Here is a 288,358-nt window from a genome sequence, read left to right as displayed (position 1 = left end):
AATTACCTTGGCTTGCTAACCCCAACCAACATCACTCCTGTTAACTCTTAAGAACACCTGGGGCTTGAACTGAGACTCTATAAAAGTTTCAGCACTAAGTTTGCTTTCCTAGAACCTATAATTTCCAGAGGGTCCCTAGGCAAGATAAATCCTGAAACCCAGAGGGATCAGCCTCTCCAACATTATCCGACAATTATGTTCTCCTATCCTTTAGTGTCAACACCCCTTCTCAACATCACAAGTCAGAAAGGGCATTGCCTAAAGATCCCTATAGGTTGGGAGAAGGATTAAAGAAGAAGGAGTTATAATAGAGAAAACAGGATTTAACAAACAAATATGATTGTTGAATCATGATACTGATATTTCTTCTAGCCTCCAGCATTTTGGAGCAGCTGGAAGGAAAAATCTGAAATAGTGGAATGGTAACTCATAACAAACTCTGAAGTCTGTTCTGTAACTGCTTGTTGAAGTGTACTTGGAAAATTATTGCCTTTTTCTTTTCTTTGTATATGTGTTATATTTCACAATAAAAAGCTTAAAACAAACAAAAAAAAAATAATCTGACTTTACTGCTACTCTAGTTTAAAAACCTTTCAGTGTCTTCCCAAAGCCTTTAGCACGGGGCCCTCCTGTGTTCTAACCACACTGGACACTTGCAGGACGTCAGACAGACGCCCTGTGCCACCCGGCTTCTGCGTGGGCTGATCCCACAGCCTGGAGTTCGCTTCCCTTTTCTTTCCCCGTCTCTCCTGCTGCTGAACTCATCCGGAGCAGCCTAGCCTTTAGATGTAGGGAGGTGGACAAAATGGGCCAGTGGCAGGGCGTGCTCACCAGAATGTGAACGTGGAACTTGGCCCAGGATCTCAGTCCAGATAGCGCAGGTTCCGGGAAATCCTCCCGACCCTTGGCTGGTTTCTTTGCGACTGCGACCGTGCTTCCTCGAGTCCTGGGCACCTCGCTACGGGCCTCACCCCACTGTGCTGCCTCAGCCATCAACCCCGCTAGACTGCGGCTTCTGGAGGGCAACGAGGCAGATTAAATGTATCATTGTGGTGTTCTTTACGGTTGAATGCCTGGAAGGGGAGAAACTGCCTCTTGAACTGCTTCCTTCTCGGCCAGTAGCGGCTGCGGCCACCTTTCCTGGAGGAAGCAGTACTAGGGAATTGGAGGCATCTTGGACTGCAACAGAGGGAGGCTGAGTCAGGATGCTGCCCCTTCCTCAGCCGCGATCCCCGCCCCCACGCACCAGGTGCGTTCTCTGAAGCCGCAACTCTGCGGGTAGCATCCCTTAAAATCATTTTAATGCATTTTTTTCCCATTCTGGATATATTGTTTATTATAGAAAGCTAGGACAAATAGAAAAGCAGGAAATCCTATTCACACCCCAGCCACTTGTAAGTTTCTTTTTGGTGTATTTATCTCCAGATTTGAACCGGCAGTCCCATTTTTGTTTGCTTAGGTTTACTAGCTTAAAGAGGATTGCCAAAGTGAGATTTTTATGTATATATTTGGAATTTAGCATTCGGCTTTTTTGATGGGATATTTTAATATAATTTTTTCCTTGATTAATATCAACTGTTTATAAACATTGGTTGGCTATTTAACTTTTTGTATTCCAAGGCTATGCCTTCTTTTTTTTTAAACTTCCTGGTCCTGACTAAAAGGAAGAAAATTGCTGCAAATAAAAAGTTCGGAGTGATACTGATCTCTCAATATTTCCTGCTCAACCTGAAGCTCAAGAATCAGAAATTTCCTCAACTTCTCTGATCCTCTAGTTCCTCATTTTTTTAAACCTATCTCTCAAGGTGGTTCTGAGGATTAAATGAACTCATCTGTTTTAAAATTCTGACAGGTCCCTGCAGATTATCCAACATCCACACCTTGTAAATTCCCTCCCCTTCTCCAAGAGAGACACCCTGAGTGGCATATCACAGAAGCCAGGTCAGTTCCTGGGAAGGCATAGATCCAAAAATGTACAAGGGAACTTCAAGATCTCCTACACTCTCACTTGTCAGAGAAAACACCTTGCTGGAAGCTCCATGGTTTAGCAGAGCCATAGAACCAGAAGCCATTTCTCTGACTTCCAAAGTCGCTTTCTCCTCTTAACTGGTATTTAAATTTACAATAAAGCCTTTGAGTTAATCAGTCATTCTAGCATTCATAGTTGAGAGCTTTATAAGGAAGTTCTTAATAAGCTATTATGTTGTGTTATCCCGGAACAACAAAGTAATTTGTGCTTATGGAAAACTTTGTGTTGGGATTGGCAGAAAGTAGGGAACAAGTAGGGGTGGATTGTAATATAACTCCAGAATAAATCCCTTCTGCTATCTTCTCCTCTCCCCTGTCTTCCATTCAGAGATTCTGAAAGTTGAAACACTAGAGCTCGGAAATTATAGTGGTTAGTTTTGTGCCAACCAGGGGAGAGACCGGATCAGGGCAATGCCAGGTTGAAAAATACAAAGGGAAGCACTTGAAAAGTCATTCTGGCCTGTTCTAGGCCCCTGGCCAGGTATTCATGAAGTAGGCGAGGTGGATAAAGAGCAAGCAGTATACGCCAACCTATCTGCTAGGATTTGGTCTGAATCCAGGTATCAAACTAGAAAGGCAGCTATTTTTCTACCATTATACTTTTCTGGGCAGGGCTGGGCCACCTTCAAAGGCAAATGGCATGTTCCTGGTGGCCTATGGGTAATCGATACTCTTATAAGGAGCTCAAATTAGAAACCTCCCAGTTACTCGGCAGCCTAGCTCCCCAGGAGGAACTGACACTCATTGGAAGAAGGTCACCCTGGGAGCCAGAACACTTGGGCTGGAGTCCTGGCATCTCTCCAGCCTCTGTTCCCTCATCTCCAAGAAGATCCTCTTTATACTCTTGGCTTAGCTTGTGTAGCTGCAAGAAAAAAAAAATTGTGCAATTATCTTAAGAAGAGAGGGTTTAATACAATGCTACTGGCTTCCATTCTGCATTGTTTCTACTTTAAATAACTTCTGCTTGCATATGACTTTAGGCCCTGATTTCCACTCAGCACATCATTTTACTTTGACCCCCCCACTGCCTACTGGTTCATTCTGTGTGTTTCTTAGTTCACATGCCCAAAAGTAAAAGTTTGGTTGACCCAGCTTATATATTTATGCCAGGCCAGCCTGAGAATGTGATCGCCTTGAGTTCAATACTAACTCTTTGTTCAATCAGAAGTGGCTAGCCAAGAGAGTCATGGAAATGCTGTGCAAACATGGCACTAAGGCAGAGGCTGCAGAAAGAGCAATTTCCTTCAGCAGGAGGTGTGAGTGTGGGTAGGTCTTCGGCAGTAATTGTTCCATTATCAACTAGGTGGCCTCTTAAATGTCCTTTCCCTTCTGAAAATTCATGCTGTCCAGGACTGCATGACATCTGTGACTGTATTTCATGCCAAGGAATATTTTTGTCATTGTTCTCCAAAGCAATGTTTGTATTATAAATTGTCCCTCCCCCAACCTTGCAGTTCACCGGGACTGTTTCTTCAAACCAAAGGCATGTTGATCACTATTTAGATTTGCTCTTGTTCACAGGTGCACACATGCCCAGCAGCACTGAGTCAGGGTCAGACTGACCTTGACAATGTTTGCCTGGCACAGCCAGAGGCACTGCCATCTTAAGGGTTACTAATGATCTTATCCAGGAAATTGAATCGAGTCAAGATTCAAGATTCATGTCAAGTGAAGTAAAGAAAAGAAAGGGAAAAGAAAATGTCTATGGCCTAAGAGCTTGGAAGCTTGATAAACCAGCATGCCAAGAACGGGAAAGAAAGTCATTTAAAATCAAGATCATGAATGATGAGTGCATGAAGGATTTTCTATTTCTTGTTCAGTGTTTCCAGGGTGGATATGGTATCTTAGCACAGAGTAGAGAAGCCAGGAAAAGACGCTCTATCCCCAAAACTGCTTTTTGTGTGCGTGTAGAATTGATTTTTTTCTTAATGAAGAAAACATTTTGATATATTAGACTTCTCTAGATGGGGATAGCACTGAATACTTGTTCCAAAAACTAATTCTTAGTTTAGGAGCAGAATCATAGATGGTAACTTATGGACAGGGTTTGCTGGGCTTTTGCTTTCTTGTGGGTTTTAAATAACTTGCTTTCATGACTGTAAGTAATACTCATTGTAGAGAATTAGGATGGCACTTGTTTTAAGAAACATTATAAATTTATTATGCCAAGCTTATAGGGCCTGATGCCAATATTGGTTTACAATTCGTACCTTCTGTCAGCCCATGCTGAAGATCTGTCTTTTAGTATATTTCTGCTCCTGCCCCTCTACCTTTAGCTTTGCTAAAACCTTAGAATCATCACTCTTGCAGGAAAGCACTGTTTCTTCATCCTGATTACTCTGTTAAAACAACCTCCCAAAATATGGGCATACCTTGGAGACATTGTGGGTTCTAGTCCAGACCGTTACAATAAAGTGAATATAGCAATAAAACAAGTGACAAAAGTTTTTTGTTTCCCAGCGCATATAAAAGTTTTCTTTACACTATAATATAGGTTATTGAAAGCACAATAGCTTTATATCTTTAAAAAAAAAAAAAACCATGTCCATACCTTCATTAAGAAATACTTTTTTTGCTAAAAAAAATGCTAACCAGCATCTGACCCTTCAGCAAGTCTTCTCTTTGCTGGTGGAGGTTTTTGCCTCTGTGTTGTATGTGACTTCTTTTACTTAGCATAATGTTTTTGAGGTTCATCTTTGTTGCTGCAAATGTTATAGTTTGTTTCTTTTTATTGCTGTGCAGTATTCCATGCATGGATATAGTGTAGTTAGTTTAGTCATTCACCAGATGCTGGGACATGTGATTGCTTCCAGTTTTGGGCTATTATGAATAATGCTCTAATGGACACTCATGCACAAGTCTTTGCACGGGCATAAGTTTTCCTTTCCCTTGGGTGAAGAGCTAGGAATGAAATTGCAGGGTCAAATGGTAAGTCTATGTTTAACTTTTTAAGATTGCCAGATTGTTTTCCAAAGTGGATTATACCATTTTACATTCTTACCAGCAGTGAATGAAGGTTCTAATTTCTCTACATCCTCATCAACTCTTGCTATTGACTGTCTTTTTTATTATAGCAAATCTAATGGATGTATAGTGGTATCTCATCGTGATTTTAATTTGAATTCTTTAATGATTAGTAATGTTGGGCATTCTCCATGTGCTTATTATCCAGATTTACAAGGTAAGAAGTCTTTGCCTAACTCAAGGTTGCAAAGGGCTCTATTTCAATATCTTCTAAAAACTGTGTAGTTTTAGCTCTTACATTTAAGTCTATGATCCACAGTGAGTTAATTTTTGTGCATGGTGAGAGGTAAGAATCTTAACTCTGTGTGTGTGTGTAAATATCTAATTGTTCTAGCATAAAGGGTTAGAAATATTATCCTTTCAACATTGAGTTGTGTTTTATAATTCAGTTGCATTGGATTATACATTTTAGGATCAACTTATAAATTTCTGAAAAACAAGGCTGCTTGGATTTTGGTCCAGATTGCGTTCAATCTATAGATCAATTTGGTATGAATTGCCATCTTAACAATATGGGGTCTTCTATTCTGTGGACATGATATATCTTTCCATTTATATAGGTTTTATATATTTTTTCAGCAATGTGATATAGTTTTCATTGTATAGATCTTGAATTTCTTTTGTTGTATTATTCCTAGATATTTTATTTTTGATGCTGTTGTTCATCTTCTATATACTAGATTGTTTCTAGTATATACAAAGTACGACTGATTTTGTATATTCGTCTTGTATCCTATGATGTTGTTAAACTCAGTAGTCCTGTGTTAGAGTTCTCTAGAAAGACAGAACCAACAGGAGAGATCTGTAAATATGAGACTTATAAAGGTGTCTCACACACTGTGGGAATGGAAGAGTCCAAAATCCACAGGGCAGGCTGCAAAGCTGGTGACACCAATGAAGGGTCTGGATGAACTCCACAGGAGAGGCTCGCTGGCTAAAGGAGCAGTGCAAGTCTCTCTTCTTCCTTAAAAGCCTTCAACTGACTGTATTATCTTGTTGTGGGTGGTAGTACGCCTTAGTTATTCACAGATGCAATCAGCCACAGATGCAAACAACTGACTGATGATTTAATACACAAAGCCATCCGGTTTATCAACCAGCCATGAAATGTCCTTGCAGCAATGGTCAGGCCTGTGCTTGCCTGACCAGACAACTGGGCATCATCACTTGGCCAAGTTGACACCAGAACCTAACCATCACAAGTTCTAACAGTTTTTTGTAGAGTCCTTTAGATTCCTTAGGATTTTCTACATACAAGATTATGTCATTTTTAAATGCAAACAAGTTTACCTCCTTTTTTCTAATTTGTATGCCTTTACATTCCAATCTCTATGCCCTTGTAATCTTTTTCTTGCCTCAATGCTCTGGTTAGACCCTCCAGTTCAATGATGAATAGATGTGGTGAGAATGGATATCTTTACCTTGTTCCGATATTAAAGGAAAAGCATTCAATATTTTACATTAGGTATGATGGAGGTTTTTCATAGAAACCCTTTCTCAGGTTCAGAAGGCTCCCTTCTATTCCTGCATTGTTGTTTTTTCTTTATTATGAATGAGTGTTAGATTTTGTCAAATGCTTTTCTTTGTCTATTGAGAGGATCCTATTTATTTCTCCTTTATTCTACTCATATAGTGTATTACATTAATTAATTTTGGATATTAAGCCAACTTGCATTCTGGGATCGTTTTGCTAATATTTTGTTAAGGATTGTTGCATCTATGTCATGAGCCTCAGTTTTTTTCTTGTGATGTGTTTATTTGGCTTTGGCATTAGTGTACTACGTAACTCAATATGAATTGGGAAATGTTCTCTCCTTCTCTCTTTTCTAGAAGAGTCTGTATAGTATTGGTATTATTTATTCCTTAAATGTAAGTATTATTTCTTTCTTAAATTTAAATATTCGTTAAATTGAACTTACCAGTAAAGCCACTTGAGACTGGGCTTTTCTTTGTGCAAAGCTTTTTAAGTGCTAATTTTACTTTTGGGGGGGTTGAGATAGGCCTATTTAGATTTTCTGTTCCTCCTTGAATCAGACTGGGTAATTTGTGCCTTTCTAGGAATTTATCCACTTTCTCTAACAGATGAGATTCTGAACTGCTATTCATAATAATTTGGCAGATTCTGTTAAAGAAAGGTAGAGTTGAACTTCTGGAGATGATTTTGTGGTGATCATGAAGTCTGGCATAGGACAGGCATGGGAAATAGCTCTCCTATTGGTTGCTACTTCCATATTGAGAGAAGCTAAAGAGAGACACAGTTAAGAGGGGGCACTTCCTGTGGCAGAGTGGGGCAGCAATAGCCCAGGCACAGAAGTTTTATTTTTTGGCTATAATCCCTTACTGTTGTTCTTAAGTCTTCAGTAAAGTCTTTTAAACCCTCAGCCTATTTTTTGGTTTTATTCTGGGGTTCAGACATGGAGGAAAGTTGTATTAAGTGGGGAAATAAAACAGTTTACAGAAGCCAACTATAAAGATGTCAATATTTAACTCTTAAGCTCTGGTGCAGCAGCATCTCAGAGGTTAGAATGACAGAGGTGACAAGCAACTGCGAGGAAGAATCTGTCAACCAGATAAACATTCCTCAATGATTTCCAGAGGAAATTATTTTACTTTTGGGAGGTAAACCCAGTAGAAAAATGTATTTTCTGGGATCTTAGGGTTGTAGAGTCCGTGTTATTCAATTTATGGATACTTAAAAAAAAGTGCTATTCTTTGGCAGTCCCAGGCTTGTCTGGACCATTTTCCCAGTCATCACTATCTGTATTCCCTAGAGCCTTAGTGGTCTCAGAATGTTAGTTTTTCCTTTCAAATTAAAAGCAATCAGAGGAAACCATATTTAAAAGAACATTAAAGTGTTCTTTTTCCTAAGGAGAATATTTTTAAAAGATCAGGTTGCTATCCCAAAGATATTGCTAATTACAAAGAAAATAATTTCAAATAGCAATGACAGGTAGATAGAGAAGATGTTTTGTCTTTGGGGTGAAACTTTTGATCACACAGATAGAGGATGCTATGACCTGCCTATTCATCAATAAATTTCATCCTGAATCAAGAAAGACGGCTAGCCAGGCAAGCTGAAAGGAGAACGTTAAAGGAGCATTTAAATACCATTAATGCTGACAGTCTACTCCTGTCCAATTATTTTACTATTAAACGCCTTGTGTGTCCAACTGAAGAGAAAGTTGTAAAGTAGATACATTAGTAGACAAACTCACAGACCTTGAGCATAAAGAGGAATTATTTAAAGTGAGATTTCCTTACTTCTCACCTCTTTGGAAACTTATTTGTACTAAAATTGACATTTTTAAGGCAATCTTGCATGAAATCATGTTTCCTGAGAAACTTGGCTCGATGTCAAAATGTGAGAGGCACCCTACACATCAAGACGATTTAAGCACTGAGAAAATAGAGCACAGGAACAAAACTTGGTTGGGACACATTTTGATATATTAATTGTACATTTTCTATTCTCTCCATATTTTTCTGTTCTCCCTCCTCCACCCCCATCCCTGCAGATAGCAAATTCTATGTCCCATTTCTTAAGAAGAGGTATGAGGAACTTGGCAACTTAATGAATTTTGTTTTCTTAGACACTTACATCAACTGAGTAGGTTAGGACTTGAGGGAAAGTGGCATTGTCATTGTGGGGAGAATGATGGAGAAGCGATATCCTCTGGCTTGAGGTGAACGGAGGACTCTGAGTCTTGGCCTTGCTTCAGGAGGTGATGAGGCCCCAGGGAAGTGTGGCTGTGTGGCAAGACTGGGCAGAAGCAGCCATAATCCCTGGGATTCCAAGCCATACCACAAAAGAAGATTCCTGTTGCCTAAAACTAGAATGGAAGTAAAGACATGGCCTAGGCCTGAAGCAGTCACACCCACAGGGACAATGGACAGCATTTTATAATCAATGACCCTAAATTTACAAGCCCCCTCTACCCTACTACACTGGCATGGAAACTTGACATTATCTAGGTGCCCCGCTTTTTTAAAACTTTTTTATTGTATAGTACAACACATATATGAAGCAAAGAAATAAAAAAGCAATAGTTTTCAAAGCACTCTTCAACAAGTAGTTACAGGACAGATTCCAGAGTTTGTCATGGGCTACCATAGGATCCTCTCAGATTTTTCCTTCTAGCTGCTCCAGAATATAAGAGGCTAGAAGGTCTAAATTTTTTTGATCATCAAAATCAACTTTTCTTCCTTCTTTTTTTATGAAAAAATAACATATATACAAAAAACGATACATTTCAAAGCACAGCACCACAATTAGTTGTAGAACATATTTCAGACTTTGACATGGGTTACAGTTCCACAATTTTAGGTTTTTACTTCTAGCTGCACTAAGATACTGGAAACTAAAAGTAAGATATCAGTTTAATGATTCAGCATTCATATTCATTAGTTAAATTCTATCTTCACTGTATAACTCCACCATCACCTTTGATCTTTCTATCCCTCTGTTTGGGGGTGTTTGGGCTATGGCCATTCTAAACTTTTCATATTGGAAGGGTCTCTCACTAATATGAGGTAGGGAGATGGAACTAGCTGATGTTCTGGAGAGACCAGACCCCCTAGGTTTCAGGATGTATCTGGACCAGGGACCCATCTAGAGGTTGTAGATTTCTGGTAAGTTACTCTAGTGCATGGAACCCTTGTAGAATCTTATATATTGCCCTAGGTGTTCTTTAGGATTGGCTGGAATGGTCCTGGTTGGGGTTTGGCAGGTTATGATAAGCAGCAAGGTCTAACTGAAGCTTGCACATAAGAGCAACCTCCAGAGTAGCCTCTCAACTACATTTGAACTCTCTCTGTCACCGACACTTTGTTACACTTCTTTTCCCCCTTTCACTCAGGATGGAATTGTTGATCCCATGGTGCCAAGGCCAGATTCATCCCTGAGCAGGGGTGTGGGAGAGCAGACCTTGCTGGAAAGGGGAGGAGGACTGAATATGATACTGAAGTTTTATAAGTTAAGGTTTTCATTGAACGTGAGATTAAAATTTTAGAAGTAGAAATAACCTAAATATTAGAACTGGAATGAGGATTTTTTTTTTTATATGATTGAAAATTTGTGGAGTTAGATTGAAATACTGTTAGTTATCCTGATTGTTTACAGCTATGGATAGGTGATGTTGGGTCAAGAGACCACAGTTAGCAGCAGCTTTTGGAAATTAAAAATCATATTTTGTTTATATGCCAGTGAGTTGTTATTGCTTACTAACAATGATTAAATTTTTAAGTAATTTATTTTCTTTTCTGTCCTTTATTTTTCTACTGGATTGTTTTTTTTTTTTTTATTGATTAGTCAAGGGTACTTTATGTAATAAAGAAATTAGCACTTTGTCCTATGTTGGAGGATATTTTTTTCCAGTTTGTCATTTGTGCTATATATTTGTCAATGAATTTTCTTCGTATGGTATTTTTTGTGTAATTAATTTTTCATTATTTTCCTTTGTGGGTTCTGGGTTTTGTGTTTTGCTAAGAACAGCCTTTGTTACCCTAAAATAATAATTAAAAACATTATTTCATTATTTTTCTAGTACTTTCATGTTTGTAAATGCATTCTTGAGAAATCTGAAATAGCCTTTAAGAGATAACTTTAGTTATTGCTTTAACAACAATCTTTTGTAATTTTTTTAGCACTTTTATCTCTTACCTAGGTTTTTTTTTTTTCACTGTCATTGACGCCTTGACTTGTTATGGATAAGTGACATTTCTAGGCACTGCCATCTGGTTAATGGTTCTTATTTTTCAGTTTGCCACACAATTACACTGCATTTTATCTTCACTTACAATCACCCTGAACATCTATTCAAGAAATAGCTTGGTCGGAAAGTATGTGGCATCTTATTCCATCTGCTAGAGATGGGTCGATGTTAGGAATCCAGTTCCTAAACTTTGAGATCAATAACACTCTCAATAGACCAGAACATCATCTTTTCTTTTCTCATATTTCTTGGGCTTAAAGTTGGGTTCTACTTTCAATGTAGTTTTTTTTTTTTCACATGGGGAGGCACTGGGAACCAAACTGGGGTCTCCCGGTATGGTAGGCGAAAACTACCACTGAGCCACCGCTGCCTGCCCTCAATGTAGTTTTGAAGACAAAAAATATTCCTCATTCCAGAATTTCCATCACCCGCTAGATAGGGATTATACTGTTGAAAGGCAGAAGTACTTCTTCATAGTCAGGAGGAATTAGTGCTACCATAAAGCACACCTGTCTTTCATCAGAGGATTCCTATTAGGATATTGTCAGCTTGATCCTCCTGTCTCTCAGGATGCCCGTGTGGACTAAAGAGTAATGTTTCTAAATCCCCATGTGAGCCTCCCTAAGAAAGACTGAAGAGACATTTTAGGATTAATATCTCCTAAAGGGGTATATATTTTCTCTATTATGAATTCACTCCTTCATTCAACAAATATTCATTGAGCACCTACTATGGTGCCAGACACAGGCACAAAGTATTGAACAAGACTAAATCCCTGCTTTCATGGAGTATTTTTGTCATGGAGAAAACAGACCAAACAAAAAAGTAAATATACACCATAATCTCAAGGGGCGAAAGGTGCTATGAGAATAAATAAGGCTGTGTGAGAGGATGGAGAATGACAGGGGTCAGGCCTGAAGAGAAGATCCCTCTGAGGAGGTGACATTTGAGCAGAGACCTGAATCAACTGGGAAATGAGCAATGTAGAGATCTGAGGGCAAAGCATTCCTGGAAAAGGGAACAGCAAGTTCAAAGGCTTCGTGACAGGAATGTGCCAGGCGTGTTTAAGAATCGGCAAGCAGGCCAAGGTGACTTGAAAAGTATAACCAAGGGAAAGAATGGAGATGCTGTTTGTGGAGACCAGGGCCCGGGCCCCGACCCTTCCTCCATTTTGAGAGCAAGTCATGCAGCAGCCTACATGACTCCAGACAGACTACCGTGCTCGCGAGACTCTGCTAAGCCAGAATCTCATGGAACTCCTGAGCTTTTTAAGCCTTATGCCTCTTCACGTCTCTGAGTTCTCTTTCTTTTTTCACTTGTGGGGTAGATTGCTGACTCATTTCCCAGATGGCTGCCATCGGGGAAACCTTTCTTCCTGTAAGTAAGCCCCTAATTTCACTCGTGGGTAATGTCTGGCATGTTCTTTGGACTCAGGATTGTGCTGGGCTGGAACACTTAGAAAGGATAATGTAGATCCTATAAGCCATTGGCCAGTTTTGAGCAGAAGGACATAACTTGCTTTACATCTTAAAAGGTTCATTCTGTCCACAGATAACTTCATATTCTGTAGTGAAATGAATATTTCTGAATATTTTTCTGAAAGCTTTCCCTGTAAGGTCAGGTGCCCACTGTCACCAGTTATTTCAGTGTTGTATTAGAAGTTCTAGCCATAGCAATTAGGCAAGGCAAGCAAAGGAAGCATCCGAATTAGAAAGGAAGAAGTAAGATTTCCCTATCTACAGATAACATGATCCTGTCTATAGAAAATCCTGAAAAATCCACAACAAAGCTACTAGAGCTGATAAACAAATTCAGCAAAGTGGTGGGATACCAGATCAATAATCAAAAATCAATAGTGTTTCTATGCCCTAAGAATGAAAATTCTGAAGATGAACTCAAAAAAAAAAAAAATTCCATTCACAATGGCAACTAAAATAAAATATCTAGGAATAAATTTAACCAAAGATATAAAGGACTTATAAATGGAAAACTACAAAACATTGCTAAAGGAAAAGCCCCAAATAAATGTAAAGACATGCCATGTTCATGGGTTGGACGACTAAATATCATTAAGTATTCAATTCTTCCTAAAGCAATTTTTACAGATTGAATGCAATCCCAATCAAAAGTCCAAAAGCCTTCTTTGTAGAAATGAACAGGATCATGGAGGTCAAGTTCAGTGGGACCTGACTCCCTAGCTCAGGACTGATACTTTAGGTCAGTGGGATTGACTTTTGAACTCAGGCAGAGGAAATATGTGTGTATCCATGCATGTCTGTGTCTGCTGAGGGGATGGGAGCAGGGTAGACAGGAGTAATGCAATGCCCAAGAGCAGGAAGGGGGGTGGGGGGACTGTTATTCTCAAAGATAGTGACTTTCAGAATGCCATCTGAGAACAATGATAGTTACATTTAAAAAATGCCAGCATGGAATGGGCTGCCTCCAAGGGTGGTGTCCACTCAGGGTTGAGTGGTTTTCCTGTTGAAAACTCTCCAAAGCAATTTGCAAGACAGGGGAAGAGCCCTGGGCAGACCTGTTCATGTGAACGTCAGTATTTATGTTTGCGTAACCCAGGACAGATGACAGCCTTTATCTCCTTCCATCATCACAATTTCCTTGTGAGGCAGGCTGGGCAGGTACAGGACTATCATCTGGTTAAACCCTGTCATTCTTATACTTGTGAAAAAGGAAGCCTCCTAGAGAAGTTAGGTGAGATTAAATTCTTAAGGCTTGGTGACAGCTTCTGGAGAGCCACTTGTAAAGAGGTCCGGTTAAGCAGATCCGTGGTTGAGCTGGCTCTGGGCTCTGGTAGAACTCCAGCTGCATTCTGCTTACCACTTGCTTCAAATGCTTTGAAGACAGGAGCATGAATTCTCCTTCAGCCGGTCCTAAAGGAATCTGAACAAAGGCAAGACTCCAGGGATCTCTCTTTATGTTAGACAGCCTGGCCACCAGCTTTTTGGGTTGCTGGGAGTCCTTTTTGCTCTCTACCTCAGCCCTGCCTTCTTGAGCCTTGAGAGAGTCTCTCCCGCCTGCCTTTGAGGAGCTCCCGCTTTGCACTCTGGAGGCTCAGTGTGCCTGGAGGAGCTTCTCTCAGCGCCCAAGGTCCACTGCTGGGCAGATTCCTTCTCCTCAGCTGTTCTGCCAAGGGTGAAAGCAGCCATGGATTTACTCTCCTGCTTTCTGTAGTTCATGCAGATTTCTTTGCATCCTCTACTGTCTTTGTTTTTTAACGATAATTCTGTAGTATAACCACCTTCTCCTTGTTGGGAATGGATTTGGGAGTGGCGATTTCCTGGGACTTTTTACATCTGGTAAAGGGAAGCTGCCTGGTTATGCTTCAGTCTCAAGCAGGATCATGCAGTCCATGGGACAGGGTGGTTTAAGGAGTGTGTTCCTTCAGTTGGTGGCAGAGAGCTGGTGACAACCTTTCATGTTACCCTGCATGAGGCTGTTTACATATGGGAAAAGGAAGACCCAGGAGGCAAAGTATTCACTCAAAAACATGACTCTGTCATGCTAATGGAGGGATATCTGACAATGTGGTATGTAGACGGACTAGATATTTAGGGTCTGAGTTGACTTCCAACCCTTTCATATAACAGCACCTTGGGACCTGTTCTATCTATGTTTAAAACCTGCACCAGCTGCTACTGCCTCCCTTGCTACTGTCAGCTGGCTTGGAAAATAGGTAAAGGAACTAGAGCCAATGTGAGGGCAGAGAAGGATGGCTCTCCTGGGGAGGAAAGCATGGAGGTGATGGTTCAGAAATACTTCAAAAAAGTATAGACCTGCTAGTCCTACTACTTCTCCCATCCTATCCCCCACTTCCTAACTGAGAATTCCTTCTTCCATCCGTTCAACTAGTGCATATTTATTGGAGCACCTGTTTAGCACACAATACTGTGCTGGATGATGGGGTTATAGTGCGCAAGTCATGCGAGACATCCATCTAAGGAGCAAGCATAAAAAGTAAACAAATTAACATTGTGAGGAAATAAATAGTCAGGCAAATGGAATTAACAGTTACTGGGGGGAGGACAAATCTATATCAGGCAGTCTGGGAAGACCACAACACTTGAGCTCTGACCTGAGAGATGAAGATGAACCAAGAGATGGAGGGAAATACCTTCCAGGCTGAGGGAGCTGCAAGTACAAATGCTCTGAGGTGGGAAAGAGCCTGGCTTGTGGAGGAACAGAGAGTGCACCAGTGTGGCTGGAATGTATGAGAGGGATGCACGAGTTAGGTGGGCAGGCAGGAGCCAGATCATGCTGGGCCCTGTGGTGTAGGTTTAACGAGAGTCTAAGGAAGGATTCATTGCAGGAGAGTGACCCAATATGATCGACATTAACAAAGACCACAGTGGGACCATCAGAGAATGTACTGTATGTTGGGGGTGGAAGGGAGAGAGTTAGGAATTACTGCGGAAACTAAGGAATGCCCCAGGGCCATAACAGCTGAGGGGAGAACAAAGCTTGGGGAAGCATGGAGAGGTTCCACCTCAGTCCCACTCAACCTCATTTCCCAGCTCCCAAAGATCTCAGTGTTGCTTGATTTCCTTTGGTGGTCATTGTGTCTTTTCTGCTGGGGGTGTGTTGGCATGTTCTTGCCATTGTTTATGAATCACCTAGCAGTGCCTGCTAACTTCTGTACACTCACCTTTTCCCTCCTGTTGCTGCCATCTGCTGTCCAGGAATAGAGGGACAGGGAGTACTGAAGATTTCACCTCAAATTAGAGAAATTTCACTTGGAAAGAATGTCTCAGACCTTTAGGCCAGATGGCATTTGAAGGTTATCACCAGCCACCCCACGAACAGATCTTCCAGTATTCTCCCATAGGGCTATCCTGCCTCTGTTCTTTGAGTGACTCCAACCAAGCCACCTACTAGTTTCCTGCCAACAATAAACATGCTGGAATTACCTCGTCATTATCATATTCCCCTCACTTATCGCCCAACCCCACTCTCAACTGACCCAGTGTGATTGCAACCCATGACTCAGTGGCCCTGACTTTTACCTTTGGTGGGACCATTTTGCAGATGGTGTTTCTGGCATATGAAACTCAGCTTTTCCTAATGACTTCTGATTGGGTTAGTCCATCCCCCTTTTTGCCCCTGCAGAATCTGTCTCCTCCAGCCCAGTGACTTCACTGACCCCTGATTCCCCATGAAAAGGATATGGTAACTGCCTTTGATGTATACTGTACCCAGGTGAATTATACCACACCCAGGAATCTAACTTTCAGATCTGACATGGTTTTTGCATTTCTCCCAGAAACCTGAGAATGTCATTGTTCTAGTTTGCAAGCTGCTGGAATGTGATATAGCAGAAACAGAACAGCTTTTTAAAGGGAAATTTATTGAGTTGCAAGTTTACAGTTCTAAAGCCATGAAAATGTCCAAATTAAGGCACTAATAAGAGGTTACTGTCACTCAAGAAAGGCCAATGAAGTTCAGGGTTTCTCTCTCAGCTGGAAGGGCACATGGCATGAAGTCTGCTAGCTTTCTCTCCTAGCTTCTTATTTCATGAAGCAGCCCCCGGGGGCATTTTCCTTCATTCTCCAAAGGCCCCTGGCTCTAAAGCTTTTTCCAAAATGCTTCCCTCTTAAAGGGCTCCAGTAAGCAACCCCAACTTGAATGGGTAGAGATATACCTCCATGGAAGCCATCTAATCAAAACTTACCACCCACAATTGGTTGGTCACATCTTCATGAAAACAGTCATAAAACTCTCACCCAGCAATACTGAATAAGGATTAAAGAACTTGGCTTTTCTGGGGTACGCAACAGATTCAAACTGGCACAGTCATCATATAAATTAGTCTCATAGCTGGTTCCTGATATCCTAGAATTCCCAAGGCAAGCATGAACATTAGGTCTAAACTGTGACTGTCATTCCATATTATGAACAAAGAATGGGTGAGAACCATTTCTTCATAATCACTTTTCAGATGCTAACTGCTTTCGGCCTTCAACCTAAGCACAAAACATTACTTAAATGACTGTAGAAGTGAATAGGTTGATAGTATCACATCTGACCACTGGCACAGTTTTTGAATCTTGAATGACAAGGTTTCCGCTTTCTATCTCTCTGACCTACTGGATATCCCAGCCTTGGAAGTACTAAGTCTGGAGCAGACGCTGAGGCTGAGAGATGGCTTCCTCAGTATCTGCCTTCCCCATGGACACAAACGTCGGAATTACACTGGTCAGCTTCTTTATGGCTACCTGAAAGAGTTTAACTAATATTATTATTAAAAAGAACTAGATTCAGCAGAAGCATACATGACTGTCTTACTCTTTACAAGGTCAGGGAACTAAGCCACCAAATAGTCTATAGATCATTTTCCTAGATATGAGGAGGGAAGTGGCATTATGACCCAAAGACATTGGTTCTTCTCTGTAAGATAAAGGAAGAAGCAGAAATTTTGGGTTTGTAGTTTTTTGTTTGTCTGTTTTGGGTTTTTTGGTTTATTTTTCTGAGAAGGGTTGAGGAAGACAAGTTAATGACATAACTGGAAGGGACATGAGGGAACTGGGAATGAAAGGAACATGAATAAAATAAAAATAAATCCAAAATCTACCAAAGAAATGTAAGTGCTCTATTGCATAAAAAAAGGATGCAATGAGTGTTTCTTTGTCTATATATGATATAATCCTACAAATCTTTGAATGTGTTGAATCATTTTATTCTCATCTCATTTTGGGTCCCTAAAGACCGTGTAGAAAGGGCACTGGACTGAGGGCAAGGAGACCTATGTACCGTGTGGGTAGAAAAGACCTGTATAGATCTCTGTGTAGACCTCTTCCCTAGTGGAAGACAAAGAACCAGGGGCTGGGCAGTGTTCTGAGAGGTGAGTTAATCAATAGGATGAGCACTCGAACTCACTTGAAGACCAGCCTGCTCCAATCAGAGAAAACACTGGGAATGAGTGTGATATTTCAGGAGACCAAGGCTGATCTTTTTCCATGGTAACCCTTTATTTCTTGCTGTCATGCAACATTCAACCTACCCCCACACTGAGCAAACTTTTGGCCCTTCAGTCTGCAACCAGGTAGTAGGTGTGGGACACATAACACCAATTATGTTAATACTAAGGCATTCAAGTATCAGTTTCCACGCCCTAACATTGGAGTGCTTCCCTCTAACCAGATTCTTAAGGAGTCTAGAATTACTGAGTTAGGAGAACTTACACTGTAAAAAGTATAGATGAGATTCAATATTAATATAAAGAGGAATTGGTGTTTTACAAATAAAAATCAATGGTAATTGCAAAGCAATACTTCTAGTATCATGCATGGAAATGGGTATAAATCCAAATAAACTTTGTCCTGGATCCCTCTTAAACCACAGTCTGCTTCCAGAGCATGGAGGACTGGTAAGGGCCTATTTAAATCTTGGGATTATGGGGAAAGGAGCTAGGAGTTTGGTGAAGTGTAGATTAAAGTTCAGAGACACTTGGTTCTAGGTTACACTCTGAGTTACACGTGCAAGAGACTCCTTGCATCACTCTTCAATTTCAACTCAACTTTAGGAGATACTTTATTACTGGTCTACAAGCAGAGCTGTAAGCAGCCTCTGCTGGCTTTCTTTATATTTCTAATATATTTCTATATGACCTGTGCAGGAAAAAAAAAAGAGTAGGGCTTCTCTTACAGTAATTGGACTGTCCAGGGTCAACTAAATCCACAGATCTGACTCATAGCTGATCTACCATACTGGATAACCCAGAAATGATCCAAAAGCAGAAAGGCTGAAAATTCTTATTTTCTCACCGTCAATATCAAAAGCTGTAACAGACCACAGAATAGAAAGTGCCTGAGGTCAGAACAGGACAGATCAGCCTTTGGGAGAGGGCTCAGTCAGAAGGACTCCTAATAGGTCAGTTACCCCGATTCTGGACACCCAAGGAAACACAAGGAGGCACTGAAAGCTATAGCAACACATTTCTTGAGATAAGAGAATTGTTTTTGAGTAGCAGTTAGTAGTAACTAGCTGAGAGAAACTAATTAAGTGATTATGAGTAACTCATTCCACCTCCCAGGACCTGATTTTTAGGCATTTGTAAGCTGAATGCCTTAGATTCAGTATTAACTAATGAATTATAAAATTCTATTAAGATTTACAATGAGAAACAACATGAACTTTATATGATTTAGTATATAAGTATTAGAAGAAAAGTCTATTTCTGGTCCATCTAGAACTAACTAAGGTATTTCCCAAATGATTTCACTAAGTCAACCTTTGAGTCAAAAGAAAGGTGCTTGAGATCGCAGTCTTTTCCAGATGTCCTCTATCATGCATAATATACACACATTATAAAACCCCAGTATTATTTTTTAAAAGTTGGAATAAAGTGTCAGTATTGAATGGAAAAATTAATTATGAGAAAAGCTACTTTAGAGTAGCACCTGACTTTTCCTAACAGTGATGGTTATATGAACTGTGTGACAGTTGATTTGCTGCCTACATGTGGACGTAATCCTTTTTGTTTTGTTTTCTTTTTTGGATATAATCTTATACTGACTCCTTTAACATGTAGTCTCAACGGGAGTACAGCGTCTTTTACTTCTCTTCCCATCCCACCAACACCTAATGCAGTATTCCAAATAAAGCCAGCATCCAATAAAAATTTAATTATTGCCTGAATCTGGGCAGTGGGGAAAATAAAAGGGCATTGCTACTTGTTTAGACATGTTCCTCTGATTAAAAGTCACTCTTGCCTTACTAGCTAATCAGTCTGTAAACTAAGGACACAAACATCTGATTTTCCCCAAAGAAGGTCAGTGGCTAAAAATGAGATGCAGAGTCATCACGTTAATATTCTCAAGTGCACTCCCTCAGAGAGATTAAATATCCAGGCACCTCCCACATTTCCCCTTTGAGCTGGTTTTCATAGAATCAGCATTTCAAAAACAACATCAGCACATTCATTGTCAGTTCTGAAGTTCTGCAATTTCTAAATGAGTTAAAAGATTTTTTTGTTTTGTTTTTACAGTTGTGTTCTCAAAGGGTAACTTTCAAATATCATAGCAGAGAACAGAATTTGACTATTGCAGTTATCTTCTGAAATTTGTCCAGTCTCTTTCATCATTTAAAATATTCTACAAATAATAACTGGTTCTTATGTTAATGATTTTTCTAATTCTAGAAAGGAAAGTGGTTTTCCTGTCTTTCACTTCCTCCTCCCACTGAATCCTACTTCAAATGTTCTTTATTCTCTCCGTAACTATCACATATCAGTGCTCAGGATACAGAGGAAAGACGCGTGGTCTCCAACCCTCAAGGAGCCTACAGTCTGGAAGGCGAAGAACATGCCAATCATTGCAGTACCACAGGGTTACTGCTCTGAGTTGCACTAAGTGAACAGAGGAAGTAAGTTTAATAAGTTAACTGGCATAAACTAGCGCTTCTCGTTTCCTGTATGAGGTACACCTATGCTTATTGCATACCCGCTAGAAATGTTATTTCTCCTGGATTTGAGTCTGAGGGCCTGTGACCTAAAATTTATAAACTCATCATCATGTCCCTATCTCTCCAACACGTTCAATTCAAGAAATTTAGTCCCTAAATAAAACTTATTGCACAAAGAGATGAAATTACCTCAGTGGCAGTTTCTATTTGCTTCTACTTACAACTTGACATTTCTCAACCAAGTTTATGTAAATTCAGCTCCAGATTTTAAAACAGACATTCTAGCTCTTCTGTAGTGGGTGGTGTCGTGTCTGGGAATGCAGCAGACATGCAGGTCTATGGCACTGAGGCCGACAGGAAACCTGCTTTCTTACAGTGGCACCGGGATTTGATTTATGCAGCTCTGGTACTGTGTCCTCAGAGCCAGGGAGGTGTTAGACAAGCCCAGACTTTTAACTGAGCTTTTATCCTCCAGGCATCGTTGAGAAACACTGCCAAGGCGAAGTGAATTCTAGTAACCGGCATAGCAGCAACCACGCTTTCTGGAAGTGTGAGCATTTACTGTGGTTCTGGAAGGACTTCCTTCCCCTCAATGACAAAGAGGTCTGGGATGGGGGTGGAGGCTCATGCCAGAGACTGCAACTCTCAGAGTTGTCCAGCTCTAGATTACAGCAGTACCTTTTACTTTTTTCAGTTCTGTGTTCTAGACCCATAAAGCGGATAAAGAAAGTCATTGTCAGTTTCACCCCTTCTAGGCCTGAGAGTGTCCCATTCGTTCCAGCTTGAAAGCCTTCGTACAGGTTGAACTGTGTCTCCTAAAAAGCCATCTTCAATCCTATCCCTCAGTCCTGTGAATATGACCTTTAAATAAATTAAATTTTAATAAATTAAATTAAAATTTTTTTATTAAAGAAATTTTTCTTATCTGTGAAATAGGGTTGTTACAGATGGAATTAGGCAATGTATAAGATGAGGTTGTTACTAGGGTAAGGTGGACCCTTAATCCAGTATAACCAGTGACGTTATAAGGGGGAAGGAGTCAAGAACAGAAACGTGGTTGAGAATGCCAGGTGATGACTGAAACAGAGAATGCCCGGGGTTGAGAATGCCCATCAGAAGGCAGGAGAGAGGCATAGAACCGATTTTTCCCTACACACTTCAGAGGAGGCATGGCCCTGCCAACACCCACCATGCCTCTTTCCATATTTTTCTTTGCTCACAGGCATGAGCCCCATTTATTGTTTCTGGCCAGGACACACAAGCTGAGAAATTCTGCATTCTGCCCAAAGTGGATAAGTCTCTGGGTTTTAGATGGTGTCAGACATGTCTATTTAATAGCTTTCTTAAATATTGGGGGAAGTAAACAGAACCTAAGTTTCTCAAATATCCTCCTCACCTGCTTAAAATTCCAGTGTGCCATTAGATCTCCTGATGGTTCAGAGTGAGAGTTCCAGAGAAAATGGAATTATTAAGAAGCAAAGCCTGAGGCATATACCATTTAATAAAGTTGTAAAACAGCCCCAGATTCTACAAATAAAAGAAAACTGGTGAACATAAAACTTGTTTTCCTGCTTTTTAAAAAGGGTTTTCCTGGATACTTTATATATTCTGAAATTAAAGGTTTGTTCCATTTAGATGACTTCTGAATATTATTCATCAGTTTGGAATATGACTCCATATAAATCCTTTGTACTTCTTTTCCTGTGTTTTGTTCTCTTGGCTCCTCAGGGGAATTGCATTAGCTCAAGTCTTTAAGAAATTACTGAAATTAAGCAATCCTTTACTAGGCAAATAGTGGGAAATGTATGATAAATTCCATCCCTCCCATGAGCACATCTCATGAGAATGACAGTCAGGAAGCAGCTGCAAGAGCCTTGAATCAGAGCAAGGAGACTTGTTGGGATGATGTAAACATCTGTCACTTTCAGTCTATGACAGTCTGATGCATCTGTCCACCACAGGGGTGAGTCTGGGCACTAGATGGGTCAATGAACTGGTCTGCTCAGGACAAGGATGGGTGACACCATATGCAATTTTAGGGTAAATCTGAAACCATTTTGTTTTGCAAATATGTTGAGAATTGTGAGCTGGCTCTCGAATGGAAATGGTTTTGCAAAGCCACTGTGAACAGGACAGAGTTGCTGTACAAGTGCTTACTGGTCCAGGATCAGTTGATTTCCTAAATGCTGCTTGAAGCTGATGCAGGTGGTAGCCGTGCCTTGGACTGGAAGGAGATGCAGCTATAATACACTGGGATTAGAAGGAATGTCTGAGGCCTTCAGAAGTATCACGTGCAGGTCTAAAAAGAAAAAGATGAAGTGAGAAAACTGGAAATGAGGAAAAATAGAATTAGAAGGGGGAAGAAAGTGAGAGGCAAGAAAAAAGAAGAAATTGTTTTTCAAAAGGACCTGTTTTCATTGGAGGTAAAAATTGCCTCCAAAAACTGCCTTCATGGTCATAACTTTCCAATACAAGTTAGGCTACAAAAATGCCTGAGCTGAGGAACAAGCCATGGTTCCTATACTTTGATTAATTTGACAGTATTGCTTTAGATATGTAGCTCTCTTTCTGTATATTTTTCATACATAGTCCCAAGATAACTGATATTTGCATAGTAGAATGAAAATACATGACCAGCCAGGATGGTATCCAGCCAAAACTACCAGTTGTTTTGTTCTCAGCTCTACCCCTCCTTTGCATTTTTGTCTTTGCCATTATGTATGAACAGCAGTCCATTTACTTTTCTTAGTAAGACCCAAAACTTGATTTCCACTTAGAAACCACCTCCAAATCAAACCAAACAATAGTTAACCAAACACTCCAAGATTGCTCAGAATATATTATGCTAGTAAAATCCATCTTTAAATTTCCTCAGTTTTAAGCATTTTTTGTCAAAGGATTAGGAGACAATGAACATTATTAAGTGCTATGTCCTGGGATATTTATATGTGGCCTGATTTGATTTTTGTATCAACCATGCTAGATGGGCATTTCTTTTCTCATTTTACAGATAAGGAAATATTTCAGAAAGTTTAATTGCTGTATTCTTAATGCTAATGAATGTTAGAATGATGATTAAAACCAACATCTGTTGGTCTTGAACCTCCTTCCACTAATTCCTATACCATTCCCCCAGGTGGAGGAATATTCTTCCGAAGAAGCAATTCAAGGACCTCCCTAGAAAGATGTAATAATTTATGTAAATTTGTCTTAAGACACAATGTATCATATGATTAACAGAGTACATTTACTAGTTATGTGATTTAGGAAAATTTACTTAATCTCCCAGAGCCTAAATTTTCCTTATCTGTGATGTAATGCCTGGCCCGGTAGCCTCTGGCTGGAAGGCCCCCACCCGAACTAAACCCGTGAACATCTGGGCCTACAGCTGTTCAAACTCAGCCAATCAGGACCTGCCCTGACAAACAAAGGACCCCACTGCACACAGCCTGTAGCTATGCCCACTGCACACGGCCCATAGCTATGCCCACTGTACACGGCCCGTAGCTATGCCCACTGCACACGGCCCGTAGCTATGCCCACTGCACACGGCCCGTAGCTATGCCCACTGCACACGGCCCGTAGCTATGCCCACTGCACACAGCCCGTAGCTATGCCCACTGCACACGGCCCGTAGCTATGCCCCCGGCCCCTAAAGTGCGCGAAACTCCTAGCCTACCACAGGAGGCCCCTGTGGCATTGTCAGCACCCCCACTAGCTAGCCTATATCTAACCCCGCCCCTCCTAGGGGGGCGCGACTTCCCCGGCCCACATCTGAGCACCTGGACCCGGGAACCTCGCCCCTGGACAATAAAATTTTAAACTCGGACTCAGTTTCTCTAATTTCTCGGTTGGCTACCATCTAAAACCTGACATTTTGGTGCTGGAAACCTGGGAGGAGTTTCATGACCCCTCCCAGGGGAACTGACTCCTCCTTGCTGGACGGACCTGGGACCCCTCCGCCGCCCATCGGCTGGCCTGTTCTCCGAGTGGACTTTTACTGACCTGTGCGTTCTGAGTTGGTGAGTCATCCCTTGTCCATACCTCGGTCTTGTCCCTGCCGTCTGGCGGGACCTGTCCATAATTGTCCTATTGAGTCGTCCTCTGGGGACGCCTGGAGGGCCTCTCGGTTTCCTGCCGTTTCCAGGGACACGGGGTGTGGAGATGTCCTCACTCTCACTCCTCCCTGCCAGTCCCCCAGGGAGACCCCTTTCCAATAGTCTAGCCACGCCTCGGGACGCCACGACTTGGTCTGACTATTTCCGGACTTGACTTAAATTATGGGCAACCAGGAGTCTCGCATGGACCCAAAAACCCCGCTCAGATGTTTAGTCCGCAGTCTGGCTAAATTGGACATATCCATAAAAACGAAACAGCTTATCTTCCAGTCTACTATAGTCTGGCCCCAATACCCTCTCCCAAATGGGTCAGCCTGGCCACCTGAAGGCACCTTAGATTTCAAGGTCCTCTCTGATCTGGACACTTTCTGCCAACAGACCAGCAAATGGTCGGAAGTCCTATATGTCCAGGCTTTCTGGCATCTAAGATCCTGGCCTGATTTATGCGCTACTTGCAATACTGCTCAAGTCCTCCTTGTAGCAAAGAAACCCTCACCTTCTCTTTCCCTTACTCCTCCCTGGTTTTCAGCTTCTGCTTTCTCCGATGAGCCAGAAGAGCTTGCCTCTCCGCCAGTGCCTCCTACTAACCCCCTCCCCCTCCCTATGCCCCGGAACCTCTCGCTTCCCCAGTCAGCTCACACACCTGATCACATGACCCTCCAGCGCCATCTTCTGCTCTGGCGCCAACCTCCGCGCTCCTTAGTTCCTCACGTAAAGTCGCAGAAGCCAAAAGCATGGTCCAAGCGCCCCCCCAATCACGCGACCTTCTGGCGCCATCTTCTATACTCCATCGTCCTCTATGACATGACCCTCTGGCACCATCTTCCACACCCCTTTGTCCTCTATCACATGACCCTCCAGTGCCATCTTCTGCCCTGGCGTCATCTTCTGCACTTCTCTGTCCCCTTCATGAAGTTGCGGGAACCGAGGGCATGGTCCGCGTTCACGTTCCCTTCTCTCTCTGATCTGGCTGCTATCAAGAAAGCCTGGGGTCCTACTCTGCAAATCCTATGGCGTATATTAAAGAGGTCCGTCATTTAACCCAGGCTTACGACCTTACCTGGCATGCTGTTTAAGTAATTCTGTCATCTACTCTCACCCCTGATGAGCGCAGTCATATCATAGCTGCCTCCCATGCGCATGCGGATCAATTGTACCTGTCCAGTCCTAACATGCCAGTTGGTGAGACCACAGTTCCCATGGAAGAGCCTAACTGGAATTATCAGGTGGGACGAGCCGGCCGCAAATGCCGGGACCAAATGGTGGAATGTATATTGGCAGGATTAGAAAAGGAAGCCCAAAAAGTTGTTAATTATGATAAACTCCAGGAGGTTACCCAAGAAGCTTCAGAAGACCCCACAGTTTTTCTAAATCATCTTACTGAAGCTCTGATTCAGCACACTAGGCTAGACCCCAAATCTCGAGCTGGAGCCACAGTCCTAGCCCCCCGCTTTATAACTCAGTCTGCCCCTGACATTAAAAAGAAATTTAAAAAGCCAAGGATGGCCCTCAAACTCCCATCCGTGACCTGGTGACCATGGCCTTTAAAGTCTTTAATAGCCAGGAGGACATGGCCGAAGCCACCCGGCAGGCCCATCTCCACCAAAAAGTAAATTTACAAGTCCAGGCCCTAGTAGCAGCCCTAAGGCCGGCAAAGCTTCAGCAACTGGGAAAAAGGGGTTCGCTGAAAGCTGCTAGAAACACTCTGCCAGGAGCATGCTTCAAGTGTGGCCAGGAGGGACACTGAACCTGCTAGTGTCCCCACCCCAGGCCACCCACCAAGCTGTGTCCAGAATGCAAGCGGCATGGGCACTGGTGCAGCAACTGCCCAAACCAGCAAACTGGCTTGCCCTTGGCACCTCAATGCGGTGCACCAGCTGGCCAACCAGACGAGGCACCAGCGCTGGAACTCCTCGGCCTGATGGATGACTGATGCAGCCCAGACTCAGTGACCCCTATCACCCTCGCCGAGCCCAGGGCAACGCTGCGGGTGGTGGGTAAGTCCATTTCCTTTTTGGTGAATATGGGGGCTACCTATTCAGTTTTGCCTTTTCATTCCAGTTTTAGCAATCCCTTCCAGGTCTCAGTGGTTGGTATTGATGGCAAACCCTGCCAACCGTGGTGAATGCCGCCACTGTCGTGTAGCCTTGACCAGACCCCCTTCTCTCACTCCTTCCTCATTTTTCCCTCATGCCCAACTCCGTTACTAGGGTGAGACATTCTCCAAAAATTGGGAGCCTCAGTCCAATTTGGCTCCCTTCCCCCTTCCTCGAGGGTGGGACTCTTCTTAGCAGCCTTCATTCCAGAGAAGACGGGCCTATCTCTGCTGCTCCCACCAGACATAGTTGACCCTGAAATCTGGGTCACATCGAAACCCATAGTGGCCACACATAATGCTCCAGTTATCATTAAACTCAAGCAGTCTTCCTGTTTTCTGTCACAGCCCCAGTTCCCAATCTCTAAAGCTCACTGATTAGGAGTAAAACCTATCATTGACCGCCTATTAGAGCGTAAACTTCTTATCCCATTCAGCTCTCCATATAACACCCCCATTTTGCTGGTAAAAAAACCTAATGGGGATTACCATCTAGTCCAGGACCTCCGCCTCATTAATGAAGCTATGGTCCCACTTCACCCCATCGTTCCTAATCCCTACACTCTACTATCACAAATCCCTCTCCAAACTACTCACTTTACGGTCTTAGACCTCAAGGATGACTTCTTCACCATTCTGTTACACCCGGACTCATTTTTCCTATTTGCATTTACCTGGACAGATCTCCACACCAACCTGTCCCAGCAACTCACTTGGACAGTTCTCCCCCAGGGATTCTGAGACAGCCCCCATATTTTTGGGCAGGCTCTTGCATCTGATTTACTCGACTGCCATCTTCAACCAAGCACTCTCTTGCAGTATGTAGATGACCTCCTCCTTTGTAGCTCCTCCCTGTCCCACTCTCAGCAACAAACGGCTACCCTCCTAAACTTTTTGGGCAAAAAAGGATATTGGGTCTCTCCTACCAAAGCCCAAATAAGCCAGGCCTCAGTCTCCTACTTACAGCTGATAATAACTCCTACCACCAAGCAAATCAGTGTCAACCACCGTGAAGCCATTATGGCTTTGCAACCACCCACCATGGCTAATGAACTCCTTTCCTTCCTCGGATTTGTAGGATTCTTTCATCAATGGATCCCCAAACTTTGCACTCCTGGTCAAGCCCCTCTACACCGCAGCAAAGGAGACCCCAACCAGGCCACTCTCTCACCCAACAATTGTCCGGAAAGCATTTAGCTCCCTGGTTACGGCATTAACAGCAGCTCCACCGCTATCTCTACGAAATCCTCAGCACCCCTTTCACCTCTTTACTACCGAAAGACAGGGTATAGCTATTGGGGTCTTAGCACAGCCTCTAGGACCAAAACACCAACCTGTAGCTTACTTGTCCAAATAGCTAGACACCACAGTTAGAGGATGGCAACCATGTCTGTGCACACTTGCAGCGGCCACAGACCTAACCAAAGAGGCACTTAAACTCACCCTTGGCCAACCCATCTCTGTTTTCTTGCCCCACTGGTTAGCCGATCTACTTACACATAAGTCTCTAGAACATCTGGGGCCTTGACACATCCAAACATTCCATCTCCTCTTTATAGAACACCCTGCCATCAGCCTTTTAACCTCACCATGACTTAACCCAGCTACCCTCTTCCCAGACCTGCCTATGGCATCCTCTCCTATTCACTCCTGCTTAGAGGTATTAGACAGCTTAGCCAAACAGCACACACATATTTTGGACCAGCCTCTGTGTAGAAGCCAAGAGTTTAAAGCAAGACCTACAGAATTTGTTGCAAGCTGCTGGCCTTGGGATGGCAACGGTAAACTGTGGAGATTGTTATGTAGAGCAGTCTGGGAGGAAGAGAATGTTTACCCCAAACAGTTATGTTAAGTATGAAGAACACTGTGAGATAAGAATCTTGCTCCTTCAGGAAATGCCTGCATATCTATTGACATCCTGTGGTATATAACTAGGATCTGGTTGAGAATAAAATTGTCTGAAGTCTGTCTGAAGTAAACTCAAGCTTCAGACCCCCTCAGCCCGTCTGTGTCTTTCTTTCTTTCTTCCTTTCTTTTTTTCTCATCATTCCTTAATATCCTTCGAGCTCCGTTTCAATAGGAAGCAACACCTCTGCCCCACCCAGACCTTACCTTGTATATAGATGGCAGTGCCTACATCACAGCCAAGGGACAGTGGATAGCTGCCTATGCTATTGTTTCGGACTCCACAATAATAGAAGCCAAAAGACTCCCCACAGGATATACCTCACAAAAAGCAGAATTCATCACACTCAACTGTGCCCTTACCCTCTCAGAAGGGAAGAAGGTAAACATTTACACAGATTCTAAATATGCTTTCCTCATTGCACACTGTCATTCAGCTATCTGGAAAGAACGAGGCTTTCTCACCACCAAAGGGTGTCCCATAATAAATGCTAGCCAAATCTCAGACTTGCTCAAGGTGCTGCAATTCCCAGCAGCAGCGGCAATGATTCACTGCTGAGGACATCAGGTACAAACCTCCCCAATATCAAGGGGCAATGCTAAAGCTGATGTGATAGCCAAATCTCTTACTACCTCACCCTGACAACCCCAAACCATATTTTTTCTATGGACAAAAACACAACCACACTACACTAAATCTGAAAAAGAAAACCTATTAAAAAATGGAGGTACTATATCATAGGAAGGATGGATCCCTCTCCAGGGAAAGATTGCTATCCCTCAGCTCCAACTACTACCTCTCATTACTGAAATCCATCAGTCCCTGCACATTGGGCCAAAGGCACTTCACCGCTTTCTCTATCCACTCTTTTCCTCCCCCCTTTTGCTACAGGCTATTAGAAGGGCACACAAGACCTGTCTTACCTGCTCTAAGACTACATCCCAAGGTGCCCTCCGACCAGGGCTACCCACTCACCAGTTACGGGGCCACCTCCCTGGACAGGACTGGCAACTAGACATCACCCACATGCCCACTCACAAAAAATTCCACTACCTCTTAACTTTTGTGGATACCTTCTCGGGTTGGATTGAAGCCTTCCCCACCACCAAGGAAACTGCGGAAACAGCCGCTTCTCTTTTACTCCAAGAAATTATCCCGCGGTTCAGCCTACCCAACACTATCCAATCCAACAACGGACCAGCCTTTGTCTCTTGCATTGTTCAGCACGTAACTCAGTCGCTGGGAGTCGTGTAGAAGCTCCACATCCCCTACCACCCACAGTCATCAGGAAAGGTAGAATGGGCACACAGGATCATCAAAACCCACCTAACCAAGCTAGCAGTTGAGGTAAAATTCTCCTGGCCTGAACTTCTTCCCTTGGCGCTAACTCACATTTGTGCTGCCCCACGAGAGCCCACAGTCCTCAGCCAATTTGAACTCCTGTATGGTTGGCCATTTCTTCTCCCCAACCTTCCTACCCACCCACCTCCCCTAGCAACATACCTGCCCTACCTCTTCCTACTAAGGGAATTGCTCCGGGAACATGCGGACCAGGCCTTACCAGTCACAACAGGTAATTCTACATGCCTGCCCAGAAAAACTCTACAGCCAGGTGACAGTGTCCTACTCCATGAATTAAAACCACAATCTTTACAACCTAGGTGGTCAGGCCCATATACAGTCCTACTCACTTCCCCTACAGCAGCAAAACTCTTGGGACATAGCGCGTGAATCCACTTGTCTCATCTTAAACTTTGCCCATCAAACCAGTGGAAAGCTACAGCACTATCCCCCACCTGAATTTGCCTTTCACGCCATCATGGGCCCCCACACGGTCCTTCTCCTCACCTTTTTCCTATTCACCAACCCTAAGCCTCACCAACCCAAGACGCAGGTATATGTCTGGAAATTCACCATAAAAGAAATTTGAGTCGCAGGATCTGCAGAACACTCCCAAATTATTGCCCAAGCTACTTGCCCAGTAGAGGCATGTCAAAAGCCTATTTCCATTATCCTTAATCAGGATAAAAGCCGCCTCAGTCTGGGAATGGGATCAGGCCTGGCGCTATGTTTCCAACACAAGCAAAAATTTCACTGCTGTCACTGGTGGCCTGAAACATATGGAGGGAGTCCTTATTATTCCTGCAAAATAACCATACCCAAAAGGGCAGGTGACGAGTGCTACCAGGGTGGCCAGTACGGGGGCCTGTTTTGCTAATGAACCCAGATTGCTCACTAACTCGCCACTCGAACCTATCCCTGGAATTAAAAATAGCAGACCCATGGGATGCCAGATGGAAAAAAGGCGAAGCAGCAGCAGTTTATAAAGATTACAGGTGGTCCCACCTGCAGGGGAAATGGCTTATAGCCCAAAGTTATTGCCCTATAACCGCTGAGCCGGTTGACACTCTGCTGGAAATCAAGGATATAATCCAGCAAGGTGAAACCCAAGTCCAACAGATTTTGCAATCCACAAAACCCTGAAACCCCTTCACCTGGAAAAATTTTTTTTGTGCTTAATTACAAGCACGCTCAACACCACTCACATTTTTAATGCCTCCACTTGCTTCATTTGTGCCTCCCTTGATAAGCCTCTCTGGGCAGCTGCCCCATTACCAGAAGCCCTCAATACCAGCACACAAAATGGGCACAACCAGCAGTTTCACTCCTTTCAAGTCCCTCTATTCAAAAGCCACTTTTCTAGCCTCGACACTTGTTACGTCGCAGCACAATCAAACTTCACATGTAACACAACCATCATAGTAAGAGGCACACTCCATGTGGAAGCACACTTCTTCTGGTGCAATGGTTCCCTTATGAAAACCACAAACTCCTCCTCTCCTCTACCCTGCATCCCAGCAACTCTAGTCCCTCAGCTAAACCTCTATGGGGAAGCTGAGTTACTGTCTCTACTCCCTGATCCTCGTAGCAGATGAGCAGTTTTTCTGCCTGTACTGGTAGGACTGTCTCTTGCTTCTGCAGCCACTGCCACAGGCACAGGAGGGGGCGCATTAGGCCACAGCTTCACGGCCATGGCAGACCTTGAATACAAACTAAATGCAGCCATTGGTGCTTTGAAAGCATCCCTTGTCTCCCTTCAAAGGCAAATCACCTCCTTGGTGCAGGTAACCCTACAAAACTGAAGAGCACTTGACCTTTTAACAGCTGTAAAGGGCGGCACTTGTTTATTTCTACAGGAACGATGCTGTTACCATATCAACAAAAGTGGCTTAGCAGAGGAGAACCTCAACGTCCTGATGAAATTGCAAAAAGACCTTAAAGAAAAACAGGCTGTTTTCCAATCATCTTCCTGGTGGGACTCCCCAGTCCTGATGTGGCTAACCCCAATACTCACCCCATTCTTAGTTATTTGCCTACTGTTAATGATCACTCACTTTGTTTTAAGTTTCCTACAAGAGCGTCTCAAGGAACTCTCTCGGGTGATAGTCAATCAAATGCTGCTACACCCCTATATGCCCCCCTTCCAGTTGAAGCACTGGCCAGCTAAAACCCCCTACCCAATGACACCCCTGCTCAGCAGGAAGTAGCCAGAAAGACTATGATGCCCTATTATATCAAAAAGGCTGGAATGTAAGGCCTGGCCCATAGCCTCTGGCTGGAAGGCCCCCACCCAAACTAAAACCATGAACATCCAGGCATACAGTTGTTCAAACTCAGCCAATCAGGACCTGCCCTGACAAACGAAGGACCCCCACTGCACATGGCCTGTAGTTATGCCCCCGGCCATGGCCTGTAGCTATGATCCTGGCCCTAAAGCATGTGAAACTCCTAACCTACTGTAGGAGGCCCCGTAAGCATCATCAGCACCCCCCACTAGCTAGCCTATATCTAACCCTGCCACTCCTAGGAGAGCATGACTTCCCTGGCCCGCATCCTGAACACCCGGACCTGGGAACCTCACCCTGGGACAATAAAATTTTAAACTCGGACTCAGTTTCTCTAATTTCTCAGTTGGCTACCATCTAAAACCAGACATATGAAATTGGGTTGATAATAGTGACCTCACAACAACAAATAAACCAGTGAAACAAAGCAGAGGCTCCAGAAACATATCATCCATGTTTACTTACCTGATTTATGATAAGGGTGACACTGCAGTGCAGTAGGGAAAGGATAGTCCCTTCAATAAATGGGGCTGGGTTAACTGAATTCCATATGGAAAAAAAAAAATGACTCGATCCCTATTTGCATCATACCTAAAGGTCAATTCCAGGTGGATTGCAGATCTAAATGTGAAATGTAGAGCAATGAAACATTTTAGAATAAAAGATAGGAGAACGTCTTCATTACTTTAGAATAAGCAAAAATTTCTAATACACACAAAAATTTCTAATACACACCCAATATTAATATATAATATTAATAATACAAGATTAAGAACATGAAAAACACTGTTAAGAGAGTGAACAATTTACAGAATGGAAGAGGATTTTTGCAATACATATAACTGACTCAAATTAAAAATATAGAACACTTAAAAATCAATAAAAAGGTAGATTGTTATGCAAATTAAATAAATTATACAGGTCTAGAATAGGATTTGATACATAATATACTCTCGTTTAATATATGCTTTTATTATCATTTATTAACTAGACCAAAGATCCAGGATTTGTGATTTTGAATTTCTGTCCTATCACCAACCTATGTGTGTCAGGGATTTGGTTTGGAAAATATAGTAACCATAGTAACAAGGCATCAGAAAGGTAAATCTGTAAAACAGGATTCTAAATATGGGATATAACAACACGGAGGGTAACATTCATTTTCCCATTTTTTCAGTGTTTATTGCTTTCTATGGCTGTGTACTGCTAAGATGTAAAGTAGAGCAATATGTTACAATCTGAATTCAGTTCAAAGAGCAAAGCATGAAGACTTTACACCTATTCCCCCATTCACTCCACTGGCATCACTACCATCTCACAGACTTCTTGGCCCTGGAGGACCTCCGAGACCACACAGCCTGCCCCCCAGGAGAGGGCCACTCCCTTGCATTCCCACATTCAAGCCATTCTGAGGCTCACTCTTTCCAGAGGGGTGAGAATTTCCACATCTACTTTATTTTTCCTTCCCATCTACTTTATATATGACCTCTCCAAAGTCCCACTGGAAAGAGGAACCGTGTGTCCCCACATCCACTAAAGTAATTTGAGGACTAATTCTCTTATGGTCTTACAGCCCTCAAACCTTCTGCCTCTATTACCAGTACCTCCCACCCCAAGACCTGCCTTAACCTGAGTGACTTTCATTTCCCTTTGGAAAACTCCTCCAGAATCCTGGCTTCTTGAGTCCATGACCACACTCTTCTCTACCTATCCACTCTCATAACCTTATCTTAAACTTTGTCATAACCTGAAAAGCAATTGCTCTTCTGAGGTAATAAACTCAGTTATCCCACTCTATAATCACAAACTTGTGTTCTTCTAATTCTCTCTTATCCACTCTATTACAGTGATTTTTTTGCTTCACCAAAACCACTAATCAGAGTATCCATTCACTACCCAATGACCATCCCCTTCCATGTTTTCTTCTTTTTCAATCTGAATTGGATTTAATAAGCCATTCGCTGCCTTCTTTTCCATTTCCTTGTTCCATTGACTTTCCAGCTTACTGCCTTAGCAAAATCCCAGCCCTGGATGACTATAACAAGTCTATCTTATCCATGCCTGCAAGTAGGCTGGATGTGGTTAACAAAGCCATGTTAACTCATGAAACTTTAAAGTCAAAGTCTCAAATCTCAACCAGCACTACTATTTCCCTACATGGATCTCTTTCTCCTTATTTATAGTAGCTCTTTGAAGATTTCTCCACTGAATGCAAACTTTCCCTTCCACTCTTATCAAATTATTTTACCTCCTTAATGAAAAGGAGCCATCAGACAATGATTCATTGAACTTCTGTGGTAGTAGGGCTCAGGTGTCAACTTGGCTGGGTGACGGTTCTGTTGCTGTGGACTTGAATCATTAGCATGTGAAATTCATCTATGGCTGATTACAACTGAGGTTGGCTAATGGGAGAGGCTTCTGAAATGAGTGATGTTTCATTAAATTAGTCGGAGGCTTAAAAGAGGGGTCAGAAGAGCGCTCAACGCAGTACAGTCCAAGCAGCTCAGCATACATCATCTCAGCACTTGCAGCTCAACCCAGATAATTGGAGACATGGAAAGAAATCATCCCAGGGAAAGCCATTTGTGTTAGTTAGGTTCAGTTGTCAACTTGGCCAGGTGAGCATGCCTAGTCTTGTTGCTGTGGACATAAGCCAATGGTACATGAACCTCATCTGTTGCTAATTACATGTGCTGTCGGCTAGGAGGTGTGTCTGCTGCAATGAGTGATGTTTGACTTAATTGGCTGGTGCTTAAATGAGAGATCGCAAGGTAGCACAGCTGAGCAGCTCAGCATTCCTCATCTCAGCACTAGCAGCTCAGCCCAGGCCTTTGGAGATGCAGAAAGAAGTCACCCCGGGGAAAGTTGTTGGAACCTAGGGGCCTGGAGAGAAGACCAGCAGAGACCATCTTGTGCCTTCCACGTAAGAAAGAATCTCAGTGGAAAGTTAGCTGCCTTTCCTCTGAAGAACCAACAAAATAAATCCCCTTTTATTAAAAGCCAATCCATCTCTGGTGTGTTGCATTCCGGCAGCTAGCAAACTAGAACACCATTGGAACTCACCAGCCAGGAGAAAAGGCCATCAGACATTGCCCTGTGCTTTCCCAGATAACAGAGAGCCTGAGACAAAAGTTAGCTGACTTTCCTCTGAAGAACTAAAAGTTTTTAACTAAATAACTCCCCTATTAAAAGAGATCCATCTGTGTGTGTGCATTCTGGCAGCTTTAGCAAACTAAAACAACTTCCTGCCACCAAATCAATGCAGTGCCCTGATCCTGCCTCTAACTTCTTCTTCCCGTGAGTTACTGTGAATTTGGTGTCTCTGACTAACCCTTTCACTTGTGCAATAGATCATATGCTATTCATCTCAGAAACTTACTTCTTTCAGTGACCTCTTCTCTCTCATATCTTTAACCCCCTTCCTCCTTTCTACTGACTCCTTTTCAATGCCATTTAATTATAACCAAGAATAGTTCATTAAAAACAAGAACAAAATAAAAATGAGCCTTCATCTCATTTTATGATATGTGGTAAATTGATTGCAAAAATGGCCCTAATTTTCATCTCTTCTTGTATGCATTGCTGTGAGACTTCATAGCCCCTCCTATCAAGTCAACTTTTTCCTTATACCTTTCCCTAATTTTCTTTCATAAAGCTGATGTTTATTTTACAATTTTTTTTTGTATTTAAAAAAGGGAAAGCATATTACTTAATGACCACATAAAAATTACCATGCTATTTTGTCAATCAAATTTAACTACTTTAGGCATGGGTAAGAAGTAACACATATTAAATAGGAAAATAAGCAAATTAAATTAATTTTTCTTGGTTTGTTGAAATTAGATACCTTTTTAAATCTTGCAGAAGATTTTTTGGCAATGATTATCATGACTGGGAACAGCATTACTTCATTTCAGGAATGTCTGAAAGGAGACATTCCAGTGATGAGAAATAATTTGGAAATCCTGCATAAATGTTGATTTGTAGAATATTTGATGATCATTCCATAATTGCTTTTTGTAATACATTAAAAAATTTTAAATTATCATCCCAATATTTGTGAAAGCCATATCAAGCATGCTCCTGCTTGAACTTTCCAAAGCTCTTGGTAAATTAAGTGATGCTGACATACATTGGAAACTGTTTAATTGACCCAGTTCAGGAGTGCACTTCAAACTAAATGGAATTATTGAGACTACCTGATACTCCTATCTTTAATTTCTTGATTCTCCAGCTCACTGTGGCAATGATTGTCTTGACCCCTTTCCCATACATAGCAGCCTCCCCAGTTTCAGCCACCTGGCTCACCTGAAGACACAGCCTGCTGGGAAGGGAATGATGGAGGCTTAGGCAGGTAGTTCAAGGGCTGTTCATTGATTGTCTAGCTGCTGGTTTTCACTTATACCTTATACTGATAATTGCCCCTCATCTTGTTCTTCTCTAGTTAAGATCCTGCTTGATCTCTAGTCTCTGTCTTTTACCTTCATACCTGAATTTCTGCCTGGGCCCTTTAAGGCTCACCCTGACATCTAAACTGTAGGTTCTTTCTCTAGGCCCACTATTAATCATTTAGGAGTCTAGGGGGAAAAGTAAAAATGCTGATTTTTTCACTACACGGGCCTAACTCCTACACTGATAAATATGCTTTTATAATGACCTGGGAGGCCAGGTCTGAATTTAGAAATCTTGGACTCCTTGGAGTTCCCCAGCAGAATGCAGCCACAAGGGGAGAACAGATCCAGCTGCAGCCCAAGGCCCAACCCCTTCTTTTTCTGATCAACTCTGGACTGCACCATAAAGGGCCTGCATAAGTGGATAGCCATTATGTCTATGCTCTGTCCATAGCTCTTGTAACAGTGCCAGTTGACTACCCAAAGGAGGGTGGATCCAGGAAAGAGGCTCTGGAAACAGGCTTTGGTCCATGTGGACAGGGACTCCCAAGGTCCAGAGTACCCAAAGCATGATGTAGAAGGGCTCCATGGGTGCTAAATGGGTCCATTTCCTTGGCTTCTGGACTCAGGATCCCATGGGGAGAGGCATGACTGGAGAAAGACCAGAGTGGGGTCCTCTAAAATGTGGGACCCAGGACAGGGGCCCCTCTAGTCTGAGGGTAAGGGGGTGCTTCCTTTATTCCTTTATCAGGGGCCTTTGAACTTGCCCTTCTAGTCTTCATTCATTCTCCCTTTCCCCAGTCCTCAAAACTAATCCTGAATATTATATGATCTCACTGATGTGAGATAATTAGAATAAGCAAACTGTTAAAGTGAGAATCTAGAATATAGGTTACCAGATGAGGGTGGAGACAGTTAATGGAAAGTTAAGGCTGAAAATGTAGAGTTCCTATTTGGAATGATGCAAATGTTTTGGTATTGTGTTGTGGTTTATGGTAGCACCATTGTATGTTCATAGCAATGTGAACAAAATTATCAGCACTGAAATATATACCTGAATGTGATTAAAAGGGAAAATGTTAGATGGTATATATGGTAACATAAAATTTTTTTAAAAATCCATGGAACTGCACACAAAAAACAGTGAACTCTAAGTTATATAGTACTTATAACTATAGGACTATAGTTAATAGTACAATTATAAAAATTGTACTATTGTGCTTTCATCAATTATAAACACGCCACACCAATGCAAGGTGTTGTTAACAAGGACGTATATGAGAATGCTGTATTTTATGCATGATTGCTCTGTAAACCCACACCTTTTCTAATAAAGAAAAGTTTATTATCTTCATGCCTAATCCTGAAACATGAAGGCATTTTTAATCCAACATTCTGTAGCCTTAAATTTGTTTTTGGAATGAGATAGGGATATAAATCCATATTTTAACATTTGTCAGTTACCATATTGGGTAAAAGAGACTGAACCAAAATTGAAGGGTATATTTAGGATGATTTGACTTAAAAATGCGGATCTCTTGGATAATTCCATACTCAAAGATTGTGAATGTCAGAAATCTTGAAGAAGGTGGTGTCAGCCGGCGGACTGAGGATCCGAGGGATCTGAATGTTCTCAAGGGCATCAATCCGTCTGAAGAGGCCCATCGCATGGATGGACTAATACCTGTGAAGTGCTCCACTACTGTTTCCAACTTTTCCCGGCCACACACGCCCAGGTGAACGTTCTTGTACATAAGTATTTGACTATATATAATTTCATTATATACATAGGCCAGCTTTTAGATGCAAAGCCTAAGAATATTATTTAGATGTTTTCCAAATTGCTTTCCTGAAGAGTTGAATGAAATTAAATTTCCATTAGAGTGCCTATCTCACCCCTTCTTTTTTGGTTGTTTAAATTACTTTGTGTTTTATCAACACAACAGTTTCTACAAATATTTGAAAGATATTAATACATATATGTAATAAGCATTATGTGATCAGTCTGCAACTGATACTTGCTTTATGCATATGGAACTGTGGGACTTCAAAAATATTTTTTCTTTTTTTTTTTTCATTTTTATAAGTGTGTGTTAAATCATACTTGACAGATGGTACATGTAATACATAAGAAATTTTTTAAATTATAAAATAAAACACTTATGTGTCTACTGTATAAATCAAGAAAGAACACTGCCAGTACCCAAGACACTCTCCTGGGATAACCACTTTGTTGGTTATTGTTATAATGATTTTCTTTTTAGCATTACCACCTCTGTATGTATCCTTAGATAATGTACATTAGTTTTGCCTGTTCGGAATTTTTTTCTTTCAATTTGCTAAATTCATTATATTCCCCTTACTATTTATTTATTTTTAATCCATATGTTTTACTCATCTCTCCATACCATAGATAAAAGGAGCATCAGACACAAGGTTTTCACAATCACAGTCACATTGTGAAAGCTATATCATTATACAATCATCTTCAAGAAACATAGCTACTGGAATACAGCTCTACATTTTCAGGCAGTTCCCTCCAGCCTCTCCATTACACCTTAACTAAAAAGATGATATCTGTACAATGCATACGAATAACCTCCAGGATAACCTCTCAACTCTGTGTGGACTCTCTCAGCCATTGACACTTTGTCTCATTTTGTTCTTCCCTCTTTTGGTCAAGAAGGTTTTCTCAATCCCTTGATGATGAGTGCTAGCTCATTCTAGGATTTCTGTCCTACGTTGCCAGGAAGGTCCACACTCCTGGGAGTCATGTCCCATGTAGAGAGGGGAAGGGCAGTGAGTTTTCTTGTCGTTTTTTGGCTAAAAGAGAGAGGCCATATCTGAGGAACAAAAGAGGTTCTCTTGGGGGTGACTCTTAGGCCTAATTTTAAGTAGGCTTGACCTATCCTTTGTGGGGTTAAGTTTCATATGAACAAATCCAAAGATTGGGGGGGGTGCTCAGCCTATTGCTTTGGTTGTCCCCATTGCCCGTGAGAATATCAAGAATTCTCCACTTGGGGAAGGTGAATTTTGCCCCCTTCTCACCATTCCAGTACAGGGACTTTGTAAATACTTTTTTATTCACTGTTCAAATAACTCGGGGGTTTATTGGGGCATTGCTCTGGACAAACCTACAAAATATCATGCCCTACTCAAGGTTCCATATACCATGGTGTTCAATTAAGCTGTTCACATAACTTATATTAGGAAATGCACTAGTCAAAATACAAATTTTGTACCAAATAAACATTTTTTGCTCATCTCGCACATAAGTTAAAGTTTTAAAATATTAATTATCACCTATTTTCAACACCCTGCAGTATTGACATTCCTTTGTTCTTTCTCATGCAAAAACTTTTTAAAATTTGTACATTTAGTTACTATCATTATACACTCTAGGCATTCCTAGCTTATACCATCTCAGTCTTTATCATCTATCTTTCCTTCTGATTTCATTTGTGGCCCCAGGCCTCCTCCCTCTATCATTCTCACATTCAGCTTCATTCAGTGTTCTAATATTATTGTATTACAGTTAGGTAGTATTGTGCTATCAATTTCTGAATTTTTGCAATCAGTCCTGTTGCACAGTCTATATCCCTTCAGCTCCAATTTCTCCACAACTACCCTATTTCTATCTCCTGATGGTCTCTGTTACCAACTGAAATTCTCCAAGTTCATTCACTAATGCCAGTTCATATCAGTGAGACCATACAGTAAATTGAATAAATTTAATAAGTTGACTCGTTCTATGTTATACTGCTTTTTATTTCAAAAACATTATGTTTTTGAGATTTATTCAAATTGTTGTGTGTAGCTGTAATCTATTCGATTTTACTGCAGAATAGTGTTGCACTGTATTAAAAAACACAATTATGGATTCAAGTTTCTAAAATATTTTTGCACCTGTGTTCATGAGGAATATTGCTCTGTAATTTCTGTTCTTTTATGTGTTACTGGAATCAGTTTGCTAACATTTAGTTTAGGATTTTTATATCTCTGTATGGACTCTATTATTTTTTCTTGTACTGTACTTCTCTAGCTTTGGAATTAAGGCTTTGCTACCCTCAAAAAAGACTTGGGGACAAACAATTTGTTCTTTTGTCTGAAAGAATTTGTGTAAGATTGGAAATATTTATTCCTTGAAGGTGTAGGAATTTTCAAGTGAAGCCATCCTGACTTAAAATTTTCTTTGCAGGAAGATTTTCGAATATTAGCTCATTTTCTTTCATTATTATGGGTATTTTCAGTTTTTTTTTCCTTCTCAAATCAGTTTTTGGTGCTATATTTTTCTAGTAATTTGTTCATTTTTGTTTTTATTGCCATAAAATTGTTTATATAGTATCTCCTGTTAGCTTTTTAATGTCTGTAGGATTTGTTGTGATAGCATCTGTTTTATTCCTGATGCTAATTTTATATACCTTCTCTCCTTTTTTCCCTGATTAACATTACCAGGGATATGCCAGTTTTGTTAGTCTTTTCAAAGAAACAATTTGATCATACCCTATTATATCTTTGTTTCCTATTTCATTAAATTCTGTTTTTATTTTCTTTCTTTAAATTTTGGAGATATTTTTGCTGATATTTTCCTAATGTCATTAATTTTCATCCTTTCTTCTTTTCTAATTAACATATTTATGACTAAAAATGTCCTCTTAAGCACTGCTTTGCCTGCCTCTGTCTAGTATAGCATTTTTTGTATCTTTCAGTTTGAAATATTTACTGATTTCTATTTGATTTTTCAATGACTCATGCAGTGTTTAGAAGTCTGTTTCTTCATTTATATATGGGGCTGTTTTAGTGAAAATTTCTGTTAATGATTTCTGATTTTATCACGTTGTTTTCAGAGAACATACTTTGCATTTGAAATTTGTTGAATCTTGCTTTATGGCCCAGTTTATGATCAGATTTTGTAATTTTCCATTTATATCTGAAAAGAATCTATATTCTGAAGTTGTTAGGTACAAGTGCTCTATAAACATCCATTTTGTCAAATTGCTTTAGTCATATTATCCAAATCTTCAATTGCCTTACTGCGTGTTTCTTTTCTTTTTGGTACAATTATTCTATCAGTCACACAGAGACATCTTCTACTGTGACTTTGGATTGTTTTGTTCCCCCTTATAATCTGGTGGATTTTTCTTTATATTTTTTTAAGTTATATTATTAAGTATGTACCAATTAAAATTGTTATATCTTCTTGTTGAATGAATTTTTATCATTATCCTGTGAAATCTTTATCTTCAGTAATGCTCTTTTGCCTTTACATCTATTTTATCTTACATAGATAGAACTTTACCAACATTTATTTGGTCAGAATTTGCATGGTTTCTCTCTGCCCATAATTTTATTTTTACTTTTCCTGTTTGCTTATGTTTTAGATATGTCTCTGGTAGATGGAAAATAGTTGGGTATTTTTATCCAGTCTGCTATTCTTTGCCTCTTAATTGCAGTACTTGGTCTGGCTATATTTGATGTAATTATAGACATATTTAGTTTTAAATTTACCATCTTGTATTGGGCTTTCTATTGATCTGATCTGACCAAAGTTTCCTTTTACTTTGTTCCTTTTCTCTCTTTTTTTGAACTGATTAAATACTTCTTTTCTCTTTCCTCCCTCCTTCTACCTCCATCAGTTTGGAAATATTGGAATATATTACAATCAGTTCCTGTTCTTATATTGGTTTTCAACATGCATGCTTAACACATCAAAGTCTAAAGTCAACCAATATCTTTATTCTCTGGCCAGAGAATAGAAGAATCTTAGAACATTTTAACTCCTCATTCTCTTCTGATTTACACATTACCATTGGTTTACATTTTAATTCTATCGGTTTAAAATATTAGAAGATATTATTTTTAACAACATATTTACTGGCAATGTTCATGTAGAGTAGCTACATATTTGACACTTTCTTTGTTCTTAATTCCTTATTGTAACTCAGATTTTCTCCTGGAGATCATTTTCTTTCTCCCTGAAGTATACTTTTTATAATTTATTTAGGGTCTGCTAGAAGAGAATTCATTTTGTCTTATTAGTAAATGTCTATTTCATCTCATACAGGGAAATATAACTCTAGCTTGACAATTACTTTCTTCCAGAACATGAAAGATATTACTTCACTGTCCTCTGGTTTCCATTAATTCTGTTGAGAAGTGGGTTGTCTTTGTAAATGCTGCAGCCTTGAGTTAATCTCTGCCTGAAATTAAAATGTTGTCTTATTTTTGGTTCTCTGCACCTTGTAGAATATACCTAAGCATAGATTTCATTTTATTTATCCTATCTGATAGTCGCTGGGATTCCTGAACTTTTAAATTACTATCTCATCCGTTCTGGAAAATTCTCAGCTGTTACCATTTAAGACATTGTCTCTGCCTCATACCCTGTTTTCTTCTCCATCTGAAACCTTATGTTAGACTTTCTCACTTTATCTTCCATGTCTCTTAACCCTTCCTTCATATTTGTCTTTCTTCTTGCTGCATGCTAGAGAATGTATTCTGAATTATCCTCCACTTTTCTCTCTTTAGCTGCATATAATCTGTTAATCTATGTATTATATATTTTAAAATCAAATTCATTAAGGCATCATTTATATACAATAAATGTACCTATTCAAGTGTAAAGTTATATGTTTGATTTATCTTTGGCAAATCAAGATATAGAATATAGTATATATTAATATAGCCATTCCAGCTTTCTTATACTTATTTTTGCATTGTATACCTTTATATGCATCTCATATATACAGCATATAATTGAGTATTGCTTTTTTTAATCCAATTTAACATTCTTTGCCTTTTAGTTGGAATATTTAGTATAGTTACATTTAATCTAATTGTTCATATGTTTGGATGTATGACTGATATTTTGAGATTTATTTTCTACTTGTTTCATCTGATTTTTGTAATTTTTTTCTCCTTTACCTGACTTCTCTTGTGTTAATCTTTTTTTTTTTTTTTTTTTTTTTTAGTATTCCACGGTAATTTCATTATTGGCTTTTTAATTACATTCCTCTGCATTACTTTTGGGGACTTAGTCTAACATGCATCTTTAACTTAATCAATCTACTTATAGTTAATACTGAATTAACTCAGATGAAACACAGAAACTTTGATCAATATAATTTCATTTACCTCTCCACAATTTTTGTGCTATATTTGCTACAAATATTACATCTTTATAGGTTTTAATCCAAACTTTTCCTTTAATCCATTGTATGTCTTTTGAATGCATTAAGAAAATCATACACACACACACAAACACTCATTCTTTCCAAAATGATGAAAATCTAGAGAATAAAAAAATTCTCTAGAGCTTTTGAAGGCCACACAGTGTTATTTGCATTGGAAGGAAAACAGTGTTAAAGGTCACACAGTGTTATTTGAATTGGAAGGAAAAAGTGATTTCTCGTTGTGAAAGTGGAAACTAAAGAAGGCATACAGAAAGTACTGGAAACCGATTCAAGGCTTTTAATATATTCATTACTTTTTGAGGTAGAATATTGAGGTAATCAAACAATAACATCCAATATCCTGTACTAGTTAGTATGAGAAACTTCTCTCAAACTAAAAGAATGAAAAATCATTTTTGCAAGTTCATTTAAGCTTACATACATAAAGGAGGGGCAGGATTTGTACTGGGAAAAGAGGTTTGACAGAGATTAATTTGTAACCAAAAGTTCTGGGGAAAAAGCAGATAACATATATATCATGGGAAAAAGTTTCCACCTCCTTGTGCCAAAACTCCACTTAAAATTATTTGCCAGAACTTTTTTGATACTGGAAATATAACTATCTTTAAACTTATTTTTAAAAGCTTCATTGTCTTTAACTACTTAAAACTGTTTTTCTTTATTAAACAAGTAAGATAAATCGATTGCAAATAGTTTTCAGCAGAGCTAAGATTAGAACCCTGTCTCTTAACTCAAACGTCTTTATACCAGGTTGTTTTTCTCACACCAGTGATGGGATACTCATTAAGATGGACTGAAATGTCCCCACTAAACAAATGAACTTACATGGGCTTTCCGTTAGCCTCTGGTCATACTGGCTGGTATAGGGGAATGACTGGTTTCCTTTTTGTCCCTGGCTGTATTAGTTAGGGTTCCGTAGAGAAACAGAATTAACAGGGAACACTCGCAAGTATAAAATTTGTAAAAGTGTCTCACGTGATCGCGGGAACACAGTATCCAAAATCTGCAGGGCAGATTCATTCTTAAACTTGATATCTTGCAAGTTAAATAGTATAACATGAACAAAACAGCATTACAGTCCTCGTTTCTGTAACTGATCACGTGGTTGAAGTTCATATTTAGCACTACCTTCTTCTACTACCCATTCCATGTTCCCTTTACCCTCAACAAGCACTTCAGCTGGCCGTGGTTCTTTACCTGGTGGGGTGACCCAAACATTCATTCCTGAAGTTTCAGAGCCATTGGTAGTCCTGCCTAGATCGGGTTGTTGCAGGTTTCCATTGATTTTAATCACAGGGCATGGTGGTACTAAAAGATGCCCTAGGAGATCTCCTATATTCCAAGGAAACTCTTCTTTACCCCCATTATGTAGTTGCAGTCCTACTTCCCCCGATAGTCAGGGTCAATCACCCCAGACAATAATGTAATTCCCTTCTTGGCTTGTTGATCCAGTGGAATAAGTACCCCAAAGTGACCAGGTGGCAGTCTTAGATTCTAGTTCAATGGAATCATTGTTGTTTCTCCTGGTGGAAGCACTGCCTGTTTTGGAACTAAAGCCTGCAGACCAGCAGAGCTCAGGGTGGCAGGGACAGGAAGCAAAAATTTTCCTAGTGGATCACTAGGGGTAACAGTGAGTGGTACTACTCCCATTTCCATCCCTTGGTTCCTGGACCCATGGATCCTGGCTATGGGAGAAACAGCATCATACAGCAGATGCTGATTCAGAGCATATACAGCTTCCTGGAGAACATTACCCCAGCCATTCAAGGTATTGCCACCTAGTTGGCACCATAATTGAGTTTTCAAGAGGCCATTCCACCATTCTATCAACCCAGCTGCTTCTGGATGATGGGGAACATGGTAAGACCAGAGAATTCCATGAGCATGTGCCCATTCCCGCACTTCATTTGCTATGAAGTGTGTTCCTTGATCTGAAGCAATACTATGTGGAATACCATAATGATGGATAAGGTATTCTATAAGCCCACAGATGGTAGATTTGGCAGAACCATTGCGTGCAGGGAAAACAAACTCATATCCAGAGGATGTGTCTATTCCAGTTAAAACAAATAGCTGCCCCTTCCATGAAGGGAGTGGTCCAATGTAATCAACCTGCTACCATGTAGATGGCTGGTCACCTCGGGGAATGGTGCCATATTGGGGGCTGAGTGTGGGTCTCTGCTGCTGGCAGATTGAACACTCAGCAATGGCTGTAGCCAAGTCAGCCTTGGTGAGTGGAAGTCCATGTTCTTGAGTCCATGCATAACCTCCATCCCTACCACCATGACCACTTTGTTCATGAGCCCATTGGGCAGTGACAGGAGTTGCTGGGGAAAGAGGCTGACTGGTGTCCGCAGAATGGATCATCTTATCCACTTGATTATTAAAACCTTCCTCTGCTGAAGTCACCCTCTGGTGTGCATTCACATGGGACACAAATATGTTCATGTTTTTAGCTCACTCAGAAAAGTTTATCCACATACTTCTTCCCCAGACCTCTTTGTCACCAATCTTTCAATCATGTTTTTTCCAGTCCCTGGCCATCCAGCCAAACCATTAGCAACAGCCAATGAGTCAGTATACAGATGCACCTCTGGCCAGTTCTCCTTCCAAACAAAATGAACAACCAGGTGCAGTACTTGAAGTTCCACCCACTGGGAGGATTTCCCCTCATCACTGTCCTTTAGGGACATCCCAGAAAGGGGCTGCAGTGTGGCAGCTGTCCACTTTTGGGTTGTATTTGCATATCATGCTGAGCCATCTGCAAACCAGGCCTGAGTCCATAGCTCTGGACTGGGAAAGAGAAGGTAGTGTGGCAGGAGTGCAGACCATGGCATTTGGGCCACTTTCTCAGGTAATTAACTAGTGCCTTTAGGACCTGCTCGGGCCCTATCTCATATATACCATTTCTATTTTGTGATGGAGTGCTGCTGTGTACACCCATATGGCTTTGTGGGTCAAACAACACCCAGCTCATGCTAGGCAACTCAAGTCTCATGGTAACTTGGTGGCCCATTGTTAAGTCTCTACTAAGGCCCAGCAGCAGGCCAAAAGTTGTTTCTCAAAAGGATAGTAGTTATCTGAAGCAGATGGTAAGACTTTGCTTCAAAATCCTAAGGGTCCGCATCATGATTGTCCTATAGGGGCCTGCCAAAGGCTCCGGACAGCATCCCTATTTGCCACTGAAACTTCTAGCACCAATGGATCTTCTGGATCATATGGGCCAAGTGACAGAGCAACTTGTACAGCAGCCTAGAACTGTCACAGAACTTCCTTCTGCTCAAATTAGCTGCTCACTCAATCAGAGCCCACTCAAAATTAGTTGCTTTTCTGGTCACTCAATAAATGGGCTGGCGTAGCACACCAAATGAATTATATGTTGTCACCAAAATCTAAAGAGACCAATTAGGCATTGTACCTCTTTTTTGGTTATAGGAGGGACCAGATGCAGCAATTTGTCCTGCACCTTAGAAGGGATATCTCAATATTCTCCATACCACTGGACACCTAGAAATTTCACTGAGGTGGAAGGCCCCTGTATTTTTGTTGGATTTATCTCCCATCTTCTGACACACAAATGCCTTACCAGTAAGTTTAGAGTACTTGCTACTTCTTGCTTACTAGGTCCAATCAGTATGATATCATCAATATAATGAATCAGTGTGATGTCTTGTCAGAGAGAGAAGCAATCAAATTCTCTGTGGACAAGATTATAACATAGGGCTGGAGAGTTGGTATACACCTGAGGTAGGACAGTAAAAGTATATTGTTGACCTTGCCAGCTGAAAGCAAACTGTTTCTCATGGTCCTTACTAATAGTTATTGAGGAAAAAACATTTGCAAGATCAATAGCTGCATACTAGGTACTAGGGGATGTGTTGTTTTGCTCAAGCAATGATACCATATCTGGAACAGCAGCTGCAATTGGAGTCATCATGTGGTTGAGTTTACAATAATCTGCTGTCATCCTCCAAGACCCATCTATTTTCTGCACAGGCCAAACAGGAGAGTTGGATGGGGATGTGGTGGGAATCACCACCCTTGTGTCCTCCAGGAATCTGGTATTGCTTTGATTTACTATTTTGCTCAGTAGGGGCAGTTCTAGTGACTTCCACTTGGCCTTTCCCACCATAATAGCCCCCACTGCATGAGTTAGAGAGCAAATGTGGGGATTCTGCCAGTTGCTCAGTATGTCTATAGCAATTATACATTCTGGAACTGGGGAAATAACTATAGAATGGGTCCGGGGGCCCTCTGGACCCACTGTGAGATGGACTGAGTTAAAACTACATTGATCACTTGGCCTTCATAAGCGCCCACTCTGACTGGTGGGCCAGAGTGATGTTCTGGGTCCCCTGGAATTAATGTCACTTCTGAACCAATGTCTAATAATCCCTGAAATATCTGATCACTTCCTTTTCCCCAATGCACAGTTACCCTGGTAAAAGGCCATCAGTCTCCTTGGGGAAGGCTTGGTGGAAGATTAACGTATAAATTTGTGGCAGTATAACAGGGTTCTCCCCCAAAGGGACTTGGCCTTCCCTTCATTCAAGGGACTCTGGGTCTGTAAACTGTCTCAAGTCTGGAAATTGATTAAGGGGCCATGACTCTGTCTTTTTGTAATTCAGGTTAGACTTCTGTTCACTTGACCTAGAATGCTTTTGTTTATGCAGCTCAAAGAAGAATTTAGTAGACTGCCCTTCTATTGTATTTCTAGGTACCCCATGATTTACTAGCCAATGCCACAAATCTCTGCGAGTCATATAATTTTGATTCCTGCTTTGAGTTTGCTGTCTATTATAATAGCCACGTCTACCCTGTCTTTGGCGAGTAAGTGCTGCCGCCGGGCTTCTACCTACTCGGGATCCCATCATCCCCATTGCATTTAAGGATTCTAGTTCAGTGACAGCAGTTCCTACAGTAATATCTGACCTATGGAGAAGTGCAACCACAGAGCTCTTCAGGGATGATGGTGCTAGTCTCACAAATTTATTTCTTACTGTTCTGGTAAAAGGTGCATCCTCTGGACATTCCTGGGGTATAAGAGCAGGCTTTGCATGATAAATCTCCTCTAACATTCCAATCTCTCTAAGCCTCTGGATCCCCTCATCTACATTATACTAGGGCAGTTCTGGCATTTAAACCTCAGGTAATGTTGGCCCACCTTTTGATTCATGTTTCAACCAATCATCCAAACAAACTGTTAATACCTTTTCTAACCCCTCAAGCTATAACATTGAATGCAGAATCTCTGCTTAGTGGGCCCATATCAATAAACCCAGCCTGGTCCAGCCTTATATTCCTCCCACCATTATCCCACACCCTTAAAATCCATTTCCACACAGATTCCCCTAATTTCTGTCTATATAAATTGGAAAACTCATACAGTTCTTTTGGCGTATAATGTACCTCTTCAAGTGTGATACTTTGTACCTCATCTTTAGGGGCCTATTGGGACTTTAGTCTAGTTATAGGTCTGGAAGAAATGAGGGTGGTGGGGGTGGGTCATGAAAAGAATTAGAAACATCTTCCAAGCCATTTGGTTCAGGGCCTTCATTTGCAGTTTCATCTGGTGAAACAGGATTAATCACTCTAGGGCTAATCCCTTCAGGAGGAGGTTGGGTGGCCAACTCCTCAAGGCAGGCAGGACATGGGGCAGCTATGTCCTCAGGACAAACTATTACAGGGTTATCTAGAGAAGACTCAGCATGGCCTAGGGTTTCAACCTTACCCCCAACATCATTATCAATCCATATGTCACCATCCCATTTTTCAGGGTCCCACTCCTTTCCAATCAATGCCTTCACTTTAACGGCAGACACCATGCAAGACTGAGATTTCAGTTTATGTTGTAAAGTTACTACTCTAACAATAAGATTCTGAGTCTGATTTTCAGAGATCTCAAGTCTATGGCTAAAAGAAATAAGATTTTCCTTCAGGATACTCATAGAAACTTCTACATCTGTCAGACAGCACTTAAGCTTCTCGTTTGAAGCCTTAAGCCCATCGCTTTCACTCCTTAATGCAGCCAGTGTATCTAACAACAACCAACCAATATCTCTATACCTATTATTTCCACAAAACTCTGTAAAGGTGTCAAAAACATTATCCCCCAGAGCCTGGCTTCGTACAAGCGAAGCATTAGGAGAATTGAATGGTGATATTTTGATGATCTCTTTTGCCAACTCACTCCATGGATTGGGAGTGTCATTCTGATTATGGGAATCAAAGTCCTTAGTGTCTTTAAGTCTAGTCAGAGTAGAGAACCATTCATAAAACCCCATTTTTAAGATTCTATTTCTTAAGAATCACTCCTGGTACCAAGACATATTAGCTAGGGTTCTCTAGAGAAACAGAATCAACAGGGAACACTCGTAAATATAAAATTTATGTAAGTGTCTCATGTGACTGTGGGAACACAGAATCCAAAATCTGCAGGGCAGGCTGTGAAGCTGATGATTCTGATGGAGGGTCTGGATGAACTCCACAGGAGAGGATCACCAGCTGAGACAGGAAGAGCCTGTCTCTTCTGAATTCTCCTTAAAAGGCTTCCAGTGATCAGATTAAGCATTACTCATTGCAGAAGGCACTCCCCTTTGGCTGATTACAAATGGAATCAGCAGTGGATGTAGCTGACATGATCATGATTTAATTCTATGAAACGTCCTCATCGCAACAGACAGGCCAGCACTTGCCCAACCAGACAAGCAGGTACCACCACTTGGCCAAGTTGACACATGAACTTAACCATGGCACTGGCTTATGGGACCCCATTTCAAATACTTTATTATAGTCTCCATTGGGACAACACAGCTAGCTCTGCGAGTGAGCAATTTCTTTCTTTCCTGGGTGGGTAGGGTTAATAACTGCAGGCTCTTAAATGCCGAGTACACAGCTCTTTCTTCTGTCTAGTCTAAGAATGATTATTCTTCATATTTCAGTGCTATATTTCTAAAAATGTTCTCAGTCACTAAGTGACCCCAAGAAGGGGTTACTGCAACCTTAGGCCTAAGGAATTTTCTCACTCTTCCTACTACTTTCTTTTCACAATAGCATTTTAGTGATTCGTTCTAGCCCAAACTACTATAGGATCTCAAGTTCACTGCTTCAGGTTGCAGTTAGCATCTTACTTGTGACTTTAATAGATGCCTCCAGAGCAACACAATTTTTTTTTCTTTTTTTTTTTATTAATTAAAAAAGAATTAACAAAACAATTAGAAATCATTCCAATCTACATGTACAATCAGTAATTCTTAATAACATCACATAGTTGCATATTCATCATTTCTTAGTACATTTGCATCGATTTAGAAAAAGAAATAAAAAGACAACAGAATAAGAATTAAAACAATAATAGAAAGGAAAAAAAAAACAAAACAAAAAACAAAAAACCTATACCTCACATGCAGCTTCATTCAGTGTTTTAACATAATTGCATTACAATTGGGTAGTATTGTTCTGTCCATTTCTGAGTTTTTATATCCAGTCCCGTTGTACAGTCTGTATCCCTTCAGCTCCAATTATCCCTTCTCTTTTTTTTTTTAATAAACGGAAAAAAGGAAATTGACCCAACATTTAGAGATCATACCATTCTACATATGCAATCATTAATTCTTAACATCATCACATAGATGCATGATCATCATTTCTTAGTACATTTGCATTGGTTTAGAAGAACTAGCAACATAACCGAAAAAGATATAGAATGTTAATATAGAGAAAAAAATAAAAGTAATAATAGTAAAATCAAAACAAAACAAAACAAAAACCTATAGCTCAGATGCAGCTTCATTCAGTGTTTTAACATGCTTACTTTACAATTAGGTATTATTGTGCTGTCCATTTTTGAGTTTTTGTATCTAGTCCTGTTACACCGTCTGTATCCCTTCAACTCCAATTGGCCATTATCTTACCCTGTTTCTACCTCCTGCTGGACTCTGTTATCAAGGACATATTCCAAATTTATTCTCGAATGTCTGTTCACATCAGTGGGACCATACAGTATTTGTCCTTTAGTTTTTGGCTAGACTCACTCAGCATAATGTTCTCTAGGTCCATCCATGTTATTACATGCTTCATAAGTTTATCCTGTCTTAAAGCTGCATAGTATTCCATCGTATGTATATACCACAGTTTGTTTAGCCACTCTTCTGTTGATGGGGATTTCGGCTGTTTCCATCTCTTTGCAATTGTAAATAACGCTGCTATAAACATTGGTGTGCAAATGTCCGTTTGTGTCTTTGCCCTTAAGTCCTTTGAGTATATTCCCAGCAATGGTATTGCTGGGTCGTATGGCAATTCTATATTCAGCTTTTTGAGGAACCGCCAAACTGCCTTCCACAGTGGTTGCACCATTTGACATTCCCACCAACAGTGGATAAGTGTGCCTCTTTCTCCGCATCCTCTCCAGCACTTGCCATTTTCTGTTTTGTTGATAATGGCCATTCTGGTGGGTGTGAGATGATATCTCATTGTGGTTTTGATTTGCATTTCTCTAATGTCCAGGGACATTGAGCATCTCTTCATGTGCCTCTTGGCCATCCGTATTTCCTCTTCTGAGAGGTGTCTGTTCAAGTCTTTTTCCCATTTTGTAATTGGGTTGACTGTCTTTTTGTTGTTGAGATGAACAATCTCTTTATAAATTCTGGATACTAGACCTTTATCTGATATATCATTTCCAAATATTGTCTCCCATTGTGAAGGCTGTCTTTCTACTTTCTTGATGAAGTTCTTTGATGCACAAAAGTGTTTAATTTTGAGGAGTTCCCATTTATTTATTTCCTTCTTCAGTGCTCTTGCTTTAGGTTTAAGGTCCATAAAACCGCCTCCAGTTGTAAGATCCATAAGATATCTCCCAACATTTTCCTCTAACTGTTTTATGGTCTTAGACCTAATGTTTAGATCTGTGATCCATTTTGAGTTAACTTTTGTATAGGGTGTGAGAGATGGGTCTTCTTTCATTCTTTTGCATATGGATATCCAGTTCTCTAGGCACCATTTATTGAAGAGACTGCTCTGTCCCAGGTGAGTTGGCTTGACTGCCTTATCAAAGATCAAATGTCCATAGATGAGAGGGTCTATATCTGAGCACTCTATTCGATTCCATTGGTCGATATATCTATCTTTATGCCAATACCATGCTGTTTTGACCACTGTGGCTTCATAATATGCCTTAAAGTCAGGCAGCGCGAGACCTCCAGCTTCGTTTTTTTTCCTCAAGATGTTTTTAGCAATTCGGGGCACCCTGCCCTTCCAGATAAATTTGCTTATTGGTTTTTCTATTTCTGAAAAATAAGTTGTTGGGATTTTGATTGGTATTGCATTGAATCTGTAAATCAATTTAGGTAGGATTGACATCTTAACTATATTTAGTCTTCCAATCCATGAACACGGTATGCCCTTCCATCTATTTAGGTCTTCTGTGATTTCTTTTAGCAGTTTTTTGTAGTTTTCTTTATATAGGTTTTTTGTCTCTTTAGTTAAATTTATTCCTAGGTATTTTATTCTTTTAGTTGCAATTGTAAATGGGATTCGTTTCTTGATTTCCCCCTCCGCTTGTTCATTACTAGTGTATAGAAATGCTACAGATTTTTGAATGTTGATCTTGTAACCTGCTACTTTGCTGTACTCATTTATTAGCTCTAGTAGTTTTGTTGTGGATTTTTCCGGGTTTTCGACGTATAGTATCATATCGTCTGCAAACAGTGATAGTTTTACTTCTTCCTTTCCAATTTTGATGCCTTGTATTTCTTTTTCTTGTCTAATTGCTCTGGCTAGAACCTCCAACACAATGTTGAATAATAGTGGTGATAGTGGACATCCTTGTCTTGTTCCTGATCTTAGGGGGAAAGTTTTCAATTTTTCCCCATTGAGGATGATATTAGCTGTGGGTTTTTCATATATTCCCTCTATCATTTTAAGGAAGTTCCCTTGTATTCCTATCTTTTGAAGTGTTTTCAACAGGAAAGGATGTTGAATCTTGTCGAATGCCTTCTCTGCATCAATTGAGATGATCATGTGATTTTTCTGCTTTGATTTGTTGATATGGTGTATTACATTAATTGATTTTCTTATGTTGAACCATCCTTGCATACCTGGGATGAATCCTACTTGGTCATGATGTATAATTCTTTTAATGTGTCAGAGCAACACAATTTTAGGGTAAAAAATAAGGGGACCATTTTTTTTTTTTCTGGAGAATTAGGAAAGGCTTCATCAAGGTATAATATTTTGTTTAAGCCATAGAATATATAGAGAAGAGCTACAGGAAACAGCAGCTTTCTAGACACAAAGGCAAAAAATACCCCAAATCAACCCAATCTAGTGTATTTGGGATAGTGAAGCAGAATGACTGGTGCATCAAGTAGGGAGGGAGTTTTGAAAGCAAATGAAAGCTGGATTGTGAAGGAAATTATATGCCCTGTTTAGAAGGTTGGAATTTATATGCAGGTAATGAGAGGGTAATGCTTTTAAAATAATCTGATTTGTATTTTAGGAAAAATATTTCTGATGCTATGAAGCATTAATTGACATGGTAATTAGTAAAAGTAAGGAGAACATTTAAAGATAATGGTAGTTTGCATGTGGAGCAGGGGATAGATCTGACAGAAATTTCTGAGGTCTAATTGAAAGGACTCAGTGATTTATGGAATGTGATGACAGGAAGGTGAGAATTGAGGGTCAGCTTAGGAGACTGGTCACACAGCGATGCCATTAGCTGAGATGGGGAAATCAGGAGTAAAGCTGGGTTAGGAGGAATTTGGTAATTATCATTGGAACTATTAGAGCTGTTTTATGCATTAGTGTAAAGGGGAGGTTAATGTTTCCACTCCTCTCTCAAATCTCCAGCTCCTCCCACTAAGAATGAGGAATTGCTCAGATTCAGGTTGATTGTGCAAGTGCAGCTCTTTCCAATAGAAGGACCCACCTGACCCAGCGCCACAAAGGAGAAACATGCCTTTCAACGTGAAGATGATTTATTGCAAGTGCACTTTCCAAGGAGCTGGAGGAATCTTCCCCAAACCAGTTCAAAGTGGGAATGTGAGCTAGGGTTTTTATAAATAAAGGAAAGAGGGTAGTTGTTAAAAACTAAGTAATATCACATCATTCTTGTTAGGTCAGCAATGATGTTGGAAATTGCAAGGAGGGCACAATTTTTAATCCCGTCTTGTCTCAAGCATGTCTTGTTGTTCCAGCTTCAGTGATTAGATTTAGATATTCAGGTGTAAGCTCCTGCACACAGGGTCTTCATGACTTTTTTCTTAACTGATCTTTAGGAATGTCAAACTTTTGTCTTTTGCAGAGGAGATCATTGATTCACTGGGCTGCAGGGTGTTTTTTTTATTATTAATTTAAAAAATTAACAACAAACCAACAAAACATTAAGATATCATTCCATTCTACATATATAATCAGTAATTCTTAATATCATCACATAGTTGCATATTCATCATTTCTTAGAACATTTGCATCGATTTAGAAAAAGAAATAAAAAGACAACAGAAAATGAAATAAAAGGATAACAGAGAAAAAAAAAGATTATACATACCATATCCCTTACCCCTCACTTTGATTTATCACTAGCATTTCAAACTAAATTTATTTTAACATTTGTTCCCCATTATTTATTTTTATTCCATATGTTCTACTCTTCTGTTGATATGGTAGATAAAAGGAACATCAGACACAAGGTTTTCACAATCACAGAGTCACATATCAATGTTCAATCATCATCAAGAAACATGGCTACTGGAACACAGCTCTACATTTTCAGGCAGTTCCCTCCAGCCTCTCCACTACATCTTGAACAACAAGGTGATATCTACTTAATGCATAAGAATAACCTCCAAGATAACCTCTCGACTCTGTTTGGAATACCTCAGCCATTGACACTTAGTCTCATTTCACTCTTCCCCCTTTTGGTCGAGAAGGTTTTCTCAATCCCTTGATGTTAATTCTCAGCTCATTCTAGGGTTTTTCTCAATCCCTTGATGCTGACGCTCAGCTCATTCCAGAATCTCTGTCCCATATTGCCAGGAAGGTCCACACCCCTGGGAGTCATGTCCCACGCAGAGACGGGGAGGGTGGTGAGACTGTTCGTCGTGTTGGCTGGAGAGAGGGGCCACATTTGAGCAACAAAAGAGAGTTGGGGGTGACTCTTAGGCCTAAATTTTAAGTAGACTTGACCTATCCTTTGTGGGGTTAAGTTTCATATGAACAAACCCCAAGACTTGGGGCTCAGCCTATAGCTTTGGTTGTCCACACTGCTTGTGAGAATATCAAGAATTCAATTTGGGGAAGTTGAATTTCTCCCCATTCTCACCATTCCCCGAAGGGGGCTTTGCAAATACTCTTCCACTGACTGATCGAATCACTCTGGGATTCATCGGGGCATCACTCTCTTATTCCTGTAAACAGAGCTGAGAAGATCTGGTTAATTTCCTTTTGGAACTAAGTAAAGGGGCAGAGCCTGAGCTCAGCTAGGGTAAGCATATTTTCTAGCTATAGAGGTCACCAATAGAGCTTCATTTGCTACTAGGCAGAGTGTCTGGTTTTTGGAGAGTTCTAGCTCTCTCACTCAAGCTGCAGAAGGGCAATCTCTCTCTCCCTTTCTCTTTCTCTCTCTCCTACAAGGTTCTTAAAAACATTAAGAGCTTTTTAAAGGTCTACATGACATGCAATAAACTACATACATTTAACGTATTCAATTTGGTGAATTTTGACATACATATACACTCATTTATTTCCTGCTTTCTATTTCATTAGTTTCCACTCTGATTTTTATTATTTCCTGTCTTCTAATTATTTTACATTTAATTTGTTCTTCTTTTCTAGTTTCTTAAGGTTGATGCTGAGGAAATTGATTTGAGAGCTTTCTTCTTTTCTAATAACAGCTATTGTATTAGTTTCTCTTAAGTACTGCTTTAGCAGAATTCCATGAATTTTGATATGTTGTGTTTTTATTTTAATTCAGTCCAAATTACCTTCTAATTTTTCTTTAACCTATGGATGTAGAAATTGTTTATGTAGCTTTGAACTGTTTGAGAAATTTCCAAATATATATTTGTTATTGATGTCTAATTTAATGCCATGGTGATAAGAGAACAAACTTTGCATCATTTGAATTCTTTCAAACTTGTGGAGACTTATTTTATGGCCCAGAATACATACTCTACCAATGCTCCATTAATCTTGAGGTTTTCCAGCATGTCTGGTATCAACATGCAGTATTCCTAGCCCTGTGTTAGCAGCTGGTACTCTTCCCTCTAATCCTTTCAGCTGGTTCCATTCCCAGTCTTGGAGAGATTCCTCACATGCATTCACTTATCAAGTCTCTGCTGAATAATCAAGGGGTATCTTCTACAAATCTCCCTAGATCTCTTTGCATGAACTTCTCTGCTTTCTAGTACTCTGTCCTCAGAATTCTCACTGCTCTGTTCTTTCTGGATTCTGAGTTCCTTAACCAAGGAAGCTCTGCTGGGCTCTGTCTTGCCTCCCCCTTTCTTCACTGTAGCCTGGAAACTCTCAAGTCAGTTGGGTTCATCTCATTTTTCTTTCATGTTTCTCAGGGAATCATTCTTTGTCTTTAAACAATTTACAGTGTCTTGCAAACCACTGTTTCATCTATTTAGTCTATTATTTGGTTGTTTCAGCTATGAGGGTAAATCCGGTCTTTGTTGCTTCATCTTGGCTGAAGCAAAAATGCCTAGCTCTCTCTTTTTTACTCTTCATACAAGAAGCTAGAAGTAGCTTTCCCCACATGCTTTCAGCCACAGCCTAAGCAAGGGAATAGGCATTTATATTTATCAACATTTACTGTGGTAACATACAATCCCAAAGTCTAAGTGGCTTATAGCAAACATTTATTTCTTACTCACATGACATGGAGGCTTTACTTGGCTAAAGTTCTTTTGGGCTCTGATAAGTTGGCTTGGTTCAACTGGATTTTCCCAGGCTCAGTTCAGCTCTATGCCTCTTCCCATTCTAGAACTAGTGTACATTTAAAGTATACAATTTTCTTGTTGGAGGGCCAGAGCTAGGGGTATGGGCTAAATTATGCAAACACGTTTAAAGCTTCTGCTCAGTCATGGCATGTATCACATCTGCACACATTCCATTGTCCAAGATGAGTCACTAGCCAAGCCCAAAGTCAAATGTGTGGGAAAGTACACTCTAACTACATGGAGCAAGACAAGGATGGAGAAGGAAAGAAAAACTTTGAACCAATGATAGGATCTCTCATAGCATTGAAAACTTGCTTTCTCCTATTGTATTTTCTCTACTTTTATCAATACCATGGACCTTTCTTTATAATAGTGAACACATTATAGTATTTCACAGATTAGTTTTAATTTAGCATTTATTTATGTAATTATCTGTCTTTCCTCCACTAGAAAATAAGATTCATAGGTACAGGGTGGTTGCCTGCACAGAGTAAGCAGTAAATAACCATTGAATGAATGAATGAAGTCTTTGCCTACTTTCACAAGGCATTAAGGAATGTGCTAGATTATATTTGGTTAGAAACTGCTTAGGCAATCTTGGATCAAAAGATGCTTCATATGGTTCATCATGCTTATCAGAGAGTTCAACCATGGCACTAGACTCAAGTGAAAAAAGCAAAATGGGACTTTGCTTTCCTTTGCTGTTTTTCCCTGTACATATATGTTTCTTAATTTGTGGAATAGGGAACTGGCTTGAAGCAGGACTCAGTTTGAGGCACAATACCATATGAATACCTTCCATAAACTCAATACAGTTTAAGCCCCTAGCATAGTCTAGGCATACTGAGTGAAAGGAAAAGAAGCAGAGTGCCAGATAAGAAAATGAGGGTATCTGGTGGTGTTTGAAACTTAATATGGCATCCCTGTAAGCCCAGGATTGGAGCCCAGTATTGTGAGCTTCATCGGGGCTCTATATGAACCTCTTGGACTTTGGTTTCTTAGTTTCAGGTGTCTGAAGGTAGTATTAGATTGGCTACCCCAGATTGTCTAGTTTTGAACTGGATCCAAGAGCAAGGGATCTATGTAGCTTATCGTTAGGCACAGTAACCTCTGAGGATCCTCATAGGTTTCCTTGGGCATAGAAACCTCTGGGGATTCATGCAGCATATCTTTGGGCACCCCAAGTCATCATGATCACTTGTTTTCAAAATGGCTTTGTCCATTTGGGGGTAAAGTTAGAGGGGGCTTCAATGGTATTGGTAATGTTCTATTTCTTCAGCTGGGTGGTAGGTATACAGGTTTTTGTACAATTATTTTACTTATACGTTACGCATTCTTTTGTATATATCAAATATTTCACAATATAAATAAGTGAAAAATAAGAGAAATACAGATTAAAATAAAAATGGCATAGTGTTTTCACCCATTATCAGATAACTTGGTAACACGCATTGATGAGGAGGATGTGGAAAAGCAGGCAAGCTCATAAGCTGAAGGGGATGTAAATTGGCACAATCTTTAAGGAAGATGATTTGACATAACTATCAAAAGTATATTGTCTCTGTCCTTGCAATTTCCCCTTATGAATATATTCTGTAGATACACCTACACAAAGATTAATGTGGGCAATGATATTCACTAAAGTTTAGCTTATAATAACAAAAGATGGAAGGTATTTAAATGTCCACCGAAGATGAAGCTCTTAAAAAGTCTAAGATAGCTCTTTAAGTATGATAGGGAATGAATTCCTTAATGTTAAGCAAAAAAAGTGAAAAGTAAAGACAGACCAATGTGCAAAATATGCTAGTATTTGTTATATATATTCCCACAAGAATACCTAAGAAATTAGAAACAATCTATTAAAGACAGGTTAAAAGGTATATGGTAGGCATATATTTTAAAGTAAATATATAACTTGAAATAATTGCAGGAAAGAAGAAGGAAAAAAATAAAGGTAGGGAAGGAGGCAGCAAAGTAGGGAAGGAGAAATGGTGGAAGGAAGGGAAAATTCCAAAGAGAAGTGGATGGCGCTAGCAAGAAATAATTAGTATAGCTGAATTAAAGAACTTGTATAAGGACCTGGAGGGAGATAAACTAGAAATGAAATTAGGAAAGAGGATAAACTAGAAATGAAATTAGGAAAGAGGTCCTGAAGAGCCTTGAATACTCTTCTAGAAGGTTTGTCTTTTTTTCTTTTTTTTTTTAAATATAAAAGAGAGTCCCTGAAGCATTTTAAGGAGAATGATTAGATCAGATTTACTGTAACTCCACAGCACTGGGAGGATGGAGATTGGAGGTGAGGGATAAGACTGGAAGAGGCCAATTTAGAAGTCAGGAACAATGACAGCCTCAGAGTGGAGAGGAACAGGAAGAAATAAGATGGACCTGATCTGTGAGCCATTGAATATAAGGAGTTAGAGGGAGGGAAAAGTCTAGGATGCTTCCCAGGTGCTTATGGGGTCACTGGCTAGGTGATGGGACCATTCACAGAGAAGTAGAGTATAGAGAGAAAGCTGGTTTGTTGTGAGAGCGGAGGAAGTTGGGAAGCAAATGTAACAGACGTGATCTCTAACTTTTAGAATCAGTAAAGCTTAGATTTTTTAGTTTCTCAGCTGCTAAAACAAATGACAAACAGTAGGATGACTATGAAATTGATTAGCTCACCATTTCAGAGGGTAGAAGGCTTATTTCCTCCCAGGGTGCACACCTTCTGGCTGCAAGTAATCTTTGGGATTCCTTGAAATTTCCATCATATGGCAATGCACATGTGTTCTAGTTTGCTAGCTACCAGCATGCAATATACCAAGAATGGAATGGCTTTTTAAAAGAGGAATTTAATATGTTTAATAGTTTACAGTTCTAAAGCTGGAAAACATGTCCCAATTAAAACAAGTCTATAGAAATGTCCAATCAAAGACATCCAGAGAAAGATACCTTGGTTCAAGAAGGATGAAGAAGTTCAGGCTCTCTCTCTCTCAAGTGAGAAGGCACATGGTGAATACAGTCAGGGTTTCTCTCTCAGTTGGAAGAGCACATGGCGAACACGGCATCATCTGCTAGCTTTCTCGCCTGGCTTCCTGTTTCATGAAGGTCCCCAGGAGGCATTTTCCTTCTTCATCTTCAAAGGTCACTGGCTGGTAAACTTTGCTTCGTGGTGCTACAGCATTCTCTGCTCTCTCTGAATCTCTCGCTTTCTCCAAAATGTTTCCTCTTCTATAGGATTCCCATAAACTAATCAAGACCCACCCACATGGGTGGAGACACACCTCCACCTAATCCAGTTTAACAACCACTCCTGATTAAATCACATCCCCAGGGGGATGATCTAATTACAGTTTCAAGCATACAATGCTGAATAGGGATTAGAAGAAGTGGCTGCCTTTACAAAATGGGATTAGGATTAAAACATGGCTTTTCTAGGGTACATACATCATTTCAAATCAGCACAACATGGCATCTCCTTTCACTTCTGGGATCTGTTAACTTCCAGCTTCTGACTGCACACCATGGCTTCTCCTGAACCAGTTTCCTTTGGTTATATGGACTCCAGCCATATTGTATCAAAGCCCACCTTCATTCAATTGGGGCACACTTTAACTAATAGCATCTCAAACACTCTATTTACAAATGGTTCATATCCATAAGACTAGACTGAGGAACCCGGACATGCCTTTTGTGGAACTATGATTTAATCCCTAACATCAGGTAATGCTCCAAAATTTGAAGAGGTACAACTTTAGTCAATTGTAATGTATTTGCCATTATTTTTCTAATAACAATATATGTAATACATCACAGGGTAAAAATCTAAACAAATTCTAGGAGGGCAAGGGTAGTTCAGTGGTAGAATTCTCACCTACCATGTGGGAGACCCAGGTTCAACTCCCAGCCCATGCACTTCCCAAACAAACAAGCAAGCAAACAAATGAAAACCAAACCAAAACATACAAAAAAAAAAAACTACACAAATTCCAAAATTTATTTCTCAGAAGATTAGAGATAAGATGATTACAAAAAGTTGAGGGTTTTCCCCAGCAGGGACGTTTTTGGTGTGTGTGAACAGTTGGAGGCAAATGATTTATTCATAAATAGTAGAATCTTTGAGAAAAACTCAAGTCATAGATACTGACAAAATTATAAAACCTTTCATTAAAATGTGAGAGAAGGAAAATGGCCAGATGAAAATTTAATGTAACACAGACCACAATGCCAGGGAAGAAATTACTGGAGAATTTCATTAGTATTTAAAAATAATATCAAGAGACTGTGAGTGCAGAGTGTAAGGGAAAATTTGAAGGATAACAAAAATAAAATCAGTCTCCAGTCAATTTCAGAGAGAAATAAGGAGGTAAATCTTTGCAATCTGCAAGTCCTAATTTACTATTTAGAATTTCTACCATGTAATTACTCTTTTCTCTTTGTTTCTAAGATAAAGGGAAATTCCCCTGTGTCTTCTATCGATGTGCCTGCCATCCGAGGTAGAGTCCTTAGAGACATAATATTTAGAACCAAGAACTTGCTGGTTTGCTCCTTTACTCTAGTTACCGAGAGCATTCCACAGCTGGAGAGCATGTTCAGAAGTGGAGGAGAGGATGGCAAAAGGCTTACAGGAATTGAGAAACTGCTGATGCAGCCTAAATGTTAGGGAATATATTGGCTATCCTAAAGTGATAGAATAATCACTCTGAATGGCTCTACAAGGTCAGAGTAGGAGTTCATAAGGGGTCAAAGCCATGGAAATCATTGCAGCTCAAGTTAAAGTAGTGGGAGTTGGTATTATCTAAGGAATGGGCTGCCTCAGGTGCAAGTAATTATCCTACTGGAAATGTTGGCCTCAAGAATACAAGTGAATTAAAGTCTTTGTCAAAAGGATATAAGCATCAAAGGAGACACCCACTCAGAAGATTCTTATGATACTTTATGATTCTAAGAGCCCCTATGTTCATAAACTGATTAAACCAGGGTTTAAATATTATTCAGTTTTAGAGTCTGATGTGGCTTTAAATAAATTAGTTAGTTTAAATGAAGGATTCAAAGATTATTAGTCATGTAAAAAAATGAAGAGATAATGCGTGTGTTTTAGTCTGCTAAAGCTGACAAAATGTAATATACTGGAAATGGGAATTTATTAGCTTATAAGCTTACAGTTTCTGAGGCTGTAAAAATTTCAAATCAAGGCATCATCAAGACAATACATTCTCCCCGAAGACAGGATGCTGGCCATGTGGAATTCCTCTGTCACTTGGCAACACACATTGCTGGCTTCTCCTATCTCTTACAGGTTTTGTTGCTTCACCTTCTGGCTTCAGTGACTTCCTCTCTGTTTCTGTGTTCTTGCTCAGCTTGTGTATGTGCCCTTCTCTCTCAGCTCCTGTGTCTTTCTCCTTATTTCTCATCCTCTTATAAAGGACTCCAGTAAGGGGATTAAGACCGACCTGGGGCATGTCTCAACCGAAATAACCTAATCAAAAGGTCCTATGCACAATGGGTCGATACCCACAGGAATAGATTAACATTAAGAATATCATTTTCTGGGGTACAAACCATCAAAAAGTATTTTTAGAAATGGAATCAATTCAATATTTTATAAAAGACATATTCATAAATATTTGTATAGAGTATGGCTTTGGGCTATTCTTTGACAACCACACATTTCCATGGCATTCTAAAATGTCTTCTTTTAGTGACATTTCACATAAAGATATTATGAGGGAAAAATCTTGGATCCCTCACTGCCGCAACATTAATCTATCCTTGCAGTGCTATTTATTAAGGTCATTGAATTATAGATTTGTAGATAAAAAGTGCGTAAATAAACACCTAAATTCCAACTCAAAAATTAGACTCTCTCTTAAGGTTAGCATAATTCAGACATCATCTTGGTGGTTCTCAGCAAGGATTGCTCAGCAGAATCAACTGTGGTTCTTTATAAACATGCACATACCTGAGCTCTACTCCAGACCCGCTGAATAAATCTCTGTAGATGGAAGCCAGGCACTTATAGTTAAAAAAAGAAAAAAAAAAAAAAGGTCCACATGTGATTTTGATAAACATATCTGGGCAAGAAATTGCACTTCAAGTCTTTCAAGGTTTTCCATTTTTTGTTTTGTTGTTTTTATATTTATACATTGTTTGATGCTTATAGTATCAATATAAACATCCTAAGATGTCACTTTTGATGAATACATTTGAACAGGTATACTGATCTTTCTCACATTTTGGTATGCTTGCTAAGACCCTTGATCAAAGGGTTAATAGGTTTTTTGTTTCTCCCTAATTATAGTATTGTCAATCTATTAGTATCATCTGCCTATATTTCAAAATCCTACTCTAGTAGTAATTTTTGGGAAAGCATTTTATAATATTATTCTATTTTTCTAGTATCTCCTAGATGTTTGAGTCATTCTCATTCAGCATTCATTTATAATATGACAGTACAATATGCATAGGTTATAATATGTATATATTTAATATTTAGATATACAATGTTTTTTCATTACAGAAACTGTAAATGTATGCTTTGGTTTCCTAGACCGTTCAAGTAAACACCATGAAATGATTCAACTTAAGCAATGGAAATTTATTAACTTATGTTTCCAAGGCTGGGAAAATGTCAAAATCAAGACATCATTACAGGATTAAGAACTATCCTGATTGAGGTGGGACACACTTTAACTAAGGTACTCTCATCAAAAGGACCTACTTACAATGGATTCACACCCATAGGAATGAATTAAATGTAAGAATGTATTTCTGGGTTACATATGACTTCAAACTACCACAAGGCAGTAACCATTAAATATGCAGAAATAAAATTATGGTCATAGAATTAGAAACCCAGTTGATAACTTATTTCAAATGAGTGAAACAACAATGGTTTTCATCAAATTAGACAAAACCTAATTTTTCTTTGAGCTATTCGTTAGTGTGATATTGTGATTTCTTTTTAATCAACCCCTCCTTAGGTAAGTAATGTTATCAATTTTGCCTATATCGTTTCATAATTTTTCCAATGCTCATATACAAATGTTACATATTTTTGGTTTTGTTTGTCTTATATAGATACGATCATTTGCACATTATTATTCATAATTTATTTTTTCTCACTAAACAATATGTTGTATATATAGCTTGCCAAGTCACATTTATTTAGCCTTCATTCTGTGTAATAGCTACTTAATATTTGATGATCTAAACGTACAACATTTACTGAATCATCTCCCGTGGATGGGCAATAAGGTTGTTTTTTCCATTTTTTTGCTACTGCAAAGCTATATTTTAGGTGTCCAGAAGGGGGGACATTGGTTCGAAAGCATGTATATTTTTAATTTAAATTTGTTGGATAATTTTCCCAAAAGGTTTAGCAATTTATACTCCCACCAATAATGTCTGAATGCCTTTTCCCTTACACTTTAGCCAATGTTGGCCAATATTAGTCTTTAAGATTTGCCAAAATGATGGGCAAACTTGCTATCTCATTTCTCTGACATGCACTTTTCTGACAATCAATTAGGTTGAGCATCTCATCATATGTTTATGGGCCACTTGCTATTCATTTTCTCTGAATTACCTATCTCTATCCTTTCCCTATTTTCCATCTTTTTTCCTTTGATTTATAAGATCTCTTGGTTTATTAGAGGTACTAAACAATTCTGTTACATTTATTGCAAATATTTTTCTCTCATTCTCTTATTTTTTACTGTATTTATGTAAAACTTTAAGACTAAAATTACCATGCCTAATTTTCATTTTCTAAATTTAGCATGCTTTTCAAACTCCTGATTAGTGTATTTCTTGCAGTCAGAAAAGCTGTGGTTGCACCTAAATGAAAATGATAGAAATGACCATCTAAGATATTTTAACATACCAATTGGTTTTTTCATTGTTAAAATTTCTTTTTTCTTTTTTTAATTTTTTATTAATTAAAAAAAATTACAAGAAGCACAAACATTCCCAACACATACACTCAGCAGTTCACAATATCATCACATAGTTGCATATTCATCATCATGATCATTTACCACACATTTGCATCAATTCAGAAAAAGACATAAAAGGACAACAGAAAAATAAAACTAAAACAGAAAAAAAATTTTTTTTACATACCATACCCCTTACCCCTCGCTTTCATTGATCGCTAGCATTTCAAACTAAATTTATTTTAACATTTGTTCCCCCTATTATTTATTTTTATTCCATATGTTCTACTCATCTGTTGATAAGGTAGATAAAAGGAGCATCAGACACAAGGTTTTCACAATCACACAGTCACATCGTGGAAGCTGTATCATTATACAATCATCATCAAGAGACATGGCTACTGGAACACAGCTCTACATTTTCAGGCAGTTCCCTCCAGCCTCTCCATTACACCTTGAATAAGAAGATGATATCTACTTGATGCATAAGAATAACCTCCAGGATAACCTCTCGACTCTGTTTGGAATCTCTCAGCCATTGACACTTTGTCTTATTTCCCTCTTCCCCATTTTGGTCGAGAAGGTTTTCTCAATCCCTTGATGCTAAGCCTCAGCTCATTCTAGGGTTTTTCTTAGTCCCTTGATGCTGAGTCTCTGCTCATTGCAAGATCTCTGTCCCACGTTGCCAGGAAGGTCCACACCCCTGGGAATCATGTCCCACACAGAGAGGGGGAGGATGGTGAGACTGCTCGTTGTGTTGGCTGAGAGAGGGGCCACATCTGGGCAACAAAAGAGGCTCTCTTGGGGGTGACTCTTAGGCCTAAATTTCAAGTAGACTTGACCTATCCTTTTGGGGTTAAGTTTCGTATGAACAAACCCCAAGACTTGGGGCTCAGCCTATAGCTTTGGTTGTCCACACTGCTTGTGAGAATATCAAGAATTCAACTTGGGGAAGTTGAATTTCTCCCCATTCTCACCACTCCCAGAAGGGGGCTTTGCAGATACTTTTCCACTCACTGACTGAATCACCCTGGGATTCATCAGGGCATCACTCTGGACAAACCAACAAAATCTCATGTCCTACCTGAGATTCCAAGTACTTATGGCATTCAATCAAACTATCTACATAAGTTATATTAGGAAATGCACTAATCAAAATATTAATTTTGTAACAAATAAACATTTTTTGCTTTAGTCTCACACAGAAGATGACATTTTAAAATATTAATTACCATATATTTTCAGCACCCTGCAATAATGACATTCTTTTGTTCTTCCTCATGCAAAAGCATTTTTAAAATTGTACCTTGTACATTTCACTGTTATTATTCACTCTAGGCATTCCTAGATTATACCATCTCAATCTTTAACATCTATCTTTCTGATTTCAATATGTCTCCAGCCCTCCTCCCTCTATCATTCTCACATGCAGCTTCATTCAGTGTTTTAGCATAATTATATTACAGTTAGGTAGTATTGTGCTGTCTATTTCTGAGTTTTTGTATCCAGTCCTGTTGCACAGTCTGTATCCTTCAACTCCAATTACCCAATATCTTACCCTATTTCTATCTCCTGATGGTCTCTGTTATGAACAAAATATTCCAAGTTTATTCAATAATGTCAGTTCATATCAATGAGACCATACAGTATTTGTCCTTTAGTTTTTGGCTAGTCTCACTCAGCATAATGTTCTCAAGGTCCATCCATGTTGTTACATACTTCATAAGTTTATTCTGTCTTAAAGCTGCATAATATTTCATCATATGTATATACCACAGTTTGTTTAGCCACTCATCTCTTGATGGACATTTTGGCTGTTTCCATCTCCTTGCAATTGTAAATAATGCTGCTATAAACACTGGTGTGCAAATGTCCATTTGTGTCTTTGCCCTTATGTCTTCATAGTAGATATCTAGCAGTGGTATTGCTGGGTCATATGGCAATTCTATATTCAGCTTTTTGAGGAACCGCCAAACTGCCTTCCACAGTGGTTGCACCATTTGACATTCCCACCAACAGTGTATAAGTGTGCCTCTTTCTCCACATCCTCTCCGGCACTTGTCATTTTCTGTTTTGTTGATAATGGCCATTCTGGTGGGTGTGAGATGATATCTCATTGTGGTTTTGATTTGCATTTCCCTAATGGCCAGGGACTTTGAGCATCTCTTCATGTGCCTTTTGGCCATTTGTATTTCCTCTTCTGAGAAGTGTCTGTTCAAGTCTTTTTCCCATTTTGCAATTGGATTGGCTGTCTTTTTGTTGCTGAGTTGAACAATCTCTTTATAAATTCCGGATACTAGACCTTTATCTGATATGTCGTTTCCAAATATTGTGTAGTCGTTTCCAAATATTGTGTAGGCTGTCTTTTTACTTTCTTGATGAAGTTCTTTGATGCACAAAAGTGTTTAATTTTGAGGAGTTCCCATTTATTTATTTCTTTCTTCAGTTCTCTTGCTTTAGGTGTAAGGTCTATAAAACTGCCTCCAATTATAAGATTTATAAGATATTTCCCTAAATTTTCCTCTAACTGTTTTATGGTCTTAGACCTGATGTTTAGATCTTTGATCCATTTTGAGTTAACTTTTTATAGGGTGTGAGATACGGGTCCTCGTTCATTCTTTTGTATATGGATATCCAGTTCTCTAGGCACCACTTATTGAAGAGATTGTTCTGTCCCAGGTGAGTTGGCTTAACTGCCTTATCAAAGATCAAATGTCCATAGATGAGAGGGTCTATATCTGAACACTCTATTCGATTCCACTAGTCAACACATCTATCTTTATGCCAGTACCATGCTGTTTTGACCACTGTGGCTTCATAATATGCCTTACAGTCCGGCAGCGTGAGACCTCCAGCTTCGGTTTTTTTCCTCAAGATACTTTTAGCAATTCGGGGCACCCTGCCCTTCCAGATAAATTTGCTTATTGGTTTTTCTATTTCTGAAAAGTAAGTTGTTGGGATTTTGATTGGTATTGCGTTGAATCTGTAAATCAATTTAGGTAGAAATGACATCTTAACTATATTTAGTCTTACAATTCATGAACACGGTATGCCCTTCCATCTGTTTAGGACTTCTGTGATTTCTTTTAACAGTTTCTTATAGTTTTCTTTGTATAGGTCTTTTGTCTCTTTAGTGAAATTTATTCCTAAGTATTTATTCTTTTAGTTGCAATTGTAAATGGAATTTGTTTCTTGATTTCCCCCTCAGATTGTTCATTACTAGTGTATAGAAACACTACAGATTTTTGAATGTTGATCTGGTACCCTGCCACTTTGCTGTACTCGTTTATTAGCTCTAGTAGTTTTGCTGTGGATTTTTCAGGGTTTTTGACACATAGTATCATATCATCTGCAAACAGTGATAGTTTTACTTCTTCCTTTCCAATTTTGATGCCTTGTATTTCTTTTTCATGTCTAATTGCTCTGGCTAGAACTTCCAACACAATGTTGAATAACAGTGGTGATAGTGGACATCCTTGTTTTGTTCCTGATCTTAGGGGGAAAGTTTTCAGTTTTTCCCCATTGAGGACGATATTAGCTGTGGGTTTTTCATATATTCCCTTTATCATTTTAAGGAAATTCCCTTGTATTACTATTCTTTGAAGTGTTTCAACAGGAAAGGATGTTGAATTTTGTCAAATGTCTACTCTGCATCAATTGAGATGATCATGTGATTTTTCTGCTTTGATTTGTTGATATGGTGTATTACATTAATTGATTTTCTTATGTTGAACCATCATTGCATACTGGGATGAATCCTACTTGGTCATGATGTATAATTCTTTTAATGTATGGCTGGATTCGATTTGCTAGAATTTTGTTGAGGATCTTTGCATCTATATTCATTAGAGAGATTGGTCTGTAGTTTTCTCTTTTTTTGTACTATCTTTGCCTGGTTTTGGTATGAGGGTGATGTTGGCTTCATAGAATGAATTAGGTAGCTTTCCCTCCACTTCAATTTTTTTGAAGAGTTTGAGCAGGATTGGTACTAATTCTTTCTGGAATGTTTGGTAGAATTCACATGTGAGCCATCTGGTCCTGGACTTTTCTTTTTGGGAAGCTTTTTAATGACTGATTCAATTTCTTTACTTGTGATTGTTTTGTTGAGGTCATCTATTTCTTCTTGAGTCAAAGTTGGTTGTTCATGTCTTTCTAGGAAGTTGTCCATTTCATCTACATTGTTGTATGTATTTGCATAAAGTTATTCATAGTATCCTGTTATTAACTCCTTTATTTCTGTGGGGTCAGTGGTTATGTCTCCTCTTCCATTTCTGATCTTATTTATTTGCATCCTCTCTCTTATTCTTTTTGTCAATATTGCTAAAAGCCCATCAATCTTATTGATTTTCTCATAGAACCAACTTCTGGTTTTATTGATTTTCTCAATTGCTTTCATGTTCTCAATTTCATTTATTTCTACTCTAATCTTTGTTATTTCTTTCCTTTTGCTTGCTTTGGGGTTAGTTTGCTGTTCTTTCTCCAGTTCTTCCAAGTGGACAGTTGATTCCTGTATTTTTGCCCTTTCTTCTTTTTTGATATAGGCATTTAGGACAATAAATTTCCCTCTTAGCACTGCCTTTGCTGCATCCCATAAGTTTTGATATGTTGTGTTTTCATTTTCATTTGCCTATAGATATTTACTAATTTCTCTTGTAATTTCTTCCTTGACCCACTAGTTGTTTAAGAGTGTGTTGTTGAGCCTCCACGTATTTGTGAATTTTCTGGCACTCCGCCTATTATTGATTTCCAACTTCATTCCTTTATGATCTGAGAAAGTGTTTTGTATGATTTCAATCTTTTTAAATTTGTTGAGACTTGCTTTGTGACCCAGCATGTGGTCTATCTTTGAGAATGATCCATGAGCACTTGAGAAAAAGGTGTATCCTGCTGTTGTGGGGTGTGATGTCCTATAAATGTCTGTTAAGTCTAGCTCATTTATTATAATATTCAAATTTTCTGTTTCTTTATTGATCCTCTGTCTAGATGTTCTGTCCATTGATGAGAGTGGGGAATTGAAGTCTCCAACTATTATGGTAGATGTGTCTATTTCCCTTTTCAGTGTTTGCAGTGTTTGCCTCATGTATTTTGGGGCATTCTGGTTCGGTGCGTAAATATTTATGATTGTTATGTCTTCATGTTGAATTGTTCCTTTTATTAGTAGGTAGTATCCTTCTTTGTCTCTTTTAACTGTTTTACATTTGAAGTCTAATTTGTTGGATATTAGTATAGCTACTCCTGCTCTTTTCTGGTTGTTATTTGCATGAAATATCTTTTCCCAACCTTTCACTTTCAACCTATGTTTATCTTTGGGTCTAAGATGTGTTTCCTGTAGACAACATATAGAAGGATCCTGTTTTTTAATCCATTCTGCCAGTCTATGTCTTTTGATTGGGGAGTTCAATCCATTAACATTTAGTGTTATTACTGTTTGGGTAGTACTTTCCTCTACCATTTTGCCTTTTGTATTTTGTATGTCATATCTAATTTTCCTTCTTTCTACACTCTTCTCCACACCTCTCTCTTCTGTCTTTTCGTATCTGTCTCTAGTGCTCCCTTTAGTATTTCTTGCAGAGCTGGTCTCTCGGTCACAAATTCTCTCAGTGATTTTTTGTCTGAAAATGTTTTACTTTCTCCCTCATTTTTGAAGGACAATTTTGCTGGGTATAGGATTCTTGGTTGGCAGTTTTTCTCTTTTAAAAATTTAAATATATCATCCCACTGTCTTCTCACCTCCATTGTTTCTGCTGAGAAACCTACACATAATCTTATTGGGTTTCCCTTGTATGTGATGGATTGCTTTTCTCTTGCTGCTTTCAAGATCCTCTCTTTCTCTTTGACCTCTGACATTCTGACTAGTAAGTGTCTTAGAGAACGTGTATTTGGATCTATTCTCTTTGGGGTATGGTGCACTTCTTGGATCTGTAATTTTAGGTCTTTCATAAGAGTTGGGAAATTTTCAGAGATAATTTCTTCCATTAGTTTTTCTCCTCCTTTTCCCTTCTCTTCTCCTTCCGGGACCCCCACAACACGTATATTTGTGCACTTCGTATTATCATTCAGTTCCCTGAGTCCCTGCTCATATTTTTCCATTTTTTTCCCTATAGTTTCTTTATCTTGTCGGATTTCAGAATTTCCATCCTCCAGTTCACTAATCCTAACCTCTGTCTCTTGAAATCTACCATTGTAGGTTTCCATTGTTTTTTTCATCTCTTCTACTGTATCTTTCATCCCCATAAGTTCCATGATTTGTTTTTTCAGACTTTCCCTTTCTTCTTTTTGCTCATTCCTTGCCTTCTTCATATCCTCCCTCAATTCATTGATTTGGTTTTTGATGAGGTTTTCCATGTCTGTTCATGTATTCTGAATTAGTTGTTTCAGCTCTTCTGTCTCATTTGAACTATTGGTTTGTTCCTTTGACTGGGCCATATCTTCAATTTTCCTGGTGTGATTTGTTATTTTTTGCTGTCATCTAGACATTTAATTACCTTAATTAGTTTATTCTGCTGGTTGCTTTCACTTTTCTTACCTAGGGTTTTCTTGCTAGATGAATTTGTTGTCTATCTGTTCTTTGACCTTCAGCTTTTTTCTGGACCTCTAGCTTAGGTTTTGTTTAACAGAGGATAATTTTTCAGTTCTTGTTTTCTTGTTTCTTGCCCTGCTTGTATGGTGCCTTTTCCCTCCCCACCCTTAGGAGGGTCTACGTAGGTATTATAGACTCCAGCCAGGTTTTCCCAGACTAAACTGGCCTCCTATCAGGGGCAAGGAGTCACCTGCATCAGTTTTCCCTGAGGGTGAGACCCAGCAGGTTAAAAGACTTTCCTGTGAAGTCTCTGGGCTCTGTTTTTCTTATCCTGCCCAGTATGTGGTGCGTCTGCCTGCGGGTTGCACCAGCAAAAGATGTTGTGGCACTTTTAACTTTGGAAGACTCTCCCTGCTGGGGGTGTGGTGGAGATGGAGAGGTTGTAGGCTGGTTTTAATGGCTTCAAATTGCCAAGCCCTGGGGTCTGAATTCCTTGAGGCAGGGATTCCACCTGAGTTGGGCTTCACCCCTCTCCTGGGGAAGGCACAGGTGGGAGACAGCCCTGAAAGCAGCCCATTTTTGTCTATGCCTGGGGCAGTTGCAGCCCGAGAAGTCCCACCACTGAATCCAGAGGCTGCCAAGTCTCTGTAGAGACACAGCCACTAAAGCCTCCATTTCCTCCCCTTTCCTCTTTTTCTGTGAGCTCATGAGCGATCTCTGCCTTGACTAGGTTTAGAGTCTCTTTCCTTTCCCTCTGGGAAGCTGCCTGTGGGGGAGGGGCACCAGGTGCCGGCTGCTGTGGCTTGGGGAACTCACGGTTTTGGGGAGGCTTGCAGCTGGTCCCGACTGGGGTACGCTGTGTGTCCAGTCACTGACGTGGCTCCGAGAGCTGTTTGTTACTGTTTCTGGTTATTTAGTAGTTGTTCTGGAGGACGAACTAAAATGCTTATGTGTTTTAGCAATGTGCTAAGCCGCCATCTTGGCCTTCATTCCATTGTTAAAATTCTTGAACATAATTAATACTTGGTAAGATATTAAAAACTTCCCAATGGCTTAATTAAAATTGGTGACTTTTTCTACCAGTCTTTTTTTTTTTTTAACATTTTTATTGTGAAATATAACATTTATACAAGGAAGTGATAAATTTCAAAGTACATATTAGCAGGTAGTTATAGAACAAATTTCAAAGCATGGTATGGGTTACAGTTTCACAATTTCGGGTATTTCCTCCTAGCTGCTCTAAGACACTGAAAACTAAAAAGAAATATCAGTATAATGATTCAGTCATCCTACTTATTTGTTCAATCCTATCTTCTATATTACAACTCCTCCTTCTCCTTTGAGCCTGTCTCAGTCTTTAGGGATATTTGGACAATGACCATTCTAACTACTTCAAGTTGAAAAGGGATGTCGACATTATGGGATGGGGTAGGAGAATGCAACTTGTTGATGATCTTTCAGGGCTTATCTCTCCTAGGCACCATCAGGAGGTTTTAGGCTTCTGAAAAATAAACTTAGTCAGTGTGCTGGTTTGAAAGGATACATGCCCCCTAAGAAAAGCCATGTTTTAATATAAATCCCATTTCTTAAAGGCAGAATAATCCCTATTCAATACTGTATATATGAAACTGTAATGAGATCATCTCCCTGGTTGATGTAATTTAGTCAAGAATGGTTGTTAAATTGGATTAGGGGATGACATGTCTCCACCCATTTGAGTGGGTCTTGATTAGTTTCTGAAGTCCTATAAAAGAGGAAACATTTTGGAGAGAGAGATTCAGAGAGAGCAGAGAATGCTGCAGCACCATGAAGCAGCGAGTCCACCAGCCAGCGACCTTTGGAGATGAAGAAGGAAAACGCTTCCTGGGGAGCTTCATGAAACAGGAAGCCAGGGGAGAAAGCTAGTAGATAATGCCATGTTCTCCATGTGCCCTTCCAGCTGAGAGAGAAGCCCTGACTGTGTTCACCACATGCTTTCTCACTTGAGAGAGAAACCCTGAGCTTCATTGGCCTTCTTGAACCAAGGTATCTTTCCCTAGATGCCTTTGATTGGACATTTCTTTAGACTTGTTTTAATTGGGACATTTTCTCAGCCTTAGAACTGTAAACTAGCAACTCATTAAATTCCCCTTTTTAAAAGCCATTCCGTTTCTGGTATATTGCATTCCAGCAGCTAGCAAACTAGAACAGTCAGTGAAACTTTTATAGAGTCTCAGATAGAGCCCTGGATGTTCTTTAGGCTTAACAGGAATTCTGTTGTTCGGGGCTTGGTATACCATGGCAAGTAGCAAGATCTAGCTGAAACTTGCATAAAAGGAACCTCCAGATAGCCTCTAGTTGAAATTTCTTAGCCACTGATACCTTATTTTGTGACATTTCTTTTCTCCATTTTGGTCAGGTAGATTGTCAGTCCCACATGCCAGGAGGCTTATCTCTGGGACTCACGTCCCATGTTGCCAGGCGTTTATCCCTTGACGTCACATCCCACTAGAGGGGAAGGTAATAATTTTACTTGCAGAGTTGGGTATTACCAGTTCTTTCTTTCTTGTTTCACATGGGCAGGCACTGGGAATTAAACCCAGGTCTCTGGCATGGCAGGCAAGAGCTCTGTCACTGAGCCATGCCAGTCCTTTTAATATTAGCCTTTCTGGTAGGTGTGTACTGGCATCTCATTGTGGTTTGTTTTCATTTCCTGGATGAGTAAGGCTGTTGGGCATCTTTTCATATCTTTACTGGTCATTTTTAAAATTTTATTTTGTAAAGTATCTATTCAAGTCTTTGGCCCATTTTAATTGGGTTTTGTTTTTTCTTATCAATTAAGAAGAGCTCTTCACAACCTCTGAATACAAGTCCTTTGTGAGATATGTTGCAATGATGTATTTTAATAAGTTTCAAATTTTGATAAAGCCCATTTATCATTTTTTTTTCTTTTATGGTTAAAGCTTTCTTTACACATAAGAAATCTTTGCCTACTCCAAATTCATTTTTCTACATTCTCTTCTAAATGTTTTATAGTTTTAGCTTTTACATTTAGGTCTAAGATCCATCACCACTTATTTGTGTATGGCCTGTGGTAGGACTCAAGGCTATTTTTCCCATATGGATATCCATCCAAAATTTACTTTCCAACAAAATAGAATTTACAATTCTCTTATGTTTCTGTTCCTGAGAATACTTTAAAATATACCTTTAAACCATAATCTAAGTGACACTCAACGGCTAGTTTTCACAATATAAAACAATTTTGCCAAAAGACCAATATTTAAAAAAAAATTATCAAGCAACAGATAATTAAATAGTAAAAATAACCTCCCCCCAAAAATGAATTTTATTTCAAATTTCATCAAAATGTAGTTCACGTGTAAAACCAGTCTCTTTACAAAAGTAATGCATATTCATTGCTGAAAATTTCTAAATTAAACATTATGTTTGACTATATTTTGAAGAGTTTTTCTTTCTTGCAATTGTTATAATTTCATAACTATGAAATTGCACCTTTTGCCATTGGCAAACAACAGTAGAAAGTGAAGTTTCAAGTGTTATTTGACAAACAGCACTGCATTAAGTTGGAGGTAAACTTTAAAGTGGTTATATTCTAATTGTCTTTGTGTGTACAATATGTCATGTCTTAGTGCCATCTCTCTGCCATCCTTCCACTACATGGACATGATCACATAAGTCTAAAAAAGGGGAACTAACTTTATCTGTTAAACACTTAAGCTTATAACTGATGGGCACATGAGCCTCTATCACATCAATCTTACTTAATCCTCACAACAGTGCTACAAGGAAATCCTCATTTTTCCAGTTCTCCAGATGAGGAAACCAAGGCTCAATGAGGTTAAATATCTCCCAAAATCTACAACTAGTAGGAATAGAAGTGAAGCTAGAAGGGAATTCTGACTTGTATAAGAGTAACTTCCAGAATGGTCTCTCAACTCTGTTTGAAATCTCTTTTCTCTACATAGAGCTACTTTATATTCTGGGAGAAAATAGTTGAGTACAATACAAATTACATGTCAGAACATTTAATGGTAAATTTCTTTTTCAATAAATCAAAGAAGAAACATGTTTTTCTGAAGGCCTTGTTTAGGACCATACCAGGGACTGTGAAGGATATTTATGAAGTATGGCCCATTTTCATGAAGGAGTTTATAATCTAGCTGAGGAGACATAACATGCTTGACACAATTAGTAAGAAATATTCAGTAGTTAAAGTTGATGGTTAAGTAAGATCTATAGTCCATTGAGTTGACTTTTAGGGTAGAACTACATTATAAAGAGTCCTGAGGGAGGAAAAATCGATAAAATTGAACTCAAGACATCCATGGAGGTTTTGATTTGCCATAAAGAATAAGGTGTTTAAGAAGTTTTCTTTAGCAGAAATACTCAGAGTATCTCTGGTAGGGTGTGAGGAATGAAATCATGAAGTCATAAAATTCTAGCATAAGAACAAGGGCCTGGACTAAGAAACTTGTTAAACAAATAATGTATTATAAAGTCTGCTCTTAGATAGTATTTTGTTCACTACAGATAAGATACTATGATAGAAACAAAGAATACCAAAAATAAATAAATAAATATATAGTTTCCAGTATGCTTCCCCCAAATATGGAAATTCTAGATCCATCTAATTTAACCTATACTGTTTTCAGTAAAATGATTTGATCTTGGTATGTGAAAACTTCTCATTCCAGCGAAAGTTAAAAATATTTTTAAGCCCTCTTACTCTTATCTCTAACATTTCCAGGAGAAAGGGAAGAGGGTGCCCTATTTTTATGAAACCTGTCACACAAGTCCCAACAAAATGTGGCGTATACTTGTGTTATGACCGAAGTGGATTCTTTGAGTCATTTTCAGTATATCAAAATTAGTTTTATAAAGGGTTTCAGAGCATCATTTTCCTTTCCAAATCTTTTAGGCAAGTGCAGTAGTCTAAGAACAAATGCCTATTGAGTGTTTTAGACTAAACACTCAATAATTGTTTTTGATTGGATGAACGGGACCTAAATCAGTAATCATAATTTATATGACATTTGATTCAGAACAAGGCAAAGAAGGCTTATGAAACCAAAATGTATGAAATAATTTAGAAGAATTTTCTTCTTAGAATTTAATTTTAATTCCAGTGGCTTGTGTAAATTCATGGTTTTGTGGTTCCATGATGTCATAGAAAACTTTTTTTGTCAAAATGGTCTCTCATGCAAAGTCAATCTTCAATGGAACAGTTATCATTTTTTTCCAGTCTAAATAGTCAGGCTGCACCTGTTTGATTTCTTTAACAGCCAAAGTAACTGCAAACAAGACTGCCTGAACAATGCTGCTCTGACAGGAAATGTTACAGGCTGATTTAGTTCACTGCATAAATATTAGATCTTTCACCATTGTCCAACTGTAATCTTCATTGACTTTCTGATGATGCCAACCTGTTGTCGATCCCAGGGAAAACATCACATCTGGAAAGAAGGATGTCACAGTGTCTACAAATGGTTTTGCTTCCACTACTCTGTTCTTTCCATTTGGATTAGGAAGAATATCAGCATTAATCCTTACTGGGCACTGCAGATGCCTCTTCACATTTTCTAAGAGCACCATGGATGGTTCTACAGCTGCCAGACTCTTGAAATCTAGCTTGATGCCTTTACTGCTTTTCATAACTTCAGCCAGCCACTCCTGCAGAGTATTATCACTGTCGGCTTCGGGAGTCTGGGCCATGATTGGTTCGCGATGTTCTGATCCATTACTGGGAAGAAGGACATTGGCCTCTATCATGTGAGCAGCACTTTTCAGTGCTTCATTCATTTGTGTCTTGTGGTTAGCTGCATGATACCAGATGATTCCAGCCCAATCTTCTGTTATAATCTGGTTATTTCTCAGAAAATATTCCAGTGTATTTTCAGTCCAAGACCCGGGGAGCTCAGCAGTCGCTGTCATGGTGACAGATGTACCCAGTTCATGCAGGCACAGAGCTAAAATGGAGACTTCTTTAGATACATATTCTTGTTTCAGCACATTGTGTGCATATTCTGGTTTTTCCCCCTCATTCTAAGAATGGAGAAACAAAATGTCATACCCCTCTCCCATTTCTATCAGTTTCTTAACTAGCTTAAAATAAAAATATAAATTATCATTCGCTCTTCCAGAATTAACTGTTCAATTGTTCAGTTCAGTATTTTTGACCCCTTAGCTACCTACACACCATGGCTAACCATAGGGTGGGGAAGGGGGTCCTGAATCTCTAAGTGTTTGGGAGGATAATAATTTTTCATTCATTGATATACTATTCTCCCCTACTCTTATTCTTCTCCAAACTGGTAGAATTTTTTTCTAATTTTTTTTTCTATTTTTCTCTTGCCAATAATTATTTCTTCAATGACTTCTATAAAATGGGTGAAATTTATTTTTTTTTAATTTATTGAGTTCTTTATAAGTGCAAGGAACTAGGGAGACAGAGATAAAGAAGGCATGAATACAGATGCTGTGGAGACAGAATAATGGCTCCCCAAAGACGTCCCCCTCCTAATTCCTAGAACCTGGATATACATTACCTGCTGTGGAGACTTGGCAGGTGCTATTAAGGTTAAGGACCTTGAAATGAGAGGGAGTAACCCAGGTGGGCCCAATCTAATCACATGCATCCTTAAAAGCTGAGACTCTTTCTGGTTTGTAGTCCGAGAATCAGGGATGGCAGCATGAGAAGGACTCAACCTGCCATGGCTATCTTTGAAGACAGAGGAAAGGGGCCATCTGCAGAGGAATGAGGGCAGCCTTTAGAAGCTGGAAAGGCAAGACAACAGAGTCTCCTCTAGAGCCTCCAGAAGGAAACACAGCCCTGGAATACCTTGATCTTAGCCCAGTGAGACCCAACTGGACTTCTGGCTACAGAACCGTATGGTAATACATTTGTATTGTTTAAGCCACCAAATTTGTAGTAATTTATTATCACAACAGTATGAAACTAATTTAGATACCCTCCATTAAGTGCAAATTTGCTCAGAGGTGGTCAGTGTAGAATGGAGGCATAAACCAAGCATTTGGGGCAGCCATAGGGCATAGCCCAATTATTGAGACTTTGAGGGCGGCACAGAGGAAGAAGCCTGAAAGCTGTTCTTAGAGTGTTAGGAATTGGTGAGTCAGAGAAGAAAAATAATGATGTTCCAGACAAAGTGACAGATCTCCAAGTCCACATTACAATATTATTGCATATCGATTTTCTGTGGGGGCAAAGTTGTGAATAGCCTGAAAAAGGGATGTACTTCTGCTTCTGGCAAAATAGCAGGCTGGATATTCTGAAGGGTCTTTCTAATTCCCAACCACCATGTGCTGACTAATAAATATTTTTTAATACCTCATGGGTTTCCAGGAAATAAGAAAATACCCAAAGCCCTCCATCCCACAACAATAATAACAAAAATTTGGTAATGGCCAAATTAAGAAACTAAGGCCATTTTTCTGCTGATCACAACTAAAGAAGATGGCACAATATAAGCATCACCTAGAAATCACCAGAGAGCTAAAAGAAATTTATGGAATTACCATCTGTGTGAAGATGAAAATCTAGAGAGGTAAGGCCAGCACCAGAACAGTTTTTGTCTTTAGTTTCTCACACCAGAAAAAATGGTTTGAGAGACTGAGCAGCGTAAACAAGGACTGAAAAATCTTAGACGCGCATACACAAAGATGGGTAAATTTGCATTAGGTTGAGAACCTCTATTCATTAAAAGGAAAAAAAAATGAGAAAAATAAAAGACAAGCCATAAAAGAAATTAGCAACACATATGACAGGCAAGAAGCAGATTCAAGAATATACAAGGAACTCTGAATATGCAGAATATAATAAAAAGACAAACAATCCAATAGAAAAATCTTCCTCAATTATGAATAGCATTTCACAGAGGAAGGACAAATGAATAAATATGAAAAGATGTCACAGAGAAAAGCAAATAAAAACAAAAAGAGCATCTTAGACCCACTATATTAGCAAAATTAAGAAGTCTGACAAAACTAAATGTTAGCCAGAATATCAAGTAATAGGAACTCATAACACAACTGGTGGGAGTACGTAATAAATTCACTCAAACACTTTGCAAAAAAAAATTGGCATTATAGAGTCTTATTGAATGTTCATATGCCTTGCAACCCAGCAATTCCACTTTTAGGTATAAACCCTAGAAAAACGCTGACATATACTCACAGACATGCACAAAAGCATTCATAGCAACATTGATAGGATAGCAAAAGAATTAATTATAACCATTTCAAATGATTGCAGACAAGGCAATGGTTAAATATTTTATGGTATATTCACACAAATATTATACAACAGTGAAAATAAATGAACGTGCATGAATTACAATGTATTTATATAGCAAGTTGCAGATAATTACATATTATGACACAAATTTTCTAAAGCTCCAAACAACCCTAAATAACAATTATTTAGGAATATATTTATAAGTGGTGAAACATGTGGATGAATTATAATGTTGAATGAAAATAGAAAACTGGAGAAGGCTAGAGCAGGAAACCATTTTTATGAAGTTCTAAAATAAGCAAGACTATAAATATATTATTTCATATAGATATAGGAAGTTTTGCATGGAAAATCACATATAAAAATAATAGCCAACTGAAATGGTAAACACAAACTTCAAGATGGGATACTCCAGGCACAGAGCAGGGGGCTGGGAAGGTGGAGGGGCATGCAGGATCAACAGAATTAGTGTTTGGTTCATACGTCATGTGATATGTTCACTGGTGTTCATTTTATTATGATGTTTCTTTAACTTACAAGTATGTTGAATAGATTCTTTTGTTGTATCAAATATTAAATAATAAAATTTTAATTCCACCACATAAAATTGTGATATTATTGCTAATTTGGTTGCTTTCTCATATTCTTCTTCCTTGGGGGCTCTTATGCATTGCTGAACCTGAAGAGAGCCACGGGCCTGGAAGAAGGAGAAAGAAGGAGATGTATACAGATGCTCTCTGAGCACAGCTCAGAACTAATGGCCCTCCCAGGTTGGATGTTGTAACATTATTATAAAATGACAAAACCAATTGTCAATTATGCTACTGGGTCATATTTCTGTTTGGTAGCTCATTTTTCAGTATGAGCTCTATCTCTAGAATAACCTGTTCAAAAGTGGATGCAGCTTCAGTGGTTCTTCAAGCCGGTGCCTTCTTATTCCACCCACATAAGATTGAAAATTCCACTTAATATTTTAAAGGAAAGGTGTAAAAACTGTTAAAATTATAATTTTTATTCTAAAATATATATATATAGTTTATTTGATTTCTAGTGCCTGACCATGCAATAAATAAAGTAAATAAATATATATATGTGTGTGTGTGTATGTATGTATATATATACATGGTTTAAACATATAATAAAGGCTTTTTTACTAAACATATTGGAGGAGAGGGGAGTGCCAGTTGGTAATAACTTTGAGTCAACTAAGTCTAATTCACATTGGTTTCTATTCTTACTTTCAGGGCAATTGAGGCAAAAATTTAGTGGCCTCTATCACATCCAACCCCTTCCCAGCACCACTCATCTCTCAGAACCTTACTGCCTCTTGCTGGGGTTCCCTAAGCACAATATCTCTCTTATCCCTTCACCTCCCTTGTATAAACATTTTACTATCACATTTAATTTCCAAACCAAACTCCTTCCTGCCACCTACCTTATTCCCTAGGTGATGGGGGAGGAGTTAATGCTACATAATATGTGGAATAGGAATTAGCACAAATCAGAACCACATCGCAAGTAGTAATGTAGATTGAAATTACACAGCCTTGAGTCCAAATCCTCAACTTATTAGTTGGGTGATAAGTTACCCAACTAAGGGATAAATTACTAAATTTCCCAGAGCCTCCTCTTCTGGAAAAAACGCTAATAATACCTTCATCCTGGGGTTAATGTATGGATGTATTTGTTTATAAACTGTATACTTTGTATTGGGTAAATGTGTTGAAATTACAGAGATTCTTTCTAGGCTTGTTGATAGAGACCAAGGTATATAAAGGTTCAAGTACTTACTCATTCTTGAACACAGGCTTCTTGACACTCCTTCTCACTATAGAATCTATTGCCTGAGCCATTACAGCCACTGAACCAAAATCGGGCGCAAGAGTTGACCTGTTGGTCATAATACCATCGAACCACATATTTGCTACAGTTTCCAGGCTTTAGGACATCTATGCATCTAGGATCTAGGGGAAGAAAAGGATCATGTGTTATAGATTTTTCTTTTACTGAAGAAATTAAGAGTAAAAGCTTCATGAAGATTCTTACATAAATCAACTCTTCTCCATGCACAATAACAGACCAACTAACAAAATATGGTACTAAGTTAATGAAAGAAAGTTTCCGAATACCCAAAATATTTCCCCTACCATCTGAAATTCCACCATTAGATATTAATTCCTTTAAAAATATTAAGGTTTTTTTTATCTTAATGAAACCCCATTTAAAATGCAGTTTCCCCTGAAAATATAACACTGTGAGCATCCACTGACTAATTTTTATGTAGAGATGAGTTGAGAAGGGAAAGAAAGATATGACTTCTCTCTACTTTGGATTTGATTTAAAAATCAAACTAATTGCAGTGAAAATGATTTTACCTTCTGTACACATTTCTTCCAAGTTTGTTCATAGAAAGTGCCACTACCATCATATGTACTCAGTGATGTGATGTACTCAGCTTCATTTTTCAATAGCAGAGAGGGAGAGAGAGAAAGAACAGCCTTCTCTCTTTCTCCTATAATCATTTCCCCAGATTTGAAGTATGTTCAATTCATTTACTTTCTCTCTCCTATGAAGACTCCTTAGACAAAATGGAAAGGAGTCACCTCCTCCACGCTTAAAAGCAAAAAATAATGCACATTGCTTAACTTGTTTTCAACTTAATCTAAGCTTCTTTAGGCAAGGCCATGGTCTCTTTTGCATAGAAGGAAAAAAATGCAAATAATGATTAATTCTCTACAGATATTAAATCCATAGAAAATATGTTGCTGAATCAGAATCTAGCTCTTTAATTTCTTTCTCTTTCTTCTGCAATCCAGGGATCAAAAACTCAAATATCCAAATGTGTGACAAAGGCCATCCAAAAAATGACAGGGACTATGGAAAAACAGGAGAGCACAATCCTTTCCAAAGGAATTCAGATGAAAATAATAATAGTATTGATATAATAGCCTAAAAATTTTTATACACCAAATTTGTTCCATAAGCAGCCAGTTTTCAAACTTTCTATTTAATCCAGTGAAAAACATGTTTGGTCCTCCCTGTTTAGACTGGTAACACTGTCTTTCTAGGTGAAATTATAGAGACCATCTCATCTGCCTTCCTCATACTGTAGATGCAGCGGCTGAATGGCAGATATCTCTTACCTTTATGCACCAGCTTTTCTGGCTGTAAAATCAAACCGGGACTTGGAGTTCTGGTTTCCAGACGCTCTGCGCCCCGTTCAGCAGGGCTGAACAATGGCCTTGGGGTGGTGGCAGCATCAGGCAAGTGAGGGGTGGCCAAGCCGCCAGCCCAGGTAGGTTCTGGAGGCTCATTCTTTTCAACCTGAACTCTGGAGACAGTGAACTGCACACAAAAAAAATTCACATTTTTGTTTCTGATGAAGTCAAGTCAAAAAAGCTGGTTTGCTTTTGGGAACATTTAAAGGAAAATTCAGAAAATCTGCTTCTACCCAACCCTCAAATATTAGTTATTTAAAATCAAAGTTTCCCTTTTATAAATGGACTCCCCACATTACAGGAAATGAGGTCCATCCTCTGTGTCATGCACTGCTTAACACCTAGTCTGTGGATTTTCCCACAGCTTCATGTGGATGTAGGCATATATACATACATCTACACACAGTCCCACTTTCAGGAATGGCTATTTCCAGGCTGGGCCTTCCAGAGAGATACACAAGCAGGTGGGAAAGATGTGAAGTTGGGAGGATTTTATCTTCATTCTTTTTGTAATCACAGGTTTAAGGAGGGAAAGCAACCACAAATTTCATTAATCTTTTTTTTTCCTAGAAAAGTTGTGAATTTACAAAACCATCATGCATAACATGCATAAATTATAGGATTCCTGTATACCAGCCCACCACCAACACCTTGTATGGGTGTGGAACATTTGTTACATTTGATGATAGCACTTTTTAAATAATTGTACTATTTTTTTAACAGTGGTTACCTTTGTTATAATCGATAAAAGTTTTTTTTTTTAATTTTGTTATTTTTATTATTTTACATAGGCAGGCACCAGGAACCGAACCCGGGTCTCTGGCATGGCAGGCAAGAACTCTACCACTGAGCCACCACCGTTGCCTCGATGAAAGATTTTTAATATAGTTCTATCTGTCATCCATTATTTACATTAGGTAAATTTTTGCCCATATTATTATCACGATGTATTGTACATTTGTTATAATTCACGGAAGATCTTCTCATACTTGTACTATTAAATATAGTTCATTGTCTACAATAGGGTTCGCTGTGCTTTACAGTCCTATGTTTTATCTTTTAATTTTTATTCTATAATACATTCAATCTAAAGTTTCTCCCTTTAGCCACATGTAATTTATTACCCAGAATTGTGTACCTATTGCAGGCAAGCTCTTCAAATCTGAGCCCATCTTTGCTCAGATGAATGCTAATGAGCATCAGCATTAGCCCATGTGTTAAGAGTAAGGATTTTTCCAGTAGCGCTGGCAAAAATTTCTCTCAGGTGGCTATAGGCATTCTGCTATTGCCAGCTGGCTCCACAGCCAGTGCTTTTCAGGTGTCTGGCTGCTCAGGAGCCTTCCCTGACTGGCTCTTTTCAGTGATAACACCTGTATGACACCCATAGCGCTCAGCTCTCAGGCACTTAAAGCCAATGCTTGATTGAACTACCTAGAAACTTTTATTTATATAAGACCTTGAAGAAAATATGGCTGCATTGAAATATTTGTTATTTTTTCCACTCTACTGCCATGGAGGCTTAGCACCAAATAAAAATATGTGCTATAATATTATAGACCGATTTTTAAGAAAATTCTGCCAAAATGAAATTTTGTTTAAAGGAAAAAAATCCAATGATGTTATTTCTAAAAGATTAACAAAAATTAAAATGACACTATCAGCAGAAAACAAAGTGAAGAGGATGTGGAAAGAAGAGAGGGGATATGAGTTTTTAGATAATATTATTAATATAAATAGGAAATCATGAGACCCTGATCTAAGACAACAGAGGTATGGATGAGGAGAAAGGAGTTGATGGGCTAGTAAAGGGATGTTAAGAACAGACCAATGAAGACAGTCCCCAGTGAGTGTGGATGGAAGGTAAGGTAAAAGCGGTGTCAGAGGCATCCTGAGGTCCTGCTCAGGCTAGTTGGTAGGGCTATACCCCTAGTCAGGAAATCTAGAGGAACAGGTTTGTCAACATATTCTATGTTTAGCACCTGTGGGCCATTCAGAATAAGATGTGCATAGGCAATCACAATTGTAAATATGGGCCTCAAGAGAAAAGTTGAGTCTGGGGAGTCAGCTTTGAGAACTACGGCATATGTGGCATTGGAACTCAGAAACAGAATGTAGAAACAAGAAGAGAAGCACAGACTGAAGGTTCTTGGAAAAATCATGGTTTAAAATGTAAGGGGTAGGCAGAGAATGAAATACTATGAAAGTGACTGAAAAAGAATGTTCAAAGGGTGAGAAGAGAACAAGAAGAAGGCAGACTCTTAAAATCAAGGAAAGCGTTTTATAATAGGACTGGCCCTGATGTTATTTGCGAAAGAGAAATCAAGTGAAAATTTGCCTATTAAGGGTTTGGCAATTAGGAGGACGCTGTTGAACTTCCCAGCAGTGTCTCTGGTATGTTGGAGGCATTCGCCTAACTTCAAGAGATTTCTCAAATGAAAGTAAGGAAGCAGAGAGAGAAAGAGACAGAGAAAGAGGAATGAAGGAGGGAGCAGAAACTGGTCTTATGAATTAATTAGTTAAAAAAGAAAGAGACAGGATAGTGGCAAGAGGGAATGTGAATCAGGAGAGGTTAGGAGGATTTTTTAAATGTGAGAGTCTGAAGCATATTTACTGACCACAGAGAAGAAGTCTGAAGAATTGGAAGGAAAAGGAATATCACTGGAGTAAAGTGCTGATTTTGGAGGAGGCAGAAGAGAACAGATCCAAGAGTATAGGAGGAGGACTAGAAAACTCACATCAGAGTTGAGGGTGGAGCCCAGGGCCATATGTTTGGATGAAGGGACACACTCATTACTGGTATCAAGTCTGAACTTGAATTATGTACCCTAGAAAAACACGTTCTTAATCCATTTCTGTGGGAATGAACCCACTGCAAATAGTATTTCTTAAAGATGTTAAAGTGTGGCCTAACTGAATGAGGGTGGATTTTAATCAGGATTACTGGAGTCCTTTATAAGCAGAAGAAATTCAGTAATAGTGAGAGAAAGCTAGCAGAAGATGCTGGAAGTTAAAAGAACCTGGAAGAAAAAGGAGGAAACATCCATGTGATAGAAAAGCCAAGGACCCCAAGGGTTGCTACCAACCCAGGGAAGAAGGAAATCTTTTAGCCTGAAATCTTGGGCCTAGTCAACAAATTCCTGTTGTTAAGCTAACACATTGTATATTTGTTTTAGCATCTAGGAAACTAAGTCATCTGCCTAGGGGTCCAATTCTTGAAAAGAAAAAAGTTGCTAGTGGAGTCCTAGTTCCCAAGGGGGCTTTAGATGTTTCTGGAGATGGGGTATGTGCTGGTTTGAAAAGAAGTATGCCCCCTACAAAATCCATGTTTTAATCAAAATCCCATTTCATAAAGGTAGAATAATCCCTATTCAATACTGTATGTTTGAAACTGTAATTAGATCATCTTCCTAGATGATGTGATTTAGTCAAGAGTGGTTGTTAAACTGGATTAGGTGATGACATGTCTCCACCCATTTGGGTGGGTCTTGATTGGTTTATTGGAGCCCTGTAAAAGAGGAAACATTTTGGAGAATGGAGATTTGGAGAGAGCAGAGAATGCTGCAGCACCACGAAGCAGAGAGTCCACGAGCCAGTGACCTTTGGAGATGAAGAAGGAAAACGTCTCCCAGGGAGCCCCATGAAACCAGAAGCCAGAAGAGAAAGCTAGCAGATGACGCCATGTGTCCTGCCAGCTGAGAGAGAAGCCCTGACTGTGTTCGCCATGTGCCTTCTCACTTGAGAGAGAAACTCTGAACTTCATCAGCCTTCTTGAACCGAGGTATCTTTCCCTGGATGCCTTAGATTGGACATTTCTATAGACTTGTTTTAATTGGGACATTTTCTCAGCCGTAGAACTGTAAACTAGCAACATATTAAATTCCCCCTTTGAAAAGCCATTCCATTTCTGGTATATTGCATTCTGGCAGCTAGCAAACTAGAACTGGGTAACAGTGAGTAAGGATTACAGGGAAAGGAGAGTAAGGGATGGGAGAGATGTTAAGAGTGAAAATGTAGATGGAGATGTTTGAGCAGCTGTGTGACAATGATGGGAATAGAAAAATATGGCAAACGGGATGGGGACCTTGGGTATGTTCTCACCAAAAGAAAGAAGAGACAAAGAGAGGTTAGGGAAACCAGCAAATTCAGTCTACTGTGTTAATTTCTTGTAATTTACATTGGAACAGAATATACATTTCCTTTAGGGAAACAAGGAGCCTGTGTCCTAGATTTAAGGGTAATTGGACTATACCCTGATGACATCAGGTGAAAGGAGGAGACTCGTACCTCTCACTTTTCCCTCTGCTATGTCTCCTCCCCTTATGTACACCCTCTGATTGCAAGAATTTCACAAAGGGGCTCATCCCACACTACCTGAACTATCTCAGTCACTAGATTGCTGTGGAATCACTCTGCACAGAAATTCCACAGCCTCCTTTCTACAGAGAGGAAGATATTTCCTCCACTGCTGCTTTTCTAAGTTACTTCCAGTTAGGAAATTATTTTTCACAGTACAAAAAAAAAAGCTCTTTTAAATATAGATAGCTCTTCTTTCCTTTAAACTCTAGAAAGGAAAAGAAATTTAGACTATTGTTATAAGAAACCAGCTCCAGTGAGAAAATACCTTATGCATTGACATTACTTTATTAATCTATTTAGAATGACAAATTTACTTCATGCAGGAAATTAATATGTTTATTTGCTTAATGGACCATTATTGCTTATAACCAGCTGGTCTGTTTAAATGATGCTTAATTGATTTCATTGCCTTGCTCCCACTTACATCCTGGAAATCTTAACTCATCTGGCCAAATCCAGAAAGAATAAAGGAACGTGAAGTATCAACATTATTAGTCCCATAAAAGATAAGAATCTTTTTACACACGCATTTTTATAACAGTATAATTAATGCATTTCATTGAAGAAAATCTTCATATTTCTTATTTAGCCCAAAAGTCGATATATCATTCATTCTATCAATAAGTATTTATTAAGCTTCAACTGTGTACAAGACAAAGCACTATTTTAGGTCATCAGTGGATCACAAAATTTAATTAAACATAGATTATGTCCTCATTTCCTCAAGAAATCTAAATCCGTAGGTGATTTAAGGCACATATATAAATAATTATTAGCAAGGTAAAACACAATAAACTCCAGAAGAAAGTATAAATTATCATAGATTTCAGCAGAACAGCATAAAATGGTTGTATATTTTTAGCATCCCTAGAATGGCTTGTAAAAGCAACAGAGAAAGGGGGATGACTAAATGTTATGAATTTAGTAGAACCTAGGAGATACACTTGCTGTTTAAATGTCCAACTAACTAGGAACTTCTGTTCTGAGGTGTTTTGAGTACGTTTGAATCAGGATCAAGTTTCATTACAAAATTAGATGTCATTCTTAAAACACACATCCTCTGTGGAGATGGAAACCTACTGACTTAGATTTCACAACATAGCCAATATCAGGTTTTTCTCTGACAAAGATCTTTCTAGAAAGAACAGAAGGAGAAAGAGCAGAACTAGGTATCTTCAGGGGGTGATAGAACGGACAACAGAGAAAGGAAACAGAGACACAAAAAGGGAAAATTGAACCTCTGAGACTATTGCTTACTTTTTTCACAGTATTGTCTAGAGTATGATTGGAAACTGTTCTAGTTAGCAAGCTGCTGAGAATGAGATATACCAGAAACAGAACGGCTTTTAAAAAGGGGAATGTATTAAGTGCCAGTTTACAGTTATAAGGCTGTGAAAATGTCCAAATTAAGGCACCAACAAGAGGTTACCTTCACTCAAGAAAGGCCGATGAAGTTCAAGGTTTCTCTTTCAGCTGAAAAGGCATATGGCGAACATGGTGACATCCACTGGCTTTCTATATAGGCTTCTGGTTTCATGAAGCTCCCCTATGGGCATTTTTCTTTTTCATCACCAAAGGTCCCTGGCTGTGTGGGTTCTCATGGCTCTGAAGCTTTTTCCAAAATCTTTACTCTTTTAAAGGATTCCAGCAAACTAATCAAGACTTACTTGGAATGGGTGGAGTCACATCACCCTCTAATCAAAGGTTAATACCCACAGTTGGGCGGTCACATCTCTGTGGAGATAATCCAATCAAGTTTCCAACTGACGGTGCTGAATAGGGATTAAAAGGAACTGCTGCCTCCACAAGATGGATTAGGATTAAAATATGGCTTTTCTAGGGTACACACTCCTTTCAAACCAGCACAGGAACCATCTGAGAATCTGAAGGATTTCATGGACTTACTTTATTTCAGATGTTTGGATACTGTATTAGATAAAGGTGGATGTGCATACATAGATTCTCAAATTTTTTAATGTTTATATAGTGTATATATATACATATTATATATACATATGACAGATATAAATGTGAATATAAATGCTTACATGATTTTTTTTCAGTCTAAAAATCTACTAGACACAAACCTTGTTTAAAATTTCAGTCTTGTTTTAGTGATTTTGCAATGAAAGCCAAGGTGAGAAGATCTACACACAAGAAGGGCTATTCAACAGTTTATCGTAAGCTACCACTATCTCTTTCAGAGGTTCCCCAGAAAGGACTAGCTGAAGTTCAACTTTCCTACATGGTTCCTGGTGTTCCAAATCCAAACTATTTTGGACACACTCTTTTTGCACCCTCCCCTCCTTAGCTACTAGAGTGTCATCTGTCATAACCTATTAATAACTCTTGTGTCTCAGGGCCATCAAACCTCCTGGGTGATGGTTACTGGTACCCAAGGCATATGGTCTTGCTGTTCTTTTTCTGTTACATTAGCCACATCAGTAAGGGTTCTCCAGAGCATTAGAACTAACAGGATATATATATGCATATGTATGTATGTGTGTGTGTGTGTGTGTGTGTGTGTGTGTAGAGAGAGAGAGAAAGAGAAAGAGAGAGAAATCTGAGATCTGTACAACAGAGCAGGACAGTAGGCTGGAAGTTCTGGTAAGAGTGATACTGAAGTCTTCAGACAGAATTTCTTCTCTCTGGAACTCTCAGTTCTTTGATCCAATTGATTGGATGAGCCCACCCACATTACCAGTGGTAATCTCCTTTATTTAAAGTTGACTGATTAGATAGTAATCCCATCTACAAAATACCTCTACAGCAATATCCAGGCCAGTTTTGTCCAAACAACTGGACACCATAACCTGGAAAAAGTTGACACATGAAATTAATCATCACATTTATCTTGGATATCCTTCAGATGCCTCTACCACTTTACATGGTATGAACTAAACTCATTATTATCCTTCCAATAAAATCTGACCTGCTGCCTATCTTCTTGATCTCAATATATGCTGTTTCAATCCACCCACCTAGACAATAGAAATTCAGTAGTCATCCCAAGACCTCTTTCTCTAACTTACAACCCATTCAACCACTAAATCCTATTAATTCTACCCTACAAATGGTTTTCCAATATGTGCGTCTGCCTTAGGACCTCATTAGCTCTCCCCTGATGATATTTCCCAACTTCCAATATCCCTTCTTCCTCCTACTAAATCTTTCATACTGCAGACAGAGTTATTCTTAACCATGGACCAAATGGCCACGAGCCAAATGTAACCCATGAACCAAATATGGCCCCGGCTTTAAAAAACCCTCTGCTATTTCCTGGCTGCCTGCCTATGGATGAAGTTCAAGCTCCTTAGCTTGACACATGAAGTTATTTATCATTGGTCATTAAATTACCTGTCCAGCTTTAATTCTCACCATTCTGCCACACACACCCTAGGCTATACAGTTAGACTGAACCTGCCCTAGTTACTTGAAATACCATGCTGCTTTGGAATTCCTCTTTATGCACATGTTCTATCTGCTGGAAATATCCTTCCCTGTACTGTTCCCTTAAAAAAAATCTTCCTTATTCTTAAAACTCAGCTCAGTGCACCTCCTTGTGAAGTACTCTATTACTCTGGCTTGTAATCAATTGTATCATCTTTTGGTTTACATGTCCACAGCTCTGCTAGAGTTCCTAAAACATCCTGTATTTATCCATCTCTCTGAAGACTGTGGGCTTTCCTAGGGTAGGAACTGTGTCTTAAGAGCCTCCACTTAGCCCAGCAGTAAATGATCAACAAATATTGTTGGAATTCATTGGTATTAACACAGATAAAATGTGATTCAATGATTATGAGAAGAGTTTAAGCACTACTTGCTTTTTAGGAAGGTTTTAGAAAGGGCAGGGATTGACTAGGGAAGGGCCAGAATGATAAGTCATACAAGCAAGGCAAGGTCCCAGTAGCATTCCATGCTCAGGAAGAAACAAAAGGTATACATTTGCTATAGGATCAGCAAACCCCTGCAGGCTAAATCTGAGGCTCCACCTGTTTCTGTAAAGACAGTTTTATCAACTGCAGTCACACTCATTCAAGTACAGTTTATGGCTGCTTTTGTGTTTCAAAGACAATGGTGGTAGTTGCAACTGAGATTTAATGGCCCCCAAGGCAGAAAATATTTACTACATGGCCCCTCACAGAAAGAGTTTGCTGACCTTGACATAGAGCATGTGGTATAAATGAGTGTGTTAATTTCAATCTACAACAAAGGCAGTCCGTTACCCTAATAGGAAGTACCAATTTCAGAGCTGGTCAGAACTTAATAAGATAGAAATATCATAGACTTTCTGCCCATTTTAGAATAGGGTAAAAAATGTAGTGAGTCCTGTAATCTGTGCCCTTAGGAATGACATCTTGAGCTTGATTCCACAATGGTTCTGAGTCCAATTGCTGATCTGGAAGTTTCTCAAGGCCTGAGTCCATTGAGACAGCTAAATCTGCATGCTAGAGTATTGTTGCACTTGCTCATAGTGAATCTTTCATGTCCATGATGATTTCATAAAAGGATAAGGCAGGAACTTTGCTAAGCTTACAGAATAGATGTATGTCTGCTGTGTACCTCTTTGCTAGAGGATGTCAAAATATGTATTACAGATTGATTTAGATTTGCTTTAGTTGTAATTTGGTGGTGTCGAGACCATAGCACTCACTTACCAGTAATTAGGGGAGGCTCCCCATTTTTACCTAAAAGAACCTAATATTTGTTCATGACCTGATTGACCTAGGTCATTTTGCCGAAGCTTGCTATGAGGAGAGTCACATTTGTCTCGATACATTCAGGAGGTAGTTCTTCTCATGTACAATGGGTTGGAGAGCTCTGCATCCACCCTCACACCATGTGTGTACTGCCTGTGTATGCGTGTATTGCCTGCTTCCCAGCCCTACTCCAAGCACTGGAGGTGGAAGATAAATGAACAAGAGTGTAGTGTGGGAGAGAGTCAAGTTGGGGTGTGCATACTTGGAAGAATCTTGAGAGGGTACAAAGTGGGGAGTGAACACACAGATGGTTGTGACCTGGTATGAAAGGATCTGCATTAAGTGGGTGGAATCAAATAGTATAGCATTCATCTGTTTCAATGTATATGATTACTTTGGTAGTGGCAGAGATATAATATAAAATATTATTTGCATAATTTAATGAATAATTACTTATAAAATCTAGAAATTAAAAAATACCATATTTATGCTAATAGGCCCCACAGCCACTTCAGAATTGGAAATCTAAAGATTTCATTTAGCTCCAAGGACCTAGAAAATAGTCACATCTTAGTTGATTCTTCACAGTGCAGAGCAAGATGGCCTTTGATGTAAAAGAGACAGAACATGCAATTTTAAGCTTTCAAATTAAGCAAGACAGTTACTTACTGACTCAGAAATTTGTTTCTCAGGCTCTGAAGTGGATTTATTGAGTTCTTCTCCTGACATCCCAAGTCCAGATGGAGGCAAAGATGAGCCAAAAACGTGAAGGAAATAGGAATCAAAATCCTCCTCACAAATTTCTTTAAACAATTTATCCTTTAGGGTTTCTTTTTAAAGAGAAGTAGAAAAGAGACAATAGAAGCAATAAGCATTATTGCAAACCATTTAAAGAGATTTTCTGCATTCTCCTAAAATGAGCAGACAATTCCTATCACTTGAAATCAACTGCAAGGTGAACTAAGTTACAAAGCATTTTTATCTTTTCTAAGAGGTCAATTAAAATGATTGTATTTAACTCAATAATATATGATGATCCAAATAGGCAAAGAATGACACTAAGTGCTTGTTTAACTGTGCCAAACTGTAAATTATATACAAGGGGTTCCTAACCCATAGCAAGTTGAATAGGCTTGAACTCTGGTTTTTATGGATGGCAAAAGGCCCATCAATCCAAAAATATATCCCTCACTGGCTGTAACCAAGAACCGACTTCTCTGAACAACATAACAAAGATTATCATTTATTAGAATGTTACTGGTCTCAGAATAGTACAATATTTTCAGCCATTCTAACACATTAACAGCCAATGAGGTTGAATATCTCAGACAAGCCCACCAGTTACCTAGCAGGGTGCTATGGAAATGGGACTCCAGGCTAGAAAGCTCTAGAGAAAGAGGGAAATAGAACATGGAAAGGTTCTGAGCTTGGAATGCTATCGTTATGGCTGGCTGGAGGGGTACCCAGAAAGGCAGGAAGTAGCATGAGGCATCAAGGGCCCATGGAAACCATATCAGGTACCATTCCCAGGTGGGTGAAGGGGGAAGCATAGAGACAAACTGAAGGCTGGACCTACATTAAGCACAAATTTCACCTGCTTACCAAGCATGCCCAGCATGGGTCCTGTCTGAAAGAGTTATCAATTTTTAAAGAATAGTAACATGATTCACCATAAAGTGATACTGACCAGAATTCACTCATAGATGCACCTCATTAGTAAATAATAGCTCATGTAAAAGGGGAAATGCAGCATAGGGAAGCCCATCAGATTAGCATAGCACTGTATGATGAATATCCAAAAGTTTGTTCTTTAAGATAAATTCCTGATATCAACTGGTACTCATTATCTGTTTTCATAAAAGCAGAGAATAGAATGTGTCCTCTAAATAATTCCAGTTACTAGGTATTTTTCATTTCTTTAGAGTACCATCTTATTTTTTTTCATTCAAAATGTTCTTAATTTATATTGATTCTATGATTATTTTTTCCCTGCAGCTGGCTTGTTCCCTCCCTTATTCTACCTTTCTGAACATTACCCAATCTTAGCTTTATCCCTAAATCCTATTCTTTCCCTTCATCCACATCCTTGACCACAGACACTGCAGTGGAACAAATCCAAAGCCAATTTAACACTTGTCAACGAATGAACAGAGACAAGAGATGACAAACTAGATTAATTCTAAACTGGATGAAATAGAATTTTTTGAGCCTTCTGGAGTTTATGTGCTACAATTTGATGTGAATTTGGGCACAGGCCACATGAGCCTTTGATTTCTATTTTTAGCCAGGATAATCCAGTGCTGTGGGCCTTGGAAGGACAATGTAAATTCCTACCCCTGAGGCAGAAAGCCTTACCTTGCAGTGCAAAGAAGTTATCAAATTCATAGACGTGCTCGCTATCTGGGTCAGTAGCAATTAGATTTATTTCTTTGCGGAAAACATCAATTTGGGGGTCATTTTTCTTTACCACCCCAATCACAAATGTTTCTACACTGATGTCACTGGATTTCTTCACCTCCTCTTCCAGGAAACGTTTATCTTGGTCATTTGTCTGCCCATCAGTGATGACCAAGGCCACCTTCTTTACGCCTGGCCTTGCATCCTGGAACATGAGGTTGGCTTTTTGAAGAGCCAGGCCTGTGTAGGTGCCTTCCCCAAGATACTGCATGTCATCCACAGCCAGCTTCAAGTTGTCCTTGCCAGAGAACAGCTTCAAGTCAGATACCACCTCTGCCTTATGGCTGTAGTTGATTATACCTATGCGGGCTGTGGATAGATCCCCAGCAATCCGATCAGTGAGAGCTTTCACAAAATCTTTGATGATCTGGAAGTTCTCTAGCCCCACACTTTCTGAGCTATCAATCACGAACACAAGCTCCACTGGAATCTCTTTGCATTTGCGCCCGCAACCTGTAAGGTGAATGTTGAAATAGAAACATTGCAGGTATGAAATTCAAAGTATAAGTGATTGGTGTCATATTGATGACAGAAGGGGAAAGAGGGACAAGGATGAACCTGAGACCTGGATTATTATCTCCCTCTATGAAAAGAACTAACAACTATTTCCCTTCTGGTTTCTACATTTGAATCATTTTCATATTTAGTACAGAAATATAAAAAACATTCTAGTAGATAAAAGAAATACCCACATGTCCATTTCTCAGATTAAAAATAAAATACATTTTTTTAATTTGGGGTACCTGGAGCATGCCCTCCCAATTACATTCCCCTATCTTTCCTCAAAAGGTAGCCACCATCCTGTGTTTGCTTTTCATCATTCCACCATTTGTTTTAACTCTAACTCTGAAAGCTGATGTTTCTGTCTTCACCATATCCTCATATGAAAATGGAGATTTGCTCATTGCTTGGCTAATGGGGGGAGTAGAGGGATGGACATTTTTGAATGTGGAGAAGGATTAGAACTCTTAACTATTCACAAAAATAGCTTTCCCTAGCTGCTCTAGTTGACGTCCCATTCATCCGCAATGACGAGTATGGTGGTTCCCTTATTGTCAAGGAGGCCAGGGTCCACACAAACTAGAACACCTTTGGAGGGTGCAGTTTTGGAGAATTCTGATCAATGAACAACTTCTGTTTAGAGTTTACCATTCAAAGAAGTTGCTGGCAATAATAAGTCAGAGTTCCATTTGTTTATTCATATCCTCACGTTGCTTAATAACCCTTCACAGAAATCATTGGGAAGCTAGGTGTTCTTATCACAGGGCTTCTAGAACTCAGAAGCTTGTCTAAACCAGTCTGTTATCACAGAAAGTGGGTCCTACACTGACTCCTAAAGCCCAGAAGTCTTTGGGGAGACAGCCTTTTCTGGTATTCTCTGCTTGGAAGGAAATGATATTCCTGGTGCTGCCCACTTTAGAGAGTGAAGTTTCTCTTCTCTTCATTATTCCACTAATCTTTTGCGTTTTGCCTAACCTTCTTTCTTTCATCCCTCTCTCTGGGAACTCTATTTTTAGCTATGGAAGCATTTAGATAAAGCTGTAAATCACAAGGATCACAAGGCCACATCCTCCTGCCCTTGGGGTAGAGTACAGCTCAAGGAAAAGTGCTCAAAATTCAATTCTGAAAGATTTTAGGAAAAAACTGGGATACAATTGCTAGCTAGTTAGCCTCAAATACCAGTTGGGTCCTTTTAATCATATTTCCTTTGCTGTGTTTTTCTTCCCAATCACAGAACTCAGGTAAATATCACTGAATACAAATGAGCAGTGTGCTAACAAAAGGCCCAGATGTTCACAGACTGGAGGCCAGTACCCTCACCCTCCTTAATCAGCAGGGGAAGAGGATTTTCTTTTCTTAAATCAGTATTCCCATAGTCCTTTCTTTCAGTCTCCCATTAACTTTTCAAATGAACGTCCAACATTCTCACTGGCTATAAAATATACACATATCTTGACAAACCCAGTTTTAGCACAGTGGGTTCAGTACTTTTAAGTAATGGTTTTTCCTTGAAAGTCAAATCTTACCACAGATTTCAATAATAATTTTAATAATGTCTTCTCTCTAGGGGGAGAAAAGGAAATGTATTAATATTTACTGTATGATGATGATAATTTTTATTAAAGTCATAAAAAATATATCTTATTGCAATCAGCATTGGGTAATTTGATTCAATCCTCCTACTGCAAAAAATAAAATAGTCCAGAAGTTAAAAGTTGGATATAATATATCATATCTGAAATGCTTTTCAGTTATGAAACTTAATAGCTTAGACTTCTGTAGTTCCAGGATTTACCAGCTGTGTGGCTTGGGCATTAGGCAACCTACAGTATTTATATCTTAGGGCTGTGGTGTGAATCAAATGAATAACATACAGAGCTCTCAGCATAGAGTCCAAGCATTACCTACATTGGTGTGGTGCAATGCATGCTGTCAGATATATTTAAATCACACCTGCTGAGCAATCAAGACAAGAACCACAGCAAGAATTCATCCTTTCTTTCTCTTTCTGTACTAATTCCCAATTTCGTGACTCTCCTCCCCAGTTTTCTAATACCCTCACTTTGGCTCATCCACAAAATGTCCTCATGTTCCTGAACAATTCCTTCCCTGTTCTGCTAACCATCACCTTCATCATAAGGGCCTGTATTAACTGAGTTTTAGAAATAAATCTATTGATGCCCTGCCTGGTGTAGCATATTTAGAAGTGGTCTGCACGTTTGTCCACAAGGTTGGAGATGGTGCAGAGTTGGGGGAAGCATCCCAAGTAGAAGACAAACATTCATGTAAAGCACATTGCAATGCAGCAGTTAAGTGGAATTATGACTCAGAGAACCTAGCGAAAAGAGCAACATAGCAGGAAACGTGGAAGACAGATGGACTATAGAAGGTCTTTGTGTCATGTTGAAGAGTATGTACTTTATCCAAGGAAGTGGGAAGACAAATAATTCCCAACCAGAGAAGAGATCTAATTATATTTGCATTTAAGAAAGATGATGATCATAGCAGCAAGTGAGGGGCTTGATGCTCCTAAATAGCTCAGTGATGTATATTGAGGCCAGAAGGCAGTAGTGGTAGTGATGGATGAGAAGGACTAATTAGGAGGGACATTACAGAGGGAGAATGAATGACATTGGTGAGTAATAGGAAGAAAACGTGAGGGAAAGAAGTAGCCTAGGATGTGGCAATTGATGGTGGCGCCACACTGAGAAAGGGAGATAGGAGCAGGCTGGGAGCCAATGAAGATAATGAACTCAGCTGAGCCTTGCTGAGTTTGAGGCATCTTTGGAGCACACAATTGGAGATGTTCTATAGGCAGTTGGATGTAATAAGGTCTGGTGCTCAGGAGAGCAGTCCAAGCTGGAGGCAGGTTTAAGAAATGCTAGCATACAGCTTTCTATTACTACAGGGACTGCAAATGAGATTGCTTGGAGCAAACTTCTCAATCTTTTTAAAACCGTCCCCACCCACACACCCACCCAGTGTGATAAACAAATTCCTTTCTATGTTTATAATATAAAAACAAGAAATTTTCATTCTCCATGCAATTTTATTGTGATATGAAATTAGCCTTTTCAAATTACCATTAATGGTTGTCCTTCCTTGAGAGATGAAGGCAGGAAAGAGAAGATAGTGAACAGAGAATGGGAAATGCCAACATTTAAGGGTCAGGTGGAAAAAGAAGGGCTTATTGAAATAATTGGTGTTGATCATTAAAACATTTAACTCTGTCAATGGTATTTGCCTCATAAAAGAGAAGTTTGTCAGTCTGTAAAGAATCTACAATTGAAAGATGTTTGGAACATAACACCTTTCACATAGGAGGAACCAAGGATTGGCATCAGAAACGTCAACTTTGAGGACTCTACTACTTGGTAGCTAGGTAAATTTGGAAATACTGCTCAACCCTTCTTTCTGACTTAACATGTTCTCATTTGAAGTGGAAATAAAACTACCTGCCTCATAGAGCTGTCATGAGGATTAAATGTGAGATTTAGGAAAGAGACGGCCATGGCCTGCAGCTTCTCCCTTCTTTTTGCATCTCATCCCAACCTGTCCTACACTAAATGGGGCCTGGGCAAGCATGCCAGCTGAAAACCCAGTCCTCACTTCCAAGCTCTGTCCAAATGCTCTGAAAACAGCTGCTCCTTGGCCATTACTTGGGTGGGCCCATGTTTATAAGCCAGTGCTGACAGCTCTCCAAACTTAGGGCTATTTGGGCAGGGAATTCTGGAGACTTAGGTATTTGAATATGGTGGAGAAGAGGGGCATTATGCTCAGGTTGGGCACTCCCCATGGTCCCAAAGGGATTCTTTGTCCGAAGGAAGGGGTACAGCTGAAGAAGGACTGAAAGTCCAGAGTGGGACCCTCTAAATCATGGGCCCCTAGGAACCCTGCAGTACTATGTAAAGAAGGTACTGATATGGAAGAGCCTAACACAGTGCCTGTCACATACTAGATTCTCATTTTTCTTTATTCTTCCTTTCCTGTTAGTCTCTTTTATAATAAAGTATAGAAAGCCAAGGATAGTGGAATGATGTCCCCATTTCCAAGGATCTCTGCCTCCTGGATATAAAAGTCTGCCTTGCCTCCAAAGACTTACCCTACCACAGTTCTCTTATCCACTTCTTTAGTACACATACGTGAGCATTCTTTACTTGTATTTCTTCACACTAGACTGTGAGCCACTTGAGGGTAGGGACCTATTCTCTTATTCATTACTCTGTGCCCAGTGCCCATCTTGGAGCCTACTCCAGGCTACATGCTCAATAAGTGGTGAAATGAATGAATACATGAACAAATGAATGAATGATGGAAACCAGGCCTGCTCCCCAGGTTGGGAGTTGAGGGCTAGAATAACCTATAGGAAACTTGCCTCTGGTCATTTTACATATACTCTTCCCTACTTTTGGGGAGCAATTGCTGCATATGTAGCTGTTTTATCCACTTTAGGCCTCTGTGAGGGTCTGACATGTTGGGGGACAACAAAAAGAAAGAAGGAAGATGAGCCATAAAAAACATGTGCAGTTCTGTTTGTCACATGCCCAGTTCCCAGCTCCTGCCCTTACCACCTGAACTCCTACATCCCTCACGCCTGGATGTGCCGGGCACAGTACATAGGACCAGTGTCTCTAGACCATAACACTCTAAAATATCAAAAGGGGAAAAAAGAGAAGGTCTCCTTTTTCTCCCCACCTCCAGGGGATGAATCAAAAGGGAAGAATTAGGCCTCATTATAGAAACTGAAAATTTTTCTACCCTATAGGAATTGAAAGAATATGCTTTTTTCCCCCAAAGATGTGGGGAGAAGAATAGGAAAAAGTTTATAGAAGCATAACAATATTTGTTGAAAGAGTGAACAAATACATAATACAAATATTATTTGTGTGACTGTTCTTCTCCTCAAAGCACTTTCTAAAGGAACTAGTTCAGGAAAAAAGAGCTCCCATTCTGAAATGTAAAGTATCATGTAAAATCAAAAACCATTTGGTCATTTGGCTTATAAACAGCTCACCTCTTTGTTACCAATAATAATCAATTTTACCAGTGGTCAGAGGGGAATAGTCACACACACCTCTATCTCCAGGCTAAATACAGGCTGCCAGGTTTTATTTCTCCCGGAACATTTATATTCAATTATAACTCATATTTTATTTCTCCCCTAACTTTTATATTCAGTTAACTCATGTATCTAACTCAACACTGGGCTTGTGAGTTGCTACCATTTAAACAGCAACTGTAATTATGCATCAAAAGAATTCATAAATCTAAAGCAATAATTTTGGCAAACAAAAAACCCTCAATTGCCTTCTAGGACTGATACTCACTGTGAGTCCTTGGTCTCCTTTTGGTCCTTGTAGCCCCTATTTAGTGGAAGAAGAGTAACAGTCAAATACCCTTTGGAATCCATAATATATAAAATTAGAGCAAGACTTTAAAAATCACCTCTCACCTGTTTTCCTGGCAATCCAGGGTCTCCAATTTCCCCTTTATCACCTTTCTTTCCCACATCACCCCGTTCTCCATGCTCTCCCTTTATAATGTAGCAAAAAGGTAAGTTCAGCTTGAGAATATTATAGGCAAATAATGTTTGGTACATTCACAACTGGTATCTCTTAAAGACCTATGGTTCTCATTGCTAATACATTCTTGCAAACATATTATATGAGAAAAAAAAGTTGGGGGCAGTTTATTTATGTTGCCCCACCTATCATTATCTAATTTATGATGAACCAGAGATCTCAAGGCTGAAGAGACCTCAGGACACCATCTAATCCCAGTTCATCACCTTTAGGAAATTCAATCGTTATATAATTTTCCCCTGAGTTATCAGAGGTATCATCATCTCCTTTATTCGCTGACTTTTGAGAGGGAAAAAAAAATGAGATTTTACAAAGTTAAGCATGTTTGTAGGTAGAAAAAGCAATGAACTCATTTTCAAATGTATTTTTGCCTCTTGAAAATTTTAAAACAAATGACACATATATGGGAACACTTCCACTAGTTAAAGATATTGAGATCCGAAGCCTAAGCATCTAAGGCCCTTAAATACTTACCTTCTGGCCTGGGAGACCACGGCCCATTGTGCCCTTTGTACCTGGAATGCCTTGAGGTCCTTGCTCCCCCTATACAGGATAAGAGACAGGGATGCACTCTTTAATTTCTCAAGATAATGCAGAATATGCTTTGGGTCATGTGCCAGTTTGAAAAGGTTTATGTACCCTAGAAAAGCCATGTTTAATCCTAATCTCATTTTGTAAAGGCAGCCATTTCTTCTAATCCCTGTTCAGTACTGTATGTTGGAAACTTTAATTAAATTATCTCCATGGAGGGCGGGCCATGGTGGCTCAGCAGGCAGAGTTTTCACCTGCCATGCCGGAGACCCGGGTTCAATTCCCAGTGCCTGCCCATGTGAAAGAAAAAAAAATTATCTCCATGGAGATGTGACTCACTCAAAAGTGGGTATTAAACTGCACAAGGTGAAGATGTGTCTCCACCCATTCCAGGTGGGCCTTAATTACTTTACTGGAATCCTATAAAAGAGAAAACATTTTGGAGAAAGCTGTAGATTCAGAGAGAGCAGAGAACAACAACAGAGCCACGAAAAAGCCACAACAGAGAATGCTGCAGAACCATGAAGCAGAGAGTCTACCAGCCAGCGACTTCTGGAAATGAAGAAAGAAAATGCCTCCCGGGGAGCTAGAGAGGAAGCTAGCAGATGATGTCATGTTTGCCATGTGCCCTTCCAGCAGAGAGAGAAACCCTGACCATGTTCGCCATATGCCTTTTCACTTGAGAGAGAAACCCTAAATGTAATTGGCTTTCTTGAACCAAGGTTTATTTCCCTGGATGCCTTAGATTGGACATCTCTATAGATTAGTTTTAACTGAGACATTTTCTCAGCCTTAGAACTATAAACTAGCAACTTATTAAATTCCCCTTTTAAAAAGCCATTCTGTTTCTGGTATATTGCATTCCAGCAGCTAGCAAACTAGAACAGGTCAGAAACATATTTACAGCTTGAAACTGCATTATTCATGGGAGAAAGAATATGGCACTATTAAATCTTACCATCAAGGGAATCCCCTCATACTGTGTCAAACTTTAGGGATACCCAAATCAATAGGCCATGCCTTCGATCATGAGGTTTACTCTTATGAAGCTTATGAAGGAAGCGGAGAAGCTTAGGCTACCTATAGGTATGCCTAAGACTTACTTCAGGAGGACCTCTTTTGTTGCTCAGATGTGGCCTCAGTCTCCCTAAACCCAACTTTGCAAGTGAAATCATTGCCCTCCCCCCAACATGGGAGATGACTTCCAGGGGTGAAAGACTCTCCCTGGCAATGTGGGAAATGACTCCCAGGGATGAATCCAGACCTGGCACCATGGGATCAACAATTCCATCTTGACCAAAAGGGGGCAAAGAAGTGTAATTAATAAAGAATCAGTGGCAGAGAGAGTTCAAATAGAGTTGAGAGGCTACTCTGGAAGTTGCTCTTATGCAAGCTTCAGTTAGACCTTACTACCTATCATAACCTGCCAACCCCCAAGCAGGACCATTCCAGCCAATCCCAAAGAGCACCTAGGGCAATATATAAGATTCCACAAGGGTTCCAGGCACTAGAGTAACTTTCCAGAAACCTACAACCTCCAGATTGGTCCCTGGTCCCAGAAATTCTGAAACCTAGCCCAGTCTCTCCAGAACATCAGAGAGTTCCATCTCCCTATCCCATATTAGTGACAGACCCTTCCAATATGAAAAATGTAGAAATCCATAGCCCAAACACCCCTAAAGAGATGGATGGAAATATCAAAGGTGATGGTGGAGTTATACAGAGAAGATAGGATTTAACAAATGAATATGAATGCTGAATCATTAAATTGATATCTCTTTTAGTCTCCAGTATTTTAGAGCAGGTAGAAGTAAAAACCTAAAATTGTGAAATTGTAACCCATGTCAAACTCTGAAATCTGTTTTACAACTAATTGTAGTGCTGTGCTTTGAAATTTATGGGTTTTTGTATATATGTTTTCAAAAAAAAAAGAAGGAAAAAAAGTTGATTGTGATGATAAAAACAATAAGTAAGCCTTCTAGCCTCAGAAGGAAAAATATGAGAGAATTGTATGGTGGCCCATGACAAACTCTGAAATCTGTCCTGTAACTACTTGTTGAAGAGTGCTTTGAAAACTATTGCTTTTTCATTGCTTTGCTTTGTATATACATTATACTATACAATAAAAAAAGTTTTAAAAAACCTGCATTATTATATTAACTAAATTTGGAGGGAAATATATAAGTCAGATAGGCGCAATGGTTTGCTAGTAAATGACTGAATCTGAGGTAGGAGTAAAGACCCTGATTTGTAGTGTTTGCCTATTTCTGAGGTATAAATATTCCCACTTTGGCCAATTTCAAGCTAACATGATCTCAACCATTTCACAAATAACAACTTCTATTTCAGTTGTGGTGTTAATAGTTATTTATTATATTTTTCTATATTTTCTAATATACTAAAAGCATGTATTCTCTTAATAATGGGAAAAGGGTCTATAATAGTATCTACCCCCAATTAATGCCAAGAAGTCAGAAAAGGAGATGTTTATGTTATTCACCATACACTCTTAGTTCCATCCCTGATAATTCATAGAAATATGAATCTTTTATCAAAATTTAACACCTCCTTAATTCAGAAGGTTTAAATATTTTCATTTCACTACTTGTTTTCAACCTCCTCCACCATTATTTAACATTATCTCTTGCCCACCCCCAACAAACATGTTTTAAAGGTTTTTGTTAACTATGAAATAGGAATTATCATTAACAAGAGTACAAAGTCATGGTGCTGATGCTACCTGGATCCAACACTCAATGTCTACTTAACTCTGGATCATTAGAAACAACCAGTCTTGGCAAAGGTTTGAAGGACCATGAGCTCCTAGGGTTTGATCTGTTTATCTTCAAAAAGTATTTCTCAAAGTTTTCCTTATCACCCCCACCACAGTTGCTGTTATGCTTGATAAATTTCCAAATCCTAGGCCCAACTTCAGACCAATGAAATGAGAAACGAGGTGCTGGTAGGAGGAAACTATGCATTTACTACAGGGATGCTAAAGCTTGAGAGCCTATCACACCAGTAGATATGAAAGGCTGTACGAGATAACTGCTGGAAGGGGCCACAGAAGAGTGCTTGGGGGGTAACTGTAATTTTGAATATCCTAGCTCATTGGTTTTCAAGCTTTATAAATGTTTCTGCTTCCTAGTCATTGGTTTTCAAGATTTTCTAAAACCAACAGAGTCCTATATTTTAAAAATGGTTATAATGAAGTATTTCAGACATACAAAATTTATATGGAATAAGATAAATATCAGTTGAATGAGCCCTAAGTGGTAAACCAACACTCAGGTCCAAGCGAAATATTCGGGTAGGAGGAAGAAAAAGAAAAATCTATTCTGTTTCCAAAGATGCCTTTGGTGTGTATGAAAAGGAATAGGTGGGAGTGTGTGGATAACAAAGACCAGCTTTAACACACTTAGTGAAAATACATTCTATAAAGAACGAGTCCACAGCTTCAACTCTGGATATGAAAGATAGAAGCTCTACCTGCATACAGAATAGCTAGCCAAACTACAGAATAATGTGAAGGGCCCTGGGAGTTCAATGTCTAAGGTTCTACCATTCTCTCCTCTAATTAAAAAGAAACAAAAAAACAAATATGACAACAAAGGTATTGTCTTAAGAAGGGTGTCTTAGTAAAGGACACTTTGGTGTAAATTAGTTTTCTCAGATTTCTTGGTAGAGGTGAATGAGGATATTTTCATTCAATCAAGCATGGTTGAAAGGTATCTTTGGGTAATCAGGGAGATGGTTAAGACCACGGGTACCCACGCTGGGGAGTCAAGAGAGTTCATGGCTAGGCGTAGGTGAAATTGAAGGTTCATGGAATAACATTAACAGTGCTTTGTCCCCAAAACAAAGGACCTGGGACTGTAAAGTAATAGTGAATTGTTGTTGGGAAATATGTATTTAGATAGAGTAGGTCTGGAAAGAAAGAAATACCTTTCTGACAATTTCTCAGAATAATAATTATTTTTCAACTTTTTAGGTTCCTACCACAGCTGATACAGAAGATGCCCAATAAATGTTTATGACTAACTAGCTGCCTTCAAGAAATGACAAAATTTCCTAAGAAAGTTACAAGCTTTTGTGGCTTTATTGCCATGCACCAAGGGGAAAACTGCAGGGTAGCCAAGTATGTTAGAATCAGCTCCATGTTCAGGAATTTATTTCACATTACTTCACCATATAGACATTTGTATGTAAATTATTAATATCATAGACACTACAGACAACTGAATTTCCTTATAATAAAGGCAATTTTTTTTCTTAATTTTTAAAAATCACCTGTTTCCCTTCAAAATACTTGAAGATTTTTCATAACTGTCAGGGCAGGCTATCTGTCTAAAAGCCTTTAGTTAGTCTATGTTAAAGTTGGCAGAGGTGAATATTATTCAATCAGATTTTTTTCTTTACAAGTCTCAGGAAATGATACACAATGATTTCAGCACTCATCAGAAGCAATGGCAAGAAAAAACCTGCCTATCGGAAGGTATAATTAAATCCAAATTTTAAACGCAGCTTCTAAACCACCATACCCCACACTTAGATCTGTCCTGTTAACAATGTGATAATTTTAATTTTTTTCAGATGATTGCTTGAAGGATAATGCACTACCCGAGTATTTTAATAGGTGTTCTGCATTGCTGCTATATCAGAAAACAAGATTTTCTTTATGAATATTTTTCAGTAAAAAGTAAGAAAAAAGTCAAATTCATAGATGATCAAAAATTTAAAATGGATGACTTGCTTTTGCTTACAAAGTAGAAATCTAGGGGGAAAAAGAGAAACCTTGCTCTCTTTCTTAACCACAGAAATGCTGACTAATCTATAAAATCACTTTTCCTTAAATCCATCTTAGAGACATAGTTGCAGGGTATGATGGTTTGGAATATACATGTATACACCCCAGAAAAACATGTTTCTAAAGTTAACCCATTCCTGTTTGTGTGAGCCCATTTTAAGTAGGACCTTATGATGAGGTTTTAAAGTATGACCCATCTCAGTCAGTGGGTCTTAATGCTATTACCAGAGACCTTTATAAATGGAATGAATTCAGACATGAGTGAGAAAGCCGCAGGAAGCAGGAAGCTGAAACGGAACCCAGTAGAGAAGGAAGAGACAAGGAGACACCGCCTTGTGCCTTGCCATGTGATAAGCTAAGGACAAAGGGTCACCAGCAGACAGCCACAGAATACCACAGTCACTGAAAGAAAGCATCCTCTTGATGATGCCTTGATTTGGACATTTCTCTGGCCTCAAAACTGTGAGTGAATAAATTCCCATTATTTAACCTAACCCATTTCATGATAGTTGCTTAAGCAGCTTAGAAAACTAGAAGACAGGGCAATCAACTAGTTTGAAATTTAAGGCAACAAAGCTTCCTCCAAGGAGACATAGGATATGAAATTTAATTGGAGTAGACCCAAAATGCCATACAAGCTGGTAAGAATTCAGCTAAATATTTTAACAAATTGCCTGAATGAAAACAAAAATAATAGAGAAAATCAATGAAACCAAAATTTTGTTTTTTGAAAAGAGCATTAAAATGGATAAATATCTAGCCAGACTGATTAAGAAAAAAAGAAATGATACATCAGATTGTTGAACATTTGAAAATTAGTCAACAGAATTCACCAAATCAACAGTTGAAAAAGAAAACCATATGACCCTCTCAGTAGATGCAGAAAAAGTCTGACAACATTCAATACCCATTCATGAGAACATTTCTCAGCAAACTTGGAATAGAAGGGAACTTCTCCAACCTGATAAAAGGCATCTACAGAAAAAACTACAGCTAACATCATACTTAATGTTAAAAGATTGAATGCTTCTCCTGTAAGATTGTGAAGGAGACAAGGATGTCAGCTTTCTCCACTTACACTCAACAATGTTCTGGACGTCTGAGCAAGAATAGGCAAGAAAAAGAAATCAAAGGCATCCAAGTTGGAAAGGAATAAATAAAACTTTTTATTCACAGATTACATGATTTGCTCTGCAGAAAATCCAAAGTAATCTGCAAAATAGCTATTGGAACTAAAAAGTAAGTTTAACAAAAGTTTTCAGGATAAAAAGTCTGCAGAAAAATTAATTATATTTCTATATGCTATCAATGAACAATTGCAAACTGATTCTACAGTACCATTTATGATATAACTAAGTCATTAAATACGTAAGTATAAAGCTTATAACATATGTGTAAGACCTATCAGATGAAAAAAAATCAAAGAAGGCCTAGAAAAAAAAAAAAGATACATCATAATAATGGATTTGAAGTCTTGAGATTTTTATGATGCTAATTCTCCCCTAACTGATCCATAAAAGTAATACAAATTTAGTCAAAATCATGGTAGGATTTTTTGTTGTTGTTGGTAGAAATCAACAAGCTGATTCTAAAATTTATAAGGAAAGTTACATCTGCTGGAGGCTCAGAGGGGAGGATCCATTTCCTTACTTTTTCAGTTCCTAGGGGCCATCTGTATTTCTCGGCCTGTGATCCTTCCTCCTTAAAAGCGCACCACTACAATCTGCTTCCATCATCACATTGCCTTTTCCTCTTCTGTAACCTAATCTCCTTCTGTCTCTCTCTCTCTTCTTTTTTTTTTTTTTGTATGCTATATGGTGGGGTCACATTTCATTACTTTTCCATGTGAGTATCCCATTGCAGCATCATTTGGTGAATCCGTTTGTTTGTTTGTTTGTTCGTTTGTTTGTTTTTGGAAGTGCATGGGCTGGGAATCAAACCCAGGTCTCCTGCATGGCAGGCGAGAATTCTACCACTGAACTATCCTTTCACCCCCTGTCTCTCTTTTCTAGGAATACTTGTGATTTTATTTAGAGTACAACCAGATAGTCCAGGCTAATCTTCTCAGCTCAAAATCCTTAACTTAATTACACCTGCAGATTCTCTTTTGCCATATAAAGTAATATTCACATGTTCCAGGCATTAGGACTCAGATATCTTTGCAGGCCATTATTCAGCCTGCCACAGTAACCTTAGCCTTTCTCATTTATAAAGGTAGTTGTAACATTGTCTGTAATTTGCCTTAATATACTTCAGTTTAGACAGTATCATGAATATGTGTATGTGCAAGTCAACTTAATTTAAACTTTAGGGGTGCTTGGTTACCACTTGAAGTACCATATCCAGTAGTTCACACTTTAAAGGCATATGGTTCAACTACTGCTATCTGAATTCACTCCCAAGGGATGATATAAACAATTAATCATTGTTGAAATAAGGGAAATTTTAGCTTTATGTTAGTTTAGTATTAGACAAATTTCAAGATAAACTTTTGGGGATCAAATGGAAAAGGGATAATAAATAGGAAAGTGTAGAAAAGTGCCCAGCAGAGAATTCATTATGTAGGTCAACTGGAGAAATAAAAGCAGGTTCTCTGCACCTGGAGTCTAGAGTTGAGTCCAGGACTAATTTATTAATAGCTCCAGAGGCACTAGCCTCCAAGACATTTAAGGTATGGGGTTTACCACAAGCCAGAAAACCGCTGTGAGCATTTAAGAACCATTCTGCTGACTGCACAGGCCACATCAGAAGTGCTCCCAGGGCACAAGAGCAGCGGGGTTACCAGCCATGCCATGTTTAGGAAATGGAGCCGTCTACTCAGGAGACTCCTCACACATATTGGTCAATTCCTGTGTAGAAGACTGTCGGATGAAAGAATTCCATGAAATGTTTTACGTTTTTCAAATTAATCTCCTCTATTCCATTATATCAGATCACTAACAACCAAGAACAGACACAGAAGCAGTGAAAAGGACAACCTACTTCCTGCTTCTTTGATACTGTGGTAGCCTGAATAGCGGCCCCCAAAGATATCCATGTTCTAATCCCTGGAATCTGTGAGTGTGACCTTATATGGAAAAAGGGTCTTTGCAAATGTAATTTTTAAGTATTTTGAGGCAAACAGATTATCCTGGATTAACTGGGTAAGACAAATATAACCACAAAGGTCCTCAGAAAAGGTGAAGGGAGATGTGACGGAAGAAGAAAGCAAAGGGAAGTAGAGTCAGAGAGAAAATGTTATACCACTAGCTTTGTAGATGGAGGAAGGGACCATGAGCCAAGAAATGCAAATAATAGAGCTCTAGCCACTGGAAAAGGCAAGGAAACATATTTTCTCCTAAAGCCTCTAGAGGAAATGTGACCCTGTCAACACCTTGATGTCAGCCTCGCGAGACTCATTTCAGACTTCTGGCCCCAGAACCGGAAGAGAATACATTTCTGTAGTTTTAAACCAGGCAGATTGTGGAAATTTGTTACAGCAACCCTAGGAAACTAATTCAGATGCTTTATTATCCTTCCTCCAGCTTTTAGCAGATCAGACCACAACACAGCATTTTGCACTGAATTATCAAAGAATAATTTTGCTCAGAAATCATTTCTATTTCAAGTGTCATGAAGTGAAAATTTTTACATTAAAATGAGAAGACCATGAGTGGTGCCAGGGGACTTTGGGTTTGCAGACCAGCTGCTCCAGGCAAAGGCAGTCCTTTAGGAAGTGCTGTTCTTCCGTGGCTGTTTCTCCCTTCAGAAGAGAAGGTAATGCTAAAAAAGACACGGTGCACCAAAGGGCAAGTTATTCAGTGCATTGATGGCCTTTGCAGCTTTAGTGGATATTGTTGGGATAAATCCACAAGTCACTAATGAGAGGGGTTCAGACTGGCATCGTATCTAGCCTAAATTGTTGCGCTAGCTTCTTAATCCATGTCTTTTTCTTTCTTTTTTAAATGTAATTTTACTGAGATATATTCACATACCATATAATTATCCAAAGTATACAATCAATGGTTCAGAGTGGCATCATATAGTTGTGGATTCATCACCACAATCAATTTTTGAATATTTTCATTATGCCAAAAAAATAAGAATAAAAATAAAAAATAACACCCAGAACATTCCATACCCCTTGATCCCTCCTATTATTAATTTATTTTTTGTCTTTATTTTTTTACTCATCTGTCCATACACTGGATAAAGGGAGTGCCAGTCACAAGGTTTTCACCATCACATGGTCACATCATAAAATCAATCCATGTCGTTGACCTTTAGCTTATGTTCACCTATACCAGAGATCCTCAAATGGGGTAAGAGATAAGATGCTATAGGGGACCCTCAGAATCTGAGAGGAGGAGGATATTCCCAACTACACATCCCACCTCTTACACCCATTCTACTACCTAAAAAAAGAATGGTTGCTGAAGGAGTACACTGGACATGTGAATGGTGTTGAGGCAGAAGAATGTAGAAAGGTACTGCCCCAAGCTCTTATATACAAAAACACTCAGATGGCCATGGCATTCTTGTCCTTAAAATCCTTCTGGGGTCAGTGGGTTGAGTTGTGTCCTCCAAAAGATATGTGGAAGTCCTAGCCTCTGGTACCGGTGAATGTGATCTTATTTGGAAATAAGATCTTTGCAGGTGTAATGGAATTAAAATGATGCCATAGTGGACTAGGGTGGCCCTCAATCCAATGACTGATGTTCTTATAAGAAAAGAAAGATTTGGAGACACAGGCACACACACAAGGAAGAAGGTCACATGGTGATGGAGGCAGAAATTGGAGTGATGAAAACCAAGCATTGCCTGCAATGACCAATAACCCGGAAGAGACAAAGAAGAATTTTTTCCTACAGCCTTCAGAGGGAGGCTCTGTCCTCACCTTGATTTTGGTCTTCTGGCCTCATGAACTTGGAGAGAATAAATTATTGTTGCTTTAAACCAGCCAGTTTTTGGTAATTTGTTATGGCAGCCCTAAGAACTGTGTACAGTAAGAGAAATGAAACATATGCCCATGCAAAAACATGTACATGATTGCTCATAGCAGCATCATTTATAATACTCAAAAGTAGAAATAGTCTAACTTCCCATCAGCTGATGGATGTATAAGTAAGTAGCATATTCATACAATATTATATTATTTGACCATTAAAGGAATGAAGTACTGATACATGCTACAGCATGGATGAACCCTGAAAACATTAAGCTAAGTGAAAGAAGACAGTCACAAAGGACCACATATTGTATAATTCCCTTTATGTGAAATGTCCAGAATAGGCAAATATATAGAGAAAGAAAGATTAGTGGTTGCCAGGGGCTAGAGGTAGGCGGGGGTGGGGGGGATGCACTAGGGAGGGAATGGGAATCACTGCTAACAGATATGGCATCTTTTTGAGGTGATGAAACTGTCCTAAAATTATATTGTGAAAATGGTTGCACAACTCTGTGAACATGCTAACAATCAGAATTGTATATTGTAAGTAAGCAAATTATAACGTATATGAATTATATCCAAACAAAACTGTTTTTTTTTTAAATGAACAAACCCTCCTGGGGCAACGGCTCACACGTAAGTGCACATCAGAAAGACCTGTAGGGCATGTTACAGCAAGGGTTACTGGGCTCCACCGTCAGAGTTACTGATTCATTACGTCTAGGATGGGCCCAGAAACTGGTATTTTGGACAGATTCCCAGGTGATACTGATAGAACTAGTCAGTGGACCACACTCGGAGAACCCAGATGAACAGGATCAAGCTGAAGCTCCACAGTTTGGACATAAAGACCCGTCACAATTTGGCTCTCCCCATTTCCACAGCCTGCTTCTCTGCTTCATCTCCCTCTTCACCCTCATTCATATAGATATATTTCTAGTTTCCCCATAAATTTCAGGCCATGTATTGGACATCTGCTTATCTCCAGTGTTTAGCCTAGCGGCTGACGCAGCAGATGTTCAATTAATGTTTTTGAACCAGGGAATAGGTATAGGCGCCCTAGCATCCTATCATCTCACACGAAGAAGTAGCTGCTTCTTGCCAAAACTAGTGGCAGTCACATCTATTGTCAAAATCCCCCGGGATATGGACCATGAAGAAAATGTAATGGAAAAGGCAAACAATATTCATGAAGTGTAAACCTAGAAATTCTAAATTCACCAAAATATATAAGCCATAGGACCTTGGGAATGTGGCCAAAAGGAAAAGTCTAATACTAGCTAACTAGCCTCAGTGTTCACAGACCTCAGAAAAAGCAGGGTCCCCTTGTATGATGAGGGCCTGGTGCATACTAAGATGAACAGAAAAGTATAACATTGAAGCTTTGTATAGGGGAAGCAGCTCTAGGTATCAGGATGAATGCATCTGTCATGCTTTTAGGTATGAAGGCTGGTACAAATAGCGTTTACTTTATAGCATCACCACGTGATTCTGGGGAAAAGGAAACTTGCTTTGACTGTATGTTACATGTCGTAATGATATCGAAAAGAATATTCCAATGTGATACTCAGTCAGATCTATCCTGGGGTCTATGTTATTCCCTGTCAGTAGGTTTGGTGAGGCCTGTTAACTTGTGTTTAGTGGTGCACTAAACAGCAGACTAAGGTGGATTACTCTCATACTTTAATTCATCTCAAATCACAACTGACACTGATATCAAAAAGCCAAAATGGAAACACATTGCTTTTAACTGCTGTATTTGAGATGTGAAGTACAGGAAACAGTGGCTCCATATTGTTTTCTTAGTTTTATCATCTGTCGAAAAAGGATTTTTACTATGGAAGGATAACAGTGTTCCATAAATTGGTTAGTCTCTACAAGGAATTAATAGCATAAAAAGGACTTGCAGGGCGGGCCGTGGTGGCTCAGCAGGCAGAGTTCTCGCCTGCCATGCTGGCGACCCGGGTCCATTTCCTGGTGCCTGCCCATGCCAAAAAATCATAAAATAAGGACTTGCAATGAATTGTCCCTCAGAGAATGTCTTTCAGCAAAGGAGTCACAATATCAGCTCTTTTATATGCCACGTTCATATGCTAGAGGGATTAAAGGAGTTATATTTATAAAGTCCTGTGGATTCTCTATAAATAGAAGTACAGCAAAGCCTTTTCTGGTTAATGCTTCTCCATTTATGCATATGTCCAGTTTTTCTTTCTCAAATGATTCCAACTTAACAGTATAAGAACTACTCATATGACAGGTTCAGAGGAGTAGACCTTACTTACATACGGAAACTTTTTATTTTCCCAGCGAAACTCTTCTAGCTATTTGATCCAACCTGAGTTGGTCATGGTATAGGAGGCACATACTGGGTAGCACATCTGATGCCAAGTAATGATGAAATGTTACTTGATGAAAAGCCCCACAGAGTCAGTCTCCTATAAATTCAGCTATTAAAATTAACTCAGATTTTAACTGTGTCATGTCATCGTCAATGCCAATGATCATGCAAGAAAACACACAAGTGCAAAGTTTAACAGTTAAAAAAATATGCCTAATGAAATTGTGTTCACAGATTTTTATAAGCCTAGACTCATGCTCAATGCTCAGAGTGAAGTAGAAAACCACATCAAAGGATTAGCAGCAACAAAAAAGCCACAGGTAAGTGGATTTCAGTTCAATATAGGAAAGGAAGTTCTACCAATTTTGGCTATAAAATAAGCCTTTTCAAAATGCAGTGAAATAAAAATGTCGGTATAAGAATGGGAAAATACTAGAATGTTCTATGTAGTATAATTTAAGGTAGGGGAATATATAAATAAATTATTTTACATCCATGTAGTGGACGACTATGTAACTGTTTAAAATAATGCAATAACTATGTATTTACTTGGATGGCATTCATATTATATATTAATTGGAGGATGTAGAGAGCCGCTTTCCGGGTTTGGCCTAGTGGACACGCTGCAGCCTGCTTTAGAGTTCCCCCCGCCCATCGAGTGAGCCAAGATGGCGCTCACATCCTGCTTCCGCAAATGACGCACACGCCCACCAACCCTATCTTCCAATCACCTCTGTATACGTGGCACTAACCTATTGGGTTTGGGCACAGTATATAAGAAGTTACCCGGACGGGGTGGGTGGAGACGACCCACAGGGAGCCGTGCCTGACGGCCGCATAGAGGTCGCTCCCCCGCGGGGTATTCAGTCCCGCGCGGAACCTGTAACAGAGAATGCAAGCTTAACTCCAGTAAAGGTCTGTGCTCACAACCGTTGCGTGCCTCGAACCCGTGTTTATCACTCGAGTTGGTTTGCCTGCGTCTGTCTCTCTCTCCCCTCCTGTTCCCTTCGCCGGCCGGGGATCAGAAGCCGAACGAGACGGCTGCGGACAAGTGGTGGCCCGTACGGGGAACCTTCTTCTGCTGCCTTTCCCTGAGCTGGTGAGGACGTGCTTCTTGAGTTCGCAGCGGACTTCCCGCGCTTGATCACCGCGAGAAGGTGAGTGCTTCTTATTACGTGAGAGTTAAGGGCTGTGGGCGTTCAGGTAGCCCCAGTGAATCGGAAGAGCTCTCCGAGTGATTAAAGTACAGTGCCGACTGCAAGCATGGGGCAGTCAGGAAGTTCACCTTTATTACCCCCTTTAAAGACCCTTTTGAAGCAGCGGGGCATCTCAGTTAAGAAGAGTTCCCTCCTGCGGTTCCTTGACGATGTTGTTACCTTTGCCCTTTGGTTCGCCCATTCCGGTAGCCTCAGTCTGCCTTCTTGGTTAAAACTTGGTAATAATATAGAACGGGCGCGCCGGACGGGCCTTTGTATGGACCCGATCCTGGTCCCTATCTGGGAAACCGTCCGTGCTTGCCCTGAGGCGGAGAATGCTGCAGGCCTAAGTCCGTCTTCCGCCCTGCTGCAGGCACGGCACGCGCTCCAAGAAACTCAGTCAGTTTCGTCTGCGGACGGCTCCCGTAAAGGCAAGCCGCCAGAGTCTGGCGCTAGTTCAGACATCTCTGACTCAGAGTCAGATGGTGACGAGACCGAGGGTGCAGACGCGCCTCCGCTGATCGATTGGGGGAGGCCCCCTGTCTCACCCACGCAGCCTTCCGCCCCGCCAGCGCCTGCTGCAGGGGCGCGGCGGCTTCCGGTGAATGGTTTTGGTGATCTCGCCAAAAACCCTCACCACGGGCTCCCTCTGGTGGCCGAATCAGGTAATTACAGTGGCTGCTCTCCAACTTCTAAGCGCTTGTTAAAAAGAATAGGATATGTCCCCGGCAAAGGCTTAGGAGCCTCATTGCACGGGCGCGCAAGGCCTATACAAGCTGTCTCCAATTCTGACAGACGAGGCCTGGGTTTTTCCTAGGGGCCACTGAGGGGAGATTCCCACCCACACCTATAAAACTAAAATGGAAGACCAGTACCCCGGTGTGGGTGCCTCAGTGGCCATTATCACAGGAAAAACTCTCAGCATTGCATACTCTAGTGTCTATACAGCTAAAAGAGAGCCATATCATTCCCTCCACATCGCCTTGGAACACACCCGTATTTGTCATAAAGAAAAAATCAGGCAGATGGAGATTGTTACATGATTTAAGAGCCGTTAATAATTGCATGGAGTCCTTAGGACCTGTTCAGATGGGGTTGCCCCTTCTCTCAGCTCTGCCAGAGCATTGGTCTATTTTCATCTTAGACATCAAAGACTTACTAAAGAAACAGAAAGGGAGAATAGGCCACGGCCTGTCCCCAAAGGCTCAACTGTCTATAGCCTTGTTTACGTACAATTTTTTAAATGAAAATTCACTAGAAATGACACCTGCTCTTCAGCACACCACTCCAAGTCCTCCACATAGAGGTCTAGTCCGTTAGAAGGATGTCCTGTCAGGACAATGGCAAGGCCCTGACCCAGTGCTCAGCTGGGCCAGAGGCTCTGTTTGTGTTTTTCCCTAGGAACCAGGACGTCAACCAGTGTGGGTTCCGGAAAGACTGGTGAGAACCGTGACATCGCCCGAGGAGGCCACGGAGCTGTTGCCTAAAAAACCAACAAACCTTCAACCTGAACCATCAGATCAGGCCTCCAACTCTGCTGATGACGGCGGCGACTGACGAGATGGCAACGAAAACGCCGGTCACCCTTCGATTGTTTAGAAGGGGGACCAGTTTTAATAACCCCCGTTGCCTTCGACCTTTCCAAACTGGGCGAAACTGTACAAAGTCTGTGGAACCGAGTCACCTCATGGTTCTCTTGGCCCAATTTGACTACTTGGATTCTCGTAGCAGTGGGACTCTTAGTAACTCTGTTCATTGTTAAATGTTTGTTAGAACACTTGTTCCAGACACAGCAGCAACTACGTGTTTCTACCATGTTAGCTATGTCTTCCCAGTCAAATGTGGGTGTGCGTCCCTCCTCGATAGATAGCCCGTCTGAATCACCTGGGGCAAAGCTCTTGTCAGCAAGGTTTGTTGCAGGCTCCCTGGCCACTACCCGTGTTTAGCTAGACACCAGAGGCTGTTAATTTTGCGCGCCTAGCCGCCTCGACGGTGGAGCTGCGGCCGCAGTCCTGGCCAGACTGGGCTTAGCTCTAACCATTGCACCGAGGCCTCCGCAGCGTTTCCTATGCCCTGGCTGTCGCTCTCATAATCCCCGCTTGACCCAGTTGCGAGGCGAAGCACTGCAGGGAGGAGTCACGTGGTATCCAGTTCACGGACTCTCCGGTCTCTATATGAGGTGAGCATTCTGGTCGGTGCCAGAGGCTCCGTCGTGTGATGACGCGAGCCTAGTCCAGACTCCCCAAAGCACCAAACTATGTTGTGAGCCACTCAGGCCCACGGGAGCACCATCATCAATAGAGACACTGGGTACAAAAATACGGTCTACGGACCATGCCTCTTATAAAAACAAAAAGGGGGAGATGTAGAGAGCCGCTTTCCGGGTTTGGCCTAGTGGACACGCTGCAGCCTGCTCTAGAGTTCCCCCCGCCCATCGAGTGAGCCAAGATGGCGCTCACATCCTGCTTCCGCAAATGACGCACACGCCCACCAACCCTATCTTCCAATCACCTCTGTATACGTGGCACTAACCTATTGGGTTTGGGCACAGTATATAAGAAGTTACCCGGACGGGGTGGGTGGAGACGACCCACAGGGAGCCGTGCCTGACGGCCGCATAGAGGTCGCTCCCCCGCGGGGTATTCAGTCCCGCGCGGAACCTGTAACAGAGAATGCAAGCTTAACTCCAGTAAAGGTCTGTGCTCACAACCGTTGCGTGCCTCGAACCCGTGTTTATCACTCGAGTTGGTTTGCCTGCGTCTGTCTCTTTCTCCCCTCCTGTTCCCTTCGCTGGCCGGGGATCAGAAGCCGAACGAGACGGCTGCGGACAGGAGGAAAAGGCAAATTGGAGAAATTACGTATAGAATGATTTTAAAGGGTGGTATATACATGTGCACATGTGCATCTATCTAGTCAAAAGTGCAGAAACTACACACTAAATGAGCAGTGGTGACCTCTACAGGGTAGGATGGAAGGAGAGAGGAAAACTTGACAACTTTTCATAGTTTTGAGGGATCTGAATTTGATTACAAGTATGCATTATTTCATTTAAAAAGTAATCTCCTGGAATGTGTTACAAAGTTATTGGAAAACATACAAAATAGGAAGAAAACTTTCATTTGTTAGAGTGTCCATGCAGAATCTGAATGGTCAGATGCTCTTTAGAATGTTGTAGAATTGATTCTTACATTGGGTGGGAGGTAAATGAGAAGAAGCCCCCTCTAATCCTGAAGATCAAGAACATCCTTTTAACGACTGTTTCCTTTCTCTTTGGTTTCATGAATGTTCCCTTACTAGATCATTCCCATCAGCGTAAAAATGCTCTAATCTTGCCCATCTTAAAGGAAACCTCCATAATCACACATATATCTCCCTCTACTGCTCTATTTCTAGTCGCCCTTTTTCAAAAGTGCTGCCACTTACCTTCCCTTTTCCCCATTCCCTTTTTTTTAAACTTTTTATTTTAAAATAATTTTTAAAATTGCAAGAATAATACAAATATTTCTCATAATCCCCTCACCTGGATTCAACAATTGTTGAGTTTTCCATATTTTTCCTATCTCTTGGTGTCTGTCTTTCTGTGTGTGTGTGTCAGTGTGTGCAGCTCCTGTCAAGATTACCAAAAACTTCCCTGTTGTTAAATTTAATAATCATTTATTAGTTCTCATCCATTAGCAGCATTTAAATAGATGATCATGCCCTCCTTTATAATACACTTCTACTGGCTTCCAGGACATCACACTTTCTGGGTTCTCTTTCTATCCCACTGACCAGGCATTCTCTGACACTCTGCTAGGTTCTCCTCCTCATACCAACCTCCAAAATGCTGGAGTGCCAGGGCTCAGCCTTCAGACCTCTTCTCTTCTCTAGCTACACTCATTCCCCAGGTGTTCTCAACCAGTTCTCAGACTCTAAATACCACTTAAATATTGTTAATTTATACCTCTTGTCTTAACCTCTCCCCTGCACTCCAGATTTCCATCCCCCAAATGCTTATCTCATATTCCATCAGAAGATTTAGCTCAACATGACCAAATCAAAACTTCTGATTTCTTCCACACTAAACCATTTGTTCTTTCTATAGCTTCTCCCATCTCAGAAAATGGCAACTCCATAGGTCCAGTGTTTGGGCCCAAAACCTTAGTCATTCTTGATTCTTCTATTTATCTTACACTCCACATTCAATTATCATGTCTGCTGTACATGCAAAACAGCCCCAGAATCCAAACATCCCTTCCACCATTATCACCCTGGGCTAACCACCATTTCTCACCTGTACTTTGAAATAGCTCCTTATCATCTCTTTACATATCTTTGCCCCCAGCCCCCCACAGTCTATTTGCCACCTGCTACCAGAATCATCTTTTAAAACATAATTTATATCAGGTAACTGCTCTGCATGAAGCCCTTCAGTGGCTTCTCATCTCACATCCTAACTCACTGCGTTCCAGTCATTCTGTTATGCTGTTTCTCGGGTATGCCAGGCCTGGGTTCTCATTTCAGATTGAATATCTGCCCCCTACCTCCAAATTTCTCCTCCCCTCTGCCTGAGTTTCTATCCCACTTTTTAACATGCAGTATGAAATGATAAGGGCCAGGAACGCAGAGTGAAGGACAAAAGATGTTGCTAATAAGGGACTGCATTTGACAAAACAAGTGAAATCATTTAGTAAGGGGTTCTTCCCAGTAGGAGAGGTGGTGCTGAATCTTTTGTTCCTTTAATTCATACTTAAAAATCTACCATCAATACAACTGATGAGAAAGTTTGTTTTTCATATAGGTTGACCATTATTAGGGTTGACATTAGTTCCAATTCATGCTTTAATCAGCAAAGTGCTAAAGTTAACTTCAGGACATTTTGCTGCTTCTTGTCAAGGTTATTTGCAATCCTGCTATGTCATGCAATGACAAGTGATAAGTTATAAACACACATATTCTACAGCTCAAAGGAACGGACTCATTTTGGTATGTGTAATATGAATTCAGTCTTCCTAGTTCCCACTCCTACTTCATATACCAATACTTTTATCAAAGACAAGCTTATTACTCAGGTAGCATATAAGAGAATGTGTGTAGTAGTTGTCTTGGATTTAAAGAAAATTGTTTTGTATAGATGTCTAAGGAATCAAACTATGCAGACTTGCAGTTTATACTGTGGTTTGAAAAATGTCAAAACCAACTCTATCAGGAGCTAAAAAAAATATATCCCATCAGACAATAAACAAGATCATCTTATAATTTATTAGATAAAGGGCTATAGACCCAATGCACATGTGCCTATTTTCTTCTCCTCTACTGGATGCTTTGATTTTTTTTTTTTAACTAAACAGATATAAGGGAGAGCAGATGGCCACTCGGTGGAATCTAATCTTCATGGGCAAGGGTTAGCTATCAGAGTCATTTCTATCCCCAGCACGCTGCACAATGCTCAGTACATAGCAGATACTCATTAACATTTGTTAAGTGAATATTCTGACTGATAGCCAAGTTAATAAATATTAAAGAAGACTATAACAGGACTCCATTTTTTATTGGATACCTACTATGTGAAAAGAATGTATGAAATATTTAGGATATAACAGTAAAAAAAAGACATCTGCTAACTTGCAGTCTAGTGACTAAATAAAAAGATGAGCACTAACAGTTGGAGAAGGGCTATGATTGGTGTGGTTATCTAGTGTGCCATGGAAACATGAAGGCACAGAGGCTTAAGGAGACAGGCAAAGCCTTGGAATAGGTGCTATCTAATATGAGCCATGGTATATGCACAAAAGGGAATCTATGGAAGTAGGGTGGGGAGACTTTCCAACGGAGGTACCAGTATATCAAAAATATGTATCCCTGGGGCCAGGAAACAACGTTTTCACAGGGAACTCAAGACGTTTAGGGAGAGCTGAGGAAGAGGGGAGGGGAGAAGTTGAGAAGACTTTGGGGATGGGGTGCCCAGATAATACAAAGCCTTGTTAATTTTTAAAGTTGATTTCCTTAAGTACATATTAAAACATTTTTTAGATTTATTTCTTTGAGAAATTATTAAGATTTTTAAATTATAAAGTGGGTTTTGGATAAGTTAATATTCACACCCAGGTTTTATTATGATTAGGGTTTAGTTTATTAAGAAGTACATTTCAGAATGTTTTTAATGGCCAGGAGAAGACAAGCACCTCTTTTGTTGGACTGTGGTGGGGCTGTCACGTGAGGATGACTGGTACTTCTGTGATGTGTTTGTACTCAGCCCTGTAATTTCACCTTTATCTTAACAAGCAATAATCCTAGATGGAAGAGAGAGGAAAGGGGATGGATTCCACCATTGTTCTTTCCAGATGCATAATGAAAATATGCATCCGGGATTAGGATACTTTTGTTCTTGTGCCATAGTCCAGATATAAAATACAGTCCAGTTTGGCTCAATAGCCTAAAATTCAGTCAGTAGATTCGGAATCCAATTTACATGTCTGGCTTCAATTTTATCATCACAGAATGTTTTCTATTACAAGTTTCTGCTTTCCGACACAGGCCACTATATATAAATTCTTTCCTAGGGAGTTAAATTTATTGGACTAGATTATAAAGCTTAGATTTTAAAATGCTATTTGCAGTTCTCTGGATTCCTGCAGTAGCCTCCCTGAATCAATCCTGGCCCAACTACAGTGTATTCCCAACTAAGAGTAATGCAATTCTTTTAAAAAGTAAGTCAGACCTAAAGTAATTCAGAACACAGGGGTAAGGAAGACATTGTTTATATTTTAGAAACACACATACTCTTTGAGAACAAAGTAAGAATGTTTTATTTTGTCTGGAATCTAAATTTTTTGTAGCACATAATCCAACTCAACCTATCTGTATAGCTCATTTGAACAACTGAAACACAGGGAGCCCAGAATAAGAAAGGGGGCCTTTAATCCTGTATAGCTTAAGACAGTTCCTGGATATATCCTAGAATATATTAAGCAGATAATCAAAAAGTATTGGCAAAGTCCCTTGAGGGATAGGAGAAAAAATCTTTATTAAGATTTAAACTTTACCGTCAGGGAATCTCCTGATACTGTGTCAAACTTTAGGAACACCCGAATCAATTGGCCAAGCCCTTGTTCTTGAGGCTTACTCTTTTGAAGCTTATGTAGGTAACTGAGAAACCTAGCCTACCTATACATATGGCTAAGAGTTACCTCTGGAGGACCTCTTTTGTTGCTCAGATGTGGCCTTACTGTCTCTAAACCCAAATCTGCAAGTGAAATCATTGCCCTCCCCCCTACATGGGACATGACATCGAGGGGTGAAAGTCTCCCTGGTGATGTGGGAGAGGACTCCCAGGGATGAGTCTGGCCCTGGCAGTGTGGGATCAATAATTCCATCCTGACCAAAAGAGGGAAAAGAAGTCTACCTAATAGAGTATCAGTGGCAGAGAGAGTTCAAATAGAGTCGAGAGGCTACTCTGGAGGTCACTCTTCTGCAAGCTTCACTTAGACATTGCTACCTATCATAACTTGCCAACCCCCAACCAAAACCATTCCAGCCAATCCTAAAGAATACCTAGGACAATATATAAGATTCTACAAAGGTTCCGTGCACTAGAGTAACTTTCCAGAAACCTACAACCTCCAGATGGGTCCCTGGACCAGATAAGTCTTGAAACCTAAAGGGCCCAGCCTCTCCAGAACATCAGATAGTTCTATCTTCCTACCTCATATTAATGACAGCCCCCTCCAACATGAAAAAGTTAGAATGGCCATAGCCCACATACCCCTAAGAGTGGGACAGAAAGATCAAAGGTGATGGTGGAGTTGTAAAGAGAAGATAGAATTTAACAAATGAATATGATTGCTGAATCATTAAATTGATATCTCTTTTAGTCTCCAGTATCTTAGAGAAGCTACAAGTAAAAACCTAAAATTGTGGAATTGTAACCCATGCCAAACTCTGAAATCTGTTCTACTAATTGTGCTGCTGTGCTTTGAAATTTATTGCTTTTTTGTATATTGTTATTTTTCACAAAAAAAGAAAAAAAGTCGATTGTGATGATAAAATATATATATATATTTATTCCTTCTAACCTCCTATACTCTGGAGCAGCTAGAAGGAAAAATCTGAGATGATGGTATGGTAGCCCATGACAAACTCTGGGATCTGTCCTATAACTACTTGTTGAAGAGTGCTTTGAAAACTATTGCTTTTTTCTTTCTTTGTTTTGTATATATGTTATATTATACAATTTAAAAAGTTAAAAAAAAAAAAAGTCAGACCACATCATCCCTTTGGTCAAAACCCTGCCTCTCACTTCACTTTCAGTAAAACCCAAAGTTCTTGTGAAGGCCTTCAGCATATCTGTGATCTGGCCCTTCCCTAATCTTTCTGCTATTATCTCTTTGAGTTCATCTCCACCCACACTGGTCTCTTTGCTTTTTTTTTTTTTTTTAACATGTCAGGCACTCTCCTGCTGCCACATGGCCCTTGCATGAGCTTTTTTAAAAAAATATTTTTATTGACAACTCGCACATATACAGTCCAAAAATGGTGTACAATCAATGGCTCATAATATCATCACATTGTTGTATATTCATCACCATGATCATTTATTAGAACATTTGCATCACTCTGAAAAAGAAATAAAAAGAAAAACTCATACATTCCATGCCCCTTACCCCTCCCTCTCATTGACTACTAGTATTTCAATATACACAATTTATTTTACCCCTTATCCCCCTATTATTTATTTATTTTTATTCACATTTTTTTACTCATCTGTCCATACCCTGGATAAAAGGAGCATCAGACACAAGGTTTCCACAATCACACAGTCACACTGTAAAAGCTATATCCTTATACAATCATCTTCAAGAGTCGAGGCTACTGGAACACAGTTCAACAGTTTCAGGTACTTCCCTCCAGCCACTCCAATACACCATAAACTAAAAACGGATATCTATATAATGCATAAAAATAACCTCCAGGATAACCTCTCAACTCTGTCTGATATCTCTTAGGCACTGAAACTCGATTTTGTCTCATTTCTCTCTTCTTTTGGTCAGGAAGGTTTTCAATCCTATGATTTGTATGAGCTCTTCTCTGTGCCTGGGATACTCTTCTTCCAGGGGTCCACATGGGTCCCTCCCGCACCTGCCTCAGTTTCCCCATAATGATGCCTTCTCATGAGGTCTTCCATAGCCATCCCACTTAAACATGCATCACATCCCTTCAACTCCACTGCCCTGCTCTCTCTTTATTTGCCGTGGTAATTTCCATATTTAAGCACACTATATAACTTATTTATTTATTATGATTATTGCCAATTGAATGTAGTATCCATAAAGGTAGAGATTTTTGTCTATTGTGCTCATGATATATCCTAAGCACCTAGAAAGGGGCCTGGCATGTTTATATATGCTCAATAAATTTTTGAATGAATTGCTGAAATAGAATTGTGTACAACTAGCCAAGAATGAATATTGCAGTTGGTACCCTTCACTTTGAGTACTAAGATCAGATTTAAAGATTTGTAAATAAGTTTATTTTTCATATATACAAACAAAAGCAGATTCTATTTTGAAATGCATACAATGTCTTACAATCCCAGCAAAGGTTGTGTGTGCATTATTACATAAGCATATATTTTGCATGAAAACAGCAAATATGATGGTTTACTTTGCAAAATCACCACAATAAGGTAATTTAAGAAGGAAGGACAGATTGAGGTCTGTGAAAAATTTATTTCTTTCTAAACCTGGCATAATAATCACAATGGAAACAATTGATTCAGCAAATTTCATTTTTCAGAACCCACAAAAGCCAATTAAGGAACTTTCAGAAGACTAATACTCTAATGAATTAAAAATCTATTTTCTACTTTAAATTTAAGACCGACTATTTAAAGTCATAATTGTATATGCCAAAAAGTCTCATAAAATTTCACTATCTTAATGCCAATGAATAAGAATTTGCAATGAATGTGTTGGTAATACTCTTTAAATGTCTTTCATACAAATATGAATGCCCAGGAAAATCTATCACATTCCAGGGAAGAACTGTCTGGTAAACAAAACAAAGCAAAACACAAAGCTCTGAAAATCTAGATAGTACTGGGTCTCTTTCTGTTATATTTCTAATTGAATTATTAACCTAAGAGAACCATGAAAGTGTAACAGCACTGTATGATGATTAGCTGATCTAGTGAAAGGCAATTATAGGTTAAGTTTCCTCCCCCTGAGTTTTTTCACTCATTAATATGAGTTTTTTAAATTAGGAACTCAAGCAGATCAATCTAGAATTTATTGAACATACCCTGACTATCACTGGGCATAACCCAGTAAGCACAGGAAAGAACCACCAGACACAATCCTGTTAGGTTTATTCATGTCAAAAATATATATTCATTAAAATATATATACATATATATTCATTTTTTTGATTTCCATAATTATCCTGTGGTGATGTGATAACAGCTAATTTGATTACAGATCTATAGTTAAGAAAGCCAAAATCTAGGTTTCCCAAGTAAACTTCTACTTCTTAGGCCAACTAAGTATATCAACACATAAGAATGAAGTGCTTCCACTATAAAACATAATAATTTGAAAATAATCATTTCAGAAGTTTAAGATTCTCTTTAATGATGAAATTCAAAAATTGTTTGTTGAATTGTTTGTTGAAAGTAAATATGAATGAATTCTTTTTTTTTTGGTTGAGCAGTCAGGTTCCAAGTAATGCTTCATCATCAACTTCCAGGAAACCTCAGTATTCACCAAATTATTCATTAATTTGTTTATTCATTCGACAGAGATTTATTAAGTACCTACTACATGCCAGACACACTGCTAGGTGCTAGGGAATTAGAAATGGATAAAGGAAAAAAAGTCCGTATTCTAACAGAGCTGTTTTTTATAGGGGGAGATAATAAACAAATAAACAAAGAAATATTTTCGGATGGTGGGGGTGCTATGAAAACAATACAATAAGATTATATGATAGACTGTTATGGGTAGGGGTGGGATAGTGTGGTCAGGGATGGCCTTTCTAAGGAGATAACATCTGAGCTAAGACTTAAATGATGAGATGATACCAGCCATGTCAAATGTCAAGTAGAAGAAACAAGTGCAAAGGTCTACAGAAGGAATGATCTTTGTTTTTGAGCAAAAGGGAGAAACCCTGTGTGCCTAAATTATATTGAGTGAAGTAAAGAGAAATGCAAGATAAAGTCAGAGATGTGGGCAGCATCCAGATCATAAACAATCTTGTAGCAGTTTTTATTATTTATTTTTTCATTTGGCCTGGGCAGGCTCCAGGAATTGAACCTGGGCCTCTGGCTTGGCAGGTGCACCCAAAAAAATAAAAAAATAAATTTTTAATTAAAAATTAATCAAAATGTTTGGAGCTATTTGAGTATAACCTGGTTCCTCCCTGAAACTTCAGGTATGTATGTGACACCGGAGACTCTGAGTTAGAGCACTGAAGATAGAGCTGACTTTCAAGTCAGCATTACCCCATACAGGAACTATTAAGAAAGTTGAAAAAGTGATCAGACTTCAAGTAGAGTTATGAGTGAAGTTGATCTGGATAGGACTAAGGTAACTCAGAATACAGGGTAAAGGCTGTATAGTCTGTATTTTAAAATTTCAACCTCTTGTGTGAGATCAAAGGAAGGGATGCTTATATGGTGCAAAATTTTTATTTTGGATACTGTATTATCTAATTTAACTTGTCTAATTAGTTTATTTCAACACCATAATTACATGGAATCTTGAATAGGGCATGAGATCTTGTTGGTTATTGTGATGTCATGATATATCCAGAGTAATTTGGGCAGAGAATAAAATAGTATTTGCAAAGCCCCCTTAGGGGACTGGGGAGAAAGAAGAAAATATTCAATGTCTCCATCTGGGGAATTCCTGATATTCTTGCAAGCAGTGGAACAACAAATTCAATAGGCTGAGACCTTGATCTGGGACTCGATCCTTTGAAACTTTTTCCTGCAAAGGAGAAGCTAAGCCTACTTATAATTATGCCTAAGAGTCACCTCCAGAGAACCTCTTTTGTTGCTCAGATGTGCCTCTTTCACTATGCCAACTTGGCAGGTGAATTCACTGCCCTCCCTGCTACATAGTACCTGATCCCCAGGGGTGTAAATCTCCCCGGCAACATGGAACCGGACTCTGGGATGAGTTGGGACCTGGCATCATGGGATTGAGAAGAGAGAAATGAGACAAAGTTTCAGTGCCTGAGAGATTTCAAACAGTCAAGAGGTTAACCTGGAGGTTATTCTTATGAATTATATAAATATCCCTTTTTAGTTTATGGTGTATTAGAATGGCTGGAGGGAAGTACCTGAAACTGTTAGCTGGGTTCCAGTAGCTTTGATTCTTAAAGATGATTGTATAACGATATAGCTTTTTTTTTTTGGCATGGGCAGGCACCAAGAATTGAAGCCAGGTCTCCAGCATGGCAGGCAAGAATTATGCCACTGAGTCACCGTTGCATTGCCCATTGATACAGCTTTTACAATGTGACAGTGTGATTGTGAAAACCTTGTGTCTGATGCTCCTTTTATCCAGGATATGGACAGATGAGTAAAAAAAAATGGATAAAAATAAATCAATAATAGGGGGGATAGGGAGTAAAATAAATTGGGTAATAGAACTACTAGTGGTCAATGAGAGGGAGGGGAAAGGGGCATGGGGTATATAAGTTTTTTCTTTTTTCTTTTTATTTCTTTTCCTGGAGTGATACAAATGTTCGAAAAATGATCATGGCACTGAATGTGCAACTATGTGATGATATCATGAGCCATTGATTGTATACCATGTATGGGCTGTATGTGTGTGAAGATTTCGCAACAAATATTTTTAAAAAATTAATCAAAATGTTTTCAACAATATGATACCACTGTGGAATTAGGGGTGGGGATGATGGAGAAGATAAAAGAATAAAGGAAAAAAAATGTACCTAAACTAACCACCAACTAAATTGTATCACAGCTTTTGTTTTTGGAAAGTTCTTATTTTGGATGTCAGAGGGCAGCTGCAATCTGAAAAATAGTCCAATTAATGTATTTTGTTTAATAGTTTGTAGTAGATAATTATATACCACTAAATAAGTCTCCCACCTTGTTGCAGTGGAAGAGTCGTGCAGCCTCAGGCCTTGGAGAAGGTACAGCACGCTTCTTGGGAACTGGGGAAAGCCTGGCTGCCACCACATGGAGGGGTTGAGCGTGTGCCCCAAATATGGCAGAGAGCCCAGGTGTGGCCCCGATGCCTGGAGAGAGTGGAGCCAAAAAAAAAAAGGTGGTCTCCTCAATGTTCCCCGAGGTTGATTTGGAAAGAGGCAGGCCACTGCATAGGCCCTTGGAAAGGGTGGGACTGCCACTTTCTAAAGCCGAAGGATGAATGACTTTCAGACTTTGAAATCCAATGGTGTTTGCCCTGCAGGTTTTACATCTGTGTTCCTTACATTTTCTCCCTATGGAAATGAAAATTTGTATCCTGTGACTGTCCTCCTTTGCATGTTGGCATCAGAAAATTTGTTTTGAGATTCACAGTCCACAGCCAGAAGAAAATTTTTTGCACCTGTTTAAGGTGATGCGTGTAGTTGCCAAGTGGACAAGGGGTGGACATGTGGTAGTTAGATTCACTTGTCAACTTGGCTAGGTAAATGTGCCTAGTTATATTGCAGTGGACATGAGCTGATGGCATCTGTTGCTGATTACATCTGCAGTCGGCTAGGAGGCGTGCCTACTGCAATGAATGATGTTTGACTTAATTGGCTGGTGCTTAAATGAGAGACTCCACATAGCACAGCCCAAGCAGCTCATCATACCTCATCTCAGCACTCACAGCTCAGCCCTGGCCTTTGGAGGTACAGAAAGAAATCACCCCAGGGAATATTGTTGGAACCCAAAGGCCTGGAGAGAAGATCAGCAGAGATCACCCTGTGCCTTTCCACATAAGAAAGAACCTCGGTTGAAAGTTAGCTGCCTTCCTCTGAAGAACTTACAAAATAAATCCCCTTTTATTAAAAGCCAATCCATCTCTAGTGTGTTGCATTCCGGTAGCTAGCAAACTAGAACACTCTGTTTCTCTCCATTTTGGTATTCTTTGCTCTCCTCCTTTGGTTTGCTTTCTTAGGGCAAGCTGAATGCCAGTTCCCACATTGCAGTTGAGCCCATGAGTATAGCCCCAGTAATGTGAGAAGCCAATCTGAAGAATTGCTAACTGAAGAATTTTTCACAGGATGAAAAAAAAGACTATTCTGAAGCAATCTTAAGGGTCTGTCAGTCTGAGCCACAAATACTCATAAAACATAATCTTGGCTCTCTTAGGAGTTCTCTGAGTGATGGGGTAATTTTACCCCATTCCCCCTCACTTCTTATATTTAAGGTGAAGAAGACATAATTATAACTAGATAAGAAAATGTTCAGAGGATAAAGAGCCAATAATTGTACAGTTCCTAAAATGTTTGTAAGAACAATAACAACTGGTGTAGATAAATTGGCTACTTACTGACTTTCCACAGAGGGCTGCAGTACAAGAAGGAATGCCCTGCACCCAACCAACCCAGAAAGGACTTGATAACTCTGTGAAGGTATGACAAATGTAGTTATTGCCCATGCAAGTCCAGATCCTACCATAATTCCTAGACATAAGCCTGGCTTTGCTTTCAAAAGGTCACTGAGACCAACCTCTGTCTCTGACAGAACTGAACTTGAGGAAACAATAATTGTTTTTAATACTTCTTCCTTTTAAAAATATTAGAATATTGGGAGAAAAGACCTCACTGCATATATCTCACATCTGGAAATGCTGACTTTTAAGATGCATATAAAATTTTTGCGTGACATTTACTTTGTAAAACCTAAAAATGAACAGTTTCCTCTTTCTGACATCTACCCTGACTTGCAATCCCAACATATGATTAGCTCAGGAAGGCTGTGTGGAAGAGGTTGACTGTGAGCCTGGGCTCTGGTATCAGAATAGTCAGGTTAAAATCCTGCCTCAACTACTTCCTAGTTGAGTGGCATTGGGCACGAAACTTAGTATCTCTGTGCCTTGGTTTCCCTGAGCCTACCAAACAGGATAGTGAAGCTTAAGACAATACATGTAATTTACTTTAAAGTTTTATTTAAGATTACTTTTCTTTTTTCATTTAAGAATTTTTTATGAAAAAGATTTTATAAGAAAATTTTATTTAAGAATGTAATATGACTCTAGCTCTCTTCAGGAGCTCAAGGCTTTGAGTTGTAAAGGTACCTCTTACTTTACTAAAAAGAGAAGAGAGAAAATAAATACTAGTAACTTACTTCTGACCAAGCATTGATAGGTGGGAGAAAGACAAAAAGACTTTTACAAATTCTCAACACTGAAATTCCTGGGCTATAAAGATGTTAGCAGGAGCAAAGTGCAATTCATCAATGTCCTTGACTCAACTTTGTTTTATCTGGAAAATATGTTATGAGAATCAAGGGTGGAGAGGTGGGGAAAGATGGTAGTATACGGGGCTGTGAAATGTACTTAATCCTCAAAGGAAGCTAGTAAAGAGTCAGAAACTGTCTGGAATAACCGTTTGGAGACATCCTTGACTGGACACACATCATACACCAGTTAAGAATGGGTGGAAAGTTTGAGATCACAGTACTGAGCTGTGTAAGTCAAGTCACCCAAACTGTGGAGACTGGCACCCCTCCCCCACTCTCAGCAGTCTGTTTTGGAGACGCTTCCCCATGGGAAAAAGAAGCTGTCTCTACTGGGAACAAGGAAAGAGGGCTCAAGCAAGCTCCAACTGTGGATCTAATTAACAAATTTGGACTGCTGAATATAAGATTGAGCACAGATGAAAACAGAGCAAGCATTAAAAAAACCCTGAATTATCTCAAGGCAGAGAGGTGGAGGGGTTGACAGGATAGAAAAAAAAAGGAAGAAGAAGAAAAACAGAGGCATTTGGGGTCTGCTGAGCTCAGAATACTGGAAAAGGGCTGTGCCCCAAGGAAAAGGACACATAGAGCTGAGTACCCACTCTGGCTCTTAATTTTTTTTTTATTGAGAAATATCCACACACATACAGTCTAAGCACATTATACAATCAATGGCTCACAATATCATCACATAATTGTGTGTTTTTCATCATGATCATCTTTAGAACATTTGCATCACTTCAGAAAAAGAAAGAAAAAGGAAAAAAAGAACTCATACATTCCATACCCTTTGCCCCTCCTCTCCTTGACCCACAGTATTTCAATCTATCCAATTTTTACCCTTTATCTACCCCTATTATTTTTTTTTTTTTTTTACCATTTTTTGCTTTACACTTATCTGTCCATACCCTGGATAAAAGGAGCATCAGACACAAGTTTTCACAATCACACAGTCACATTGAAAAAGCTACATAGTTATACAGTCTTCTTCAAGAATCAAGGCTACTGAAACACAGTTCAATAGTTTCAGGTACTTCCCTCTAGCCACTCCAGTACACCATAAAGTAAAAAGGGGTATCTATATAATGCATAAGAATAACCTCTAGGATAATCTCCTGATTCTGTTTGAAATCTCTCACCCACTGAGACTTATTTTGCCTCATTTCTCTCTTCCTCCTTTTGGTGAAGAAGGCTTTCTCATTCCAATGATGTCAGGTACCAGCTCATTCCCAGGAGTCAGATCCCATGTTGCCAAGGAGATTTACACCCCTGGGCCAACGCTGGCTCTTGATTGGCAAAACTTGGAGGCTGGGAACTGGCTTTGAAAAGGATTTTTAAAAAACTTTTTTAGCAGCCCAATAAAAAAAAAAGCCACAGGCATTTTCAATTGTCAGCACTGACCCAGGCAAAGGCAGAGTTAAAGTACTTTGAGACCCAAAGTAACTAGCCAAGTGAAGAAGATAATTCCCTAAAGGGCATATCTTCCCCAAGAACAGGGGGGAGTGGGGAGCAGGGCCAACAAAAGTGATGGCACTCATTCAGGAAATTCAGACCCTAGGGGCTGGAGAACAAAAATTGCTTAAGCCCACCTTCTATCCCAACCAACAACATGTTGGGTCACAAAGCAGGTCTCAATAAATTTTAAAAGACTGAAATTCTACAAAACACTTTCTTGGACCATAATGGAATGAAGTAGGAAACCAATAACAGGCAGAAGGCTGGAAAATTCTCAAATAAACAGAGGTTAAACAACAGACTGTTAAACAACCAGTGGGGCAAGGAAGAGAAATCAATAAATATCTCAAGGGAAATTAAAATGAGAACACAACATATCAAAACTTATGGGAAGCAGCATAGGCAGTGCTGAGAGGGAATGTATTGTCCTAAACAGCTATATTAAAAAAAGAAGAGGATGGTGCAATGGTGGCTCAATGGCAGAATTCTTGCCTGTCATGCCAGAGACCTGGGTTCGATTCCTGGAGCCTGCTCATACCAAAAAAAGAAGAAGAAGAAGAGATAGCAAAAATTGAGGAATTAACTGCTCACCTGGAGGAACTATAGAAAGAACCACAAACTCCAAAGCAAACAAAAGGAAAGAAATAACAAGGATTACAGCAGAAATAAATGAAATTGAGAACATTAAAACAATAGAGAAAATCAACAAAACCAGAAGTTGGTTCTCTGAGAATATCAGTAAAATTGATGGACCCTTATCTAGGCTGACAAAAAAAAAAAATGAGAGAGTATGCAAATAAATAAAATCAGAAATCAGAGGGGGACAAAACTACTGACCCTGAAGAAAGAATAGAGATGAGATGATAGTATGAGCAATTATAAGCAAACAAACTAGACAATATAGACTAAATGAACAGCTTCCTAGAAAGAATGAGCAACCAGTGCTGACTTGAGAACAGAAAACCTCAATAAACCAGTCACATGTAAAGAGACTGAATCGGTCATCAAAAACTCCCAATAAAGAAAAGTCCAAGGCCGGATACTTTGACATGTGAATTCTAGCAAGCACTCAAGAAAGAACTAGTACCTATCCTGCTCAAACTGTTCAAAACAATTGAAGAGGAGGGAAAGCTACATAACTCATTCTATGACACCAACATCACTCTAATACCGAAGCCAGACAAAGAACTACAAGAAAATTACAGACCAATCTTTTTAATGAATATAGATGCAAAAATCCTTAACAAAATACTTGCAAATCAAATACAGCAGAACATTTAAAGAATTATATACCATGACCAAGTGGGTTTATTCCAGGTATGCAAGGCTTATTGAACACAAGAAAATCAATTAATGTTATATCAATAAATCAAAGGGGAAAACCACATGATCATCTCGATTGATACTGAAAAAGAATTTTACAACATTCTGTATCCTTTCTTGAGGAAAATACTTCAAAGGAGAGGAATAGAAGGAAACTTCTTCAAGATGATAAAGGGAATATTTGAAAAACCCACAATTAACATCATCCTTAAATGGGAAAGACTGAAAGCTTTGCCCTTAAAATCAGGAAAAAGAAAAGGATGTCTCTTTCACCGCTGTTATTCAACATTGTGCTGGAAGTTCTAGCCAGAGCAATTAGGGAAGAAAAAGAAATAAAAGGCATCCAAATTGGAAGGGAAGAAGTAAATCTCTCACTTTTTGCAGATTGTTAGGCAGAGTCATTAAGGAATCCACATGGGACAGTAAGTCAAAGCTTAACAGATTTATTGAAGAGAGAAAGCAGGAAGGCAGGAGCCAGCCAAAGGAAAGAAAAATGGCTCCTCCTTTTGTTCTGGGAATTGTATTTTAAAGGGAGAGTGATGCCAGGAGGGGAGGGTGCCCACTAGGTGGTGCATTTATCCTTGATCGGATGGGAGCTGTTGCTTAGGGTATGATAGATTGTTGAGGTACTGATGTACTATTCTCCTCTGATGTGCAGCTGCATGTATCGGGCAGGGTGAGATACTGGTAGGGAATGGTGTTATCAGCAGAGACAGCAAATGACTGTATTTCTAGCTATCTGGGATGTTTTCATTCATCTGGAGGATACAATACCAGCCAGTATAGTGATTGGTTTATATTTGGATCCTTAGACCTGCCAAGGACACTGAGAAGGGGGGCTGAGGGAGCTCTGTGTCAAGGGTTCCTTTTGCTCTTAAAATTCTTTTTCTGAGACCTAACACAGATGGTATGATCTTATATGTAGAAAATCCAAAAAAACAAAAACAAAAAACAAAGCTACTAGAGCTAATAAATGAGTAGAGCAAAGTAGTAAGATGAAAATCAAAATGCAAGAATGACTAGTGTTTGTATACAACAGTAATGAGTATTCTGAGGAGAAAATCAAGAAAAAATATTCTATTTACAAATAGCAAACAAAAGAATCAAATACTTAGGAATGAATTTAACCTAGGATAAAAGACCTATACACTAAAACTACAAAAATCTCTAAAGGAAATCAAGGACAACCAAAATAAATGGAAGGACATACCATATTCAAGATTGGAATACTAAATATAGTCAAGATGTCAACTCTACACAAATTGGTGTATAGATACAATGCAATACCAATTAAAATCCCAAGAACTTACTTTGCAGAAATAGAAAAAAAATTCAAATTTATTTGGAAGGGCTTGAGAAAGAAAGATGTAGTGGGAGGTGTAACACCACCTGACTTCAAAACATACTACAAAGCTACAGTGGTCAAAAGAGCATAGTATGTCATAAAAATAGGTATACTGAACAATGGAATTGAACTTAGTGTTTTTCATTCTTTATTTTTTCTTTTTTGCTATTTTTTTTAATTTTTAATTTTTAATTTTTTCCTATTTCTTTGTAGAAGAAATGGAAATGTTCTCATATAGATTGTGGTGGTGAATACATAACTATGTAGCTATACCAGGAGCCATTGATTATTCTGTTAGGATGGATTGCATGGTGTGTGGATAAAACTTTTAAAAATAAGCAGAAAGATACAAGTGGTGGAGAAGGTATGAGAAAGAGTTGTAGCTATTCATTGTTGATAGGGAAGTGCAGCCCCTCTGGAGGGCAGTGTGACAGCTTCACAGGAGGATAAGTATAGCATTGCCATACGATCCTACAACCCCATTATTTGGTATATACATGAATGAACTGAAAGTAGGGACACAAACAGACATTTGCACTATGTTATTTATGAATGCATTATTCACAATTTTGTAATGGATGGAGGCTGCCTAAAAGTACATTGACAGATGAAAGGAAAGATAAACTGTGGAGTACACATACTATGGAATATTGAGTGGCTACAAGGAATGAAGTTGTGAGGCATGCAACTAAGTGAATGAATCTTAAGGAACAAAAGGGCAAATATTGTAAGGCCTCACTAACATAATCTAACTACGAGTAAAGGCTGAGAATGGAATTCGAGGGAATATGATAGAACATGGACAGAAATTGGGCAATCAATGATTAAGTAGTATAGAATGTTCAATAAGGCTTATTGTAAAGGTTCCTAGACGGTAAGCCCTTACAGCAGTCACATCTATTCCTGAGTTCTAACTGTTATTTCTAAATTCGGAGATACTGAGCTCTTTGTATATAGTCTGAGAGTTCCTTGGCACTTTGGATATCTGTGAGACACCTGAGACTCCGAGTTAGAGTTCTGCAGCTCTGAAAGTCAGTACTACTCCAAACAGCAACTGTTAAAGAAGCTGAAAAAGTAATCAGACTTCCATTAGAGATATGAATGAAATGGACTTGGTTAGGATTAACGTAAATCAGAATACAAGGTGATAGATGATATTGACTGTGGTTTAAAACTTCTGTGTCAGACCAAAGGAACAGATGTTTATTTGCTACAAAATTTATATTTTCTGTAGCACACTATTTAATTTAAACTGCATGTACTTTATTTAAAAAACATAATTACACAAAACCAGAATAGTGAATGCGATCTTGTTATTCTGTACAGGTGAATGCAATATCCCAAAACATACCAGAGGACTTGGGGCAGAAAATAAAAAGGATTTGTAAAGGCCCCTTGAGAGACTGGGGGAAGATGTGGAAAAATTAAACTTCCCCACTGGGGTTATTCCCAATATTCTCATAGGCATTAGGGACTCCCAATTTAATAAGTCAAGTCCTTGATATTGGGGCCTGTCTTATGAAACTTATTCCTGCAAAGGAGGAGCTAAGCCTACTTATAATTATGCCTAAGAGTCAACCCCAGAGAACCTCTTTTGTTTCTCAGATGTGGCCTCTCTCCTTCAGTCAACTCTACAAATAAACTCACTCCCTTCCCCCCAACGTGGGACAAGACTCCCAGGGCTGTAAGTCTCCCTGGCAATGTGGTACCTGAGTTCCAGGGATGAGCCTGGCTGTCATCATGTGATTGAGAATGATTCTTAACCAAAAGGGGGGAAAGAAGTGAAACAAAACAAGTTTCAGTGGCTGAGAGATTTCAAGCAGAGTTGAGAGGTCTTTTGGGAGGTTTTTCTTAAGCATATACAGATATTTCTTTTTAGTTTCTAGTGTTTTACAGAATTATATACTAGAAGGAATTATAGTTAGAAGGAAATACCTGAAATTATTGAACTGTAATCTAGTAGACTGGATTCTGGATATAAATAGTAGACTGGATATAAATATGATTTATAAGTATATAGCTTTTATCATGTGACTATGTAATTATGAAAATCTTGTGACTGACACTCCATTTTCCAGTGTACGGGCAGATGAAAAATAAAATAAAGACAATAAATAAATAAATAAACAATACTAGGGGATAAAGGGTATGGGGTGTTTTGAATATTCTTTTTTATTTTATTTTTTCTTGGAGTAATGAAAATGTCCTAAAATTGATTGTGGTGATGAATGCACAACAATATGATGATAGTGTGAGCCACTGATTGTACACCTTGGATGGATTATTTGGTGTATGACTATATCTCAATAAAATTGCATTAAAAAATGAAGCGTAAGAAAAAAAGAAAAATTTAAAAAATGAAGAGGAATCATATAGTATTTGTATCTTTATATATTAGACATAAACAGGAGTGGGTAGGTAGGTGGGAGGAAGGAAGGTAGGAGGAAGGAATGAAGTTGGGACAAAAGGGAAAGAAAGAGTTAGACCAATTTAAACTGAAAGCAGGCTTACCATAGTTATAAATTATGTCCTATTATAACATGGGGTGAATAGTTTTAGTATGTAACTGCTCAAATGAAACCTTTCATTAATTTTTCCAACTTATGGAAAGATTTTAAATTCTTTAAAAAAAACAGCATATAGCATTGAACATTGTCTTTGAATTTTTCTCTGGAATTGGTGAAACCATAGTAAACCTTGGAGTAGGATACAATATTTACTTTGGAGAACATTATTTAGAATTCTATTTTTCTTTTATGTTACTGGCAGCAGAAGGAATGCAGTAAGAATTAAGCAAATTTCCATGATGGTCATTGGCCATTACACACAGGTCTTTTTCATGATAATTAGAAAAATAAATATAAACTGGTGATAACTAATGATGGATCCAAGCTTCATAAATTTGAGAGCCTGAAGTTTCATTGCAATTCTGATTTGGGTAATTTTAGAGGGGAAATTTAATAATGAAAGATTGAAAGAGGAAAATCTCTTGCCATATCTTCAGTTTCAAATAGAGGAAGAAAAAAAAAATTATCCTTTTCCCCGCCTGGCTAGAAGGAATGGCAGTCACTTGACCCAGGATGTAAATGATAGTGTGAGCCAGTAAGTGAGAATAGCAAGTCTCAGAGTCAGTGCCGGTTAATAAATGCTAGCTGTTCCTGACCTGTACAACACGCACAGAGAATACTGTGGGCTCAACACATTTGGTTTTGGTTTCTAACCCATACAATTGTTTTTAATTCGGATTAAAAATATAAAAGGGCAGAAAGTATGGGGGTGCATAAAATGTCTGAAACTGTGGCTTTGTTGGCCAGGACCCACTTTCAGTCCCAGCTTTCCCCTGCCACAGACATTTGGCAGCTGTAGTTCCAAAATACCTATCTATTTAAACATTTAAACCTCTCATGTGTTTTCAATTCTTCCTTTTCATTGGGAGGAATTATTATGCTGTTTGAAAAATGAAGAAAAGTTAATTAAAAGATGGTTTTTGGTGTGAGTGCACACAAAATCTATGCCACGCTACTAACCCCGTTGTTCCAATTTAGTGTTGCAGGCATGTGCAAGCTCAAGTCAGTACTCTTATCAAGATTCATTTAGCTTTCTATTTTTGTGCTGTTGTTTGTTTGTGGTCAAGAGGGGAAGAAAAAAAAATTTTTGCCTTAGACTTTTAATTTTGAAATAATTTCAAACTTACAGGACAGTTGCAAAAATAATACAAAATCCATACTGAGAATGTCAATATACTCCCCAATACCCAGATCCACTAATTTTACCATTTGCTGTGTCATTCTATCTGTATGACTGTCTGTCCATTTACCTTTTTCTAAACATTTTGGCACAGGTTGTATATATTATGCTCCTTGAACACAAAATATTTCCATGTACATAGGAAAAAACTTAAAAATTCAAACACCAGAAAGTTAACATATATTAAAAATGTATGATATATATTGCTATCTTGTAATACTACCCCATTATATGCATGATTATGAGTTTATAAAGTTAAATCCTATCAGTTTTCTCTTTAAATTGAGCATAAGCAATATAGGTACATAAAACTTTCTAAATTTACTCTTTATCCCTATCCAGGTACAGACAAGTTAGCATATTTCAAACTGACCCCTGACTTTTTATAATGGGACTCTTTTTGCTCCTTAAAGTCAATTACATTTCAATGAATAAATCATTTCTTTAAGGATGGCAATTTTCCATGCTGTAATAGGCATACTGTAACCACAAATCTAGTCAAAAAGATTCTGGAAACATTTTCAAAACCATCAGGTCACAGGCAGGAAGCAAACGTAAGACTGGCAGACTCCATGTGAGATTTCTACTACAGAATTCTGACATTCTTTAATTCTTTAGCTTTTCTATTGAAGTGGCACCAAAAGGTGCCAAAATACCTGATATTTTAAAAGCATATTTGGAGTTTATGGAAGCAGTGATTTTGACACAATTTAAACAAAAATAAATAAATTGATCTAATGAATGACATTAACATTAAACACAGATGAGAATCTGTAAAGCTCTGAGTTCTACCTGGATTCTCAAATCAGAGAAACCATTTTCCAGCAGCCCCCACGCCAGAACCTATCAATTGGACTGACCTACCCACCATCACTCCTTGCAGGTATCATTTGCTACCGGGACCCCAAGTAACTCCCATGACATTAACCCTCCCTTTATTCCCTCCCTAGGACTAATTGCTGGCTCTCCTTTTACTTCTGAAATTGGGCTCTTCATGCCAGTTTTGTCCCCCTGTGCCCCTGCTCTGGTGCTCTATCTCTCCCCAGCTTGAATGACAGCTATCTACAAGGTTTCAAGTACCTCTCACCCTCTGGCTCTGGCTTTGTTATAGATTTGAGTGTGCATTCCTTGTTCCTTTCCTGGCCCCACAGAGCCCTAAGCCTCCTCCAGTTATTTGGCTGGTACCCAACCTGACTATTTCTAAGTCTACTGGTACTCTTAATGCTGCTCAAACAAAGTAAGAACATATTAAGGCTCTAAGGTTTTCTTTTTACGATGGGATAAAATAAATGATGGGGCCGAACCCAGTCCTTGTAAACTTAGGAGAGAGAGACTATGCTTCAGATATCAGGTCAGCAACAGGCAATCTAGAAGTTGCCATGGAGACCATGCTTGTTTATGCTATCTCTTCAGTTGCGACACAATGAAGGCTAAAGTGCTCACATATTATATAGAGAGTTTTGATTTTGAGAATCAAATTAAGTCAAAAATGGCAAAGATCCAGTCTAGCAACATTAATTATGGAAGCACCAACACACTTCAGAATAATAATAAAAAATTTTCCATCTTTCCTAGAAACAGATTAAATTATCTGTGGCAGTAATTTCCAGCTGTTCACCAATCCCCTGGCTCCTCTTCTTCCTGGGCATGCAGCCAGGTGATCTTTCCCAGCCTCTTTTGCAATTAAGTATAACCATGTGACCAGTTTTTGCCAATATGATGTGGGCAGAAGCAGTATGTGTCATCTCCTGGCCAACACTTTTAAGAAGCAGATATGCCTCTTCCACAGTCTCCTTTTCTGCCTACTGATAAAGAGGCCCAGGAGATAGAGGAGCCATAAATGAAAGGATAGGTTCTCTGAAAATTGCTTACCAACCAGGAACACCCACATTGAATTGTTACGTGAGCAAAAACCTCTATAGCGTTTGAGCCGTTATGCATTTTGGAGTCTATTTAGAACTGTAGCCAGGCCTATACTAACTACTGCAACTAATATATTATGTCTTAAAACATTAAATCACTTGAATGTCAGAATTCTGGCATTCCAGAACGTTCCTGGAAAATGAAAAAGGAATTTGCAGAGGGGAAGGGAAATAAGAAGGCATAATAATGTAAATAACTACAAACATTTTGAATGCATTGCACACACTATCTCATTTAATTGCACTTATTTCTCACAACAATTTTAGGAAATAATATCGTTATCACCACTACTCAAGTATGGAAACTGGCACAGAGATACAATACTAGGAAGTGGAGAAGCCATGATTCAAACCTGTTGATTCCATAGCCAAAGCTCTGGTTGAGTACCCATTACTAAGTACTGGGCGTTTTATATTATATTATCGTCATCACATCTTAAAAAATTAGCATTATTATCCCCATTTTAAAGATGAGTAAGTTGAGGTTCAACAAAGATAAATGATTTATCCAAGGTTTCACACTAAAAAGAATCAGAGTGAGGATTCAGCATAAGGTCTAAGTGGCATCAAAGACCATTCTCTTCCCATTACACCACTAAGGTCACAGTGCAAATAGAGGAGAGGGGCACCCAGACTGAGTTTTCCTTCCTTTCCAGGCCCCTGATGGTCTTGCTGGTTGATCTATTAACTCTGTCACCATGGGGCCACTGTAATCTTTACTATTTTACAGCTTTAAAGCCATTAGAAATTTTGTTGGATAGTGTTTTCCAGGTTCCCTCCAGCACGTCACTGTGGCCATTTTTTTAAAAAACACTAATAAACTGGCTAGGCCTGAAATCTTGGCCCAACCTTGACTATAGTCTAACTACATGGAAGGTAGCCTCAGCCAGGGTTGGATCAGGCATGTTCAGTCCTAAAGGAAGAACTGTAGCCAGTGGCATGGAAGTTGACTCTCATTGAATAAAGGTTTCATGTGTAGCAAGAATTACAGTAGGTGGTCTGCAAATCTACCTCAGAAACTCTTGAAAATCAAAGAGGACTACCAGGAATCTTATTTATATAAGGACCTATGAGAGAGAGAGAGTGACACTGGAATTGTCTTGAACAAAGATGGAAACAGAGAGAGACTAGCCAGGATCCTGAGTAGGTCTGATGACTGAGGGAAGAAGCCGTTTCTATCTGTCCTCATACTTGGCTCTTTAACTGCACTGGATGGCCCACTTATTATGGCCCAACTGGCAAGGAGGGCTAGCTGGCCTATCATGGAATTCCTCAGTACCAAGCCTGTACCATCTCCCTCCTGACTTAACTTGGGAGATTTCTGGAATTTGTTTCTAGGAGATGGTCAATGCTGGAGTCTCACAATGAGACAAGATAGTGACATACAACCCCCTGACCTATACTTATCCAGGAGCCAGGACCTTGGAAGATGAAGGATACTTTGGGACCATGGAGCCTCAGTCCCATTTTCATCCATCCAACCAGAGACATCTATGATTGGGAAAAAGTACTGAGGTCTCTATAGGAGCTGGAGTTCCTCTTTAGTGCAGAGCCAGCTGGGCCACAGGGGGCCAAGAATAAATGCAAGGGGCTGACATAATGCCATGGAGGGCAAGCCTGTCATATTCTCAGGGTAGTCAAGGACCAGGGCTGTCACGGCAGTGACAGGTGACCTTTCCTAGGGTTCTAGGGAAGGCAGAAGGAGGGGTTTCCCTATAGTCTACACTCTCTCACATAGAGAATCAGAATACACTGGAGCATGGGAAGGGGATCTCCCCACTTTCCTTATAGGCATCCCATTCCAACTACAGCTGGCAGTCAGGGTGAGTCTTTTCTAAATAACTCCCTGATTATTTCATACTTCTCTGACTTCTAACTGTTCTTAGGATTATGGACCAAACTCAAGTGGCCTATGGGATCCTGCAAGACCCCTGCCTATCTCTGTAGCTCTGCTTTATTCTATTTTTTTTTTTTTTTTTAAAGGAAAGACAGAGAGAAGGAAGGAAGGATAGAAGGAAGGAAGGAAGGAAGAAAGGGAAACATCTTTAAACATTTTCTTGTTTTATTGTATTTTGTTTTTCCGTTTTTTGTTACATGGGCTGGGGCCGGGAATCGAACCGAGGTCCTCCGGCATAGCAGGCAAGCACTTTGCCCGCTGAGCCACCGCGGCCCGCCTATTCTATTTTGTCCCCTTCAATCTCTGGAGCTCATAATGGAATTGTCTTACAGCCTATAAACTCCATAAGGACTAACTTCATATCTCTCTTAATTATCATTTTATCCTAGCACCTAACTTATGTGATGAGCACATAAATGGTACTCAATCAGTATTGGTTGGTTAATTGAATGAATGAATGAATGAATGACTAACTGAAGAGCCAGTATTCCAGTAACAAAGCTAGGTGGATGCTGGAGCAAATCTGCAATTACAGCACAAGCCTTTATTTCCCTCATGGTTGGGATGGCATAGGGAGACATGACCCCAGTGTTAAAGGTTGACAGCAAGAAGGGCTTCTCTCAAAACCTACTAAGCAGACAGACCAACAGAGGCAAGTTTAACTGATTTAAATGACTTAAAAAAGGAATGGGTAATAAGTCAACAAATGAATGTAAAAAATGAAATTTCACTGATCAACTCAAGAAGAAAATGGTCAACTCAACATTTCAGTTCCCTTCCTTTTGCAGTAAAACAAAAGGACATTCATGGAACATGAAAATGAGCAATGAGTCCTTAAAGGAAGATTTCTGCCATGCTATATACTAGATTGATTTTATGAGTCAGCTTTGGTCAAGGCTTACTGCCAAGCTGTATCAGTCCACAACCCTAAGTGGAGGAAGAGTTTATCGCATATCTGGATAGGATTAGCAGTTTTCATCTTGGTTCTTTCCCTATGATGGGAGACTTCACAACATAGTTTCACTCAGGATGGAGTTTGAATATGGAGAGCATGTGAAAGGGTGGGAAACCTGGTAAGTCACAGCTGGTGAGGACTAATTAAAAGCAATGCAAGGTGTTTCTGCCTGAATAAGAAAGTATTTCCCAGACAACTTAGGGCAGAAAACTGGTACCAGATTAAAGAAGTTAAGGGACCAAACTAATACTACATGTGAATTGAGCTCACACTGGTGACAAGATTGGTGATCCTGCTAAAGCAAACTCATGCAAAACTATGTACATCCCTCCTTTAACTGGAGAATTTAATGAGTGATGTTATTTATAAGGAAAAAGGTTTTTGCTGTATTTTCCAGTGCCTGTACACTATCAGCAACATGTTAACTATCTGGTCTTTGCTTGAATACCCAACCAGAAAAAAGAATGACTGTAATTTAAAAGACCTGGCATGGAAGCCCTAGACTTGGTGTGTCAGACTGGATGCCTTAATAGACATTCTAGGAGTTTTGCTCTTGACTAAGTGCACTTTTTCTCCACAGGAGAAAGCAATTCAATTTCAACATGGGATTTCACAGTTACTATCTTATCCTGCTACAGTCTCCTCATGAAGAAATTCTGCTGTTTGGAAAGGAGTTTATTCTGAATGTTTCCAGTTTTTTTAGAGTTAATCTTAATTACCCAGGGTTGAATTACTCCTTTCCTAAGCATAAATATGGTAAAAACAGTAAAAGTTTATTTGAGAACAAAAAAATAGAGAGAATGAGAGTCAGTAAAAAAAAAAAAATTACCCTATTGAAAGTAGAAAAGAGAACTGCTTGAAATTGCATGGGCTTCTGATGCCAAATGTTTTCTACTAAGACACAGGAGACCTTGTGAGTTCCATCTTGCTAGGTAGCCTTGCTGCTGCTGAGCAAAAAATAAAGCCAAATGCAGATGGTTGTGAATTCCAGTCCACTGACTTCTGGGCTCTGGAGGGCAGTGGGTCTCACCCAGGCTGTTCATGAGAATCACCTGGGCAGCCTTTAAAACTATAGTACCCAAGTTTTACCCCTAGAGATTCAGATTTCACTCCTCTGGGGTAGGGCCTAGGCATCAGTATTACTTAAAAGCTCCCCAGATGACTTCATTGTGAACTAGGATTGAGAAGCCCTGGACTAAGGAAAAAGATGTCGATGAGGAGGGTAAGATGGAGAGAACATTCAGCTTGGCATAAATTCTCCAATCAGCTCAGAAACCAGCAAGAATAATTGTTACAGCTAAATTTTTCATCAAGCAATTTAAGTAATGTCTAGTGTCAGTGAAACTATTGTATTTACATCATTTGTACAATTCTAGATGATGTTTCTAAATACTGGATGCACTTTTAACTGCTAAACTTACATTAAATCCAGTTCACAATAGTATTATTCATAATCTCTTCTCATAATCACCCAAGTGAATTGAGAGATGACTCTAGCATGTTCATGTCACTTACTTTAATTCCTTGAGAGCCATGGCCAGGGGGTCCAGGAGGGCCAGGCAAACCTTTCTGCCCAATGTTACCCTGTTGGAAAATGGGGAGAAATTGAAAAGAATGCATAAGAGGATTTAGGAAGAAATAACCTAAATATTACTACTCTCAGCTTTGTTTCTACTTCAGTCTGATAGGACCTTCACCCACATTCCCTATGTGCTAATCATGTTTTAAATGAAGCAGTGTTTTCCAAACATTTTAAAGCCAAGAACAAACCTCTGCAGACAAAACCATAAATATATTCCAAATGTAAATAAAGAGGTAAAACAGAGCTGCTTGATGTAAGCAGAACTGGAGGCCTAGGAACCTTGTCAGCTTTGGATACCCTATCACCAACCGTGAGGGAAGAACAGGGCTGCATAGCATCAAATAGCAAATTGTATGCATTCACTGGAGTTGCATTTAAAGATTTAGTAGATATCGATGTAGATCTGTTCTGGTTAGAATTTGTCAGAAAATCTGTAGATGAAGCAATAGGCTAATGTAGTATTTCCTAGTATGTGTTCTTTACTATATAACAACCTTTGACTTCTGTGGTCAAATAAGATTGGAAAATGTTTATTTTCCAGTCTGCCTCCCCTTGGAAATCCTAATGCACATTAATAGATTAAAAGCTCTAAGAAGTCCCACAATAAAGAAATTAACTTTAACCAAAAAGCTTCCAAATTAAAAACTTTTTTATTTTAAATATTATGCTTTTAATTACAGAATATTGTTAGAATAATACAGATTGTAGATGAATACTAGATAGCTGTGTTTCATAAGGAAAACTGTTCTACATATTCACTTGTTCACCCACTCTCTACAACCATAGAAAACAGGCTCAGAGTATTCAGGGTATGTGCAGAAGCAGACAGAGATTTGGGAGCAGGAGGCATGCAGACAGCATCAGCAGAGAGCCTGATGTAAAACTTCTACACAAAGTTCAACACAGCAAAGGAAGGGCAGTGATTGGCACAAAGAGAAAAGACAGAAGTGGTCTGGCTCTTGCCCTTTTAACTTTCCAGTTGGAGCATAAATGTGTGGACAGATGGCTGAACACTCAAAAGCCTTTTCCAGAGCCTCTCACCTGTAAGGAGCCAAAAGCAGCAGCAGGAACAAGATAGGGGTGGGGAAAAGAACCAGGGAAGGAAAAGGGGGTGAAATACGGTTAGGTCATGGAGAATCTGTCTTCTGTGACCACTCCCAAGCTGATACCTGTAGCAGCTCATGGAAGCAACAAGAAAACTCTGATATTCATTAAAAATCATTAGCAACACCGATACAGGAAAAGACATATTTGAGTTTAGTCACCAAGAGCATAAAAGTCACTAAACAATTAAAACATGAGTATTCACAGTCCGTCAGATTTTGTATAGAACAAAACCATGACCCCTGCCCAAGCCTATATTCACACAGGAGTGGCAACAGGAAAGCCCCTTGGAGGGGAGGGTTTTCACCTTCATTAACCAAATTAAAATTCGATGGAACAAGCTTTGAACAATGCTGGGTTAACATAAGTTACTGTATGTCAGTGTTTTTCTTTCCAGTATGGAAAAAAACTTTATCTTTTCTGACTATAAGTAGAACACCTGCTCACTAGAAAAAAAAATAGAAATGAAGGTGTCAGTAAATATACCCATCTTCCCATCATCCAGTGATAACTACTACTATCATTTTGGGGGATATCCATTCATATAAAGTGATCTATAAGGTTAAAAATAGCCTACTGCCAAAATGGAGTTGATAGACCAAAAAACAAAAACAAAAAGGATAAACTGCAAATACTGGTAATTGTAAAGTCTTCAGTAAAATCTTTAAGCCTTTTTCCCTTTCCTCTCTGAAATGTGATACTAATTCATTTCTATACCTTTGTGTGCAAATAAACCGACATGGGTTTGGAACTTGTGATGGCTGAGTCAATGACACCTGCTTTTCCTTTGGACATGTCTGATACTTCCTTACCTTACTTTTCAAAGAAACCAAAGAAACACTTGTCAAACAAGTGAACTAACAGTAAAAACAGGGTTTCTCTATCTCAGCACTATTGACATTGTGAGTTGTATAATTCTTTGTTATCAGAGGCTGTCCTGTAGGTCATGCCATGTTTAGCAGCATCCCTGTCCCCTACCTCACTTTCCCAATAGTGATACCCAAAAATGTCTCCAGAGAGGGGAGGGCAAAATTGCCCTTAATGAGAAACACTGGATTAAAAAATAAAAGGATAAATAATCATCAAATTGAACACAGTAAAAGGAGAGGAAATAGAAATGAGAGCAGTGGGGGACAAAGGAAATTCCTCCTACCTTCTATGGGAACAATAAAACTAGACCCTTCACTGAGGCCCTCACAGAGTAGATAAGAAATATTATATGGGGCTCTGGCTAAAGTGAAGATGTGCTTCTTAATGATGGCAGTCTCTGAGAAACCTGGTAATATTTTGGGCACTTTGCAACTACTTTTAAAACAGGCAACAATTTTCTAATTTATTTTAGAGAAATTGATGGCTTCACAAACTTCATAAATTTTCTATTTTATTAAAGGTTCACATGATATGACAAAATTGGGCTTTTTACCACAATCAAGGAAAAATAAGTCAACATCAAAATTAACACTAATTGTGATGCTCATGTTGACTTTCTGTCACTTAATGGGATCTGACCCTTCCACAGAGCACAGACCTGAAGACTCACCTTTGGCCCTTGGGTTCCTATTCCTCGAGGCCCAGAGGGGCCTGGAGGGCCTCTGACACCAGGCTCTCCCTAAAAAGACACAGCGAATGACAATTTACTTATTTTTTTAATATATCATTGATTTTATTTATTTTTAAATATTTTTATTTAAGAAAACATATAATACACTTAGAACCGCCAAAAAATATATACCTTAGTTAGCTTAACCATAGGCATATTTAAATAAAGTGTCTATATAATCTTGTAACACCTATGTTTGCACGGTAGGTTTCATAAGCCAGTTTAAGATTAAGGCAATAAGGAAAAAAATCTGCAAATTCAGATAGCAAAGTTCTTAAATTCTAAATATCGGACACTAACTTAAATACCGTTCGATCAGGTGTCAAAACTGTGAATTTTCTCAAAGTATCAAGTAGAAAGTTATTACAAGTATCTACATTGCTATAGTAATAAAGTAACTACGTTACTAAAACAAGTTCCTTATTTTTCAAACTTTATGTTGTATAATATTTCATCTAAAAACCCTTGAATTTGACTAAATATTCATTGAGCCTTTTTCTCCCATACTTATTTTCCTATCTTTGGCGCTGTTATCTCTTTGTTTTTTTTGGGGTTTTTTTTTGCCACTTATGTACTCTTCAAACCACTTGATATAGGTCCATTTCAAATCAATCCAAATCAACTCACTTCTTGGCAACTGTGATGGTTAATTTCTTGTGTCAACTTGGCTAGGTTTTGGTGTTCAGTTGTTTGATCAGGCAAGCACTGGACTGATACCATGAGGGTACTCTGGATTTAAATCATTAGTCAGTTAACTGCATCTGTAGTGATTACATCTACAATCAACAGAGGAGACTGCCTCCAGCAATGAGAGATTTCCTTATCCAATCAGTTGGAAGTCCTTGAAGGGAGAACTGAAGATGTTAGCCATCAGAAAGAATTTCTATCTCTACTTCAGCCAGCCAGCTTCTCATGAAGAATTCATAGAAACATTCATCAGAATTCTCAACATGTAGTTTCAACTGGGAAATTCAATGCCACCGTCAAGTTCCCATCTTGTGGCCTGCCCTCAGGAATTCATACTTGCTAATCCCCATGGCCATGCAAGCCAATTCCTATAATAAATATCCTGTCAGTTCTGTTCTTTTCTGGAGTACCCTGACAAGTACAGTAATCTAAATTTTTTTCATAACTCCCCCCTCTTGAATCTGTAGTGGTAATTACCATCCTTGAGAATTTTATTCCCAGAGAACAGCTAGAAAACCAAAAAAGAGACAAGAATAAAAAGTAACCCTTAACAGAGAGAACCACATCCTGAACTAGATTGTTTTTGTTAATCTATGCAACAAAGAATATGCTACTTGTGTTAGGAATTGGCTCCATATTTCTGCCACTACAGAAGGGGAAGGGTAAGTTCTGTTATCCTTTTTAGTTTCTCCAAGGCTTGGCAATCTCATAGTAGGGAAATCACCAAAAAAAGTGATAGGATTGATCAGGGTAGGTCAGGCCTTGTTGTTAGGACTCTGAGATGTGGGTGATGGGAAGAAGGGAAATAATGTTTTCATTCACCAACTTCCATGTGTTCAGCCCCGTGCTAGGCATGTTCATATATGTTATTTAATACAATTCAGTATTCACAACAATCCTGCATTACAATGATGAGTGATTTACTTAATTTCTCTAAACCTCAGTCAATTAATCAGATATGTAGAAAACTACAGCTACATTTCAAGGGATAAGAATGAAGTGAGACATCCAATGCAATGTGTTGGTGGTGGTGTGGTAAATGGGATTCCTGTATTTTATGCATGATTGTTCAATAAACTCACAACTTCTCTAATAAAGAAAGAACTTTTTCATTGGTTAATATTAGCCTACATCTTTTTTAAAGTTGCCCATTCCAATTTTTTCATATTGAGGAGGGGTGTCAACAATAAAGGATAGGGATATATAATTAGTTGATAGTCTTGGAGAGGCCGGCCCCTCTGGGTTTCAGGGTTTACCTGGCCTAGGAACCCTCTGGAGGTTTTATGTTTCAAGAAAGTAAACTTAGTGCACAAAACTTTTATAGAGTCTCAATCAGAGCCCTAGATGTTCTTAAGAGTTAACAGGAATGATGTTAGTTGGGGTTTGGCAGACCAAGGCAATTAGCAATATTTAGATGAAGTTTGTATAAGAGTAGCCTCCAGAATAACCTCTCAAGTCTATCTGAACTCTCTTAGCTACTGATGCCTTACTTTGTTACACTTCTTTTTCCTCTTTTGGTCAAGTAGGCATTGTCGATCCCTCAGTACCAGGGTCAGACTCATCCCTGGGAGTCATGTCCATGTTGTCAGGGAGATTTTCACCCCTGAATGTCATGTCCCACGTGGCTAGGAGGGTACTGATTTTCCTCACAGAGTTTAGCCTACACATTTTTAAATTCCCTGTACATTTAAAATTCAGATTGATGAATTTTATGCATACCGTGAATTTTTATTGAGATTGTCTTCAATCTGTAGACATTTTAGAGAAACTGACATTACTAAAATATTACATTTCTAATTAGTGAAAAAAAAGAGAATGAAATGAGACAAGGCAGGTGCCCCTATCACAATGTAAGCATGGAGTGGCACCTGGTAAATGTTAGCTCCCCATCCCACCTGTTTCCTTAAAGAGGAAACTGAAGTTTGCCCAAGGTTGCACAGTCATTAGGAGGTAGGGCCAGGAGGATGTGGAGATAACCTTACACATTCTGGTGCAGCCATTTTGGAAAACAGCCATTTCTTAAAGCATTTAACAAAATTTACCATATAATTCAACAATTCCACTCCTAGTAGTCTACCCAAGATAAATGAAAAGACTTGCACACAAAAGATTTTAGCAGCATTATTCACAATAATCCAAAACTGGAGCTAACCTAAATGTCTATCTACTGATGAGTGGACAAACAAATGTGGAATATCCACAAAACAGAATACTATTTACCAATAAAAAGGAATGAAGTATTGTACATACTAACACATGGATGAACTTGTAAAATATTATGCTAAATGAAAGAAGATAGACAAGAGACTATATATTTAGGATTCCATTTCTAAGAAATGTCTATAAAGTGAAAATTTATTGAGACAGAAAGTAGACTATGGGTTGCCTGGGATCAAGGGTAGGAATGGGGACTAACTGTAAATAGGCATGAGGGCTTTTATTATGGTGATAAAAATATTCTAAAACTGATTTATGGTGATGATTTCAAAACTTAGTAAATTTACTTTAAAATAATCATTGAATTACATATTTGAAACGGGTAAATTATATGATATGCAAAATATACCTCATTAGAGTAATAAAGAAAAAACAGAGGATAGGGAGATCTTCCTTTTACCCAGAACTTCTTGCTCTTTGCCCTAGGTCCAGTTTTGTCCATGTCCTTTTTTTTAAAACTTTTTTTTTCTTGTTTTTTCTTTTTGTTTAGCTGTTTGTTTATTTATTTATTTATCTTGCCCATGTCCTATTATGTACAAAATAGTTTGTAACATCCAAAGGTACAAAAATCATGGATTATAAGAAATGGCAAAATTTTTTATATAGATAAACAGTCCATCTTTTAATTAATTTGTTTTTCTTCTTACAAATGCTAAAATATCCCTAGATTTAAAAAAAAAAAAAACCTGAAAAGAATGGAGAGAATTCTTAAGAGCTATGCTTTAATACTGACTTAACACTCTTAATCTCTACTTTCATAATTATGTATTGCTAACAGACCACTTTTGTGATTCTAGTGTCATGTCTCCAATTTTTCCATTTAGTTCTTAGCTGCTTTTGAGAATCCAGGTACGAATTACATCTTTAACATCTCTTCCTGCTGACTCTCAACTCTCTGAGCGACCCAAGCTTTTTCCCAGCTTAAATAATCACTCCTACCAGTAAGAGCTCCAAATATAGAATAGAATTATACACATTTCTATTACCTCTGAAATACCTTTAAAGGGAGTGCTCATAAGTTCACCATGTGAGGGCTTCCAACTGTACTTGACAAATTTGATAATTCTTCAAAACTACGTCTTTTCCTTACCATTTTGACACCCTCCAACAAAACAGGAGACCAGTAAAAAAGTTAATAGATTTGACCCAGAATCATTAAATGTTTTGCCAAAAATGTTTTCTTTGCCCAACTTCCCCAATCTGACCCAGGGTATGATGGCTTCCACGCTCCTGTTTCTGCTCACTTCTGCCCTTCCATGATGAGGGGAAGAGGTTGGAAAGGAAATAGCCAGATACCATGTGCCACCAGATGTGATGTGGTAGGAAATACCCAACCCTACTTATCAAGTATTTGCCAAAAAAACTAAACTTGAATCGGAATAAGTCTCTAGATTTTTCTACCAGTTTACATATAATACAGAGGATGAAGGAACAGCTTAAACAACATGATGCAGATGTATTCAGAAAAATTCAAATTTTTCTGAACAAATAACCCAACCACAAATAATAAAGTACAAGATAAAATTAAGGGAGGAATCTTTTGGTTAAAAGAGATTTAGGAAACATCTTAAGCAAATGCAATGTGTGCATAGTATTGGGAAACAGATTCAAACAAACCAACTGTGGCAAATTTAGGAGACAATCTAGAGAATTTGAATACCAGATATTTGATATTAAGAACCTGATGTTAATATTTTTTATGATATGGTAGTGATAACTGTACTGCATTTGTGTTTTTAAAAAGGGAGTGGGGAGTATATAGAGAGGGACAGGCCAAGATATTGACTTCATAGCTTTTCCTCCTCTTCAGTTTTTTTGAAGAGTTTCAGCAGGATTGGAACTAATTCTTTCTTGAATTCTTGGAGGAATTCACATGTGAAGCCATCTGGTTCTGGAGTTTTCATTTTTGGGAGCTTCTTGATGATGACTGATTCAATCTCTTTACTTTTGTTTGCTTTGTGAAAATCATCTATTTCTTCTTGAGTCAACGTTTGATGTTCATGCCTTTCTTGGAAGTTGTCTATTTCATCTACGTTGTCTAGTTTATTAGCATATGTTGCTCATAGTATCCTCTCATTACCTCCTTTATTTCTGCAGGGTCAGTAGTTATGTTCCCTCTTCCATTTCTGATTTTATTTATTTGAATCCTCTCTTTATTTATTTATTTGTTATTTTTGTCAGCCTAGCTAAGGATATATCAATTTTATTGATTTTCTCAAAGAACCACCTCTGGTTTTGTTGGTTTTTCTCTATTGTTTTCATATTCTCAGTTCCATTTATTTCTGCTCTAATCTTCATTATTTCTTTCCTTTTGTTTTCTTTAGGGAAGACAGCAGTACAGGGGGGTGTGGAATTTAGTTTGTTCTCCATGGCAGCTAGTAAACAACCAGGAACTGTCTGGAACAACTGTTTGTGGGATTTCTGTGACCAGACACACATTGTAAACCAGCTTGTACTGGGTGGAAGAGTCAAGATCACAGAACAGAACTGTATGTAAAGTCCCCCATACTCTAAAGGCTGGCACCTCTCCCCCACTGGCACAGCAGGCTGTTTTGGAGTCTCTCATCGTGGAAAAAGAAGTACTCTCTACTAGAAGCATGGGACAGAGAGCTCACCCAAGCTTCAACTGCAGATTTGATTAACAAATTCAGACTGCTGAATATAAGCTCTTAGCAAAGATAAATATACAAAAGAAACATGGAGTTTTCTCTCAGGCAGAGGAGAGGCAGGGCTGACCAAAACAAAACAAAAAAACAGAGTCTTTTGGAGTTGACTGAGCTCAGAATACCGGAAAAGGGCTGTGCCCCAAGAAAAGGAGCACGCAGAGCTGGGTAACAACTCCAGCTCTTGATTGGCAAATCCAGGGGTAAGGGACAAGCTCTGAAAAGGATTTTTTTTTCCTTCCAGCAGCCTATTAAAGAAAGCCCAGGCATTTTCAACTTTCAGCAATGCCCCAAGCAAGGGCAGAATTAAGGTATGTCTGACAGACAAGGTAACTATTTTGAAGGAGGTAATTCACTAAAAGGCATGTGTTTCCCAAGAGAATGAAGGAGCAGGGCCAGAACAAGTGGCAGCTCTCTTTCACAGAATGCAGACCCCAGGGACTGGGATAGAAGTTTTAAACCTACAAAAAGGAGGCAGCAACCCAGTCTGTCTCAAACACGTCCCAGTATGGGTAGGGGTGAAGAAAAGGAGGCTGTTTGAGAAACTGTCAATTTTCTACCCTGCAGAGAAGGGACCGAAGAACAACTCCTACCTCCCCAAACAAGAGTGGGGGTGAGGTGGGTCTGGCAAGGCTCAGCATAGGCAGTATCTATTATTTAAAGAATTCAGACCCCAGGAGCTGTCAAATAGAAACAGTTTAAGCCCACTTTCTGCCTCAGCCTGTGTCTCAACCACATCCCTGGCAGGGATGTGGTCTTCTGAGAATTAAATACCACTTTATGCCAGAGGAAAGCAGTGGGCTGACAATCACCATTTGCTGGGCAGGATAGGAAAAGCAAAGAATCAACAACACCAGTGTAGTGCAGGGTCTCACCCCAAGGGAAACTTGATGCTAATTAGCCTCTTCATGAGTATGGAGCCTCCCGTGTCTGAGAAAACATGATTGGAGTTGATCCTATCTAGGGGGACATTCCTCAAAAAGCCTTCCATATAGGCAGGGAAAGAACCAAAAAAACAAGAGCTGAAAAAGTCTGATCATTTTAACAGAAGTTATCCCAGAGGCCTAGAATAACTTGAACTGAAAGTCAAGGAGCAGAAAGAGAACAAAGCCAACCAAGAAGAAAATTCTAAAATAGAGAAAATGACCTCCGTAATAAACTAATCAGATGTGTAGACACCAGCAAAAAATACTAGAATTCACAAAGATATGGCCCAGTCAAATGAACAAACACTTCAAATGAGACACAGGAGGAGAAACAAGTCTCTAACAGTGTTCAAACAAATCTTCTAAATCAATGTAACAAGTTGAAGGAAAATGTGGCAGAGATGAAGGATATAAAGAAGACACTGGGTAACCACACAGAAGAACTTAAAAGCTTGAAAAAACAAATGGCAGAACTAATGGGAATGAAAGGCACAATAGAAGATATGGAAAACACAATGGAGACATACAACAGCATATCTGAAGAAGCAGAAGAAATGATGAGTGGACTAGAGGAAAGACTATCTGAAATCCTACACACAAAAGAACAGATAGGGAAAAGAATGGAAAAATACGAGCAGGGTCTTAGGGAAATTGAATGACAACATGAAATACATGAATGCATATATTATGGGTCCCCCAGAAAGAGAAGAGAAGGGAAAAGGGGCAGAAAGAATAATGGAGGAAATAATCACTGAAAATTTCCCAACTCTTATGAAAGACACAAAATTACAGACCCAAGAACCACAGCACACCCCAAACAGAATAGATCCAAATAGAACCACTCTCAATACTTACAAATCAAACTGTCAAATATCAAAGACAAAGAGAGAATTCTGGAAGCAGCAAGAGAAAAGAGATCCATCACATACCAGGGAAACTCGCTAAGACTATCTCTGATTTCACTGAGTGAAATCTCTCAACAGAAACCATGGAGGTGAGAAGGTAGTGGTATGATATATTTAATACAATGAAAGAGAAAAACTGCCAACCAAAAATTCAATATCCAGCAAAACTGTCCTTCAAAAATGAGGGAGCTTTTAAAATATTTACACACAAGCAGACATAGAGACAGTTTGTGAGCAAGATACTTGCTCTAAGGGGAGCACTACACCCAAACAGGAAAATACAGGAGAGAGGTTTGGAGACGAGTGTAGAAATGAAGATTATCAGTAAGGGTAAAAAGAGAGAAAAAAAATAAGATATGACATATAAAATCCAAAGGACAAAATGGTAGCAGAAAGTAATGCTTTTACAGTAATGACATTAAATGTTAATGGATTAAAATCCCCAGTCAAAAGACACAGACTGGAAGAATGGATTACAAAACAGAACCCATGATCAGACTTCAACTAGAGATTGAATGAAGCTGATTTGGACTAAGGTAAATCAGCATACAGGGTAAAGGATGATGTGGTCCATATTTTAAAACTTAAACTTCTGTGTGAGACCAAAGGGAGAGAAGTTCATTTGCTGCAAAATTTATATTTTGGGTAGTGCATTACATAATTTAACTTGTATGATCAGTTTAGTTCAATACCATAAGTACATGGACTCTTGAATAGGGCATGAGATCTTACAGGTTTGTACAGGTTATTGTGCTGCTGTGATATATCCCAGAGTAATCTGGTCAGAGAATAAAAAATTATTTGCTAAGTCCCCTTACACAACTGGAGAGAAAAGAGGAAACAATCCACTTTCTCATCTGAGGAATTTAAGATATTCTCACAAGCAGTGGGACAACAAACTGAAAAGGTTGAGCCCTTGGTCTTGGGGTTCACCCCTATGAAACTTATTCCTGCCAAGGAGAAACTAAGCCTACTTAGAATTATGCCTAAGAGTCACCCACAGAGAACCTCTTTTGTTGCTCAGAGGTGGTCTCTTTCTCTCTAAGCCAACTTGGCAGGTGAACTCACTGCCCTCCCTCCTACATGGGATATGACTCCTAGGGGTATAAATCTCCCTAGCAATGTGGACAGGACTCCTGGGATGAGCTGGGATCTGGCATCATGGAATTGAGAAAACCTTCTTGACCAAAAGTGGGGAGAGAGAAATGAGACAAAATAAAGTTTCAGTGGCTGAGAGATTTCTGAGTCAAGAGCTTATTCTGGAGGTTATTATCATGCATTATATAGATATCCCTATTTAGCTTATGGAATATCAGAGTTGCTGTAGGGAAGTATGTGAAACTGTTGAGCTGCATTTCAGTAGCCTTGATTTTTGAAGATGATTGTATAACAATATAGCTTTTACAACGTTACCATGTGATTGTGAAAACCTTGTGTCTGATGCTCCTTTTATTTAGGGTATGGACAGGTGAGTAAAAATAAAGATAAAAATAAATAAATAGTAAGCTGGATAAAGGGTAAAAAAATTGGGTGGATTGAAATATTTGTGGTAAGGGAGGGAGGGGTAAGGGATGTATGAGTTTATCTTTTTTCTTTTTATTTCTTTTTCTGGAGTGATGCAAATGTTATAAAAATGAACATGGTGATGAATACACCACTAAATGATGATACTGTGAGCCACTGATTGTATACTGTGTATGGACTGTGTGTGAAGATTTCTCAATAAAAATATTTTAAAAACAGCATGGTACTGACATAAAAATAGATATACCAAACAATGGAATTAAATTCAGAGTTCAGAAATTGTCTCTCTCATCTACAGGCAACTGTTCTTTGATAAGGCAGTCAAGTAGACTTAACTGGGAGAGAACAGCCTCTTCAACAAATGGTGCTTGGAAAACTAGATATCCATATCCAAAAGAATGAAAGAGAATCCATATCTCACATCTTATACAAAAATGAACTCAAAATGGATCAGAGATCTAAACATTAGAGCTAAGACCATAAAATTTAAGAAGAAAATGAAGGGAAACAACCTAAGTATCTTCTGGCAGGCAGCGGCTTCCTAGACATTGTACCCAAAGTGTGAGCATTGAAAGAAGAAATAGATAAATGGGATCTCCTCAAAATTGAACATTTTGTGCATTGAAGGACTTTGTCAGAAAAGTAAAAAGGCAGCCTATACAATGGAAGACAATATTTGAAAACCAAATATTCAGATAAGGGTTTAATATCCAGAATCTGTAAAGCAATCCTACACAACAACATATAGACAATCCAATTGAAAACTTGGCAAAAGACATGGATAGATACTTTCCCAAAAAGGAAATACAAATGGCTCAAAAATATATGAAAAGATACTCAACTTCATTAGCTATTAGGGAAATGCAAATCAAAACCACAATGAGATAATATCTCACACCTACCAGAATGGTCATTATTAAAAAAAAAAAAAAAAAAGCCAGAAAGCTACAAGTGCTGGAGAGGATGTGGAGAAAGAGGTCCACTTATTCTATGTGGGTGGGGATGTAGAATGGTGCAACTGCTCTAGAAGGGAGTTTGGTGGTTCCTCAGGAAGTTAAGTATAGAATTACTGTATGATCCAGAAAGGAGAGTAGAATGGTACAGCCCCTTTGGAGAGTAGTGTGGTGGTTCCACAGGAGGCTAAGTACAGGGCTGCCTTTTGATACCGCAACCTCGTTATTAGGTAGATACTCAGAAGAACTGAAAGCAGGAATATGAATAGATATTTGCACTGTGGTATTTATGGCAGCATTATTCATGATTTGCAATGGATAGAGGTGGCCTAAGGTACATCAACTGATGAACAGAAGGGCAAACTGTGGAATATACATATGATGGAACACTGAGTGACTGCAGGAAGGAATGAAGATGTAAGACATGCAACGAAGTGAATGAACCGTGAGGATATTATGTTGAATGAATCAAACCAGAAACAAAGGGACTAATATTGTAAGGTGTCACTAATGTCATTACCTAGTAATGTCATTACGAGGTATATATTTAGAGGAACAGAAAGTTGGGACATGAATGGCCATTTGCACACAGATGTTGATAGCAGCTTTATTCATGATAGCCAAGGGGTGGAAACAGCCCAAATATCCCTCAAGAGACAAGTGGCTAAACAAACTATGGTATATACATAATGATGGAATATTGTAATATAAGACAGAATAGGCCATGACACATGCAACAAGATGGATGAAACTTGAGGGCACTATGTTGAGCAAAATTAGCTAGAAACAAAGAAAAAAAAATACTGTATGGTTTCAGTAATATGAAATAACTACAATGATCAAACACTGAGAGTTAAGAGCACAGGTTATCAGGAGATAGAAATAGGGTAGAGTTTGGGCATTTGATGCTGAAAAAGTTCAGGATGTTCAACAGGATTGATTGTAAAGATCAAGAATGGATAGCACAATACTGTGTGATGATAGCACAATATTCTACATGATGAACAAAACTGAGTGTGACTATGCTTTTAAAAGGAAGGCTAGGCGCATGTATGACATCATAAAGAAAGACAGATGATAAAAACTGAGACTGTATAACTAAGCAAAACTCAGAGTGGCAATGTAGTGATTAAATGTACAAATATAAAAAGGTTTCTACCTGAGGGAGAATGAATGAATGTCACCATTGCAAGGTGTTGAAATGAGATGGCATATGGAAAAAACACTATCAATGCAAACTAAGGGCTATAGTTAAGAGTAACATTGTAATTTGCTTTCATTAATTGTAACAAAGGCAATATACCAAGGCTAAATTTCACTAACAGGGGGATATAAGGGAGGGGTATGCAATTTTTCTTGTTGTTATTTTTCCTTTTTATTTTTAAATTTTGCGCCGCTTATTCTTTGCAGAAGATAGGGAAATGTTCTCATTAGATTGTGGTAGTGAATGCATAACCATGTGATTATACCAGGAGCCATTGAATGTACAATTAGGAAGGAGTGTATGGTGTGTGAATAAAAATGGTATATAAAAAATCAAAGATACAACTGCTGGAGAAGATGTGGAGATAAAGACATACCTATTCACTGTTGGTAGGGAAGTAGAATGGTACAGTCCCTTTGGAGAGCAGTGTGGTGGTTCCACAGGAGGCTAAGTGGTTGCCATTTGATACCGCAACCTCATTATTAGGTAGATACTCAGAAGAACTGAAAGCAGAAATATGAATAGATATTTGCACTGTGGTATTTATGGCAGCATTATTCATGATTTGCAATGGATAGAGGTGGCCTAAGGTACATCAACTGATGAACAGAAGGGCAAACTGTGGAATATACATATGATGGAACACTGAGTGACTGCAGGAAGGAATGAAGATGTAAGACATGCAACGAAGTGAATGAACCGTGAGGATATTATGTTGAATGAATCAAACCAGAAACAAAGGGACTAATATTGTAAGGTCTCACTAATGTCAACTAACTATAATGAGCAAACTCTGAGTACTGAATCAGAAAGCATGGTTACCAGGGGATGAAAAGTGGGCAGAGTTTGGGCAATCAATGATTAAGGAGTACAAAATGTTCAAAGGCTTACTGTAAAGGTCATAGATTGTAAGCCCTTATAGCAATCACATCTATTCCTGAGTTTTAACTGTTATTTCTAAACTCTGAGATGATGAGCTCTTTGTGTATAACATGGTCATTCCCTGGAACTTTGGGTATTTGTGTGATACCTGAGCTAGAGTTCTGCAGCTCTGAAAGTCAGCCTTCATACAGCAACTGTTAAGCTGAAAAAGCGATCAGACTTCAATCAGAGATATGCATGGAATGGGCCTGTTTAGGACGAAGGAAATCAGAATACAAGGTAAAGGATGATATTGTCTCTATTTTAAAACTTCACTTTCTGTGTGAGACAAAAGGAAGAGATATCTGTTACAAAATTTATATTTTCTGTAGCATACTATCTAATTACTCTGTACGGCCAGTTTATTTAAACAACATAATTACATGGAACCTAGAACAGGGAATAAGATCTCATTATTCTGTACAGGTTAATGTAATACCCCAATATATTCCAGAGAATGTGGGGCAGAAAATTTAAAAGATATTTTCAAAGACCCCTTGAAGGACTGGGAAAAATTGTGGAAATATTGAACTTCCTCACCTGAGGAATTCCTGATATTCCCACAAGTATAAGGAACTCCCAATTTAATAAGCTAAGACATTAGTCTTGAGGCTTGCCCTTATGACACTTATTTCCACAAAGGAGAAGTTAAGCCTAGTTATAATTATGCTTAAGAGTCATCCTTAGAAAATCTCTTTTGTTGCTCAGATGTGGTCTTGCTCTCTCTAAACCCAACTGTGCAAATAAACTCACTACACTTCCACCTAAGTGGGGCATAAATCCTAGGGATGTATATCTCCCTGGCAATGCATGACATGACTTTCAGGGATGAGTCTATCCCTGGCATTGGGTGACTGAGAATGCCTTCTTGATCAAAGGGGGAAAAGAAATGAAACAAAAAGTTTCAGTGGCTAAGGAATTTCAAATAGAGTTGACAGGTCATTCTGTAGGTTACTCTTTTGCAAGCTTCAGCCAAACATTGCAAATTGCCACAGTATACCATGCCCCCACCAACAGCATACCTGAAAACTCTGGAGAGTACCTTGGGCTCTGTCTAAGACTCCATGAAAGTTTTTCTTAGCAATATATTTTTACAGAAACTTAAAGCCTCCAGATTTATCCTATGCAAGATAAGCCCTGAAACCCAGAGGTACCAGTCTATCTAAGAAAATCAACCAGCTTCATTCATCTACCCCAAAAGGTCAGTACCCCTTTCCAGCATGAATAAGTTACAATGGTCATTGCCCAGATATCCCTGAAGATCGAGAGAATGATCACATAAGAGGGAGCAGATGTAACCGAGAAATTAGGTTCTAACAAAGGATTGTGACTAGTGTCTCATTATACAGATATTTCTTTTTATAATAGCTAGAAGGAAATCCCTGAAATTGTTAAACTGTAATCCAGTAGCCTTGATCTTTGATAATGTTTGTATAACTAAATAGCTTTTATCGTGAGTGTGTGATTATAAAAACCTTCTGATTGATACTTCCTTTATCCATTGCATGGGTAAATGAGTAATAAAATGAAGACAAAAAAGCAATAAAAAATCATAGAACTGTGTAACACAGTGAACCCTATGTAAATTATGTACTACAGTTAAAGAATATAACAACACCACTTCAGTAATTAAAAATACCACATTAATGTAAAGAGTTAATACTAGGGAAAATTGTGTGAGAGAGTATATGGAATGCTGTAGTTTATACATGATTTTTCTATAAACCTACAACTTCTCTAGTAATAAAAATTTTTAAAGGTAAAGTCTATCAAAAAAGCAAAAAAAAAAAAAAAAAACCAGGGGGGATTATATTTGAGAGACAAATATTAAAGCTTTATAGGGATGAGGTCTGGGATTTGCTTCAGAATAATCCAGTTGCAGGAGGGGAGGCAAGTCATGAGGAATACAAATAAAACAAGATTGACCACTGATAATTGTTGAAGAAGTGTGATGGATAAATGGGAGTCCATTATACTGTTATTTCTGCTTTTACACATGCTCAAAAATTTCCATAATAAAATGTTTTTTATAACATAAGAGAAAATGAAAATCTCATAAAAATCTCAACAATGAGGGTGAGGAAATGATGCTATGAGGTTTACTCTAAATAAGGAGAAGAATGCAAGATTTAAAAGATGGAAAGGTAGACAAAGTGGAGGAACACACAGATTCAACATTGTTAATAAAATTTACATGTGTTTCATATCTTCTCAGTATGTTCTAAATCACATAAAATTTTTTAAAATTATGTATTTATAGAGAAGGTGGAAGATTTTTTTATAAAGTAGTATTTCTATTAAAATGAGAATTTGACGTGATACTATTTTGATCCTGATTTTTTCTAGTGATGATTTTAGTTGCTATCTCCTTTCCCCTTAGTATTAATCACACTAACACACACATGCATGCCCATACATATACCACATGGGAAAGCAAGTGGGCACAACCGTTGAAATAGGTGTGACTTTACTTTAGGCCAACCTTGTCAAGGTTATACATTTTCTCTTTCATATTTTCTTTTACTCAGTTCCCCCTAATCTTCACCATTTAAGGGTGTCTGAAAACTGAATGCAATAGAAGAGCTGACCCTGTGGACATCTTATTGTTCCCTCCATTTTTAAGCCTTGGCCAATAAGCATTAAGGGTGTAATCCCATGTCAGCAGTGGTATTGCTGTATTGAACCTGAACAAGTCATTTATCATTCTCTATATAGTTGTTGACATATGACTATATGTCTGTGAAAATAATCTTTGAATCTTAAGATCTATGCGAATGCAATCTAATATTTACATATGCTTTTAGTAATCAGATAGACTTTAAATTAAATCTTAACATATTGTGCAGATACACCACATTGTTAGGATTATTCCTCAGTGTATATGTACAATAGATGGGAATATCAGGTGCCACGTGAGCTGAGTGAATCCACAGAGATGTGAATCCACAGGTCACAGAAGATGCATCACGACTTTTGTTGTCCCATGGGCCACGTGTCTATGCCAGGCCACCATACCTGCTGAATGTGAGCAAGAGGACTGTGGTCAGGACTCCCTTCACCACCTCGTAACACCAGTTTTGCCATAATGCAGCACCATGAAGAAGTGCATTTACTCGTGATAGCAGTTTTATCGGCAGTGGCTAGAGTAACATCCACAAATAAAGGATTCACTATAGATACTTGCACAGCTGGACCTCACTTCCCACACAGGAGCTGAGGCTTGTTGAAGCCTGCAGGGGGAGCTCTTGCATTAGGAGACAGTGTATAGACCTGAAAGCAAATTCTACAGCTGCCATTTGTAACTACATCCATCTATTTCTTAAACCTGCAGGCTCCTCCAAGACAGAACAATTATTTAAATTGCCTAACTGTTTCCTCTTGGGCCTTAATAGGGAATTTAGGCAGGAAATGCTCCCTTCATTTTCATGGGAAATGCCAAGTTTAGGTCTCTGCAGTGTACATATGAACTTAAATGATTCAGTGAAAGTTTTACCTAAACTATAACCTTGCAGCATAGTTCATTTTAACTCCTTTAGAAACATACGTAATCTTATAATGGACCTAGTAATCATTCACTGAACAATTCCTACTTTTTTAAAAAAGAAGAAAGAAAAAGAAAAATGAGAAGGCAATTGTACTATCACATGAATTTATTTTCTCATTAGGCGAATTGTAAAACCATTAGATTAACAATACAATAAATAATAATTAACATTTGTTAGGTTTATTATGGTAAATATTTTTCATTCATTATCTTATTTGATCCTATCAACATCTATTTACTCCAGTTTACAGATAAGGAAACTGAGGCAAGGGAGGTTACTTGACTTGCCAAAGACCACCTACCTTGGAGCAATTCAAATCCAGGTCTGATCCACAGCCCCTAACACCTCCATGCTGGACAAGTCTACCTGTAAGATGTTAACTTCTCCATAGATTTTCACCCAGTTGCCATTTAATACAAAGATAATATCTGTGTGGCTATGAAATACACTTACCTATATTGAATCAAAGAAAACATACTGGGTTATAAGAGTCCTAAGATTCCCCACAGGACGTGAGCAAATACTCAACTGTCTGAAAGCTTCCCTTTCCACTTTTTCCCTCCATTGCCATTTCTTAGTTTTGTGGTTTATCCCAGTATTTCAATTGGTTTCATTCCAGAGCTCCTACCTACACAAACTCTTAAACTCTCTTTTCATCCATCCTAAAATGTATTTGATTTGGCAGAGTGATGCATAGCATAACTATTGCTACTACTAATAATGCTTTAGTAGGTTGGAATTCATAAAAATGTTTTGTAAACATTATTTTACTTATTCCTCAGAATAATTCTGTGAAATATGTATTATTATCCCAAATCATAGAAAAAGACATTAAGACTCAGGGAGATGAAATGACTAGCTGAGGTCACACAGATAGTAAGTAGCAGAGGTTTCAAGATGGAACAATGACAATGAAGCAAACTTTTAGGCTTTATACATTTATAAAATGTAAATACAATATTTGAGCAAATAGTCCTTTTAAAGGAAACACAATTGCATTAGTCTATCTCCCTCCCCCGATCACACACACACATATTAATAAGGCTTTAATTACAATCTCTCTCTTTGTGTCAATTAAGTCCCTACTATTCTTTGAGAGGACTGGGGAAGTATGTTACAATTGTTCTAGAAGGATTTCATGCTTTTCTACTTTGGGGACAATAAAAAAAAATGAATTCACTGTGGAAAGACTCAGCCTTTTATGAATTTTTCAAGGAATGCTACTCTGAAGATTCTACCAAACGATGATACCAAGGAATAAATGAGTTTTAAAATATGGTAGAAGTCAAGATAATGATCAGCAGCTGCTTAATGTTTCTTTCTTTCTGGCTTTTAAATTAAATTAAGATATAACTACTAAGGCTCCTACTACCACAGACATGTACTTATTCATGGTTGCTGGAATGTCAATGGAAATATTAGAATCCTTACTCTAAGCTTATGGACTGACAACCCTCCCAGACATTGACAATGTGCATTGATCATTGCTTGGTCATTGTCAAATCACTCAGTTACTCCTCACTGACACCTTTTAATACAAAAAGGGACATGGTAATTATTAGCAGAATGATTATCCTGGGGATGAGGAAATAATCAAGAAGATGCTAGATGCTAGAAAATAAATTACTCAAATTATTATAACATTTCTTTTCACGTACCTTTCCAGTGTCAAATTTCAAAATAATTTAAATTCTTTGAATCAATTATCTCCTAGAATTTTAACACTGATCTGTCAATATAGCTGTTTATCAAAGTCCATGATAATTTTTAAACCTGCTTTACCACTTAGGAGTATTTGTTGTTGAGCATTTCTTCCTTTTCTCAAAATCAACTCATCAAAGATGAACAACGATTTCCCTGTACCAAAATATCTCATTGGAGAGGGATAGTTTTTCTTTGCTTGAAAACAAAAACATTGAAAGTGCCCCTAAAGACTGGGAGAAGAGCAGGCTCTCTTGTACTGATATTCTATATAATTATCCACTGGGGGAAATTTCCTCCCATCTGCATGATTAGAAATAAAAATGTTTTGATGGTGATGTGGGAGGTGAAAGTGAAGGGGATTTGTGTGTATTCAAAGCTGAAGGGAAGGTATGTATGCACTCCTGGGGAGAGAAATGCAGAGCTTGGAAAATAGCAAGGAGAGAAGAGAGAAAAGCAACATTGAAAGGATAGGCTAGACCTGGGCCCTCCTCTGATTTTAGAGAACATGCATAGAACTGAGTTGGGAAGTAACCTTAAAAGCCACCTAGTCAAATTTTCCTGGTCCTCAATGTGATTTTTTCTGAAACTCGAGCGCTTCAACCTTTATATGGCCCAGGTTTTAATTTGCCCTGTTTGGTCTAATTGTCCTGCCCGAAGCAATTTTGCAGTCGCATTATGGGGTGGTGGATTTCTTCAAAACCATTTTGAAATTGCCCAACCTGAACTTCATTATCATTAAGTTCTGGGTCCTAGGCCCACCCTCCTTGTCGGGCACTATTTAAAAATGGAGTTCTTGTTCAGCCCATGTCCGCCAATGAAATCCACAAATTCCTAATGCATCTCTATGTGAATTGGGCCTCTGTTCCACTATTGCCTATTGATGGTGTGCACATATGTGAGCCATCGCAGAGAACAGAGAGGTGATTCAGATGCTGGGAACATTTCTAGAATAATGATACTCAGTGGAATTTCATGCAGACTTGCATTTTAATTTATTACTATGGGTCATTTTTGTCAAATAGAGCATGTATTTACAATATTGAAACATTTAAAGCTTTTGAGAAATGTTTAACTCTTTTGGGTTTGGGGTTCATGCTTCATTTTAATGTTTACATAAAAATTTAAGTTTTTACAAGGGAAAAACTAGGATGGAAAAAGAAATAATCCTACTACACGCTATACCATGCTGACAGCATTGAAGATTGAGCATCTGTGAATCAAGGCAAGTCACTCATTCTGTTCTGATTTATTCATCCATTTAGTAATCCATTCATTCATTCATCCATATTCATAGTCTCCTCATATACAATAAAAATATCATCTCAAAGATGTTTATATTGCAGAGAAGCAAATTGTTCAATATTTTTGGTCCTTGATTTCTTTATCTGTAAAATAAGGGAGTTGTTTAAGATTCGATGATATTCTGGAAATATTTAGGTAGTACATAATTACAGTAATATCAATAACAACAAGCCAACAAGTCATTTTTGCCCTGAACTTTATTACAACCACCTAGAGGTTAAGAGTCCCTTGAGGGTCCCAAAAGTCAGGTCTGATTTCCTCTGTGCAAGAATTACTTGTGCCCAATTGTCCTGAAGCTTACAAAAAGCCTGTATGATTTCTTCTGCAATGAGCCAGCACACTGAAGGGGGCTGAGAGAGCTAATGAGATGAACAGCAGGAATGTACCTATATTTGGAGCCCAGTTGAGCCCCTGTGTATCTTCAGAGACCAGGAAAGAACTCTCACCTTTAGGGACATCAAGGAAACCATTTCCGGAGTTATATGGCCTTATATTCCTTGGACAATGAAAATGCAGGAGCAAAGAGTTATCTGCAGCTTCTCAAAGAATAGTGAGATTTACATAAGGTTGCCCTCAAATCTCCAGAGAACTTCAGTGAAGAAATGTAGGCGGTGTTAGGCAGGGTCTTTGAGCTTGCCTTCCTTATCACCAAGCCAAGAATATGGATATAGAAGCCAGGGTACTGACTGAGCACTTCCCATTTAACAAGAGTCTAAATTATCAATTCTATTTCCCAACATGTCTGAAAAGTGGTTTTTAAAACTGTGCCTGCTACCTCCTTGGAAGTTGTAGTTTTTACTAGAATTTTAGAAATCTCTCAGAAGTCCTTGTTGAAACTAGAATTAAATTCAAGGTAATTATATATAGAAGAACTATAAACACTAATGTCATATGGAATTTTTCCACTTGGAAAAAAGCTACTGAGCACCACAAGGGTGCTAGATGTCAGGAACTGCTTTTTATATATTTCGAAACATAGGAGCTTTGATTTTCATGTCTTTGTCATATGCTAAACACATGTGACCTTAACTAAATGTCACAAAAACTCACCATAAATTAATAGCCAACCTTAATGGTTTCCTCATTTCAAAACACATTTGTTTTTCAAGCTAATGCCCTAAGGCCAAGGTTTGAAGTGACTACACTAAGTTTAAATGAAAAACATATCAGTATATATAGGTTTACACAAACACACATTCACACACATCCCCACATACTTAGAATTTCTCTGTTCTTTAAATACACAATGGGAGGAGAGGAATTTTACATAGATTTGGGTCCTATGTTTTTGCTACCATTGACAACTTTCAGTACTTTGAGAATTTTACCTCTTCTTTACCAAATCAGAGGTATGAAGTTAACCGGCACTAGACTTTACAAAATATCTCCCTTTCTTTACCAGTTTTGTCCATGTGTGTGTGTTTGTGTGTATTTCTAAAAGTATTCCTAAGAAGAGTTCACATAGAGACTTAAAGCACTCTACAAAGAAGAGGATTTTGAAAGCTATTTAAAAGTTGGTATTTGTTTTTAGAATTTCATTTATTTTCAAGTTTATAAATTTGAAAGTCCCTTTGGTTCCAAGAAGACCAGCTTACACTCCTGCCATCTCCTTCAGGGGCAGGAGATAATCTAGGTAACATGCCTTCACAGCATTCACACAAAGAGGCAAGAGACTAATGGAGAGAGAAGTGGATAAACCTGTATGCAGCTGCTCCCTACGTGGGCTAAAAAAGATTAAGTTTCACTTAACCACATTTTCTGGCAATATACTGGCTGCTTAAAAAAAAAGCAGGATAAAATTCTGCAAGGAACTCCTTTTTTCTTGATTTATTCCCCTAAAATGAATATGAAAGCAAATACAAGGGACTTTTGGAAGAAAACAGCACATGAAATAATTTAGTAAATTTTGTAGTTTGTATCTTAAATAATTTCATAGAGTGGAAGGAAGGAGTAAATTTGAAAATGTTCTTTACCTGTGCCTACATGCCTGTCTTTATTATTATTGCTACTATCAATAGCATTAATAATACTATAACATATATATGGTAATCTACACTGTGAAATTGCAAATGATCATGTTTCCACTGGAATATAAGGACATCCTAGTATATATTTTACACATTTTATTTCAGGCCTTATTCTAAATAAGAATAAGCTTTTGCTTCCCTAAGGGAATATTTAGTATAATAACACAAGTTTTTACCAGTGCTGCCCTCAAAGCAGGAAATAATGAGGTTTATGTATCGAATATCTCTTTCGGTTTCTTTATTTTAATTATTTTAAACCTTAAACAAAATTACTTCAATACCCAAATTCACTATGGTTTACAAGATACTATGGAGGCATATTAGAGGATCTGATTAGTTCTGAGTCAGACCAACACAGCATCTTGATAAAAGCACCTCAGGTTTGTTTTCTCTTTACAGTTTGCACAGCACCTTTGAATACATCCTCTTACTTGGCTCTTACAATTACCCCAATTGTGAGACACAGAGACAGTATTACCACCTCTTTTCAGAGATGATATTTAGTACAATGGGTCACCAACTTTTTTCTTCTACTTGGGAAAGGTCAAAAGGGCACCTGCCCCATTAGGCAGGAATAGTATCAAAGTGTCATCTCTTCCAAGAACAGTAACAGAGACCAAAGAGTCAAGATTAGAAGTTGGCAATGAGCACATAAACATCTTCTCTCTCTAATGACCTGGAAGCTTTTGAAATACCAAGGGAGTAGACCTTTTTCTAAGGAAAAGTGTTTTCTTTTATATAATACTGATATTTATTCATTATTCATTCATTCAGCAGATGCTACAGACCTGCTGTTGGGTGCCTGGCCTCATTCTAGGTGCCAGGAATCAAATAAACAAACAAAAAAAACTTGTCTTAAAAGTTTTACTTTAGTGGAATATGTAGAGCAAGAAATAAGCAAGATGATCTCAGAAAGTGATGCATGCAATATAGGAAATACACAGGGTGAAGTGACAGTGATGGGGGAAGGAGGATTGTTTTCTGAATGAGTGGTCAGGGAGGTGAGATTTAAGGTGAGGCCTTTAGAGTGAGCCAACCTGGCAGGGTCAAGGGCCTGAAGCAAGAATGAACTAGAATAGGGCAGGCCTGCTTGGCTGGAGGCAGGCAGCAAGGGAGAGAGGGTAGGAGCTAAGGCCAGGTCTTGAAGAGCCTTGTCACCTATGAAAAGTGCTGAAGTTTCTTCTAAGTGCAAAGAGAAGCCACCGGACTGGAATGCTTTAAGACAGAAAGAAATATGAGCTGATTTATGGTTTTAAAAATATACCCTGCCTGCTAAGTTATAGGGGGGCAGTAGTAGAAGGGGGAAGACTAGTGAAGAGGCTATTTTAATAGCCCAGGCAAGAGATAATGGTAATCTGCATTGTTGGAAGCAGAAGGACAAAAGGAGCCAGAATCAAGATACATTTTGAAGATAGAACTGATAGAATTTACCGAAGGATTAGACATTGTGAGAGGAGAGGAAAGGGGAGGGGACCAAGGATGACTCTTCAGTTTTTCTGGCTTGAGCCAAGGAGTGGGTGATTATGCCCTTTATAGGCTTATGGGGGAGGGGGAGGCATCAAGGGCTCTATTTTTTATACATCTGTGAGAAATCCAAGAGGAGATACAAGGCAAGAAACTAGACATATGAGGTGGAGGTTAGGGGACAGAAAAGTCAGACCAGAAGATAGAAATTTGGAAGCCATCAGCATATGGTGGTAGTTAAAGCCACTGGACTAGAAGAGAGCACCTAGGGAAAGAGTGTGGGCAGAAGAGAGAGGAGGCCGCAACTGAACCCTGATCTGGGTAGAGAAAAGGAAGCAGCAAAGAAGGATGAGAGCTGCCACTAGGGGAGTAGGAGAAAAGCCACAAAGGTATCTAGCTGCTGAAATTATTGCAAGTTCTCCAGGAAGTTCACAGAGCAGGATAAATAACATTATCAATTGTTTCAGACCCTCTACTTCTGTACCTTTCCTGATGAAAAATTTCACTTTTATGAAAGTCATTTACCTAGGAACAATTTTAGAAGCTAATATGTTGCCTACTCTAAAATCTTACCTTTGCTCCAGTGTCTCCCACTCCACGTAAACCCATTGGTCCAGGGGGTCCTGGTAATCCTCGAGGTCCCTGAGATGACACAATAAAGGAGGGGGTGAGCGTCTTTGTTGTGGGTAATACTCATTAAGAAAGAAAGAGAGAGGAGGAGACAATGGGGAGGGTGGGAAGGGGAGGGAGAGGGAAGGGGAGGGCATGGTCAGGGAGGAAAGAGAAGTAAAAGGAAGGGAAGAAAGAAAATCGAGGTCCACACTTACAGCCACACCTGGAGAGCCGTCCCCTTTGAGTCCTGGAGCACCCAGTGGTCCCCGTGGGCCTTGGGCACCCTGGGTAAATTCCAACCCCAGGTGATATTATGAGACTAAACTAAGAAACATTGGGCAAAATTTAAACACAACAACTCAGCATGCCAAAGGTGGATTTGGTAAATTCAAAGGAATTATTTTAAATATTTTAGGAGGAAATCCTACCATGTAGGTCATTCATTGTCCCTCCTAAGTCTTACCCATTTCATTCAGTGGGAAGTATAGGATGAATGTAGAGAATACATGTGAAACATTACAAAGTCCTCTATAAGAAACACACTTCATAAAAATTAGAAAATGGCTTATTGCTAACGTTCTAATATTTAAAGTCATAAATTTTTAGCACATAATAAATCAGGGAGAAATTAAAAAGTGAGAAAATTTGGTAAACATAGGTTTGAAGGGAAGACTAGCATTGAATATGTAGCAAAATTTAAATTTAGCATTGAACAAGATTACTCTCTGCTACATATTGTTATGGTAAACCTATTGCCTTCACCAATAGGACCCAAATTACATGGGGAATAAATAGGACCAAATGAAAATTACAGCTTTTTTTTTAAATAAACAAATTATGAAGGGATGAGACATTGAGTCTTTGTGGTTCATATCTTGAAACCCAGGAAAAATTATAAATATTGCTTTCCAGCGATAAACTTAGATATCAAAACCTTTGAATAACAACCTTTAGCCTCTAATATAGAGGGTAAGAATAGGAAAGGAAAACAGATAAAGATAAGGAAATACTGAAGAAAACTCTTTTAGGAACAATTTATCAAATATTAGTACATTACATTTATATTTAAAACTTGCAATATTCCATTCTGTTACTGTGACAAATTTCACACAGACTGTTGTAAATCACATCACTTATTTTGATAAAGAGTTGTTCACATTTGAAAATATTTATGGTTTTTCAAATCAGAACAAATTCTAATAACTAGCTCACCTTTGTTTTCTGAGGTTGGAAAAAGGAGCAGGACTTTCAGTACTTTCCTCACATGCAAACAAGCACTGAGATCAAACTGCCACTATTCTAAGCCTAAAAGTTGCCCAAAATCCAACTCCCCAAATGTTCCTCATTCTACTCCTCTGAATTAACGATTGCCAAAACAAAACAAAACATACACGCAAATGACTTCATAGCCTTGGAGCAATCAAATAGTTAAATTCATTTTGAAAACGATAAATGCAACAGCCATTTTTCCCCAATTAAATCTAAAAGTCCTGCTTTATGTGAGTAGCCTCCCTAAGAATGGATCACCTTCCGAAAACAAATGGTCACTTATAAAAACTTAAAGTACTATGTATCGTCAACAAAAACCAAGATGACAGAAAGCAAGAACAGACCTGAAAAGGTGAATTTTTATATATTCACCACTACAGGGAATGGCCACTTCTCAGAAGCAATCTATGATGTTCTTCCAACTAAACTGAAGATTAAAACTCTAAACATTCACTATGGGACCCATTCCCAAATAAGAAAGCCATGCTTACACACGGAAGGAGCCAACAAAAAACAAACAAACAAACAACAAAACAAAGCACTAAGGGCTCTCTGGTTAAGTTGAAAGAAAAAGGAAATTGGAATCCAAATTCACTTTTCAGTTTTTATTTTGAAGTTCCAAGCCTATAACAAATTATCAGCAGCTGTTACTGTTTAACCTCCCGCAACCCACAGTGGGTAAGTGGGGCCTCAAAACACTCATAAGAAAACATGTTTTTCCTAAAGATCCTAGTCCTCTCTTCTGCAAAACTTTTAGTTAGCTTGTTATTTCTAATGTTAGTAGGAAATATCAGGGAGCTGGGGAAGGCGAAGCAGTCTTTCTAAGCTTTTAATTTTGGTCTCCTCACAACACTTTTATAGATGGAATTTTGCCACTTGGCATTTCTTCACTACATTCACTTTGAAGTGGCTCATTCAACAGAAATTAGGGCAGAAATCTTAATTTGGTGTTTTGGAATGGGCTTTGTGGAGGAGAAGGGATCTGGTAGCTTCCCAAAATAGAACATAAAATTGAATTAATGTGCCAAAACTTCCATCAGTCACTCAAAGAGGTATATGACCCTCCAAAAGGTGACCCTCCAAAAGGTCACTAAATTAGGGAAGAATGGCAAAAAGGACCCAAAGAATCAGGAAAATGCTTACACTGAAAGGGTCAATAACTTTAAATACCATCACCAGCAATACCCAATAATGAAACAGGTAGGACTCATAAACTCTAGTAACATACTTAATTATTTCTATTATAAATAATAATAAGAGCAGGGAAAAAGAACTATAAACCATGGAACTGTGAATATACAGATTCAGGAAGTTATCAAACAACATGAAAATTGTAACCCAAATGTTATCGATAAAGGTCATATCTCTAGTATTAGCATCAGGAAATTTAAAATTTTCTCCTGGAGTCATCTGCATAACCTGGGTTCCCACAGAGAGTTCCCATAGCTTGGGATCCCATGTGCCTCATGGTCTGGGGAGTAGGGTGACCAACTCATCCCAGTTTTAGACCTGAATGTCCCAGGTCGTAGGAACCTCCTCAGTCTTGGACAAACCAGATCAGCTGTCACCCTAGTGAGGAGGCCTGTTAAAGCAACCGAGAGCAGGAGAGGCTCAAGATTCTCTCTCTCCCTTCAACAAGAACCACTCCAACTTCTATCAGTTTTATATAATAGGTTTTGCATTATATTTCATATAAAAGATGATTCCAAGTTTCCTATCTCTAAGTTTGAAAATCACTGGTACTTGAACCCTTTCATCTAGAAGAGACAGTTTTTTAGGAATGTATACTAGCCGGTTTCAAAGCTACATAACAACATGCTGTTAATTTAATAAGTGCTGATTATGGTGCCTTAAAGCCTGTTCTCATAAACAGAGATGTGCCTGTTGATGCCTAGGAAAGTTAAATTTTGCTATGATACTGAGTTTCGTGGGTGAAGAAAAATGGTGCTTCATTGCCACTGAAAAATAGACATGATTACTTAAAGCTCTTTTACTCTATTATTATTTGCATTTTTATTTAAAATAGCACTGAAGGATGAATAATCAAAGCAGGATTCAGTAAAGCTTTCAAACACAAATTTTGGGGACATTGTTTTGCTTAGATATGCCAGCTAGAATAAGGAAATGAAAGAGGCTAGAGGCCATGTAATCCCTTATATCACAGTCATTATAAAAAGAACATTTCAAGCTATCATCTAATCAGCAAATGTTTAACTGTAGGTGTTACTGTCCTCACAGTTATGAAAAATAAACACTGATTTTTTAAAAACAGAATAGCTGTAGTCTTCATTTTAGTTCATGGATGCAAAAACTTTGCAAGTAGAACACTAGTCAACTTACTAGGCATTAAATCTACCCTCATTTCCCTCACATACAGAAAAAGAAAAACAACATGAATAAGGCCTACCTTTGGTCCCCGAATAGAAATTCCAGGCTCTCCTTTAAATCCAGGCATCCCAGGTCCTCCTCTATCTCCCTGTACATTTCAAATAACATTCACAGTTTCTGGCTATAGCTTGCATAAGAAATCATAAAGGCACGGAGCATAAAAGAGATTGGCCAATTTGTAGAGCTTAATCTATCCATCTCAGATCTTGACACAGCACATTATCCTAATATAGTGTAGTGGAATTTAAAATCCTAACTAAATAAAACCTGTCAGTAAAGACTAGTACAGTTGTTTCTAGAAAGTCCACTGCAATAATAGGGGCTCTCCAGACTCAAATATTCAGACTTACTTAGAATGGCTGGGAATGCTCTATAAATCTGAGTCCATTTCTTTTCTGCCAGACTTTCTGATTATAAATACTAGCAGAATTTTCTAAAAAAGGACAATAAATTCTCATCTGTATTAGGACCTAGGATTTGGGGGTGGTAGTGCAGGGTGAAGCAACAGTACTAGGCCAGGAGCAAAATACCTGGTTTCTAGTCCTAATTCCGCCACTGGCCTATAGTTCACTTATCTGTAAAACATCAGGGCTGAACTAGATAATTCCTTGGGGCGACTCCAAAACTGAAATCCTAGTTCCCTGGGATCAGGATAGATATATTCTTTTTTCTCCAAGTGCCAAATTTCTTTTCATCCCAGTATAAGAAAAAACATTTCTAAAAATATATACCTTTGTCCCAGGTGGTCCAGGAATTGATGCTCCAGGCATCCCAAAAGGTCCCATAATGCCCTGCTCACCCTACAAAGAAGAGCAAAATACTACTCATGCATTTCAAAGCAGAGAGATCATACACTGGGGCTATATTAGGAAAACTATACAAATGTCTTGATAGTACTTTAAAAATGGTTTCATCACCTTTGTTTCAAAGACCAATGTGAAAATATTTGAGCACTTTTGTTAAATCACTGCAAATGTTATTAATTATTAAGATTTCAGAGCTTTTAAATAAATGCATTCAATTAATTTCTGAGTGTTAGGAAATTTTTATCACTTGTGCACCTTTTTTAGGGGGGGGAGTCGGAGGGGTGCATGGTCCAGGAATTAAACCTGAGTCTCCCACATGTAAGGCGAGCATTCTACCACTGAACCACCCATGCACCCATTAAAATTATTCAATTCTTGATGCTTCCTTTTGTGTTGTCCACTAGGAAACTCAGAAGGAAGTTTTTTGTTTAATTATAATAATTATCTTCGACCTAAGTTTTTGAATAACATGATAAGTAAGTATTGTTCAACTTCTACCTTGTAGTTTATAACTCTTTATTGTTTTCTTTAATGGCTCATGTTCTTTCAGTCTTCCATTGTATTCTGGGATCCTTTTTTTTTCAGAAATAGAAAATTTATGGCAAGAAATGAAATTTTGAAGAAAAAAATTGAAATATTTCTTAATTTTTAAAATCTGTTGTAGGTCCATACTCCCAAAAAGGTATGTTGATGTTCTAACCCCTGGTACCTGTGAATGCAACCTTATTTGGACATGTAACAAGTTTAAATGAAGCCATGTTGGATTAGGTGTCCTTATAAGAAGAAGGAGATTTGGAGACTGAGAGACACAGCAGAGTATGCCACGTGAAGACAGAAGCAGAGATTAAAATAATATTGCTTGCCGAAGACCTGGGTTCAATTCCCAGAGCCTGCCCATGCCAAAGGAAAAAAAAAAAAGATATTGCCACAAGCCAAGGAATACTTGGCCACTAGAAGCTGGAAGAGGCAAGGAAGGCTTGTTCCTTAGAGCCTTCAGAGAAACCATGGCCCTATCGACACACTGATGTTGTCTTCTGGCCTCCAGAACTGTGGGAATAAATTTCTGTTTTAAACCACTCTGTTAATGGTACTTTGCTATGGCAGCTCTCAGAAACTTAGCATCTGAATATAGAGGCTCAATAAAATCGATCTGGTGCAATATGACAATTCCTCTATTCCACCTGGATCTACTCCAGGGATTCTTAAATTTCAGAGAGCAGAGTCATTAAAGGAGTTTAATATAAAGCACAGTTCTGTGTTACAGCTTCAAAGTTTCTGATTCAGTACCTCTAGTGGCTAACCAAGGAAGGTGACTTTAAATGAAGCACCCCTGGTGATTCTTTTATAGGCACCAGGACCCCACTTTGAAAAGCAATATTACAAAGAAATTACGGTAATAACGGGGGACACACACATACCATGAGGTGCTTTTAGATATTAGAAGAAAATATTAGTACTTTGCTATGTATTTTATCATATCCTTTAAACTTTCAATTATTTATGCAAATTCTACGACATACATATTTGTGTAACAGTATATGCATGTAAACTACAATTGGAAATAAAGAAACAGGCCCATGTATATTAGAGTGTGGTTAAATTTTTTTTTTTTTTTTTTTTTTTACTGATAGGAGTTTGTAAGCAAAGAGTTTGGAAATGTCTGCTCTAGAGTTGAGGTCAACAAACTACAGCCTGCAGGACAAATTTGGTCTGCCACCAGGTTTTGCACAGCCTGTGGGCTAAGAATGGTTTTTATATTTTCAAATGGCTAAATATTCTTGATTATGTCTCTTGTTCCCCCTACCCACACATACATACACACTCACATACACTTTTGCTCAGAAAAAAAATCTTGAAGCTTAAACTATTTACCACCTGGCCCACTACAAAAAAAAAATTTGTTGACCGCTGCCCTTGAGAATGAATTGTTTATAGGCTATGTTTCAACCTGACCCTCTGGGATCTCAGATGGCTGACTTATTCCACCTCTGTCTGACACAAGACCTTTGAAAACTCAACAGTATGACATGCTGTCTCACGGGTCTGCCTGTGTCCTCTGGGGGGGGGAGTTCTTCAATTAGCCTCACCAGTAATGACCCACAATGACTGCAGCCAGAACCATGCCCATCTTCACAGCTGAGGCCTCCCAATGTGCTAACTGCCTCGTATGGGCCACAGACTGCCCATCCTGCCTATTGGGACCCAGTTCATGCCAAGGCATGCTTTTATCAATCCTTAAATCCAAACCTATAAGGCAATGGCCCATGACACGGTCAAGATCCTGGCAACAGAATGAACCACCATATTCAATTTTTGGCAAAGGAATAAAAGATTAACCTGTTCGAATTCTTCACTAAAACCAGGGGTTAAGCAAAATTATAGTTTTTTATTTAACCTGTCTTACTTTTATTTTAAAAAGCTGATTGCTTTTAAAACATAAAAAGTATTATAGAAAGAATAAAATTTTCTTAAAGACCCTGAATTAGGGGTGTGATTGTTCTTTAGAATATGACAATTCTTCATCTAGCCAAAAAGCTTTACTTCAAAACAATTCTTCATCTAGCCAAAAAGCTTTACTTCAAAACACAGAAAAAAATTCACTTTCAATAACATAAAGACTAATCACTGTATTATTACTAATACAATTCATTTTTTATGTAGCAACACTTCTAATAATGTGCTCCTTGCACTACCTGCATCAGAGGTCACATATTTAAAAATGTACATTCCAGGGACACTCTCCTCCAACCCCAAGCTCCTACTGAATCAAGATCTCTGGGGATGGGACCAAGAAATCTGGCTTTTTAAAAAGTTCTCCGGGTGATACTAATCAACTGAAGATTAAAAGTCACTTGCCCATAGGTGATACTTTGTTTTGTATCTGCTATTATCTTGTAGGTACCATTTTAAAAATTTGTTCCTTAATAATCTGGTCCCTACACATATACCTGGTCTCTTCCTTCCAAGCATATTTCTATAGGCATGAATTCTCTTAGGTTTGTAGTTTCTGTTTCCTGACACATCCAAATGAACTCAATATTTTCTCCTGCTAAATCTGGACACACACATAGTCACTTGCCAGTAATTAAGTTCTTGACAGTTTATCAGGACACACATGCCTTACTTTCAATTTCACAGTACTGATTTTTTCTTTCTCAAAACCTCCATGTACTGAACACTTACTATGTGCCAGGAAGCGTGCTAAGTGCTTTATTAACTCTCTAAGTCTTCCCATTAAACCTGTGAACTAGGTAATAGCATTATCTTCTTTTTATAATTGAATGACAGACTAAGAGGCTCTGAATGGAGCAGACCAACGTCTTAATATCTAGTTGTTAATAGAGAGGACTGACATACAGTCTCTTTATAAGCATAAATTATCCTATGAAAGTTACATAGTTTATGTAATCTCTTTATTCCATGCTACTATTGTCTAGGGATAGTATGTTTTGTAAAGGCTTTTTTATTTCGGTTTTTTTTTTTTCTTTTACTTTGTTGGGATAGAAACTTGGGATCATATTTTCAGAGAAATCTGATATTCTTTGAAAACCAGACATAATTACAATATCTCCCAAATCATAAATGAGGATATAAGAAACATACCTTTGGTCCTTCAGGGCCTGGAAATCCTCTCTGTCCTTGATTTCCTTTGCTCCCTTTCTGCCCTTCATCACCCTGACAAAATAAGTATAAAAATACAAATTTTGTATTAACTGACCCTCTCCAAACTAATAACAACCAGTTATCAAAGCAGCCAATTGCAAAATGAAGTGCCCCAAGCACACCTCAGTTGTACAGTGTGTCATGTTCTTAAGCAGACTGGACAACTTCAGAATTGTTCAGGAGCACACTCTGGCATCCCCGTTTATTAAATGTGATTTTCCTTTTTTAAAAAATCTAGATTCAGTATTCTTCTTTGGGAAGTTTCATTTGAATTTACAGTTCTTTTGCATACTGGGTCTATTAACAGATGGTTCCAAGACATTCACAGTTTTAGAAAAGAGAGCTATCTTATGCTTTTTCATGTTGTTTTTCAGCTTTCATGCTATTTCAATTTTAAAGCATAAAATAAAACATTTTCCAAATCCAGCCACATTTCTTTCTCTGTAGAAGGTCTTGTTCTCTCCCCTGAGGGGGCCAATAATTCTATCCATAGAACACTTGATCATTCACCTGGTGGCAGAGCTAATAACTTCCCACAGGCTACTCTACAGCATGGTTGTATATGGCGATGCTCCCCCCAGAAGTCTTAATTTTATCACTTTCAAACAGAAGTCTCACAGCTTCACAAAACTATCCTTATCTAGGGTTCAATTGCAAGTCGCCATATCTAGGTATGTGCCAGCTCTACAGAGAAGGAATTCCTTAGGGTTTCCACGCTATAGAAATGTAATTAACTCGCCATGGTCCATGCTAAAGGAGGGTAGTGACACAGATTATAAATCAACAACTGAATGTCCAAATATCACTAAAGATAATCATTTGCTGATAAAGACAAAACCCAGTTATAACTATTTTATTTTCTTCTACTCACTACCAAATTTAACTTATTGACCTAAGTTACCTCAGAATACCACCGGAACTCAAATAGATACAGTAAGCTTCTCCACTAGACCTTCGGAACCCATAAATTATTTGAAAGCCACAAATCCAGTGGCCTCTCTTGCTAATGCACATTCTTCTTGATCTATCCATGCCATTTGGCATCGTCCATCACTTTCATCTTGAAACACCTTCTCCTTGGTTTCCCTAACGTGGTTCTATTCTGTTTATCTTCATGCTCTTCTGAATATTCTTCTCTGGCTGCTTAACAGCTTGGGACTTGGACCTCAGCTCTCCATCTGAGATGTCATTCATTCTCACAGCTTCAATTATTAATACCAAGTGTCTGTTTTCCAAAAGCATATCCGAGAAAACAATCATTCTCCTGAATGTTAACAGGCCGACATTTCTAAAAGTATATTTCACATGATGTTAGATAAGTATTCCCTGTTCTCCAGCCCCTCAAAAAAGAACCCCATGGTATGGCCAATCAATAATTTAAAAATGTTTACAATTCTACCAATATACTTAAATATCATATCTCACATTGGATAAGGACTTGATTTTAGCCAATATTTTCACAAGATATGGACTTCTTAAGCTGTCAGTTATAATTTTTATAGAATTATAAATGGAATACTAATGAGTATACAGATTTTTTAAATTTTAGTCATATATAATCCATCAGAATGTTTATATGGTCATTGATTACAGTACATAACAATTGCAGGAATTTCTGGCACCTAGGAGGCATCACATTACTAAATAGGTCATGTCACTATTGGTCTTATTGATGAATTTGGATTTTCTTATCTTGACGTACGAAGATGTTTTTCAACTAGCACTTCTGCAGTGTATAAAATAACTTTATGTCAAGTTGTGGAAGTGAAATTGCCATTAAAAAGGGGGATATTTATTACTGCATGAGATTCTCTAAACACTAGGAACAAATTTATGGACTTTCAAGTCTCAATAATAGATCTCAAGCCTTCTTTTAAATGTCAATGTGACCATTTTAAAAAACATGTTGAACTCTTCCTATATATCAAGTATTATATAGATGTTAGAAAAATAACAATAAATACATTCTCCCTGTCTTCCAAAAGCTTACAAGATAGTATCCAGAATTCTAAGGAGATATAAACACATTTGACAAAACAGTAACAAATTTCTTCGAAGTTGGTTCCTTAACATCAACACCAGAACAAAGGCAGGCTGCTTCCCCGCACACTCGGTCAACCCCATACCTTGGGGCCAGGTTGGCCTTTTCCAGGTAGTCCTTCTATGCCCCTTGTTCCCGGAAGTCCTGCTTCTCCCTAAAGGAAATGAAAGTGACGTCTCAGGTGACCCTTCTGAGAGAGTATGTGTAAATCCACATTGTCCCCTTTCTTGCCAGTGAATTGGGCTAAGACTCTCCAAAACAGATTATACCTTCACTCCAGGGTTCTTATTTCCAAATAAAATTAATTTGGGAGTTTACCAATGTGGATTAATTAACATCAACTCCAGTTTCACTCAGAGCTGCTGAAAATATGAAAAAGCATGAGCTTGTCCAATTCCTCTGCCAATTTCCAAAGTAATAAGCACACTTTCCTTTGGCTCTTCATTTACACTTGGTGTATTTCTTTTCTCTTAACAAGAAAACCTTCAGCCTTTCCAGGTGCTGTTTTTCACTACTTATATTGAAAAATGAGTATTTCAAATGTCAACTCAAAATACTTCAGAAAATCATTACAATGGCCTTACTTCCTGAATCTGGCTTTTCTTTTGGGGAAAAATGTTTTTCTCCAAGTTAAAAATCCTTTCTAGACATCCTGAAGGAAGTAGGTTACTGGAGAACATTTTGGCCAAACACCAGAGAGAAGGTAGAGGGGCCTGGAACACCACTTCAGCCTTTGAATTGGTGTTCTTTCTGTCAGGGGTAAACTAAAAGGGAAATTTATACTTGGAGGAATGTTTTTTCCTTAAAGAGAATAAGTTTGGCATGGATGATTTAATTGAGCTCCTGCAGAATCAAGATATCAGTTTTGTTCAATAGTTTTCAGTCCAGTGATATGAAAAACATGGTGTCAACCTTCTTTCCAGCAGCTCCATCTTCTCCTGGTGCTCCTGGCAGTCCTGGGAGCCCTTTTGAGCCTGGCTCCCCCTGGTGGATAAAGAGAGACTTTATTTAATATTTATATTATGCACCTTCATTTTGAGATACTTGGAATTGTATGGATCTTACAGCGTTTTAGAAAAGCCTCTGAGCTGAGAAATATGATTAGAAAGTAATAGCAATTAAATCATTTGAACTTGAGCAAGTTACCTAACTTCCCTGGACCTCAGTTTTGGATTATAAATGAAATGAAAATTTAGGACACCAACATCACTTCCAGCTCTAATGAGCAATAATTCTATTTGCTTTCAAGTTAATTTGTGATTTAGAATAATAATTAATTTAAAATATAAAGAGAAAATTCATGCCATTTTCGAACAGTGTAAAATTTTCCTTACTGCATTTGAAAAACATACATTATTAAATTTGGTAAATTGAATCACATATTCAGTAGGAACATTGGACAATTAAAGATAATCTTATGGTCAAATATCTTTTGTAAGATGAAAAATCCCTAACTTGTTTATATTTTTTAAATTTATTATCTATTTTTACCCATAAATCCCTATTCATATATGTCTTAATGTTAGCCAGTTATCATTTTTCTTTAACCAAGTGTATATACATATGTTTTAAAATGTGAAAAATCAGCTTTCATTTAATTGGTATCCTTCTATTATCTGCTTTATAGAATAGCATGTAAAATAACAACATGGACCCTGGAGTCAGACAAATTTAGTTCAAATTCCATTTTGAACACCTCCTAGCTTTATTATCTCAGGCAAAATACTTAACTTCATCTTCCTTTTTTTGGCAACAATTTTTAAATTAGTAATAGCTACTATCATTTATTACTGCCAGCTATTATGTTAATCATAAATATAGTCACTCATTTAATCCACTTAAAGTCTCTGTAAAGCAACTATTGTTATCTCTATTTATGATACTTAATTTGATAAATAGATATCTTAAGATACTGAGACTTGAAGAGGTTAAATGAGGGGAGATTCCCATGCATTTATGCTTTGATTCACCATTTCTATTTCCAACTCATAGCAATGAGTTTTGAGTAATAAATATAGATAATATATTCAAGAGGAAAGAAGAGAGAGTAGGACTCAAATGATGGACAAATATCTCAGTACAGCAAAAATGGGAAAGAAGCACAAGGTTGACCAAAGCTCCTGATTTGCTGGGCTTATGTATGGAGCAGGCCATGGCAGAGAGTGGGAGAGAACAATGCACCCTAGAGAGTTGCCCAGAGCCAGGCTTGTGAAAGGCAGCTGAGAAAAAATCTCTGTGACTCTCAACTTGGGTTATCACTTTAATTTACAGACTAGACAGTAAAAGGCCCCATAAAACAGCCTTCTTATCTCTAAAAAATGAGCTGAGTCATCTGTTGGCTTGAATGTATCTTTCCTATCTCCAATAGCACCATAAAAGCAAACCAGATTCTGACTTGGAGGCCAGAGAAAATCCCAGAACAAATTTTGTTCTGTACTGTAAAACAGAGACTATTAAAAAAAGACATAAAGACATAAAAGGAATAATTTGAATTTAACAAAATTATGAAAGAAAAAAGATAGGAATGAAGTAAAAACAGGTGAATATAAAAAATTACCAATTTGAAATCATTGAAATGAGAAAAGAATCATTGAAATAAAATATTTAATAAACAGGATAAATTCTAGGTTACATACAACAGAGAAGTAAACTAATGAATTGGAAGGAAGTATTGAGGAACTAATCCAGAATACAAAGATTCAAAATATATAAAAAGAGTATTTAAAAGACAAAAAGTGAGGCTCCAAAGTAACCATATATTTGGCGTTATAAAAGAACATAATGGAAGAAATTTGAAGGGATAATAGTGGAGAATTTTTCTGACTTGAAGAAAGCCATGACTCCTCATATCCAAAGTAAATTCCAAATACTGGTCAGTATAAATAAATCCAACCTTGCCAAATTTTAGTGAAACTGCTTTAGAAGGTAGAGAGAGAAAAGACAAGAAATAACAAGGAATATTGACAACAAACTTCTCATTATCAATAATAAATGCCAGAGGCTGTTTGGAATAAAACCTTTAAAAAGATGCTGAAGGAAAATAACCGTCTACCTAGAAAATAATCCCAAGCTAAACTATTATTCAAAAATAAAAGTCAGAAAAAGATACTTTTAGACATACAAAAACTAACAGCTGACTATCTGTAGATCCTTACTAAAGAAACAATAAAATGATATCCTTCAGGAAGAAAAGAAGTGAAGCCAAAAGGAAAATCATAGATGTAATACTAGAAACATTGGTAAGTAGATAATATTGATTAAAAATAGTCAACATTTAATTAATCTTTAATTAAAAAGGAATGACATTTTTGCATTTTTAAAAGAAGCTATTATAATTAAAACTGTTAAAACAATAACAAGATAGGGACTTGTTCAATGGGGAATTTAAAATAATAAGCCCCAGGTATGAGAAAGAAATATTGAATAATTTTGGACATTGTTAGAAAAATACTCAATTATGTATGTGTTTTTCAAAACATAGTCTCCACAAAAAACAGAGGGAGAAAGAGAATCTAGAAAATTCTACCAATCCAACAGAGGGGAAGAAAGAAAAATAAGCCAAGGAAAATTTTGAAAAACAGAAGAAACAAAATTTAAAAATAGACACTTTTAAACTGAATTTTAAAAATCCAACTTTATCTTGTGTACAAGAGAAAATCACACCAAAATAACTCAGTAAATTAAAAAATAAATGACTAATACAGCCATACAATGTAATAGCCACAATAAGAGGAATGAATTATTGATACAACACTGAGGATGAACCTCAACGCATTATGCTTACTGAAAAAATTGCGTCTCAAAAGATTACATACTGCAGGTTTTCATTTATATATAGCACTCTTGATTTGACACAGTATAAAGATGGAGAGCACATAAGTGAACACCAGAGGTCAAGAATTGGCAGGGATAAGTGAAGATGGGTGTGAATACAAAGAAGGAAGCAGAGTTCCTTTGTGGAGATAGAACAGTTTTATATCTTCTTTTTGTGGAGGGATAATTGCATAGAACTAATAAGCATAGCCCAAATACTCCTAAAGAGTGGGAGAAATGTCAAAGGTGATGGTGGAGTTATACAAATAAGGTAGGGTTTAACAAATGAGTATGATTGTTGAATCATTATATTGATATTCCTTTAAATCTCCTGTATCTTATAGCAGCTCAAAGTAAAAACCTAAAATTGTGGAATTGTAACCCAAACCAACTCTGAAATCTGTTGTACAACTAATTGTTGTGACAAGCTTTGAAATTTATTGCTTTTTTGCATATATGTTATTTTTCACCCCTCAAAAAAGTCAATTGTGATGATAAATACACAGCTATATAATGATACTATGAACTATTGATTGTAAAAACAAACAAACAGAAAAAGTTAGAAGGGACATAGCACAATACCCCTAAAGATCGGGAGAAAGATCAAAAGAGAAAGTGAAGTTATAACAGAAAAGATAGGATTTAACAAATGAGTATGACTGCTGAATCATTATATTGCTATTTCTTTTAGTCTCCAGGGTTTTGGAGCAACTAGAATGAAAAACCTAAAATTGTGGAGCTGTAACCCATACCAAACTCTAAAGTCTGTTCTATAACTGATTGTTACAGAAAAGCCTAAAATTGTGGAGCTGTAATCCATACCAAACTCTAAAGTCTGTTCTATAACTGATTGTTACAATGTGCTTAGAAATTTTATGCTTTATATATACATAATATGTCTTTTTCACAATTAAACAGAAAATTAAAAAAAAAGAACAGAGAGATAGGACAAAGCTGGAGGGAGACACAAGATTAAGGGGGTTATTTTTAAAGAAGGAAGATATTACAGAATGTTTGATTATGAGAATGATCCAGTAAAAAGTGACAATTTTTTAAGTTAGTGGAAGGATACCCTGAAGCAGTGTTTTGAACAAGCCAGAGGGGAAGGATCCAGCACTTTGGAAGTGGAGAGCCTTAGCCAGGAGCATGCACAGTTGAGCCATCATAAAGGGTAGGGGTGGGGAGGCAGAACTCAGAGGATTTGGAAGTGGAGAGAGAAGGTGGTTCTCTTCAGATGCCTCCTATTTCCCAGTGAAATCAGCAGTAGGATCATTAGAAAATCAGGAGGGGTGTAGGAGGTTTGAGGAAAGAAGAAAAGGTATGGAATAGTCACTGAGAAGAGTGAATTGACTAGGGAATATGGCAGGATTGCCCCAGTGCTCCAAACTAAAAGTTAACTGAAAGCTGAAGTTGCATTTTTTAATATAGGTAGACTGGTCTATAATTTGTTTGCTTTTTATCTTATCATTTGTGTGATTTATGTACCAAGTTTTATTAGCCTGATTACATTAGGCTAACTGTGTACCAAGTTTTATTAGCCTGATAACACAAATTGAATAGACTTCCTTTATGTTTTCTAGGTTTCAGAACTGTTTGTGAGAGAGGGAATTTCTGTTCCATAAAGGGTTAAAGGTTTGTAAAATCAATTGTGCCTGGGATTTTGGAAGCAAGAGGAGTTTGAGATTTTTGATTACTAATTTAATTTATTTAGTGATATTGATTTATTGAAAGTGTCTTAAGTCATTTATTTAATATCTTTGTATGCTGTATGGTGGGGGTCACATTTCATTCTTTTTCCATTTGAGTATCCCTTATTGCAGCATTGTTTGCTGAATTTTTGTTTGTTTTGGTTTTTCATTTGTTTGCTTGCTTGTTTATTTGTTTGTAAGTGTATGGGCCAGAAATCAAACCCGGGTCTCCCACATGGCAGGCAAGAATTCTACCACTGAAATACCCTTGTACCCCCTAGTTTCTATATTTTTTAGAGACTTTACATTTTAGTAATGTTTTCCAACATACTTGTTTGAAATTATTACAGAAAATTTGTAATGATTTTTGAAAGCTACATGTTTATAGTTATATCTCCCTTTCACTCCTAATATTATTTGTGACTTTTCTTTTTAAAATGTTAATCATTTCTACTAGGGGTTTATTTATTTTAGTTTTTTTAAAAAAAGAATCATCTTTTAATTTTGTTGATGTTTTATTTTCAAGTTTATTATTTTCTGCTCTTGCCTTTATTTCCTATTATTTTAAGTTTACCATGCTTTTTTAAACTATTTTTTTAGTTGAGCATGACATTTAAGTATGTTTAATATTTTATTTAAATATATTAAATTAGTAATCAAAAGTCAAGTTTTAGTTTGGAGTAACAGGAACCAAAATTTCCCTCCACCTGATAAAACTAAAAGGCCAGACAAAATATATGAAACAATGTCTTTCCAGACATTAGACATCAAGTAATGAAGGACAATGATACCTTAGAGTTAGGAAACAAATTCTGTGAGCCCTATAATTGCTTTACGAACTGCCTGGAGAAAATATCCAGGCCACAGTGCAGGGAGATGGAAGCTAGGCAAAGCCCAGCAGTCACCCTAGTTTGAGGATACAAAAGTAGGAATCTTGATAAGCCAATGTGGTAAGGATTTACAGGGCAGATTACCACAGAGGAATTATACAAGTAGAACTGTGAAGATCTGCACAGCACCTGCCTTGAGTATTCATTTGAGCACATGCAAGTGAAGAAACTATGCAAGTCCAAGAGAAAAAAAAAAACTTAAAGGATTAGAGGGAACTGAGACAGGGTTGGAAATAGTACCTGTTACCAATGGCAAGAAGGAAAATTTCATAATTCAGAGGGCGGAAGTTAGAGGCTCTTGCCTCAGAAGTGGGGGAAAAATTAACCCTAAATTAAATGCTGCTATAGTCCTACCTAACAAAGCTTAAGAGCAAGACCTACAAGACTCAAACTGTTCTAAGTAACCTAAAGGCAATCAAGAACAAAGTACAAGAATATTTATAGGAATACAAAAATATCCAGCTCCTGAAAGGGTAAAATTCACAATGTCTAGCATTCCACCAAAAAATTACCAGGCATGTGAAAAAGCCCTTCATGAAGAGAAAATTCAATTGAACAATCTACACTGACTCATAAATGATACAGACAATAGAATTAGTAGATGAGGATGTTTAAATAGTTATTGTAACTATATTCTGTATGCTTGAGAAGCTAAAAGAGTTGAAAGATGTTAAATAGAGACATGAGCAATACAAAAAGGACCCAAATTGAACTTGTAGATTATTACAATGTGTGAGATGAAAATTATACTAGATAGGATGTACAATGTGTGAGATGAAAATGATATTAGATAGGATAACAGTGATTTGATATCACAATAGAAAAGACTAGTGAATTGAAAGACATAGCAATAGAAACTACCCAAACTGGAAAACACAAAGGAAAAAATTGCTGACAAATATAAATAGAGGGTCAATTAACTGTGAAATAATCTCAGTCAGTTAAATATAGGTCAAATTGGAATCCCTGAAAAGGGCAAAATATATATATATATATATATTTGGAGAACTAATGGTCAAAATTATCTCAGATTGGATGAAAACTATAAACCCATGGATCCAAGAACAGAAATGAACCCAAGGCACACGAAATATGAAAAAAACTAAACTCACATTATAATCAAGTAGTTCAAAACCAGGGATATAGAGAAAATTTCAAAAGGATCCAGAAGGAGAAAAAAGACGTGTTACATACAAAAGGATTAAGATAAGCATGATGCAAGTTTTTCATCAGAAACAATGAAAGTGAGAAGACAGTAGAGCAACATCTTTAAAGTATTGCATGATAGAAAAAAAAAAAAAGACACCTGTTATACTAGAATTCTGCCCCCAAAGAAAATGAAGGCAAAATAAAGGCTTTTTATTGGAAGAGAATTGGCAATTTCCTGAAAAATTAAATAAACATCTATCATATGACCCAGCCATTCCCCTTGTAGGTATTTATCCAAGATAAATGAAGACATAGGTCCATAAAAACACCTGTGAATAACAGGCTGAGCTCTCACACTTGGGGTTTGTTCATATGAAATTTAACCCCCCAAAGGATAGGCTAAGCCTACTTAAAATTAAGCCTAAGAGTCACCCCCAGAGAACTTGTTGCTCAAATGTGGCCTCTCTCTCTCAGCCAACACAACAAGCAAACTCACTGCCCTCCCCCTCTCTACGTGGGACATGACTCCAAGGGGTGTGGACCATCCTGGCAACTTGGGTCAGAAATCCTAGAATGACCTGGGACTAAACATCAAGAGATTGAGAAAACCTTCTCGACCAAAAGGGAGAAGAGTGAAATGAGACAAAATAAAGGGTCAATGACTGAGAAATTTCAAAGAGAGTCAAGAGGTTATCCTGGAGGTTATTCTTACACATTATATAGATATCACCTTTTTAGTTAAGGTGTAATGGAGAGGCTGGAGGGAACTGCCTGAAAATGTAGAGTTGTGTTCAGGTAGCCATGTTTCTTGAAGATGATTGTATAATGATAGAGCTTTTACAATGTGACTATGTGATTGTGACAACTTTGTGTCTGATGCTCCTTTTATCTACCTTATTGACAGATGAGTAAAATATATGGATTAAAAATAAATAATAGGGGGAACAAATGTTAAAATAATTTAGTAGATTGAAATGCTGGTGATCAGTGGGGGGGGGGAAGAGGGTATGATATATACAAATGTTTTTCTTTTTTCTTTTTATTTCTTTTTCTGGATTGATGCAAATGTTCTAAGAGGTTATCGTGATGATGAATATACAACTATGTGATGATATTGTGAGTTATTGATTATATACCAAGAATGGAATGATCATATGGTAAGAATGTTCATGTTTGTATGTTGTTATGTTTTAAAAAAAATTTTTTTTAAATGCCTGTGTATGAATGTTCATTGAAGCTTTAATTGTAATATCAAAAAAACTGGGAATGTCCATCAAGAAATGAATGGAAAGCTATTCAACAATGAAAAGGAAAAAACTATTCACAGACACTACATCATGGGTATATACTGTATGACTTCATTTATATAAACTTATGGGAAATGCAAGCTAATTTATAAAGGGAGAAATCAGATCAGTGGTTAGCAGATCAATGGAAATAGGAGGGGTTAAGGAAGGATGGAAGTATGGTATTACAAAAGACATCAGAAAACTTTAGGGGTGATGATATCGTCATTATCTTGATTGTGGTGATGGTTTCAAGAGAATGTATTCCAAAACTTACCAAATTATATACTTTGAACGTGCATTTATTGTATGTCAATCATACCACATTAAAGTTATTAAAAATAGATGCTAAAGTGGAATACATTAGTAGTTAATTGAATTATCATTTAAAATAAATTATATGTCATTATCAATTGGGTGTATGTCAGGAATGCAAGGATGGTTCAATAACTCAAAACTATAAATGTAACATACCATATTAACTGGTTAAAGGGGAAAAAAATACAATTATCTCAATAGATGCATAATTTTATAAAGTCAATACTCATTTCTGATTAATCACCAACTTTTGATACAATTGAAATAGAAGAGAACTTCCTTAAACTAACAGAGCATAGCTATTAAAAATGTACAGCAAATGTCACACTCAAAAGTGAAACTATAGAAGCACTCCCTTTGAAGTCATTTCTTTGGATCATCTGTACTGGAGATCATAGCAGTGTACAATGATAAAAAGAAATAAGAGGGGAAAAAAGAAGAGGCAAACTTCCAAATTTCAGACAATGTGACTATGTAAATGGGAGTAAAAAATCAAGAGACTATAAAACAATTAGAAATAATAAGAGATTTCATCAAGTTTGTGCCTAAAAAAATTCTACAAAAAAAAACAGTACTTTTCCTACAACTTGCGATAGCTTATTAGGAGATGTAGAAAAAGTGAAAAATTTCACAATTGCAAAAAATTATCTAAAGTACCTGAGAATAAATTTAACTAAGGAGGTACAAGACCTTTATGGAGAAAGTTACATTTTCCTGAAAATTTGGTGAATTTTACTATGTGTGTTGTTTAAAAGACAAAATTTAATCTGCAGATTCAAAGCAACAACTGGCAAAATACCAATGGGATTTTTGTTGAATTTGGCAAGCCAATTCTTAAATTCATATGTTACTTTCAAGAAAAACAAAGAAAGAAGAACAAGATGAGAGTATTTTCTATATCAGATGTCAAAACTTATAATAAATACACCTTAATCAAAACAGGAAGGTAATAGCAATGAGAGGGATAAATAGGCAAATGGAGCAGAACAGAGAGCTCAAACGATCCTCACAACTACAGAAACTTGATATGTGACATTGGTGGTACTATGAATCAATGTGGAAAGGATGTACCATTTGATAACTAGTGTTGGGACAATTGGCCATCCACATAGGGAAAAAATAGATCCCTTCATTGCCCCATATGTAAAAATTAATTCCACATAGATTAAAGTCATAAATTTAAAAAAGCAAAATGCTTAAGTTTTCAAAAGAAAATACAGAAGAATATCTTTATGGCTTGGGGTCAAGAAATTTTTATTTAAGGGGTGGGCCACAGTGGCTCAGCAGGCAAGAATGCTTGCCTGCCATACCAAAGGACCCAGGTTTGATTCCTGGTGCCTGTCCATGTATAAAAAAAAAAAAAAAGAAAGAAAGAAAGAAATTTTTATTTAAGAAGCACAAACAATAAAGGAATAGACTACATCAACATTAAAACTTCCTTACACCAAAAGATATCTTAAGAGAAAAAGACAAGCTGCCTTTTAGGAGAAGATACTTGCAATCCATATTATAAAAGATTAGTAAACATATATATAAAGAATTTATATTAATTAATAAGAAAGGGATAACCTATCCTGAAAAGAAAATGAATGGCTACAGCAATTTTCAAAAGGTAAAAGTTGAAAAACTCTCTAAACTCACTAGTTATGATGAAATAAAAATTAAAACAATGAGAAATACTTTAATACACCTCATATTGGTAAGGATGTAGAAATAAAAACATTGTCATACATTGCTGGCAAGAGGGAAAGCTGACACTCAATTTTGGTGAGGAAGTTGGCAATATAAGAACTGAAGACTTGTATACTCTGTGATCTCCCAATTCTATTTCTAGCCATTTATGTTATATAAGTCAGAGAAACTCTGACTTGCACAAGAGGAAACACATAAAACGTTTATGGCAGCATTGTTGGTAAAAGGGAAAAATCAGAAGCAATTTAAATGTCTATCAAGAGGAAAACAGATAAAAATAAGATATTTCCAATAATAGAACACTATAAAGCAATTAATATGAATGAATTAGAGGCATGGGAAAACACAAATAAAACATAAGGCAAAATAAAAATATTTTGCAGAATGGTATATTATAAAAAGTTTTTTTAAAACAAAAAATCAATATATGGTATATGGATATAAACACATGGAAAAAATATAAAAACTCTGAATTCACAATAGGGACTATGCTTGGAGAGGGAAAGGAGGGCAGTGGGAATGGGGAGGACAGGCGGGGGACTCCAGATATATCATTCATGCTCTTCCTTAAAAAAATCTCTAAATAAAATTTAACAACATATTAATATTTGGTAAAGCTGGGTCATGGAATACATGGATATTCCTTCTATTATTCTTTATACTGGTGAGTATGTTTGAAGTTTCTCTTTTTTTCTATGTGAGAGAAGTTTAATATTACACATCAAGTTAGCAGCAAAACTGGGATTTGAACTTTGGTGGTTGACCTAATGAGCCTCACTAACCATTAACAATGGCTAATACTTCTTTGTAGCAACATTAAGAACAGCTAGCCAAACAGGTGTGATGCCTCTCTCCAAGGGGTAAATCATAGTTTTATTAAAGGAGATGATTTTATGCCACATACCCCGTAAATTATCTAAAACTGACATAAACTTATTTGTGTGTGTGTGTTTATATATATTTAACTTAACACTTAGCACATTGTATGGCACATTGAAACCACTCAACAAATGGCAGCTATTATTATTATATTAGGACATGTTTTTATTCCTGTAATGATATGTTTACAGATATGTCACATGTATAAAATGTATTTTCTTTTTAGACCCACACCTTACATATTTATCTAATATCTAGATGCTCTTAAGCATAATGATAAATGACAGCAGAACGATGGTGAAATTCAATGCTCAACATGGCTCACTCACCAGACTCTAGATATCTTTAGGATATATTATAGAAATTACAAAGGAAGAAGTGAGGCTTCATCCTTTATTCATTCATTTACTTATTCAGCAGTATTTATTGAGCACCTAGGAAGTTCCTGCCCTAATGGAGGTGACACTTAAGAACAGTACTATCAAACAGAAATATAAAGCAAGACATATATGTATTTATAACCTTCTTAGTAGCCACATTAAAAAGTTAAAAGAAACAGGTGAAAATAATTCTAATATATACTTTTCCAAAACATTATCATTTCAACATGCATATAGTATGTATGGATTATACATCATTATCAGAACATATTGAATTTGTACTAGTCACATTTCAAGTGCTCAATAGCCACATGTGGCTATTGACTACCATATTGGACAATGCAGTTGTAGAGGGTAAAGCAAGATGAAAGGGGATTTTATAATATGCAAATTAAATGCAAATTATATTAAATGGTATAAGCAGAGGGAAACAAACAGCAAGCATGCTAAGATATAAAATATATCTGGGTAATGGGAGTGATAACATGGACACACTTTAGATTTAGGGAATGAATTTCTGAGGAGTAGCTTTAGATCTAAGAGCTAACAAGTGAGGAGGAGCCAGCCACAAAATAAAAGAAGGGAAGTAACCTTTACTGAAATCCTATATGTGCCAGGTACCAAGTCGATACTTCTATCTTTTATAATTGGATGGGTATTTAATATTTGTACAGAATCACTGTGTGCCAAAGGAGGGATTCTGAATCTAACAAGTAGAGGAATTTTTTAAATTACCAAATGAATGGGAGTTATCAAATTAAACTAAGATTTTGATTTTTCTTAAATAATAACAGCTATTGTTGAACATTAGATGCTTCTCTGAATAAATTTTCTACACTGGGGAAATGGTAGATGACTGGATTGTATAGAATATAAGTTAAAACTTACAAGATATTATGTAAATTATCTAAACACATTTGAGTAGCATAGTCAACTTACCTTTGGACCTTGAACTCCAATTCCCACTGGCCCTCTAGGACCTGTAGGTCCCACTTGGCCTTCTTCTCCCTAAAAAAGAAAAAGTGTTTGAATATGGCAACAAAAGAGAAATAATACATACCTGCTTTTAATCTTTATAGAGACATTTTATATCAACAAAATGATAAGAAACTGAGTTTCATGTACTTAACTGAGTTTCATGAATTAATATATATATTATATATAAACACATATATAGTTAGTTTTTCTAATAGCCTGAAATCACCACAAGTGAAAGCAAGCAGATGGATCTTCACTAAATTTGGAAAATATATACAGACACAGATACATAAGAAATGGTCTGACAGAATATAGGCTTTGTGGTACACTGAATATTGATTTTAAGGAGTCTTTGTCTGTAGAGGGCACCTAGAATAGATGGACAGTTGTTCATATTTCAGAAAACAACTAAATTGAGACATGAGAAACCATGGTGACCACTGATCAAGAATAATAACATAACCAGAGAGAACATGAGCTTCCAATTATGAGCCCCAAATCAAAAATCACAAGGAGAATAACTGTATTCTACTGAATTTCTCACATGGGCAGCTCTAAGGAGTATACTGTAAGATGAGTAGTCTCAGAGAAGTATTTTAACCATTAACGATGGCTAATGCTTTTTTGTAGCAACATCAAGGACAGCTAGGCAAATAAGCGTGATGCCTCTCTCCAAGGGATAAATCATAGTTTCATTAAAGGAGATGATTTTATTCCTAAGTTCATAAAAAAAATCATTTGTTCAGTTATTCCTGACTCCATATCTTTAACTAAATATTTTAGTAATCATATCTACCATTGGGGTAAGAATGAAAATTAATCAACCCAGGGTCACATAGATACCGATAACATCTATTGATACTGTTGCTTGAGTTGCTAGAATGGAGTCTCAAAGGTGAAAATAACAACAACAAAAAAGTCAAAGATGATTGTGGAGGTAAAGGTTCTTAAAGCTTAAAATATACATCCCATTTTCTAAACTTTCAGGAATATTCATAACCATTCACATTAAGTAGAGATTTAAATTATCTCATATGCTGTTTTCAAAGGAACTGGCCAGTGATCAGAAAACAGTTATCAGACTATATTCACATCAAACTGCTCTCATTTAGAAAATTACCTTGGGGCCAGGTGAACCCTGTCCTGGAGGCCCTTGAGGACCAGTTAGACCAATAGGACCTTGAATTCCCTTTAAAATAAAATAAAACTTGTGTTAGTGAAATTAAAAATATATATTTGTATAAGAGTAGTTTCACTTTCTCTAAAATAAAAGTTGAGTGCACATGCCAAAATAGATTACTCATACATAATAGATGTTTGTTGAATGGGATGCAGAGAGTGCTAATTGAACCATAATATATATTCTCCCTTTCTCCCATTGTAATAGAAATGTTATCTGGCCCAGATGGTTACATAGAATAAAGACCACGTTTCCCAGTGTCCTTTGCACCCAGATGTGGCCATGTATCCTAGGTTCTGACCAATAGAACTGAACAGAAATGATATGCTCAATTTCATGCTAAAGGAGGACGTGGCCCTTCTCCTTCCCCTTTTCCCTTCCCACTGGCTTGAGTGAAAACATGGCAGCAAGTTCTCCTGGAACAAGCAAATGAGGAAAGCACTCTCAGGAAGGTAGACCAGCAAGAATGAAGAAGCCCAAAACCCTAACGACACTGATGAACAGAACTCCCACACTAGTAGGGAGTTTTGAGTAAGAGAAATAAAATTCCATCTTTTTAAACCATTTCACATCTCTGTCACAGATAGATAAACCTTTAGCCTAGCGGTACCAACAGATATGTATTAGGAAGTAAAGTTTGAGGTTTGATCAAATATCTAAGAAGAAGAGCCAGCAGACACCAAACTGAAGAATGTTCAAACAAGAACTAGTTGCATGACTCCTGAATCCCTCACCCCACAGCAGGTATAAAAAGAAGGAGGAAAACAGGATTTATGAAATTCTTCTTTGGCAAATTAAAAGTGGTCTTCTAAAGAGTTTTCTTTCGAGAAGGTAAGAGGAATTTGGGCTGCCTCTCTCTTCATCCCATACTAGATGGGGAACTTCAATGAAACCATTTGGGGATATTGATTTTTCTTTTGGGTACACAAGAGACTAGTATCTGACTTATACCTGAGAAAGCTAAAATGGCCAATGTTATCTAAGAAAGGGTTGTGGAACAGAAAAAGGCTGTGTACCCAGAGTTTGTGAATATAAAGGCAACATGATTTTTTTTGGTAGAACAGATATATTCCAGATGAGAGCGAGAGCCAATCTAGAACTGCTTATTTTTGTTTGTTCTTTATTAGAGAAGTTTGTAGGTTTACAGAAAAATCATGTATAAAATACAGAGTCTAGGACTGTTTTGAATCCCACCCTGGTCTGGAAGGTTAATGGTACTCCAACAGAGAGAGCCAGGGCAGAATGAACTCCCAGAAAAGCTGAGGCTGAGGGGCACAGACAGCTGGAGGAAGAGACTCCTTCATCCACATCTTAGGCGGAGCAGAGAGGCCAGTGACGAGGAAGGACGTCAGCTTCAAAGAATCTACTAAGCCCAGAAGGCCCAAAGCCATCTGACAACAGCACCAACCAAAAAAGAACTGCCATGTTCTCCTCTTTTCCTCCCATCCTTGATTCAGCCTGGGAGGGATGAGAAACACACTCCTTCTCCAGGACCACAGGTTCTCCCTGCAGCTTGTATCAGATGAATGACAATTAAGAGGATAAATAACCTATGGGCTAGATACCTTTAATTACAGAATTGAAATTATAATTTGTACCTTATAATGACCCTAGAACTTTCTATTACTTAAGAGTGACCAGAAAAATCTACAGCCTGCTAGAAAGTTCTTCCTGTGGCAGGAAGAAATCTCCCCACTGGAAAAAAATATATATAAGGGATAATGAGAAAATAAAACCTAAAAGGCTGTTTTGTTTATATCCCATCAGCCGTGATTGTTCAAAGAATGTTAACATATAAATGATAGCTTTATTGCAAATTTTATGCTCCTTTTCTCTAATTAGATGATACAACTTCTTGTATTTTTTAATTTTAAAGAGATTATTCCCTTTTTCTCTGATTGATAAAGCAGTCCAAACAATTTAGTGAATTTAAGGTTGATATACTATAAATATTGAACAGTTATAGGAAGGACTCTTTCCTGACTCTTACAGTAGCCCACAAGTAGCAGGCAATGAGACAGGGAACCAAATAATTCAAAGGAATGTGTTTATATGTGTGTGTACATAAGTATATGTGGTTATTTATATTCCACTTTCTTTTATAAAAAAATTTGAAGTAGTCAATGCCCCAAATATTTGATGAAATCTTCAGGCGACTAGAGTAGAAGTCTGGAAGCAGAAGTTCCCTCACAAACAATTGAGTGGGAAAATTCATTTCTATAAGAAAACCTAATAATAAGAAAAATTCAGTGGGTAGAAAAATTAAATTAAGGATAAAAGAAAATGAATATTGCATAAACTAAGGTTACATTTAAGTAAAATTTGAAACATTTGTCTTAAAAGAATAAACCATTTTTTTTTTCTTTTCCAATGCAGTTTACCAATTGTATATTTCATTTAACCTATCCATTAGGGGTCAGCACCATAATTGGCCACTTCTACCACAATTTTTTTTTCCTCTTGGAAAAGAAAAGACAGGATCAAGCAATGAAAGAACTCAAAGAGAATTTTTTTAAGCTGAAAAACAATAACCTCCACCAAAAAACAGCATTAAGGCAACAGGAAGCCACAGGGAGCAGTCCAGAATACAAAGGTCATCTGCATAGACTTGGTTTTCTTTGAACCTCATTTTCAACCACATAGTGGTGGCTGAGCACCACGACAATACAAGCCCTAGATGTGACAGCACTGTCAGCTGCTCCCAGGATCAGAGTGTAGACAAGCCCTGCTGAAACCAGCAAATAAACTACCAGCTTGAGAATGCCCTGGTGGCATAGTGAAACCATGATTCTCAAATAGTCAAAACAACTATCTCTTAATTTAATCTAAATATTTCTTTACAGATTTACCTTGGTTTTTCTTGCACGTTCATCCTCCTAATGTCTTACACTACGACTTCTGCCAAGGGGACAGAAATTTGGAAAGGAATAATTCCCAATTTTGCTGTTGCTTAAATTAATAACAACAAAAAGTTAAATTAATTTGTAGATGGCTAAAAAGAAACTCAAAATTAATTTGAAATTATCTTATTTTTTAAACTCTTCTCTTCTCTACTACAATGGATAAAAGGAACACTGTTCTTTCCACAGGCAACAGAATAAGTCAAAATAATAAATATTAATCAAACTGTTTTGCTACTTTTGGCCCAGGAGGATGTTCAGCATAAATCTGGATTTGGTGATCACTTTGATCAAATGAGATTGTAAGAAAGGTATATAGTGAATAACAAGTAGATAGGACTGTCATCATCACATTATTTACAATTAGATGAGTGTCCACCTTTTCCAAAAGTTAGGGTCAGAAGATATTAGAAGCAGTTCCAACAATGAATGTAGAGATATCCCCAAAGATTTTCCTTTCTTCTGAGCAAGAGAGGCCAGTTATCATTTATAAAACCTATCTGCAGGGCAGGCCATGGTGGCTTAGCAGACAGAGTTCTTGCCTGCCATGCCATAGACCCGGGTTCAATTTCCAGTGCACATTCATGCAAAAAAAAAGGTTATTTGCGGTGTGCCTCTATTCGAAAAGGTGTCCCTTAAATTAAGCAGTATCTCTGATTCTGGTCCTTGTTTTAAATTTAATAGCTTTTCCAGATTGGTATGCAATTATGGGGTGGGAAAGACTACTCTACTGACACTGGGAGAGAGTAGAATTTAATCATTCACAAAGCTCATAAGGAGAAAAACATACATAAACCAACAGGTAAATAAACTATTGCCACCAAAGAAAACTGCAAAATAAAAAGTATTATTGCAAAACTTTTACCCTGTTAATTAGGCTTTAATTTTTAAAGTCACAGCACTAAGGAAAACACAATTTATTTTTTAAGTCTTTGGAAATTCTACAAAATAAAATCTCTTGAATTCATCTTATCTGTCCTTACTTTCACTTCTGGACATAAATCCCATTGCAACTTGATGGTCAGTTATACTCAGATATTAGCAGGACCAGACTCCAATTAATGCAAGGATTAGGCCAGAATGTTCTAAAGGAAAAAGAAGAAAGCACTGATTACCTGTTCCCCTTGACTCCCGATTCCAGGCATACCTATCGGTCCTGGGGGTCCCACAGGTCCCAAATCTCCCTGCGCATAAAATAAATCAGAAATGCAACAATACAATAAAACCTCATTCTTATGTACTTTGCTAATCTGGAAGTCCGTTGGATTAAAACTTATCTTTATACTATAAAAAAGTCCAACAAGGAAATTAATTGAATAAACAACTTAGGGTATGTTTAACTTATATAAGAAGATAGACATTTAAAGCAGTTTATAAATAATACAAAGCTGGACATTCCTTTTCAACTCCTTCTCTTAGTTACTATGAGAGTTATAAATAAAGAATAATGAAATACACAATTAAGAAAAGGTAATTCAAATGTTAATCGTAAAGCATTAATTAAAAACAAAATAGTTCCCCAGAGAATGCTACTGCCAAAACCCTGGGATATTTTTTGCACTGAAGAGTTATAAAACTCCATTTCTTTTAAACAGTTTATAGTCAAGTTTGCCAAAAATAGAAAATGGCATTTTTTCCTATTAGTCTAAATTGGTGAGCATTTACATCAGCTTTTATTTGTCCTTTTTTCTCACAAGAACCAAAAATGCCTCCATGGTTATTAGAATGTTGCAATACTTCCTGTCAGGCTCATAACAAATTATTTGAAGCATAAAACTCATAGCTTACAAGGAAACCAGTAGTTGAAAGAGAAATTGGAGAAAAAATGTATTAAAATTTTCTAAATACCTTTTCCCTCCAAATCCTATTAAGTATGCATGCACTTTGAAAAATTAAAAAATTATTTAAGGTAAATGTAACAAAATTAAAGTGCCCTAACCTCTTCCTCCCTGAAGGAAATGTGGGAAATAAAGTGATAGTTATTAATAGGAAAAGCAATATCATTTCATTCACTCTTTGTGTCTTTCAACAAATATTGTTAGAAATTTAATTGCCATTAAATGCCAGTGACCATAATAGCCAAAAATTTCCATCCTCATAGAGCTTAAATTCTAGAGTGGGAAACAATAAACAGTAAACAAGACGAAAAAGATCAAATAGAAAGTACATTGAATAGTAATAAGTGCTAAGGAGAAAAACAAATCAGGGAAGAGGGGAGGCAGTTGCAATTTTAGATAAGGTAGCCAAAGATGGCCTCACTGACGAAAGGGAATGAACCAGGTAGAAACCTGGAGGGAAAGTTTCCAGACAGAGCTAATAGTCAGGTCAAGCATAATGCTGGGTATATGTTCTAGAGTGTGTCTGGAGTGTGTGTGCATGAGGGAAAGCTTGAAAGGTTAAGTCAAAGAAATATGGCAGTGGGGTTGGGAAGATGAATCAAGAGGGCCTTTTTGGTCATCGTAAAGACTCAGACTTTTCTGTGAATGAGATGAGAAGCCAGAAGAGGGTTTTGAGCAGGATAGTGAATGATCTTATTTCTGAAAGGCTCAACAGAAAGTCCACATGAGAGACCAGGGTGGTGGCAGTGGACGTGGTAGACAGCACTCAGATCCTGGATGTATTTTGAAGGTAGAACTGATAGGACTGAGACAGATTGGATGTAAAGTTGAGAAATGAAAGAGAGAGAGAGAGAGGAATCAAGGATGCTTCTGAGGTTTCAGAAAAAATCATGTTATTTCCTAAAAAGTCTGAAAGAGAAGTAAGTTTCAAGTAACATCAGGAGCTTAATTTTGAACACTATTAAGTCTGAGATGTTTAACATAGACATCAAAGTGAACATATCAAGGAGGTAGAAAAGGTCTGAGCTGAAGACATAAATTTGGGAGCGCCCAGTTTATAGATGTTTTTTAAAGCCCTGACTGGGTGAGTTTACCAGGCAGATAAGGAAGATGGAAAGACTGAACCCTTTGGGCATTCTAATTACTAGAGGTCAGAGAGATGAAGCAGCAATTCTCTTTGGACTATATCAGGATCTGCCTTCAAATAGTCTGATAATAAATATTTTAGACTTGAGGTCCAGAAAGTCTCTGTTGTAACTAATTAATGCTGTTTTGGTAGTGCGAGAGCAGCCACAGATAATAGGTAAGCAATGTGGTTGTGTTCTAATAATATTTTATTTACAAAAATAAGCAGTAGGCCCTACAGTTTGCTAACCCCTGACCTAAATATGTTATTATGAACAAGAGTGTATCATTATATCATATTTCAAGTAATATGAACGTTTGTTGAACCTTTCACTAAGTCATGCCCTAGAATATGCTTCTAAGTGTCTCAATCCCTGTACTAAATAAATATCATGGAAATAAACTAGATTGTGTCTTTCAAGAAACTAGAGAACTAGATCGTTTGCTGTAAGAACTTGATTGCTTGTTACTGTACTAAATGATTTTGCTGTTTATCTCATTTAATCCTCACAACAACTCTCCGAAATAGGTATCCCATTTCATTTTCCATATGGGGTTAAGGAATTTGCCCTGACTCAAACAACTGTAAGATGGCAGATGCAAGATTTAAGCTCTCTCTCTGACTCTAGAACTCAACTCATAACCACTATTCTTCAATTATTCAATAAGCACATAAGGAGATCCCCTTTTGTCCAGTGTTATTTATATTTAAATACCTATCTCAAAACTATCTCCTTTGCTGGGCAGGTGCCGGTGCACCTCGTATGCCATCCAGCTCTCACTGCCTTCGCTCTCCCCCGCGCTGCCCGCCGCCAGCCCGGTGGTCTGCTGAGAGCCAGAAGGCGTAGGGAGGACGGGAAGGATGGAGCTCAAAATAAACACTGTCCCGCTGGCAAAAAACAAAACAAAAACAAAAACTACCTCCCTTTTTTGACACCAATTATATATATTAAAGAGCCCTTATCAGGAATCAAGCCAAGATGGTGGCTTAGCAAGGTGTGGGATTTAGTTTGTCCTCCAGAACAGCTACTAAAAAACCAGGAACAGTACAGAACAGCTCCTGGGGCCACATCAGTGACTGGACATACAGTGTACCCCAGTCTGGACCAGCTGGACTGGCTGTGAGCCCCCCCAGATCCATGAGTTCCCCAAGCCATGGCAGCCAGGGCCCCTCCCCCACAGGCTGCTTCCCAGACAGGAAAGGAAAGGGACTTTAACAGCAGGGGCTGAGCCCAACCAAACACCAATTGTGGAATTAATTAACAAATTCTGACAACTAAAAATAGGCCCCCAGCTCAATTGAACCTGGTCAAAGCGGAGGTCGCTGATTTTTGCCCCAGCACCAAGGGGGCAGGGCTGGCAGAAAAAGAAACAGAGGTTTTTGTGGCTGTGTTTCTACAAAGTCTTGACTGCCTTTGGATACAGCAGCAGGGCTTCTTAGGCTGCAACTGCCACAGGCATAGGCAGAAACAAGCTTGTTTGAGGGCTTGTCTTGAGCCTGTGCCTTCCCCAGGGGAGGGGTGAGGCCCAACTCAGGTGGAATCCCTCCCTCAGGAATTTAGTACCAGGGCTTGGTAATTTGAAGCCGTTAAAACCAGCCTACAACCTCTCCTCTGTCCCCACCATGCCCCCAGAAGGGAGAGTCTGCCAAAGTTAAAGGTACCGCATCATCTTATGCTGGTGGGACCTGTAGGCAGACAAGCACCACATACTGGGCAGGATAAGAAAAACAGAGTCCAGAGATTTCACAGGGATGTCTTTCAAGCTGCTGGGTCTCACCCTCAGGGAAAACTGATGCAGGTGACTCTTTCTTCCTGACAGGAGGCCAGTTTGATCTGGGAAAATCTGGCTGGGGTCTATACTACCTAACTGATACCTCCTAAGGGTGGGGGGTGGGGAAAAGGCACCATACAGGCAGGACAAGAAACAAGAAAACAAGAACTGAAAAATTCTCCTCCATTAAACAAAACCTAAGCTCATTGTCCAGAAAAAGCTGAACTGAATGTCATGAACTGAATGTCAAAACACAGACAGACAACAAGTTCATCCAGCAAGAAAACCCTAGGTAAAAGAAGTGAAAACAATCTCTTGAATAAACTAATCAAGGTAATTAAATGCCTAGACAGCAACAAAAAATAACAAATCACACCAGGAAAATTGAAGATATGGCCCAGTCAAAGGAACAAACCAACAATTCAAATGAGATACAGGAGCTGAAACAATTATTTCAGAATATATGAACAGACATGGAAAACCTCATCAAAAACCAAATCAATGAATTGAGGGAGGATATAAAGAAGGCAAGGAATAAACAAAAGAAAGAAATGGAAAGTCTGAAAAAACAAATCACAGAACTTATGGAAATGAAAGACACAGTAGAAGAGATGAAAAAAACAATGGAAACCTATAATGTTAGATTTCGAGAGGCAGAAGATAGGATTAGTGAACTGGAGGATGGAACACCTGAAATCCAACTGGCAAAAGAAAATATAGCAAAAAAAAAAAAAAAGGAAAAATATGAGCAGGGACTCAGGGAATTGAATGACAGACAATATGAAGTACATGAATATACATGTTGTGGGTGTCCCGAAGGAGGAAAGAAGGGAAAAGGAGGAGGAAAATTAATGGAGGAAATTATTACTGAAAATTTCCCAACTCTTATGAAAGACTTAAAATTACAGATACAAGAAGTGTAGCGTACCCCAAAGAGAATAGATCCAAATAGACATACTCCAAGACACTTACTAATCAGAATGTCAGATGTCAAAGAGAAAGAGAGAATCTTGAAAGCAGCAAGAGAAAAGCAATCCATCACATACAAGGGAAGTCCAATAAGACTATGCATAGATTTCTCAGTAGAAACCATGGAGGCAAGAAGACAGTGGGATGATACATTTAAATTACTAAAAGAGGAAAAACTGCCAACCAAGAATTCTGTATCCAGCAAAATTGTCCTTCAAAAATAAGGGAGAAATTGAAACATTTTCAGACAAAAAATCACTGTGAGAATTTGTGACCAAGAGAGCAGCTCTGCAAGAAATACTAAAGGGAGCATTAGAGGCAGATAAGAAAGGACAGGAGAGAGAGGTGTGGAGAAGAGTGTAGAAAAGAAGACTATCAGAAAAGGAAAAAAGAAAAATTAGATATGACATATAAAATCCAAAACACAAAATGGTAGAAGAAAGTACTACCCATACAGTAATAACACTAAATGTTAATGGATTAAATGTCCCAATCAAAAGACCCAGACTGGCAGAATGGATTAAAAAACAGGACCCATCTATATGCTGTCTACAGGAAACACATCTTAGACCCAAGGATAAACATAAGTTGAAAGTGAAAGGTTGGGAAAAGATATTTCATGCAAATGACAATCAGAAAAGAGCAGGAGTAGCTATACTAATATCCAACAAATTAGACTTCAAATGTAAAACAGGTAAAAGAGACAAAGAAGGGCACTATGTATTAATAAAAGGAACAATTCAACAAGAAGACATAGCAATCATAAATATTTGTGCACCAAGTCAGAATGCTCCAAAATACATGTGGCAAACACTGAACAGAGAAACAGACACATCTACCATAATAGTTGGAGACTTCAATTCCACACTCTAATCAATGGACACAACATCTAGGCAGAGGATCAATAAAGAAACAGAATATTTGAATAATACAATAAATGAACTAGATGTAACAGACATTTACAGATCATTACAGCCCACAACAGCAGGATATACCTTTTTCTCAAGTGCTCATGGATCATTCTCAAGAATAGGCCACATGCTGGGTCACTAAGCAAGTCTCAATAAATTTAAAAAGATTGAAATCATACAAAACACTTTCTCAGATCATAAAGGAATGAAGTTGGAAATCAATAATAGGCAGAGGTCTAGAAAATTCACAAATATGTGGAGGCTCAACAACACACTCTTAAACAACCAGTGGGTCAAGGAAGAAATTACAAGAGAAATCAGTAAATATCTTAAGGCAAGTGAAAATGAAAACACAACACATTAAAACTATGGGATGCAGCAAAGGCAGTGCTAAGAGGGAAATTTATTGCCCTACATGCCTATATCAAAAAAGAAGAAAGGGCAAAAATCAAGGAATTAATTGTCCACTTGGAAGAAGTAGAGAAAGAACAGCAAACTAACCCCAAAGCAAGCAAAAGGAAAGAAATAAGAAGATTAGAGCAGAAACAAATGAAATTGAGAACATGAAAACAATTGAGAAAATTCACAAAACCAGAAGCTGATTCTATGAGAAAATCAGTAACATTGATGGACCCTTAGCAAAATTGACAAAAAGAAGAGAGAGGATGCAAATAAATAAGATCAGAAATGGAAGAGGAGACATAACCACTGACCCCACAGAAATAAAGGGATGACAGGATACTGTGAACAACTTTATGCTAATAAACTCGACAATGTAGATGAAATGGACAACCTCCTAGAAAGGCATGAACAACCAACAATGACTCTAGAAGAAATAGATTACTTCAACAAACCAATCACAAGGAAAGAAATTGAATCAGTCATTAAGGAGCTCCCCAAAAAGAAAAGTCCAGGACCAGATGGCTTAACAGGTGAATTCTACCAAACATTCCAGAAAGAATTAGTACCAGTTCTGCTCAAACTCTTCAAAAAAATTGAAGAGGTGGGAAAGCTACCTAACTCATTCTATGAAGCCAACATCACCTCATATCAAAGCCAAAGAGACTACAAAAAAAAAAGAAAACTACAGACCAAGCTCTCTAATGAATATAGAGCAAAAATTCTCAAGAAAATTCTTGCAAATTGAATCCAACAGCGTATTAAAAAAAACTATACACCATGACCAAGTAGGATTCATCCCAGGTATGCAAGGATGGTACAACATAAGAAAATCAATTAATGTAATACACCATATTAACAAATCAAAGCAGAAAAACACATGATCATCTTGATTGATGCAGAAAAGGCATTTGACAAAATTCAACATCCTTTCTTGTTGAAAACACTTCAACGGATAGGTATAGAAGGGAACTCCCTCAACATAATAAAGGGAATATATGAAAAACCCACAGCTAACATCATTATCAATGGAGAAAAACTGAAAACTCCCCCCTAAGATCAGGAACAAGACAAGGATGTCCACTATTGCCATTGTTATTCAACATTGTGTTGGAAGTTCTATCCAGAGTGATTAGACAAGAAAAATAAATACAAGGCATCAAAATTTGAAAGGAAGAAGTAAACCTCTCACTGTTTGCAGATTATATGATACTATATGTTGAAAACCCAGAAAAATCCACAGCAAAACTACTACAGCTAATATGTGAGCACAGCAAAGTGGCAGGTTACAAGATCAACACTCAAAAATCTGTAGTGTTTCTATACACTAGTAATGAACAATCTGAGGGGGAAATCATGAAACAAATTCCATTTACAATTACAATCAAAATAATAAAATATTTAGAAATAAATTTAACTAAAGAGACAAATGACCTATACAAAGAAAATTACAAGAAATTATCAAAAGAAATCACAGAAGATCTAAATAAATGGAAGGGCATACTGTGTTCATGGATTGGAAGACTAAATATAGTTAAGATGTCAATTCTACCTAAATTGATTTACAGATTCAATGCAATACCAACTAAAATCCCAAAAACTTACTTTTCAGAAATAGAAAAACAAAAAACCAAATTTATCTGGAGGTGCAGGGTGCCCCAAATAGCTAAAAATATTCTTAGAAAGAAAAATGAAGTTGGAGGCCTCACGCTATCTGACTTTAAAGCGTATTATAAAGCTACAGTGGTCAAAACAGCATGGTACTGGCATAAAGATAGATATACTGACCAATGGAATCTAATAGAGTGTTCAGATATAGACCCTCTCATCTATGGACAATTGCTCTTTGATAAGGCAGTCAAGCCAACTCACCTGGGAAAGAACAGTCTCTTCAATAAATGGTGCCTAGAGAACTGGATATCCACATGCAAGAGAATGAAAGAGGATCCATATCTCATACCCTACACAAAAATTAACCCAAAATGGATCAAAGACCTAAACATTAGATCTAAGACCACAAAACTTTTAGAAGAAAATGCAGGGAAATATCATATCAATCTTATAATCGGAGGCGGTTTCCTAGACCTTACACCCAAAGCACAAGCACTGAAGAAAGATATAAATAAATGGGAACTCCTCAAAATTAAACATTTTTATGCATCAAAGATCTTTGTCAAGAAAGTAAAAATACAGTTTACACTACACAATGGGAGACAATATTTGGAAATGATATATCAGATAAAGGTCTAGTATCCAGAATATATAAAGAGATTATTCAACTCAACAACAAAAAGACAGACAACTCAATTACAAAATGGGCAAAAAACATGAACAGACACTTCTCAGAAGAGGAAATACAAATGGCCAAAAGGCACATGAAAAGATGCTCAATTTCCCTGGCTATTAGGGAAATGCAAATAAAAACTACAATGAGATATCACCTCAAACCCACCAGAATGGCCATTATCAATAAAACAGAAAACAACAAGTGCTGGAGAGGATGTGGAGAAAGAGGCACACTTATCCACTGTTGGTGGGAATGTCAAGTGGTACAACCGCTGTGGAAGGCAGTTTGGTGGTTCCTCAGGAAGCTAACTATAGAATTGCCATATGATCCAGCAATACCATTGCTAGGTATTTACTCAGAGGACATGAGGGCAAGAACACAAATGGACATTTGCGCACCAATGCTTATTCAACATTATTTATAATTGCCAAGAGACAGAAACAGCCAAGATGCCCATCACCAGAAAAGTGGCTAAGTAAGCTGTGGTATATACATACAATGGAATATTATGCAGCTGTAAGACAGAATAAAGTCATGAAGCATGTAACAACATGGATGGACCTTAAGGACATTATGCTGAGCGAGATTAGCCAGAAACAAAAGGACAAATACTGTATGGTCTCACTGATATGAACTGACATTAGCAAATGAACTTGGAGAGTTTTGGTTGGTAACAGAGACCATCAGGAGATAGAAATAGGGTAGATATTGGGTGACTGGAGCTGAAGGGATACAGATTGTACAACAGGACTGATTGTAAAAATTCAGAAATGGATAGCACTATACTACCTAACTGTAATAATAATGTTAGAACACTGGATGAAGCGGAATGTGAGAATGATAGACGAAGGAAGCCTGGGGGCACAAATGAAATCAGAAGGAAAGATAGACAATAAAGACTGAGATGGTATAATCTAGGAATGCCTAGAGTGTATAATGATAGTGACTAAATGTGCAAATTTAAAAATGTTTCTGCATGAGGAAGAACAAAGGAATGTTAATAATGCAGGGTGTTGAAAATAGATGGTAATCAATATTTTAAAACTTTAATATATGTGTGAGACAAGCAAAAAATGTTTATTTGGTACAAAATTTATATTTTGACTAGTACATTTCTTAATATAACTTATATGGACAGCTTAATCGAACACCATAGTACCTGGAACCTTGAGTAGGGCATGAGACTTTGTAGGTTTGTCCAGAGTGACACCCAGATAAATCCAAGAGCGATTTGAACAATGAATAGGGAAGTATTTGCAGAGTTCCCTAGGGGGAATAGTGAGAAAGGGGGAAAATTCAACTTCTCCAAGTTTTATCACTGCTTGTGGTATTCTCACAGGCAGTGGGGACAGCCAAAGCAATAGGCTGAGCCTCCAATCTTGGGGTTTATTCATATGAAACCTAATCCCGCAAAGGATAGGCTAAGCCTACTTAAAATTAGGCCTAAGAGTCACCCCCAAGAGAACCTCTTCTGTTGTTCAGATGTGGCCTCTCTCTCTCGGCCAACACAGCAAGCAAACTCACTGCTCTCCCTCTCTGTACGTGGGACATGACTTCCAGGGGTGTGGACCTTCCTGGCAAAGTGGGACAGAAATCCTAGAATGAGCTGAACTCAGCATCAAGGGATTGAGAAAATCTTCTTGACCAAAAGGCGGAAGAGCAAAAGTGAGACGAAATAAAGTGTCAATGGCTGAGAGATTCCAAATAGAGCCAAGAGGTTATCCTGGAGGTTATTCTTTCGCATTAAATAGATTATCACCTGTTTAGTTAAGCTGTAATGGAGAGGCCGGAGGGAACTGCCTGAAAATGTGGAGCTGAGCTCCGGTAGCCATGTTTCTTGAAGATAATTGTATGATAATATGGCTATCACAGTGTGACTGCGGTTGTGACAGCCTTGTGCCTGATGCTCCTTTTGTCTACCTTATCAATGGGCAAGTAAAACATATGGATTAAAAATAAATAAATAATAAGGGGAACAAATGTTAAAATAAATTTAGTAGATTGAAATGCTAGTGATCAGTGAAGGGAGGGGTAAGGGGTGTGGTATGTATGAATTTTTTTCTGTTTTCTTTTTCTTGCTTTTTCTGAATTGATGCAGATGTTCTAAGAAATGATCATGATGATGAATATACAACTATGTGATGATAGTGTGAATTATTATTATATAATAAGAATGGAATGATCATATGATAAGAATGTTTGTGTTTGTATGTGGTTATGTATCATAAACAAAAAATAAATTTAAAAAAAACAAAAAAAATACAAATGTCCTGTCACAACACTTGAAAAAGTTAATTACCAAACTCATGAAACAATGGTTCTGTTGTATACAGTTCTCTTTGTGCCAAAGGAAGAAAGAGTTATCTTTTTTCAGTTTCTTAAGCTGAATGTACCGCTCTCTAAAGAACCTAACGTGATCCTTTTGCTGTTTATAGACCGATTTTTTAAATTTCAAAATCTAGGTCTAATAACACTTTTTAAGCAAGTCTGGGAGTCACTTTTCCTTTTCCTTCTGTTGATAACCTAAAATTCTATTAATTATACCTTCCTAATCTACATAGCTAAAAAAATAAAGCTGCAAGGAAAAAATGATAAATCAACTAAATGATCTGCCAGATATGATACATATGTGTTAGCGCACGTAAGGTATCTGTTAGTTCTAGGAAATCAAATGTTCTGGTACTTGAAAGAGTGTCTGGCACTTTCTAGGTACTCCAATATTTGTTGAAAGAATGGGTGTTTCAAATAACCAATTTTTCCATATAATTTACACTAAACAAAACTTTTTTAGTATAACCATTTTGAAAGAAATATTGCCTTCTTTCAAAATTGACCATTATGTATTAAACTTCCTGTTTTCGGAGTATTCTGGAATGACAGGTACTATCACACCTCAGTTGTTTGAACCAAGAATCGTATTGCCTCTAAATTTTATATAACTCACTACTTATTACTCTCTTTACTATTTATGTACAGATACCCAGAAGAGAGAGAACTAGTCAATAAAAGGAGTAATTCAAGATTGAAACATAACACCTAGGTGAATTATGAATATCAACTATAATTCTAATATAATATATAATGTAATAGTATGCATAGAGGCTGGCATATAAATGACTCCAAATTGAAATGAGGTCTTCGTTTTTTGCACATTTCTATGTTCCTTCCCCCTCTGGCAGCTGTCATTTCCATTGCTCTTTAGAGCCTTATCAGCCTCTGGCAGCTTCTATCACCAGCCTCATCTATTCTTCCCCTCCCCAATCTGGGCATAATCTGTAGCTATTTTAAATAAACAAGTAACTAGTGAGAAAGAGAAAAGCAGACCCTAATAATTAGGCCATAGCATTCTTCTGCTGAACACAATTTCACAGATCACCAAAATCAGACAATGCCACTCTATGACCATGATGAGACAAAACAAAAGCAAGATCACTCTGTAATAATGTCTGGATACGGACAAAAAACAAGAAACACCGTCCAAATCTCCCAAATTGATCAAACATCCCTTATATTGGCTAATATGAATGACTGCAACATCTTTAACAATTACAACTTAAGCGTGATTAAATTTTTCCCACCTCCTACTAAGATTCATTAAAATTTCCAATCATAAAATCACCCCCACTTCTTACAGCACTTAATCCAGTGCTTCCTTGAATCCTCCCTAAAATTATCTAAGAGAAGCCCAAATACTATGAAAAGCCTTATCTTCATCCTGCAGTTAGCACTGGTTTCTCACAGTATGCAGTCTCGTCTGCAATGAGTCAAAAAACTAACTTTGTTCAACTCTAGATGTGCTCCTACTGGTCCTTGCTGGAAAACATCAACTCCATTTTAAGGCAATATTTTTGAGTGAGGGTCTAAGGATGCTTTTGCTTCTATAATGGGGTCAAGTCAATTTGTTTATGACAACAATTTTCTTTACTAAGACGAGGCCTCTTTTGCTAATTTCTGGCATCAAAGCTGCTTTGCTGATGGTTGAGGTCATTGGATGTCAGAACTCAAATAAGTGAGACATTACTATGAATACACATATTAGGTTTCTTAGATCATAATTCATCCTGTGTAATAATATACTTAACATATATTTTGAATTTATAATCAACCAGGTATCCATGTGACATGGTTGTCATGCTGCATATAGTTCATAAATGTACAAACATAAAGAGTAATGACAAAAATAGTTTACTGGCATTTTTTTTCTACTTGTACCCTATATGCTGTAGTACCTTGTCCCCTTTGATTGATAGGCCTTGTAATCCTTGTGGACCAATTGGTCCCTCAGATCCTTTTTCACCCTGAAAATACATGGGAAGATTATCAGTGTACTAGTAAAAATCAGGATTTTAAAGCAGCTTACCTTGTAATTATTACAAATTATGTTTTAATTAGGGATTTTCTTAATTTCTTTAAATTTCTTTAAATCAAGCAACCAAATTCACCGACCACCTCAAATGAATAATTCTGAATCCAGGATTTGTAACTTCCAAAAAACATTAGTCAAAACATTCTTGAACAGGAAGGAGTCTGTCTAAGCAGTACATGTATATACCATCAATAAAACTGGAAAAAATCTAACAAGAAATATCTAGAATTGGTGTACCTAATTAATCACATAGTACAAAATGAACTGAATCAAACCTCCCCTCTCCTTTCTCAATATTACTGAAACTGAATCCATCATATAATGAAAATTTGTCTCTTGTATAGTATGTGAATAATTCCTGTTAGGATTGAATTACTTATCTAAGAGTTTTTATCAGAACTTGTAAACATCTATTGAAAATTTAGATTTAAAATAATTCATGGGAATCTTTCTTGGATATGCGATCTGGATGAATAGCTCTGGTATTAACGTAAAGTCAGTGAAGTGACTTTGGGCATTTGAATTGAAAATAAACCATGTAATCAAAAACAGAATTCACTTAATGAGTTTATCAGAACCAAGAGTACAATCAAAGATCATTTTTAAGAAACCTAAGAAACGGGAAAATTACCTATCTGTGTCTGTATAGCCATACTTGATTCATTTTTCCTCTATATCATGCAAAGCAGCAGTACAAATAAAAACTCCAATTGCCTGGCTGGTTGGGGAAAGAAGCATTCTGACTAATGGGTCCTTTTGATCATTGCCACAGAGAATAATCACACACAAACTAGACCCAAAAATAACACTAAATATAATGTGTTATTTCTTTGATGAGATAAAGGGCAATGCAGGGCTCTTGGGTTATTGTGAACAAGAGCAATTTCATTATATAGTACTTTATATAATATCAAAGTATATTGAACCTGTCCCTAAGATATGCCCTGGAATATGCTTCATTCAACCTGTCCCTAAGGTATGCCCTGGAATATGCTTCATTCATTTCTCATTTGTTTCTTTATATTAAAATTTTTAAAACACAGATTATAAAGGGAAGAAAGGAATAATTTCGGCTATTTGAAAACTCCAGATTGTTCGGGCTACACATAAATAGAAATTACTATATGCCAAAACAATTCAGAAAAGTAGCTATTGCAAAACTTTCTGAAATGTGGTAACAAAGTGCTGGCCTCTCTCTTCTTATAGTGATACTTTGGTTAGTCAAAGGCAGTAGCAATGTCTCCCTTCCCCAACATATCATTTCTACTTATTATGACAAACTAAAATTTATGTTTTGAAAATTCAATCTAGCAGTCACTCACAAGATAGTATGATTTACTTGTTGTGGCTAACTGCATTCCCTTTAATTGTGATTCAGATTTCTCATAGGTAATTAAGCATTGGTTAAGGTGGAAGAGGCTGAGATGGAATGAGTTGCAATTTTAGAGCATGAGGTCATTCCTGAGTGACCTGACTGAATAACTGAAGTGAGAGGTCTTAGAAATTTACAATGCAGCCTGTGGTCCTCTGAGCAGTATGAGTGTGAGCATGTATATGTTTTGGGGAAAAGCTTTAGAAAATAAAGTCTTTGAAGATGGAATCCAAAAATTATCTTCACTTACTCTGAAATTTTGCCGACATTGCCCAAAGTATCTCAGAAAATTGTCCTTGTGTGGCCTTTGGCATATGTAGCACAGATTGTGGTTTAACCATCTAGACCAGCAGTCAGCAAACTACAGCCATGGGCCTGATTAAGTACACTCCCTGGGTTTTTTTAGTAAATAAATTTTTATTGGAACCCAGCTACATTCATTCATTCATTTATGTATTATTTATGGCTGCTTACATGATATAACAGCAGAATTAAGTAGCTGCAACAGATAGCATATGTCTTGCAAAGCCTAAAATATTTACTAACTGGCCCTTTACAGAAAAAGTTTGCCAACTCCTGATCTAGAGAAACTTGAGCTCTAAGACATATAAGTGACAAGCAGTGGAAAAATTTTAATTCTCAGGTAAAAGTTTAGTCTTTGATAACATTCTGCTCCTTATGGTCAATTCTAGTTCCCTCTCCCACTCATATTTCCTTTCTTATAATAACAATAGCAATACCATCACAACTTGATTTATTAGACTGTTTTTTATCTTTGTCTTGCAAAACAAAGTTGTGCATAAAGCTTTTACCATAGCTACACTCGATATATCAACTTCTGGACATAAGGTTGCTATTTATCACAGCGGTTTTCATGACTACAAAATACTTTAAGAAATTTTCTAATTTCACGACTGGTAACTACATGAGTTAGAAGTCTGTTGATTACTTATTTGTAATTGCAAATTTATATAATTGATTAACTTATAATTGCAAATTTCATTGCATTTGCATGTTAAGGGAAAATGTACATGTTCCTTCATTTTAGTAAGGCAAAAATGATCAGAAAAATACTTGATTTTTAATAATAGTTTGGGACACATATCTTAAACTTGCAATTCATAACCAAGCAGGACAAAGCGCTCTTTTCTTATGCAGAAGGCACTGTTACCTTTGGTCCTGGCACTCCTTCTCCAGGTAAGCCTCTCTCCCCTGGTGTTCCTTCAGGACCACGGGGACCCTGGTTAGGATAGGAGGGAATATGGAGTGGAAAGGGAAAGAGAAGGTGAAGGGTGAAGGAGAAAAGGAGAGGGTAGATGAGGGAAAGGGGGGGCAAAAGAGGGAAAGAGAGAGAAATGGTTATACTTTAATTCATAAGGACTTGGCAATGATAGAGTCCTATTTAGGTTATGTGAGAATCCTTCTATTATTTCCATACTGGATCATTAGAATATACCTAAGAAAATAGGTATATCCCTAGTTTGATGTTTTTCAATGTGAAAAATCACAAATAATTAGTGTATTATACAATCAATTTGGTAAGCTGTGGTTAGATTTTTGAAACATAAAATAGAGTATGATAAGAGAGACTAGAATAGAAAAGAATCCAATCAGATAGAAAATGTCAGAGTGATTACATAAAGAATAAGTGAGGTTTTACGAACTTTTTAAACACCAATATATTTGTACATGTGTCCTTCCAAATAACATGGAATATCCTTCCATTCATTTAGTTCTTCTTGATTTCTTTTAGCACTGTTTTATGTTTTCTACTCTTTAACATCCTTGATTGGATTTGTTCCTAGATATTTTATTCTTTCATTTGCCATTGTAAGGGAGATTTTTCTCTTGATTTCTTCTTCTGATTGTTCATTACTACTGTACAGAAACATTACTGATTTTTCTGTGTTAATCTTGTACCCCACTACTTTGCTGGGAGCATTTCTGTGGATTTTTCAGGATTTTCTCTATATAGGATCATGTCATCTGCAAATACAGAAAGTTTTACTTCTTCATTTTCCATTTGGATACGTTTTATTTCTTTTTCTTACCTAATTGCTCTGGTTAGAACTCCCAGTACAATGTTGAATAACAGTGGTGTACTGGTTTGAAACTGTTCAGTGCCCCAGAAAAGACATGTTCTTCTAATCCAATCTGTGGGACAAACTTACTGTGGGTGGGACCTTTTGATTAGGTTGTTTCCATGGAGATGTGACCCACCCAATCATGGGTGGGACCTTTTGATTAGATTATTTCCATGAAGATGTGGCCCTTCCCATTCAAGGTGGGTCTTAATTTGCCTACTGGAGTCCTTTAAGAGAGCTGACACAAAGAGCAGAGAAATGAAACCAGACACAAATGTTTGGAGGTGCTAAGCTAAGAGATAAAATCGAGAATTTGCCTGGAAGAAGCTAAATGAGGACCCACAGACACTTAGAGAGAAAGCCACCGGAAACAGGAGTTGAGAGAGCCATTTGAAACCAGAAGCTGAGGAAAAAGCCCAGCAGACATTGCCATGTGCTCTCCTATGTGACAGAGAAACCCCAGACATGATCAGCCTTTCCTGAGTGAAGGAATCCTCTTATTGATGCCTTAATTTGGACATTTTCATGGCCTTAGAATTGTAACTTGTAACTTAATAAATTCTCTTTATAAAAGCCAAACCATTTTAGTATATTGCACTCCAACAGCTCTAGCAAATTGAAATAAGTGGTGACAGTGAGCATCGATTGTCGTTACTGATCTTAGTAGGAAAGTTTTCAGTATTTCACCATTAAGTATGATGTCAGCTGTGTGTTTTCCATATATGCCCTTTATCACGTTGAGGAAGGTTCTTCTATTCTTAGTTTTCCAAATGTCTTCAGAAAGAAGGGATGTTAGATTTTGTAAACATGTCTTTTCTGTGTCAATTGCGATTATCATGTGTTTTTTTACCCTTCATTCTATTTGGAGTATTTTATTAATTGATGTTCTTATACTGAACTACCCTTGTATACCTGGCATAATTCCTACTTTATCATACTGTATAATTATTTTAATGTGATGTTGGATTTACTTTGTTAATTTTTTGAGAATTTTTGCATCAGTATTCATAAGAGATATTGCTCTATAATTTTCTTTTCTCATAGTGTCTTTATCTGGCTTCAGTATGAGGTTGATGTTTGGCCTTATAAAATGAATTAGGGAGTCCTTCCCATTCTTTAAGTCTTTAAGAAGTGTTTGAGCAGGATTGGTGTCAATTCTTCCTGAAATGTTTGGGAAAATTCTCCAGATGCTCCTGGGCTTTTCTTTGTTGGGAGGTTTCTGATTACTGATTCAATCTCATTACCAGTTATTGGTTTGTTGAGATTTTCTATTTCTTCTTGAGTCCATGTAGGCAGTTTCTGTGTTTCTAGGAATTTCTCCATTTCATCTGGGTTATCTAATTTGTTAGCATACAGTTGTTCACAGTACTCTCTAACAGTCCGTTTAATTTCAGTAGTAATTGCTTTTTCATTTCTACTTTCAGTCATTCATTCCACCACCACCACCCCCCCCAACTAGACAAAGAACTTTATTAATCTTCGTTTACAAACTTTACACCCAGCCTTTTTCAGTTTAATTAGCTGCAAAGAATGAAACTGTATATAAGCAAAAACGTTAAAAAGCTGAGTGCCCAAGGGGCTTGAGCTTAAAAATATTAGAGATCTAGATTTTATTAGATCCACAAACAAAAGAATTTCAAAAAGCAATCATAATAGAAAATAGCAGCTCCAAATAATTTCAAGTTCTATCTTCTTCAGAAGTCAACTCAATTCAGTTTGCCTCATTCTTGGAAGCCTCATCAAAATTCTCCACAAGATCTGGAACTTCATCATCATCATCCTCACCAGTAGCAAGTGGTGCTTTTCCATCCACAGATTTTTTGGGCAAAGCTTCAGCCAGTCTCCTCAAACTGGTCAGACTGTGTGTGCCAAGCTAGTTTAAGACGCTACATAGCATTTCTGTCAGCTACTTAATCACAGCATGGCCTGTAATGGTGAAAGTGTTCACTGCCAGAGATGCCTGAACTTCAGGGGTTGTTCAAGTGGATCACTGTTCCTGTTTGTAAACGTATTAATCTCTTCAATACCAGAGATATTGTTTACCCCTATTTTCTTTAAGGAGAACTGAAGTTCTTTATCATCTGCTGCAGCTGTTCTATGAACCACCTTCTTTTTGCAAGCAGTTCCTTTCCCACCAATGCACACTTGTGCCTGCTGTTTGGGGAGTTTCTCCTGGTTCATGATAGTTATTTTCATTTTGTTGGAGTGGAAATGGGGCCACGCAGGGAACTAGGGATGGTGCTCAGGGAGTTTCAGACAGACCAGCTGACTGACATTTTTTCTTTGTCATTCTAGCTAAAGGTCTGTCAATTTTATTGATCTTTTCATAGAACTAACTTTTGATTTTATTGATTTTATTGTTTTTTTAATTCTCTATTTTATTTCAATCCATTCTAATTTTGTTATTTCCTTCCTTCTGCTTGCTTTGAATGTAGTTTGCTTAGTTTTAAGGTTAGGTCTCTTATTTTACAACTTTCTTCTTTTTTAAATGTAAGGATTTAGAACTATAAATTTCCCTCTTATCACTGCCTTCAGTGCTTCTCATAAGTTTTCATATATCGTACTTTCAATTGCAGTCACCTCAAGATATTTTTTCATTTCCCTTCTGATCTCCTCTTTAATAATTAGTTGTTCAAGAGTATGTGTTTAATTTCCACATATTTGTAAACATTCCATTTCTCCTTTTATTATTGGTTTCAAGCTTCATTCCATTGTGGTAGGAGAATGTACATTATATGATTTCAATATATCTGAATTTATTGAGACTTGTTTGGGACCTATATATGGTCTATTCTGGAGCATCCTAGTGCACTCAAGAAGAATGTGTATTCTGTTGTTGCTGGGTGGAATGTTCTATGTATGTCTTTTAGGTCTAGCTGGTTTAGAATATCATTTATGTCTCCTATTTCCTAACTGATTTTCTATCTAGATTTTTTATCCATTCTTGAAGTGGTATATTGAAATCTCCTGCTGTTGACGTAGAACTATTTCTCCCTTTAAATCTGGTAGTATTTGCTTCATATATTTTGGGGCTCTGTTGTCAGTTGCATATATACTTATAATTGTTATATCTTCTTGTTGAATTGACCCCCTATCAATATATAATAAACCACGTTTGTCCCTCATAACAGTTTTTTACTTAAAATCTACTACATTTTTATTAGTATAGCAATGCCAGATATCTTTTTGTTATTACTTGCATGGTATATATTGTTTTACAATCTTTCACTTTCAACCCTATTTATGTCTTTGATTTTAAGGTCAGTCACATATAAAAGGCATCTAGCAGGGTCATGCTTTTTTATCCATTCTGTTAATTTCTGCCTTGTGAATGGAGAGTTTAATCCATTTAGATTTAAGGTCACTACTGATAATGCAAGAATTCCTTCTGTCATTTTGCTCTTTAGTCTTTGTAAGTTTTAAACATTTTTAATGTCTCAATTCTCCCATTAATGCCTACTTTCCATTTATTTGATTTTTGTGTTATACCATAGTGAGTTCCTTCCGATTTCTATTTGTATGTATTTTTCATATATTTTCCTGTGGTTACCATGGTGTGTTAATTTGCAAGCTGCCAGAATTTGATACACCTGAAATGGAGCGGCTTCTAAAAAAGGGGAATTTATTACACTGCAAGTTTACAATTCCAAGGCCGTAAAAATGTTCAAATTAAGGCAGGACTATGAGAATGTCCAAATTAAGATATCCATGTTCAAATTTAAGGGAAAGATACCTTGGTTCAAGAAAGCAGATGTTGTTCAGGGTTTCTCTCTCAGCTGGAAAGGTACATGGCAATGTTTGCTAGCTTTCGCTCCAGGAATCATCAACAGCTTCCCTGGGGCCCTGTCCATGTTGGCTCGGTCAGTGCTGGTGGCTCTGTCAGTTCTGGTGGTTCTCCTGGTTCCGGTAGCTCTGTAGCTTTTTCCAAAATGGTTCCTCTTAAAGGGCTCCAGTATTCAACATCACCTTGAATGGGTGGAGACACATCTCTATGGAAATGATGTAATCAAAAGTTACCAACCACACTGGGTGGGTCACATTGCCATGGAAAAAATTAAAAATATTGCTCCCACCCTGTAATATTGAATGAGGATTAAAAAGCTTGGCTTTTCTGGGATACACAACAGATTCAAACCAGTATACATGTTAAAATTTAGCATTCTAAATATATATAATAATCATATTTGAGTTGATACTAATGACTTTAATAGCATACATGTACATTGTTCCTATACTCGTCTGTTCTCCTCCAGAGAAAGATACCTTGATTCAAGAAGGCCGATGAAGTTCAGGGTTTCTCTCTCATGTGAGAAGGCACATGGTGAACACAGTCAGGGCTTCTCTCTTGCCTGGAAGGGCACATGGTGAACACTGTGTCATCTGCTAGCTTTGTCTCCTGGCTTCCTGTTTCATGAAGCTCCCCGGGAGGCATTTTCCTTCTTCATTTCCAAAGGTCACTGGCTGGTGGATTCTGCTTCGTGGTGCTGCTCTCTCTGAATCTCTCACTCTCTCCAAAATATTTCTTCTTTTATAGGACTCCAATAAACGAATCAAGACCCACCCAAATGGGTGGAGACATGTCATCCCCTAATCCAGTTTAACAACCATTCTTGATTAAATCACATCATCTAGGGAGATGGTCTCATTACAGTTTCAAACATACAGAGATAGAGATTATTCTACCTTTATGAAATGAGATTTATATCAAAACATGGCTTTTCTTAGGGGGCACACTTCCTTTCAAACCAGCACAAAAGGATTATTGAACTAGAGGACTGGACATCTGAAATCAGATGCACAAAAGCAATTATAGTGAAAAGAATGGAAAAATATGAGCAGGGTTTCAGGGAATTGAATAACAACATGAAGCACATGAATATACATGTTGTGGGTGTCCCAGAAGGAGAAGAGAATGGAAAAGGAATAGAAAAACTAATGGAGGAAATAATCACTGAAAATTTCCCATGTCTTATGAAAGACATAAAGTTACAGAACCAAGAAATGCAGCATAACCCAAACAGAATAATTCAAACACACATACTCCAAAACACTTACTAGTCAGATTTTCAAATGTTAAAGGGAAAAGAGAATTTTGAAAGCAGCAAGAGAAAAGCAATCCATCACACAAAAGGGAAGCCCAATAAAACTATATGTGGATTCCTCAGCAGAAACCATGGAGATGAGAAAGCAGTGTATGATACATTTAAGGTTCCAAAAGAGAAAAACTGCCAAACAAGAATTCTGTATACAGCAAAATTGTCCTTCAAAATGAAGGGGAGATTAAAATATTTTCAGATGAAAAATCATGGAGAGAAGTTGTGACTAAGCAATGAGCTCTGCAAGAAATATTAAAGAGAGTAGTACTACAGGCAGATAGGAAAAGGCATGAAAGAAAGGTATAGAGAAGAGTGTAGAAATGAAGACTATCAGTAAAAGTAAAAAGAAAAAAAAATAGGCATGACATATAAAATCCAAAAGAAAAAAATGGAGGAAGAAAATACTGCAATTTTGGATTAAACTCCCCAATCAAAAGACATAGACTGGAAGAATGGATTAAAAAACAGGACCAATTCATATGCTGTCTACAGGAGACTCATTCTAGACCAAAGGATATAAATAGGTTGAAAATGAAAGGTTGGGAAAAAATATTTCATGAAAACAACAATCAGAAAAGACCAGGAGTAGACATACTAATATCCAACAAATTGGACTTCATATGTAAAATAATTAAACGAGACAAAGAGGAATCAATAATAAAAGGAACACTTCAACAAGAAGATATGACAATCATAACTATTTATGCACTGAGAAGAATGTTCCAAAGTACATGAGGCAAACACTGACAATACCAAAGGGAGAAAAAGACACATCTACCATAATACTAGAGACTTCAATTCTCCACTTTCATCAATGGATAGAACATCTAGACAGAGGATCAATAAGAAAACAGATTTTGAATAATATGATAACTGAACTAGACTTAACATTTACAGAACAGCAGGATACACATTTTTCTCAAGTGCTCACGGATCATTCTCAAGGATAGACCAGATGCTGGTTACAAAGCAATTCTCAATAAATTGATAAAGGACTGAAATCATACAAACACTTTCTTGAATCATAAGGGAATGAAGTTGGAAATCAATGACAGGCAGAGGGCCAGAAAATTCACAAATATGTGGAGGCTAAACAACACACCCTTAAACAATCAGTGGGCCAAGGAACATATTATGGGAATGAAAGGAACAGTAGAAGAGATGAAAATAAAAACACTGGAAACTGACAATGTCAGATTTCAAGAGGCAAAAGATAAGATTAATGAACTGGAGGATGGGACAACTGAAATCTGACAAGTAAAGAAAATACAGGGAAAAGAATAGAAAAATATGAGCAAGGACAAGGGAATTGAATGATAACATGAAGCACGTGAATATACGTGTTGTGGGTGTCCCAGAAGGAGAAGAGAAGGGAAAAGGAGGAGGAAAACAAATGGAGGAAATTATCACTGAAAATTTCCCAACTCTTATGAAAGACTTAAAATTACAGATACAAGAAGTGTAGCGTACCCCAAAGAGAATAGATCCAAATAGACATACTCCAAGACACTTACTAATCAGAATGTCAGATGTCAAAGAGAAAGAGAAAATCTTGAAAGCAGCAAGAGAAAAGCAATCCATCACATACAAGGGAAGTCCAGTAAGACTATGCATAGCTTTCTCAGTAGAAACCATGGAGGCAAGAAGACAGTGGGATGATACATTTAAATTACTAAAAGCGGAAAAACTGCCAACCAAGAATTCTATATCCAGCAAAATTGTCCTTCAAAAATAAGGGAGAGATTGAAACATTTTCAGACAAAAAATCACTGTGAGAATTTGTGACCAAGAGAGCAGCTCTGCAAGAAATGCTAAAGGGAGCATTAGAGGCAGATAAGAAAGGACAGGAGAGAGAGGTGTGGAGAAGAGTGTAGAAAAGAAGACTATCAGAAAAGGAAAAAAGAAAAATTAGATATGACATATAAAATCCAAAACACAAAATGGTAGAAGAAAGTACTACCCATACAGTAATAACACTAAATGTTAATGGATTAAATGTCCCAATCAAAAGACCCAGACTGGCAGAATGGATTAAAAAACAGGACCCATCTATATGCTGTCTACAGGAAACACATCTTAGACCCAAGGATAAACATAAGTTGAAAGTGAAAGGTTGGGAAAAGATATTTCATGCAAATGACAATCAGAAAAGAGCAGGAGTAGCTATACTAATATTCAACAAATTAGACTTCAAATGTAAAACAGGTAAAAGAGTCAAAGAAGGGCACTATGTATTAATAAAACGAACAATTCAACAAGAAGACATAACAATCATAAATATTTGTGCACCAAGTCAGAATGCTCCAAAATACATGTGGCAAACACTGAACAGAGAAACAGACACATCTACCATAATAGTTGGAGACTTCAATTTCACACTCTAATCAATGGACACAACATCTAGGCAGAGGATCAATAAAGAAACAGAATATTTGAATAATACAATAAATGAACTAGATGTAACAGACATTTACAGATCATTACAGCCCACAACAGCAGGACATACCTTTTTCTCAAGTGCTCATGGATCATTCTCAAGAATAGGCCATATGCTGGGTCACAAAGCAAGTCTCAATAAATTTAAAAAGACTGAAATCATACAAAACACCTTCTCAGATCATAAAGGAATGAAGTTGGAAATCAATAATAGGCAGAGGTCTAGAAAATTCACAAATATGTGGAGGCTCAACAACACACTCTTAAACAACCAGTGGGTCAAGGAAGAAATTACAAGAGAAATCAGTAAATATCTTAAGGCAAGTGAAAATGAAAACACAACACATTAAAACTTACGGGATGCAGCAAAGGCAGTGCTAAGAGGGAAATTTATTGCCCTACATGCCTATATCAAAAAAGAAGAAAAGGCAAAAATCGAGGAATTAACTGTCCACTTGGAAGAACTAGAGAAAGAACAGCAAACTAACCACAAAGCAAACAAAAGGAAAGAAATAATGAAGATTAGAGCAGAAACAAATGAAATTGAGAACATGAAAACAATTGAGAAAATTAACAAAACCAGAAGTTGGTTCTATGAAAAAATCATTAAGATTGATGGTCCCTTAGCAAGGTTGACAAAAAGAAGAAGACAGAGGATGCAAATAAATAAAATCAGAAATTGAAGAGGAGACATCATCACTGACCCCATAGAAGTAAAGGAAGTACTGAGAGGATACTATGACAACTTTCTGCTAATAAACTCGACAATGTAGATGAATTGGACAACTTCCTGGAAAGGCATTGTGGTAGTTAGATTAAGTTGTCAACTTGGCCAGGTGAAGGCACCTAGTTCTGTTGCTGTGGACATGAGCCAATGGTACATGAACTTCATCTGTTGCTGATTTACATCTGCAGTCGGCTAGGAGGTGTGCCTACTGCAAGGAATGACATTGGACTTAATTGGCTGGTGCTTAAATGAGAGAGCGCAATGTAGCACAACCCAAGCAGATTGGCATACCTCATCTCAGCACTCGTAGCTCAGCCCAGGCCTTTGGAGATGCAGAAAGGAATCACCCCAGGGAAAGTTGTTGGAACCCAGAGGCCTGGAGAGGAGGCCAGCAGAGATTACCCTGAGCCTTCCCACATAAGAAAAAACCTCAGATGAAAGTTAGCTGCCTTTCCTCTGAAGAACTAACAAAATAAATCCCCTTTTAATTAAAAGCCAGTCTGTTCTCTGGTGTGTTGCATTCCGGCAGCTAGCAAACTAGAACAAGCATGAACAACCAACACTGACTCTAGAAGAAACAGATTACTTAAACAAACCAATCATAATAAAGAAAATGAATCAGTCATTAAGAAGCTCCCCAAAAAGAAAAGCCCAGGACCAGATGGCTTCACATGTGAATTCTACCAAACATTCTAGAAAGAATTAGTATCAATCATGCTCAAACTCTTCAAAAAAATTGAAGAGGTGGGAAAGCTATCTAACTCATTCTACAAAGCCAACATCACCCTAATACCAAAGCCTGACAAAGATATTACAAAAAAATAATAAAACTACAGACCAATCTTTCTTATGAATAAAGATGTAAAAATCCTCAACAAAATTCTTGCAAATTGAATCCAACAGCATATTAAAAGAATTATACACCATGACCAAGTAGGATTAATCCCAGGTATGCAAGGATGGTTCAACATAAGAAAATCAACTAATGTAATACACCATATCAACAAACCAAAGCAGAAAAACACATGATCATCTTGATTGATGCAGAAAAGGCATTTGAAAAAATTCAACATCCTTTCCTGTTGAAAACACTTTAAAGGATAGGAAGAGAAGGGAACTTCGTCAACGTGATAAAGGGAATATATGAAAAACCCATCATCCTCAATGGGGAAAAACTGAAAACTTTCCCCCTAAGATCAGGAACAAGACAAGGATGTCCACTATCCCCATTGTTCTTCAACATTGTGTTGGACATTCTAGCCAGAGTGATTAGACAAGAAAAAGAAACACAAAGTATCAACATTGGACAGGAAGAAGTAAAACTCTCACTGTTTGCAGGTGAAATGATACTATATCGAAAACCCAGAAAAATCCACAGCAAAACTACTACAACTAATATGTGAGCACAGCAAACTGGCAGGTTACAATATCAACACTCAAAAATCTGTAGTGTTTCTACACATTAGCAATGAACAATCGAGGGGGAAATCAAAAAAAGAATTCGATTTACAATTACAACCAAAATAATAAATTATTTAGGAATAAATTTAACTAAAGAGACAAAAGACCTATACAGAGAAAACTATAAGAAAGTGTTAAATCAAAGGAGCCTAAATAAACAGAAGGGCATACCATATTAATGGATTGGAAGACTAAATATACTAAAGATGTCAAGTCTACCTAAATTGATTGGCAGATTCAATGCAATATCATACCAATTTAAATCCTCAAAAGTTACTTTTCAGAAATAGAAAAACCAATAACCAAATTTATCTGGAAGGGCAGGGTACCCCAAATAGCTAGAAGCATCCTGAGAAAGAAAAATGAAGTTGGAGGTCTCATTCTCCTGACTTTAAGGCATATTATGAAGCTACGGTGGTCAAAACAGCATGGTACTAGCATAAAGATAGATATACTTACCAACTGAATCGAATAGAGTGTTCAGATATAGACCCTCTCATCTATGGACAACTGATTTTTGATTAAGGTAGCCAAGCCAACTCACTTGAGACAGAACAGTCTCTTCAATAAATGGTGCCTAGAGAACTGGATATCCACATGCAAAAGAATGAAAGAGGATCCATATTTCACACCCTACACAAAAATTAACTCAAAATGGATCAAAGACCTAAACAATAGATCTAAGACCGTAAAACTGTTAGAAGAAAATGGAGGGAAATATCTTATAAATCTTATAATCGGAGGCAGTTTCCTAGACTTTACACCCGCAGCACGAGCACTGAAGAAAGGAAGAAAGAAATGGGAACTCCTCAAAATTAAACACTTTTTCATCAAAGAACTTTGTCAAGTAAGTAAAAAGACAGTTTACACTACACAATGGGAGACAATATTTGGAAATGATATATCAGATAAAGGTCTAGTATCCAGAATATATAAAGAGATTGTTCAACTCAACAACAAAAATACAGACAACCCAATTACAAAATGGTCAAAAGACTTGAACAGATACTTCTCAAAAGAGGAAGTACAAATGGCCAAAAGGCACATGAAAAGATGTTCAACTTCCCTGGTTATTAGGGAAATGCAAATCAAAACCACGAGATATCATCTCATACCCACCAGAATGGCCATTATCAATAAAACAGAAAATGATGAGTGCTGGAGAGGATGTGGAGAAAGAGGCACACTTATCCATTTTTGGTGGGAAAGTCAAATGGTACAACCACTGTGGAAGGCAGTGTGGCGGATCCTCAGGAAGCTAAGTACAGAATTGCTATATGATCCAGCAATACCATTGCTAGGTATCTACTCAGAGGACATGGGGGCAAGAACACAAACGGACATTTGCACACCAATGTTTATAGCAGCATTATTTGTAATCGCCAAGATATGGAAACAGCAAAGATGTCCATCAACAGAAGAGTGGCTAAGCAAGCTGTGGTATATACATACAATGGAATATTATGCAGCTGTAAGACAGAATAAAGTTATGAAGTATGTAACAACATGGATCAACCTTAAGGACATAATGATGAGTGAGATAAGGCAGAAACAAAAGGACAAATACTGTACTGTCTCACTGATATGAACTAACATTAATGAATGAACTTGGATAATTTCAGTTAAGAACAGAGGTCATCAGGAGATAGAAATAGGGTAGATATTGGGTAACTGGAACTGAAGTGAAATAGATTGTGCAACAGGACTGAATGTAAAAATTCAGAAATGGATAGCACAATACTACCTAACTGTAATACAATAATGTTAGAACACTGAATGAAGCTGAATGTGAGAATGATTGAAGGAGGAGGCCTGGGGGGCACAAATGAAGAAGGAAAGATATACGATAAAGACTGAGATGATATAATCTAGGAATGCCTAATATACAAATGTACAAATTTAAAAATGGTTGCATGAGGAAGAACAAAGGAAGTCAATAATGCAGGGTGTTGAAAATAGATGGTAATTAAAATTTTAAAATTTTAACTTATGTGTGAGACTAAAGCAAAAAATGTTTATTTGGTACAAAATTTATATTTTGACTAGTATATTTCCTAATATAACTTATGTGGACAGCTTAATTGAACACCAAAGTACATGTAACCTTGAGTAGGGCATGAGATTTTCTAGGTTTGTCCAGAGTGATGCCTTGATAAATCCCAGAAGGATTTGAACAGCGAATAAAAAAGTATTTGCTAAGTCCTACTGGGGGAATGGTGAGAATGGGGGGAAATTCAACTTCCCCAAGTGGAGAATTCTTGATATTCTCACAAGCAGTGGAGACAACCAAAGCAATAGGCAGAGCCCCCAATCTTGGAGTTTGTTCATATGAAACTTAACCCCAGAAAGGATAGGCTAAGCCCACTTAAATTATGCCTAGGAGTCACCCCCAAGAGAAGCTGTAAGACAGAATAGCTTGTTGCTCAGATGTGGCCTCTCTCTCTCAGCCAACATGACAAACAAAGTCACTGTCCTCCCCCCCCCCCACGTGGGACATGACTCCCAGGGGTGTGAATCTTCCTGAGAACGTGTGACAGAAATCCTAGAATGAGCTGGGACTCAGAACCAAGGGATTGAGAAAAACTTCCTGACTGAAAGAGGGAAAAGAGAAATGAGACAAAATAAAGTGTCAGTGGCTGAAAGATTCCAAACAGAGTCGACAGGTTATCCTGGAAGTTATTCTTATGCATTAAATAGACTTCACCTTTTTAGTTAAGGCATAACAGAGAGGCTGGGAACTGCCTGAAAATGTAGAGCTGTGTTTCAGTAGTCATGTTTCTTGAAGATGATTGTATAATGATATAGCTTTCACAATGTGACTGTGTGATTGTGACAACCTTGTATCTGATATTTCTTTAATCTACCTTATGGACAAATGAATAAAACATATGGATTAAAGACAAATAAATAATAGTGGGAAAATGTTAAAATAAATTTAGTAGATTGAAATGCTAGTGATCAGTGATAGGGCAGAGTAAGGGGTATGGTATGTACGAATTTTTTTCTGTTTTCTTTTTCTGAACTGATGCAAATCTTCTAAGAAATGATCATGATGATGAATATACAACTATGTGATTTTTAAAAAAAAGAATGTTCATATTGTATGTTGATTGGTTATATTAATAAAAAAAATTTTTTTAAAAAAGAAGAGGAGACATAGCCACTGACCCACAGAAATAAAGGAAGTAATGACAGGATACTATGAACAACTTTGTGCTAATAAATACAACAATGTAGATGAAATGGACAACTTCCTAGAAAGGCATGAACAACTAACTTTGACTCGAGAAGAAATAGACGACCTCAACAAACCAATCATAAGTAAAGAAATTGAATCAGTCATTAAGAAGCTCCCAAAAAAGAAAAGTCCAAGAACAGATGGCTTCACATGTGAATTCTACCAAACACTCAAGAAAGAATTAACACCAATCCTGCTCAAACTCTTCAAAAAAATTGAAGCGGAGGGAAAGTTACCTAATTCATTCTATGAAGTCAAAATCATCCTAATGCCAAAGCCAGACAAAGATACTACAAGAAAAGAAAATTACAAACCAATCTCTCTAATGAATATAGATGCAAAATCCTCAATTTAATACTCACAAATTGAATCTAGCAGCACATTAAAAGAATTATACACCATAACCAAGTGAGATTTATTTCAGGTATGCAAGGATGGTTCAACATTAGAAAATCAATTAATGTAGTACACCATATGAACAAATCAAGCAGAAAGACCACATGATCGTCTGGATTGATGCGGAAAAGGCATTTGACAAAATTCAACATCCTTTCTTGATAAAAACATTTCACAAAATAGGAATAGGAGGGAACTTCCTCAACATAATAAAGGGAATATATGAAAAACCCACAGCTAACATCATTCTCAATGGGGAAAGGCTGAAAGCTTTCCCTCTAATATCAGGAACAAGACAAGGATGCTCCCTGTCATCATTGTTATTCAACATTGTGCTGGCAGTTCTCGCCAGAGCAATTAGACAAGAAAAAGAAATAAAAATCATCTAAATCGGAAAGGAAAAAGCAAAACTCTCATTGTTTGCAGATGACATATTGTATGTCAAAAATCCCAAAAAATCTACAGCAAAGCTACTAGAGCTAGTAAATGAGTACAGCAAAGTGGCAGGGCACAAGATCAATACCCTAAAATCAGTAGCGTTTCTATACACTAGTAATGAGCAACCTGAGGAGGAGATGAAGAAAAAAATTCCATTTACAATAGCAAAAGAATCAAGTATTTAGGAATAAATTTGACTAAGGATACAAAAGACCTAGCACAAGAATTTCCTAAAAGAAATCATGGAAGGTCTAAATAAATGGAAGGGCATACTGTGTTCATGGATTGAAGACTTAATACAGTTAAGATGTCAATTCCGCCCAAATTGATTTATAGATTCAATGTAATAACAACTAAAATCCCAAAAACTTGCTTTGCAGAAATAGAAAAACAAATAACCAAATTTATTTGGAAGGGAAGAGTACCCCAAATAGCTAAAAATATCTTGAGCAAGAAAAATGAATGGGAGGTCTCACACTACCAGACTTTAAAGTTACAGTAGTTAAAACAGCATGGTACTGGCATAAAGATAGATACATTGACAAATGGAATCAAATGGAGTGTTCATAAATAGACCCTCTCATCTATGAATAATTGATCTTTGATAATGCAGTGAAGGTAATCCACCACAGACAAAGGGGCCTCTTCAATAAATGGTGCTTGGAGAACTGAATATACATATGCAAAAGAATGCAAGGGGATCCATAACTCCTACCCTATACAAAAATTAACTCAAAATGGATCAAAGATTGTGAAATTGTAATCCATGTCAAAGTCTGAAATATGTTCTACAATTAACTGTACTGTGCTTTGAAAGTTATAGCTTTTTGGTTTATATGTTATTGTCCACAAAAAAAGGAGGAAAAAAAAGTCAATTGTGATGATAAAAAACTATTTAAGCCCTCTAGCCTTCTGTATTCTGGAGCAGCTAGAAGGAAAATTATGAGAGGATCGTATGGTAGCCCCTGACAAACTCTGGGATCTGTCCTGTAACCACTTGTTGAAGAGTGCTTTGAAAACTATTGCTTTTTTATTTCTTTGTTTTGTATATATGTTATACAATACAATAAAAAAGTTTAAAAAAATGATCAAAGACATAAACATTAGAGCTAAGATCATAAAACTTTCAGAAGAAAATGTAGGGAAATATCTTATAAACATTTAATAGGAGGTGGTTTCCTAGACCTTACACAAAGAGCACAAACATTGAAAAAAGAAATAGATAAATGGGAACTCCTCAAAATTAAACAGTTTTGTGCTTCAAAGAACTTTGTCAAGAAAGTAAAAAGGAACTCTATACAATGGGAAACAATATTTTGAAACCATATATCACAGAAGGGTTTAGTATCCAGAATATATAAAGGGATTCTTCAACTCAACAACAAAAAGACAAAGAATCCAATTTAAAAATGAGCAAAAGATATGAACATACATTTCTCAGAAGAGGAAATAGGAAAGGCCAAAGGCACATGAAAAGATGTAGACTTCACTGGCTATTACAGAAATGCAAATCAAAACCACAATGAGATATCATCTCACACCCACCAGAATGGCCATTATCCAAAAACCAGAAAATAGCAAGTGCTGGAGAGGATGTGGAGAAAGAGGCACACTTATCCACTGTTGATGGGAATGTAAAATGGTACAAACGTTCTGGAAGGCAGTTTGGTGGTTCTGCGTGAGGCTATGTATAGAACTGCCAAATGATCCAGCAATCCCATTACTAAGTATATATTCAAAGAACCTGAGGGCAAGGACACAAACGGAGATCTGCATACCAATGCTTATAGTAGCATTATTTCTGATTGCAAAGAGATGGAAACAGCCGTAATGTCCATCAAGAGGTGAGTGGCTAAACAAGCTGTGGTATATACATATGATGGAATATTACCCAGCTGTAACACAGAATGAAGCCATGAAGCATGTAATAATGTGGATGCACCTTTAGGACATTATGCTGAGTGAAATTAGCCAGAAACAAAAGGATAAACACTGTATGGTCTCACTAATATGAACTAACATTAATGAGTGAACTTGGAGAATTGAAGTTAAGAACTCAGGTTATCAGGAAATAGACATAGGTAGAGATTGGGCAATTGATGCTGAAGGAATACAGATCGTGCAACAGGACTGATTTGTAAAAATTCAGAAATGGATAACACAATACTACCTAATTGTAGCACAATAATATACGTACACTGAATGAAGCAGAATGTGAGTATGATTGAGGGAGAAGGGCTAGGGGCACATATGAAATCAGAAGGAAAGTTAGAGAGTAGAGATTGAGATGGTATAATGAGGAATGCCCAGAATGGACAATGATGTGGAAATCATTTTTGCATGAGAGGGAACAAATGAATGTCAACATTGCAGGGTGCTGACAATAGATGGTATATGGGAAAAAGTGCAGTCTATGCAAACTTGGGTCTATAGTCAACAGAAACATTGTAATATGCTTCCACTGAATGTAACAAAGGCATTATGCCCAAACCAAATGTCAACAGGTTGGGGGAGGGGCATGGAGGAGGGGTATGGACTCTGTGGAAGAAAAAGGAAATAAAATGTCTTCACATAGATTATCTTGGCAAAGGTATGTCTATACACTTAAGCTGGATTATATGATATATAAATAGAACTGCTTAAAAACGAACAGAGAGGGTGGGCCATGGTGGCTCAGCAGACAGAGTCCTTGCCTGCCAAGCCAGAGACCAGGGTTCAATTTCCAGTGCCTGACAATGCAAACAGAAAAAAACAGGAAAAATGAACAGAGAGAAGCAAGTGCTAGAGAAAATGCAGAGAAAGAGATATACCTATTTACTGTTGGAAGGGAAGCAGAGAGATGCAGCTTCTTGTAAAGCAATGTGGTGGTTTCACAAGAGGCTAGGGTTGGGGTTGCTTTATGAACCTGAAACCCTGTTGCTCAGTATATACCTGGAGTAACTGAACATGGGGACAGGAATGTATATTTGCATACCGGTGTTTACAGCAGCACTGTTTGTGATCCACAATGGATGTAGGTGGCCTAAGGGTACAAGTGAGGAATAGAAGGGGGAACTATGGTGTATACATACAATAGACTACTGAGTGGCTGCAAGAAGGAAGTCCTGGGGTATGCAACTAGGTGAATGAACCTTAAGGATGGTATGTTAAGAAACAAAAAGGAAAGGGGAAAGAGAAATGAGGCAAAATAAAGTGTCAGTGGCTGAGAGATTTCAGAGTTGAGAGGTTATCCTGGAGGTTCTTCTTACACATTCTATAAATACCCCCTTTTTAGTTTAAGGTATATTAGAGAGGCTAACGGGAAGTCCTGAAACTGTAGAGCTGTGTTCTGGTAGCCTTGATTCTTTAAGATGATTGCATAATGGTATAGCTTTCACAATGTGACTGTGTGATTGTACAAACCTTGTGTTTGATGCTCCTTTTATCTACGGTATGGACAGATGAGTAAAAACTATGGATTAAAAATAAATAAATAATAGGGGGAACAAATGTTAAAATAAATTAAATAGATTGAAATACTAGTGATCAATGAAAGGGAGTGGTAAGGGGTATAGAAAAAAATAGGAGGAACAAAGTTTAAAATATATTGGGTAGATGGAAATACCAGTGGTCAATGAGAGGGAGGGGAAAGGGGTATGGTATATATGAGTTTTTCTTTTTATTTCTTTTTCTGGAGTGATGCAAATGTTCTAAGAAATGATCATGGTGATGAATATACAACTATGTGATGATATTGTGAGCCATTGATAGTACATCAAATATGGAATGTTCATATGTTAAGAATGTTCATGTTTGTATATTGTCTGGTTTTGTCAATAAAATTTTTTAAAAAGAAACAAAAAGACAAATATTATCATTCCTCACTCAGATGGGCTAATTATAATATAAAAACTCAGTGAACTGAAGTTGAGAGCATGGGTTATCAGGTTGGGGCCTATTGTAAATGGTCCTAGATTGTAAGTTCTTACAGTAGTCACATAAACTCTGGAGTTATAACTTTTATTTTCAAATTCTGAGATACTGAGCTGTTTGTTTATAACCTGGTAGTTCCAGGAAACTTCAGGTATTTATGTGACACCTGAGACTCAGAGTTAGAGCTCTGAAGCTATGAAAGTCAGCAGTACCTCATACAGGAACTGTTTAAAAAGTTGAAAAAGTAGAGAAAATGAATGAAAATGATCTGGATAGCACTAAGGTAAATCAGAATACTGGGTAAAGGATGATATCATCCATACTTTAAAACTTCAACTTCGGTAGGAGACCAAAGGGAAAGATGTTCATTTGGTGCAAAATTTATATTTTGGGTAGTACGTTTCCTAATTTAACTTGTATGGTCAGTTTAATTGAATACCATAAGTACATGGATTTGAGAAGGGCGTGAGATTTTGTTGGTTTGTCCAGGTTAGTGTGATGCCCCAGTATATCCAGAGTAATCTGAGCTGAGAATAAAAAAGTATTTGCAAAGTCCCCTTGGGGGAACTGGGAAGAAAGGATGAAATATTCAACTTTCCCATTTGGAGAATTCCTGATATTCTCACAAGCAGTGGAGACAACCAAATCAATAGGCCAAGCCCTCGATCTTGTGGTTCGCCTCTATGAAACTTATTCCTGCAAAGGAGAGGCTAAACCTATGTTCTAGTTTGCTAGCTCCTGGAATGCAATATACTAGAAACGGAATGGTTTTTAACAAGGGGAATTTAATGAGTTGCTAGTTTACAGTTCTAAGGCCAAGAAAATGTCCCAATTAAAACAAGTCTATAGAAATGGCCAATCAAAGGCATCCATCCAGGGAAAGATACCTTGGTTCAAGAAGGCCAATGAAGCTCAGGGTTTCTCTCTCAAGTGAGAAGGCATGTGGTGAACACAGTCAGGGCTTCTCTCTCATCTGGAAGGGCACATGGAGAACACAGTGTCATCTGCTAGCTTTGTCTCCTGGCTTCCTGTTTCATGAAGCTCCCCGGGAGGTGTTTTCCTTCTTCATCTCCAAAGGTTGCTGGCTGGTGGACTCTCTGCTTCATAGTGTTGCTCTCTCTGAATCTCTCATTCTCCAAAATATTTCCTCTTTTATAGGACTCCAATAAACCAATCAAGACCCACCCAAATGGGTGGAGACATGTCGTCCCCTAATCCAGTTTAACAACTATTCTTGACTAAATCACATCATCCAGGGAGATGATCTCGTTACAGTTTCAAACACACAGTATTGAATAGAGATTATTCTACCTTTATGAAATGGGATTTATATTAAAACATGGCTTTCGTAGGGGGCATGCTTTTTTCAAACCAGTACAGCCTACTTAAAATTAGGCCTAAGAGTCACCCCCAGAGAACCTCTTTTGTTGGTCAGATGTGGCCTCTCTTTTTAAACCCACTTGGCAGGTGAACTCACTGTCCTCCTTCCTGCATGGGATATGACTCCCAGGGGTGTAAACCTTCCTGGTAACGTGGGACAGAACTCTAGGGATGAGTGGAGACCTGCATCAAGGGCTTAGAAAGCCTTCTTGACCAAAAGGGGGGAGAGAGAAATGAGATAAAAGAAAGTTTAAGCAGCTGAGAGATTTCAAACACACTCGAGAGGTTATCCTGGAGGTTATTTTTATGCATTATATAGATATTCTTTTTAGTTTATGTATTGTAGTGGATGGAGGGAAGTATCTGAAACTATTCACCTGTGTTCATGCTTCTTCAAGATGATTGTATAAAGATATACAAACCTTTATAATGCGTGTGTGATTGTGAAAACCTTGTGTCTGGTGCTCCTTTTATCCAAGGTATGGATGAATGAGTAAAAAGAATATGGATAATAAATAAATAAATAATATGGAGGGCAAAGGGTAAAATAAATTGGGAAGATGAAAATACTAGTGGTCAGTGAGAGGGATGGGTAAGTGGTATACGGTATGTATCAGTTTTTTCTTTTTCTGGAGTGATGCAAATGCTTTAAAAAATGATCATGGTGACGAAGACACAATTATGTGATGATACTGTGAGCCACTGTTTGAACGCCATGTATGGAATGTTTGTGTGTGAAGATTTATCAATAAAATTATTAAAAAACAAAACAAAACACTTCATCTTGGAACCCAAGAGCCATGTTGTGAGGAAGCCCCAAAAGTCACATATAGAGACACACGTGAAGAACTGTGGTGCCCTGAGCAACAGCATCAGCTGAGCTCCTAGCCAACAGCTAGTACTAGCAATGTCATTCATAGCATGTAAGCCATTCCAGTACCCCAGTTGGCTCTTATGAAGAACTGCTCAGTCAACCCATAGGATCGTGAAAAATAAGAAATACATGTTGCTCTACGACACTAGATCTTGAGACAGTTTGTCTTCCAGCAATACATAACCAAAACAGGTACCCAAGGAAGTGAATAGTTTACTTTTAAGGTCACTATCTAGTTAATGGAAACTTAGACTATATCTCTGACCTCTGGATATTAGACAGTGAGTTTTTTCCCTCTATACAATGCTTTCTTTTTAAAATTAGGGTATCTGGACTTTAATGAAAAGCCTAACCCTCACACAATATGCTGCTATTTCACTCACAGAATACAGCAAGGAAGCACATTTTTCTGCTAATATTTACATGTGAGGATATATGCGATGCAAAAACAAATGAGGAAACTAATTATTTCACAATCAGTTATTTTTATTTGTATGTCAAGTCAGTTAAAGTTCTTTCCTAGAATTGTTACGTTTTCTCCCTTTCTTCTACAATTCTCTTTTAATAGAAACATACTTTTTTCTTCTTCAACAATAGTAAACTTCAAAACTACATTAAGTAGAAGCTGCAAATAGCAGGTATTATCTGTACACTACCATCAAGCCTAGCTTTAGAGTATATTGATGAATCAGGTAATAAGCAAGATCCTCATTCCCAGTTATTTTCTCATAGTTACAGGAAGATTAATAACAAAATACAGAGATTGGATCTGAATCTAGATCTCTTGTGTCCTAGGAAATTTTGACACATGAGAACTTTTTTCTTTTTGGACAGGTTGATTAGTCTTTTACTTGCCAGTAAGAAAGATACAGTTATACAAATCATGTATATGTGGCTCTATTTCAAGTGTTGCTAAAACTAAAGTGGCTTGATTTTAACTATTTATTCTAAATAAAAAGAGCACATGAGAACTAACTGGTCGTTTTCAATCCATCTAGAATTGACTGGTACTTACTGGCTGTCCTGGCTCACCAATTCCAACAGGTCCTGGAGCTCCCGTTCTTCCTTCTTGGCCTCTTTCTCCCTAAGAAAAATAAATAATAGAAGGAAAGTTCAGGTTTTTAAATAAAGAAATCCTCATTTTTACATATCAAAAAGAAAAAAACGTGGAATTTTAAAAATCACTCAAGCACACTACCACTTACTACACAACAGCAAATAGGGAATGATAAAATGAACACAATATACTATACTACGGTAATTTCAAAAACTATAATAGCAAAGTAGTGAGGCTTTTCATACTCATAAAGATAGAAAAAAATCTTAGAGGAGGTTAAACCACATGGATTCAAGTGTAAAAAAAAATATCCTAAACTGTACATCATCTCTTCTTCTCTAACTGCAATGCAGCTCTTTTAGCTTCCACAAACTACTGTATAGTAATTGGCAAGATGGACTGAGTGGCAATTCATTTTGGTTACCGTTATGGTCAAGCTAACAATGTTTGTGCTATTCCCTGTCCCCTCAGCACCAGCCAGGACTGTTGCCCTTCTTTCATCATGGTTCTGTTCCACTTCACCTTCCCTTTAAGTTCTGATTCACACTTTATCTCCTCTAGAACCCTTCTCCAATACTTGCGCCAAAATAAACTCCATCCTCCCTTAAGTCTCACTGTGCTTATGGTCTAAATGTCATACATGGCAATACCTGATTACATTCAAAGTACAGTGTTTGGTACTCTCTCTATTTTTGTCCTGCACCAAAGTCTTATTGTTCCAACATAGAAAACCTACTAAAAATAAGCACGTCTGCTCTATTATATGCTTCATGGTGTAGAGCCCCCTAAGGTATTGGGTGTTCCAGCCATTTCTATTCCCTACAACCAATTGCTCAACATTTACTTACTCAGTTCTTCTGAGTTCAATCTCCTTATACTTATTTCATGTGAGCAGGAAGGAAGCTGATACATTAAGGTGTTACACCTCCTGATAACATTTTTGCATATTTACATTTCTAGTCCATGAAAACTCAACAGAACTATATGTACATTGACGAGAGAATGGGTATTTGGAGGCAAGCAAGTTTTTCATTCCAACTAGATCAAAAATTACATTGCTAATCCTTTGTGGTAATTCCCCCTGACCAGGGCATTGCAGTATCCAAGCATTCAAACTGTTAGTAACTTCAGCAGGCAGTCTTTTGTGTCTGTGAAGGTTTGGCTGAATAGGGTTCATATCAGAGATCCCCAGACTCTACAATATATACAATATTCATAAATGGCCAAAGATAAACTATCTTTACCTTCATGCCTTGATGTCCAATACCGGGGGGTCCTGGAGGACCAGAAGGGCCGGGAAGACCAGGCTCACCCTAGAAAAAGAAACATCGATATTTTGGATCAACTCAATAGTATTTTATGTGTGTATGTTTATTCACCTTTTATTTAAAACATTTAGAAATTATCTTTAGGGTAGAATCTAGTTTTTATGGTTAATTGGCTTTTTTATTAAAGAAGTTATAGGTTTATAGAAAAGTCACGCATAAAATACAGAGTTCCCATATACCACGCTATTATTAGCACCTTGCATTAGTGTGGTATATTTGTTACAATTCATGAAAGAATATGCTATTAACAGAGCATTTAAGAGCTCAGAGGTAGAAATGTTTAATTCTGCCCTTAAGAATTCGAAAAGTTTCAGAACAGAGGCGATATTTGATCCGAAGAAAAAGTAGGAATGGTATCTAATCAAGTGGAAAAGAAGAGGAGTAGAAGTTCAGAAAGAGGAAACAGTATGAGATATAAAGGAATGCAAAACATTCTGGGGATAGTGAGCTATGGCTCTGAGTGACCAGGAATGAACATGTGCAAAGATCCTGTGGTAGGAGGGAGCATGCCAAGTACAAGATACTGAATAAAGGCCAATGCTGTTAGAGTGGTGATGGAAGGGATGACTCATGACAGAAGGATTAAAGAGGTGACAGGCCCACACCATACAGGGTCTTGCAAGCCTTGAAAGATTTCAGGCTTTTTAAGATTTTACTCAGGTAGTAATATTTTTAGATTTGCAGATTTAAAAGATTCCTGAGGTAGCAATGGAGGGAAAAAGTTGGAGGGCTCTATAATAGATGGAGATAGAGTACTAAGGACTTTGTCACAGTCCATGCAAGGGACAAAAATAATTTGTGGTAGACTCTAAGAGTCTGGTAGAAGATCTGAGTGGTAGAGGGATTTGGGATACTTAGAAGGCATTTTGACAAGTTTTTGTGATGGATTGCATATGGTGGGTAAGGGGATTTCAAGAATGACTCTTTGGTTCTGTCTGAACTCTGAGGGATGGTGGTGCCTCTCATCTCATGAGAAAGAGGACATTGGAAGATGACCAGCTCTGGAGGGGGAAAATTATAAGTTTTCCTATGGAGATGGTGAGTTCTTTTAGATATGCTCTCCTTCTTGACTTTGTTTACAAAATTGTTTACAATACTTTTGTCAGCTCCCATTTCCTTTTCTCTGCCTGTTTTTCCCCACTCCCTAGAACCTTTGTGTTCTTCCACCCCACTTAAATCTTGGTGCTCTCCATGGTTTTAACCTGAGCTTCCAGTCTCTGTTCTAATCACTATAAACCTTTGCTATCCAATAAAGTGGCCGCATGTGGCTATTGAGCATTTGGAGTGAGGCTAGTACAAACTGAGATGTGCTTATAAGTGTAAAATACCATTGGATTCTAAAGATATAGTATGAGGATAGAATGTAAAATATATCATTAACACTTTTGAAGTGATAATATTTATTACTGGGTTAAGTAAACTATATTATTAAATTTATAATAATTTCAATTACTTATTTTTACTTTTTTAATGTAGCTACTAGAAAATTTTATATATATTTTTATATATAATTTTAAGTATATATATCTATATATGTCACTGTATGTTTCTGTTGGGCAGTGCTTCTCCAGACAGTGAGAGTACTGTGTTCTCATTCCTGGCTAAGGTTTCCCTGTAAGTTCAGCTGAAGAGAATGTCAACATTTCTTACTACTGGCACTGGCCCTAATCAAAATCCACATCCTTTCTTTCCCCAACACAATAAATACTGAATGGTTGCTCAAGACTCTTTGACTTGCTTGAGGACAGTACTTTTTCTGTACTTCCATAATATAATTATGAACAGTTTAATCATACTTTGGGCTCTTTTTAACATTAGGAAGATCTTTCAGCAACTTCTCCTCATTACTTCCTAGGTATGTCTAGCAACAACTTTAAAATTTTAAGTCTTGTGGCAAATATTCTCATACTTTCTAAAGGAAGGAAAATGATGGATGAGATTTTGTAGGTGCAGAATATTCAAGTATGATCAGGATACCTTCTCAGCTACAACTGAAGAAAGTGATGACTATATACAGGGTCTTGGGGGAAAAGTCAGGAAAAGCCCTCTTTTGGAAGGAAGAAAAATGGGAGAAGGAAGAAACTAATATTTAAATCAAGCTCTATTTTAGTTCATAATTTCTATTGCTTCAGAAGAAATGTTCTGTAATAAAAAAAAGGCCTTTTTTTGGTAAAATATATCAGGCTAGACTTAGTCTGTATCAGTATAAGGAGGGTTGTCAAAATACTTAATTGTTGAATAATAATCTCCAACACTTATGACATTTACAACGTATCAGTTTATGTAAAATGGTTTATATACATTAAAGCATTTAATCCTCTCAACAACTCTAAACTATTATTAAGCTTTTACATAGATGAGAAAACTGAGGCACAGGGAGATAATTTGTCCAAATCACACAGTTAATAAAATGTAGGGCTGAATCTAAACCCCAGCAGTTTGGCTCTAGAGTCTGTGCTCTCAACCTCTAAGCAACTTACCTCTTAAGCCTTCTCAATTCTTTCTTAAGATTTTTCAGAATCATTTAATTACAATCTAAAGTCACAACTTTGTTATTGGATGAAAAGCATAAAAGTCAGATGGTTACAATTCACCCCTAGTTGAAAATCCATCACATGAAGATATAGAGTAGCTAATATAAAATGTAAGCCCAGAGGAAATGTAATTTATGCAAGTTGTTCCACATGCCATTTCAGGCACAGAGTCTACCTGGATCAGTGTTGTCATCAAATTAGTGGTAAAGGCAATGTATATTATAGTTGGCAATTCTGTGGTCACATACGTGACCTATGTGACTCTATGCATAAACCAGTTATTAACAAACTGCACTCAGTTTGGAACCACCATTATTTCAAATCTCCAATTAAAAACTTTTTGGATACCACTGATTTAGGTAAGAGAAAGACCAAGTCCATATACTCTACCTACTTGTGCTTTCCAAAGAATAAAGGACCTCCATATAACAAAGAATTGGTGAAAATTATAATGAAAATTTTAATCATATCAGATTTTAGAAATCCTTAACGACCACGTCCCAGATTGTTATTAGGTTAAACATTGTTATTAGGTCAATTGAAATTGATATTTGACCATGTTTGATATATAAAAATGGCAATTTCATATGATTCATACTTTATCATCTATAATAAAATCTAAGGAATTATGTGTTATTTCCCCTAAAAGGAAGAATCAGTGACCAATCTATTAGGTGGAATTTTGAGAACAATTACAGCTGCAGACACTGTTTTGGCTCCTCTAACACAAAATGAATTGCTGGAAATATTTTATGGGGTGGTCTCTCCCCATAAATATGAGACCTAAAACATAAATTTATCAGAGCAAATGGGTTCATACCACAGTGTGATATGTTTCTTAACTTACTCTTGGAATAAATTTAATTTTCCCTGTTGCAATATTGCTACTTAAAATAACTAAGGACTGATGTAATTATTTTAAAAGTTGGCAACTCTCTAAAAAGATGGCAGTGGCTGATTCTGTCCCACACTGCTGCTCAGCTTGACTGGGCATGTGGGTTAGACTCAGCAACTGAGTCCATTTTGGATTCCCTGGTCCATCAGCGCTTTCTTCCTGGCAGGTCTCTAAACACACACACAGACTCACAGAAACACACACTGCATATCCCATCTGCTGAGAACCATGTATCAGAGTTTGGGGAATGGAAACCATCTACCTTGAAGCCATTGGCTGATATCCCACATGTTCTGGCAGCCACTTCAAGCTGTCACTGTCAGCTGTCTCATGTCAAATGAGTTAATAAGCTCATTTAGAGTACTTCTGGTAGGCAGATGTGCATGTAGGGCAAAGCTCTTTCCACAACAAGAGTCACTGGATTACTAATCATTCTTTCCCTTTAATTAGGTCCAGAACAGAAATAGTACTTAGTCTTTGACATCTCTGAAGGAAAACATTCACATGGTTTGGCAGCTTGGCTCTGATTCTTCATTAAACAGATATTTATAATTATAATTGTAAAGGGATTTTTCCTGCACACTGAGCAGTTACAATCTTGTTAAAGTAGTTAGCCTGCTAAGAGAAAAGTACATTATTGTTTTTGGACAACTAGAAAAGCTGACATCTTCTCCAAGCCCCCTGTACTTAAAATACTTTCCATATAACCAAGAATATAGACACTGTTAGAAGAATTAACTTAAAATAGTTTCTTTGTTTATTCACTTATTCATTAATAAGAGTTATAGATGTTCACATATATTTCACCTGATTTAATTCACATCGTTAGAAGGAATTCTATCTGGTTATATATCATGATTTTTTTAGTGACTAAAAGCAACACCATGATGTTAGGATATTTTTAGTATAAAAATACTAAATAACCAAAAAGTCACAGGAGAGTGGAAATAAAACTACACAAGATGCTTGTTCAAGGAGAAAGTTTAAATTCTTTATAAGTTATATTTGTGCTGTTGAAATACTTCCAAACCCCAGTTGAAATATTGGTTATGTTTAGTAGGTTGGCCTTTGAGTCAAACCATGCATTTAACTAATGACAAAAATAAGTACGTGTTTGAAAAATACTAAATCTTCATTAGGGATTTCCTGTTCTAGTGAAAATAATTTATTTTCATTATAGAAAATATGAGACTCTAAATTGTATACAGAAAACTTTAAAAAAAAAATTTGAAGTCCCAACTATTCATGCCATTCTTAGAAGAAGGCTCAAGCACAATAACACATTAGATTAATTAATGCCCCAGAAGTTTTGATGAGTTTTGGCAACAGTGCTGTTTTCTTTTATTATCCAAGTATCTTGGAAGAACGGCCGATGTTTCGAGCTGCTGCTCCCTTCTCTCTGATTCCACTAAACCTATTGCCATTTCCTCAATGTCTCTATTGAAACTACTCCCTCAAAGGTTTGCAGTGGCCTTAAAATTGCCAAATTAAGTGACCCCCTTCTTAGGCTCCTGCTTGTTTAACGAACCTGTCTGTAGTATTATATTGTTGAGCACTCATTTCATTTAAATGTTTATCCATTCATTCATTCAACAAATATTTATTTGTTGCTTATCTTAAATGTGTGTGAATGTATGTTCATATAATAATTTTTGGCCTCTCATTTATGATAATGGTGTTCTCCTATCACTAGATCTTCTGCTTTGAATCATTTTTTAAACAGTGATAGATTGCAAATATCTGTTCAGTTTTCTTACCAATAATTCACATCTGAAAAAAAGCTAGCAATGTTTAAAGGTATAACATATGGAACTAAAAGACATAAATTTGATTTGCATACTGCCAGCAACCGGAAGCACCTACACATGCATTCCTTACACCATATGTCAAAGATTGACCACCAGCCCTCTTGCTCTTTTCATAGAGTATTTTGAAGAAAACAGGATGTTGTATAGGAACGTTTACTATGTTTACAATTTTAATTCTAGAGTCCATACATTTAGCTATCGTTTACTTAATCCCCTCATTAGCATACTAGGTAATTGAAAATATCTCCTGTATTGGGAACCTCAAAAAAGGACTGGAGGTGAGATGGAGTAAGCTAAAGTCAGTTTTGTAGGGTGTCCAAGAATTGCAAGATGAATTTTGAGATGGGGTTAAATGTTTAATTTATCCCACTAACTTCTTATGTTCTATTGAAACATAAATCTCAGTTTATTCATTTATACTGGGTCCATTACTCATACTGGATGGATGTTTGATTCTTTATTTACCTGACTATCTCCATTTATGAAATTGCACCAGACTAGTACTGTTTCTCTGTGAGGTTTCTTAACATCTCAAAAGGTAAAATCAATATAAAGTTAGAACAATTCCCATATGTAAAAGGATTCTGAGTTCTTACACCTGAGTATAGAGCAAAGAGGAAACACATAGGAAAAAACCTGCAAGGAATATTATGAACATCCTAATGTAGAACATTGGAGGGGTTAGAAGAAGGAAGGCAATTCACTTTTGAGATAAATTATATAATAAAACATCACAATATTTTTTAATTGTTTGAGAACTATGCATGGGACTTTGCTTTGGGAAAATACATGAGGGGCATTTCCTAATATATTTTTAGTCCTAGGGCCAAAGCTTAAGTACCAGATACTTCAAAGTATCACAAGCTGTTTTTTGCACATGCCATAGTGAATAGGCCCTCCTCCCAGAAGCACAAAGGCTTGGAATGAGGGGATTTGCATGATCTGAGAAGGAAATACCCTTCAGAAATAACCTCAGAAAGACATCAAGAAATGGCAAAAATTATGTAAGATGGACTTGGCACACCCAGTGTTCTACTATGTTTATTTGTTCAAAAGTAATTTTGGTAACTTGTTTCTGCAATTTGAAATTGTTGCCAATCGTAAGCCCTCCTTTCTAAGTATTAAAAGGTCTAGTCTATGCCTGGATGTAATTGCAACCTGAGCCACCTCAATGGGGCTTGGCAATAGAGGATCCCTGGGGGCTCAGGAACACCACACACTGTTCTGAGTTACATTCTGCTTGGTCCTAGGAATAAGGTTTCTTGGGCACTTGGGTGTCACATTTCTAAGTGATTTGAGAAACCAGTTGGCTGTTCTTCAGAATGCTGCTATATAACCCTCTTGAATGGAAGAGACTGGTTGTTGAAGTTTCATTCTGAGAAACATTTTATTTTGTTTCTAAGGCAACAGGACATCCAGAGCAGAAAAGGAGCTTTTAGTAGCTGTGGAAAATACTAATAGCATAAATTATTTGAGAAATTTTCCCAGACTCATATTTTTCCTCAACTTAACTCATGCTATTTTTTTCCCTTTTGTTCTTTGGCCACCTTTTCTCCATATCCTCTGATGAAGAAAACCGACCGCTAAGGCAACAAAAATATGACTGTAGATCATGAGAGAAACCATTCACAAATTTAAAAACATAAGCAGTTTCCATCTAGAACTCTCATGGAATCTTTGCAAATGTCACCAGTCTAAAGGTTTCTATTTTAAGGTCCAATAAGAGACATGATATTAAAAAAAAAAAAATAGCATCACAAGTTTATTTTTCCCCATAATTCCTTTCCTTCTTGTCTTGCATTTTCAGATAAGCAATATAATCAAGTAGAAATGTACTTTTCAATAGACTGTTGTTCTCAGTCAGAATACACTAGAAGAGGAAATGGATGCAATTTTCATACTATTCAGAAGAAATGCATTTATCTCCCCCTACCCAAATCCAGGAAATCCAGCAAGTTTTCCTCACAAGATAAATATCATATGGCAGTTAAGAACAGAATAGCAGGGTTTGAATCCTGGCTATGTGACTTATTAGCTTATACACACAGACATGTTGCTTAAACTTTCTGTGCCTTAGTCACCTTATCTGTACAATAAGGACAAGAAAAGATCATGCCTAAAAAGTTACAGTATTAAATGAGTGTTTAGAACTGTATGTACATATAGTAAATATACAACACATAAATTTTAACTATTATTATAGAAATTTAAAAATAAATAATCCTCCTTGTGCCTAGGTAGAAAATAAAGAATTAATGGACTTTTTCTGCACAAATAGCATAAGCAACATCTTAAAATATTTTCTAATAAAATGATAAAGGATGAAAAAAATTAATTATATAATTTAAGATTATTTCCAGACTGAAGAACAAAATAGTTTCTCAAGTCTTCAAAATTTAGAAGTACATTCTGGAAGGCAAGATGAAAACGTTCCCTAGAACCTGATTGTAAGACAATACAGCAATAAATGCATAAAATGAAAAAAAAAAATTAGTGACCAATGTAACATGGATCTCTTGCTTACAGATACAAAGAGAAACAGAAATTATCCAGAATTAATAATAGCCTCAAAGTAAGAGTCAAGAGACTACTAAATATGTGACCCTAAAGCAGAAATACAAGACAGAAAAGGCAAAGCTCACTCCCAACTCACACCCCACAAGCCACCCAAAACTCTTAAAGTGGAACAAACAGCGGGAACTGGAGGAATCATCTTTCTCAAAGGTCCAGAAAATAATTAAATGATGGCAGCAACAGGGTGAGAGCCAAATCAAGAAAAAGGCTAACTTAAAAACAGCAGAATCTCATGACCCCCTGGCTGGACTCTTTCCCACAGCTCACAAGCTGGCCAGCATTCCCAGTGCAAATCCCTGATCTTGGTTCCAGAGGGAACAGAGGAACTTTTGTGTATATCCTAGGAGTATGCATGTCTGGCCCAATCTATCTGATGGTGGCCTGAGGAATGTGCTGTCCCAGAACTTGCCCTACATTTAGAGAGCAGTTCATCAAGCTCTCCTACAGAACACTATGGTAGAACAGTCAAGTTATGCTGCCTGAGGCAAGAGATTGCTGGCTTTGGGACATATAATATAATACCTAGGTCCATGAGGAAACTATTTCCTGGGGAAGAAGGGACATTCAGAATGGTGCAAATGGGAAATTTGTAGGTACACATGCACATGCCTAAAATAAGACACACATGCAGAAAGGATCAGGAAAGTCCCTACACTTTGGCCTAGAGCTATTCTCTAAACTCATTGTATGACTAAGCACTGAAGGACAGCCCTTACACATGTAAGTCTGCAAAGACTTGGGAAAACTGTTTTCGTTTTCTCTTCCTACTCCTCCTTCATTTTCTTCTTTCTATTAACTCCTGGCATTCATGAAAACCTCTGTCATAACACAAGCTGGATACAAGCTTAGGATGTCTGAGAGTCAAAATTTCAATGATAACACATTAAAATACCAAAAAGTCCAGATTTCAACAATAGTTTACAAAACATACAGAGAAACGGGAAATGATGGCTTTGGCTTAGGCATCCAGACTAAAGCATTAGAAACAGTGAGGAGGACAAGACCTGGACATACCAGACAAAGACTTTTAAAAATTGGTCCTTAATATGTTCAAAGAGCCAAAGGGAAATATGAACATAAAACTAAAGGAAATAAGGAAACTTATAGATGAACAGAAAGAGACTATCAATAGAGGGTTGGAAATCATGAAAAGGAACCAAAAAGAGCTGAAGAGTATAGTAACAGAAATTTAAAATTCCCTGGGGTGATAGGGGTCAACAATGGATTGAAGCCAGAACAGAAAGAATCAGTGAAATCAAAGGGAAGATCATTGAAATAATTTGTATGTGGAGCAGAAAGAAGAAAGACTAAAGAAAAGTGAACAGAGCCTGAGGAATCTGTCAGAAAAATGTACCAACATATGCATTGTAGGAGTCCCAACAAGAAAAGAAAGAGAGAAAGGGTAAAGATAATATTCAAAGAAATAATGTCTAAAAACTTCCCAAATTTAACAAAAGAGGAATATATATTTCCAAGGTGCTCAACAAATGCCAAACAGAACAAACCCAAATACACCCATGGTGCTGTATATTATAATCAAACTGTCGAATGCCAAAGACAAAAAGAGAATTCTAAAAGCCACAAAAGAGAAGCAACATGTCACATATCAACCTCAGTAAGATTAAATGTCAATTTCTCATTGGAAATGATGGACACAAGGAGGCAGCGGTAGGGCAGATTTAAAGTGCTAAAAGCAAAAAATTGTCAACCAAGAATTTTATATCCAGTATACTGGATTTTTTTTTTTTTTGCATGGGGAGGCTCCAGGAATCAAACCCAGGTTTCCAGTTCCACAGGTGAGAATTCTTGCCACTGAGCAACCGTTGCACCGTCCTATACTGGATTTTTATATATAGCCAACCAAGAATTTTATATCCAAGTTAACCAAGAATTTTATATCCAGTTAACTGTTAAAAATGAGGGCAAGATAAACAAAAACAGATAAAAGCTGAGGGAGTTTGTCACCATTAGAACAGCTCTATAAGAGATGCTAAGGAGTGTTCAGCAACAGAAAGGAAAGGGCAATGACAAGAACTGGAGCCATATGAAGAAATAAAGATCTCTATGAGGGTAACACTATAGGTGAACATCAATCCCAGTACTATTGCATTTTTTTTTTTGTAACTACAATTTTTAGTTCCTATTGGATCTAAAAGGAAAATCATAAAAGTAATGATAAATCAGTGGTTTTGAACTCGAACTGTATAAACATGTAATATGTGACAAGAATAACATAAAAGTGGTGGGGATAGAGGAGTATAGGATCATAGATGTGCACACCATTGACGTTAAGTTGGTATCAAAGGAAACAAGATTGTTATAGATTTATGATGTTAAATTTAAACACCATTGTAACTACAAAGAAAATATGAGAGAATATGCAAGCTCACAGAGACAGAAATTAGGATGCAGGTTACCTCAGCAAGGAGCAGGAATAATGGGTTGTTAATACACAATGCATGTAGTGTTTCTGTTTGAAGAGATGGGAAAATTTTAGCAATGGAAGGTGGTGAGAGTACTGCAATATTGTGAATGTGATTAATTCCTTTGAATGGTATGTTTGGGAGTGTCCTTTCCTTTCTCATTCTCAAGCATACCAAAATTCCTTTGAATGTTTTTATGTTCCCACATTTAAAGAAAAGAAAAAATAATTAAACAGATGATAACAATTAAAGATAATACATGATCTTAGATTGAATCTAGAAGGTGAAGAGGAAAGATTCAAAGGGACGTTATTGGACTATATGAAAAATTAGAATATAGACTATAAGCTTTATATCAATCTTAAATTTTTTGAACTTGATAACTTCACTTAAGGTGGTTATATAAGTGAAAGTGAATAGCCTTGTTCTTAGGACATGTACATGGCCGTATTAAATGTTCACAGAGCATGATGTATGCAATCTATACTCAAGTATTCAGAAAATGGATGGATGGATGGATGGATAGATAGATAGATAGACAGGTAGATAGATAGATAGAATGATACAGAAAATATGGCAAAAAGTTAAAATTGGTGGATCTGGGTATACGAGAGGGGTAAGGGCTATGTTGGAGTTATTTTTATAACTGTCCTATAAGTTTGAAATATTTCAAAAGAAAAAGTATTTTAAAAATACATAACAAAATGATGGAACTATTTTATGGATGTGCCTCCCAACCCCTACTTCTAACCACCCCTATCACCCAAAGATGCATGCCTTGTTTCCATCCCAGTCCTCCAGAGCTAATAGAACCTGCCTGTGCCTTTACATTAGGCAAGCCATTTGATCTCTAGGCCTCATTTCTCATTTCCTAAAACAAAAAATGTAGGGCCAGTATGATCTCTAACATTTCTTATGGCTACTCTGTACTTCCTTCATTGCTGCAAACCCCAATCTGAAAACCTGATTTTAGGTCTCTTTTTTCATAAACATGAAAATTATCTTCTTAGGTAACAAAATAAATCCTAGAAAATTGTGTGAACTATTAAAATATTTTTTGCTGCAGGATTTTACCTTAACCAAAGCAATTTTATGAAAACCTCTATTTAATATACAGAGGTTTCTTTTTCTTTTCTTTTTTTTTTTTTAACCCTAGAGAGAATTAATCATGGGCAAGGACTAGAAAAGGCAGTTTCCTCAGATGAAGCTTAAGCACACTCTGGATTAGAAGCTTATTCTATTAAATTTGCCCATTAAAAGTTGCCTGGGATATTTCACCTTGTCATCATCACATTAAAAATACTACACTTGCAGTGGTAGAATTCTTGCCTGCCATGTGGGAGGCCCGGGTTCACTTCCTGGACCATGCAACTCCCCTAACCACTTCCCCAACCTCCCCCCAAAATACTACACTTGTCACTTCCTTTCTTCTCTCTAGAAAAAGAACAACTCAAGTATCACAACTGCTCCCCAGAATTTAAAGTTAATAGAATCCTTAAAAAACTGGCTTTATCTAGGGTCAACTAGGAAGAGCACCTTCTTCTTTTTTTTTTTTTTTTACATGGGTAGGCACCAGGAATCGAACCCTGGTCCTCTGGCAGGGCAGGCAAGCATTCTTGCCTGCTGAGCCACCATGGCCCACCTGGAAGAGCACCTTCTGCTGTTAATACTGCCATAAATGTCACAGAGCTCTAGAAACTAAGTTAACTCCACTTGTTGAATAGTCAGTCTCTGTGAAATTTACAAAGCATTGAAAAGATTAAAGAAGAACTAAAAAGCATGTTTTCAGCAAATTAATAAATAATTTCTTTGCAAAATATAGCCTTATAACAAGATCTTTAAAGCTTCCTCTTCTTAGCATCTTTTGGTTCTTATTCACTCTTGCCTGGTGATCTGTGGAATGACATTACAAGCATGGTACTGATGGTGGAGATGGTATGCCTGGAATCAAAACGCTTGATTTCTGTTGGTATGACAGTTATAAATTCCCTTGCCTTTAAATTTTATATGGAAATGGAATTACATGTGGGAAATAGAGTGATTTGAATTGTGTTACTTGTCATTGCTTTTCAGTTTCTCATGAGCCATGAAATGCCAAATGGCTGGAGTGAGCAAGAAACAGAGCTAAGAGTCTATATAATAACATATATTTGACAATGTCTCCTAACTTACACAAAATAATAAAACCAAGGCTATGCCACCAATCTCTTGCATGTATTTGAACATGATTCGGGGTACATACCTGCAGATACATTTCCAAAGATACTTTCTCAAAGAGTCCATTGGTTTCTGCCTAGCTCACTAGGGGAAAGGTATTTTGCTTGACTTTAACCAGAGGATAACATTACCTTATTGCCTTGAAATCCTTTTGGGCCTGGAATCCCTGGAGGTCCACTAACACCCTGTTTCAAAATGAAAGCCAAGAATTAGATTTATGTATAAAAGGCTAACTAGGAACAAATCATTATTTAGGATATTTAGGGGTCATGGGTTAGAAGTTGTATCTCAGAGTTAAACTGGAATTATGTGAGATTGAAAAATAGGATGAGATAAAATTTATTGTTTCAAACAAGCAGCCTCTATTTCAGAGCACTATTTTAGCACTTAAACTGAGAGTAAACATTTATTAAGGAGGTGTTTGCTTTCGAAACCTGTGTTTTCCAACCTTATTCCTATGCTGGACTCATTATTTTTAAAAAGTTTACCTATTAAAATTTTTTAATATCTCAGGCATCTATAGTCAAAGATTATAGCTTCTAATGACTCAGTGATAATCAGAACTGCTGGCTTGAATCTGTTGTATACCCCAGAAAAACCAAGTTCTTCAATCCTCATTCAAAATTGCTGCTTAGGATATTCTTTATTGATTCCATAGAGATATGACCCACCCAATTGTGGGTGGTAACTTTTGATCAGATGGGTTCCATAGAGATGTGTTTCCACCCATTCAAGGTGGGTTGCTCACTGGAGCCCTTTAAGAGGAAACCATTTTGGAAAACACCAACAGTGCTAACAGAGTCCACATGGCCAGAGACCTTTGGAGATGCAGAAGGAAAACACCCCTGGAGAAGCCTTACGAAATAAGAAGAGAAAGTTAGCAGAGGTTGCTATGTGCCTTCCCAGCTGACAGAGGTGTTCTGGACCCATCAGCCTTTCTTGAATCAAGGTATCTTTCCCAGAATGCCTTAGTTTGGATATTTTTATGGCCTTAGAATTGTGAACTTGCAACTTAATAAATTCCCCTTTTTAAAAGCCATTCTATTTCTGGTAATTTGCTTTCCAGTATTTTTAGCAAACTAAAACAGATTTTGGTACCAGAGAAGTAGGGTGCAGTAGTTTGCAAATACCAGACATGTTGGAACAGCTTTTTAAATGGATATGGGGAAGATTTGGAAGAGTTGTGAGGCGCATGTTAGAGAAGGCCTAGGATGCTTTGAAAAGACTGCTGGTAGAAATGTGGAAATGTGGATCTAAAGATACTTTTGAAAAGGCCTTAGACAGAAATGGTGTGTGTGTTATTGCAAACTGGAAAGAAGATGATCTTTGTTTTAAAGTGGCAAAGAATCTGGCAAAATTGACTGCTGTTTTTAGATGGAAAGCAGATTTTAAAAGCCATGAACTTGGATATTTAGGAGAAGAGATTTCCAAATTAAGTGTGGAAAATGTGGCCTGGTTTCTTCTTGCAGCTTATAGCAAAATACAACAGGAAAGAGATAAGCAGAGAACTGAACTCTTGGGTACAAAGAAACCAGAAATTGATGTTCTGGAAAATTCTGTGCTTCCAGAAAAGGAGACCCCAGAGAATAGTGTCCCACATGAGGATTTAACCAAACATGGAACCAGTCAGCCACTTGAGAAAAAGCCAGGATTGGAGATGGAGTTATCCAAGAAGGATTTACGGAAAGTCCTTTTGTCTAATGGGCATGATCCCAGCATACTGCATAGAAAACCAAGAGTATTGTGGAATCTAGAAATGAAAATATTGCCAGTCTGGACTAAAAGAGACAGAAAAGGGACAAACTGAAGGTAAAAAAAACTTCAGAGGCAGAACCATGGAGGCTAAGATCTGAAGCCAAGAAACCTCAGGCCAGGAGAGTTGACCCACCGAAATACTTGGAGTGCATAAGTGTGCCCCAAGGGCAAAGGGTGGGCCTTCCACCTCCATATTCAGGAAGAGTTATGTCCCAGGCCTTGGAAAGTGTGGAGTACATTCCTTGGGGCTGGCAAGAGCCTGGCTGCCACCACATTGTTCTGGAGGGGTTAAGCATGTGCCATGGAGATGGAAGAGAACCCAGGTATGGCCCCAATGTTTCAAGAAGGTGGAGCTAAGAAAAAGGTGGTCTCCCCAGTGTCCCCCAGGGTTGCATTTGGAGAGAGCCAGGGCACAGCATAAGCCCTTGGAAAGGGTATGACTGCCACTTTCTAAAGCTCTGAGTATAAATGACTCTCAGACTTTGAAAACTAATGGAGTTTGCCCTGTGGTTTTCGGAACTGTTTGGGTTCAGTGACCGCTGTGTTCCTTCCAATATCTCTATGGAAATGGTAATATGTATTCCATGACTGTCCCTCCTTTGATATTGGTAGTAGATAACTTGTTCTGAGTTTTACAGGTCCAGAGCCAGAGGGGAATTTACCTTAGGAAAGACCGTGCTTGTAGCTACTTGGTTCAGTTGTTCCTCCAGGTTTGACTACTCCTCGGGCCGTCCCTCTCAAGCTCTCTAATAAAGCTTGCCTTGATCCATTGAGGTCTATCCATTCCTTCTTTTCAAGCATTCTCCTCCTCTACACTCCTTCAAGTGTATTTCCTTTCAGTAAATACCACAAAATATATTCTCTGTGTCCCCCTCTGTACTGTCCCCCCAATCTCAGACTTAGATTTGGTTTTAGCTTCCTTACCTGAAGTCCTCTGGGTCCATTTGGTCCATCTGGCCCTTGGGGTCCCTGTGGAATAAGAAGTATGGTGAACTGCTCTAAATATCCATCTTCAAAATGCTCTAATTTTAGTTGGAAGAGACAGAATGTGCTCTGGGCAAAGGTCAGTCTTCTCTGGTTATCCAAACATCAAAGCTAGCAAATTCACAGTTAATGAAATGATTATAATTAACAAGCCAACTGAAGGTCAAACTTTCCTTTGGGATACAAACTCCACGAAAGTACAATTTTATTTCTAAGTCTTTGGCCCATATATTGAGATTTTGCTCAAGGTAATGGAATTATTTGACAAGATTCCTTAGAAAGCAGTTAGCTAATGGAATACCATTTACTTCCAACAGAGCAATATCAGTTAAATTAACACTTCAGTGATTTTTCCATGATGTCTGGATCACTCTTTTGTCCACCTTCAAGATGTGGAAATTGGCAAAATACTTCATACTGAACACTCTTCTAGTTGAAAATATTTCAGTTATGTTCCATAACTAGAAAATACTTTTAAATTTATTTTTATGAGAATATATTATAGTCTGCTCTTTTCCAGATTCCCACCTCAAAATACAGCCAATTCACAACAGACACTTTGACAATTACAGAAAAAGTTAAAGAACCAGAAAGAAAATCATGCAGAGGCAACTGATCTAACATTTCAGTCATATTTTCACCCAGTTGTATTCCTAATAGATTTTTCTTCCAATAATTTGACAAAGTGTATATCCAATTTTTTATCCTACTTTTTTTGCCTTACATTATACCAAAAATCTCTTTCCATATCATTAAAAACTCTGAGTAAATGGAATAATATTTTAAAAAATAAGGATTTGTCAAAATTTTGTTACTAATTTTCTTAGTTTTGACATTACATATTTTCTAATAATTGCTATTTTAAATACTATTATAGTGAACATCTTTGATTACAAATCTTTGCCCAATTCTGATTACTTCCTAAGGGTTGGTTCCTGGAAGATGACTGAATCAGAGACTATAAGCATATGTAAGTCTCTTTCTCATTCTCCTGGTTTTTTTCTCACATCATTTATGGAAAGGAAGAGAAGTTTTCCTCCATAAAGTTTATTCAGATTTCTGTTCCTAGTACTTGAGTATAAGAGATCTTCATATTATATCATCCTCATCAGCACTATATTATCATATATTGCTTCAATGTTTGAGAATTTAATAGGTGAGATAGTATTTTAATGTTTTAATTTCGCTTATCTGAATGCTAATGTGTGGATATTTTTCTCATTTAGCCATTTTATTTTCTCTTGTGTCTCTTCATGATCTTTGCATGCTTTTTTTATGAACTTGTATGAACTCTCCATATCAAGGGCATTATAATTCATTAACTCTAAGACACATTTTTACATCTCTGTCATTGGGAAACATCTTACAGCCAATTGTATCTTATATATAAATAATTGGCAGCAATCTTTTCTTTTTTCGTACAGAAAATATTGGTGCATTTAATAATCTTTGGTGTTTTAGTCATATAATGAAATATGATCTTAACTCCGCTAGTCATATTTATTTCAAGTAGTTTTCCCAGTTATTTGTCTTTATTTTATTTTATTCTCTATTTGACCCCTCTTCTGTATTCCCAAGTATCCATATTCATCTACCATTTTTAATTATGATCCAAGAATCCACTCATTATCACGTTTCATTTTGTTCAGAGCTATTTCCCTAGCCTACATTTTACAGGTCTACCTCACTTTTAATTTGAATTCAGTCATTCAAAAACTTTCAGAAAGTCTTAAGCTATGTAAAATGTGCAGTTACATGGGCCAATTCCATTATCTTATCCTCTTCCTTTCATATTCTGCTTCACTTTCTCTCCTTGTCTCTCTCCCATGTTTACAATATAAACATTGAAAGAGTTAAGCATCTTGGTGACTTGTAGTTTTTAACTACATTGAAAATTATTTATTTTTATTTTGTACTTTTTTGGGCACCTGTTTCAGATGGACTTCTATATATATTTCTGGTCGACTTAGGAACTCCTCAACATATTCAATATTGTTTCCAGTTTAGTTTACCCATATTTATATTTTAACTGAAGGCAAATATCTACCCAGTTGTCTGTGACTTGTTGCATTTTCAAAATTTCAAACATTTTTGTCTGATTCTGTCACATTGTTTGTAACTATTTCATTATCCTATTTCATAGAATTCTTTACTCTATTTTAGAAAGTGCCTGTTCTCAGTGTTTACATCTGGAAAGCAATTCTTCTCTGACCTGATTGCAACTTGAATTGCCTTTGCTGGTTAAATTATACTTTTCACCATAACATTCAGTAGGCCTCCCCTCAAAGGTTAAGGTGTCAAAAAGCAAAGTCTTAATGGTCCATCAGAAAGGCATTTGCGGCTCCAATAACTCAAGTTAGGTATTGCTTTGTTGTCTACTTATATGTTTTACAGATGTGTAAATTGAGCCATTGACTATTCAAGCAGTAGTGAGAGCACATAATTCATCCCAGGAATTTCCTTAAGGAATCTCAGCCACTCCCCTCCCCCCACCAAAAAAATTGTTCACAGCTGTTAACATTTTAAAACGTGTTCCTTACTTCATCACCTTTTATTCCTGGTTTACCACATTCTCCACGTTCACCCTAAAAAAAATAATAATAATAAAGAGGACATTTATAGTCATTCAATGTTAAGGTTTCTATTCTTGTTTTTTTTTTTTAAAGTCATATAAGAATCTTACACTATAAGCATTCTGATGGTGTCCACACAATTTTATCCTGAATACTGTTAGATCTACAGGCAATGAACTCTGAAAATTGTTATTCATGAATAATCCTCAACCTGAGAGGATCAAATCAACAATACTACCAAGTGAAGATCAAAATTTTTGAGAAATGGATGAAATCAGAAGGAAAGGAACTAAGGTTTACTGAGTACCTACCAAATGTTAGAACATCTTTACATATGTGATTTCATTGAACCTGTGTAACAGCCCAATGATACTGGTTTTATAATTTTCATTTTGTAAATGAGAAAGTACAAGCTTAACAATTCCTTCAGTCGTGTAGCTGGTAAGTAGAAGAATCAAGGTTTGAATCTACTACACCATGCGCCAACCTCACTGCCAACTTTGATTAATTAGTAGTGTTTGCCTAAAGAACTGTGAGAAAAAGATACTGAGACTGTGTTGTGACTCGGTGAGGAAAAGTGCTGTGATGAATTAGCAAGGTCTGCTGTGGGCAAAAGTGGGGCACGAAGGCAAGCATGCTATGTATTTGCCATCATCACATTCTACTGTCCTGTCTTCCCTGGAGTAGTTATGCAAAATATCAACATTTGAATTAGTTTTATAGTTTATTAATGACATTTTTCATATACTATCTCAGTTAATCCAACATTAGCTGACTGAGGTAGAAATTATCACCCCAATTTTACAAACTGAAAAATGTGATTCCAAAAGGCTAAGTAACTTGCTCAGGTAGAGTGAGAATTGGGACCTCTGAATAGTAATCTATTTTATCAAATTTTTAAGACTTCTAATGTTTAGAGGTTAAAAAATAACCAAGTCAACTAGGAATATGATTAAAGTTTTATCATTGTAATATTACCTCTTGCTTATAAAGTACTTTGGAATTTTCAGAGGGCTTTCATGCAGACTATGAGCCCCAAGGCAATTCTTATTTTTAAGATGAGGAAACCCAATTGGAGAGATTAAATGCTTTACTTCAATGTACATTGTAGTCATGGCAGAACAAGGTGTCTGACTCCTAATCTAAAGTCCTCACTACTAATAGCTGCTTCTGCTCTACTGTATGTCCACATGCTGTTCTAGGGCATGCTACTCAAAGTACGGCAACATAGTGACATGGGTACCTGCGTTAGAATGTAAATCAGTGCACTGCTTCCTTCATCGAGGAAGACTTGCTGTGAAAATGAAATGTCAGTTGAACTGAACAGTGTATTTTGTGACATAGTTGATTTATATTCTGATACAAGCTTTGTCTCATTGCAGAATATCAACAAACAGTTCCCAAAATGACTATCCGCCTACAGACCCCACTCTGAATAGCATTCTTCTAAGGGGGAATATCATAATTGTAGCCACCAATTATGAATGCAAACTGTGCCAGGTCCTTCATTTTATCACTAATCCCCACAACAGCCTTGCAAGGCATATATATCTCCATTTCATAAATGAGGGAAGTGGGGCTCAGAGAGATGAAGTAGCTTATTCATGGCCATTAGCTAGAGTCTGCTAGTCTCCCAAGTCCATATTCATTCTCAACCACCCAAAGCTGAACAAGGCACACTGCCTCTGCAAGTGACTTCCACTAATCTGACACTTGTGCTGAGAGTATCGGAATACAAGAAAGAGGGAGGCACAATTCTTAGAGCTGGTTCTGCATCTGTTGAAAAGCAATCTGTCCTCTCTTCGCATCATACTGTGAGTCAAACTGACCCAGGAAAAACTGAGGTTTCACTTAGAACAAGTTGAACATTTATTTCTGAATGCAAATGGAAAATCACTCTTGAAGAATCAATTAGAAAGCACTTAATTTAATCATGTTGGGTGGGAATAAAATGAGTCAACCACCAAAATATAAAACAGAAAAGCTCCATAAATACACAAATTTTTTGGCCAGAATTCACATTCCATTTGTCCAGACAGATTTGTTACTTATATGGTCCTGAGGAACAGTATTTGTTTTGGGGAAGATTTGTGTGAATGAAAAGATTGTACTCAAATTACTTGCCTCTACAAAGACGTTTTTTCTTTTGATGGTTTCACTAATCCCTGTGGAATTGCCAAAATTACACACTTTCAGAGAGCAAGTGCTTTGGAAGACTATGAACAGATCAGCTCTGTTACCAGCTTCTGATTGCTGCCATTGCTCTTCCTGGTACAATTCTGGTTTGAATGTCAATGTTTTGGGGTCACTTTGTTCTAATAATTTGTATTTCCCAAATAAGAACTCCTCCAATGAATCTATCATTCCTTAGAAGCTTAAATAACTCTTTTCAAAAACATTAAAAGCTTCCTGGTATTGATAACTAGCTCATTTTATAAGTTAAGATTGGAGGACATCATAATTTTCCTCAACTACACAAAGCACACCTTCGGCCCTCAGCCGGTAGCCTAGCCTCCACTTCTCTTCCCACCTCCAGAACCTTCTATAGCAAGAAGAACCATGAGGTAAGAAAGGGGGAAAATTCAACTTCCCCATTTGGAGAATTCCTGATATTCTCACAAGCAGTGGGGACAACCAAATCAATTGGCCAAGCCCTCAATCTTGGGGTTTGTTCATATGAGACTTATCCCTGCAAATGATAGGCTAAATCCACCTAAAATTAGGCCTAAGAGTCACCCCCCAGAGAACCTCTTTTGTTGCTCTCTCTCTCAGCCAACATGGCAAGCAAAGTCATTGCCCTCCCCCTCTTTACCTGGGACATGACTCCCAGGTGTGTAAACCTCCCTGGCAACGTGGGACAGAAATCCTAGAGTGAGCTGGGACTTAGCATCAAGAAATTGAGAAACTCTTCTTGACTGAAAAGGGAAAGAGAGAAATTAGACAAAATAAAGTGTCGGTGACTAAGAGATTTCAAACAGAGTCGAGAGGTTATCCTGGAGGTTATTCTTATGCCTTGTATAGATATTCCCTTTTTAGTTTAAGGTATATTAGAGAGACTAGAGGGAAGTGCCTGAAAATGTAGAACTGTGTTCAAGAAGCCATGTTTCTTGAAGATGATTGTATAATGATAGAGCTTTAGCAATGTGACTGTATGATTGTGAAAACCTTGTGTCTGATGCTCCTTTTACCTATGGTGTGGACAGATGATAAAACAAATGGATTAAAAATAAGTAAATAATAGGGGGAACAAATGTTAAAATAAATTGGATAGATGGAAATACTAGCAGTCAATGAGAGAGAGGGGTAAGGGGTATGGTATGTATGAGTTTTTCTTTTTATTTCTTTTTCTGGAGTGATGCAAATGTTCTAAGAAATGATCATGATGATGAATGTACAACTATGTGCTGATATTGTGAGTCATTGATTATATACCAAAAATGTAATGTTCATATAAGTATGTTCATGTTTGTATGTTTGTTATGTTCTGTCAATAAAAACAATAGTAATAATAATAATAATAATAAAAGAAGAGCCATGAGAGTACACACAAAGACAACCCAAGCAGCACAGCAAAGATCCCTCCACAGTCCCCTCAAAGCCCCAAAACAGCTACCATTTGGTATCCTTAGTCCTAGGGAGAAGACAGACAGGAGAGAGAGAGGTTTGAGTATGCCCTAGAAAAAGGCTTGGCACTTCTGGGGTCTTGGGCACCCAAAGCATGGTTTAGAAGAGGCACAGGCTTCTTGCCTTGCAGACTCCTTGCCCCATGGGGAAGTAGGGAGGCCAAAGGAAAGCCAGGGTAGGACCCTCCAATGAGAAGACCTCTTGCCCAAGTCTGAGGATTAAACCACCTGTAAGACAGTATGGATGATAGGGACATGTTCTGATTTCAGACAGAAAATCTGATAATAGAGAACTATGGGATAGACTTATCAATGGGCCATTGAAATACACTCTCAGGGCTTCCAGAGCCCCAGTCCAACTTGGTTATTTCTTTTTTTAATCAGTTTGATTTCTTCATTTGCAATTTATAAATAACTATAAAATAATCTACCAACACATATCTTTTGGTTGTCAAATTTACTCTTCCTGCAAGAACTACCCAGATGCCTGACTAAATGCAGTGATTCTTTACTGTTTAACCAGGACAAACCTTCTATTTCCCTCGTGAGAGGGTTTTCATTGGAAGTTGAGCACAAAGGGAACAACCTAACTGCGGTATTACTGCATCTGTTTATATATATGGAAACTTTTAGTTGGATACTTGTGCTGCATGGCTGTTAAATAGGTGTTTTCTACTGAAAGAATTCGTGTTTACAGAGCTAAGAGAGACTGGACTCTAATCATAGGACCCTGGAGTACCTTTCACCCCTTACAACATTATCCATTATCTAATATTCTACTATTATGTTAACAGAGTATATTTAGGAATAAGGGAATCTGGTTTTATAAAAATAAAGGAAAATGTGGGTGCATGGGTGCTTCAGTGGAAGAATGCTCACCTTCCATGAGGGAGACCCAGGTTCAATTTCTGGACCATAGACCCAAAAAATAAAAAAATTAAGGAAAATAACTTTTAATAACTAAATAAGTACATTTGTGCTTCTGTTTTTCTGTCAGAAATCTCTAGTCCATCTATTTTTTGTTACCAACTTACCTTATCACCCTTGTACCCAGGATTTCCCTAAATATAAAAAAAAAAAAAAAGGAAGAAAGAAAAGAAAAAGTAAAATATATTAGAGGGCATCGTCGGAAAGAGTCTTAGGCATTTTTCATTTATGAAGTATATAATGAAAACACATCTGTAGGGCACTGAAAAATAAGATCATAGAAATGTAAGCTATTCTGCTCCTCTTTGCTCTATGGGAAGGTACATTTACTAGGGAGAAGAAAAGAACCTTATTTTTCCCCTTCTTACATTCCATTTTCATTTCCAGGTATGTTTTCAAACACAATTTCTTACCCTTTGGCCAAAGGCTAAAGAGGAAAATGTTGACTTAAATTCATTGTAGAAGCGACAGCCTATAATGCTCCTTTCAAAATTGTTATATTGACTTTTTTTTTCTTTCATGGGCAGGCTCCAGGAATCGAACCTAAGTCTCCAGCATGGCAAGTGAGAATTCTGCCGCTGAGCCACGTTGTTCGCCCTATGCTGACTTTTTTTTTTTTTTTTTTTTTTTTTTTAAAGGAAAGACAGAGAGAAGGAAGGAAGGATAGAAGGAAGGAAGGAAGGAAGAAAGGGAAACATCTTTAAACATTTTCTTGTTTTTATTGTATTTTGTTTTTCCGTTTTTTGTTACATGGGCTGGGGCCGGGAATCGAACCGAGGTCCTCCGGCATAGCAGGCAAGCACTTTGCCCGCTGAGCCACCGCGGCCCGCCCTATGCTGACTTTTAAACTATGAATTATTGCAGCTGAAAATGTCTCACAGAGACTTTTAGAGAAACCGGCTTTGAAAATGAGCTGGCACAACTGCTTTTCACATATGCATAAATATTTGTATCCATTATGGTGTACCTTTCAAATTTGGTCTAGAATACGTTATATAAAGGAAATGAATGGTTCCTTTATCAACTCTAATGAGACCGTGACCTTTAAGTTACTGTATTTTATCTCATGCTAATAAGCGTCTGTGCTGTCTTCTCTGTCACTCTTGGGAATCCTGAACAGCCTCCTCCATTGTGTTGCTGCCCATAAGTAATACAATACCAAAATATAAATGGACTGGGAAATGACCAACTCTAAACAACAGAAAGTCTTTTTTTTAATGGAATGTAGATGTCTTTTTCACACAACTATATTATTCAGAATATGGAAATAGAATTATAAGATGCATTTAAAGTGAGCTGGGGAATCAATAGGATAAATATTGACAAATCATGGAATACAATTGAAGTTACATGTGTGTTACACTACAGAATTTTATTCTGTGCATGACTATTTTTACAAAATGTATGAAGGGAAACTTCATGAAGGAAATAACATGCTCTTCAAATGAGTGGTCACTGAAGAATAGAAGCAAAAATCACTACACTACAATTCAATTCATTTTTTAAATATTTTTATGTGTAAATCGTTTTATTTTTACTATTGCTTAAAATTAAAGGTCATATTATAGACAGTTGAACTGGAGTTCTCTGTGAAAATAATTCATATTTGCAGTGCTAAAAAGGGCTTAACTTCTAATCTCAGGAATCTTGGGGTACCCTCCACCCCTTAGAACACACATCATTTAAAATTCTGTCATTACTTTATGTTTAAAAAGCATTACAAATGTATTTAAAAGAGAGCCAATATGATTTTACAAAAATAAAGGAATATTACTTATTAAATTATACTGTTTTTTCTGCCTTTCTTTATGAAATTCCTGGTTTATTTATTACTTGGTTGTTAAGCTTCTCTTCCTCCTTCCTTCCCTTCTTTCCTTCCTTTCTTAGCATCTTAATTACTAATTTTAAAATATTCAAATTTAAAATGTCCAAAACTGCACTCATCAACCTCTGCTAAGTTTGTTTCTGACTTGCCTATTTCTATGACTGGTCCATCATATTTCAAGTCACACAGGCTCAAAATTTTATAATCACCTTAGTTTTCTCTCTCTTATACTTAACCCTTAACATTACCCTAATCCAACCAATTTAAAATTCCCCAACTGTCTCCCACTGTCCTCCTGTTCACACCTCAGAGCCTCTGTCCGCTGCCTAGAGAACCCACATTACCTTGATTCGTATTTCCATAGCTCTTCTCACTGACTGACATTATCTTATTTGTTTGTCACTTTATAAGATGGGGACTTTGTCTCGCTCATTCTTGCATCCCCAGCACTTAAAACAGTACCCAGCACACAGTAAGTACTCAATAAATATCTGTTGAAATAGGAATTAGTCACCACATCCTATCATTTCTACTCCTTCACAGATTTTCACAACGAAGAATCTATTCTAGAACCTACTTCCTTTCTATTTTGCTATCACTCTAACCTAATGCTGTTCCAAAGAAATATAATGTGAGCCACAAATGCAAGCCACACAAGTAATTTTAAATTCTCTAGTAGCCACAGTAAAAGCAGTAAGAAGAAATAGGTGAAATTAACTTTAACAATATATTTTATTTAAGCCAATATATCAGAAATAATTTAGCTTCAACATTAGTTAATAATAAAAAGTATGATATATTTTACATCCTTTTTCTGTACTAAGTCTTCAAAATTTGGTGTATATTTTTTACCTGCAGCACATCTCAATTTGGACTAAGCATATTTCAAGTAATCAATAGCCACAGGTAGCTAGTGGCTTCCACAATGGCCAGCACTGCTCTAGCCAATGCCCTTGTTACCTCTCATACAGGCTACAGCAACAAACTTTCTTCTAAGTGCTCCTTTCTTCTGCCTGTTCCAACTTGAGTTCCTTTCACAGAGCACTGCCAGATTAATCTTCCTTAAGCAGAGCTGTGACCAGGTCAAACACCTAATTTAAACTCTTGGGTGCTACCTATCACATGGTAAAACCCTGACCCTGCCGCTGACACTGAGCACGCACTTCTGATTCAAAGCAACTCTTCAAACTGTGTCTGACAATCTTCTTTAGGCACCTGGTGAGTCCATGCCCCAACACATTGCCTTCTCTCAAGCTGCTGCCTACTGCCCCCTTCCACCTCCCTGCCCTATCCTTCCTTCCCTGTCACAAAACCTCTTCTTAAAGGCTCATCCCATAAAACCTGCCCTGACCTCTCCAATCTCCTTTAAAGGCTTATGCCAAGCAACTTTTTAATGCAATGCTTACAATATTTTTGCACTCTGCTTCATATTATAGCTATTTTGAATATCCTATCTGTCCTATGAGGCAATAAGATTTTAATATAAGGTTTTAATATAAGGGTTTTGTCTTATTTTTATTTTTACTTCATAATATGCCTTATATTTAAAAGATACCTAAGAAATGTTTCCTGAATGAATAACACAAATTCCTGAAAGCATTTCCATTGACATTATCAAACTTTCCACCAGAGTTTTTCATGAAGTTCATTAAAAATATGAAGAGAACAGGCTTTCATGAGTCCTGGGCTTACACCCAAGGGGACAAACAAGGAGGAGCCATGTAATATGGCTTCCTTTTTGTTCACACTGCACTTCCCTGCTATGTGCTATGCTTACCACCAGTCCCAGAAAAATACAAAAGAAGAAATTCACTGTGCTCTCTGATCTCTTCTAATTTCAAGGGAATTACTAAAAAATAATGATAATTTCTTTTGTTTGTAGAACTGGATTCATAAAAATGTAGTTTAGATTATGTAATTCTCACATTCCTGGAATTCTAACTTATTTTTTATCATAGAAAAAGAAAAAGTAAGATATAAAGCAAAATACTTTTCTCATCTATGCAATTTACAAATCTCAAATCAAGCTTCAGGGAATGTCATGTGGTTGACCACCCCTGGTTGCATTATCACGGCTCTGCAGCAGAGTATTTTCTCCTCATATCTCCACTTCTAAGATCATATCTGTCTGATTGTCTGTCTGAGCCATCAAGAGTATAGGTGTAGGGCGGGCCGCGGTGGCTCAGCGGGCAAAGTGCTTGCCTGCTATGCCGGAGGACCTCGGTTCGATTCCCGGCCCCAGCCCATGTAACAAAAACGGAGAAACAGAATACAATAAAACAAGAAAATGTTTAAAAATGTTTCCCTTTCTTCCTTCCTTCTTTCCTTCTATCCTTCCTTCCTTCTCTCTGTCTTTCCTTAAAAAAAAAAAAAAAAAAAAAAAAAAAAAGAGTATAGGTGTATATGAATCATTTTTGCACTTGCACTGAAGGTTCAAATGATCAATTACAGAATCTTAGCATCCTGGGATTATTTTCTTACAAAGGCATTCCAGTTGTGTACATACCATTGGGCCTCTTTCTCCAAGTTCTCCTTTTTGAGCATTACCCTGTCACAAACAAAGAACTAAGTCAAAATTCCACAGCCCTGTGGAGTGACTGACTATTCAATAAAATACATTATTCAGAATTACCAAATTAATAGGTTTATCCACCTATCTATAGGTGGTGGCAGGATTTCAGCCTTTACTGTTTACATTTCTACTATGCAATCTAGGGAAGAAAATAGCAACAGAGATAACCTTTGTCCTTTGGAGTGAAGCCAGATGTGAAGTGTGTGGACTCTAGGTACATTACCACAGCTTAGGCCAAATTTTGCACACCAGTTTAATAACAGGACTATTGTTCTCAAATACAGCATTGTACCCACTTGGAGCTGACACTCCAGCTTTTCTCTAAGGGGCTTTGGAATGTTTTCCAAAATGTCTTCAAGAGTGATTACTTGATTTTAACCAGACTTAGGAAAATATATTGTGTGGTTCAAAATTACAAGCCAAATAAATGAAATGTGAACAGAGAGTTACACAGGTATTTAACAAAACAAAAGGAAGGCATGATGGCATCAATTCAGACCCATATAAGATGAGTGAATGCAGGGGTGTACATATGTATGCACACACATGTGTGTATATATTGAAAGGTGATCCAAGGATCCTTTATATGCCCTTTCCTTGACAAGCATACTATTGCCAAGAATACTTTGATATGTATAACTTATTACATTTTTATTACATCTCTAAAAATGTTCTCTGAAATGAGATTATTGTGCTAAAATTTTGAATATTTGAAGGTCTCATGTATTCCCTAATTGCTTTCCAAAATGTTTGTGCATAGTATGTCCTGCCCAAACTTTCAGGCAATGAAGAAACCAGTTTCATCACTATGTGGCAATCACTTATTATTATTTTAATATTGCTGCATTAACTACTATAAGAAAAATAATTCTTTTAAAAGTTTGAAACACACAAAAAACAAACTCTGTGAACTAGATAATTGCTTCCATAAAAACAAAAACAAAAGCAAAAACCTCAAGACTCCAAAGTTCTTAAAATGTTAATAATTACTGTTAAATGGTACCCCATTGTCTCTATTTAAGTTTCTTCCATTACCTGTGAAATTAAACATTTTTTATTTCTTTATTTACTGTTCTATTTCCTCTTTTGGAAATTAAATATTTGTGTCCTTTGCCCATTTAATTATTAGAGCCTCGATAGTTTTCTCATTAGTTTTATAAGATCTTTATGTAGTAGAGAAATTAACCCAATGTCAACTTTGTTAGCTGCAAACATTTCCCTATGAGTTTTCCTCTCTCTTGATTATATCTTGTTATATATAGTTTTTGCCGACATGATTCACATAGTTGTATCTGCTAGTCTCTTTCCTTGTGATTCTCTTGGTTGTTCTTGAACTTGGAACACCACCATCCCAACAAAGATCTGGACAGGCAATGTTTTTAAAAAGCCAATCTAGGATATTTTACTGATGGATATATGCAAAGAAAAGAATTGGGAAAATGCCTGAAGATAGCTGGGGAGTATAAGACCATCTGGTGTTCTTTCTGTTTTTATTATAGGGCAGTTATTCATAAAATGAAATCATAAAAAATGTAAGTAATGATATCAGTCTGATGTGGAACATGTATTACAAGTTTATGAGACATTGTACTAATTAATTTAAGCCACCACTATTTAAGTACAAATTTCTATTACCTCAATGCCATAGGTTTCATAAATTCCCTCTCTAAAATGTTCATGTTATTTAGAGGTGTAAATTGCAAGCAAGCACAGACTCATTAACATAAGAAGTGTTCGTCCCATATTCTTCACAAAAATCATCAGATTTTTGCCACCAACATATATTACAATGCTCTTTGCTTTCTTAATTTTTGTTCTTTAAATAAATCTACAGGAAATATATTGGCTTAAAATAAATCTGTATATTCACTAACCGGGTTTCCTTTTGGTCCTCGCTCACCCTTGATACCTGGGTTTCCATGTGTACCCTAAACACAAAGGGAAAAAAAGATTATTTTGAGCAGACATTCCGTTAATTTCCTATACCTTATAGTATATTTTGATGAGCTTTTTCACTTAAAATGAGGGAGGATTCTTTTAAAAATTTACCTACCAGGCAGAGATTCAACTGTATTTTCCTCATTATTATACCAGGAAAACGGCATTGTGTTGAATAGGCAGAATCTCTAGATTTGCTCAAAAGAGGTAAGGGCTCTCTCCCTCTCTCTTCTCATCAATGATTGCTTCTCCAAACAAATTAATTCTCACCAGCTTTGCAAACCAAATCACTCTCAAACAAAGAAGATTTAAAAGGATATCTGGTCTACGTGGGACATGACTCCCAGGGGTGTGGACCTTCCTGGCAATGTGGGACAGAAATCAGAGAATGAGCTGGGACTCAGCATCAAGGGATTGAGAAAAACCCTAGAATGAGCTAAGACCCAGCATCAAGGGATTGAGAAAATCCTCTCAACAGAAACGGGGAGGAGTGAAATGAGACAAAGTGTCAATGGCTGAGAGATTCCAAACAGAGTCGAGAGCTTTTCCTGGAGGTTATTCTTATGCATTAAGTAGATATCACCTTGTTATCCAAGAGGAAATGGAGAGGCTGGAGGGAACTGCCTGAAAATGTAGAGCTGTGTTCCAGTAGCCATGTTTCTTGATGATGATTGTATAATGGTGTAGCTTTCACAGTGTGACTGTGTGATTGTGAAAACCTTGTGTCTGATGCTCCTTTTATCTACCTTGCCAACAGATGAGTACAACATATGGAATAAAAATAAATAACATGGGGAACAAATGTTAAAATAAATGTAGTTTGAAATGCTAGTGATCAATGAAAGGGAGGAGTAAGGGGTATGGTGTGTATGTTTTTTTTTCTGTTTTCGTCTTATTTTTCTGTTGTCTTTTTATTTCTCGCTCTGAATTAATGCAAATGTTCTAAGAAATGATCATGATGATGAATATACAACTATGTGATGATATTGTGAATTACTGATTATATATGTAGAATGGAATGATTACATGTTAAGAATGTTTGTGTTTCTTTCCTGTAATTTTTTTTTAAAAAATTAATAAAATTTTTTTAAAAAGAATATCTATAAAATATTACAACATGTCATGAATACAGACTGACTATAATGTACAAACTCTGAGAATTGAATTTGAGAGCATGGTTATCAGGTTAGGGCCTATTTTAAAGGCTGCTAGATTGTAAGCTCTTACAGCAATCACATCTATTCCAGAATGGTAACTGTTATTTCTAAATCCTGAGATGCTGAGCTCTCTGTGTATAACCTGACCATTCCCTGGAACTTTGGGTATCTGTGTGACACCTGAGACTCAGAGCTAGAGTTCTGCAGCTACAAAAGTCAGCATTGCCCCATACAGCAACTATTAAAAACACTGAAAAAGTGACCAGACTTCAATTAGAGATATGAATGAAGGTGATCTTGTTAAGACTAAGGCATATCAGACTAAAGGGTAAAGGATGATATTGACAGTATGTTAAAACGTCAGTGCCTGTGTAAGACCAAAGGGAGAGATATTTATTTAGAGAAAAATTCATATTTTAGGTGACACAATATCTACTTTAACTTGTATGATCAGCTTATTCAAACACGATAATTACATGGAAACTTGATTAGAGAGTGAGATTTTTTTGTTTGTACAGGTTAGTGTGATGCCCCAACACATCCCAGAGTAATCTGGGCAGAAGTCAAAAAAGTATTTGCAGAGTTTCTTTAAGGGGCCAGAGTAAAAAGGTAGAAATATTAAGCTTCCCCACATGGGGAAGACCTACTATTCTTGTAAGCATTGGGGACTGACAAGTTGATGGATCAGGCCCTCAATCTTGGGGCTTGCCCATATGAAACTCATTCCTGCAAAGGAGAAGCTAAGCCTACATATGATTATGCCTAAGAGTCACCCCCCAGAAAACCTCTTTTGTTGCTCAGATTTGGCCTCTCTTTCTAAACCAACTCTGCAGGTAAACTCACTGTCCTCCCCCCTATTTGGGACATGACTCCCTGGGGTGTAAATCTCCCTGGCAACATGGGACATGACACGTGAGGATGACCCTGGCCCTGGCATCATGAGATTGAGAATGCCTTCTTGATCAAAAGGAAGAAGAGAAATGAGACAAAATAAAGTTTCAGTGGCTGAGAAACTCAAATGGAGTCAAGAGATCATTCTCGAGGTTATTCTTATGCAGTATACAGATATTCCTTTTCAAAGTTTTGGTATATTGGGGTAGCTAGAAGGAAAACTGCTGAACTATAATGCAATAACCTTGATTCTTGAAGATGACTGTATAACTATATAGCTTTTAAGGTGTGTAAGGTGTGACTGTGTGATTGTGAAAACCTTGTGACTGACACTCCCTTTATCCAGGATATGGAAAGATAAGTAAGAAAATAAAGACAAAAATAGATGAAAAATAGGAGTGATTTAGGTGCTCTTTTTTACTTTTGTTTTTATTATTTTAATTTTTTTGGAGTAATGAAAATGTACAAAAATAGATTGTGATGACAAATGCAGAGCTGTATGATAAAACTGAACCACTAATTTGGATGATTATATAGTGTGTGATTATATAACATATCAATAAAATTGCTTTTAAAAAAAAGAGCATGTCTGTGACAGGCAGGAGGATGCAGTTGTACGTGTCCTCTCTTTATCCCAGACCACTGCTACATCCCACCCCTCAATCACTTTAACCCAGCTGGCCTAGTTGCCTATGGTGAAAGAGGCTCTTATATCCAGGAGACATTCTTACAAAGAATGTGAGGAGGGAGTTTTCTAATATTTTTTAGCACTTTGTTTTCTATGCTCAAGCCACTAAAGAACTTGCTTTTCTGAGCACTGGTTTTGGGAGCACTCAATAAATATTAGAAAACATAGTTTAATTGTTTAACCCTATTAAAACATGTATGGCAATTTCCTCTGATAATAATGAGTGACTAACATTGTCAGATTAACTCAGCAAGTGCAAGTTTTCTCATGGTTCATTCTAAATTATAATTGAGTCCTCAAATAAACCTTCCCCTGCCAATCTTTGGAAACAGTTACTCCAACTAAGACTTTAGGGGAAGGGAATTAACCTTTGCTTTAGCCAAAGACAGTTTCTACTGGCTGCCATGTTATCATGTAATGGATCTAACTTTGCATTTTGAAAAACCAAAATAAATAATCAAACAAACACCCCCACTTTCTAATGGCTTGATTGGTAGAATAGTTTGAAAAAGTATAGGCTTTGGACCCAAATCTCAGGATGAAATGGTCATTTTCTATTACAGTCATAGTGTATGTTTCTCTGTAATCCTCCTCCTCCAAATACAAGTATTAGTTCAGGAACTTCATCCATGCATTTGGTGAAACAATCCCAAGAAATAGAAAGATCTGTTCATCTCCACTGGGCCTCTGAATACTAAGGAAAATGTTTAGAATCACATAAATAAATGAAATAATGAATGAGCAAAACGATGCTTTCAGATAATATGTGTTAGAGAAATGCTCAGTATTTCCAGTCATTGTAATGCCATTTCAAATGCTTTTCCAATATAGACAAAGTATCTACTGGACATCAGGCCACAATATGAAGGCCCCTGCAGAAAGGAATAATATTTGGATTATTTTATCAAATATTGCTTCTTTATAGTAAATCTTTGATTTTAACTTTGGTTGCCAAATGGTCACTTTCATTTCATTTCATTTCCAATTCATTTACTTAGAATTTCCTCTAATCCCCCAAAGTTTCTTCCCCATGAAGCAACATGGTTTTGCTGCTCTGCTGTTTGATACATGTGATGACAACAGTTATCTACCAGAGAGGTCAGTATCACTTGCTTCTAAGTGGAGTACAATAAACTTTTGCCTAAAGCACTGATGATTTGTGTCATTTCTTTTTCTACAGTTTCACTTCAGTATTGGGAAATTTCAGCCCCAACTACCATATCAAAAGTGATGCTGAAATGTCCCTTGTGGGAAGAATTTCATCATATTAAACCAAATCTGCTCTCAGTTCAGGTAGCTAAATTTCAGGTTTATCTCTGAGGACAGGTATGTCCCTTTAGGAATAAATGGAAGAAACAGTATTTCCACTTTTGCTGCTATTTGTGTACAACTGCTTTTTTACAGCACAAAATAGCCCCAGTGATTCTCAAGCATGAGTACAGCTATCATTACTAGAACTTCCTGATTTGACCTTTAGTCCGAAGTAGACATATACTCACAGGAATTCCTGGATCACCGGGGTCCCCCTTCTGACATTCACAAATCTTGTGTCCACACTGTATCAATAATGGAATACAATATTACTTAACACAAAAAATTTAGTATTTTGAATTTTTTTCAGTATATAACTAAATGGAACATTCCTTTGAAGAAATTTGATCAGTTTATGGAGATTTTTCTCTCCCTGTTACATTATTCTAAGGCAAAGTCTGACTTAGTAAGAACCAGCTAAATAAAGTATAATTAAATTTAGCTATGGTTAAATAAAATGGACATTCTACCAAAAAAAATAATAACATATAATTGCTAGTTAAAAGGGGAAAACATTTTCTGTGAACATTTGGAATTTCTGCTGCTTCTCTTCTACATCATATATCGAAGTACAGTAATAAACAAATAGTAAATACTCCTTTTCAGCAAAGAAAACACTTGACCAATACCATATTTTATCAATTTTCAGATGCAATGTTTTTTCTCATTTTAACATCTCTGAAATCAGGAAGAGTCTTATAATAATTTGTTGACCAGACCCAGTCATGATGAAGTTGTTATTTTTTGTGCGTGAACTTCAAAACTTACAGATGAGTATCAGTGGTTTAGAAGAAAATTCCAGAGACACTTTTGGAGCATTCTTTTAAAAAATACTGCCTCATTAAAGCTTTTGATGGAACTGTGTAAAAAAGTAAGGCCATTAAAGACTCTGAGTCAAAAAAGTGGTTCAAAGGAGTTAAACTCTGTATGTAAAGAAGTTTTAGAAACAACCAATTTACTTTGTTTATATTTTTCCTTATATGTATGTACAAAACTGATACAGGATTTTTAAAATCTATGTCTAAGTAAATCTAAAGGGGCTCTTTCAAAACGTAGAAATTAAAAATTCTAAATGATAAGAAAGCACTGCATAATTACTTTAATTAGAGGGGTGTTTTCCTTTCTTAATGTTACATACAAATAATGGTGTATCTGATCATATATAATATATGAAAAGAGGTATTACACATAGTTTAGTTGGCTTATACTATTTATACAATAATACTTGTAAACTTTCTGATGTTAAATAAGCATCTTATCTCACAAAGCTCAGATGTTCCACACTGTTTTTAAAGAGAAATGCTTCAAGAAAAGCACCAGTAGAAGTCTTCAGTAAGCTTATGATCATTTATTGCCCAAGTCCTATCCAACTGTTATTGACCAGCTTCCTTTGCCCCATGGGCTGGTTTCCACAACAGAGCTCCTTTTCCTTCACAACAGGAAGGAAAATGCACACAAAGTCAATCAGCAGGCTGCAGGGGGCCACTGTGAACTCTGTCTTTTAGGGAGGAACACTCCACCTAACCCTGGTCAGCACCAAGCATGCCACCAAAGTGGAGGATCCCTATAGTAGCAGGTGTGAGAGACATGCTTAAAATAAAGGAAGCCATATCTAAATAAGCAGCAACCGTGCCATTGGGTTATCATTGATTTCTGACTCTCTAGCATCATATTAACTACTTCCTACTTTTTCTAAAGTCCTAAACTGCAGTGCATATAGTGGCATAAAAGAAATCAGATGACTGCCTCAAAAGAGATTGGCTCAGTTTAAAAATAAGCAAGTATTTTCATTTAATCACATCTTATCTTCTAATGTGAATTATAATGCTGATTTCGTAATGCATGCTTTTAGAATAATTTATAGGAATCAAAGTATATGGCACTTACCTTCTCTTTAAATAAGGTATCCTAGGAGAGAAAAAAGAATGAAACATTAACTTGATTCGTGGTCCTACTTCCCGCATTTTATTAGTCTTAATTTCTCCCTATGGGATATGCACTTCCCAAGAAGAATAGCAATTCAGCCTTTTTAACCTTATGAAAGCAATGAAACCTACCAGCCAACACCCCCCAGGAGCACTCTAAGGCACGTAATAATAGGAGACATAAAGGGGGCAGTAAAATTAAAAATTATGCTATGCTTCCTCAGAACTTTATCCTAATACATAAATCACTCATTTCATCATTTGTTTCCTTTATCAACTCCATAATCTCCATAATTTGGCTGTCAGCTTAGTCTGTCATAATGACACATTTCTTACCTTTACTTAGAAAAATTTAGGCAGAAATTATAATTGTGTATTTCCCCTTCTTCTATTTTTCCAGCCCTATACATATATGCATTTATTTTTCAGCATTAAGACACTAATTTTAGAGCTGTAACTCCAGGAAACATTAATGGGCCTTAGAAATCAAGCAGATCCAATTTTCATTTTTCAGTAAGAAAACTTGAGTCCACAGTGATGACTTATACAAGAGCACACATTTGGGAGAGCCAGGGCTAGGGCCAAGCCTCCTAACTATTCAGTTACACTCCATACTTACTCACAATGGCAAAGGATGAATTAGCCAGCATGTTTTTCAAACCTAATCATTTTAGAGAAATGTCATGATATAGTTATTGTCCAACACCTAGGCCTCACTACTATATTTCAATGCAGGAGGTATTATCTACTAAGTTCTGCAAAGGTCATGTCTGGAGTCAAACACTAGAAAAAAACTGACCTATATTTACAGATGGAATTATTATTTTCTTAAGGTAGGAATTATTTTGTCAAACTTGTGCCTATGATTGAATCTTAAGGGGTAATCTAATATGATAAAATAGAAAATTGAAGGATTATATATATTGCAAGCTGCTAAAAATGAAGGATTTAATGAGGAAGTGAAAAATAAGTCAAGGCATGAACCTTTAGGGAGGACTCTGCACCCTATTAGCTTTGCTTTCACTTTTTATTTCCCATACAAGCTAATAATTTGGAGTGAAGAAATAACAAAATGCTATAAACGGCTCAAATGATTTAATGGGGGGGAATTAGGCTGGGAATTACGTATCCTGAGTTTCTACCATTAATTAGATGTGTGGCATTGGACAAGTCATGTAATCCTAGGTCATTTTTTCATACATAAAATGAGAAAGTTTGATGATCTGGCCTCCAGAGCTATAAAATACTGGCCACTGACCCCAACTAAAAAATTCAGATTCTTTCCTAGTCCCTGCCATCCCACCCCCACAGATTAGATATTTATAGCTTTAAGAATGTTTAGCTGATGTGGAGAAATGGGAACTCAGATACACTGCCAGTTGCGATGTAGAATGACATGGTCCCTCTGTAGAACATTTAGCTGTATCTGGAAAGCAGAAGATGTGCATACACTATCTCTAGGATACCCAGGGAAGTCTTGATTTCCATCTGTGATGCAGACATAAATTCCAATCATATTCTAGAAAAACTCTTGTACTTGTCCATTTCTGCATTCATTGTTTTAAATAGTGAAACACCAGAAAAAATTAAAATATTCATCAATTGGAATGAAATAAATAAATGAAATATTATCCAGCAATTAAAGTGAATGCATTGGATCTACATGTTTTAACATGCATAAATTTCCAAAATATGTTCAGTGAAAAAGCAAGTTGCAGACAGATACAAATATGATCTGAAAATGTTTAAAACACTCTTCAGAATGTTGGCTTCCTCTGGGAGAAAGAAAAGGAAAAAGATTTGAAAGGGGTTCAAGGAAGACAGTATAAAAAAATGAATACTTTAAGTCAAACTGCAATATTTGAAAATAACTGTTGAATATCAAGAAAAATTCAAAGTTTTGGCACTTTATCATATAATAATCAATACCCTCATTAGTTTTAAAACTCATTATTTTAGTAATTACTGTTCTAATGTGTAATTTTGCACTTTTTTCAGCTCCTCCTTTTAGAACTCAGTTTCTATTTTGCCGTTTTATTCTTTAAAAACATGTGCCATAAGGTTTCAAACCATAGCAACACAAATAGCTATTTTTGGAACTCATTTGATTTTGTGTTTGTTGGAATTTTTATATTTCTATGGAAACAAAAATGGACCCAAAACTACACAATAGATAAGATTGTTTCAAACAAAGAACAAAGGGCCAGCCCTAAGGGCACTTATGGTGTATAAGCCCCTGTGACAGAAAAAAGATAGCACACAACAAGCAATGTGGGAGGGAGATCCTGGACTGGGGTAACAAGATGGCTTCTTCGAATAGGTGGGCTTTCTGGGTAATTTTATAGAGAGGAATGCAAAAAACCAACTTATTGATGGTATGCTGCTCTATATGTCAAAGTTTATGAGGAAAACAAAGTCATAAAGACCAGTGTGGGCAGTAAGACAAAGGAGGCAGTGAGAAGGGACATTTGAAAACAGTGGACAGAAGGACCCACATGGACAGAGCTGGAAGCCTTGGGAAGCAGAGATGACTTTCAAGTTCGGCAAGCTATGTGGAAAACTGAGAGCTGGGAGAACATGGCCAAAGCCAGAGGGAAGAGCATGTTCAATTAGGTTCTATGTGGATAATGTAGTTTAAATAAAAAGGATAAAAAGAGAAAGACCTTCACTAAAGCAAAAGAAGGTGTATTTTGTTAATGGAGTCTGATTTTTATGATGGCATATAGGTGAAAGGAAAAGGCTAGAATGGATTTGTCAATTTCGGAAATGAGTTTGAGTCCAATGCCATGAAAAGGGGACGGATGATATGATGAGAGCAATGAATTTGGTAGGCAAGGATAACACTCTATTTCAAATATTTTGCAGTTTAATATAGTAGCAAAATAGTAGCTATAAAATCTCAAAAAAAGAGCAGAAATAAGTATCTAAACAGAGGGAAACCTTGAAAAACAGAAATTGTACCATAAAAATAGTTCATTAATGAATGAAGCATACATTTCTAAAGACAATACAGACATGAAAAGTTGCTCCCTTTTTGATGTGCACGGGAGAGGATACATTAAACTTATGTATTTCTTAAAAATCATCAGAGAAAGAGACCAATTTGTCACAATTCTTATTACCAGAAAGGATTTGTTAATACTTAACATCAAAGGTGATAGAGGAAAGAAATTTTTAAGTCTCCATATACTTTCTTAATGTGTTGAATTTAGTTCTAATCTGTTATGTAAATCATAATAAAATGGCAATAAACTTTTTGACATATCCTCTGCAATTTGGTATTATTGGTCCTTTCTTGGATATTCAGAAGTGAAATGCTTTCATTGGTTTCTCTTTTTTTTACATGGGCAGGCACCAGGAATCGAACCCGGGTCCTCTGGCATGGCAGGCAAGCATTCTTGCCTGCTGAGCCACCGTGGCGCACCCTTCATTGGTTTCTTACATGATACTTCCTACTAGAAGTGTTGAGAAATATACAGGATTTCCTTGATAAGTCTTGATTCCTGAAAAATCTATTCATTCTGGATAGTCATGTTCATTAAATCCAACTAAACTCCATTCTGAAAAAAAGAATAAACTGCTAATACATAAACAACACACATGAATTTCAAAATCATTATGCTGGGTAAAAGAAGCCTAATGCAAAAAGAAAACACACTGTATGAGTTTAGTTATATAAAATTCTAGAAAATGTACACTAATCTAGAGTGAAAAAACACATCACTGGCTCAGGAGCAAGGGAGGGATATATTTACAAAGAGGTGCGAGGAAGCCTTTGGAAGTGATAAAAATGTTCTGATTGTGTTGGTAGTTTCATGGGTGTATACATCTGTCAAAACTCATGGAATTGTGCACTTTATTATATTCAGGTTTTGAATGTAAATTATGGCTACTTTACTTATTTAAAAAGTCAACTACATAATTATTTCAATATAAAAAAAATTTAAATTCAAATTAGATGAAGAATTTTTCAATGGTTTGCTTAAGTGTCAAGTTTGGCCTCCTAGGTGGTGGCAATTTGAAACATTCAACCTTGGTATACTTTTTTTGAAGAGCCTAAGGAGCTCTTTCAATTCTGGAAGTGGTTGGAAAGCAGTACCTCCTTCTAAGAAGTAGCTTTTTTCAGAAAGATTCCAAGTGAACAAACAAGCCAAAATCAGGATGCTAGGGAAGAATAGGGTCATTGGAACTGGGACATTTTCTGGTTTCCCTAGAAACAGACAATCCTGTTTCAAGTCTACTGCTAAGAGCCTCTGTTCTCAATTGGGCAGGAGCTCTCAGTGAGGGTGAATCTGGAAATATTATGAACATCCTGAGTCTATGCATCTGACCAGACAAAGAACCGCCTGCCCTGTATCTTCTATAGTCAGCTCCTCTCACACTCAAGGTGAAGATGGGGATGTAGCAACAGGTAACTCATTATAACATCCTCTTGGTTCTCTCCTGCATATACTGGAACCTTCTGTTTTAAGTGCGGTGGTGAGGATCCCTTCAATCATGGCACAGGCTGGTCCAGGCAATTAACCAAGCACCCTTGAAAGTTTCCCATTCATGAAAAACAGGAACTCAGAATGAGCATTTACTCCCAAGCACCACTCTTCCTATCTACCTCCAATCTTCAAAGAAGATATCTTTTAACTGTTCTAGGGCAATTACGATTGAGAAACCCTTAAAAAGTCATTCCTATTTCCTCCCTCATGACTCTACAGGGTTAGGCATGCTGATTCTGGAGTCTTTGCCTGGCCTTAAATTTTCAACTACCAAATGGGGATAAATACTAGTACCTTCATGGTAAAATTGTTATAAACATTGAATGAAATGAAGTATGTAAAGTGCTTCAAGCAATGCCTAATACATAGAGAGCATTCAATACTCTAAATAGCTATTATTTAGATAAGAAAAAAACTCACCTTCTCATGCTAAAAACAACTGAGAGTAAAAAGATAAGAGCAAATGTTGAGAAAAGGGATTGGGGAAAGGAACAAAAGGGGAAAACCAATCTCTGAAATAAAGCCATTTTCTGCAATGGATGCTCAGTACCTTAAGGACATGTTTTGTTTGCCCTCTTCTTATGAAATAAGAGAAATTCAAGATTTTAAAGAAAAACAATTTTTAACATTTAACAAATCAATCAATTTATGTCCAGGAATTTTCTCCTTGAGAAATGCTGTAAAGAGGATTTTATTTCAATTGCTTTACTTTGTATTTTCCAAAGCAGCAAGAAAAGTCTCTCATACATAGCTGATCAATCAAGAAAGTAAAGCTAATCAGAATATTGAGACGCATTGATCTAATGGGAGAAGGCTTTGGTTGATTTTAAGTTGTAAGTGATTTTAAACTGAGTGGGTTTGTTAACACCTAAGAAATAAGGAGATAATAAAAAACCAGAAATCCGTGAACTTTGCTTTAGTAGTAAATTAACGGTACCAGGTGAGACAGAGTCAAAAATAAAAATGTAGATCAGAATTCAAAAACACCAATTAGTTCAAATATAACAAACTTTAAGCTGATCACAAATTGAAGATGCTAGCAGTTTTTATGATCCTACAATAAATAAACAGGAACATGAGGTATATGATTAGAAAGTAATCCTTTCAAAATCCTTAAGTATTAGCTAGCAATAAAGCAAAGAATGCAATTCCAAGGAATGAGTCTGGTACTCTCCTACTTATCTGGTGTAACCACAAAGAAGTGGAAAATGACTTCAGTAAGGCTCTTCTTTCCATTTCCAAGGATAGTTCTATTTATTTTATTTATCTTTTTTTATATAGTATCCATCTGTACAGAATTTATAACCCAAATATCAGTATTTTAATAAGAAAAAATATACATAATCAATGCATTCTGTACTTACCAGGCGATCTCGAATTTTATCTTCAAGGTTTAAGTCACTCAACAGTAGAATGGGTGTTCCAGATGAATCCCCAGATATCAAACGGAGTTTGGATTCATTGACCACAGTGGAAAGTCCAATGGGGATAAATGATATTCCTGAAGCTTTGGCTCGTTCAGAAATAATTTGAACATCTGGATTCTTTGGATGGTCAATGCCATCAGTCATCAGCAAAGCCACTTTCACACCATCACGCCCTTCTATCTTAAATTGCTTAGTGGCATTAGAGATGGCATAATAAGAGAAAGTTCCTTGTCCAATGAGTTTCATCAACTTGACCTGCTGCTTAAAAGTCTGCAGATCCTTCCAAGAAGAAAAAGGTTGATCAATTTGGACAGAGCTACTAAACTGAAGGGCTGCCAGTCTGATGTCATATTTCAAGAAGTTTGGAGTCAATTGGAAAATTTTATCACTCAAGTTATACACAAAATCTTTCTGTTTATCAAAGAGATCAATTTTAGCACTTTCAGAACTGTCCACAATGAAGATGACATCTATGAAGCAAATGGAGTCTGAAATAGAACAAACAGGTTAGGCATAATAATTGACTCTACTCATGAAACAACTTTACACAAGGAAAGCCCTGAGGTGTTGTTTTTTGTTTTGTTTTTGAGGAGAGCTGGAAATGACTAGGCAAAACAGGTTGGAGATAGGGCTTAAATTGTAAAGAATTCAATCTCTCTCTAAGTTCATAAATTCTGTTTCCCCATGTGAAATCATACAATTCAAAAGCAAACGAACAAAATTCCACATATTCTGAGCACTTCCCAATGTAAAGCTAACTTAAAGTGGGAGGGAAGAAGGGTACACCATATTTTAAAAACTCAACAGGCATTGGGCAAAGTAGTCTAGAAGTAAATAAAATGCTCTCTAATTCTCAGGTTGTGTTATATTGGTAAGTCAACACATTTTTTTTTTTAACTTTCTTGAGATCAAAGGAGAAAAGGACTATTCACTTCATATCACAGTAACAATCAGAGAGAAAGAAACCTGACTTGAAATCAGAACTTCAGTTTGAATCCTAGCTCTGTATCTTATTAGTCGATTTGCCTATGGCCTTGAGTGTGCCACTTTAACCTTTCAGGGCTTAAATTTATAATATGAGAGTGGCAATCTCTGTCCAGCCTATTTCACAAGGTTACTGCAAGACTAAATGAGATAATAAACGTATATGTGCTCTGAAAACTTTGATGTGCTGCATGTAACATACATTAACCTCATAATATAATTTTATCAAAGTAGAATGCCACATATACACTTATGCATAATACATGTGACTTGCTATTTATTTTTAATTCTATTTAGAAAAATTCGTAGCAGTGTTTAAACAAGCTAACACCAGTAATTAAAAACAAAACTTTTTTTTACCCTGGAGGTCACTTTTCCTTGCAGGTGAATTTGACTTTTGTCCTCTTTTTCTTTGTCCATACACTATTTGACCCATAAAAGCTGTCAAAAGCAGGAGACAGAAGACAAAATATGTATTCCACATTATGGCAAATGAAGAAAAGTCATCTGTCTTGTAGCACCTTTAATAGAAAAATAAGTTATTAGTACTTTAATAAAATACTGTTTGCTATTTTTGAATTTCAAGCAGCAGATTTGAAAAGTGGCATGTGACTGGAGAAAGGGATTTTCATTCATATTTCTAGAATAACCACATTGACATTTTAGAAGTTTCTAATCCAAATAAATCCTGGTACAAAAACACTTATCAGTGAATATTTTTAAATACTTCATTCAAAGAATTACATCCAAGTATTCTTTTTTTTTTTATTTGCATGGGCAGGCACCGGGAATCGAGTCTGGGTCTTGGGCATGGCAGGCGAGAACAATACCTGCTGAGCCACTGTGGCCTGCCCACATACAAGTATTCTTAATATAGCACTATATGATGTGGAGTCAAGGGGAAGGTGAACTATTTAAAAGCATGTAGCATGTAATATAAGGAATTGTGGTTCAATTACAAGGGTCTGCTTTGACATTTCCAGCTTCTTCAGAAAGAAAATAGTCCTTTTCTTCCAGCTTCTACACGATCGGTTTGTTTTCCTTATAACTGATTCCTAACAAACCCACTATTTTTAAAGGGTTATAGAGAATCACCATATTTCACTCTTAATATTACACACACAAATTCAGTGAGTTCAAAGGCCAAGTCAAAACTGAAATTTCCTTTCTGTTTCCATAAAACCCCCATTTCTCTTTTCTACCCTTTCTTTGGAAACTTTGTCTCCTTGGGAGTTCCAAGCTGCACCCGTGGCTGCATATCCCATCAATCAAAACTGTGAGAGAGAAAAACAAAAAACAAAAACTGATAGATTTGCTTAAAAACACCACTGTTCTTCCAGAGTAGGCGGAAGAACTAATGGTTCAAAGTAGGACTTGAAGGCAAGAAACACCTTCTCTGAACAGCTCTGTGAAATTATTTTTCTGGGTAGATTAACAACACAAAAATTCTAATTCTTATATAAAAATTTCCAGTCAGCTTTGCCACGCAATATGCCCAATTATAGAATTTTAAACTCACAAGCTCCTATGGCAAGAGAAGACCTGTGTTGTTAGTTCAGTGAGCCCAAGAGAATTGGAAACAAAAGTGCTTATTTTGAAATAGTATTCAACACACTAAACTACACTGATTTCAGGAGTTCTGGAAAAGGAATCACATTTTCCTTCTTTGGCACCATGTCTTCAGGGAATGGGAACTGGGAAATCATGATTTTTCCAGAGTTTGAACAGGGGGTGAAAATATATACAAAAGCAATGAAGAGTGAGATGGGAAACTCACTACTTCAATAAATGCCAGATGGATAAATCCCAAAGTGAAGCTAAGCTGTTGGGTTGGGGATGGACTAATGGAAAACTCCATGCAGTAGTCTGCTCCTCAAATAGAATTGTTCAGCAGCAAGTTTATCAAGCAACTTTGGATCAATAAGGCCAAGCATCTCTGCCGGCAAATGCAAGAGCAACTGACCAAATGCCAACTTCTCTTCAGATTAGGTATGCTAACATGTGAAGATAGCTGGGTATTAAAAAACAGAATATGCTAAGGAAATAGAACACACGATGAACATGGCTCCTCAAGTAATCACCTTGCTAACCAGGGAGAAGAATAGAGAAGGATATAGAAGTTTAATCTGAAGACTACGTAGAAAAACAGTTTCTATTGCATTTTCAGAGATAAAAAGAAATAACACCGTGTCCCAGGAATTACATATGATTTCTCTCCTTGGCTGAGCCCATACCATAGGGAATTTCTCAGAATTTCTGAAAGCAAGAGACAGAGAATTGAATTTCATTGAGAACAAGGGAGATTTTATAAGCTATGTAATCAAGGGAATGCTTCAAACGCCTGAAGAGGGTCCCATGCAGGATCCTCAGGGAAAAAAAATTACTTTCTTCTCATTTCCAGGCCTCATTTTGAGCTTTGAAAATGCTGGCTTTAAGTCAAAGCTTAGCTTTCCCTGAAACTAAGCACATATAGTTTTCTTGGTATACAATCATGAATTTACGTATATGTCATTCTGTATATACAGTGTTCACAAATAAACTTTATACATTAGCAATCATCACCTATCTCAAAATTGATTAATATTTGTCCTGACCTTTCTTATCTAGCTCTCCCAAACCAAAGTCTTGCTGTATCTTTGTTTCCTTATATTAACCAAAGGATACCTTTATACTTTTCTACTTTTCATTCCAGAGTTTTTTAGACCTCCTGTCTTCCTGAAGTTTTTCTTCATTGGTTTGGCATCCCATAAGATTACCTACTTTCTGATCATGTTTGCTATATTTTATTTTGCTTTGTTTTTTTATTAAGTCTTATCTTTCTCTCTTTCAGATGTTACATAGAAGCAAAAAGATTTCAGAACAAAATGCCATTAGTTAAATGAAAGAAATACAAAACCTCTATGCTTACTAAGGATTACATTTTATAAATTCAGAAACAATAATTATCTTTAACCAAATGCAATATTATTACTTTTTTTTTGCTTAAAATTTATTTTGGGTAAATAAAAGAATCAATAAATACAAAAGACTTTCTATTGTATGATTTTCTCAAAATAAAATTATCAGTAGAATTTACCGATTTTATTCACAATGTTTGTTTCTAAAGCTAAAATGATAAGATAAAAAAGACTTTATTCTTTTTTTCCCAAAGAAGTCAAATTATAAAGTATTCTGCAATTAATCCTGAATTATAAAAACCTATTCCAAGTTAAGGAAAGGCTATCCCCAAAGATATTACCATTATTGTAATGCTATCTAACAGACTGTAGATTAAAAAACAACCTAAAAATGACATTAAAATAAATTTTAAATTCCTACACTTTAAAAGTTAATATTTTCTAATAATTTATTTAAAGTAATACAGAGGATAAAAAGTTTTCACAAACTTTCTTTATGTAATTAGTATATAAAAGCCATTTAGTCTTTTACAATTCCTAGATGGTCCTATCTGATTTCAAGTTATGAAAACAAAGCAGTTATATCTTACCTTACAAAGTCTGTCAAATAGGACTGGTTAAGCAAATGCCAACAGGACCATTGTTGGGGATAGAGTAGACTATTTGATATTTTTCTGTTGGAAATAAAAATTGTCTTTGCTTTTGGATCTTTTGTTTTTATTCATGTTTTTTAGACTAAGTTAAAGCAAGAGTGGTCAGGCATTTGGCCAGGGCGCGAGATCTGGGTGGGATCAGTAAGTAATTTAAAGAAACAGTGTCCTTTAGCATCAAGTCTGTTTTCTAGATTGTTGCAAACACAACTTGAGTGAATGCCCTTCATTTTAGTATTAACAGCCTGCCTTTGTTTTGCATACTATGTTCTTCTCTTCTTATTCCTACGTTTCTTTGCCTAGGATATGCTTTGTAAGATATTAGCTGAACATCCCTGTGAAGGCATATATATGACACCAGATTCAGATTCAAGACTGGTTTTCCAAGAGAAGCAAAAGGTTGATAATTATTGAAGCCAGATGATGATTCTATTCTTCCTACTTCTTTGATTTTTGAGTATTTTCATAAATTTATAAAATATATAGTGAAAAAATATCTGAGTATAGTCTTGGTTGTGCTGCTGATTCTATGAGGGCTTCAGTTCACCACTTCTGAAATGAAGCAATGGATTTAATTTCTATTAAGACCCTTTCAGATGGTAGCATGATAGGTATGGTCACAGTGGTCAATATTCTGAGGTCCCTATACAGGAAAGAATTATATTTATTCCGTTGGGTTTTGGTTTTTTTTCTGATTTTCTACCTTATGTTATAGCTCATATTAAGTCTATGCTTATCAGTGTAAAACGTACCGCTCAGAAGCCACCTGACTCCTAGACAACTAACAGGCAGCTTCCCTATAGACTGCCTCTGAGAAAAGAGTAACTATGTGATAAGAGAAATCAATATAAATGCTAATGTTATAACTGTTCAAAATTATCTGTCTTAGAAAGGCATTTTAATATTTATGGATTTCCTTAATGTAACAATAACAGCCTCCCTTTCATGGATACTTGCCAGGTGCTAGGAACAGTGCTATGTGCTTCATGCACATTATCTTATTTAGTCCTACACAATCACAACCACCTGTACAGAGTAGGTACCATAAGATTTCACATTTTTCAGGTGAAACATTGAGGCAGAGAGTTCAGTAACTTGCCCACTGTCATACTAAAGCTGCAGAGAGACAGAAAATGATTTTAACCCAGGTCTATCTGATCCCATAGCCTCACTTTTTTTTCAGGCAGCTTTATATCAACTGAGATATATTAGAATACCACGCAATCTATCTAAAATATGCAATCAGTAATTCATAGCATCATCACAAAGTTGTGCATTCATCACCCCAATCAATTTTAGGATACTTTCATCACTTAAAAAAATAAATCCCACACCTTTTATACACCACCCCCCTATTATCAACCCTTAACAATGGTGTGGTATTTTTGTTACTGTTGATGAAAGAATATTAAAATATTATTTTAACTATAGTCCATAGCTTATATTAGGTGCATTTTTCCCATATGCAATGTATTATTAACTCCTTATAAAATAATGGTGATGTACATTTGTTGTAGTTCATGAAAAAACATTTTTATATATGTATTATTAACCATAGTCATTGTCCCCCACAGGGTTCACTGTGTATACAATCCCATGTTTTATCCCCTAGCTTTCCTTTTCATGACATACATGACTAAACTTCCCCTTTCAACACACACATAATTCAGGCTGTTAATTACACTCACCATAATGTGCTACCATCACCTCTATCCATTTCCAAATATTTAAATTCAATCTAGGTAAAAATTCTGTACACATTAAGCATCTGCTCCCCATTCTCTACTCTCATTCTATCTCCTGGTAACCTATATTCTACATTTTAAGTCTATGTGTTTACTTATTACATATTAGTGAGATCATACAATATTTATCCTTTTGTGTCTGATTTATTTCACGCAACATAATCTCTTTAAAGTTCATCTATGTTGTCACATGCTTCAGGATGTCATTCCTTCTTAACTGCTAAATAATATTCCATTATATGTTTATATCACATTTTGTTTATCCAATCATCGGTTGATGTGTTCTTGGGTTGGATTGTTTCCATCTTTTGGCAATTGTGAATAATGTTGCTATGAACATTGTTGTGCAGATGTCTGTTCTTGTCCCTGCTTTCAGTTCTTCTGAGTTTATACGTAGTAGCAGGATTGCCAGGTCATATGGCAGTTCTTTACTTAGCTTCCTGAGGAACTACCAAATGGTCTTCAACAGTAGTTGCACCATTTTACATTCCCACCAGTAGTGAATGAGCGTGCCTACTTCTCCATATACTTTCCAACACTTGTAGTTTCCTGTTTGTTTGTTTAATTGTGGGCATTCTAGTAGGTGTGAATTGATATCTCATTATGGTTTGATTTGCATCCCTTTGATAGCTAGTGATCCTTTCATTGCTTCTTAGCCATTTGTATTTCCTCTTTGGAAAAATGTCTATTCAAGTCTTTAGCCATTTTTAAAGTGGGTTGTTGTCAGACTTTCTTTATATATTCTGGATATTTAACCCTTAATAGATATGTATTTTGCAAATTTATTCTCCCATTGAGTAGGCTGCCTTTTCACCTTTTTCATATAGTCCTATGATGCACTAAAGTATTCAATTTTGAGGAGACCTCATTTATCTTTTTTTTTTCTTTCATTGTGCATGCTTTGTATGTCAAGTCTAAGAAACTTTCACCTACCACAGACCTTAAAGATACTTCCCTACATTTTCTTCTAGTAGTTTTATGGTCCCTTTTTTATATTTAGGTCTTTGAGTTTATTTTTGGTTTAAGGTGTGAGATAGTGGACCTTCTTGATTCTTTTGGATATGGATACCTAGTTCTTCCAGCAACCTCTGTTGAAGAGATTGTTCTGTCCCAGTCGAGTAGACTTAGCAGCCTCGTCAAAAATCAAATAACCATAAATCTGAGGGTCTATTTCTGAACTTTCAGTTTGGTTTCATTGATAATATGTTTATCCTTATGCCAGTACCATGCTATGTCGACTACTGCAGCTTTATGATATACTTTAAAGTCAGGATGTATAAGTCCTCCAACTTTGTTCTTTTTCAAAATGTTTTTGGCTATTTGGGCCCCTTGCCCTTCCAAATAAATTTGATGATTGACTTTTCCATTTCTTTAAAGTAAACTGTTAGAATTTTGATTGGGATTATGCTGAATATATAAATTAATTTGGGTAGAATTAACATCTTAACTATATTTAATCTTCCAGTCCATGAGTATGAAATGTCCTTCCATTTATTTAGCTCTTCTTCGATTTCTTTTAGCAATGTTTTATAGTTTCTGAATATAGGTCCCTTATAATCTTGGTTAAATTTATTCTTAGATAGTTCATTCTTTTCATTGCTCTGGAGCCTTAATGTTTTTTAAAATACTTCTATTGAGAAATATCCACACATGTATAGTCCGACCATATTATCCAATCATTGGCTCACAATGTAATCACATAATGGTGTATTCTTCACCATGATCATTTTTAGAACATTTGCATCACTCCAGAAAAAGAAATAAAAAGAAAAGAACGCATACATCCCATTCCCCTTAACTCTCCCTCTCATTTACCCTCAGTATTCCAATCTATCCAATTTTCACCCTTTATCTCCCCTTATTATTTATTTATTTATTTAATTTTAATTTTAATTTTAATTTTTTTTTACTCATCTGTCCATACCCTGGATAAAAGGAGCATCAGACTATGTGATTGTGAAAGACTATGTAGTTATACAGTCTTATTCAAGAATCAAGGTTACTGGAACACAGTTCAACAGTTTCAGGTACTTCCCTCTAGCCACTCCAATACACCATAAATTCAAAAGGGATATCTATGTAATGCATAAGAATAATCTTCAAGATAATCTCCCAACTCTGAGATCACTCAATCACAGAGACTTTAATTCGTCTCATTTCTCTCTTCCCCCTTTTGGTCAAGAAGTTTTCTCATTCCAGTGATGCTAGGTCCCAGTTCATTCCTGGGTCCCAAGTTGCCAGGGAGATTTACACCCCTGGGAGTCATGTCTCACATACGAGGGAGGGCAATGAGTTCACCTGCCAAGTTTCTGGAGCCTCACTTCTAACAACAATTGCTTTCATGGATTATGCATCCATGTGCTTGTTCCAATTTTTGTTGTCACTAAGCAGTTTCTGAGGAACTGAGGAAATTTTGTGGACTTTGGTAATAGAAGAAATGGTGGGTATATTGCAGGAGTAAGAGGCTGGAATTTACCAGGGAACAACCACTTAATTACTGAATAGCCTTGAAAATGTCTCATTTTTCGTTTTAGTGGAGATGAGAAGCATGAGATAAGGAAGTGGAATTTCCTCAGAAGGCAACTCTGTTTTTCCTGGGACAGATTAACAATTTTTAGACTAAAAATACCTAAAAAGCAATCAGATAACTACTGGAGAGGAGAAATGGACTAAAGCTGTCTTGCTTTGGAGCTATTCTGAACTGTTCTGTTCTAAGTTTATGAGTCCTACCTACTCATCCATTTCCCTGCACACCCCAATTCAGATAGGAGAATCCAAACACCAGGTCTGCCACCTCTCATTCCCAGGTGTAGCAATCAGCACTAAGCTGATTGCGTAGATGACTCAAAAGAAATCTTGAGATCTGTCAATCTATATAAGGCAATTAGCTTTGCACTGAGGGAAACAATGCAATTTTAGTCCTAACTGATTCTCTTGAATACACATACCAAAACAAATGAGGGACCATCAGTCACCATAATGACCATAAAAAGGTAACCTGGAGCCCATGCTCTTCTGAAAATTGTTGTATAGCAAAATCTTTGTAGGACAAAGCATACTATTTTTATCGTTACTACTATAGATAGCCAAGAGTAAATACTCAACAAATAATTGTTGAATGAATGATTATTACAAGTAATTTTAGTGTTTATCAGTCACCCAAGGACCATGATGCAAAAGATTTCTCTCCTCTAGAGCACTGCTACAAGGAATGTTTCAATTGTCTATTACTACTCTACTATAGTAATATTTACATTGGTTTTATTGGTTTCAGTACCAATACCAAGATTCTAATTACAGTAGTGGTGGTGTTTTGGGGTCTTAGGATCATTTAAAAAGAATCAGAGTTTGGAATGATTTGGTATATCTCCAAAGGTTTTATCTCCATGAGGCCATAGTAACATATCAGCTCAAACTTCTATTACAATTATACATTTGGACCAAGGCTAAAGTATAATGTAATGATTCAGAATCATTCCCAATTTCAGCCACCTCTTACTGCTGACTGGAAGTAGAAAGAAACTACCAACTAAGAAAGGAGAAATCAATGTCCTTCTTACCCATGTTGGAGAAATTTATTCTTAGAATCCTCTTTCTATTTTTTTTTTCAGTATAAAATCTTATGATAGAATGACTAACTCCTGCCCCCAAATTTTGAAGTTTTGGGGGCTTTGTTATCCTTCTTGGGACCAAGAATAAGACTTGGACACTTGCTCATGCCTTTTGCAAGTCAATTAGATGAACACTAAAATAGCATTGGTCCAGGGGTGCAAGGCTAGTTCAGTGGTAGAATTCTGGTCTGCCATGCGGGAGACCCAGGGTCAATTCCCAATCCATGCACATCTCAAAAAACAAACAAACAAGCAAACCAAAAAAGAAAACACAAAGAAAAAAATTCAACAAACGGTGCTGCAATAACAGGATACTCACATGGAAAAATAATGAAATGTGATCCCACCATACAGCATACAAAAAAAAATAGTATTGGTCCTATTTATCAACTAAGGCAAAGATGAAAACCATTCAAAAGCAATAGGAAAATGTAATTTATCATTGGTGATAAAACGTTAAGGAAATGCAGAAGGTATATCATTGTTTAAGTCTAGAGCAGGGTGACTCCAATACCATTCCCCACACAAATTCTGATCAAGTTGACCCTTCCACATTTGCTCTACTCAATTATCTTTTTATATTGTTTATTTCTTAATACAGCTTGCTTCATTATTTGTCATTTGGTCACCAGCTTGAATAATCCTATCACATATGCAACACACAATGTCTTCTTGACATCAGTGATAGCAGAAACTTCCACTGTACAAGTCTTAGGACTGTTCAAATATTTCCCTAAAAATTTACTATAATAATGACATTTATCTTTTCCATGTTGCTTATTCCTGACTAAAAGCAAATTATTTTATACCAAACAAATTATAAATCAGAGCATTATCAGGAAAAATACACAATTTTCCTTTCAAAAGAAAGTGGATAGATCTAGTCTTATATAGGTTTGAATATTCAAATTAAAAAAAAATTATTGCCCTCTTTTAATGAATAGAGCAGTCAACTTCTTCACAGAGAATCCACCGAAAGTGAGACAAGATCTCTTTAAGACTTGACTGAACTCTGCTTTTAAAGGAAACAATATTTCCTATTATTCATTTTGTTTATTTAATTTTCAGATATTACAGAGTTATACTATATCTCAGTGAATTCTCATTCCCCACTAGAGGGTATTTAAACTTTCCTTTTATGGGTTCAAATAATAGCACTGAATCTCTCAACTAGATGGAATCTCAGAGGCCATTTTTATCTAATTCTTCCATTTCACATTTGAAAAGATAAAGGGCAAATGTTGAAACCCACACATAGATCAAAGCATGAGTTAATGAGGAAATAAGGTTTAGATCTTTGTGCTTTAACTGGCCATCTTTCATACCCCTAGGTGCCCCAGTTGATTCTAGATCTTTGTATCATTCACGCTTATTCCAGAGGGGAGAAAAAAGGTTTATGTGTAATAATTTA

General features: G+C 37.6%; 1 protein-coding gene and 2 pseudogenes across 1 annotated transcript; all 3 read right to left on the bottom strand.

Annotated features, from left to right (window-relative positions):
- Nucleotides 1-76,994: 76,994 nt before the first annotated feature.
- Nucleotides 76,995-77,920, bottom strand: LOC143681251 (protein FAM151B pseudogene; annotated as a pseudogene).
- A 2,271-nt stretch (nt 77,921-80,191) lies between these two features.
- COL28A1 (collagen type XXVIII alpha 1 chain) lies at nt 80,192-281,775 on the bottom strand. The gene is made up of 36 exons (XM_077123093.1): nt 281,532-281,775; nt 278,405-278,565; nt 276,998-277,548; nt 271,106-271,126; nt 269,407-269,463; nt 265,108-265,161; nt 263,168-263,209; nt 258,944-258,970; nt 254,254-254,298; nt 251,654-251,698; nt 249,106-249,159; nt 236,440-236,508; nt 235,154-235,222; nt 213,268-213,336; nt 210,588-210,656; nt 198,172-198,240; nt 194,097-194,165; nt 192,938-193,006; nt 180,816-180,887; nt 179,989-180,057; nt 177,803-177,874; nt 174,125-174,193; nt 173,413-173,481; nt 169,952-170,020; nt 169,698-169,766; nt 147,023-147,091; nt 144,312-144,380; nt 101,431-101,499; nt 100,827-100,907; nt 100,702-100,737; nt 96,901-96,937; nt 94,772-95,326; nt 93,086-93,246; nt 83,286-83,487; nt 81,934-82,106; nt 80,192-80,839 (listed from the first exon to the last, which is right to left on the bottom strand). The coding sequence occupies exons 2-35, from the start codon at nt 278,526-278,528 to the stop codon at nt 81,934-81,936; spliced, it is 3,444 nt and encodes a 1,147-aa protein (XP_076979208.1). The 5' UTR covers nt 278,529-278,565; nt 281,532-281,775; the 3' UTR covers nt 80,192-80,839.
- On the bottom strand, nt 215,892-216,376 carry LOC143686112 (transcription factor BTF3 pseudogene; annotated as a pseudogene).
- Nucleotides 281,776-288,358: the final 6,583 nt, after the last annotated feature.

The sequence above is a fragment of the Tamandua tetradactyla genome, chromosome 1 (genome assembly GCF_023851605.1).
Source record: "Tamandua tetradactyla isolate mTamTet1 chromosome 1, mTamTet1.pri, whole genome shotgun sequence".
Classification (NCBI taxonomy): domain Eukaryota; kingdom Metazoa; phylum Chordata; class Mammalia; order Pilosa; family Myrmecophagidae; genus Tamandua; species Tamandua tetradactyla.
Note: the sequence above shows the minus strand (reverse complement) of the source record. Positions and strands in the feature narration are given on the sequence as shown.

What these genes read in the sequence shown, in the direction of transcription:
- COL28A1 (XM_077123093.1), bottom strand. Translation starts at nt 278,528, where the DNA reads ATGTGGAATACATATTTTGTCTTCTGTCTCCTGCTTTTGACAGCTTTT. An exon ending in ATACCTTATTTAAAGAGAAG is followed by an intron (nt 269,464 to 271,105) that starts GTAAGTGCCATA and finishes TTATTGATACAG; the next exon opens with TGTGGACACAAGATTTGTGA. An exon ending in ATGGCTCTCAAGGAATTAAA is followed by an intron (nt 101,500 to 144,311) that starts GTAAGTGACATG and finishes TATCCTGTATAG; the next exon opens with GGGGAGCAAGGACCTCAAGG.